The sequence below is a fragment of the Eucyclogobius newberryi genome, unplaced genomic scaffold (assembly GCF_026437365.1).
Source record: "Eucyclogobius newberryi isolate DKJ021-1_F unplaced genomic scaffold, fEucNew1.0.hap1 SCAF_22, whole genome shotgun sequence".
Classification (NCBI taxonomy): domain Eukaryota; kingdom Metazoa; phylum Chordata; class Actinopteri; order Gobiiformes; family Gobiidae; genus Eucyclogobius; species Eucyclogobius newberryi.
In genome coordinates, this window is record NW_027315857.1 from 14,391,801 (window position 1) to 14,613,115 (window position 221,315).

The 221,315-nt window shown below is 42.1% G+C and overlaps 18 protein-coding genes and 2 long non-coding RNA genes across 31 annotated transcripts; 9 read left to right on the top strand and 11 right to left on the bottom strand.

The window, feature by feature from the left end:
• The first annotated feature begins 3,233 nt into the window (after positions 1-3,233).
• Positions 3,234-4,763, top strand: LOC140371717 (RING finger protein 227). The gene is made up of 2 exons (XM_072458907.1): positions 3,234-3,850; positions 4,260-4,763. Exons 1-2 carry the CDS (start codon positions 3,334-3,336, stop codon positions 4,313-4,315), a joined length of 573 nt encoding a protein of 190 aa, XP_072315008.1. The 5' UTR covers positions 3,234-3,333; the 3' UTR covers positions 4,316-4,763.
• A 761-nt stretch (positions 4,764-5,524) lies between these two features.
• Positions 5,525-6,879, top strand: LOC140371794 (uncharacterized). Its single transcript, XR_011928490.1, has 3 exons — positions 5,525-5,692; positions 5,775-5,845; positions 6,354-6,879. It is a non-coding gene; the product is annotated as an uncharacterized lncRNA (long non-coding RNA).
• A 9,502-nt stretch (positions 6,880-16,381) lies between these two features.
• On the bottom strand, positions 16,382-49,644 carry LOC140371798 (insulin receptor substrate 1-B). The gene is made up of 4 exons (XM_072459007.1): positions 49,187-49,644; positions 38,619-38,920; positions 35,432-38,522; positions 16,382-16,759 (listed from the first exon to the last, which is right to left on the bottom strand). The coding sequence occupies exons 1-4, from the start codon at positions 49,539-49,541 to the stop codon at positions 16,752-16,754; spliced, it is 3,756 nt and encodes a 1,251-aa protein (XP_072315108.1). The 5' UTR covers positions 49,542-49,644; the 3' UTR covers positions 16,382-16,751.
• Positions 49,645-51,014: 1,370 nt separating this feature from the next.
• On the bottom strand, positions 51,015-63,462 carry agfg2 (ArfGAP with FG repeats 2). 3 transcript variants are annotated; one of them, XM_072459010.1, is made up of 15 exons: positions 63,059-63,229; positions 62,753-62,816; positions 62,287-62,380; positions 61,335-61,450; positions 60,935-61,064; positions 57,880-58,000; positions 57,696-57,800; positions 57,235-57,267; positions 55,946-56,287; positions 54,939-55,014; positions 54,812-54,855; positions 54,544-54,630; positions 53,631-53,747; positions 52,247-52,317; positions 51,015-51,919 (listed from the first exon to the last, which is right to left on the bottom strand). In XM_072459010.1, exons 3-15 carry the CDS (start codon positions 62,338-62,340, stop codon positions 51,872-51,874), a joined length of 1,344 nt encoding a protein of 447 aa, XP_072315111.1. In that variant the 5' UTR covers positions 62,341-62,380; positions 62,753-62,816; positions 63,059-63,229; the 3' UTR covers positions 51,015-51,871. The 3 variants fall into 3 exon arrangements, with proteins under 3 accessions (XP_072315111.1, XP_072315109.1, XP_072315110.1); XM_072459008.1 differs by lacking the exon at positions 62,753-62,816 and having other exon boundaries at positions 63,059-63,462; XM_072459009.1 differs by lacking the exons at positions 57,235-57,267; positions 62,753-62,816 and having other exon boundaries at positions 63,059-63,462.
• A 1,655-nt stretch (positions 63,463-65,117) lies between these two features.
• Positions 65,118-78,138, top strand: acap1 (ArfGAP with coiled-coil, ankyrin repeat and PH domains 1). 2 transcript variants are annotated; one of them, XR_011928463.1, is made up of 23 exons: positions 65,118-65,363; positions 67,704-67,761; positions 68,927-69,046; positions 69,687-69,740; positions 69,908-69,966; positions 70,065-70,248; positions 70,807-70,851; positions 70,921-71,016; positions 72,053-72,127; positions 72,206-72,318; positions 72,424-72,475; positions 72,763-72,863; positions 73,461-73,572; positions 73,981-74,195; positions 74,265-74,334; positions 74,438-74,532; positions 75,010-75,209; positions 75,365-75,412; positions 75,498-75,673; positions 75,752-75,861; positions 76,176-76,286; positions 76,717-77,421; positions 77,586-78,138. XR_011928463.1 is itself a non-coding variant. In XM_072458503.1 (23 exons), exons 1-23 carry the CDS (start codon positions 65,311-65,313, stop codon positions 77,681-77,683), a joined length of 2,307 nt encoding a protein of 768 aa, XP_072314604.1. In that variant the 5' UTR covers positions 65,118-65,310; the 3' UTR covers positions 77,684-78,138. The 2 variants fall into 2 exon arrangements, 1 of the variants encoding a protein (XP_072314604.1); XM_072458503.1 differs by having other exon boundaries at positions 76,717-76,778.
• Positions 78,139-78,371: 233 nt separating this feature from the next.
• On the bottom strand, positions 78,372-81,540 carry slc16a13 (solute carrier family 16 member 13). Its single transcript, XM_072458504.1, has 5 exons — positions 81,313-81,540; positions 81,103-81,246; positions 79,443-79,699; positions 78,852-79,374; positions 78,372-78,628 (listed from the first exon to the last, which is right to left on the bottom strand). The coding sequence occupies exons 1-5, from the start codon at positions 81,521-81,523 to the stop codon at positions 78,477-78,479; spliced, it is 1,287 nt and encodes a 428-aa protein (XP_072314605.1). The 5' UTR covers positions 81,524-81,540; the 3' UTR covers positions 78,372-78,476.
• Positions 81,541-83,831: 2,291 nt separating this feature from the next.
• On the bottom strand, positions 83,832-88,448 carry bcl6b (BCL6B transcription repressor). The gene is made up of 12 exons (XM_072459060.1): positions 87,943-88,448; positions 87,701-87,773; positions 87,438-87,623; positions 87,115-87,354; positions 86,900-87,034; positions 86,640-86,814; positions 86,358-86,548; positions 86,182-86,291; positions 86,016-86,096; positions 85,809-85,939; positions 85,314-85,451; positions 83,832-84,397 (listed from the first exon to the last, which is right to left on the bottom strand). The coding sequence occupies exons 3-12, from the start codon at positions 87,611-87,613 to the stop codon at positions 84,236-84,238; spliced, it is 1,539 nt and encodes a 512-aa protein (XP_072315161.1). The 5' UTR covers positions 87,614-87,623; positions 87,701-87,773; positions 87,943-88,448; the 3' UTR covers positions 83,832-84,235.
• Positions 88,449-92,084: 3,636 nt separating this feature from the next.
• On the top strand, positions 92,085-99,311 carry trip6 (thyroid hormone receptor interactor 6). Of its 2 annotated transcripts, XM_072459058.1 has the most exons (10): positions 92,085-92,197; positions 93,795-94,014; positions 94,100-94,200; positions 94,284-94,394; positions 96,136-96,675; positions 96,759-96,855; positions 97,393-97,562; positions 97,635-97,813; positions 97,903-98,023; positions 98,102-99,311. In XM_072459058.1, exons 2-10 carry the CDS (start codon positions 93,810-93,812, stop codon positions 98,231-98,233), a joined length of 1,656 nt encoding a protein of 551 aa, XP_072315159.1. In that variant the 5' UTR covers positions 92,085-92,197; positions 93,795-93,809; the 3' UTR covers positions 98,234-99,311. The 2 variants fall into 2 exon arrangements, with proteins under 2 accessions (XP_072315159.1, XP_072315160.1); XM_072459059.1 differs by lacking the exon at positions 92,085-92,197 and having other exon boundaries at positions 93,135-94,014; positions 96,762-96,855.
• Positions 99,312-100,961: 1,650 nt separating this feature from the next.
• On the bottom strand, positions 100,962-101,325 carry LOC140371844 (uncharacterized). Its single transcript, XR_011928496.1, has 3 exons — positions 101,253-101,325; positions 101,068-101,183; positions 100,962-100,991 (listed from the first exon to the last, which is right to left on the bottom strand). It is a non-coding gene; the product is annotated as an uncharacterized lncRNA (long non-coding RNA).
• A 42-nt stretch (positions 101,326-101,367) lies between these two features.
• On the bottom strand, positions 101,368-104,471 carry LOC140372161 (uncharacterized). Its single transcript, XM_072459441.1, has 14 exons — positions 104,395-104,471; positions 104,229-104,318; positions 103,844-103,971; positions 103,636-103,776; positions 103,498-103,569; positions 103,265-103,435; positions 103,089-103,185; positions 102,816-103,024; positions 102,595-102,742; positions 102,311-102,519; positions 102,108-102,225; positions 101,831-102,036; positions 101,639-101,759; positions 101,368-101,567 (listed from the first exon to the last, which is right to left on the bottom strand). Exons 2-14 carry the CDS (start codon positions 104,281-104,283, stop codon positions 101,368-101,370), a joined length of 1,875 nt encoding a protein of 624 aa, XP_072315542.1. The 5' UTR covers positions 104,284-104,318; positions 104,395-104,471.
• Positions 104,472-104,780: 309 nt separating this feature from the next.
• On the top strand, positions 104,781-110,413 carry LOC140372162 (uncharacterized). Its single transcript, XM_072459442.1, has 19 exons — positions 104,781-104,909; positions 104,977-105,032; positions 105,099-105,185; positions 105,263-105,387; positions 105,447-105,587; positions 105,659-105,727; positions 105,801-105,971; positions 106,035-106,131; positions 106,214-106,422; positions 106,485-106,635; positions 106,699-106,907; positions 106,976-107,090; positions 107,157-107,359; positions 107,433-107,550; positions 107,674-107,846; positions 108,551-108,630; positions 108,698-108,816; positions 108,885-108,926; positions 110,172-110,413. The coding sequence occupies exons 1-19, from the start codon at positions 104,881-104,883 to the stop codon at positions 110,411-110,413; spliced, it is 2,436 nt and encodes an 811-aa protein (XP_072315543.1). The 5' UTR covers positions 104,781-104,880.
• Positions 110,414-114,724: 4,311 nt separating this feature from the next.
• On the bottom strand, positions 114,725-130,066 carry arhgef15b (Rho guanine nucleotide exchange factor 15b). The gene is made up of 16 exons (XM_072459056.1): positions 129,761-130,066; positions 122,252-122,755; positions 119,225-120,145; positions 119,046-119,097; positions 118,884-118,957; positions 118,470-118,684; positions 117,667-117,827; positions 117,434-117,586; positions 117,213-117,342; positions 116,928-117,002; positions 116,757-116,849; positions 116,536-116,690; positions 116,281-116,448; positions 116,122-116,207; positions 115,952-116,056; positions 114,725-114,993 (listed from the first exon to the last, which is right to left on the bottom strand). The coding sequence occupies exons 2-16, from the start codon at positions 122,655-122,657 to the stop codon at positions 114,818-114,820; spliced, it is 2,970 nt and encodes a 989-aa protein (XP_072315157.1). The 5' UTR covers positions 122,658-122,755; positions 129,761-130,066; the 3' UTR covers positions 114,725-114,817.
• Positions 130,067-131,494: 1,428 nt separating this feature from the next.
• hdlbpb (high density lipoprotein binding protein b) lies at positions 131,495-143,181 on the top strand. 3 transcript variants are annotated; one of them, XM_072459053.1, is made up of 28 exons: positions 131,495-131,613; positions 132,543-132,622; positions 132,872-132,973; positions 133,093-133,244; positions 133,420-133,635; positions 133,855-134,061; positions 134,145-134,360; positions 134,880-135,086; positions 135,462-135,569; positions 135,663-135,767; positions 135,844-135,922; positions 136,435-136,574; positions 136,655-136,759; positions 136,839-136,952; positions 137,042-137,128; positions 137,236-137,367; positions 137,459-137,677; positions 137,761-137,982; positions 138,059-138,277; positions 138,353-138,494; positions 140,085-140,212; positions 140,291-140,395; positions 140,482-140,616; positions 140,683-140,826; positions 140,909-141,088; positions 141,175-141,291; positions 141,438-141,593; positions 141,675-143,181. In XM_072459053.1, exons 3-28 carry the CDS (start codon positions 132,898-132,900, stop codon positions 141,765-141,767), a joined length of 3,804 nt encoding a protein of 1,267 aa, XP_072315154.1. In that variant the 5' UTR covers positions 131,495-131,613; positions 132,543-132,622; positions 132,872-132,897; the 3' UTR covers positions 141,768-143,181. The 3 variants fall into 3 exon arrangements, with proteins under 3 accessions (XP_072315154.1, XP_072315156.1, XP_072315155.1); XM_072459055.1 differs by having other exon boundaries at positions 132,880-132,973; XM_072459054.1 differs by lacking the exon at positions 131,495-131,613 and adding an exon at positions 132,047-132,067.
• Positions 143,182-144,398: 1,217 nt separating this feature from the next.
• On the bottom strand, positions 144,399-154,270 carry neurl4 (neuralized E3 ubiquitin protein ligase 4). 4 transcript variants are annotated; one of them, XM_072459051.1, is made up of 29 exons: positions 154,065-154,270; positions 151,314-151,812; positions 151,161-151,226; positions 150,612-151,075; positions 150,411-150,522; positions 150,234-150,322; positions 150,044-150,116; positions 149,690-149,963; positions 149,410-149,591; positions 149,214-149,299; positions 148,992-149,154; positions 148,704-148,914; positions 148,549-148,625; positions 148,399-148,477; positions 148,161-148,330; positions 147,927-148,055; positions 147,654-147,799; positions 147,358-147,576; positions 147,098-147,196; positions 146,850-147,023; positions 146,600-146,767; positions 146,003-146,161; positions 145,706-145,885; positions 145,544-145,637; positions 145,357-145,464; positions 145,144-145,288; positions 144,952-145,052; positions 144,716-144,875; positions 144,399-144,648 (listed from the first exon to the last, which is right to left on the bottom strand). In XM_072459051.1, exons 1-29 carry the CDS (start codon positions 154,227-154,229, stop codon positions 144,444-144,446), a joined length of 4,797 nt encoding a protein of 1,598 aa, XP_072315152.1. In that variant the 5' UTR covers positions 154,230-154,270; the 3' UTR covers positions 144,399-144,443. The 4 variants fall into 4 exon arrangements, with proteins under 4 accessions (XP_072315152.1, XP_072315151.1, XP_072315150.1 ...); XM_072459050.1 differs by having other exon boundaries at positions 147,654-147,796; positions 151,305-151,812; XM_072459049.1 differs by having other exon boundaries at positions 151,305-151,812.
• Positions 154,271-154,770: 500 nt separating this feature from the next.
• shbg (sex hormone-binding globulin) lies at positions 154,771-157,165 on the bottom strand. 2 transcript variants are annotated; one of them, XM_072459061.1, is made up of 8 exons: positions 157,001-157,165; positions 156,814-156,911; positions 156,536-156,725; positions 156,269-156,430; positions 156,038-156,194; positions 155,392-155,528; positions 155,091-155,295; positions 154,771-155,016 (listed from the first exon to the last, which is right to left on the bottom strand). In XM_072459061.1, exons 1-8 carry the CDS (start codon positions 157,100-157,102, stop codon positions 154,889-154,891), a joined length of 1,179 nt encoding a protein of 392 aa, XP_072315162.1. In that variant the 5' UTR covers positions 157,103-157,165; the 3' UTR covers positions 154,771-154,888. The 2 variants fall into 2 exon arrangements, with proteins under 2 accessions (XP_072315162.1, XP_072315163.1); XM_072459062.1 differs by having other exon boundaries at positions 156,814-156,904; positions 156,997-157,165.
• Positions 157,166-157,881: 716 nt separating this feature from the next.
• zbtb4 (zinc finger and BTB domain containing 4) lies at positions 157,882-169,313 on the bottom strand. Its single transcript, XM_072459052.1, has 2 exons — positions 169,082-169,313; positions 157,882-165,271 (listed from the first exon to the last, which is right to left on the bottom strand). Exon 2 carries the CDS (start codon positions 165,042-165,044, stop codon positions 160,155-160,157), a length of 4,890 nt encoding a protein of 1,629 aa, XP_072315153.1. The 5' UTR covers positions 165,045-165,271; positions 169,082-169,313; the 3' UTR covers positions 157,882-160,154.
• Positions 169,314-176,779: 7,466 nt separating this feature from the next.
• Positions 176,780-189,773, top strand: polr2a (RNA polymerase II subunit A). Its single transcript, XM_072458951.1, has 29 exons — positions 176,780-177,114; positions 177,689-177,821; positions 177,903-178,039; positions 178,114-178,287; positions 179,098-179,379; positions 179,459-179,620; positions 179,701-179,921; positions 180,798-180,930; positions 181,007-181,131; positions 181,205-181,415; positions 181,486-181,695; positions 181,770-181,938; positions 182,010-182,104; positions 182,208-182,411; positions 183,133-183,355; positions 183,427-183,610; positions 183,683-183,854; positions 183,940-184,045; positions 184,125-184,330; positions 184,405-184,668; positions 184,759-184,966; positions 185,045-185,145; positions 185,209-185,313; positions 185,389-185,571; positions 185,651-185,854; positions 185,938-186,124; positions 186,234-186,347; positions 186,426-186,575; positions 186,659-189,773. The coding sequence occupies exons 1-29, from the start codon at positions 177,028-177,030 to the stop codon at positions 187,807-187,809; spliced, it is 5,901 nt and encodes a 1,966-aa protein (XP_072315052.1). The 5' UTR covers positions 176,780-177,027; the 3' UTR covers positions 187,810-189,773.
• A 7,296-nt stretch (positions 189,774-197,069) lies between these two features.
• Positions 197,070-204,554, top strand: capgb (capping protein (actin filament), gelsolin-like b). 2 transcript variants are annotated; one of them, XM_072459036.1, is made up of 9 exons: positions 197,070-197,209; positions 199,500-199,693; positions 201,385-201,539; positions 201,808-201,966; positions 203,219-203,368; positions 203,454-203,540; positions 203,770-203,902; positions 204,000-204,091; positions 204,235-204,554. In XM_072459036.1, exons 2-9 carry the CDS (start codon positions 199,501-199,503, stop codon positions 204,298-204,300), a joined length of 1,035 nt encoding a protein of 344 aa, XP_072315137.1. In that variant the 5' UTR covers positions 197,070-197,209; position 199,500; the 3' UTR covers positions 204,301-204,554. The 2 variants fall into 2 exon arrangements, with proteins under 2 accessions (XP_072315137.1, XP_072315136.1); XM_072459035.1 differs by lacking the exon at positions 197,070-197,209 and adding an exon at positions 198,422-198,525.
• A 1,075-nt stretch (positions 204,555-205,629) lies between these two features.
• Positions 205,630-209,552, top strand: LOC140371711 (uncharacterized). Its single transcript, XM_072458900.1, has 11 exons — positions 205,630-205,693; positions 205,856-205,906; positions 206,007-206,152; positions 206,235-206,333; positions 206,784-206,918; positions 207,001-207,123; positions 207,916-208,044; positions 208,375-208,453; positions 208,521-208,547; positions 208,850-209,465; positions 209,540-209,552. Exons 2-10 carry the CDS (start codon positions 205,873-205,875, stop codon positions 209,410-209,412), a joined length of 1,335 nt encoding a protein of 444 aa, XP_072315001.1. The 5' UTR covers positions 205,630-205,693; positions 205,856-205,872; the 3' UTR covers positions 209,413-209,465; positions 209,540-209,552.
• Positions 209,553-210,787: 1,235 nt separating this feature from the next.
• LOC140372163 (receptor-type tyrosine-protein phosphatase eta) lies at positions 210,788-214,934 on the bottom strand. The gene is made up of 6 exons (XM_072459444.1): positions 214,435-214,934; positions 213,630-213,875; positions 213,301-213,552; positions 213,104-213,230; positions 212,884-213,032; positions 210,788-210,804 (listed from the first exon to the last, which is right to left on the bottom strand). The coding sequence occupies exons 1-6, from the start codon at positions 214,586-214,588 to the stop codon at positions 210,788-210,790; spliced, it is 945 nt and encodes a 314-aa protein (XP_072315545.1). The 5' UTR covers positions 214,589-214,934.
• Positions 214,935-221,315: the final 6,381 nt, after the last annotated feature.

Below are 221,315 nucleotides of genomic sequence, written 5' to 3' on the forward strand. Positions count from 1 at the left end.
TGGTTTTCAGGCTTCTCCACACTCCCTGAATGTTCTTCTGCTGCAGCTGCTCCTCCATCCTCCTCTTGTAGCCGGCTTCAGCCTGCCTGATCTTCCTCCTCAGCTTTTTCTGCACAGTCCTCAGCTCCTCCTTGTTCCCTGACCTGAAGGCTCTCTTCTTCTCCTTCAGCAGAGCCTTCAGTTCACGGGTAATCCATGGCTTGTTGTTTGGAAAACACCGCACCGTCAGGGAGGGAACAATGTTCTCAAAACAGAAGTTGATGTAGTCCATGATGCACTCTCTGATGGTGTTGATGTCCTCCCCATGGCCGTAAAGCTCAGTCCAGACAGTGGTGCTGAAGCAGTCCCTCAGAGCCTCCTCGCTCTCAGCAGACCACATCCTCACCACACGGGACACCACAGGCTGCCTGCGCATGATGGGTTCATACACAGGCCTCAGATGTACAAGGTTGTGGTCCGAGCTGCCCAGGGGAGGGAGGGGGGAAGAAGAATAAGCCTCTTTGGTGTTGGCAAAAAACAAGTCCAATGTTCTATTGTTTCTGGTGGGGCAGGTGACATACTGGGTGTATGTTGGTAGAACAGAAGAGGGAGAAGCGTGGTTAAAGTCACCAGAGATGAGGAAGAGAGCCTGTGGATGCTGTGTTTGCAGCCTACAAGTGCAGGAGAGCAGTGCTTCACAAGCATATTCAGCATTGGCAGACGGGGCCACATAGACTACGATCAAAATCACATGCGAGAACTCCCGGGGCAGATAATATGGCCTCATGCCAATAGCCAATAGTTCAATATCCGAGACTTTGTAATCTCATACAGCTTACACAACTGCTGGATGAGAGTGCTCTCAAAGTTTCGTCCCTGGTCCGAGTGTATGCGTGCCGGCACACCAAACTTTGCAAACCACTCTGTGACCAGGACTTGCGCCACAGTGCTTGTTGCGGGTTGGAACTACAAGTGTGTATTTGCCAAAAACGTCAGTCATGACCAGCACGTTTTCCAGACCAGTGGAGGTCTGCTCTAACAGGGTAAAGTCGATAGCAAGGATCTCATTTGGCTGTGAAGCCAGTAAGTGGCCCATAAAGGCGTGAGGAACCGATTGGTTGTCCTTTGCATGCTGACATCTCTCGCAAGCCTGGCACCATTGGGCTACCTCCCGTGACATACCTGGCCAATAGCACCGGGAACACAGCAAGGCCAGAGTCCTCTCTATTCCTTGGTGTCCATGCTCCTGATGGACCTGGGTGAGGACATTCTGGACCAAGGCTTTAGGCAGAAGGAGTTGATACACAGCCCCACCACCGTCAGGACGAAACACCTGCCGATACAGCAGCCCCTCTAACTCTACCAGGCGGTCCCACTGGGCCAGAACTAAGAGGGCAGTCGAAGAGAGGGCTCGTTGCTCTTCACGAGTGGGCTGTCGATTTTGTTGCCAAAAGGTCAGGATCTCCTGTATGGCGGGGTCAGACTGCTGAAGCTCGCGGCGGTCAGCAGGGGCAACTTGCGGTAGAAAAGTCACAAGGGACTGTGTTGCCTGTGTAACCATTCCTTGTAGGGCTTGTTTTAACTGCCCAGGCAGACATGTGCCCCAAGTTTTCGGTGCCACTTCCTGTAAGGAAGTGCCAGGCTGGCGAGACAGTGTCAGCATTTTGGTTACCTGAACGATATTTTAATTCAAAATCAAAAGAGGCCAACTGGGCGGCCCAGCGCTGCTCAACAGCTCCCAGTGTGTCTGAGGAGGGATGAGTCAGGGGATTGTTGTCCATATAGATCACGCATTTGTGTCCTAGCAGTTACTCCCTGAATTTATCAGTCAGGGCCCACTTAAGGGCCAACAACTCTAGCTTCATGCAGCTGTAGTTGGACATGTTGCGCTCAGTCGGGCGCAGGCCTCGACTGGCGTACGCAAGAGGTCGCACCTTCCCTTCCTGGTCCTGGGAGAGCACTGCCCCCAATCCAGCATGACTTGCACCAACCTCCAGAATGAATGGGAGGGAGAAGTCAGCGTAGGCAAAGTACCGGGGCCGTGGTGAGCTTGGCTTTTAAGGCCTCAAAGCTCTGCTGACATTCTGTGGTCCAGGGTCCAGTAGCACAGGCCGTTTCCTTGACCGTTTATCAGTCAGTTCAGCAACTCTACGGTGTTTGCTAACTGCTACAATAATCTTTGATTTTTGGCGGAAAACATTCCTTAAAATTCAAAAAGGGTTAAATTGAAAAAGTAAAAGGTGTGCGTGTTACCTGGAGACTCAATCTACTATAATAACTTGGGTTTGACTTTCTAGGTCAGCTGACTTAGGAGCTATTGAAAAGAATCCTTTTCTTTTGACAAAAAATATTCCTTAAAAATCTACAAAGGGTTAATTTGAAAAAGTAAAAGGTGTGCGTGATACCTGGAGACCACAACTACTATAATCACTTGGGTTTGACTTTCTAGGTCAGCTGACTTAGGAGCTATTGAAGTGAATCCTTGATTTTTGACGAAAAATATTCCTTAAAAATCTACAAAAGGTTAATTTGAAAAAGTAAAAGGTGTGCGTTGTACCTGGAGACTCAAACTACTATAATCACTTAGCGTTTACTATCTAGGTTCGCTCATTTAGGAGCTATTGAAAATAATCCTTTTTTTTGTCTAAAAATATTCTTTAAAAATCTACAAAGGGTAAATTTTTTAGCCCAAAAGGACTATGACATCCAGGATTAGCAACTTGGATTCATGCTCAATGTTGTTGTTTTTTTTGTTTTTTTTATAAATATGTTTATATTTTTTTAAGATAACAAACGGTACTTTAGAGTTGGTCCCTAACTGGCGTACCAAGCGGCACTTCAGCGCGCAGCTCCCCGCGTCGAGCTACTGCAGGCGGGGCACACTCAGAGGAAGCTCCCGCTCTAGTTGCGGAGGCGAATGTCCAACGTCCAACGTGAAGCTAACTTCACCGCGGTCAAAGCTTTGGTAAAACTGGGAAGTTGTTTGGGCCTGTGACAGTTACACTAGATTACATTTGCTGTAAGGCGGCCAACTGCTTAGCAAGGTCTCCTCAAAATAAGTTTAAAGTATGTCTGAGAATTAGACCTGGTTGTTTTTGTAAGGACTCATTGTCTGGGCTTGACAGTGTGTTAATGTTCACTCCCGCTGGGATGGCCCCGCAGCTGGATCAACCCGCCGTGTGACGTGTGACTGAGCTCAGCTTATGACTCACACTTGTGTCTAAAGATAAATAAGAAATCTGGCAAACTGACAGTTCCTCCCACGTAATATTCCACGTTGCCTCAAGGATATAAAGGTGGCAGAAATCCCCAAAGTCGATTCAAACTTCTGGATAAGTCACAGGCACATAGACCATGTACACGGAGCTGGAGTGCGCAATTTGTTACCTGCCCTTCAACACAGGGCGGCGGTGTCCCCTTGAGCTCCGCTGTAAACACACCTTCTGTGAGAGCTGTCTGCTGGCGCTGTCCCGGGCTCTGGAGGCGCACCGCGGGGCGCACCGGGAGGAGGCGCACCGGGAGGCGCACCGGGAGGCGGCGCACCGCGGGCAGGACCGGGCCATAGTCTGCCCTCTGTGCCGACACACCACGTCCATCTCCGGGGAAGAACAGATCAGATTGGAGCTGAGGGTGGACGAGTGCGCCATGGAGCAGCTGCTGGTGACCGGGCTCTACCTGGAGACAGAGGAGGAGGAGGAACCGGAGGAGGCCGGTCAAGCCCCGGAGGAAGAGGGGGCCCCGGCTGAGAGCGCATCCGAGGACAGCGACCTGTCAGGGGGCTTCAGCAGAGGCAGGCTGAGGCGGACTTTGAGAAAAGTTTGGACGAAAATAAGTGGCAAAAACACGCGAGACACCGGAAATGACTCCACAGGTTAGTTTTAAACCGAATCAGGAGTAAGTTTTTACAAGTTAGTTTTGTTACAGAAATACATAAATATGTTAATTATGTTGTAAACTCGAATCAAACCAATCAATCAATCAATAGATCTTATCGATATCACAGTAAAGATCTTTTTTTATTTTCTCAACTAAATCCTCAGTGAAAATAAAATAAAAATACATTATATAACTTTAGAAAGAAAAAAATATAGTAGACTTATCCTCGCAACATAGTTACGTATGTGTGTATTTATATGTACAGATAAATAGTATAAATGATTTATGCCTGGACCGATGTTAATCAATGTAGACTTAAAACAGAATAACTTGTTGTAAAGAATAGGCCAACAATTAGACTTAGTAAAGCACATAATAAAATATGCATATTTTTGCTTTTGCAGATATGTCCAGTGACGACATGAGGAACTTGGCCTTGATAGCCTGTTACATGTTCTGATCTCTTCTTCTGACTCCCTGAACAATGTGAACAGTGTTTTATAAGATGTGCTGGACGCAGAGAGACCCTCCTCAACTGTAGCAAGACAAACTACTGAACTCAATGAGAAAACTGTTTGTAAGATGATTTTTTATGTGAATTTACATTGCTTTTTTAAATATTTTTTACTTAACTTTGTATATTTAAGAAAACATTAAATTACCATTGTTATTATACTGGTTGTGTTTTGATTTAATATTTATTCTGTTGTTGTTGATCCATTTGATAAAAGGCATCAAATTCATGTAAGTCCATGTATGTCCTGGTAAATAAACCATTCTGAGAAGACCACACAAATACTAAATACAAAAAATAAAAATAGAGTGAAACTCTGACGCAGCGTCAGGGAAACTCAGACACACCTTCAGTCTGTTTGATCTGGACCCGCCCATGGCACTGCAGGGAATAGAGATATCAATTTGAAACTTGTTCTGTGATTCACTCATATAAATGTATTGTATTGTATTAACTTTTTAAACTCGTTTTCATATATAATTTGTGTGTGAAATAGTCAAAATTGCACCTATTTGGGACACATCAGTCTGAAAAACAGATAGAGCAAAGTTTATTGCATTTTGGATATCTTCTTTAGTATTTGAGTAAACAAGTTTGTGTTAGTATCTTTAAATTGTTATGTACAATCCGCCAATATAAGTACAAATTTAGACAGTTTGGTGTAAGTAGCTGCTACTTACAGGTCTTTCCTTCCTGCTGCTGTCAGACTTTATAACAAACACTGTTAGTCCTGAACACTCGCAATACTGACCTAACCATGTGCAATTCCGTCATATGTGCAATTACTGTGAAATTCATGTGCAATCTATGTGCTGTCGTGACACATATTCATGTGCAATTACTGTCGTGATCACATGCAATGGTATTTATGTATTTATTTATTTGTCTATGGGAGTTTCTGTTTATAGGAGATCTTCTACTGAAAGTGTTTTTCAGACTTCCTATAAGTGATCTTTTCTTCTGAATCTGCCTCTGTATCTACCTGCGTTGCACCAATGAAATTTCCCCATGTGGGACAATAAAGGATTATCTTACTTTAAGCGGTGAATGAAATCATAAAATGGGAAATATGTTGAGAAAGAATGCATAGTTTTGCCTGTTGTGTTTCTCCTTAACAATAATCATATACTAAAATAGTGAAATAATGAATGCAGAATGTGTGCTGCCTGGTGTGAAAGACAGGTGAACAGCATCACCCTCAATCACTCAATCAGTGGCAGTGGTGTGGAGAGGCTCCTTTGTCTGACAGCTTAGCACAACCGTTAGCTTTACTCTTTGCTGACATCACCTGGGAGACAACATGCCATCTTTTCTCTTTTCAAGGTAGAATAAAAATATCTGTGTATTTTAAAACATTGTCTGTTGCAACATCTTCCATACAAGCAAACATTCCCTTTCTTTGCAGGATGTCTTTTGTCATGGTGTCAGCCTGTGCGGTTGTTGTGTCATTTATCATAAGTCCTCATGCTGCTAAGGGTAAGGTTTATTTTCCACCACTACATTAATCTAGAAGATAATGTTATGTAAGTGGGCTTGTAGGTCCTTCATTGTATGATACGATGTTGCCCCATGAGGAGAACCGCCCTGATCCAAGATTGTCTTTGTACCATTTAAGGAATCACTGGTACACAATCATATACTTTTTGATTAAGTCTATATTTTGTCTAATGAAAAAACACAATCAAGAATAATAATCAAATAAATACTTTGGAATTGAAAGCCAACTTTTACATTGGATTGCAGGTGATCTTAGGTGGTCAGAACCGGAGACCACGTGGTAATATTAAAGATATCCCAGTATCTAGTGTTAAAAAAATGCATTTAATTGTCTAAAATGTTCATATCATTGTAGTATTTCACATCTGTATCAAGCCTTTTCCTCAGTACAAGTATTGAATATTTGAAATTGCATACTGTGACATTACAGAAGCATTTATACAATGTGTGCCTATTTCATATAACGCTACATTTCCTTTGTTGGCAGCCTATCCCAGTATTCCCCCGTCAGACGGAGGGATGGAACCGAGCTTGAGTTCGTACAAGCGCTTCAGTCTGCTGTCGTCTGAACCAGGAAGTGTATCTGGGACAAGCACGGAAAGAGATGGAGATGCCCCGTCAGTCATTTATGTCCAACCAAACCTGCTTAGAAAAGGACACTTGAATTACAACCCAAACTCTCGACCTAACCAGCCACACTTTGAGGGAATGACTAGAGTTCAAGGAGGTCAAAACTTGGGTGAGGTGAAGCCAGCAAGTAATTCATTCAGAATGAATCATAACCCTGCCTTTCGGGGCCAAAATGGTGGAGCGTCGAGGTTAGTTGCCCCTAACAATGGCAATTTTCAGTCTTTGAACTCACCAATCCTCAGGAAATCCTCACAACAGCAGAGTCCCCACCCTCAAAGTGCTTCACAAGTTCACAAAGCTTATGATTATGAACAAATTCCCAGAAGTGGCTCGTCAGCATTGCCTAAAAGCAGAAGTGAAGAGCGAATTGACTGGCAATCCCCTGAATCATCCAGGAGATTTTGGAGTTCACGGAGCAATACAAAGGGGCATAACAGTGACGATAAAGAGGCACATGCTGGAACTAGTGGAGTCCAGTCAATCAAAGCTCCCAGTTTTGTATATCAAAAGTCTTTTCTTTTTCCATCAGCGAGCAGCAGAACACACTCAAGTGTGATTGAACCCGAGAAACTGACATCATCCATCACCACGCAGTTGTCCCAGGGCGAGTTCCCATCAGACGGCAATGGGAAAACCAGCTACAAAAGGGTCCAGTCTTATCTTCTCCGGAATTTCCAAACCACAGAAGCACCCAAGGGAGTAAACACCCAAAGATCCCAACACGTTAGGGGTCAAGTTTTTAATCAACAAGCGAGAGAAAACCTACAAAGTACTAATTCTATGCAGATACGGAATGGAAATAAGTTTGCTGGACATGTAGGGGACACAATAAAGACCGGTCCAGCATCTGCTATTTATAGGGCTCCAAAACAGGACACATTGACCCCTTACGAAGACCCAAACGGTGCTAAAACCAATGCTAAAGATGCTGAAAGTAGCACATCTGATACAAGAAAGGCTCCGACACACTATGTGCCACCAAAAGGTTATTTCCGTCCATATAGGTTGCAAAAGTACAGTTTTGGGCAAAGGGTATCTGGTCCTAAGTCACCGTCCTTACAAGAATATGGAGCTCCAAATAATATTAAAATGAAAAGTAAATCTGGAGCTGGAAGTGCTGAACAAAAGGGTGACAGTAAACCACTTACAAAGCTGTCAGAAAGATTAAAATTGGTCGCATTGAAGCCCCGATCTAAATTGGTTAAACATGGGAAAACTTTAACACCTTTTAACCGACGATACAAACAAAAAGTCCAGGATATGAACTTTGAAGCGGTCACTTATGACGATATTATTGGAAGTGCATCTTTTAGTAGTGTCTCACCAGCAAAAATAGTCACAAACCGGGACGACTTTGAAAAATCAAAAATAACATCGCCAAAGGAATCGGTGGAACAAAATCAGACTGTGGACTTGGTGGATGAGACTGAAAAGACAATTGGAATTCAAGGAAATGCCACAGAGGATTTCAGAAAAGGAGAACGAGAGACTGAATTGGGGATGTCAGATTCTAGTGTGAGTGAAAAGGAAAGTGAAGCCGTGGGAGTCCCTCAGGGGTCTGATCCTGAAGAGAATATTGAAAATGACAGTTTGTTGGAGATGGATTATCTTCGCACGTCAACTGGAAACATCACCTTCCAGTCCTTAAACCTTAACCTTTAATATATTAAACTTATAACCTAAACTAATTTTGTGTTCTGTGATTTCTTCGGCAGGTGTGTTTTAACCTAAATAAGTGGGATATAACATTTACTGAAACTTGGACAATTGAGATATGTAGATTTGGAACATTTAAAAAAGAATATATTTTCAAAGGGGAGTTTTGTTTTGGTGGGTCTACAATTCACTTCATGAGTGGTTATAAGTGCTATGTTCCATTACTCCTTTTTGTACTTATTCATAAGTCTGCTTCCTATTATGCAACCTTTTCCCCCATTCAAAATATGTAAATTTAAAAAAATGTTAATCCCTGTGGCAATAAACACATTTCTCAATTCTGATAGGTTGTGTTCATGTTCTGATATTGAAGTAACAAGAAGGGCAGTGGGCCTATATAATGCCAAGGTAGATTTACTGGTTTTGAAAAGAAAAGTATGCACACATGTTGAATATTATTTGCAGAGGTGAGATTATAACCTTGTATTGCAAGTCTTTGGCCCAAATGTCCCAGTCAATTTATATTATTTCTATTAATAGTAAAAAGTTTCAGGTAATCAAAATCATCTGACTAGAATCCAAGTCACAACTTGCAAGTCTGCTTATTTGTTAGGGCGTGGCTCCATAATATTATGGCAAGTCTTTTAAACCACCAACAATTACACCTTTTGGACTGAACAATGGCACAACTTTCTATTGTAAATGTCAGATCTGATTGTGTGAAGGACAAAGGTTCAGTCCAGTTGTGGCTGTTGCAGCGTTGTTGATCATTACAGTAAGATTGGCTGCAATATATATATATGTAGATAGATAGAAAACATCAACATTAGTCGAAGGAGTTGTAGATATCAATCATATTTATATGGCATAGGTATTCAACCAAGTTATTTACAGTATGTGTAAATATAGGCCATTGTTTCTCCTTGACTTGCATAGCAGAAGTAACTCCATAAATCATTTCTGTTCCATAGCATTCTTCACTGATGACCTTGTGTCATGTGGAAATGGTGACCTCTGCTCATATGGCTAAGCTCTTGGACCTTAGAACAAAATAAATCTAAGTGCTTGAGATACAGGCTGAGAAAATTCAACAAGGTCAGGGAGGGTAAGACATTCCCAAATCGCAGAGTGATCTTCATACTGTGTATACTCTATAATAAAGTACAAAGTAGCAGAGAAGGTCACACTTGAGGCTTTTTATAAACTGATTGAATTCCCATTTCTTGTGTCCCAATTCCCAGACGGAGTCCACCAAGTTTGTTCGGCTGAAACACATTTTTCATTGTGGACTTTTGCATTCTTATCGAAGGAATAAATGTGAATGAAAATAGAGGGATTGGCCACGGCAATATCATGTGTTTGTGATTTGAATTGAAAGCAAAGCATGGGAAAAAAAAACAGAAAACATTTCAGCTCCTGCACTAGAATTCCCACAGATGCACGAGTTATCCGCTAGATGGCGCCTCGAGAACATTTTTTTTGCACGCGCATGACCTCAAGTCCTGCAAGATGACAAATGCTTCTGCAGGAGCCTGATAACTGTGCTGCAAAAAGACAAAATGTACCCCCAAAAATCCCAAAACAAAGCATGTTTCGCGTGCTCTTAAAGCTGCGCCCCCCCGGTGTCTCATTTCAGGGTCACTGGGTGCACACTGGACCCACATCCCGGGCTGATTCTCACGCCCTCAAACGTCACCTTTCCCCAGAATGTCACCTTTTTAATACCACGTTTGAACTTAAGAAAAAAGCAGGGCCCCAAATACGAAATGCGTGCTACTCAAAGTAACCCACTGTGGCACGTGGTCTCTAAGCTCACTACTGTATCTGTGGGAATAAAGCTTGGAAACGGGCTTGGAAATACCTTTATTATTGTGATATAGATATGCCTGTTGACTAGTGTGTCCTGTTGGGGCAAGTCTGCAAAAAAGGTATTCTGTTTTTGTTGCGTGCCTTTGTGTTGGAGAGGGTTTTACGCACAGGATTTTGGGTAAAATGTGTAATAATATATGAAATGTGTGTGGGGTTGTCTGTCTGGCCCACGCCCTCCCCCTTTTTGTTCCCAACTGAGAAAAAGGGGAATTCTGAACCATGTGTCTGCGGTTTTCAGGGAGCTCTCAAGGAAAATAGAGGCCTCACTGTGGGCCCCAACCGCTCCCCCCCCCCAAAAATACTCCCTCCTCTCCTCCTATTTCTCCCTCCTCTTGTTCTCAGACTCCCGCCTTGTGCCATGTCTTTTAACAACCTACACACACCCGGCTTCACACTACTGAGAAGAACTACATTTGGGCAAATCCACGAATGTGCTTTTTGTTTGGCAAAATAAAGCCCAGGGAAGAGAGAGGGGGAGGTGCGAGGAGAGAGTTGGGCATGTGAAACTAGTTGGATGTGTGGCATGAGATGACTGCACTCGCTGTGATTGTAAATGTAGATTAAAACATGTGTCTGCAGTGTAGGCTTTACCAGCTTTATATAAAAAAAAAAAAACACTTGTTATTTGGTGATTTCATGTGTCAGGAAAAGTGTGAACTGTGTTGTACATTTTGGATAGTATCAAAGGTTAGATTGCTCCTTTACTTCAGTCAAAGCATGAATTATAGGAAGCGCGCTGGACTCGGCCCGGCATTCCCATCCCATCTGCAGCTAAGGGAGCGAGCACAAGCTATTTCCATCCCACAATCTGCAATCTCCCTGTGGTCTATTGTTCACCACGGAGGAAGTCATAAAGGCAAAGAAGACTTCCTGTATTGTTGCCAACCTGCTCTTGTACAGTGTGCTGTCTGAGGCCCGGGATCAGAGATGTAAACATCATAAAACAGTCACTTTCACTGCTATCAGGCGGCCAAGACACACATCCCCCTGAGTGTGGCCATACCAGAAGATGTGGGGCATGTTGACATTGGGATTAGCCGGACATTTAATGATGTCAACTTGGCTTTTCGTGGTCATGTAACGGCGCTTATCTGACAAGACTTGAGTTTGAACTTGAAAGAACGATGTATCCGAGACCTACTTCTGATGGGAAAACCCAAATCTGGCGTTTATATATAAGTATGACATGTGCACATATTAAAAGTGCACTATGTAATGCTTTATGGTGATGTTATTGCTTTGCCTGGAATGTTCTACTGCAGGGGTGTCCAAACCTTTTTTCACTGAGGGCCGCATTTTGAAACTTATATGGAGCAAAGGGCCACAAACAACCTGACAATGTCAAATTTGAAAAGCGATTTGAAGTTTTGCATTTGACATAGTTTTGATGAGCCCCCACACCTTTCATAAGGTTCATTATTATTAGGTTGGTATAACATCAAAATGCTTGAGGTTTTCCAATTTTACAGTAAAAGTACTTCTATTTGTTGTTTGGGCCAACTTAGCAGGAAGCCGGAGGGCCAACAAAAAATGGTCTAAGGGTCGCATTTGGCCCCCGGGCCGTAGTTTGGACATGCCTGTTCCTACTGTATGGCACGGGGTGGAAATAACTCGTACCCATGTCTCACTGTTGTCTCTGCTCCTTTCTATCCCGACAAATGCACTACAGTTTGCCCTCTCAGAGAATATGTGGATTGTAGTTTAAAATCACTTATTCATCATTAAATAGTGATCTAAAGTGCTGCTAAAACTGCATTAAAATATAGTAGTACTACTAGTAAGTCTTTTGTATACATAAACATTTTGGCAGCAGTACTTGAGTGTATTTTTAATCATGTAACTGAACTTTTACTTGAATATCAATTGTCAGTATTCTTTTCACCACTGCCTATCTCCATGGAGACAAGGAGGTGACACAACTGGGTCGAGTCACAGGTCTGATTTGTGGAGGCACGAGTTCACTCTCAGGAAGAACGCATGTTAGTCAAGGCCTTAAAATACACCTGTAATTGAACAGATGCAGAGTTGGTGCAGCCCACAGCGCGGTCAGCAGACGGCGAGGCGGCTTCTGGCCCCAAAACGCCCGAATAAATGCGGGTGTCAAGTCATGAAATGTCCGTAGTGTGAGAAATTGCTTGTCCATGTGCCAGCACCTCAAAGTCTGAGGAATGCAACAGTTAGATTCCTCTAATGGGCCATGTGTTTACACAGATATAAAGTCATAGCACTCAAACTAGATGTTTTTGACCCAAATCCTGACGAAGAAGAAGTTTTTCCATCTGTCACACACAGTTCCTGAGGGCTTTCTGAACTCACGGTTTAAACGGTTCTTTCTTTCTCTCATTTTGAAGGTGCACTTACTTCTCTGCGTCTTCATGGAGATGCAGTATCATCTAGAATGTTCCTCAGTGTGGCATTTAACATATACTATACAAAAAGAAAACAACGCCGCTGATGCTTACCAAGTTACAGGTCAAATCTGTTTAGAGGTGTGGTGTTTTTCAATGCGTTTTTGAGAAGGAAAAAAAAAATCCCACCCATAATAAAGATAAGATAAGCCTTTATTTGTCAACACAATGGGGAAATTTCGGTGTTGCAATGCAAGTAGGTACTGAAGTAAAAGAACAGATAACTTATAGAAAGCTTTAAAAAAAACACTCCTAATAGAAAAGCTCTTATACACAAAACTCTTATATTCTTAAAAAGGAATAGAAAATAAAAATAAAAATAAAAACAAAAATAAAAATAAATCTTGAAAATAAAAGACACATATTGAACCTTTTTATAAAGAGTTTGTGGCTCTATTTCAGACCATGTTCCTTCTCCTGGTCTACACCTCGGGGAAGGCGGATGACAGAGTTCACCTGTACTCCCCAAACCCCCCACCTCCGACCCACGAACCCACTGTCCTCTTCCTGGCCAGGATCCAGCGGGGCCCCTTCTCTGCCCCTTCATCACCACGGCAACCAAAGGACAGCTGTGGCATGTCGCAGGTTTCCTTCAGGGCAGTGCTGAAGAGTGTAGTATCACTGTGAGCAAGAATCTAGGGCACTTTTAACCATTAACTGTACATGAAGAGGCCTGCCCACTGCCCCAGGTGAGTCAAACCTGTGCCACTGAAACAGATCATGATCAGAAACGGATATTTACACGTTACATTCACACTGGTAGAATTACATATGCCGTGTCAGGTGATGATGAGTAACATTTCAATAGTAAATCTCTCCTTAAGTAAATGATAGATGGGATAGATTGTGTACTAGTGCTAGAACAGGTTAAGGAATTGTAGATTTTTAGTACATTTATGGTTACTGGGAATTATAGTTTTGTGTAGTTGCAAGATTGATGAGTCAGCGAATTGGTAAATGCTCTTTCTTTAGAGTTTAACATAAAAGCTTCTCTTTGTCTTCAGATTTAACGTCAAAGTCCAAATAAATACTAAATGACAAAAACAACAATTTATAGTTATAACCTAGAGTTGATTACATTTAGTTTAGGTTCTTGCTCAGATTATTATCCAACCAGAAAGCAGGAAGAGCACCTTTTTTGGTTACTGGAGCCTATGATCAAAACCCGTTTGTGATAATAAATCTGTGTTGTGTCCACAGTACATATGACATGATAAAATACACTCAGGTTCATTTTTGATTGTCATTTAATTCACATTAGCAGGCGCACATGAAGCAACGATTAAGATTTAACATCAACCATCGCTGATACAGGTGAGGTCATTTCCTTACTTGACCTCGCATGATGTTAGAAAGAGATTCAAATCAAATGAGATAACTATGAAGTGTGGCATTTCGCTTCCCTACCCACTCCTGACCATGACAAAGCATTCCAGCTAAGATTAGCCGCACCGCATTTGAAGTTAAAGGCTTTGAAACTCCTGTGAGGCGCACTTTGTAAGTTAAAGATGTAAGACAAGTGTTAAGGGAATAGGAGCCATGTAAACACTATAACAAGGCCAGACAGGCTTTAGTTTCCCTTAAAAAGCAGGCGTGTGCGTGTGTGCGTGTGGTGTCCAGGTGCTACAGTGCGAAGGTGGATTCATGTATAGCCATTTCAATCACATCCCGCTGGTGTTGGGTTGCACGCTGCCATCTGCAAACAAGCCACGATACGATCTGCCCCTTTCAGACAAGGGAGGGGACGAACCGTTAATAGTTCGTCAAATTACAAGTGGTGATGAGCTAAATTGGAAAGAAGCCAGCAGTGGTGGAGATGAGATGATCAATTGTGACGAGAAGAAAGGCTTTGAAGGTAACTGAGGGTTTTTTCCACACTGGTGACATCTGTGTTGTGGTCAGAGAATAAAGGCTTCAAGTGGCATTGGTTGTTTACATGTGCAGATGTTCGCACTATAGCATCTAACTTTTCCCCCCCTGACCTAGTTTAGTGTGTGTTTTTAATGCCTGTATTTAATCACACGTAATTACATCCCTCAAGCAGAAATCAAAGAATCCACAACCAGTTTTTGAATTAATTTTTAGTCAGATTTTTACCAAGCAACACAGAACTGTCTACACATCAATGGCAAAAAATACGTACATTATTCCCATTCAGTACCATCCCTCAGGAAAACAAGAGATAAATGCGTCAAACATGAGCCACACACTTCAGCGGATTGTAATAAACGTCCACGAATGCATCGAGTGAAATCATACAGCCACTTGCATCACAGTTGCCTGAGCTTGATACAATGAAGCTGCAGTTTAGCACACATTTCATAACCAAAAGTGTTTCATAGCCGAAGCATTTCTTTAGAGGTTATGAATAAAATCTAAAAAACATGTGCTTGTCTGCAAAAAATGTATGGTATTGAAATCTCCCATTACGTCTGTATAAGTAATTAGGTTCAAATACCAGGACAGAAAAAAGCTGCATTGTTTTACAAGAGCCCCCCGCCAGTCATGTGACCAGGAAGTCCCTCGGGCAGACGGGCAAACACACGGGAACAACGTGGAACTAGAAAAGACGAGTGAGTAGTAGTTTTAGTTTGGACTGTGGTTTGTGGCCTTTTCTTTCAAACCATGCATTTCTATTGTATCCTCAAGTTGTACGGAATTTCAAGGTTAAAGCATACGCAAAGTCTTCACAAGGACTTTTATCACCACGTCACATAAGCAGACGGCGAGATACGTCGGCTCAGCCCTCCTCTGTTCCAAAAAAACAAATAGAGGACCGCGAAAGATTAAGTTTTAAACCACAAAACAAAGCAGTACATCCACACTTGAACAGGAGGTTACTTTTTGAGTTTGCCATTGGCCAAAACAAATCATTTGTCTTTTTGTTTCTCTTTATGCTGTGATTTGGCACATACAGCTCAATGATAAAGTCCTCAAACACAAAGATATTGGCCAGAGCTCTTCTGATAAGGGCCATAGCTGTCAATCAAGTCTGTACATGAGAATAAACACATTTGTAATGCGACCTGTACACAAAAATATACACAAAAATAGACTTGATTTTCTTCCAGGGCAGCCTTATTAGTGCTAGCTGCTAAGAAGGGGTAGCGAACAGAGGGGCCAGACAGGCACTTAAGTACTGATGCATAGCACAGATTAAAAAAAAAGACCAGTGACATAATGCAAACAACAACTTTCATTGAGTCAGATCGCTGAACAAATTAAAATACCTTTAAAATGCTTTAGTACCTTTTAAAAGAAAACTTTGAGAGCAAATTAGCATTTTAGTGATTGTTTTCCTTCTGCAATGTAGCTGAGCCCTTCCTTGTGCTGCGATCGTGTGCTTAACGCTTAAACATGCTGGCCTCGCAGAGCTAGCATTAACATGGCTATTGATAGGGTCCAACCTGGGCTATATGTACCGCATGTTGTTGAGCATCCTGAGACGAAGAGGATTAAGTGAGACACAATTGCCTGGAGCTAACAGCGCTAATGGGATTGCTTGGCTCTATATCAGGGGTTTTACACAGAGCTGCTGTCAGCAGGACAGTGAACGCTGCTATGAAGCTAATATGCTAATCAGACATAGCTTGTGTTAGCCCAATTACAAGCCAGTCCTTCAAGTGCTTGTTTTAAAATATGTGGTGTATGGCTTTCTTGTGTTTTGAACAGACAAAAAATTTGTTAAAAGTAAAAAAGTAGAAAAGTGGTCAGCCTATTGAACAGAGGCCAACTGTGTTGCTAAATCTTAAAACAGAATGCCAATATCTCACACTGGGACTGCCATGTTTTAATCTACGTGAAAGCAAAGCGTCAGTTTAGTCATAACTAGTAGAAGATTTTGTAAAATGGCAACGATCTGAAAATGAGGCACTTTTGAGCTATATATATATATATATATATATATATATATATATATATATATATATATATATATATATATATAATGTACAATCTATATATTTTACAAACAAAATTCTTCCATCATTGTAATCTTTACAATTATTTTTTTTGTTTTTCTTTTTTTTAAAGAAATAAACACTGCTCTGTGTCTTTTGTACCATCTTGTAATTGGCTTTCACTGACGGAATAAGAGCAACAATATATTTCTTTGTAAGTCTTTTGGCACACACACACACACAAACATGTTGGTTTTCATAACCAACAAGGAAAAATCCATCAGTCTCTGTCAAAGTGCTCGAGGGGCGTGTCCATTTACAGCTGCTCTCTTTGATGTGATTGGGCGTCAGACAGGAACAGGCGGGGCCTTCAAAGCTCCTTGAGGAGTACCAGATTGTTTCCACAAGGTTGATTATATGACATCAGCACTCTGGGGAGAAAAGAAAAGATTTGGTTAGCATCAGTAAACAATAACTTAGATATTCACGAGAAGTCAATATTATGGCATGTATATGGACGAGAGCGAGCTTATCATGTCAATTGTTAACATATCAGAGTAAGCTTATCATCTTGAGAACACTTTGACCATTGAAGTAAAACTGAAATATAAAATCCAAATAAACATAAAGAAAAGGACATTTATTTTGTCGGAACAAAGTGATAAAAAGAAAGCGAGCGAGAGAGAAGAGCCAAAGCTGCAGGCGCAGGTGTGTGTACAGAGGAGATACTGTGTGGCGCTTCTCACCCGACATTTAAACACTCTGGTATTCAGAGAATGCCCCTGATTGATATAAATAGTTAAAAAGCCACAAAAAGCATTTAGGACTAGAAGCCAAACCCAAAAGTTTGCCATTGTTTAAACATTTTGTTTTGTTACAACATTTCTGAAAATGAGATCCGTATGACAGTACATTATTTGTGTCCGCGTAAAAAATGCTTTCATGCCTCTGCATAACCAGTGGAATATTAATTTATGCCCATGCATGGGGTTTAGCATGTCATCTGAGGACTAAAGTGTAGCTCAAACTCTTTATGTGCAGTATGTGTGGTTGAGGCAAAGAAGGATGCACAAAAAATAAATCTTCAGAGCTTTTACTGCATCTATAATTGCTAAACTAGCAACAATGTGTGTGGCTCTTTAGGTCGTGAAAATGTTATGCTACTTAAACATTACGCATGTGTGCATTTTACTGGAAGTAAATTAGAGCGTACTCGGGGCCAGATCATGACTAAATTAGGGCTGGTCTCTTGCCTTTTTAACCGAGTTAGATTTTGTTAGAAGTCATGACTCATGGCAAAGGTACTTGGGCCGCTGTTGCCAAAACACACATCCACTGAAGACTCTAAGCTTAAGAACAGAGTCTCTTTCCCTAAAATTTGACTGCTTTTGCTTGACTCTCTAATTGCATGAGGGTACTCTATATTTACATCCCTCGTTCCCCATCGTTTGCTCACGCTGGTTCAGTCTTCTTCCTGGTGCAGTGAGCTATATATAGCCCGCCTCAGCACAGACGGTCCCCGCCAGCCGGGCAGGCTGTGACAACCCAAAGCTGAGAAGAGAACAACGGAGTGGCCCATGTTCAGGATGCTCAAACTCCAAAAATGACAACATAAAACAATCAACAGTCGGGGGCAGGAACGTCTCACAGCACACGATGCAACTCAGGCAAGATTACTGTAACTCCGATGATAACTACCATGACCTTTCCACAACAGAGACGCTGAACTACATCCGGAGACTTTTACTACAGAGGAAATGTTTACTCCCCAGGCCACTTAACCAGATCCTCATTTTTTCCCCAGCATCCTCCCTTTGTGGTTTACCCATCCGTCGCACTGCAACTGGGAGCTAATCAATGCATTAATGATCATCGGAGCAGGAGAGCGCCGTTTCTCTCCCAGACGGTTTCAATCAGGGGCTAGATGAGGCCATCCTTCTCCGCGCTGCTGTTGGCTGTAATTAGGAGAGTCTGGGTCTGTGTGTTCTGACGTCTCAATAGAGAGCTGCCAAAATCATAAAGCCTGTGTTCCCGGCCCGTGAGTCTACAGCGTGTCACTGTGATCTCAGCGCTGCCTGCTCTGGAACAGGTACAGTGAGGTACTTAAAAGGTACTTCATTTGACAGTTTTTTGGACATTTAAGTACCCACACAGCGCTCCTTATTTCCATTTTTCTTATAAGCTACAGTGAGGGATTTGCAGAGATGGAGAGCACACGGTTATTGTGAATTTTCCATATATCAATGTATTAGTTACTTGTGCTGGAAATCACAGCCCCTCACGGTAAGAGGGATTTTGCGATAATCGATATATTGCTCATGATATTCTACAATACTTTGTTAAACCACGACCTGCACAGACTCAAAATGAAATACACCCATTTCAAATCATCAAAACAGTCAAAATGTCAGCAGCAGCCCACGATATCGATACTGTATCACCAAATTTAGCATCACAATATATCGATATTCTGATATTTTTGGCCTTAATTTCTCCAAAAAAAAACAACGCAATGGATTTACATTTCAAACTAGTTGCAGGAGATTACGGTAGAAAATATAAATAATTCAAGATTAAGACACAATTTACAATAAAGTGTCCAGCCCTTTCATTGTAGTACCCACTGGCCATATATCAATAGACTATTATTACACCTAATGCCATTTCACGATTCATTCTGCGCGCTAATAGTTGGGCATTAGGTGGAATGGGGCAACATGAGCTGGCATTCAGCTTCTGGACAGCTGTATACACAAGACTTGCCAGCCCTAACCACGATGGCAGCTCCCGTGTCACCTCACTTTATTTCTCCCCTTGACGCCAGAAAGTCTGTTGGTTATAAAGATGAATTGCTGTCAAATGACCACACAGTATGCATGTAATTTCGCAGGATTATGCTTTGCGAGCAGTGACTGTGGCGGCTCGGAAAGGGATGATAAACTGGTTCAAGTCTCCAAATGTGTGCGTGAGTTTCAAACACTTGGCTCTTGGGGGCTTCAAAAGGACATAAGGAAGGAGGGTCTCCGCATTTATGTGTTTGCAGCAGCTGTAGTCAAGAGTGGCGGCAGTATATTAGAACATTAAATAAAAGTGTCAAACGAAGATCAAAGCTTTTACTGCTTTAATGTTTAAAATAATTTGGCAATAAAGTACAATTCCACCAATTTGGACCAACTTTGCCTACAACTGTTAACAAATTAAATTAAAATAATATTATCCATTGACCAGTTAATTCCTATATCAATTCTGTCTAATGTAAAATATCCCAAAAAATCAAATACTGAACTGTAAAACACTAATTCTATATATTCCATTGCTTGAATTAGTGCAGTTCCCTCACTGCTACAATGAGGCCAGTCTCTTTTAATTTATTTTCAAGCATTCTCTTGGTTATTTTTGGAAACCATAAAATTATGACCCTTTAAAAACACTATTGTAGAAAAAACCTAAGAATTGTACCTCAATATATACTAAATACAGTGACTAAAATGTAAGATCTTGTCAAATATAATTGTTTCTTTACCTTTCTTCTTTTCCCTTGCTCATTGCCGCTTTGTGTTTTTACCCTTAATCAAAGTAAATCCCTTAATATACCTAAAACAATCACAGCTCTTTTGCCAGAAGAGAAAAAACACAGCACAATTTCTTTACTGCCCTCCTGTAAATTTCCATACAAAGCGAGGTGCGGCGGAAAGTTGCTCTGGATGCATATTGCTCTTTCACACAAGCCCTGTCCCACTTTCAACCCCGCGGCCGTCAATCAAAACGACAGCGGATGAAACGGCATGGCGCCCGCTATTTATCTACGCACTACACATTATGAGCAGACGGCGCGCTGCAGAGCCACGCTCGCAGATGAAAAGTGCAAACACCCACATGTGCAGACAGCTAAGTGACAAGGCGTTATGAAATCACAGTTGAGAGAAGTGGAAGACAAAGCCATTTTCACATAACACGCTAAAAGGTTATTAATGTGGCAGTTTTGAGATGTTTTTAAATAACTGTAAAATGAATCCGTGGAGAGGCTCAAGTGGGAGTGATACAGAGGAGATGGAATGGGACAATGGGAGATGGGGGCCATGGGGGGTGTGTGTGCTGAGCTTGGGAAAACTCAGGGGGGGAAAAAATGTATTTGCTGTCCCCACAACAAGCTGCACCACCAGAGTGTTGTCAGATCATCCACTCAACCTTTGTTATCTCGTCAAGAAGCAGGCACCCACGGCAGCGCCACATACCGGACTGTCAACAGCTGGTAAACACTAAAGGAACAACGGCTTCAGATATCAGAACAATAAGAAAGAGGGAGGCAATTGATGCACATGCTTTGAACAGCGAGAGGGAGAAAATTGCTTTGTGTAATTGGCTTATAGATGGCAAGGTAAAATGCCAGCCTCGTTTTCTATAAATGTAGATAATTAATCTGAATAGATGGAATGAGAAAGGTTAGAAGCTGCATAGACTTAAATTAACATTGACATAACAGAACATTATTCATTCATATAAACTGCCAATGTTTTGTAGGGTAGCAACACAACTTACTTCAGGAGAATGTATTCAATACTTCAATCTTTATGCAATCATAAATACACTTTATTGCACTTATTCACTAGCAAAGAAAATACAATGGACATAATTAATAAAATATTTAACAGATTTATTGCGTTCTGTATCTATTTAGGCCGCTGTTATTTTATTACTTGGTTTACGGATTTTTAAATGAAATATATTGAACAGGCGGACGAAATATAAATATAATTTCAGTTTCAAAAGATTTTTTCTTCCGGGTTTACCCAAAACGCACCATGGGAGAAGAGGGGGGGGGGAGACGCGGGAGGGGAGAAGTAATAAAATTATCGCAGCCTTGAGTGGTTGTAAATTGGGCAGCTAAACATGGGTACCCTTGTGTAACAGAAACTGGCTACTGTACTGAATGTGACATGGGACATCCTGTCCCTGGACAGAACACAAGCAACTTACGCCAAAAAGTGTTTGGCCAATGTTTTCTCATTCATTCTGCCTTGACCACTGTTTGTGACAATCAACCGGTCCCTGTGCTCCACCAGTTCTGCCACTTTCTGCCAGAGTGAAGGCCTCCACAGAGACCCATGTCTGAGGTGATATATGGAGAGGCAGGAGGAGACGGCAGTAAAGCTAGAAGCGTCTCGCTCGGTCCCTCAGAAGTGAGCAAACCAATGTAACGTGAGACGTTGCAACGAGCCATGTGTTGGGACACTTGTCCGGATCACAGTGACAAGGACATTTTTCTTTTCACATCATGACTTTGCTGCATTTAAGGGCCAAAGCAACAAGGGCAGCCAATATCAGAGTTGATGCTTGAATTATTCATTTGCATTTTCACACATGCTCAAACCTGAAGAACGTTACCACCACATTAGTGTAGCATATATTCTTTCCATATTTTAGGGACAAGTATTAACTAATAATGTCCCTCTTCTAAACAAACTCCAAAGTGCAGTTGAATGATTGCAGTGACAGGGTTCGACCAAGTACCGTTTACATTTGGAAATATGCCCCATGCGTTTATAAATGGGTGCCAATGCTAGTTTCACAGTGTGTCTATGCCCCCCTCCTCAGTCTTGATGATAAACTGTGTAATTATTAATAGAAAGGCCTGTGCCCTCACACCGCAGCAGTGCAAACACTAGCTGGAGGCATATTAACTTACTAAATATGACAAAGCCGCAGTGCATGTATGCAGAGGACATATGAATATAGTGTAGAAGTGCAAACAGTGAGACTGACGGTGCGGGATTCCTCAGATGTTGGTAACTGTGTGTATGAGAGTGGCTCTATGTGGGCAGACAGGGAGACTTGGCCAACGTGCACCACAAATATTTATCTACCAACTTTGCGGAGGCTCCTAGCGACGCTTTTCACCTCTTCGCCAAAGGGGAGGAAAATATCAGGGAAGAATACTTCACTCAAAGCTGGATCCTTTCTGCCCACTTTTCCTGGCACTGTGTCGGCACTGTCTGTACATTTGGTCTGGACTGGCTCCCTCCTCATGCTAAGCCTTTTATTAGAGGCTACAGATGAAATATTAAATGTTTGAGAAAAGTGGGAGCTAATGGGAGTTAAAGTGTAGAATGCCATTAGAATGACAAATATTGCAATAGAAAAATATGGCCACAGTGAGGAACTAAACCAACTAAGGCAGCAATCCAACACATCGTGACGTCAATCCATTTAAGTGTGTTTATGTGCATAAAAATGTACAAATTAATTTATTACCCTTAGAAGTCGCTTACTGCAGACCAAAAACACCCTAACAAAAACATGGTTTGAGATTTTCTTGATTACATTTTTTCCCCCAAACTTACTTTTTCAGCTTTTGACAAACAATTTGAGGACACTGGTCTGACAATGTTTGCACCCAACACATAATAAATACTGTATAATATATACCGGACTATAAATCGCACCGGTTTACATAGTTTTGGCAACTTATACTCCAGAGCGATGATGACAACCACAAGAGGGCGCTCTAGGCGCTAAGCGACACAGAAGAAGAATCTGCACTTCCTCTACCTCTGGAGTTTGTGGAGTTGTTTAGAAGTGACACAGAGGAAGAAGAATTGAATGGATTTAGTGATTTGGGGTAAAACTGATGCTTTGGTAAACTTGTTAGCATGTTCTTTATGCTATAGTTATCTGAAAAACTGTTAATATGTTACGTTAACATTCCAGACACTTACCACAGTTCGATGTCTGTGCGTCATGTAGCTGAAGGTGTTAGCGTTAGCATACGTACACCTATTCACCATGTTCTCTCATCTGTTATTATTTTAAACTGCATTTCAAGATGAAACGTCTGTTCTTGGTTTAGGATTTGATCAAATACATTTCCCCAAAACATTTGCATGTGTTTTTTCTTCTCTATAATGCATTTTTTGGCTAGTGCGATTTATACTAGCAATTTATAATCCGGAAAATACGGTACATACACAAACGGGTACAAATCAAAGTCAAATGGTCCAACAGGGCACACTGGTCTCACTGGTGACCACCCCACCACAGGGTTGTCAGATGAGTGTTGGCCAGTTACACAACACACAATCTCAGTCTGGCAAAAGCACTCTACTGTCCACATATTGCACATAAGCTACTATAAACAGATAAATGCAGTGTCCTCTTCGGTGCCACGCGCGCCAATCAGATCCTCCTGGACACGACTCAAAGCAACGTGATGACGCATTATCTATATTTCCATGTGGTGTTTGTCCAAGCAGCGGGCTACTCTTATCTATATTCAGGAGTCAAACGCAGCAGGATCACGAGGCGGCTACACATGCAGAAGATGTTTACGAAAAAAAAAGACATGCGTTCAATATTAATTCAGTCATGTTGGTTTTAGCCGCTCTGCTGGGGCGCCGCTCCTGAATGCAACACATGTCATTAAGTTAACACACGAGAGTCCACGCATTTGACCACATGTCGCTCGTCCATGCCAGTCAATGAGTCCACCCCAGCACCCATTCACTTACGTCAAATCTAATCTGTGTTGTTTGTGCTTGAACAGGTTTGACTAATGAGCTAACAGGACAGTTGTGTGCCTTTCATTTCCTAACATCACGGCCTGTAACAGGAACATTGTGTTGATGGAGGCGGAGGGTGTCACCGAGCACGTCTTACATAGGCTGTGGTGAGCGAAAACAACAGCCGCCATCAGTGAATAAAACACAAGCTTTAAGTAGGCAGTAGTAAGTAGTATATGTAACAGTAGTATTTAGACAGTTTCAACAGTGCCCATCACCATTTCCTGTCTGAACTGGATAGGAAGTAGAGTGGCGTTTTTGCAGAGTCTTACTAAAATGAATGAATGCTTTAGGATGAAGCAGTGAGGTGCAGGTGGATGTCACGGGCATGTTAAAGACTTCACAAATGAGGTTAATATTTCAGACACTTCTGTGTTGATAAAAGGAGGTGTTTGTGGCTCAATGCGAACGCTAATGTGTAATTTAGAGGCATAATAAATATTACATTTTTAATTGGTCGTTTATATTTTGATAAAAATTAGCATTAGCGATGAGAAACTTAGCTATCAAATGCGCTATAGTGCACAGAGCCCATTAAAATGTAATCATGTCCGTTATTTATCATTATGAAAAATAAGATCAAACCATTAAACAGACTATATATTATCAGCTTGTTGACTCTTCTATAGATATAAGTTTATGAGCAGATCATAACCACTCAACCGGTCGGATTCTGTTGGAGAGGGTGTGGTTTCAGGAACATTTCAATTTGGCACTGGAAAAAGCACATGCCGTGCGATGCTTCAATGTCAGGAAAACAAATCCTGGCACACTGCGAGGTGGTTAAACAACAGGTTAAATGCCTTTAATTCCCACTTATAAAAAGCCACATACGTGATGGGTTTAGATTAGTGAAGAGTTTACCTCCACTGTCTGACCGTCTGACCCTCAGCTGATGCAGGACACAATGTAATCCCTGTTGCTGATGTTGCTAAATGTTCTGTGTACTTTAGCTGAGCCAGACCAATGTGCAGCAAAACCGATCAGTCACATGAGAGCGGGATAATCACCAATAAAAGATAAATGTGACTTTTAATTGTAACAATAAAGTTCAAGAAGGTGTGAAACAGCCTCGTCTAAATGCCATGTTGTTGTTTTTTATTTGCAAGCTGCTGTTAGGCTGCAGCAACAATTTTCCTACAATAGTAATTAGGATTCAAGATAATATTGATTTTAAAAGCGTACAATATGTACAACAGTCAATAAAGAGCTGCTGCCTTGTAGAAAATTGACTATTTTATGAAGGTACAATTGGGGCCGCCATCAAAACAACACTCTTTAATCTCTGAAGCAAGACGTCAATTGTACTAAATGGGAACACCATTTCCACACATCCTGTTCCCAAATACAACTTAATAAAGAAAATTCTCCAAAGTGCAGGAAACTGTTAGCTGTACCGTTTAGTGCAGGTTATGTGGCTGACGCAGGGTGACGTAGAGGTGAGGCTGCAGTCTAAAGGTTAATGACCGTTTTCAGGCCAATAATGGCAGCACCGAGCAAACATCTTCATGATTTGATCTAGGTACATAAGGACGCATAAGAGGCAGCTTGTACCTTCACATTTTCAACACTAAAAAGCAACATGTCCGAGGTCAAGATTTATCTGTATTTGCCAAGTGTTCATACTGTGTCTTGCTGCGTAAGAGGTCTAGTTGACAAGGTCAGGTAACTAAAATATATGGGCCATGTGCGTTTAGGCTATAGTGGTCCTCAGGCGGTTAGTGTTATGTAATATGCACGTAGATGAAAGATGGCCCCAACCGCCTCATGACCCTCATTGTGGCCAATTGGAAACGCTCTACGTCTAGTTTAGGGGAACCACCCCAAGTAGATGTGGAAAAATGTTTTATTTTATTCTTTTTTAATTGATTACTGATGTTGCACAGTAAAAACCTTACGGACACAGCACACTTAAACCTGTCTGACCACTCTATTGCATAATTACGAACTGCGATAGTAAATGACTCGAGTTCACTGACACCAAGGTTAGCGTAGAGTGGGGTTCCTTAAGATAAAAGCGCATTACTGTAAATTATTGCATTACATAACGGGTAAATAATGGGTTCTTGACATTTGAATTGTGAAAATCAAGTGACACAAGTTTAACTGAGTGACTATATTGCCCTTTGCTCCACAACGGAGTATCCCTAATCTCTCTGTGGGACAGTAAGTAGCTACTCAACAGTCATCTGATCTGAAATGGCTAAATTGAGCCCAATTCATTCAGCCCAGTCAAATCCAGGTCCGACTGTCGGGGCCTGTGTGGGATACAGATTTGCCGTCAGCTCCTCTGAGAATAACTTGACCCTCTCCACGGGACCCTGACCCTAGTCGCAACACTTAATCTGACCCTCGGGTTCAACTCTGACCCCTCTTTTGGAAGACGCTAGAGCCTTCTTCACCCAGTACCCATGTAGAATGCACATGCAGCGCGACAAACACGTGGATAATTGTGAATCGAAAGCCAGCGCTGCCATAAACAAACGGCGTGCACAGTTTCCATATGAGAAGTGGCTCGTTAGTAGACGCTAATCAGCTTAGCACTCTCCAGCGCCCACCAGCCCTAAGCCCTTTACCGACAACCCAGTTAGGAGAGGAACAGCTGAGCGTGAGAGATCAAACTGCAGAGTCTATACTTGAGAAAGCTACAAGGTCTGAACAAGCTGGTCAAAAACAAAGGATCAAATCATGTATAGTCTTTTTTTTCTTCTTCTTTTATTTCCTAAAATGTAAGGCATTAATCAAAGCTACATTTTAATTGTGATCAAGATTCAGAAATTTGTAAATAATAATATTCAATAATATTTAATTGAGAGGTTAACAGCATGTGGTTTGGAGTTTGAATTTGCTTGAAGAAATTTGAAAATTGTTTCTGTTCAGAATGAAATCAAATCTAATCAAAATTGGGATTGATCAATAAGGGGAAAATAATAGGGGATTCATTTTTGTCATATTGCCAAGCCCTATTAAAATATACATTAAGAATTTAGATAAAATTTCTTGCAAGTTATGTCATAATCATACAAGTTCTGAGGTTTAAGATTAGAACAATGGGTTCATGAGGATGTGGGAATGTAGGAAATGTGGAAATGTATTGATTGAGGATGAAATTAAGGGCATTTTCTTTTTTTTAAATGCCCCCCTGAAAACGTGGATGAGACGTGGCCCTGGGAGCGAGCAGCGAGGGCGGACGGAGGGAGGGTGGAAAAATCAGACAAATAAGAAGTGTGTGAAAGAGGGAAGCGGACCCTCCTCCTCCGTGCACTCGCTCACCCCTGTGGGCCTGCGGGTGGCTGCACGGTTCCTCTCGGAGCTCCCCGGGCCCGGCATACATCCCATACCACAGAGCAGCACAATCAGCGCTCTGTGGCCCGGATCCTGCCCCGTCCCGGGAACCTGGCCCGCTGCCAAACACTCGTACAAGAGCCATGTACATTCACAGCTGAAGCACAAACATGTCGATAAAGTCACAACTGCCTCTCATATACTATTACCCCCCCTCCATCAGATACGACAAGGAAGTATTGCATATACACATGGATAAGAGCCCTTCTGTAGGCAATTCAACTATTTGAAATACTGACATTTTCTACAATGGCTTTTTTGCGTCGGTGAATGAAGTTACACTAGTTCTCTGAGCATGTTCTGTCTTATGCAATTACACGTTGTTTCCACTGGCGCCTCACCTAAACTTCAAGGCTTATTTTAGAAAAAACAGCAACAGTCTTCCTGGAGCAAACATATCAGTTATCACAATCTCTCCTCGGATCACACTACACTCGCAATCTTGTCCGGCCATCTTGTTTATTTATTTGTTTGTTTGATTATTAGACAAAAAGTACGTTTGTGTCCCAAAAAGGAGAGGGTGGAAAATGGTAGAGGGAAGCAGGAGTGGCAACGTGCTTTGTGAAGAATTTAATGAGCACAAAATTGGCTTAAGGGACATGGGGCAGTGTGAGTGGTAGTAGTCTATGACGGGGTCTGATGCCAGGTCAGAGGCTGGGCCATTAGCTGAGCTGCTTTGGGTTGATCCTCATTTCCTCAAAAGGCTGGACATGCTGTCTGGGGATTCCCCTATTCATAAAGGAAGTGTAAAGGACTTAAGAGGAATCTTTTTTTTAATTTTTTTTACAGGATTTTAAGAAAAGAAAGGGTTTGCACCAAGAATGGCCATGAAAACAAACTAAGATGTAAAATCACTAGAAAGAAGCAACAAAAGCACAGGCAGTGACAGTTTCAAGACAAGGATAGGAGGATGAAGAGCCCAAATAGAATTTCAACCCAAAGCAGCTCAGCTAATGGCATTTGCCTCTAAACTAGACTTGCATCTCATCATTTAATGAGAGGAACTATTGAGAGTCTTAAACATGATAAATATAAATTACAAATCAATGCCAGTATCTCTGGTCGGCTTCTATAGAGATAAATGTCAACAATTCTGTTCGTATTTAAGTACTTGTTTCTTTTCTACACCTGTTCTTTAAAGTTTGCACAGAATTACATATTCATGACTATTATATAAGTAAAGCTTGCTGAAAACAGGTGTTGTGCTCAAATGCTGCTCTGTCACTTTCTATGGCAGGTTCAGTGGCCTCTTCCAAACACACACATTTAGTTTTGTCCAGCGGCGCCTCTTTGACTGACCAAGCTGCCAATACAATTCATTCTCCTCTCATTTCTCTGTGTCCATGTGCCAACTGCATGTGAAGGCACTAGTCAGTCAAAACATGACCAGAGTACTGAGCCATTAGCCGAGCTTTTACAACCTAATTACCATTCATTTGGCCTGGCGGCCGATCAGGAATCAGCAGAGAGTAAGAGGGCCTCACTTGCACCGCTGCGGACGGGCCCTCAAGCAAACAAACAGTAGAGGTTTGACAAGCAGGAGACACACCGCTGCTGTTATTACAGTAAAGTCGATATTTGTAACAAATTTACCTGCATCTACCTTCATCGTCCATTGTCTGCATTTAATTATTCATAGGTTTTTCAACCAAATATGGCCCGTTAATCTAGGCTAAGCACCTTAGTTTGATGGTGGTTTGATTCTTCACTTCACAATAGTTCAGTTTAAATTAGTATATATATAGTCAGTATATATTAGTATAATATTCAGTTTCCACAAATACCTTTTATGTCAGTCAATATAAAACCAAAGTGAACGTCACAGACAACTCTTTCTGTACCAGTCAGAGATTTATAACCAAGAATGACAAAAATAAATAAATAAAAACAGCCTTGAAAGGAAGTGGCAAGTAAAAGGAAGTGAAACTTATTTATTCCTCCCTCCAGCTCATGAAGTCACATGGTTACCATTATACTAGTTACAATTGTATTATTAACATTAATATAGTATTAAATGTATTGGCACAAAAAGGAATACATAATTAAAATGATCTGCTAATGCATTCTTACTGACTTTGTACAACAGTTAAGAAATTTAAATAATGTTGACGGCAAGAGTAATATATCAATATCAAACCATTTGTATTCCTGTCAGTAAATCTTCAAAGGTTTGCTAAAACTATGACAGCTCAAACAATAACAAATTACATGTATACCGGTAAATAAATCAATAGCCCCGAGGTTGGGATTAAGGTGGAATTCATCCGTTAAAACCAGGTTTCCGGAAAGAAAACCTCACCCTTTGTTGGCTTATGGAAATACAGGAACTAATCACCACTGTGCAAGTGTGTAAACTTTGTTCTATCGGTTGATCTATTACATGTGACAAAGTGAAGAATGAAGCTGTGCCAGTCCCTACAGTTGGCCTTGACCTCCTGTCTCTCCTTGTCATGTTAAAAAAACCATAACGACACCACATCTTGGCCTCAAAACTACTGCCATGTCCCGGGACAAGCGAAAAGTGAAACATACTCAATGTCCAGTGAAGATGAATGAACAAAAAACTAGTGAAAACATAGTGCTAGACGGGCAGAAGGAGGCAGCGGGGGAGTGAGGAGACAAACGGTGCAATAGATGAATAAGTTATCAAATGCAGTCACCACGGCAACACAAAACAGTATGACGCAGATATTGTTGTTTGCCATTATATGGAGGTGAAAAATATATATATATATTTAAGCTTTCTATACAATAAAAAGTATCTGGTATGAACTAATGAATTATGATTTTGATTATGTTTGCAAAAGGACGAGTCAGGACTTGAACATTTGAAATGGACAAAAAAAGCATGGATTTGTGGTTACTAATGCCTTCAAGCACCATTCATTATAAAAAGGTTCTTGCCCAATCCTTTCTTACCACTTGATGTCAATGGCAGTCTTATAAACTAAAAGGTAACATTTGTCCCATGCAATTGAGTGTTTGAATGAATTGCAATGAATAGGTCTTTAAAGTATTACAAAAGTGAATCTATAAGGTAAGATCACCTTTATTTGTCCCACAATAGGGAAATTCCAGTGTTGCAAAACAGATTAGGCACTGAAGTATAATAAGAAAAAAATAACACTACTCTTATTTACAGCTGTTACAATCTGCATACAACTTTCCATTTACTTTGGACTAAAGTTATGTGAGACTAGGTTTTTGCCGAATGACGCACAAACACTATATATATCCTATTCATCAATGAAAGATTGGCCTTGCACAGACAGCCTTAGGTAAAGTCGATCAACGCACAAGCAGCTACGTTTATACAAGTGATGACTAAGTCATGTGATCAATGCGAAGTGAAGAAATCTATTCAGAGTCGTCTTGAAGACGGCAGATGCCCAAAGATAAAGGCCTGACTGACTGTGCGCTTTCTGCAGCGCTGTCATTCATCACTGTCATACTGTAAATACTGGAAACAGATCAGTGCAAGACAAGACAAAGATGGGCGTGTTATGTTTTTTCTCCCAGGCCTTACAATTGGTGTGGCAGGTTTTAAAGTATTTTTCAATTAAAACCTGTAGTAAATATTCATCATAGTTCTACAACAGTCAAGTGAAGGGAAGAAAAGTTGGGGGGAAAAGTGCAAAATTGCAGGAAGTGGCGCAGAGATCTAAAAAGTATTCCCTCCATGTCACCAATACACAAAATTCCAATCAAAACTTTACAATTTAATAAAATAATGCAATATTTTTATTTGTCAAAAATAACAACTTTATAACAATAACCCTTGTTACCATATATTTTATTGAAAATAGTAGTTCAACCCGTCATATGCACCAATCATAAAAACGTGATGTTGTTGCATGGATATTATTATTTTTAAGTAATTGTGTTGAAGGATACAAGTGTTGAAGCTACTAAAATAATTGCAAGATGTGTTGCTACAATAACTTCGTGGCACTATGCTCTATGGTTTGGTAGACTTAAAAGATCATTTCTCTACTCCGCATCACTAACCTTTGCAGCTTGCAACAAAGCTACAGTTATCCTATAGGCAACCGTAACTGACAGTCTCAGGGTTATCTTTCCATCTGGTGTGTGTGTGTGTGTGTGTGTGCACCTGCCACACTGGGCCAAGACAACTTTTTTTGTTTTTACAAAAAAATGACTGTAGAAGGGGCATTTCAGGGGAAAGTAAGTTGTTTGGACGTTAAACATATACTGTACCTTAAAAATACCCTTTTAAAAGGCGTGTATTTACTGCACGAACTGAATCAAAGCCCCATGTTTCCATAAGAGTTCTCGGGGCTTATATTTGCAAGATTCCACAAAGATTGATGTTACCGTCTGTTTTCCAACAATCCTGGGACGCACAGATCATGATAAAAGAAACAGCAGAGGGGCTGGGCTGTATTGGAAAGAACCTGGCAATACAATATACAATGATCCAATGTAGGAGATCCAAGATAAAGTCAAACCTTACTTAAATAACAATAAATTGAGTAAATCCTTCCATGTAATTCAGATGCTCAATGCAAAAAACCCACACATTTCCCCCCCCAATTTTAATTCTAAATAAGCCATTTTATATTCTTAAGAAATAGAGACAATGGTTTCCATTTTAAATAGATGTACAGAATATCCTAAAACATCAATATACAGCTGCTAATGATGCATGCCAGTTCAGTGGGGGGACCGTCCCATTGTGCACAGCCGCTTGACAAAGCCTCATCCCAGCCAACAGCGCTGCACATGTTTTGCATTCAATTCGGATTACTGCACCAGCCGTGAAATCCACCTAATAAGACAAAAGAGGAGGCTGGGATGAACCCGTCCCGCTGCAGTGTGGATGACCTCATCAAAGTCTGTTTTTAGATTCACTGGGAAAGAACTCCTCAGCTTTTGAGCACTAAAAACACATGGATCAAAAGGCAGCCTTCAACACTCCACCTAACCCAAACACTGGAGAATTGTTGCTATGTACGCACTGTTTGGCGACTGCATGAACCCACTACTCATACCAAACAACTTTAGACAATTACATGGCCTTGGTTGGAGCCTGTAGACCACCGCTGTGCTTTTGTAACCCCATCTACGCTTGAGGGTAACGCAGTTGCACAAAGCAGAAATTAGGTTAGGAAACAAAACTAAGTACCGTACCTAGCACAGCTCAACTAGCAGAAGTGTAATTTCTATAATACATGTGGAGCCCAGTGCAGCAAGAGTGGACAATCCAAGAGGCTAATTCGAGGTTAATAGTCAATAAATTAATCTTTTTACAAGCTTCATCTTAATCAACTGTTAATCTCCCACCTCGCAGACTAATCCAAGCAGAGGTCATCAACGACACTGTGGCATCATCCGCAGGCTAGCATTACAATCGTAGTTCTTTATACGGTTTCATTTGTCAAGACGTTATTTTCTGATTTGTTTTAGAGTGATTTTTCAGTAATTGACATTTTTTGGCAGTGGTTTATGGAGTTAGTGTGCTCTAAACTGGAGCTGTGTCAGCCTCCAGCACATGACACTTACACACTTATTACACACAAGCACGCAGACTGGGGTCATGTCCTGTCCACGTGGTGGTGCTTTGCATAACAATCGTGCTGTTAGACTCACCTATCGCTGGCATGAAGATGAAGAATGTAGATTTATAGATCATGTCATCTTTGTCATCTGTTGAATGTACAAACATGTGCTTGTGACGATGAGATTTGTCTCTTTAAATTCCTCATGTGTTGTAACTGCTTTCATACCAGGGATTTCAGGTCTAACATTCTTCTTAGAAAGTAATAAAGCCATTAAGAAGATGAAGAGGTGTCGTTATGAAATAGCTTTCCTTGAGAATGAAATTACTAACCATAAATAACTCTAGAACACCATCAAATATTCTAATCATTATTCTATTTTCCTCGAAGAGAGTCTCTCTGAGAAGTGTTTTCAAAATACCACCGGTTATTTTGAGGTTGGCAAACACCCTTCACCAGATGGGGAAGAAATAAAATCCCTTTGTAAGAGACAACTGGGAGTGCACACATTCTTTTTTTTTTCCTGGCGGGACCGTGGGAGTGGTGATTTGATATAAATGAAAACATTTTGTCTGTAAAATGTTGTAAATCCATATTCTCTGTTCTGGTGACGTTCATGGGAATCCTTATGCATGTGCAGTCAGTGGCACCCAGTCCTGCTTTATGGGAGAGCTTTCCATTCCATTGAGACGGGTCGCGGTCACAAACATTACTGGTGATTTGATTTATACATTTGCTAATCTTAATTGAATCAAATTAGATCTAGATCAGCATTGCACATTACATAAGTGTTATCTGACAGGATTGCCGTTGGCACACATCCCACTAATGCTGTTCTTTTTTAGTTCTCAGAAGCTTATGCCAAAACCAAGCACTCTTAAGACACAGTTCCTATACAGGTCACTGCTTGTTGAAAGAAAACCCCTGTAATGACAGACAACTGGGGAGTTTTCAGTTGGGCTGCCCTACATTTAAAGAAGAATTTCACTTAATTTCAGATTCTTTTTGAGCAAAACTATTACAGCAAAGAGCCCTTTTCTATAATGATCTGGTGACAAAAGAGAAGGCGTGAAAAGATGAAAATTGGTTGCACAAAAGAGCATGGAGCGAGTAGAAGGGAGGGAATGAAGGATTTTTTAAAAATCTGCTATTTTTGATGTCACACAAGGACAAAGATGTGAGGGTGATTAAAAAACTCAGCACAACAATGGCGTGGAGTGGATTCAAACCTGGAGAGGGCGTCTAAAGAACTTAAGAGAAGAACACAGAAGACGCAAATTACAGAGTGAATTTGAGGAGAGTGAAGGGACTGGACTGGCCCCTGCAGCCCACCGCGGCACGACACGCGAACAAAAGGATCATTTATTGGAGGAGGAAAGAGGGGGAGGTCCGATGGAGTGATGAAAGGAGGGGGAACACTGTACACTGGCATTGGAGAGCAGCGTGAGCCAAACACTGGCCTCATCTCAACATTCACAGCCAACGTGTAACATTCCCCCCGCTCTCCCTCCGCCCCACTGACGTACGGCCCCGCACATATGGTCCCACTGAGGAAGCCCCGAGCATTCCTCTGCAAAATGCACTTGCGAGAGAGCTATAATTTTGCACATTAAACAAAAATTGGATGACAATCTATGGAGAAAGACACGAGGAACTCACTAAACCAACTGTTGAGCCAAACTTTGCCTCGCTCACCACAAAAACCTATGATGACGCTTTCAAAAATGCCTTAAATTCCTTATTAAAACAAAGCATGGAGTTAAGTGCACAAGATAAACCCAGGAGGTTTCACAAAAGTACAAATCAAGTATAGACTAGCACAATCTACATAAACAACTGGGCTTGGCAGGAGGCGTTCAGCAGAAGCCCTGCAGTGGAAGGTTAATAAGTACAACTACCAAGTACTTTATTGTTGTATATACAGTTCTCTCATTTAATGGCTGCTTTGTCTGCAATATCTGCATCATTTAGCTAGTGTGCCATTTCAGCGCCAACAAAGACGAGTAAGACAACAGTAAATAATAAAATGTAGTAAAAGATTAAAGGAGGCAAGCTTGTGATTTAAACTATCTATCAAAGTTAAGTGGTACCTCTAAGCCCTGTTATTACCACACCTTACTTTGAATACAAACACAAGCAAAAGACTGACCAGCTCTTCATTATTATCATTATATTAAGACTCACTGAAGGGAGAATAAAAAGAGGGTCATGGTTATTGTAAGATGGCCCAAGTACAATGACCTCGCTGGACCAGAAGATTGCTTTGTCATCTGTATGCTAATAAGTAAGTGTGACCGTATTTGTGACTGGGTATTTATTCTGTGCTTTTATAAACTAATTACATTTGGTATCTAGTGTACATATCCCAATAATGCTGAATTAGATAGACTGTACTAGACAGTGAATATAGGTATTTCAGCAAGCGATGAAAGAAAAAAACAACAACAGTGTATCGCCTTGTGTGCTGACCCACATGCATTATTGGCTTACACGGAGCAGTAAAATGAATTATACTGGTGTTATCTTAATCTGGTGACACTTCATTACAACTGTGATTGGATTTATCCGACGGAAATCTAAATCATGACAGACAGAAGGAGGACAGAGAGTGAGGACAGAGCAGGGAGGAGACTCTTTGTTTTATGGGAAGAAAAAAAAAAGGATAAATTTAGGCATCCCTTACCTGTTCCTTCTTTGCTTCCACTTTGTGTTCGCAGCTCTTCAGATTTGTAGAAATCAATGCTTGCGTATGTGTTAAGACTGGAGCTGTTGTTGCCCCCGACCGCTGTCCCAACCCCGCTGACCCCAGAGCCGCCAGTGAGCAGGGAGAAGAGACGAGAGGCCGCCTGGCTGCCCGAGGGTCCATCCACACCCAGATGGGAGCCCTCTTTGCTGGCCAAGTCCAAGTCTATGTAGTTAAGGCCTTGCTCTGTGGATGAAGTCTGGTTGTTTATAGGAAGGGGTTGGGAGGGAGCATCAGTCACTGCAACGTTGCCCCAAAGCATGCCATCGAAGCCCAGGCGCCGCGCAACCGCTTGGGCATGCTCTGGGAAAAGAGTGGCAGTGGAGGTTGAGCATGTGGATGTGGATGAAGCGGTGGGGACGGGCGGCGGGGCCAAAAAGGTTTCAGAGCAGTGCCTTCTCCGTCCTTGGGGATCTGCTCGGATGACTTTGGCGCCGTGGTCTGGGTTGGGTCCTTTGGCAAGAGGGAAGTCCAGACCACAGGACACGACAGGGACAGAAGGGTCAGTCCTGTTTGGGGACGGAGCATGGGGGGAGACACTGGTTTCTGTGGCATTGCTACTCATGCTAAAGGCCATTTCTGTGTAATCACTGCAGGATGTTGGGGACTCTGATTCGGTAACTGAAGGGGCCTTTTCTCTGCTTTTGCGACGTTGGGGCTCTGCCACTTCCACCAGCTCTTCACGCAAACTGGCTGCCCCCTCATTGCTAGTTTTGGGTGCATGGGCCAATACTGGTGGAGTGGGTGGACTGTGGAAAGTAGGAAAAACCAAAGGGGCGTGTGAATGAGGTGAAGGAGAAGGAGAGGGGCCTAAGTCCATGTTGACATACTCAGAAGCAGCTGGTGGGGTGATGGGGGCGGATGGGCTGCGGGAGAGAGGGATAAAGTTACCCAGGCAAGAAACTGGTCTGTTCTGGGTTTGCTGGGTACAAGAGCCATGGGGCAGGGACAGGCCATGTCTGAGACCCCTCCCACGACCTCCTCCAACCCGAATATGGCTGCTCTTCTCTCCCTTAAACTCAATGCTGACATACTCCCCGGGACTCTTCGGCTCTGGGGGCAAAGGATTCTCTCGCACACGAGGAAGAGTGTTGGCCTTTGAAATATCGACAAACAAGCTCACAGGTTTCTGACTGCCTTGCTTTGGCAACCCATTTGAAGTCTGTTTCTGTGGTGGCTTATTTCCATCTTTGAGGTGAGATGCTGTTGCTTTACTACTTGCTCCAAGGGGCAGTCTCTCATCGCTTTCTCCTAGGCTTTCGCTGCTGGCTGAGCTGGAGGAGTAGGAGGACGATGACAGAGACAGGTGTCGAACACTGGCTGAATTAGTCGCAGTTTGCTCCTGACGCCCCGCCAAAGCCCGTCCGGCTCCAACTCCCCTACTAGCACTGGCTCTCCTGCCTCGCCCTGGCCCATCGTCGAAATGGCCAGAGGGGTTATGTTTGTACGAACGTGGAAGAGAATAGTAGGAGTACACCATCTTGGGTGTTTGTTGATGAGAACTGTTTTCCAAAGGACCAGTGTGATCTGGAGGAGGAGGACTGCCGTTGATAGACCGTGCACTGATAGGGGACATGTTCATATAGTCACTTCCTGCCCGGCTGTCTGCACTGCCACTGCTCACCCAAGCCCCCCCTGACAGCCCCCCTCGCTGGTCTGGAGAGCAGCTGCTGTTAGGCGACATTATCATATAGCCATCAGATGTTGGAGGCCTGATTTGCTGCGGCGGGGATACACTGTTTGGTGTCATGGCCATGTAGTCATCAGCAGGTTTAGCATCCAATTCAGGGACAGATACAGGCAGGTGTTGGGACATTTGTGCCTGGGGCTGAGTAACACCAGGTAACATTGACATATATCCATTGTCCACGCCTACATCTATATTCCCACCTCCTCCTTCAGTTTTAAACTCGCCAGCTACATCCAAGTATCCACTCCCACCTGCTGCTGACGGTCTCTGTGTGGAAGAAGGGGTCGATGTGAAAGATTCACGACTTGTACTCCGGGACATGATGGCGTAGTCAGCCGATTCTTCGTCTGTTTGCTCCTCTGCCCGCCACTGCCGAGGTGCCAGTCTTTCAAGAGCCATCGGAGGCAGTGACGCCCGCTTACTTAGCAACCTCCGCTCTGCTTCACATTCCCGACTGGAAGAACGTCGCAAAACTCTCCTGCTCTGAGATTGGCTGCTGCTGCCAGGTGTACCTGGTACAGGCTTGGGGCTATTGGTTAAACTTCCTTTGCTACCACTCTCACCACCTCGCTGTCCCATTAGAATGTAATTGGCTCCCTCATCTCCTAAGGACTGGTTACCTACACTTCCCACAGAGCTTCCAGGGAGACTTGAGGAGGGCAGCAGTGAGTGATCGCCGGGACTGGAGCCGTACTCATCAGAGGAGCAATAGTCACTGGGGGAGCCGGAAACAGATGCTCGGTGAGTGGGCAGACGACTATATGCACCAGAACCAGGGGCAGATGAGGGACCCCCACTAAAATCTGAGCCGTGACCTGAGCTACACGACAGGTTTGGGGTTACAGATGATGCCGGGGTGGAAATTGAGCGCATCAGTCCGAGAGTTTTAGCAGCTGTTGTAGGGACTGAGCGGGTGGATTTTGACCTGAGGATTGGGGTGGTGGAACAGGATCCGTTGATGGATGGACTGGAGCTTGGTCCCTGTAGAGGGGTGGTCCCTGTTCCACTTTCCTCAGTCTTACCTCCATCACTAGCAGTACGAGATCTGGGAAAACTGTGCCTCGGAGTAGGTGAGGCATTGGCAATGCCCACCCCAGAACCAGATCCATTAACACCCCCTGGAGGTTCAGTTCGGGGACGGCGGGTGAAGCCCACTTGGCTGGGAGGTGGGTTTGGGTGGTGGCGACGTGATGGGACACTAATAGGATTGGAGGCCGTGGCCCCGCCTCCCGGGCCAGAGTTTGACTGAGATTTGCTCCGTTGGCGAAACTCCTCACTCAGCGCCTTCATAGCTTCCAGTAGGGTCTCATGCATGTTTTGGGCCACGACTGAATCGTCCACCTAAGAAGCAACAAACCCCGCAGTTAACATGCATAAATTGTTAACATTGTGAGCATAAATTGTGAACATATAAGAAAGTCTCAAATACAAGCGTACCTGCATCCAAAACTCTCCTGGGCCTGTCACAGCGGACCGTCCCACCTCCACAAAGAAAAAGTTTTCCGAGTGACCACAACGTCGAACATTCATCAGTTGTAGAACTACAGCAGCAGCATCCGAGTTGAGTTTCACAAAGTTAACAGTCTTATCAGTGAGGCAGAGGCGGTAGATCCCCACCAAGTTCTTGGCCTGCCCTAAGCCTTTGGGCCACACCTTCACCTGCCAGACTTCTTTGAAGGCCGGTCCAGGGTTAGGGACACCATAGTCCTCTGCAGCTGCGCTTTCAGTCAGATTTTTACCTAGAAACGACAAAAAAGAAATACAAATATTTACTCTTTTCTCATATTACTAAAGTTAACCATAGTTTCCAAAAGGACTGCAATAACATTGTTGTGACCTACACTTGGCAAGTGAAAGCACCCCTATTTACCCAGGGTGAGGGTAAGTAGCCATGATTATGCAAGCTTTGCTGATAGAGCTTTTCTTGATCAGATTTGAACTTTTAAGTGCTCATGCAGCAGCTTGACAGACCTGTTGTGCTTGCTGCAGGCTTCATACATGGAGTCTCATTTGTCACTTGTATATACACTTTTTCCCTCAATGTGGAAAAAGAAACTGTTGACAGTTGATCCTCCTAAAGTGTTGACTCTGTCAAAATCAACCCTTGTGGAAAAGCCTGGACAATGCTTATGAAGCAAATATTCAGCTAAACCCAAGAGGCAGGAGAGAGAAACACTCAGTATGAGGCCCCCCTCGTCTGAACAAAAACAGTTTGTAAACTCATGAAAACTGTTTTAAAGAAACACAAGTACTCAATTCAGCCCTTGTATTAGGTGCCCAGTTCAGACCATTAGTAATTACTGAGCACAACAGAAAGCCTCTTGTTAATCTGATCTTTCCACATTCACCACAGTGGAAAAGTGACAGGCTCACATAACTGCTCGACAGCATTTGGCCACCTGTTTTCAGTTATTGACCATAAGATAAAGTAAATGTGCCTATTAGACTTCAAATTACGTTAATGGTATCAAGCTGCGGACATGACCGTTTGAGCTGCTAATATTAGATTTATCTCAAAGATTGGATTTATTTTACATTGACATCGAGCCAAGGTCATGAAATATTATTATTTAACATTGATATACGGTAATATCCCAGGAATCGCCCTAAACGTAACCAAAACAATTTCAAGAAAGTAAAAATGTATGCAAAATGTACTGTAAAATACTGCCTGGAGATTTTCCAGTATGGATAGGTTTGAACATAACATTAATCATTTTAAAATGCACTCAATTATCTTATTGACAGCATTACAGGCACCGCCTGAAAAAGCAGTGCAATCACCTACTCTGTTATCAGTCTGTACGAAAATTATATCCACAGAGAGCCTCTCAAAGAGCTTATGGAGCAGAGCAATCACATGACACTAAAGCATGCGTGTACGTCTGAATACATTGGTTTCCTTTTCTCAGAGGTTCTGCTGCTGCTGGACTCCCTCATTGACAACCACATGTGGACAATAAGCCTAAGCAAGAACAGTGCCCCCAACATTAGCCAAGCTTCCGTTATGACAAAGATCCTTTTTAAGAAACCTTTACTTGTGATTGCGAAAGACAGAAATCCGACTTTAGTTTTCTTCCCCAAAAACTGCAGGAGATTTGAAAGAGACTTAGAATAGCTGTTTTGTTGAGCGCAATGGAGGCTGTGGCTTGGTGGCTATGTGTGTGAAGGCACTCCCCCCTATATTAGATGACTCATTCAAGGCCATGCACAGCAAATTTGTGTGGCGCATGTTTCTGTGCAAGGAGCTCCGTTTTGCTCCTTGATTTAGATTTACAACAGGAAGGGGAAGGTTTGTGGATATTTTGTGTGGAAATGAGTGCGATATGCTGCAGATATAAGAGAACCCTAACATGTGGGGTAACAGAGGGTCAAAATAAGCTGTGGCATATTTTAGTTCAAATGTGACTTGTTGAGTTGGCATGGCCGTCCATCCTAAAACAACCATGTTCCGTAGCGTTCTTCAGAGCAAAAGTGCTGCAAAAGTACATTTTTTTAGAGGGCACAGTATGTTCTTAACCTTTACTTTGTCCCCTTAAAAGCACTCCACTGTAGTGTCACTCAAAATAAACTTCAAGAGTTGTCCCAGAACGGTGAACATTACCTTGTCCTATTGAACATGGCACTTCTTTTGTGGTTACATAACGCTAGGGTTGATCTTACCCAGACTGCAATAAATTATAGATTGCCACTGGCTTTTCTCTGGAGGACTGTCAAGGGTTAGTGATGAAAGCTTTTTGTTTTTTCTTTTGTGTAAAGAAACAGTGGCCTTTTCAGGACCCCTTTAGGATGGCACGAGAGGACATTCAACCCGTAGCAGGTGATGATATGAGGAGAGCGGGGCAGATGCACTTGAAAGAGGAGACACACCCGGGGGGCAATGGGACCTGCTGGTAGAATCAGGGCATCGTGTGCAAAGCTCTTTTCAGTCCACCTCCACGTCACCTTGAAGGCTTCTGCGAGTCTGCGAGTCTGCTCTTTAAAAGTTCATGCAAGGTGAATTCACTTTTTCAGTATAAAGATAGCGCAGCGATTCCCCTTTTAGCAAATTGCCACAACTTAAGACTGGTCAGCTCTTTGGCTCCGGCGGCATGTTTACTCCGCTCTCTTCGCGACCACACGTGGCAGATTTACATGTGGTTGAGGACTGGCAGCCCCTGTGACCAACACTGCAGTCTTTTCATGCAAGTTTGTTTTTTTACCTCCCCTGAGATCATAAACCGCATATTAAAGAGTCCCATAATCCAACCCAATTTTCCTCAGCTTCTAACTAAGGCTTAAATTTGCAAAAGAGGCCCCCAGCATTCTTGGCTTTTTAAGGTTTGAGTATACAGTAGCACAAAATGTTGATTCCTCGGGGGTCTTGGATGCTTGCTGTGATATTGGCAGCTATTCGCTCAGTGACAGTCTGGTTATGTTTATCACACAAGTCCTAAGAAAGTAGGTCTCTGTGGAAGTTTAGAGGTTAGATAGCTCACACGCAGAAAGCAGGGCAGGGTGGGGTCATTGTTATGGGACAGTGCTTGCAGGCTAAACATTTAGAAAAATACTATTTAAAAAAAAAGGTTTAATACTAGGTTACAAGTGTTGTTCACATAGGCACAACCTTAGCTGTTGGCCTTCATTCAAGTCAATAAAGTGTTAGGAGCCTCCCTGGCGCTAAAGTTCTAACCAGGTTCTGTTTCAAGTTCCTGACCTCACGTCCGTGCATGCTGTGATGCTGCTGTAATACTATTAATAATGCACTAAAATCAGGCTTAACTTACTTTTAAAACACCGACTCTGCTACTGCGCTGGTACCAGCCCCTGTGCCATCCCAGGTTAACTGTAAAGGGCAGATAGCAGGCAGCTGTGTTCACGGATGAACCAGATAACGCTCTAATCTCTGGCTGCCATGTGTACCCGTTTAGTCTTCTCCAACTCCTCCACTTCCTATCACTTTATCCATCTCCCGACATCTGTAGAGCCGCATCAAGGCCCACACGGAGGACACAATGCTTCACTCGGCACCAGAACTGCCTGGGGTCCGTTTCACATGTGGTTCCCATTACCCACAAGAATACAACAGCACAAGAAATTACTACTGATGCTCCTAAGGTTGGCTTGTTCACTCCCTGACAGAAAAAGCCCAACAACCAGTTTAAGGAGCCATGAAGCTACTGGGAAATGGTAGTTTTTAAACACAATGTCCTCATCTGTCATCTGGCAGGAACACGCAGTTCTGCAAAAGCACGCCGGCTTTCCCACAGTTTGGTCCTGCAATTTGCATAGTAATGTTTCAATTTAATCTAATGTTAGGTTGTTTTTCGAAGTAGAAATGTGTTTTATCAGCAGTGGAGCTTTACTGACACTTCCAAAAAGTTCAGTTTATCCAAATTGTATTGTCATAGTAACCACATGGTAAATCAATACAATCATTAGTAACACAGAGTATACAGAGAACAACTGCTTACCATTACCACTTACTTACTGACAAGGCTGATACTCAAACACAACGGTTTTCATCCTCAAATAGTATGAAATTTGTAACCACTACCAGTACATCTGACTTCCTGACGTCCCTTTCGATCCATCGTTTTAAATTAAATTAACATGCAGCGGTTGAGCTGAAAGTTTTGCGTTGATATTAAATTTCCACCATTCCATTTAATTTCTCCAAGGAATGAATCATTTGAACCTGTGCTAGCGAGACGGTATACAAAATTACATCTCCCATGAGAAAAACTCTACAGGTTTGCGCTCATATCTAATGCAGTACTGCTCAGAACAAGCTTATAAATCCCAACTGCTGAACTTCCTGACCCCACGACCGAAGCTGTAATGGCTTAAGATCAAACAGTCAGCAATCAATAGCACCCACTGTAAATGGTTCCTCTGCATCCTGGGGCCCACCACTCTGTCAAGTCCAACATATGGGTAGTCATCCGCTAAGTGGATGGCATTGCTGTAGGCTGTAGAGAGCAGTCACTCAAAATGAGGCTCTTAAATGACAAGAGGCAACACTTCGACCCATTGTGTTTTACAGTAAACTGGAAACGCAGTCTCTGGAAATCAAAAATGGTCTACTCTACACGCACACAGTGATCATTTTATTAGGTTCACTTAAAATAAACCAGTGAGATTAGGTTGTCTAGATCATAGTTTAGAAGATCATAAAAACTGTAGATCATAAAAACTGGATCAGACATCAACTCTGAATGTTGGTCAAAGGTTAGGCCAATCAATGAATGTATTCAAGAACACTTACCTTCATTGCATAATGTTTACACTATGACTTCAAGTTAGTGATCAAAACTTAAAGTAATTCTGTCTTTGTTTTAAAGGATGTTTCTTCACTTTTATCAATTGGTGTCAGCAGATAATGAAAACACAGATTCCTGTATTGACATTGGGCCTGTAAAAAGTCAACTGTGTTTGCATGTGGCCCAGTGGTTTAAGGTGTTGCACATGTGTGTCTGCTACCACTGCAGTGTCACAGGTTCAATTCCCATTTCACATGATAGTTGTCCAATTAAAGCCCTCGGGGGAGAAAATCTCTCATAAGAAAATACGAACAAAGCTTTTGTTTTTGGCTGATTGATTTACATTGTATTTGTAGAATTGGTGTACAAGTGCAAGATAGAAGCTATAAAGCACAACGGCAGAGCTAAATTCAAAACGTTTCATTAAAGAGATTGTACTTTGCCAATGCCCTGCTAATTGACATCATTCTGCTGCCACACATCATCCGGCTGCACACTTGTTGAATCACAAAGCATTAAACTATTTGTGGAACTAATAATAATAATAATAATAATAATAATAATAATAATAATAACTTTTATTTATATAGCGCTTTTCAGTGACCCAAAGACGCTGAACATAATAAAAAAGGGGGGGGGTATTTACAGACAGGGGGGACAACACGTACAGAACACATTAATATACAGATAAAATGAACAAGACAGAAGAAGTAGAGAGAAAAAGATGGGGATGTAACAGGGGGTAGAAGAGTAGGCAATGGGGTAGAGGAGGCTAGGGGTAGGGGAGGTCATAGGCTTGGGTGAAGAGGTAGGTTTTGAGGCGGGATTTGAATGTTGTGAGTGAGGGAGAGTGGCGGACAGGTTGGGGGAGGGAGTTCCAGAGTCGGGGTGCTGTTCGGGAGAATGCTCTGTCGCCAAAACTTTTGAGTCGGGATATTGGTGCAGTCATGGTGAGAGAGGAGGAGGATTGGAGAGCTCGGGTGGGGCGGTGGGGGATGAGGAGGTCAGACAGGTAGGGGGGGGCAAGGTGGTGAAGAGCTTTGAAGGTGAGGAGGAGTATTTTAAAGTTTATGCGCTGCTTGATGGGGAGCCAGTGGAGAGAGCGGAGAACGGGAGTGATGTGTTCACGGGACCGGGTGTGGGTGAGGAGGCGGGCAGCGGAGTTTTGGACCATTTGGAGTCTATGGAGGGAATTAAGCTGCTAGGATTAAGTCTAATCCCAAATAAATTATAAAAAGGGCAAGACGTCCATGTGTCTGTTGGCAGAATACAGCTTTTTACCTCGTCAGTAGCCGCTGGACCACGAGACAATAATTACTCGCCAATTACGGAGACAAGCAGTGCTTAAGTGTGGCTTAGCATTTAATCGTCCGCTCGACTGGGCAGCTGGTTACATCCAGATCCCATATATTAGCAAACAAAGTCAACAAGCCTTATATAAAACAGCAAGCACAGACATGTACAGAAAACACAGCCTATATTTCTCTACAGATAAGATAAAGTAAGTGCAGAGAAAAATCAAAACGGATTATTTGGGAACAGATGTTGCCTTCGTGAGTTCCGCTGTAATTGATAGACACTTGAACATCGAAAGGAAGAGTTTTATAACCGGTTTGTGGTGAGAATAAAACGCATAATTACAGTGTCTGTTTAAGCGGAAACACTTATGCTTCATAAATAAAATATCTTTATTTGTATTATGCAATTGTTGAGTTGCGTTTGGGGGAATGAAAGTGTTGACTGTGTAATAATAACAACAAGTTCATTTTTATTGCAGACTCAAAGATTTAGACCGAGCGACATGAACATACACATTATCTAGTGATTACTCAAGATTAAGGTCGGATTGACTAGGTTACATGTTGTGTCTGACCAAGGTAAACAACTCACAACAGGGATAAAAGCAACACACCATCACCACTGTCTTCTTGACCTTAGAAATGTGCCAACTCTCAAAACAACAATCAGTTTCCAGGCCCTGAATGCTACATGTGTATTTTTGGGTGTGTCCATTCCGCACATTAGTTCCAAGTTGGACTCTGACACATTGTTTTATTGAGGTCAACAGTTTCCAGTGTGTTGAGTGGACTGAATTGTAAACAATACTTCATAGGCACACCTCTCCCTCTGGCTTAAGTCTTCGTTTACTTTTGCGTCTTTGACAAGGTAAATAAATAGCTTCCCTTAAACTTGAAGTTGCTCTCTGTACGCAGCAACTATGATCTTAAACGAGACTTATAATGCATAATTTACTTTAAACAATGCATGTCATTTACTCACTCAAAGTTGCATTTTGTTGCATTTGTGTTCATACATGTTTGTGTTCTCCAGCAGTCACAATTGTAGAAACAGTTTCCCCTACTTCACTGCTATGTATTCACTTTTCTTTTTTCTTAAATGTAGCGTCACCTAGGAATTTTGGCACAAAAGAAAATAATCCAGTGCTTGGCTCTTGTTTGTGTAATTGAAAGTGACTTGGGAGAGTCAGTGATACTTCAGGTGAGCTATGTAAACCAGCAGGGAGCATTTGAGGCTTTCATATACAGCTGATAAGATTATTTACTTTACTGTACATTGTTCTGCAAACCTGTGGATGCATGCTGGGTCAACCTGGAAGCCATGCAATAACACCTCGCTCCAAGCTGCTTTGAACTCCCCCCTACAACTACTCACTCACTACAAGTAGGCAATACTAGTAGCTTCACAGGTATCAAGTTGAAGGTGTGGCGACTAGGAAGGTATGCAAGACGCATAGGCCAGCATCTCGTGTCTCCTTCAGGTATGTGGGATAGTCGAGTCTTTGCACTGGGACAAGCAAGGAATAAACCTTTCACGTTATGGGACACAAGTGGATTTGGGAATGCGTGGGAAGAGCCTCCATCAACACCTAAAACTGTATGAGCTCATATACTAAGGATGCTTGTTACGGCAATGAATCCCAGCACTTCTAATGGAGTATATATATTTACACATTTTGAAGTAGGCCAAGAATTCTTTATCTTACAAGATGTGCACTAAGTTGTTTTGAAATTGCTTTAATGACATGTATGGAGATTCTATAAATAGGATGACGTCTGAAATTCAGCAATAGAGCTTTTAATGGCTGTGCAAGGGTCACAAGTCCAGATACATTTTGTGGGAATCACGTTAAATCAGTATGTTTTTTGTATGCCGAGTAATTCTAGATTGTTGCATTGATGAGCCTGCTGATAAATGACAAATTTACTGTGCTGTACTAACTCAGCAAAACATGGAGGCATGTATGTCTTTCTGTGGCCTCATTTTTGCCCACATACAAAAGTCTATAAGCTGCACTGCATACCACAAGAAAGGACCTGCCGACAAGCGAGTTCACACAGCAGCCAGCCCTTCAGTCATCGTCATATGGTGAGATTTACACTGGAAACCCAACACTTGGGGAAAAACAAGAAGGCACCAGGGAGCCAACGGCAAAACACAACTGACCTGTCATTTAAAAAATGTCCTGGTGAACTTGAGTTTTGTCAAATCTTTGTGCATTCTGCAATCTGCGCTCAAGACAAACTTTCCTATTTCGACGTCAAAAACTGCTAAAAACTCTTCAGACTTTCACCTCCAGTTCCCAACATCTGTCCATTCGCTTCACTGTCTCTCGGAAAGTCGTCAAATACTTGGGAAAAGTGGGCAGTGCACACCCAAAACACACAGAGCGAGTTGTGTGAGAGCCACGGGGGAGGCAGAGATGTTGACATGTTATTAAATGTAAAAGGACTGCCCTTTAATCCTATAATGCCTCCACTGGAAGCAACTTTCAACTTTTACAAGAACCAAGACTTTGCATCCCATTTTAAGAGCTGACAATCCTTCAATATGCTTTAATGTCACTGCACTGGAATTGACTGGCGTGTGCTCTGAGGTGAACATTGGGAAGTGTTTTTATAAAAAAAATACAGATATTACTAATGGATTGAATTGCAAAGTGACACACTGTGAAAAGTCATGCCCTTTTTAACAAATCAGCCTGCACCTCTGCAATTATGACATAAAAACAGTGAACAAAAGCTGAAAAAAGTACAATGGCATTTTCATCTGGCCTCATGAATACAGCACTTCTTGCAGGAAGTTATAAACCACTCAGTGCAACTTGTAAGCTATTCACAGAGATTGACCCATTCCAACACTATTTTAATGCAGTGCCATTCAGACTTCCGTACCGACCGAATCTCAATGACCCTATATGTGTCGGATGACCACCAGTCCATATCAGCTCCTTTATGTAACACTGCAATGGACCATGTGTGCAAAGTACCTTGAACTACAGCTATCTTGTGCTTGTTCAGGTTGCGTCACGGTGCCCTGGCGGTGGCCCGTCTGGTTGTTTGGCTGCGGGACACTGAACAGGTGATCTTTGCTGTGGTCACCAAATCTGCACCGACAGCTGTGTTTGCTCAGCGACCCGTAGACACCATTTGAGACCATTTACATTTGCGAGTTGGTACAGGACAAGGATGTTTGCGGAGTATAAGCTAAATTCTGCATAGGTAATATGGAGGTAGAGTCAAGTAGCAGTAGTGATTGTTAAAAAAGGTCCAAAGCAAAATAACAAATCAAGCAGTGCTGTGGTCATAGGATGCAAGTAAAGACTGCATTTGTGCTGTGTTTGCAAGTTTGAAAGAATGTAAAGGCCATGTTGAAATAGTTACCCAACAAGAGGGACAATGTTGCAGAGTTGAGTCATGCAAGGATCGATGCTGCATGATATTGCAATGTCAGCAAGGGGGGGAGAGTAAAGGGTGTGTTTGAGTTTACAAGTTGGATGCAAATATCAGGAGGACTGACACTTGTGTGATAAGAGCAAGCAACACTTTAGAGAGAGGTCCACAACAAAAGGGCAGCAACGTGGCATCGAAACAACACGCATTTTGTATAAAGTTACATGTGCACAACTCAATAATTCATGTGAACAAGTCTATAAATCATGTGAACAAGTCTATAAATCATGTGCACAAGTCTATAAATCATGTGCACAAGTCTAGAAATCATGTGCACAAGTCTAGAAATCATGTGCACAAGTCTAGAAATCATGTGCACAAGTCTAGAAATCATGTGCACAAGTTTAGAAATCATGTGCACAACTCTAGAAATCATGTGCACAACTCTAGAAATCATGTGCACACCTCTAGAAATCATGTGCACAACTCTAGAAAGCATGTGCACACCTCTAGAAATCATGTGCACACCTCCAGAAATCATGTGCACACCTCCAGAAATCATGTGCACACCTCTAGAAATCATGTGCACACCTCTAGAAAGCATGTGCACACCTCTAGAAAGCATGTGCACAACTCTAGAAAGCATGTGCACAACTCTAAAAAGCATGTGCACAGGTTTACAAACCATGTGCACAACTCTAAAAAGCATGTGCACAGGTTTACAAACCATGTGCACAACTCTAAAAAGCATGTGCACAGGTTTATAAACCATGTGCACAACTCTATAAATCATGTGCACAGGTTTATAAACCATGTGCACAACTCTAAAAAGCATGTGCACAGGTTTACAAACCATGTGCACAACTCTAAAAAGCATGTGCACAGGTTTATAAACCATGTGCACAACTCTATAAATCATGTGCACAGGTTTAAAAATGGACCGGGTTGGAATGGCCCGTCCATCTGCAGTGCGCCTCTCTCCTGCAACCCCAAAAGCCACTCATTTCTGCCACGTTTCCCTTTCTGTTCCTGGGACTTTTTCCAAAAACTCCCACCACTTTCTCTTACTCACACTTGCACTGCAGCTCCACCATGGCCTGGTACCACTCGTCCTGGTCCGCCTCGCTGTCCGCGGCCACGGCGAAGCTCTCGGCGCGCGTGTACAGGACGATCATGTGCTTGTTCTTGGAGTCGGCGCGCTTGTTGATGTTGAAGCACGTCTCCAGCGCCACGGCTTTCTTCGGGACGGGCGCCTTGCCGCGGAATTTCTTCTCGCTCTCGTAGTACTCGAGGCGCGCCGGGCCCAGCTCCGACGCGCACCGGAGCACGAAGTACCGGCGGTGCATGGACTTCTGCTTGCGGAGGTAGCCGCTCTTCCGCACGTCCTCGCAGCAGCCGGCCGGAGGCTCGCACGCCGGGCTCTCCATGACAGCCTTTCCCCCCCGATATGTGTGTCAACTTCCCGCACTGTCAATCACTTTTTTGTTGTATTTGTGTTAAGTTTTCTCGCTGGTGCCGCTCCCCTCCCGCTGCCCCACATCAATGCAGGCATGGAGCGCGTGAGGGAGGCAGAGGTCGGGCTCCCGGGGGTCGCTCCTGGTGTCTTGCAGAAAGCGGCTCGTTTTGACGCCAAAAAAAGATGAGTGGCTCCGTCTCCTCTCACGGGCAAGTTTCCAGGGCTGTCCTCGGGTGAGCGCGAGCGCTGCGGGTCGAGCTGCTCCTCTTCTCCTACAACTCCCCCAAAACTCGCTCCGGTGCTTTGTTATGAGTTGGTGCGCGGAACCTCCGGGAGAATGGGTTCCGGTGCACGCTGTGTTCCGTCTGCCCGTTCGCCCCCCTCGGTCGTTCCCCCGGTGCCGTGCTCGTGCAGCCGTAGTGTGGGGCAAGGACTGTCACTCACTCAGCTCTAGTACTCAGGAACACGGCGCGTTCACGGGACGAGACTAAACTCCGCGCAAACAGCTCCGGGTTTTCGCGCGCTTGAGTTCTCGCTCACGTCTGCGCGCAATAAAACTCTCAAAACGTTATAGTTCAACGCCGTGGCTGTAATTGCGACCTACAGTTGAACAGGAACACATTTCGTAACAGATAATCGCAGTTTTTCCCCACGGACACAGCGTTGTTGATGTAGCCGTGATAGAGCGTCTGAAGTACAGTGCAGAGACGTCCTGCTCTTTCTCAGCTCGTGAACGCAGCGTCACTATGAGTGTGTAATATTTCTGTGTTGTCGCTTCACACTGGGTCCATCCTGTTCTCTCTTTTTTTTTTTTTTCCAAAATCCCCTTCTGTCCACTCTGTCCACTCTGTGCATGGGTGCATGTCTGAGAAGCAATTTTAGAAACGCACCGTTTCTGCTGCACTCACACACCATGCACGCAGGGCGTCTGTACAATACTAACAAAGTGCAAATAGGCAATACTAACAAAGTGCAAATAGGCAGATTATTATGTGTTCTTCTTTTATCACAACGAAACTGGTCACGTTTGAATAATGGATCAATAGAGCGTAACTCCGCTGTGCTAGATAATAAAACATGCCCAGACCAGTTCTGCTGGGGTCTGGCACTGGTCAGTTTAATCTGTCTGGGCACTGCCGTGTCTCCACAACGAAATATGGAAACATCAATAATTGTTAAAAATAAACAAAGTAAATGGGGTTGGGTCAAGTCAAACTCTAAATCATTCAAACAAATCTATAAATAGCCACATGGATAGCAACAGAGGATCTCCATCTTGGTACACTTGCAGTATGAATGTTATGCAATATGCATCCAAAAGTAACCTTCTCCACGAGGTCAGGGAAAACTGACTGCCCAGCGCCATCTGCTGTTCTCAAATATATTGCTACTATAATCAAAAATAATTCCCAAATAGTAAAAATAGTAATAATGAGGAAAGTCGTTTTAAGAAGCAACTGATTTTATGAACATTGGATACAAACACGCTGTTACATGAGTCAGTTTGGCAAATTAAGAAAAACAAACTGTGTCTCAATGTTAACCCAAAACAAAAGGGAACAAACATTTGGTCCGGTCGATAACTGGAGATGAAATAGGCCTACACATCTAGGTTAGTTTAGTATTTGCTGTTACATTCAGTAGCATCTCCTTTTAGCCCTCTAAGCGCATGCAGCCTGAGAGTAAAAATACAACGATCCTTCAACGGAATTAAAACCAAATGACCAATGCATAACAAAATGTAGACATAAAGGTCCACCTCCAATCTATATCTTCATGCATCTTTAGAGCTAGAAAACTTCTCTCATTACGTCGTAAACATTTCAACTGGTGAGTTACACACTGGCTTTCCTCTCGGAGACATTTATTTTAAAGCCGGAGACATATTACTGGCGGGGCTGGCGGGTTTTTGCACTTTTTTAAGCAGGAGATGAAAGCAAAGTAGCAGCAGCAGCAGCAGTAGTGACACGTGTGTAAATTTTTCTTCAAAAGTTATAGGCGTCATTTTGAGCCCTGAGGTGGCATCTACTGGCACACAACACCTTTGACATTAAACACAACAGGTCATCACTCTCCTGTACTCACACGCACTACATTTTGTCAGTAAATCTGTGTTTTTTTCCCTCAACAAACAAACAAACAAACAAACAAACAAACAAACAAACAAACAGGTAAACATGGACAGGGCTTGGGGCCAGAAATACTCCAGAGGTATTGAAATGGCAGCGACTCCTCAGGTTCAACATTATTTTCCAGACACCAACGCTGGGTGAGAGCGAGGGGGGAGGTCAGGGTGTATGGTCAGATGAAAGGGTTTTTCGACGTCCCTTGACTGGGGTAAATATTCCCCTGAAACACAAAAAAAAGTGTGAGATTAAATGGGGAAATCGGCATTGCACTTTTTCCATTTCTGAAGTTGCCATTTACAACTAATACTGAGCTAATAAGTGCAGGTTTTTTAACTTTTATAATGAACTGACAACAAAACAAGGCCCATATAACATTTTACAATTAATTCAGAACTGTTTAGAACAAAAACAGACATTTATCTTGTTTTGTTCTAAAAAACATTATTTACTAAACTAAACCCAAACCATTCCTCTCAGTCCAACTTTTTGAAACAGATAGTGATGAAGAAGCTCTATTGTAATAAAATGCTCCATACAATACACTTACTGTAAAAGGATTGACCGACAGGGACCGTGGAAGTTTGGGCTGAGAGTCATTTACAGAGAATGAGGCAAAACCTTAAAAAGACACATTTACATGGTCAATGGAGGCGGTGGAATTCCAAACTCAACATGCAGCTGTTCCTGTAGACGTTATTGGTATGCCCCGAGCGCCACTGTACACTGCTGAGATAATGAGGACGGCGTGGTGAGCTTGATCTGCAGCCGGCGCACATACAGTATCAGTCACACGAGCCGGGCAGAATTAGAATGACCAACAACATGCATTATACATGTCCTAAGCATGCTGCCCAAACACATTTAAATTAACCATGCATGCTGTAGGTGATGGAATAATAAATATAGCCCACTATGTTACAACAATCAATAGACATTTTGCACAGCTTGGGATAACAGCTTTAGGTATGGTTCATTTTTATATATTTGTTTATTGAATGTACAGTGCATTTTTCTCTTTAGTTTGCATGTATTGATAATTCATTGTTTATTTATTATGAGTATTTTTGCTTATTCAATTAAGTTGATTCAGTCATCTGCATAAAATAGGTCAAGTTGGGAGGGCGCTGCAGGCTTTGTGGGCAATTCATTTTACAAGAGAGACAGAGAGGCTGCAGGAACATTTGAGCAACTAAACAAACTAAAATGTGTTTTCTTGTTTGTGCATTTGTTTATTTTAAAGATCTTGACAATGCCTCAGACAGTGGTCTTCTGTGTTCTTTGTTTTAAGTTAGGATCATTTAGTTTGCAAAGGCCAAATCACCACGTATTATCATGAACCTATGATTATTGACAGCTATATTTAAATTAAATATATGCTAAATATACAGATCTCTTCATCTACTACTTGAACATATTATGTGGATGCATTCAAACACAAATAAAGTACATTCAAAAACTTCCCCATGCATTTTGTTAGAAACATTTCATTCATGTGTGAATTTTTATTTCAGTCAGTCTATTTAACACTTTATTTTCTGCAAACCCTTTTTATCATAGTTTATATTATTATTATTATTATTATTATTATTATTATTATTACTAAGATTAATTGTTTCTTGACAATGGCCATGCAACATTTTCTGATTAACTTCCATTGAGGCCTCGAGTGCATGACAATCAAGGACTATACAAACAGGCTTGAATCAACCAAAATACAACTTAAAAACCATTATGACACGGTTAAAAGCACGTAAAAGTTTATTTTGCACATATGCCTCCTTTAAGTAAATTGATTTCTATTTGAATACAACAGCACCATTTTTTGTGCTGTATCATTACTCGTTTATGCATGACTGAAGAGCTTTATATTACATTTGAACTCATACATTGCATTGACATAAACAGCATAAACAGCATAAACAGGTGCTTACCGTTGGTTTCCTGGTTGCTGTCCGTCTCGTGAAACGCGTTGTGTGAGGCTGGTGCTGGGAAGGACACAGGCGGAGGAAACACTGATGTGGGTGAAGTGACGAATGCACCGGAGTCACCTGCAGACAGGAAACGTCCATCATCATGATCACACTGACCTTATACAAGACGTGTGATGAGAAAAGATGGATGCGACAAGCCATGCACACAACTTGTCAAAGACCGATTATTTGATATTTCTCATTAACGGCGCACTCTGTCACTTTTGGGGACGATCCGCCGCCTGCTTGTCTTCACGAGATGGTATTGCTTTGCCTGGAATGTTTCAGTGTGGCATTTAATTTAAAGATCCTCATGGAGACAAGCAGGTGGCACAACCAGGATTAGTTACAAGTTACAAGTTACAAGTCAAGTCTTTGGAGAGGCATGTCTACTTAAAAACACCTAAAAAAAATTGAATAAATGTAAGAACGATGAGTCATATTGTGGAACAACATAAAACTTGCAAGATCTGTCCATTTGAATGATACGCAGCTGAATATTTATTTTGCACCCATGAAAAACTTGCAACATCTGCGTGTATCAAACATAAAGTGGCATTGTGCAAGTGCTAAATTTATATTTAAAGTATAAAAAGTGGTAACATAAATAGAAATTAAGTGTTTTGTCCGTGGAAAACTATAGCACAGGCAGAAGTACAGAAAGTAAAAAACACATTTGCTGCTTTGGTTGAAGATAAACTAGGACAGGTCGACACAAAATACTAATACAAATCTGCAAGTCTTTTATGCTGCTTTTTCTCATAATTAAACATTGTGTGATGAAAAATACACTGTGATGTAACCGGAGCTGCCTTTCCCATGTAAAGTAGTTGCAGAAGAAAGCAGAGACGTTACCCGGGCTCTGGGCTCTCACCTCCAGAGGCGCTGCTGAAGGGGTTACTGGGGGAGAGGGTGACGGGCGGCTGAGAAGAGGAGCCGGAGCTGAATGGATTCGGGAAATCTGAGACGCACACACAGGGAGAGAGTGGAGGGGACAAGAGGGGCGAATCATTCACATTCCTCTCTATTCAAACCGGCGCTGCTCTTAGCCACCAAGATGTTAATTAAAGGTGCCGGGTCGTGTTTGAGACGAGCAGGCGAGAGAATGAACTTTCGCAGTGAGATCAATGCCAGAGACTCACTTATGAAGGTTTGGGATCCGGAGCCTGTATCGACGCCGGGAGAGCTAAAAAAAACAAAAAAAACAGTGACCTTTACTTAGAAACCAATCATGTCCAACAAAAGGTAAAAGACAGGATTGAATTGTACCTGGCAGGAGTTGAGCTGGACGAGAGCCTATTGCCAAAGAGGCTGCTGTACTGCGGAGGTCCACCAGCAGGGGGTGCTATCAACGAGCGTTTCACACACAAACGTTAATAAATGGCGTTTTGAGAAATCAAGCACCATTATTACATTAAAGTGTGACTGTGAACTCATAACAAGAAGGGGAGACTCCGTTGATCTTGAGGCACTGAAGTGTTACAAAGTGTCTGAATAAAATACAAGCTCTCTGTTGCTTCTGGTATGAATCAAAGTAAGCCAGGGCAGAAAATCAATAACCTCTTTAATCTGCCAGCCAGGGTGAAGGTGGAAAACCAGCTCAAGGGCTACTCGCATGAATGGTATGCATTAGAATAGCTGGTTACAAAACAAATTACTATCCGGTTGGAAGAAACAAATCTACTATGTTCATTGAGTCGGACTATGGGTGTTCAGGAGCAAACACAGGGATTGGAATTTAGCTGTGGAAAGCCTTGGCATTTGCTGTAAGAATGTTATGCAACCTCGTTTAACTGGCTGTGACAATGAGTATCACACGTACTCTGGACCGCGTAATGCTCCTTTGTCCTCTGTACTAACTTGTGTCTTCTGGGCAAAGTTTTACATGTGAAACCCAATTTGAAAACATGACTTGAATTGGCTTAAAACTAAATTTTGCCAAGACATGTGCTCATTAACAGTATGGATTTGTATTCATTTGAAGAGGAATGTAAAAGAGCTTAGTGGTCCATCAATAAATATCCTCTGCAGTGAGCCAGAGAGACCACCCTGTTCTTGTGAGATAACATTTCCCTACTATACTTGTTTCATCAAATCATTGTGTCTTCCAGTGTGTGGTGATTTGCATACAGATTTGGTAGTAGTTTCACCCTCAACTTTGTTTTTTACACAGAACTCCTTGTGGCTGGATTGGTTTCTACAAAATCTAAATCACCTGGTTCTTTATAGAAACAATAGTACCTTACACACCTTGTAAAAAGTGTCTCCCTGCATACCTGGTTGTGTGGGTGCTGGTGGGTCACAGAAGGCACTGTCCAGTTGAGAGACAGCGGCATACTTGTCCTGATTTTTGGCGGTGCTGACGGGGGGTGTGGTCTGCCCCCCACTGCCCGACTGCTGCTGCGGCGGGTGCTGCTGCTGCGGTGGCGGCTGCTGCTGCTGCTGCGGTGGCGGCTGCTGCTGCTGCTGCTGCTGCGGCTGCTGCTGCTGCTGCGGCTGGGACAGGGAATGAGGCAGGGGTTGTATCTGTGAATGGCTCAGCCCTCCAAAGTCCACACTCAGAGACTTAGGAAAGGCTCTGAAGGGCCCGGTGGTCCCTGACACTGACACTGTTCGACCTGTGAGAAAGAGGAAGAAAGTAAATGTGATGCAACGAAGTGTAATTTCATAAATATGCTAATACTCATTTCACTCTTCAGTTAGCATAAATGTACTCTCTGGCAGGGACAGGTCAAGTTGAAAGTTGACCTGCAACATATGCTCCATAGCGTGCACCTTTAAACTTCACTTTCATTCAGAGTTATGGGCACTTGGGACTCAACTCACAAACTATGACATTTTTCACAATGTCACATTTCCTCAATAAAGCAATTTGTCTTGGGCTAAACTACTGACATTTGTTTAGAGACAGAAGAAAAGGTAAAAATAACAAATGAGCAGCAAAGCAACTTATCTTCCAAAACATTTCATGCTAGCAACAGCTGTTAGTTCCAGCCAAAGTCAATAAAGCGGGAGAAAAAGCGTTCCAAAGAGTCAGCTGACAATCCGGGCCAGACAAGACTCGAGATGACACAGATTACATGAGGATACACAGCGTGAAGCATGCAACAGAGGCTTGGGTGTGTGTACGCTGGAGGAATGCTGTCTGCACTACCTCGTGTTCAGATCACTTCCTTGTATACTTCAATTGGAATATTATTAGCGCGTATGTGTGGAGAATACGCCCAAACCCTCGCCATGCTGAAGCGGTTTGACGACAGCAAGGTGCAAAAAAATCTCAGCATTGCTCGGGGGGTAGCAGCGAGGGTCTAAAAATAGAGGTTAACTTGGTCTCCTCTCTCTTCGGGAACATGACGTCTAACTCTGTGTGACCCTCCCCTGTCTTGGGATCTAGGCTATAATGTAATTTCGCGTATACCTTTTGTCTTTCTGCGTACATGGAAGCGAGTTATGAACAATGCAGCTCATAGACCAGCCATCTATTATGAATGAAACGAGCAAAGAGAGAGAGCGTATTGATTCCAGCAGCACACAGTCAAATGCGTTGGTCAGAGCCAAGTCTTACCTAAAGTGAAGTGGTTTTTGAAGGAGCTACTGGCTATAGTATTAAGGAGAGAAACAAAGATGGATAGTTTGGGAAGGAAAGAGAGGAGAAAGTGTCACTGCAGTGTTACATAACAGTTGCCCTTGGTGTAATTATTGTCTGGTATGTCACTACGTGTAAATCTGTGGTGTAAATCAATTTGTGTTGATTAATTTCCAGGATAATGCAGTGAAAATGGTTGTGTTTTTATGTATGATGTTTGAATTATTTATCTTGATTAAAAGACAGATATCATCAAGGTAGTTATTACATTATAATATTGAAAACGCTTATATAACAATATCTTCTCATTCCCTGATGCTGACACTTAAAAGTTATTTCTTACACTGTACATGTAAAAATACTGCAAAATACTGATTGTTTAGATGCAGAATTAAATTACTGGAAATGCTGACAACAAAGGGGCGCTTTTGGTGACGCACCTGAAGGTCGAGGGAGAGCGGGAAAAGAGGGCGTGTGACTTTGACTCCCCAGCGCTGACGACAAAGAGCCGGGGCGCTGTCGTTCAATCCCGCACAGAGTGGCATCTAAAACGGGGTGAATAAACAAAAGCATTTGATATTTTTGCAAAATATCGCTTCCATTTACGAGAGAAATGGAGCCCACCTTTGAGAGTGGGGTCTCTGAAGCTCTGCGATCTCAGCGGCCGCGCAGTGAACACGTCCGTCCGCATGTCGGCTGGTGAGATGACGGGGCCCCGGTCCCACGAGGGCAGCTGGGCCTGGGACTGCGGAGACATGAGATGACAGGGGTATAGATGGTGGACAAGAGGAGTACACGGCGGACAGCAAGAGTATACGGCAGGAGTATACGGTGGACAGCAGGAGTATACGGCAGACAGCAGGAGTACACGGCAGACAGCAGGAGTATACGGCGGACAGCAGGAGTATACGGCAGACAGCAGGTGTATACAGCAGGAGTATAGGCGGACAGCAGGAGTATTTGGCAGACAGCAGGAGAACACGGCGGACAGCAGGAGTATAGAGCAGGAGTATACGGCAGACAGCAGAAGTATATAGTAGGAGTATAGGCGGACAGCAGGAGTATTCGGCAGACAGCAGGAATATACGGCGGACAGCAGGAGTATACGGCAGACAGCAGAAGTATATAGTAGGAGTATAGGCGGACAGCAGGAGTATTTGGCAGACAGCAGGAGTACACGGCAGACAGCAGGAGTATACGGCGGACAGCAGGAGTATACGGCAGACAGCAGATGTATACAGCAGGAGTATAGGCGGACAGCAGGAGTATTTGGCAGACAGCAGGAGAACACGGCGGACAGCAGGAGTATAGAGCAGGAGTATACGGCAGACAGCAGAAGTATATAGTAGGAGTATAGGCGGACAGCAGGAGTATTCGGCAGACAGCAGGAATATACGGCGGACAGCAGGAGTATACGGCAGACAGCAGAAGTATATAGTAGGAGTATAGGCGGACAGCAGGAGTATTTGGCAGACAGCAGGAGTACACGGCAGACAGCAGGAGTATACGGCGGACAGCAGGAGTATACGGCAGACAGCAGATGTATACAGCAGGAGTATAGGCGGACAGCAGGAGTATTTGGCAGACAGCAGGAGAACACGGCGGACAGCAGGAGTATAGAGCAGGAGTATACGGCAGACAGCAGAAGTATATAGTAGGAGTATAGGCGGACAGCAGGAGTATTCGGCAGACAGCAGGAATATACGGCGGACAGCAGGAGTATACGGCAGACAGCAGAAGTATATAGTAGGAGTATAGGCGGACAGCAGGAGTATTTGGCAGACAGCAGGAGTACACGGCGGACAGCAGGAGTATACGGCAGGAGTATACGGCGAACAGCAGGAGTATACGGCAGACAGCAGGAGTATACGGCAGGAGTATACGGCAAACAGCAGGAGTATGCGGCAGGAGTATACGGTGGACAGCAGGAGTATACGGCAGACAGCAGGAGTACACGGTAGACAGCAGGAGTACACGGCAGACAGCAGGAGTATACGGCAGATAGCAGGAGTACACGGCAGACAGCAGGAGTATACGGCAGACAGCAGGAGTATACGGCAGACAGCAGGTGTATACAGCAGGAGTATAGGCGGACAGCAGGAGTATTTGGCAGACAGCAGGAGAACACGGCGGACAGCAGGAGTATAGAGCAGGAGTATACGGCAGACAGCAGAAGTATAAAGTAGGAGTATAGGCGGACAGCAGGAGTATTTGGCAGACAGCAGGAGTACACGGCGGACAGCAGGAGTATACGGCAGGAGTATACAGCAGGAGTATACGGCAGACAGCAGAAGTATACGGCAGGAGTATACGGCGGACAGCACGAAAATACGGCGGACAGCAGGAGTATACGGCAGACAGCAGGAGTATACAGTAGGAGTATAGGCGGACAGCAGGAGTATACAGCAGGAATATACGGCAGACAGCAGGAGTATTCGGCAGACAGCAGGAGTATTCCGCAGACAGCAGGAGTATACGGCAGACAGCAGGAGTATATGACAGCAGGAGTATTCCGCAGACAGCAGGAGTATTCCGCAGACAGCAGGAGTATACGGCAGACAGCAGGAGTATATGACAGCAGGAGTATTCCGCAGACAGCAGGAGTATTCCGCAGACAGCAGGAGTATTCCGCAGAGAGCAGGAGTATACGGCAGACAGCAGGAGTATATGACAGCAGGAGTATTCCGCAGACAGCAGGAGTATTCCGCAGACAGCAGGAGTATTCCGCAGACAGCAGGAGTATACGGCGGACAGCAGGAGTATATGACAGCAGGAGTATTCCGCAGACAGCAGGAGTATTCCGCAGACAGCAGGAGTATACGGCGGACAGCAGGAGTATATGACAGCAGGAGTATTCCGCAGACAGCAGGAGTATACGGCGGACAGCAGGAGTATATGACAGCAGGAGTATTCCGCAGACAGCAGGAGTATACGGCAGACAGCAGGAGTATTCCGCAGACTGCAGGAGTATACGGCAAACAGCAGGAGTTTCCGCAGACAGCAGGAGTATACGGCAGACAGCAGGAGTATACGGCCGACAGCAGGAGTATACGGCCGACAGCAGGAGTATACGGCGGACAGCAGGAGTATACGGCCGACAGCAGGAGTATACGGCAGACAGCAGGAGTATACGGCCGACAGCAGGAGTATACGGCAGACAGCAGGAGTATACGGCCGACAGCAGGAGTATACGGCAGACAGCAGGAGTATACGGCCGACAGCAGGAGTATACGGCAGACAGCAGGAGTATACGGCCGACAGCAGGAGCAGAGCAGAGGCAGATGGGTGTGTCTCTTTCAAGCTCCTTTAATAATTGATATCTCTTTGAAGTCAGCTACCTGGCCCTCACCAACCCACTCACTCGGCCTGCTCCCACGCCGCGATGAGGGTAACTCAGGTCTATTTTCAACTTTTATTACACTCACTTCTCTTTTGTTTTGAACTACTTTTTTACAATAAGTTTCATTTACATTAAAAAAAGACTTCCCATTTTCTAATTTATACTGCGCTTTTTATACAAAGAAAGAAACACAAAGCGCTTTACAAGTTACATATTAAAATCCCTAGAAACCACACAACCACGCTGAATACAGATGAACCAGCTGAGAAAGCACCATCAAAGGAGCTGTCTGCACCAGGTTTTGCTTCCCTCGTATTGATAAGAATGCTTGTAGCTTACCAGTGGTCTTGGGGCTCTGGGATTGTGGGTCGGACCTTGTCCAACCAAAGGACCATGGGAGGGGGGCATGGAGGGGACTGGACTCCACGGACCCTCCACATCCCTGCGATTTTTACATTTCGAAAAGTGCCTGAAAGAGAGCATTATTGAGTCATTAGTAAATCTGCCAAAATAGAACCACCAGTGACATCATGCATAACAGTTCATGCAAATTTTCGATGATAATCCAATAATAAACAAAACCATTTAATCTGAGCTGTAAACAGTGTGATTATATTGTTGTATAGGCAGCGCAACTTAGGCTAAAGCATTTCTGTCCACAAAGCAGCATTTTTTCTGCTATGTTGTAATTGAAAGAGTGAAACTACTTGTAAACGTTTTAATGGTTGCACAAGCTCACCATTTTTTCTTCTCATATTTGTCTTGAAGAAATTCCTTAAACTTTTGCGAGTCCTTCATGTCGGAGCAGCCGTCTGTCTTTGGGTCAAATATACACAACCACGTCCTTCTCCCAACCTGGAAAGGGTTAGTGCAAAAAGAACACTTTGGTGTCCATTATATTCCTAAATACCTCTTGCCATTTTTAGATTACTCACATGATCAATTCTATATTACAAAAGGTAAAATTTCAGATTGCCTCAAAACATTTGAGAAAATATCAATGCGTTTGTTCAAAATTGTGTAAGACGTCAAGACGTTTTAACTACCGTATAAAAAAGAAAAAGAAAAGAAAAACCTTCTCCAGAGCCACCTCACTTTAATTACAGGAGCAACACATGTTACCGCCAATAAATGAATCATGACAGGCCCTAGCACTGCAGAGATGATGGTGATGGTGATGATGATTGTGGCAGTGGTGGTGATGATGATGATGTAGTCTGTAGTGATGAAGAGGTGGAGAAGAAAACCTCTTCTCATTTTATGCAACGTGCCAATAGCAGCAATGGCATAAGCTCAGGAAGGATTACAACCTACACACTCTTGCACAAAGGAAACAGATTGTGGCTTGGCTTGCCTTTAAAAAAGACCGTCTTGTCGAGAAGTTGGTAGCAATAAAAGATGTGCAATATTGTGCAATGAGGGCTGATCTGGACAAAGGCAACGTGTTTCTTTAGTATAATGTGATTTTCCAAAGGATGTTTGCATATAGAGGTCCACCAGAATCCACAGTCATAAAGTGCATATTGAAAATAGCTTGCTTATATATTGAGTCGTTGCAGCACTGTTATGTAATAGTAATAACATAGTAATAACAGGTTATTGTCCATCTATACACAGCCCTTAGATCAAGCTACGGGTCGGAAATCCCAAAAACGGTGCGATTTTCAACTAGTTCGGATGACGTCTCTCACCTCATTGCCATGGTTTTGGAGGAATTCCACTTCCTGTTGCGAAAAGGTTGTCATGGAGATAGACTTGACTCTGTGGGGAGGGTTGAGGCCTCTCCTGGGACACAGAAACAAGATGAGCAGTGAAATTTAGACACAAGAAACACAAAAGGGGGTCTAGAAGGAGAAGGGGACAGCTGACATGTGGTGCAATATTAAGGTCAGACTTGTTGTGCAAGGTGCCACAACGCATAATCCACCCCACTGTGAAAGAGTAGTTTGGACACAACCTGTCATGTATTCTGTATTTCCCATGCAAAAGGAAAAAAGGCAGTGAAAGAAGGTTTGTGTTGGAGGATTTGCGCAATAAGATGCAGTTCGTCCTGGAGCTTAGACATGCAGAACATAATGTGAGAGATAGACACATACACGCCCACACCGGAGAGGAGAGCCTAAAGAGAGAGAGATGGGGAGAAAGGTAGTGTCAAACCTGCACCATGGCGGTATGTAACAGAGCTGGAAACTGACCAACAAGCGCTCTGACGCTTGCGAGGCTACAGAGGGAGGGAAGACAGAAACATGGAAGAGATGCGTGAATACAGGCTTTTCCACAAGAGCCTCCTGCACAAATTATGAGGCACTGGAGCTGTCAAAGGGCGGTGCATGGTGCAATCACAGGCCTGACACTTTTTTACTCATGCATTTTACCCATACGTGTGTCTCCACTGATGCGGTGACGTGAAATAAAAATAAATGTCAAATGAAAAAGGGGAATCAGAGAGGCTCGTTCACTTACAGCATTCCAGAGCACGACGTGCAGATGAAGCTGCCCACCGTGACGTCCGTGTATGTGACCCCGGGCTGGTTGCACTCGAAGCAGTGTTTGTTTACTCCAGACTGGGCCAGCTCGCGGACCTTACGCGAGCAAATCTCCTGGTTGTCCCGGTGCTTGCGGTTCGACATATTTTTTTGACAGCTTTCCCCCCTTCCGCGAGCCCGTCCGCGCGTGCGTTCGTGCGTGGAACCCTCTGCAGCTTGTCCTGTCCTGTCCGCCCCGGTTTCCCCTCCTCTCCCCGTTTACTACAAGCCGCACTTCTTCACGCCCGCATCGTGGACACACGCTTCTGCAGCTTCTCCCGACAAGAGACTACGCTGAGGAGCGGTGCGTAAAGACGGACGAGGTGAGGACCGGAAACAAAAGGGCAGTTGTTCAAAGTAAAAGCTCCAAAACGGTGAGAATGATTATGTTGTCAAGGCTTGTTCGTTCTTTTCAATTAGATTAACATTTTACGTGCAAGTATTTATAGTCAGATGTGTTTCAAATCATTTCAAACACATGCAAACAAACTGAATGTTACAATAAAAAGTTGATGGCGCAGGAAGTGGTGCGTAATAATATCTGGCTTGACGTCTGGACAGATGCGTAGGGGATCTCCTGTCAAACACATATAAGAACCTGTCAAGCGTCCAAGTTTGACACATTGTTTTGATTTTTCAGATCATGCTCCACATGTAAACATATTTATGAAGTCAGTGGCGCGCGCTCTTACGCAAGTGCAGTTTTGGCACCGCTCATGGGATCCTGACGCTTCAAACCTCATCGTTAACAAGGGGCCAATTCCCAGAGGCGTTGAATGGACCTTTCTTCAAAATGTCTTTTAAAAACATATGTACCACTTGCTGTGACTACAACTTTGGTAGTGGCGTTTATTGCCATAGCAGGCCCAGGAATGCACCAAAGTTAAAAGGTCACTTAGAGGGCAACTGCAGCCTTATATTATATGACATTGCGTTGATTCAATTCCCCCATACCATGTCAACAAAACAAGGTGATTATTGATGGATTTAAGATATAAAAAAAAGAAAAAAGAAATCATATCAGTGTGTGACCAGTAGGTGGCGACAGAATGGCACCACAACAATGTTTATTTGTGAGCGTGTGTGGCCCATTTGTGTTTGTGTACACATGGATTTGATAACTTAATGTAAAAAGCAGTGTTTTAAACGAGCCAGCAAGTGACATAAGTGCACTTGCTGACTTAGCTTTAGAATATTTTAACAATTTAAGGATTTGTTATGTATTATTTATTTCCAATTTCAATTCTAAGCTCTGAGTTGTGCCTATAGCCTGCTCTTTAGTAGTAGTACAGTAACAGTATCCTGCCCCGGGCCATTCGAGCCGCAGTAATTACACACGTCGGCCGAGCCCTGAACCACAAGAGTGTCTGCGTGCTGATGATGACAAAGTGCACATCTCTCATTTAAAGTTGCCCAACGCGCTGAAAGAGCTTTGTCTCACCTTTTGAGGCCTGTAAAAGGAAATGAGGCTTGTTTTACACACCGACCCTTGTGTTTTCTGTGTTTTGTTTCTTTTTTAACACCTTCACCAACAACACAGAAAAGTTGCCACACAAGAATACACACCCAGTTTGTTTTGGCATCCGCTGAAACTAAAGTCGAATCAACGTGGGAGCCCGTGTCAAGACTGATTTTGTGAACGGCTGTCGTAGAGCTCTGAGGATTTATACTTATTGCATTACCGAAGTAGGGAAGCTATTATCAGTTCTAATTCTGAGAAAATGTTCTACTTTAAAAAAAAAAAAGTGAATTTCCAACAGCAAAAATACCACGAGTGAGCAACCCGGAAATAGAGACGCAGTTTTTAGTTTAGGGGGCGTGTCCTGCTTTTGGAGACGGAGGACGGAGAGACGCTTCAGTCGGCTCCGCGTGAACATCCCGGGGAACCGAGTGGATCCACCGGACTCTTTGTCACTCGTTTACGGCCAAAGAAGTCACGCGGGAAGTTCTTTGAATTCCACGCAAACCCGATGGAATAAATGATGGTGATGACGCGACAGGTGTGAGTTGACGCGATGAGGACGCGCGAAGTTCCCCGGCTGACAAAGTGAATCAACATCGCACCTTAGGAATTTAAAGTGTGGGTTTCGTGTGTGAAAAGTGACATAAATGCCGCCGTGGAGTGTTAAAACAGCCAAAAACAAGTGAGGAAATATACAAGAATAGTTTTGACACCAGAAGAGGCCGAGGATGACTGTGAAGATGGACTTTGAGGAGTGTTTGAAAGACTCTCCTCGCTTCAGGTAAATAATCACTTTTTCTTCTGTTTAATCCACACATTGAAATGGGTTTTAATCTCTGTCACTGATGTTTTATGTCAGAAAAAGTGTATCTGCTTTGAGCACAGTTTAGTTGGCTCGTGTCGTGCCAAACGTGTTGACCTTTACCTTTTCACATTCACTCTTCAAACCAACTGTTGTCAACTACTTAGCAATAACTGAACTAACTTTGTGAATGGCACACTTACTGCATACATCCTCAGCAAAGTCAAAACCAAGTGTAATCTTTGGGACGTTCCAAGGCCTGGATAAATGTGGAGGATAAAGAAAGGAAAGGCCATGTAAATATTCCAATGCTAGAAATGACTGAACACTGAGGCAGATATTTGAATTATATACAAGACATGATTCATGCACTCTTTTTTTATAGGAGAGTTAATCATTTCACCTTTTTATCTACAAGCTCTATTCTTAAATTCTGTGAAATCTTGCTCTTAGTGTGTCTTTTTTGTATCCACACGTTCAGCATCTGTTGTAATCAAAAGGGAAGTGTTGGTACAATGGTTTTGCAAGGGCTTAAGAGAGTTTTTTAGGTTTGTCAGGGTGTGCCTCAGTGGCTTCTGTCTGCTCAGGCTGAATTGGCATATTTTCACCCAGAGGAGCACATACTCTTTCTGTCTGTGAAGTAGGTGGAAAGTGTGAGTAGTTGCAGCTGTAGTGATGAAGTCGCCTGTCAGCGAGGAATGAGGAAAGGAGCAAGGAAGGATCTGAGGCTATCAAAAAGCCCACACTTAAGTAGATAAACCTCTTCTGACAGTTTGGGACAAGATTGCTGCCTCCTGTTGCTAGGATACAGGGGAACAGGAAGTGAGGCGAGATATGCTGAGGTGATCAGCAGAAGAGACAGGAAGTCGGTGTTTCTGCGGGGAAACCACGACCCAACTCAACTGTACACTACATCTGCAGGCTGCAATGCAGAGATGTGCTTCTTCACTCTAACTTGATTCAAATAAAACATGTGATACACTATTTAAATAAACATTCTAACACTACTACAGTGTCAGTTGCAGCATATAACAAGTTTCCCGTGGTTTCTTTCTTTCTTTCTTTAATTATTTTTTACAGGTTGAAAAACATATAAATGACAGTGTGTGTTCACCAAATTAGTTGCTGTTTTAATTTTTGGTTTGTTAGTCTACAAATCTTGTTGCATTCCAAAAGGACATGACCCCAAACATCTCATGCAATAATGACTGTCTGAGTGGGCCCCTTGTTCAGGCCTCTGTCCCCCTCCTTGTCTCTCTGTACTGTTGGTGGAAGGCAGCGGAAACCACACATTCAAACTGCTGCTGCTGCTACAAGATGAGACGAGAGGCAGAGAGCGTGAAACACATGCTCATGCCAAACTCAAACAAAACAGAAATGGACTTCCACCGATGATAAATGTCTAAAACTTCAAAAAGATCAAAGCCAGTTTCAACACTCATAACACATGCACAATGAAGAGAGTAATGTGTTGCAGGGCAAACTTTCCAGTCTCTTAGCAGCAGCAGCAGCAGCAGCAGACACGCTGTAATAAAATGTGCACTTAAACTGATGAAGAGGTGTAGCCAAGTGGCATAATAATTTACCGTTGTAGGATTTGCAGCTATGAGGAAGCGGGTACATTAATTTGGCTTTGTTCTAGATTTTATATTTATTGCTGTATTGATGTTATTGAAGAGCTTATATAGTTGCAAATATCCTTAAATCTATTTTGCATTTCTAAAATAAATATTCTTTAGACAAGTCAACCCTGTGCTTCCTGACTCTGTCTTTAGCATTTTTTTTCCTCAACATTCTCCTTCACATTTGACTGGTAATTAAACTTTTTGTCAAAAACATGTTTTAACACATCTCTGTTGTCTTGATTATCGTTATCAGTATTCTCCAAAATAATAAGACATTCATTTTTGTCAATATCAACCCCTCCACTACATTATTCTTGTATTTTTTTATCTTTTTAATGGGTGTTTGTTTGTACTTCGTATGCCTCATTGCAAGAAGGTGCGGGGTTTGATTCTCTAGCTAGGTGAGATCTTTCTGTGGAGTGTTCATGTTTCTTCCCATGTCAGGGTGGGTTTTCTTAGGGCGCTTCGGTTTCACCCTCATGAACTTAAAACAAGCCTAGCTCAAGATCTGCTGATGGTGACATTGAAGGAATAGATCACAATGTGGACAGGGAATGGAATAAAGTGGATTCTTACGCAAACTACACAAAATTGTTGTTTTATTCTGTAAACTAATATAACGCAGAACTTGTACATACAATAAAACATTTACTAATTCGAAATGTTGTTACTAAATCTCTATAATCCTTTGCAGAGCGGATATTGAAGTGGTCCAAAATGACGTGAGCGAACTGGAAACTCGCTTAGACAAGGTAAGACTTCTCCCACACACAGCGTCCTTCAGGGCTTGGAAATTGTTGTTCCTTTTTTATTTTGAACAATTTTTCACCTGGCTGTGGGCAGGAAGTGGTTGGGGGGTGCTGCTTCCTCATTGCAGAGAAATATATTGTTATATCACTTAGAACTGCTTGCTACTATTGTTCTAAATATTCAAATGATGTTTTTCTTCCTTAAATGTCGTGAATGAGCAAGTTCATAGCAATTGTTTTTGTGTCGACGTAGGTACATCGTATTGGTTGTCGTACATAGTAATAATGTACGTAGTAACGGTGAGAGTTCCTTGAAACTGGATGAACAGGGTTTTGGGCTTTGAGCCAAATGTCATTTTCCAAAGTAAGCACAGTGATTCCTTCTAGCATGACTCACAGAACAAGAGAAGGAAAGTATTTTACTCGCACAGTATTACCATTTGTAAAGAAACGTTTTAGTCATAATTAAGAAGGCTGACACATTTTTGATAGTGCACACCTTCTCCATACACGTCAAAAAGTTCTTCTAGCATAAAACATGAAGTAAATAGTGTCATAATTAATATAGATCTACTGTCACTGCCCCACATTTGTCAGATTGTGGATTAAGAACAGGTTGCATTGTTTACCAGGAGAAAAAATGACTTCTTGTTCTTATGCATTTTACGACTTACCTTATGGTGATGAGTAAACCAACATTTAGAGTTAAATCTGAAAGAAAATGTAACTATTATGTCAACAAGCAGACCATCACCAGCTCAAATTCAACCTGTGCACGTAACGAGAACATTTTAATTGAGAGAGATTCTGTCATTTCTAATCACCAAGGATCAGCTTGGGCCTTTTAAAATTGAGAGATCCACAGCCAATCCCCTTTTGAAGCAGAGTTCTGACTTTGGAGAAAGACATTTGACTATTGTTATGTGTTAAATGGCAATGAATAACAATATGTATTTGTTTCCATTCAGGTAAAATGAAATTGAATAGAACGATCTGAACTGAAACAATACGTCATTGTTAACTATATTAGTAATGGTTTCTTATGCCAAAGATGGAAACATATGATCAGTACCACCATATTGTCTTTCTTTGGAACACAGGGACATTGAACACTGGCTTATTGTTCACTTGTGGCTAAATCATAAGTTTTTCATTATGTGTGCTGCAGTTGGTAAAGCAGTGCCACGCCATGCTGGAGGCGGGGAAGGTCTACTGTCAGACCAGCAAGAGCTTCATCAACGGGCTGCGTGAGCTGGGCCACCACTGCTCCCGGGACAGTCTCATGGAGGTCAGTGCGCCACATACTGTATCTGGCAGCAGCTATTTATACCTTATCACAGGCTTTTGTCATCATTCCCCGGATATTCCCATTACAAGACACCATTTTTTGTTTGGGATCAGCTCCGTTCACTTTCAAAACAAGAATTATTTGACAAGCTTCATGATAAAAGCAAATACATCACTAAAGCTGATTCTTTTGACAGTTCACACCGCACTGTGATTGGTTACACTCTCCTGTCACTCACTTAGATCGACAGAGATTGGCCAATAGGGGGATTAAGTAAGGAAAAGTGTACTCAATAGGTCATTAGATAGATGACACTGATATTTTCTTCATTTAAAGTAGCATTTATCACATTTTTGGTCTTCATTTGGGCCATTTCGTGGTTGGAACTACAGTAGCAATGATGTAGTCCAATTTTAGACCTGGTTTGACCCAGGTTAGACCTGGAATAGTCATGTCTATTGACCTGGTTTACATCTGGAGGTTCTCTCAAAGCTAATAGCAATTTTCCACAACATAAATCAATAAACTGCATGTATGTTTTGTGATTTTTATAGAAATTATCATGTACGTATACAATGTTCCATAACAATAAATGCAATTGCGTTTACCTTTGGTTTAAATCATCACGTCTTTCTTGCAGGAATGTCTGGACACATTTTCCAGAAGGCTGTCTGACATTGTAGATGCCTATGGGGTGAGAGTCTTTTTGTTTTTCACCTATTGAGTAATTCACCTTTCCAATATGGCGGGTCAAGATGCTTATCGCCAGCAGCACGTGATAATGCGGTCAAACACTCGTGACATTTAGCAGTAGGTGTTTGTAACTGCCATAACGGCATTTGTATTTCTTTGTCTTTTAAGGAAGTGATTGATACGTCACAGAAGTCGGTCAAGTCCAAGCTACAGACCTTTGTAAAAGAGTGAGTTACTGTTGCCGTACTATATCTGTATTGGGTGTGATTTTACTTTTATCATAGCCAAGGTGATATTCTTTTTCATATCTTGTGTGGTGTTCTAGAGATGTTCGGCATTTCAAAGACGTGCGTAAAGAGTTTGAACGCAGCAGTGAATGCCTGGAGGGGGCGCTAGCAAAGAACGCCCAGGCCACACGCGGGAAGGCGCACGAAGTGGAGGAGGCGAGCAACACTTTACTTAACGCTCGCCGGGGGTTTCGGTCCGAAGCACTAGACTATGTCCTGGAGGTGAGGAAAAAATACAATCTTGGAAAAAATCTGAACTTTTTTTTCTTTCTTAAACCCGGAGTAAGGATGATGATAATGGTCCTCAATACATTATTTGATTAATAATGCTGTAATTTAAGATAATAGATACCAAGGCTTACCAAAATGTGAACTTGTGTGTACCAATACTCAGTCTGGAGTTTTTTGTTTACTATGGCTTACTTCAATAATAGTTACCACACAAGCAAAATATAAATGATCATTATAAATAACAAACTACATTTACTTCTACTATTACTATTATTCATATTGCAATTGCTGCTTTTTTGACACGTTCAGTCAGTCCAAAAACAATAATAACAACTATTTGGTGAGTATTTTGTTGAATGCATACAAAATGTTCAAATTCCAGCTTTTCCCATTCTCATGCCAGTTTTGAGAATATATGGCTGGACTTGCGATTATTTATAGCTTGTGGTGTTTTGTGATAACAGCTTTGCCTCAGAGCCGGCCCTCGGGTCTGTTGTTGTAACTCTTAAATGGCCACTGTTCTGTTACCACGTTTCATTTCTATTTCAGATTAATGTCATTGAGGCCAAGAGGAAGACCGAAATCCTGATGGCAGTGAGTACGCGTTGGCAAAGTCCAAATCGGTTTCAGACCCGGTTCTAATTGTGTGTGTGGTTTTGTTAGGTACTGTCTTTAATGGACGCGCAGGCCCAGTTCTTCCAGTATGGCCACCAGTCGCTCTCCGAGCTGGATGAGTATCGGCAGAAACTCAGTGACGAGGTAACGCTCATTTTTCATACAGTCATGTCATGAATCTTTTAGCAGCTGAAGTGTGATGAAAGCATGGTCGTTTTGCACATACAAAGAGCTCACAATGCAATCTAGTTATCCAATCAATCCACCAATATAGAAATATTTGTGGATAAAATAATGTTTTCAAGCAAAGTTAACAGCATTTTAAATCTAGATGTTGGCATTAAGAACCGAATACATGTTTAATATTTCATGTTGATTCTCACAGACTTTTCTTTCTTTTTTTACATGCCTCTTCACAAAATGCATACAAAATAACTTAATGAAACAAGAAACATAAACTACTTTGCCGACAGCAAGTTTGTACAAGTTAAAATCATTAATATTCCAGGTAAAATAAGTGCGGTGTTTTGCCCAGGTCTTGGTATTTCTTGCTGGCAGAAGAGCAGATGACATCACACTGTCAGTGTGGCAGGAAAACACTCGCAACAACAGGAAATATTTCACATGGCGGACAGCATTAGTGTGTCAATGGGTGCGTGCCTCCACTCTGCAGCTCTGTGCATGTAAGCAAGATGCATGTGCTTAGTTGGCAAACAATGGGTCAGTGGTTGTCCAGTAAATAATAATACGGGCTGCAACAAGATGAGCTGAGCACTGTCTAAAATATGGACAGGAAGTAAATGTAGTTTTAAAACATCCTGATCTTGTTTCCTGAGGCGGTCCTCACATGAACCATAAGTCTCCAAACTTGCTGTGTAATGTATTTTTGCTGACAGTGCTCACCGTGCTCTCTCCCATTCATGTGCCATTGGGCATGACACTTTGCCACCTTCTGTGTGCAAATGTATGAATATAACTGTTATTGTGGTGGTATTAAAGGCCATTGATGCAAATTTGCAGCCATGTTTCCTCCAGTCAGCCCCAAGGCAGCTGTTGCTACAGTGGAATCTTGCTGTCATCAGTGACGAGTGAATGGATGATGCCGTGTGAATAGATGTGTGTGTGTTGCATTACATTGTGTATTTGCATAAATGTTATTTTCAATGTGTGTCCTATGCAGTACACGCAGTTTGTTCTCAATTCTGCAAGAGAAAAGCGGGACATGGAACAAAGACATGCAGAAATTAAGAAAAAGGTGATTTGCCCAATACATAATTTAGTCCCTAAGTCTTTAATGTAAATGTTTAACCTTTTTTCATTCAATAATTTCCAGGATGTTTCTTACGACGACTCCATAATGGATTTCAATGCTGATGCAGCCAATGGAATAGCAATGGAGGGTTATCTTTATAAGAGAGCCAGTAACGCCTTCAAGACCTGGAGCAGGTAGAGCTGGCCCGATCAGCTCCATATGCAGCAGATGTTTGCTACATTTGATGTTTGAACAGGAACACGGTGCTAAAGATTAACTGTTTTTGTGTTGAACTTTAGACGCTGGTTTTCTATTCAAAAGAATCAGCTGGTGTATCAGAAGAAGTTCAAGGTATTCCCTGAATCCTCATCTGACGGCAACAAACTAGGCTTGATTTTATTTATTGACCAGGTTGTTGTTGTTGTAAATGAGAATTAGTTTTGTTGTTTTGTACATTTAGTAGTTTACAGAATTAATGTACACTGAGATTTGTGTAATCATTTTGATGGCATATGTTCACACACACACACCTCAGAACCTGGACTTGACCCAGACTAAACCAAGACTGCGACTGGATCAAACCAAGTCTAGAGCAGAACCAAACAGGTCTAAAGTCTAACGTGCATGTCTTTTCTCAGGAGCAGCCTACAGTTGTGGTGGAAGACTTGAGACTTTGCACAGTCAAATACAGCTCTGAGAACGAGAGGCGATTCTGCTTTGAAGTGGTTTCTCCGTCAAAGTATGTCAAAGTTATATACGTGTGTGCCAGACTTTGAGACTGTGTAGGCATTATTTTCACAACTTACCGGTACATTGTATTGGTTATATATTTTTGGACAAGCAGAGACGGGTGTAGAAAGTATAACTGAGTAACTGCTCTGCTTTAAAACGACATATATCCAGCAAGTTGTTCACAGCTGACCTAAGAAATGAACTTGAAACCAAAGCAGTAGAGCATAGTCTGTGGTTTCTGCCATTGCACTGTCTCTATAGTTTATATTCCTATTACATTACGTTATTACTTGTATTTGTCACAAAACAGTATTATTTAGTCTTATGCTAGCTAATTTACTTTACTTTATTTTATTATTATTTTTTATCTTTTTATTTTATTTATTTTCCCTGCATTCCCTATTAAGATATGAGAGGAGTTTTGTTAATAAGAGTTTTTTGTTTTGTTTAGTTGGAGAGCTCTTCTATTAATAGTGTTTTTTTTTTTTTCAAACTTCCTATAAGTTATCTGTCCTTATCCTGTATCTACTGCGTTGTAACACCAAAATTTCCCCATGTGTGGACAATAAAGGATTATCTTGACTTATTTCTTTCTTTTTTGTAGGAGCTGTCTGTTGCAGGCCGACTCGGAGCGGCAGCAGCAGGCGTGGATCAGCGCGGTCCAAAACAGCATCGCCTCGGCCTTCCAGGAGAGACGAGAGGACACGCACAGTCCAGTGAGGGCCAAACTTTTATAAACCACTCCCACAAATAGACAGACAAATATTGAACTGGACTTGAAATACATTGGGTGCGGTGACGAGGTGCAGCTCATTAAAGATGATCACTTTAAAATAGCACCGAGTCACATTACATGGATGTAATAAAATGTCTGGACCAAATTAGTTTTATTTTATTTATTCCTGCAAGTCCCTTTTTGATGGCTTTCAGTTGCCTGTTTATGCCTGATTTTGAGCACTTAACAGTCCAAAGATGTATATTTTTTTAAATGGCGCAAAGGATCATGGTCTATTTAGGCTATTGGTATTGCTATATTTCATGCTTACATCCTTGCTAACGATATAACAGATGTGATGTGCCACTCCGTGCCGTGTCATGTTTATTCTGTGTCTTTGTGTACACAGAGACAGAGATGTAGCTCGATGTCAATGGGCAGTATGGGGGGAGACCGAAGGAGCAGCGGCGGGACGGAGCAGGAGGACAGCGGCTGTAAGGCTCTGGACGAGGTGCAGGCCATCCCGGGGAACAGACAATGCTGCGATTGTGGAGAGGCGGGTCCCGAGTGGGCGTCCATCAACCTGGGCATCACACTGTGTATCATGTGCTCAGGAATACACAGGTACAGCACATTTATAAATACGCAAATAAATATTCTTTGGTACATTGGTTCATGATGTTCTGTTCACAGGAGCCTCGGTGTCCATTTTTCCAAAGTGCGTTCGCTCACACTTGACTCTTGGGAACCGGAGCTTATCAAGGTTTTTATCTCTATCTCATAGCTCGTCCATTCATTCTTATTAGGATGATAATAAATGGCGTTTCCCAGAAGTAACCTAATATTCTGCTTTCCCCCCCTTTTAGCTGATGTGCGAGTTAGGTAACTCAGTAATCAACCGGATCTATGAAGCACGGATTGATGAAATTACAATTAAGAAGCCTCAGTCTTCCAGCCCCAGGTACAAATATCACTATCAACCCAAGAACAAACAGCAATTGATATCACACATAAATACTTTTTATGTTACATAAGATGCTCTGCATAAAGAATATGTTTGTGTATTTGTGCAAACTATCCAAATTCAGTAATAAAGTTCATAATAGATCTATTGTTTTTGTATTGAATGGATTTGAATCATTAACATAACTGTTGGGCCTTCAGGGCATGTGTGGCTGTAAATGTCTTGGGTGAGGTTAGTTGCAAAAAAAAAAAAAGTAAATTAACTTTCAAATTAACCCAAGATGAGCAAAAGTATAGAAAAATATTGGTAATTTTTTAAAGTTTTTTTGGCATTTTTCTATATGGCTTTTGTATATCTTTGAAATAACCATTCTATCTTGTAGACAATATATTTCCCACCTCAATGAAAACTATGTATGTAGGAAACATTTTCTTAGTTCACTATACGCTAATAGACTTTCCTGGGGTCCCTCAGAGCAGACAAAGAGTCCTGGATCAAGTCCAAGTACGTGGAGAAGAAGTTTATACACAAGCTGCCGGAGACGGGAAGGAACGCCCCTCTAAGACACGCCAGCGCCAGGAGAAACCGGGCCACCAGCACAGCAGAGCGGACCGGACCAAAACCACCACTCAAACCCAAGCCCAACCAAAGAGCCACCCTGCCCCGGGTCACAGGTAAACAACACACACGTGGAATTAATCGTCGAATGGAAAAACGTTTTACAAACACACAAGCTGATAAGGCCTGTGGGATCTTCCCGTATTTACGTTTGTGGATAAACCAATAACTGTCCTCACGCAATACACCAACTTCTACTTATTCTTCCCAGGACTGAGCCCCAGGGATCTCCAAAAGAACAATACGGCCTTTCACAAAGGTAAAAAGCATTTCCAGATCAATATGCTTCTCATTAACACTTCATTTATATGAAATTACGGCCATTACGCATGATTTATGTGCAGATGCAGAGGAGGACGAGGAGGATCTGAGCAGCCTTCATCCCGGGGCGCTGCTGTACAGGGCCGCGGCGCTGCAGAACTTCCCCGTCATGGCCGACGCTTTGGCTCACGGAGCCGACGTCAACTGGGTCAACACTGCGGAGGAGAGCAGCACCCCTCTCATACAGGCCGTCTCTGCTGTAAGGGGGATTAACTATGCCTATTGCAGACAGTTGTGAGGATATTATCGTCACGTCTGTGTTTTCTTGTTTGCTCAGAATGCACTGGCAGCTTGTGAGTTCCTGCTGCAAAATGGGGCCAACGTGAACCATACAGACAGCAATGGAAGAGGACCTCTCCATCATGCTACAATCTTAGGGCACACAGGGTAACATAACGTTTGGTAATAACAAGCTGCCTGCACCAGTCCTGAGCATGCTGAGGGTTACGACTACAAATGAAACAAGTCTTAATACCTGAGGAATTAGTATATTGAATTAATAATGTTTTAAATGATAATACATATAGAAATTATAGAACACTTTGGGGAAAAAAATAGGGACTAAAGGAATCATTCTAATCATAAGTCCATCATGTATTAGCTATATTTTCTATGCAAGTTCATATTTATATCGAATACTTTTGTGTCTGAACCTCTCATTAACATAGTAGTGACATAAGTGTTGTTTTTTTTGTCCTCAGGTTGGTTTGTCTCTTCTTGAAACGTGGTGCAGATTACAATGCAAAAGACAAAACTCAGAAGGACCCCATAACCATTGCTGTGGAAAATGCCAACGCCGATATTGTCACCTTGTGAGTACATTTCAATAAACTATATTTCTGACAACTGAATAGCTGCATTTCTCACTATTATAGGAGATGTCACAAAATCAAATTAGTTTTACGATCCTTTTGAGAATTGAGATTTTACTCTTATTCATAGAGATCATGACTAAAGAAAAGTAAAAATCCTTTATTCACATCTAATGTTTCATTGATTGCAATTGCTATAATTTGTGACCAGCTTTATGAAATCCAATTTTAAATCTGATATACAATACTCATTTTGGTTCACTTAATTGTTGTAAGCAATCCTCAGAGGGAAGAATCAATTTAAATGACTTATTTTTGCTTCTAATATTGTCATAATTATTTTTGTATCTAGTTACAATAATAACTGGCCTGGATAACATGACTGTATTGTAATTAATCAAACAAATGTACTGTTGTATTTGTTTTGCAGGCTGCGTATTGCCAAAATGAACAAGGAGATGCTTGAGATGGACGAAGCGTTCGGACACACAGGTCAATCCACAGGGGCAGGATCAGGGGGGGTCCTGAGTGGGTCAGCAGCAGGTGGACTTGGGAATACAAGGAAGAGCCTACAAGCTATTAAGAACCATATAAGTGGTTGGGCTCTTGGGGGACAAAATGATTAAGATTTCCACAACACTATTATGCGCCTTCTTGCACTTTGAATAAAGAGCTGCACTTTATGTACACAAAAGCAGAGTGATGGAGGGATTTCTCCAGTGTGTAAACATAGTGTGGTTGAACTGATCTCTTTATTGGTCCATTTAGTCCAGCAGTGTAAGCTAAATTCAAAAATGGAGTTGGTTCTCGAGGACGATGCATTCTATTCTGTGAATAGTGACGGAGTATTACACTGATATCTGCTGTATTGTGTTGGTCTTAGCTGTGTGCTGTAGTCCTGAAGCTTAATGTATTGCCTATTTTGGCGTCTTCTCGTTCTGCAAAATCAATTCTTCTGGCTTTTTTTTCTTTCTTTCCTCCATAAAGGAATGGAAATGTTGCTTTTTGTGTGCTTGAACAAGTCTCTACTGCTGGTCAGTGTATTGTGTTGTTCTCATTGTGTCTTTGTGCCCTCTGCCTGAGATGTCCAAACGGCCTCAAATGCCTCTGCACTGCCACCTACTGCCATTAAGAGGTAAAGTGCACGCACCTCTAATTTGCATGCTTTTTGCTTCAGGGCTGCAACTCAACTGGGCTTAGGAAATATAACATCAATCTAAAGCCTATATTGTACTAAAAGCATTTTTCATTAATTGCAGTAAATAAGAACGCTATAATCTTGACTGGTTTCTTCCACAGGTGATGATACATACCAGGACATCTTCAGGGACTTTTCACACATGGCATCAAACAACCCTGAGAAGCTGAAGAGGCGCAGTGCAGATCCCAGATTCTAGTGCACGTTCTGAGGCTCAGACACTTGTTCAATCATGGCTCAGCTGGTGTTGACAGTGCACAGTGGACTCTTTGTGTGGACACATCAGCCCAGAACTATTGTTTCCATGTGGAAACACTGCATCAGTTATAAAACGAGGCATGAGGTGTTACTGTGTCAAGGGGAATAGTGTGACTGCCAGTTTCCTTCTAAACATCATGTCTTGTAGTTTTTGTTTTGTTTTATCAGCTAAAAAATATTAGTATTATTTTTACATTCTGTAAAAGTTTTATACATATGTTTTGATGCATTTTAAATTTTATGATATGTTTGAGGTACCTGGAAAACTGCAAAGATGATTGTGTTTTACAGTTATAACTGCAAAGCAAGCCTGCCCTGCAGAGGGCAGCATAACATTGTTTATTCAATGTTTTATAATCTTTTGCTATAAAACACACCAACTCATTTGAAATTAAATATTTTTTAATTATTGAAATATAGTTATGTATTAAGAATACAAGATGTTTTCTATGAAACCTGTTGACCCCTGTTGCCTGGTGCCTCTATTGCATCTGACTTCATTATACAGGTCACTGTGACCATTCACTGATAAGGTCAAAACTGCACGTGTAGTACAATATTAACATTTACAAAGTTCAAACTTATTCAAACAATTCCCTGAGCAGACTGGTTAAGTAAGACTACATTTATAAATTACAAAAAAAAAATTAAGGGGTAGTTTTTGCTGAATTGATTCAAGTTGTTTCATCTTTGTGTCATTGCATCTCTGAGTTGTCTTTAGGAGTTCAGTTTTTCTATTGATCTGATGGTTGTTTTTGAGATGGTGGTGGATCTGTGCGTGAGAAAAAATGGGGCAGAGTGGCAAACGTTAAGCTGCCTAAAAATAGGAAGCTGCCTGCCACCGCAAAAGAAGCTACATATTCCCCTGTGATGTCCCTGAGGTAACCTATGGACAGAAAATGTCATGAACATTGGTAAAACTGTGAGTGACAATAAAGAAGCAGCAGGTAAAAGAAGGCCTTGACCTTTACTGCTTTGTTAATGTTTGAACACTTTGTTCAGTCATTTAACCCTCTAAAGGGAAAATACAACAGGAACTGCTCTCTATTGTTAATAGAAAAACAAACGCACACAAACGTCTATCTTATTTTGTACAAATGTGCCCCTACCTGACAAGGGTGTCCCAAGGAGACCAGCTCCACTCTCGATCATCTGCAGCAGGCCCAGCGCTCCCATCACGCGGCCAACTCCCACGATCTGGGGCAGAACTGCAAACACCACCGAAGTGATGGACCCAGAGAAGAAACCGTAAAGCAGGCTGACCGTCATCAGAGCGGGGTATGAGCTTGAAAGGGTGCTCACTGGCAGCAGCACAATGGACAACCCTGTGAGTGCTGACCACAGGGTCAGCAGGTGAATGAGCCGGAAGTGTCCCAGGTCTGAGAACCCGCCGGAGGCAATGCGACCCACAACATCACTACCTCCAGCAGCTGACACGACAAACGCCGCCTGGTATTCAGAAAATCCCACTTGGCGACTGTGGGCTACAAGATGGAAGTAAGGCACAAAGTATCCCACGTTCAGAAGACTGACAGCGGTGACAAAGGTGATGTACGGCCTTTCAAACAGTACAGGCAGCTCCAGGTAGGAAGATATTCTTTGCAGCATAGATGCCTCGTTCTCAGAATCTGTCTGGAAAACAAAACAAAAATGTTTGAATATATGTACAGTTTATTAGTCAAAAAAATTAAGTCACCTACCCTGTCTGCAGGCGCTGAGCATTTGTGTTGCCTAATAAGTGCCCCACAAGGAATAATGTTGAAGGAAAGAGCTCCTGCGATTAGAAGAGCTCCACGCCAGGAATACGTCTCAATCAATAGTTGGAAAAGTGGATTAAAAGCAAAAGCTGCCAGGCCGATGCTGGATAAAGCCAGACCTAGAGCCAGGGTGCGTTGGCGAGTGAAATGAGCGATCACTGTGGCCATCATGGGAGTGAAGACGAGACCCCAGCCAAGACCTGTTCAACAAAATAAGCAGAGGAAGCTTCAAATGAGGCTTTGATTGGAATTTGCATACTCAAGTTCAAGGTTACTTTAGTTTTCAGATCTTGTCACAGATTCTCAACTGGATTTAGGTCTAGACTGTGACTGGGCCCTTCTAACACAGGAACATGTTTTGTTTTAAACCATTCGATTGTAACTCTGGCTTTATGTTTACGCTCGTTGTCCTGCTGAAGGTGAACCTCAGCCCCAGTCTCACATGTTTTCTTCAAAGATTGCCCTGTATTTGGCTCGATCCATCTTCCCATTAGCTCTGAGCAGCTTCTCTGTCCCTGCTGAAGAAAAGCAGCCCCACCGCATGAAGCTGCACCACCATGTTTGACAGTGGACATGGTGTGTTCAGAGTCATGTGCCGTGTTAGTTTTTATCTTTTAGGCCAAAAAGTTGACTTTGATCTCATCAGACCAGAGCAGCCTGTTCCACATGTTTGCTGTGACCTCCACATGGCTTCTGACAAACTGTAAAGGGGACTTCTTTAGAGGCTGTTTTAGAAGGATTTTAAACAATAGCTTCTTCCATAAAGGCCAGATTTGTGTAGTGCATGACTAACAGTCATCTGTGGATCTCTGCAGCTCCTCCAGAGTGACCATGGGTCCCTTGGCTACATCTCTGATCAGTGCTTTTCTTGTTCAGCCTGTACATTTGGGTGGAAGGCTTGGTAGGTTTGTGCCATACTCTTTCCATTTCTGGATGATGGATTGCTCTGTGAGATGTTCAAAGCTTGGGAAATTTAATCTTCCCCACAACTGCATCCCTGACCGGTCTGGTGTGTTCCTTGGACTTCATGATGCTGTTTTCTCCCCATAATTCTCTTAACAAACGTCTGTGACCCTTACAGAACAGCAGCATTATACAGATTAGATTACACACATGAGGGTGCATTTCTATCATTAAGTCAACATTCAGTCTTTCAGCAATCATCAAGCAACTTCTGACTGCAACAGGTCTGCACTCAGGGAAAAGTGGCTGCACTTTCCAGTTTTTTATTTTATTTTGAATCATGTACTATTATCCTGCCACTTCACAATTTGCCACTTTGTGTTGCTCTTTCCCAAAAACATGCCAATGCAATTTATTTATGCTATTTTATGTGATCATGAGGGTGAAACTCATCACTTGAGTCATCAACCTTTTTTTAAACACAACTTTCAGTCACTCACTAGCGTGCTCATGCACCACTGGAAGGAAGTCTCATGTCCATCTTTGTGTTCTTGAGCAGGACACATGTCTTGCCTTCACAAAAGTCTGCTTATGGTGGTGTATGAACATGACTCCATCGTCTTTGCATGCATGTGTCTGATGTATGCTCATTGATATGCACTAACCAGACTAAATGTTTCAAATAAAAAGGTAACATTACCTGAAAGTGCACCCATGGTGAGGTAGAGGTGAACTAAGGATGTTGCCTGTGAGGCAAGTACCAGGCCGAGTCCAGCCAGCAACCCCCCGGTCATCACCACCACTCTGGCTCCATATGCATTGCCCAGTGCAGCCCCCAGAGGACCTAAGACAATCACCACAAAATTACACCAAATTGACTGTATTTTAACAGTGTCAAATTGTGACCCACTGAAGAATTGCTGTGTCGCCACTCCGATAGAAGAGATCCATGAAATGGCCTGAGCACTTTCGCCAAAGTACTGGACGAACTCCACAAAAAAGATTCCAAATACACGCATCAGGCCAAACACCAGAGTGTTACAAACGAAGAGGGCTGCGACCATCACCCATCCCCAGCCACCATCAGGGCCCTCCATCTGGGAATCTTTCACCTTTTTCATGTCTGTAATTTTAAAAACAAACTGATTGACAAAGCAACAGTAACAAGGATCATATCAATAACCTTAATTATTAACTCACACAGTCAATGTGTGACTAGAGTTTAGAAGTAACACATCTCAAGAGTCCACTATGGGTGAGAGGTGAACTTCCCATTAGTAGATTATATATATATATATATAGAGAGAGAGATATATATAGATATATAGATATATATATATAGATATAGATATATAGATATAGATATAGATATAGATATATATATATATATATATATAGATATAGATATAGATATAGATATAAAGAGTAAAGTAAAGTTGTTGCCACAATCACAAAAATAAAATGTACTAGACTACTGTATAGGGCTGGATGTATGCGAGTAGATCGTCATTGTTAATGTTCATGTTGATTATAGGACATCTCAAATGGGATATTTACCTTTTCTGACACCTTCTGACCAACACTTTGGTTGTGATTGCGTTTTCAGCAAAGCATGAATTCCACTTATTTCAATGAGAACTAGATAAAGGTCTCACTGCTAAAATATTATAAAGTAGGTCGATTTGGATAAATTGTAAATGTTATTTCAGTCATGGCAGCTCAGACTGACCACGCATCATGTGGTCGCTGGATCTGAATCCAGACCAGCACCTGCAGTCATGAGTCAGTGCTAGTGCAGCCTCTGCAGCTCAGTGAGGGAACTCTGGATGGCCAGTTCATTTAACCTTTCCACCAATTGAATTCTCTCGATTTCTTGAGAGATCACAAACTCTTGAGAATCTTGAGAAGAGTGAGACCAGGTGACCGTTCATCTGTGTAACTCATGTTACAAACTCTCCCTTTGAACTACTGACCTGAAACCTCTATGTCAGGTGATTAATGCCAGACAGAAGTGAATAATAGAGGAGATATTTTACCTGCAGATTATTGCAGAACACTCAACATCACCGGCAGCGGCACAGCTCACGCATCGAGGCGGACACGTCTGCGCCTGCGCAAAGACCAAGCATCATAGTACACACGTGAGAGCTGCACACAAGTTAAAGTCTGCTGTAAAGATGAACTTCAAATGTTTGAAAAGGCGTTTTCTACGTCATCAATGACGTCAAACTCAACAAAATAGTCTGCTGAAAACTTAATTATAATTATGAGCATCTAAGGGCAGATATTTGAGCCACAGAAAAGGAAAAACAAACATGTAAAAACACAGAGGGCAGTTTCAGACTGTTTAATGCTTAAGCCTCAGTGAAAGGATCAAACCATTGCAAGATTTGAATTGCAATGTCAATAGCGCGTGAGTTGCAGCAGCCGCTCCAGTTGATCCCGTTTGAATCTCGAGCTTTGTCACGTCAGATCCGATATTATAAATAATATAAATACATCAAGTCGGGCTAAAGTGGAACGCAAACCTACCCAGGGTGCACCGCGCTCACTTATCTTGAACGCGCCTAATGTTTGAGGCAACAGAACTGCAACCACTGATAACATGTTTAGACTTAGTTTAGAGTTTATGACAGTGGAACACGCACCTGTTCACGTGTTATATACAACAACGGCAGAGACTTAAAATAATCCTCTGTGCGCATCAAAGCAATGCAACTCTCACATTCACATTTAAGTCCTACTTGCCTTTTAGTTACTCACCTGGATCGGGAAAAGTTAGAAATGAAAGGTGAGTAAATCCCAGGTGGTAAAACCAGCAGCACGACTCAGGCCAGTCCAAGGGAGAAAGGATCCAGAGTAACACGTTTGCGCATGCGCAGTTCCACTCGAGCCGCTGCAGCTGGTTTTGTTATTTCAAGAAAAAAAACTTGGAGAAAACCAAAAGAATGATGAGCCTCTTTGTTCTATCTACAGGCCATGTACCTTTTGCATGTTGTTGCATTTTAATTCTCATTGTGGATAAAGTTGCAGACATTTAGTAGCCATAATATAATGTCAAAATGATATAATGTTGGCAAGAAACAATAAAGCCCCGGCTCATCTACGAGGTGGAAAGTCCCTTCAAACCTCCAATATGTGTCCCTTGAACATGAACAATACACTTGACTTGTTCCAGCCCATCAGGGAGCAGGAAGAGGCCCCTCACACGTGCAGATTGGGGCCATTTTTATGCCATCTTCTATACTGGAGGAAACAGGTGCCATATACTTCATTGTTTCCACACTGAAGTCAAGAGAAAAACAACCCCCTGAAAATGGTGTGACATATTTCAGAAGTGTGATTCATATTTAGTGTGTTGGCGGGAGGAAGTGAGTTTAAGAAAAGGCAGCACGTGTATTCGAGAACTCAAAAAGGACTCAAAGCACGTTATGTAGAAAAGATATCATTTAATTTGTAATAAACATCTTTGTCCTGCAAATCAATTAAATAAATGCACTCATTGTTTTTGTCAAGGCATATAAGATTAAATGTATAAGCTACCTGTATGTCCTCTACCTGAGTGGACTGCAAGCACTATCATAAGCGCCAGGCCTTAAGTTAAAATCTCAGTTAAATAAACATTAAAAAAAACTTTCTTAATCAAGCGCTTCCCCTGTGGTCTTTTAAACACACTCCAATTTAAACACATTCACAATATCTCTTAGAAAACATTCACTTCCTTTCTACCTTCACTCTTTTTGCTCCTCTCATTTTCTTTCAAAAACCTTCTTAACACTTTCGCTAACGTCCATAACTTACACTTTCTAAATCCAGTTATCACAACATTCCCTTCAAACCCTTTCATAACTTGTGATATTGGTCTGCAGAAGAGGCTGGTAGGGCTCAGTCAGGAGCTTGTACCGGATTTTGCTGTTGGTGATGGCTCCATGTTTTTGGCGAAGATGAAGACGAAGCTGGCTCTTGTGGCGAAAATGTAGATCACACTTCTCACACTATAAAAGCACAACAGTGTGTTAATAGACTTTAATAATATTTTGACTCAATTTTTCTTTTTTTTTATTGTGGTACAGATTTTCTAACCTAAGCTTGTAAACATGTTTGATCCATTGGCTGTATATATTTGTTTAAACCTTTTTTCCCCATAAAAGCCAGATCCATGACGCAAACACATGGTGGAAAAAAGATTTATGAACAATCTCACAAGAACATGAGGCACGAGATCTTGTCCCATCCTTATTTTGTACAATGACATTACAATAAAGATTCTGAATTTTTTACATTTTGAACAGGATTTCACAATGATGGGGTTTTTTTGTAAGTTGTAAAGCTGTTTTGTGTTGTTTATAATATTCCCTTCTGGCTATAATCTCTGAAGTTATGTTTAATTTTGTTTTGTATCAGTGATCAAGTAACAAAATACATAGTAGGGCTGGGTATTGCCTACGTATCCCGCTTCAGGGTTCACGATACAAATCCAGATACTTGTAACTTGATACAATACATGTCCTGATACATGGATATCCCTCAAATAATTATAATATAATAATAATAAATAAATAAAAATGTAGAATAACAACATCAGAATACAACTTTCCTATGATTACGTCACATTTTCAGCTCATTAGGTTCAGCCTTAATGCATCAGTCTGTAGATGAGGAAGTGTAGGACTCTGCACTTTATAACGACTTTGTGTTATTGCCAAGTATTGCCAAGAAATCCATCACGATATCGATATATTGAGTACAACCCTAATGTGATGGTAGTTTTTTTTCCTAGTGTTTTTGTATATTCAGTATTTGAGCTGTTCTGCATGAAAATTATGCCGGTTAATTGTCAAGATTGTCAAAGATTAACTTGGATTTGGTTAGTTGGTTAGTAAAATAAAGCTATGAAAAACAAATGCTCACAGAGTATGGTTTCTCGCCAGTGTGAATCCTCAGGTGACTCTTCAGCGTCTGCAGGTGACGAAAGCGAGTGCCACAGGTGTGACACGGGTACGGTTTTTCGCCCGTGTGGATCAAGACATGGGCCCTGAGATGTGCCACCTGACAATCAGACCAAACAAAGGGTCAACCTACCGCAGACTGAAATACTCACAAAACAAGGACTGAATACATGTCTGGACACTACAAAAATAAATAGCAGTGCCCACTCAATTGGCCATACAAACATGTAAAAATGAATATCTAGATGAGTTGAATCTGAGTAGTTTAGATTTATTCATTTAATAAACCTATTATGAGAAGATGTTTCTATTGTCTTTCAATAAGAAAACTGCCATGTTACATAATAGGTCATACAAGCAATATAAGTACTCCAGATTCAAGTCATTTTAACTCACGCTATATAGATTTGACTAATGTTTCTGATTAGCATGTGTGAGGAATCTGAAATGGCGGTACCTGAACAAAGCGGGCCCCGCAGGTGTCACATCTGTAGGGCTTTTCTCCAGAGTGGATGCGAGCGTGAGTCTTCAGGTTGGCCGGACGGTTAAACTGGGCTCCACACACATCACAGCGATACGGCCTTTCAGCTGCACACAAATATATATTGTAAGTCAGCAATCAGTGATTTATATTTATTACGCATGTGGCTTTTTATTATTGTACATGAGAATGTAGTCTTTGTTACTCCAGAGTTTCCAGAGTAGCAAAACGGCACAAAGGATCTTTCTGTCTTGATTGGAACGCCTAATAACAAGGAATAAAAACATTTGTTTTTTTTTCAGATTTTTTGTAGATTCATATCTAGTTTGGATGGTGGTTTGTAGCTTACCTGCTGCTCCCTCCGTGTGAGCTGTGAGCAATGCACTTTTGTCCACAGAGGTTGGTGGTCCAAGGGGAGGGGCTCGGCCAGAACCCTCGTAGCAGGAGGCCCGCCCCTGTCTAACAGAGAAATATTTGTCTGAACATGTTTTTTCTATTCTATCAATAATCCATGTTTAAAGTTACCTATTCATCTGACCAGGTACTTCTCCAGGCCACGCCTCTACAGGGGTTTTGGTTTTTGGGGTGGTTCTGTCAGCATCAGGGAACCGTTCCTCTTCCTTCACGGTAGTTTCAGTCAGAAGAGGATTGAGGATGATGTATTTGTACTTTTTCCAATTGCAGGCTTTTGGGTCAAGATTAGCGTTGGATTCGCTCTGCAAAGATTAACACTTTTTTAAAACTATGATTATCATATCAAATTTCATTGTCACAAACACATTCTGCATATTGTCATTTTAACCCCACCACAAGGTTCTTGCTGCAGGTGTTGGATTCAGCAGGAGAACTGGGTTGACAGCTGGAGCGTGCAGGGCTGTCAGGTGACAAGAGTGTGTCTGGAGGTCTGTTTGGCCCCTTTGACTCTGTCGGGCTTTTTGGGGAAATCCCTTGTTTGAGTGAGATCCCACCCTCCACTTGGATCCTGCAGAAAAAAACAAAGGAAATAGATTAATGATCTAGGCCCATCTGCAGACAATGGGACAAGTGTTTTCTTTCAAACTATGAACCTGACAGGTGCTGACACTGGGAGCTTGAGCTGCAGTCCTGGATGGGGCAGCGCTCCTGCCTGAGCAGCAGCAGAGGTCACAAACACCCGGGAGACCGGCTCCGGATCAGGGCTTTTGTTGCCAATGCTTTCTCTGCTAAAACATAAACAGACAAATATCTCCGTGAGTAGGTGCTTGGGATGGGCAGATTATTCTTCAGGACCCTCGGTGCTCACCAATGCAGTATGAAGTCCCGGCAGGTCTCAGCCACGTGGTCCATCTGTAGATAGGTTGCAACTGCCAGCACACCAGGAGCGATGCTGGGGGTCAGAGGGAGGCGTGAGGTGTACATGAAGTCCAACAGCAGGGACACACTGGACGGGTCTAAAGTACTAGGCAAAGACACAGAGAGGAGCGTCTCTCTGCTACCACTGTGAATGAACACACGGCTGGAGTACAGGGAGTAGAAGAAACCACTGAGGAAGAAGACGGAACAAAATCAGACATCATCTCTGCCTCGATGTACAAGTTATTGATGATTTAAGGTTTTGGCTCTAACCTGCAGGCCACTAGCACTGCACAGTGTGCCTGCAGATGACGGCTCCCCACCACCAGAGTGGCATCGGTCAGAATGTTGCGATGTCGCAGTTCATTGAGGTTCAGTAGCACGTCGGTGGAGTGTCGTGTGAACTCTTTCACATATCCTTCAGCCCTGTATTCCTCCTGCATGTCCATGGCCACCTGTCTTAGTCAGAAAAGAGACATTATATACTACATTTCATTTGCTTATATCAAGTTTAATTTTAGGAGCTTGTGATGTACCTATGTTCAACAGTAGAATAAATAGTTGTAGTGTCCCAGACACTTTTAGGTGAGACCAGCTCCCTACTCGTACCTGTGAAAATAAATACTTTATTAAATAACTTTTGCAACAAAAATGGTTAAACATTTAATTATAAAAAATAAATGTTACATAAGAATGCACTTTACACTTTAACATGTATATAATTCTAAAATAATAAATAAAAAAGAAAGCATTTGTTTCCCCATAATATAACACTTACCCCGACCAGCAGGGACGAGATAACGTTCACCAAACAGACTTCAAACCCCTTGGTTTGGTCTACCTCAGAGGAGCAGACAGGCTTCAGCGGGCTATGAGCGAGGTCTGAGGTGCAGGAGGCTGCAGGAACTCTTTATAATGTGGCACAGGAAACTCCTGTACAACCGGAGCGCCTTGTTTCCTCTTTCCTCAATGGCCCACGCGCTCTTTCTGAGGAAGAGCAGAGGAAAGGCCCTGCAGAGGGTCTGGACTCCAGGTATTTTTAGTGGCCTATTAGTTTTTCTAAACCCCCATCGCTCCCAACAAACTAAAGGCAGGAAGGCAGTGTGTTTCTGGGACTTGTTTTACAAATATATATTAGGACCCCAGTGGTGTGTGGAGCACGCCGGGCCCTCAGGGACAAAAACCGGGAACAGGGTTTTCCCACTGCACACCTCTCCATGATAAAAGCCACAGTCTGAACGGAAGCTCAAGAAATGACCCACTGGGAACAAACAATAGACAATGTTTACAGCCATTTTTATTTGATTAATTTTCAGACATCTTGAACATCTTCACGTCTGTGTTTGATGTTGCACAAGTCAACTGACAAAACTGAGTTCAAGCTTGTATTCTTGAATGGATGCAATATCTATTCTCAAAAGATGACATAAGTGTAATAGCACATTTTACGTTTAGAACTAACGACATTGAGCTTGTTCCTCAAGTCTTGTCAGTGAGAAATACGAATAGGAACATTAACTGACCAGGAGCATAGGAAATGTGTTATATGACAAGGAGGACGGAAACAGGACCATATTGATGGCAGTATAAAGACACCTATTAGAGAGCTGAAAAACAAGAGATATTCAGGGGACAGATGTGCAGGATCTCCACACAGTCACACGAGCGCACACACAGACACTGGTGAACGTATCCTCTGCAAGGCAAGGCAGGCGGATGAAAACGCCTGCACAGGACATCCGTCAATAATAAAGAGAGCAGGAGACGGGTAAAGACATGGAGAGGGGGACGCCGCCAAGGTCTAAAGGGACACCATGAACTCAAAAACAATTACCTCATCTTCACACAAGTTCACTGGGAACACAAGCGAGTCACGGCGGCAAAAGTGAAGTATTGACTGGACTTCCTTTACATCAAAGTATGGCAGAAGCGGAGAACAATATCACTGATATGACAAAGGGAAAGTGAACATAATACTTGCGGTGGTTTCAACTTGAAGCTAAAGGCAAAATATTAAGATGTAAATTGTAAACATAGTTGGGTGAAAATAGATATAATAGTAGCAAGTGAATAGTAATAGCATTTTGGCAGTAGGTCACATTGTATTTTGAATTTTCAGGGGTCTAACCTTGGTCTATGAACTAATTTTCATTTGGTTTTATCATTTTGAAACAGGGCTTATTTAAGCTTAGGAGTCTATCTCACTGTGTGTTTTTTTAATTGTTTCGTTTCAATAGTACATTAAAAAATAAAAAGGAAAACAAGGAGAGCGCGATGGTGGGTCTGGTCTACTTCCAGGTATTGTGAGAGGAACGGATGAGGGGGGCGGCCGAGGAAAAGTGAGACCATTACTAAACAGGCCCACCAATGGACGGAAGCCATTGGGTCTGTCCCGTTGGCGAAGGCTGGGCAGCTCATAGACACTTCCTGCTTCATCCGTCAATGACCACTGGCACCCACCAGCCCTGCTAATTATTATAAACATGTGTTAGGTGATTAAATACATAGGTTTTAAATGTGTTTCATCGTGGACAAACAACACAAGTTTAGATGTTCACTGTTTTAGAAGATGATACAAAGGATTCCCCTGTTGTGTTGTTTCCTGGCTCTGAACACGGTAACAGAGTTCAGCTAAGTGGGCCGGGGCTTTGCTTTGACTTCAGATCTCAGGGCTGGTGCCAAAGTGTTGATGGCTTGTGCAACAAAAACAGATCGGCTTTAAACTGTCCTTTCCTGTGATTGAGAGCAGAATGGACATATAAGGCAACCGGAGCCGTGTCAGGAAGAGGGGATATCCCACCGAGTAGAGGTGGTTGTTTATGTTTTTGGCGGAAGAGTACGCGGAAATCAAAACAGATTAGGACCTTATAAAGCGCTTTCTTTGAAGGGGAGTGCACGTCCAGAGTGGTGCCTGGAGACTCACGTGAGGGTGAAGGGCACAGGAGACAGTTGACCCACTTTTATTGAACTGCAGCATGTTTCAGGGGGCCTCTCTTTGGGAAAACAACCTGCCTGCTGGGCCGCTACAGTAGGCTAGATTCAACTAAAGATGAAGAGGCTACAACACCTATAGGCCTCAGCTTTATTGGAAAAGGGCTTCACGAAAAAGGTATGAATTCTGGATACATAGACTTCTGATTTGTCTATTTAATTTTTTTAATCATATTTTTGGAACGGTCAATGCCAGTGGTTCTCAAATTGTGGTACATGTACCTATGGTTGCTTGATTTAGATTGTATCTACATTTTGTCCTCCTTTGGGTTCTTAGTTAAAACTGTCTGTAGTATCTGGTTAACACAACACAAGGGTTAGGCTACACAACAGAAAACAACACACACAACACAGGGTTAGGCTACACAACAGAACACAACACACACAACACAGGGTTAGGCTACACAACAGAACACAACACAGGGTTAGGCCACAAAACACAACACAACAGAACACAACAGAACACAGGGTTAGGCTACACAACACAACGGAACACAACACAAGGTTAGGCTACACAATACAACACAATACAACAGAACACAACACAGGGTTAGGCGACGCTACACAACACAACACAGGGTTAGGCTACACAACACAGGGGTAGGCTACACAACAGACCACAACACAGGGTTAGGCTACACAACACAGGGTTAGGCTACACAACAGAACACAACACAACAGAACACAACACAAGGTTAAGCTACAAAACACACCAGAATACAACACAGGGTTAGGCTACACAACAGCACACTACACAACACAACAGAACACAGGGTTAGGCTACACAACACAACGGAACTCAACACAAGGTTAGGCTACACAACGCAGGGTTAGGCTACGCTACACAACACAGGGTTAGGCTACACAACACAGGGTTAGGCTACACAACAGAACACAACACAGGGTTAGGCTACACAACAGAACAGAACACAACACAGGGTTAGGCTACACAACACAGGGTTAGGCTACACAACAGAACACAACACAGGGTTAGGCTACACAACACAACACAGGGTTAGGCTACAGAACACAACACAGGGTTAGGCTACACAACAGAACAGAACACAACACAGGGTTAGGCTACACAACAGAACACAACACAGGGTTAGGCTACACAACACAACACAGGGTTAGGCTACACAACAGAACACAACACAGGGTTAGGCTACACAACACAACACAGGGTTAGGCTACACAACAGAACACAACACAGGGTTAGGCTACACAACAGAACAGAACACAACACATCACAGGGTTAGGCTACACAACAGAACACAACACAGGGTTAGGCTACACAACACAGCTAGCCTACATAACATGGATGTGTTGTTGAGTTTTGGTGATGAAGTCCGACCAGTCTGACCTGGAGACCTCCCCCCACTTTGCACGCACAACGCGTGTGCGCGTGCGCGTCGCACGCACGCACGCGTCGCACATCTCACGCGCACGTCTCACGCGCACGTCGCACGCGCAGCTCCGGGGCGCTACGTCACGATCGGGGACGCAGAGGAGCCGCTGCTGCTAAAGGCCTCTGTGCGGGACAAAGTGGGTTAACGAGGCTAAAGCTACACCGAGCTCCTCGGGTTCACTTTCACTGACCTCTCTTTAACTGCGCGGAGGCGTGCACCCGGCTTTGTGTCGTTTGTAACACGGTAAGTGTCGTTTATTTCATTATTTCCTGCTCGGTTTAGTTATGTAGAAGTTAGCGATGAGGCAAGGCACGGGCTCTGAGCGAGTACAAAATAGAACAACAAGCAAATAAACAGGCCTGTTATTACAGTGAATTACTGCTTATTAGACCTGGTTAAAGGCTATAACATGAACTAACTGTCACAGACACAGGCTTGTCCTGCACAGAAGATGAGAAAGCGGAGTTTTGTTGCATTCATTGATCGGAGGTGTGGGCGCTGTAGCTGCAACAGACGGACTATACGTCATATTCCAATGTGTCTTTATGTGCTCGGTTTGTGTCGTGTAATCACTGCTTTGTTTTTGGTCGGTTTGTAGATGGGATCGAAAGGAAGAGAAGCAGCGCCGTGAAGGTACAGTAGACTACCGACACACAGACCCACGCGAGTGGGACACACACAGACCCACGCGAGTGGGACACACACAGACCCACGCGAGTGGGACACACACAGACCCACGCGAGTGGGACACACACAGACCCACGCGAGTGGGACACACACAGACCCACGCGAGTGGGACACACACAGACCCACGAAGGTATTTTCTCTGACGTCTACAACTAGCACAAACCTTGAACTGCAGTGAACATTGTTGTTGTGAACATGAGCTATTACACATTATTGCATCTTGATCACGCAAACATGAAAATACACTACAATTACCCACAATTAAGAACACTTAACTTAAGAACAATGAATGCGTCATACATTTTATACGCTATTGCCAAATAGTCTGCAACATATTGCATCATGGCCTACAATAATGATACATGTTTCAGTTGTTTGATTGAATTCTAAATCGCTCTTAAAGAATAAAGCTGTACGGTGGAAGCACCGAACATCAAAGAAATGAAGAAGAGTCTCCCTGGAATAAAGCCAGTCAGACTCTAAAGGATACAACAACAAAGACATCTCATGACCTCATGGGCTTTGTAACGCCAAAGCAATGGAAGAAGTACTTTTTAAGGACTACGACAAAGTCTGAGGATTAAAGTCTGGCGGTAATGCAACGCTCGGATGCCAACCGCCCTAAAAAAAACAACAACAACACTCTGCAATTAGTTTCCAGGAGTGGGATTAATGTCAACATGCCATGCAAGGATTTAAGTCTCTGTATATCCAGATTTTGCCGAGGAGCTTAAACCAGGCCACAGATGTATACATATCTACAACATTAACCTCCTATCATCTTGAAACTACCTCAATTTAAAATACAATAATTTAAGAGTCAGACAATAGCAAAATGTATGTAGGTCTGTGTCGGTGATGACACACACGTCTCTTCCATGTTAATCCTCTTACAATAGGATTTATGGCAGCCACACAAAATCTGTCTGAGTGATTTATTCATTTCCTCAAACTGAAATATCACTTTCTCTGTCTGTCTTTATAATCCATCTGATGGGAGGGGAGATTTCAATCTCTGTGAATTAAAATCGTCTTTAAATTGGATCACAATGCATTGAACACCGTGGGTTAATATTTCTCATCAACCTCAAAGAAAGCCAGTATTGTGATGTGCTGAGGATTCAGATCCGCTCAGCTGTGAGCTGCAGTGTTGTTTGTTTACTCCGTGGATAAAACCTAATATTGTTATGATCCAGGTGTTGTGCAGTGCCTCAGCCCCATATCAGTACATAATATTTCCTGCTCTGTTTTGTCGTCTTTTCATCATTGGTAATGATGTGTAAACAGCCAAAGACAATGAGCATTGTGGCGGTAACATCTGTCTATGGAGCAGTGTTCGCCCTGAACCCACTCACATGAAGCCGTGCGTCTGGAAAACCCCGAGTCATGCCGGACACGCTCTTCCTGTTCTGCCGCTTATTGTTCCTTGTTGCCATAGGAAACCACAACCATCATCCTTCGTTTCCAATGGTTACCTGTTCACACAAGCACACACTTGAGTTAGACGTTGCAATGTTTTCTGAGTAATCTTTCTCTTTTTTAGTGTCAGGCATCTGCTATGTCCGGTCCTACTTGGCTTCCTCCGAGGACTGTGGACAGTCCAGACCGAGCTGCCCCCCAAATGTCCCACTCAGCAGCTTCTGCAATGTACCGCGGTGCACCTAGCAAGAAGGGTGCCCCTGACTATCGCTCAAAGTACTACGATCAGAATGGAGGAGATGGAAGTGCAGTGGCCACAAGATACATGGCCACTGGACCAACAGGTGAGAACTAATGACAACTATAGGACAACGTTTATACTATTAACACAAGGAAAGAACAAAACAAACCACACACTTTGTTCACAAGGCGGACCTATACATCACCCATCCAGTGATCACTATCCCCCTCCTCATGGTCCTAAAGATGATCGCAATTGGAGCCATCACATGGATAGTTATGACATAATGGTAGGTTTTATTTATTGAACCAAAAAAACATTAGGTTTAGCATATTTCATGCTTACAAGTTCTGTTTTTTGTTTGTGTTTTAGCACCCAAGTCCAGAGAAAACACATTATCACTCCAAAATTGACGCCGACATTGATTCTCTCACAAATATGTTGGCTGATCTGGACAGCCACCCACACGAGTCAAGCACACAAGTAAGTAGTGTTGTCAAGATATTAAAATGTAAAACTTGATTTCAGTTGGGGTGGGCGATATTTCAATATTTTTTTAGTATTGATATTCAGACAATATTGTGTTGAATTATGTCTTAAAGTGCTGCCCAGTGGCCGAGTGGTTAAGGCCGCAGTGTCGTGAGTTTGACTTCCGACACCCAACAATTGACTGCATGTCCTCTCTTCTCTCTCATCCCCATTTCACGCTAAAGCTGTCCTATCTTAGATGATGGCTCGAGCATCCCGCGCGACCACTTTCCCGTGCGACCGCCTTCCCGCCCATCCATGTTTTCTGCTGCGTTTTGCGGCATACCAAACGAAGCTCAGTAATTCACCCATTGATGATTGCGTAGTTTGCGATTCAAATAGTAGATTGTGCTGAACGCAGACCTGAGCAGGGAGAAGGAGAGAGAGAGCCTCGGTGACCTGGGACATTTCATTGATGTTCAGGGGTCAAAAATACCCAAGTTGTGGCTGAAAGAATAAAGTCAAGAGAATAACGTCGAAAGAACAACGTCAAAAGAATAAAGTCAAAAGAATAAAGTCGAGAGAATAATGTCGAAAGAATAACGTCAAAAGAATAAAGAAAGAGAATATAATCCATGAGTTTCAAACAAATCAGACAATGTTATAGAGTAAATTTGTTACATGGGTATTTATTTCCAATCAGACCATAAAAACGCATTAGTGAGTGAAATATGAGCTCCGTAGATCAATTCCAATAGGCGTGACCTGTCCTTGAAAAAACAGGAAATTAAGCCTTTTTTGAGGGCGTGTAGAATATCAAAATTCTTTTGAATATTTATTAGTTTTCAATGTCTTTAGATGCAATTTGTTATTTTGAGCTCGATCGGACAAAAAACCTAGGACAAGTACGATTTTGAAAAAAAAAAGTCAAGCGTGGCGGTGCCACTTTGATTCAACATGGCTGACTTCCTGTTTATCATAGAGCGATGCTGCCAGGTGCGTTTTACTCATCAAAGGTCAGAGGTCAAAGGTCGCTCTATCACTGTCCCAAGTCTCATGTGCCTAGGCCAAAGATTAAGAGTTTCATGTTTTTTCTTGTTTGAACTAGTCGGCACTGTTGTGACGGGCGTTCTCACAACCTCCATTTTATTGGAGTTCGGGCCGAGCCGATCGCGTCTATGTCCCAATGTGTGACCTATGACCCCATGTGTGACCTATGACCCCATGTGTGACTGTCATCAATGTTCAAGGGGTCAAAAATGCCCGAGTTGTGGCAAAATGACAACATGGCAAAAAGAAACATGGCAAGAACAATTATCTAAATTTCAATATACCGCCCACTTTAAACTTCAGTATTAATGAAAATGTAAATCATAGTACTGCGCTGATGAAGACCTGTTTGCGAGAGTAAAAAAAACAAATAATGCTCGCCAGACATGCGTCGGACTCCTTTTTCTCAAATCGTCAACCTCGAAGAGCACCTGGTATGTTATTTTGCCATTTTTCTAGCTCCAGTGAGAACTCCTGGCTTCTTTTCTTCTACAAAATAATAGTACTTATTAAGCAGGTGGTGTTAAACTAGTTCTGATGTAGATCAAGACATCACATTTAGTCACATCTAGTGCATGTGATTCTCATGTAATCAGCATCTTGGTATTGATCCTTTTGACAGCCATTGAAGATTACTCCAGACCTCTCAAGTGTTGCCCTTAGCTACCACACCCCTTGACCGTGTGATTATTGTGTGTCTTTGCAGCTCTATGACAATGTGCCTTACAACAAATACATCTCAGGAGATCACTACAAGCCCTCGCACCACTCCGGCCCCCCTCCCCTGGGCCGCCCCGCCATGGCTTACCCACCCCAACCCCAGACCCAGTATCACCCGGCGTCTCCTCATTACCCCGCCTCCCACCAGCAGGACTACTACGCCCCGCAGTCCTCCTCCACCCCCAAACCCTACCCGCAGCCCGTCCCGGCCTCCTACACCACGGCGTCGACCCCCACCGGACCCCGCTTCAGCGTCCAGGTCAAAACCGCGCAGCCCGTCACGTATTCGCAGACCGGCCGACAGGCGGAGCAAGCGTACACGCCGCCCCCGCCGCGCCAGCCCGCGTCCCGCCCCCCTCCGCAAGCACAGGCCGGACCTGGTTGGTACCCGAATGCACAAGCTCCGGACGTCCACGCTGAGGCGAGTTACGGGGCTGGAAGAGTAAATCAGGTGTCCATGTCCAAAAGAGGGATGGATAACAGTCAAACCGGACCAGGACAAAGCAGCTCGTATCAAAACAACAAGGTGCAAAGACGACACTGCTTTGTTTTTTAAGTCTTGACTTTTCAAATGATATAGAATAATTACAAATATAATTTTTTTTTTAGCAGGGGGCAGCCATAACAAGGCCAGAAGATGAGTTGGACCGTCTGACAAAGAAGCTGGTTTATGATATGAACCATCCACCTGCTGAAGACTACTTTGGTAAGATGGTATTTGAAATAATGCAAATAAATAATGTACAAATCATTAACGTTTTTGGCAGGGATGTCAAGATCATTTGATAATCGATGATCGTGATTATTCAGGTCCCAATATAATAATTACAACTAAAAACAAATGATTGCGACACCTTAATGTACAGGGCCTTACGTGGCTGTTTATATTAAATAATGACAGATATTTATAATGTTTATTTTTGGCATTGAGTTCATAAAGCTAGTCACATGCTATTGGAACAGGTATGTATTGGAATGAATGAAAATTAAGGATTTTGCTTTTATTTTGTTATGGATCAATAATTGTATGTTTATTCTCACAATCTTAACACAAAAGATTGATATCGTGACCTCTCTAATTGAAGATTTTTAAAGTTATCAGCCAATCAGTGACTTTCTATACATTTTCTTCCTCGGCTGATGGTGAATTTTAACCAGAACATAAGTTAAAATATATGAACGCCTAAAATCTTACCGACCAAAGTGCTTTCAGCAAAACTGACAAAAGTACCTTTCCTATCAGGCCGCTGTGCTCGTTGCGGTGACAACGTTGTCGGGGACGGCAGCGGATGCATCGCCATGGAGCAGGTGTTTCACGTGGAGTGCTTCACCTGCATCACGTGCAACGCTCGCCTCCGCGGACAGCCCTTCTACGCCCTGGACAAAAAGAGTTACTGTGAGAGCTGTTACATTGTAAGTGTCAGGGAATAACTCGCACTGATGTTTGTCTTGTACTGGCTCATGCCTGATGTTTGTGTTTGTAAGAGCACGCTAGAGAAATGCTCAAAGTGCTCCAAGCCCATTCTGGATCGAATACTCCGCGCGATGGGGAAGGCCTACCATCCTCGGTGCTTCAATTGTGTGGTGTGCAACTGCTGCTTGGATGGCGTGCCGTTTACCGTGGACGCCACCTCTCAGATCCACTGCATAGAAGACTTCCACAGGTAAAACGTGCGCAAAGGACAAGTCACAGGACAATCTTGAGTGGAACAGACTTGTTCCACTCACACTTGGGCTTTGTTTTAATGAGCAGGAAGTATGCGCCTCGCTGCTCTGTGTGCAATGGGCCCATCATGCCCGAACCAGGTCAAGAGGAGACGGTCAGGATTGTAGCATTGGACCGGAGCTTTCATGTCAACTGTTACGTCTGTGAGGTTTGTTAGAATTATACATTTTTTATGCTGTATTCTTGTTTTTTGACTTTATGAGACGCTAAATCATACGTTTCTTAGGAATGTGGACTGTTGCTATCGTCTGAAGGAGAGGGCCGTGGCTGCTACCCACTGGATGGCCACATCTTGTGTAAGAGCTGCAGTGCACGCCGCATACAGGACCTCTCAGCCAAAATATCAACTGACTGCTAATTAAGATGCCCTTATTTCAGTTTACAAGCACATAGTACAGTGCCAGAAAGTGAGATCTCCCTTATTCCTTTGACCCTTTCCTTTGCTGTGCATTTACAGTTTATTTAACACGTCACTTTAGGTCCCCCTGTTGGTTTAAACCTGCAGTTTCACCTCTAAAGACATTTGGTTACTGATATAACTAGGATTACTCCATTTTTTATGGTACACTGCAACACAAATGTGTCATCAGCTCATATTGTTACGACAGTGGCCTGACCTGCAGGCAGTTTTGGGTCCACTAAAACCACATAGGTACTGTTTAACTAGCACAAGGACATTTTCACTGTCACTTTGAGAAGGTTATAATAGGAATGTATGAGAAGAATTGTATAAATAAAAAAATTACCTCGGTGTGACATGTACAAATCAGAACAAACTGCCTCAATGTTCAACTCACCAACTGTGACTGTACATACCGGGCTGTTGCGTATGCTGTGATGTTTTGCTGTGAGAATAGATTGAGAAATGTAGACAATGAATGTGTAGTGAGGTCATCAACAAGTGACAGTTACACCAAAAAATACTTTGAACTAGTCTACAAATTTAGGAAACTGCAAAATGTGTGCTTTTGGTTTAGATATTGGCTCGATACTTGAAGGACATGACTTCAGGTGATGGTGGAATGAAGTTGGTGTTTTTATATAAAATACAGGGTGTTTAACATCCATTGGAGTGAAGCTAGTATCTTTAATGTGCCAATTAATACTTTAATGTGAAACCATTACCCTCATTCAATAGCATGTTTGTATTTTTAGTCTGTTTAGTATTTAAGCTTACACCTTTTATTTCCGTCCCATTTTACACTTTCAAAAGGGCTATACACATCAAAGCTTACCTCAAGGACAAACATATTCCAATACATTTTTCAACTGAAATATTGATCTCCAAATACTGTAAGTTTCTCTTGCATCGTGAACCTTTTAAACTGGAATGGTTTAATTACTGTCAATTTTGAACCTTGTCTATAAAAGCTGTGAACTGAATTTGTTGCTGTGAGTGCAGTTTGTAGTGAAAATTAAAAGACTGCAATAAGGGATTTTGTCTGGATTTATTGAATATTAGAATTGGGCAAATGGTTACAAAGCATTACTAACATGAGGTGAAAGTTTTCCAGAAAAAATTGCGACAACCAGCTTTGCGCTCTCTCTGAGTCAAAGGAAGCTGTCGTCTCATCACGGTTTCTCTGATTCCCAACTGCTCCTCCAGCCTCGGCTCCACATCCCCTTCTGTCATTGCCATCAGCTCCGACAGAAACTGGACCAAAATCAGTTGAGCAAGATTCTACACAAGAACAAAAAAAAACAACTTTAGTGCTACAAAATAAGTGTGGTAATATGAATAATATGAATGTTTCTTACATGGTCTTTGAGCTCTTCTCTCAGTAGATCCCTTTGTGGAGCACTGCTGACATTCCCCAGCAGCAAAAGCACCAAAAGTCCATGCAGTTGCACATGAAACATCTCCACAGACAAATGTTGCGGTCCGCACAATGAAGTTAAGCCAGCAGAAATACATAAACTGGCTTCTTCCACTAATACTACTCTTCATCAAGGCAAACGATGACGGTGATTGGTCGAAAGCCATAGGAGGTGGAGATTGTGCAATAAAATATATTTGACACTGATGACCTGCTTAAAACTGACCAAATCATATTATATAAAATTTTATCATGCTTAGGGTGGAACATTACCAAAAAAGGTTTATAGATGGTAGTGCGTGAAACTAATTTTTAAGACCGGTTCATTAACATTTTAGTCATTGTATTAAACACTGGCCAGTCATGGTCAATTGTAGTCATTGAAAAAATATTAAATCTCATTTTAATGCAAATCTAAGCCATTGGTGTAAAGAGATATTTACCTCCAATTTCAACCACAACACCACTGACCTTTTCAGTTTCCCTTTCCACACCCCAGGTCTCTGGCTAATCACTGACCTTAGTCTTTACTGATGAGTGCATTTGACATCTAACATTTAGACTCAGGTTTGTGTTATGTCCTCAGGTTTCCAGCTGTGTGGTCCTGAGCAAAAGGGAGGGTCCAAACACTGAGATGCTGCTTGATCTTTAGTGCGAGTCAGTGTCAATTAAAAACATGGCCAGTAGAGAATGTTCTTATTTATAGACTATTTTACCAAGACATCCTTAATTCAATTTTTTAAAGGTTGTACAGTATAGATAAAGTGCAGACCTTGTATTTAATTACATGTAATAACTACTTCCTACCACCGCAAAATATGGAGATCATGTGGCTTTTTATTCCATTCTAAAATATTCCTACTTTGGCGACAAACAATTCTTAATGGCATTAGCGCTACACCACGGATTTTGTAAAGATACATATTATAGTAGACATTAGATTTTCCCTTCTAAAAGTTACACAGCAAGTGTTCCCTTTGCAAACATGAATCTCAATGAAAAATCAGATTTTTAAAAGTCATTTATTTTTACAGCGTCAGCTTTGTAAACATTACAATTTCTCAGAATTTCTAGTTGCTGGGGAGGAAAACGCACAGTTAGACACATTAGACATGGGTGAAGGCTTCATGTAAATACTTCTTCAAAGGTTCTTAAAACGTCTTGACACTTTGATGTAATGGATTGGAGACTTGTAACCAAGGCGATTTTTGTTCCGCTTTGTAGTGTGATAAATAGGGTCAGGTCTCCTTGTAGAACTGGTTAGTCCCTTGGTGGGACTTGTGGTTGGAATGGGTAGATCTAGAATTAAAATGTATATTAAAAAAAGGGAAAAACTGCAGATTTCATATCTATAGCACATGCGTTTATAAGCCACCTATGGAGTTTGAGGGATGCACAATTTTTCCAAAGCCAGCAATTTCCGACTGAAACTGGTATGTGGTGAAGAGACTATAAAGTCCAATTAGAGGATAGCTACACTGGACGAGGACACTGTGGAGACAAGTGTAACATAGCAGTTGACAGGTGATTTAATGTATATTTAAAGGGGAGAAGACACACCTGCTTGAAAGGGTGGAGGAGTTCAAGCTGAAGAGGATCTCATTTTCATAAGTCAGAAATTCTTTATTAAGCTGGGAAAAGCAAATGTATGCAAATAAGAAATGCATAAGGTAAACTAAGCCAAAGGTAAACCCCGGCGTACCTTTACTCTAGAGTCGCAGCTGTTCAGTGGGAATGCAAATCGTGCACTTTTCTCATCAGCTTCTTCAGGCGTGCAAGCTTTGTCTAAAAGCGTTGTTCGGTTTGGGCTTCCTCCCGCCTCGGAAACCTTGGATAAGTTAACCACCACACTCATTGTTCCATCTTTTGAACACACTAGAGATGAGAAGGAGACATCAGTACTGGAACTGAATTTTTAGTTTCAGACGTAAGACCCACTTTCTTACCAACAATCTCTTCTGTCGTCGTGAACAAACACGTCTCCACAATTACACTCTGGATTTTAAATGTTTTATGATCCCGTACAAGGATCTTAAAAGTGCCCACGAAGCCTTTTAAACTGACATTCTGTAGTGGTTCATTAGTCAATAGATTAAGATTCAGGCAGAAGCATTGATTGCAATTGAAACAAGACAAACCTCATATTGGTATCCCTGGGTGAACAAAGGCACATCTAGTTGTAGCATGTGGCTGTCATTGCTCAGGACATATCCTTGTTTGGCAGCCAGCTCTGTAGTCAACAGCTCAGAGCCCACGGTGATGTCCCACAGGAAGTCAGACGGCTGATGGTGGCGTTTAAAAGTGATGCCAGTCTTGGAACAGGATGTGTTGAATTGTGGGAAAGCTGTGTCAAAAGAGTGCAATGAGCAAGTTTATGAAGTTTTCAAATATATAAAAGTAAATTGCAGCACTTACCGACACCAGTCAGTGCTGTAACAGTGGTGTGATAGGAATAAGGCTCATTCTGAGGCCTGACAAATACAGTGAACACTACATTCAGTTTATTCTCTGTAGCTTCATTTTCAGCCGAGAACTGCAGAAGAGAAAGTGGGTCATTTATAAAAAAAAAAAAAAAAAAAAAAAAAAACTACCCTAGAGTCAAAGGATTCAAACGTTACCCGACTGATGACAAATGGGCTGTCAAAGGGGACTTTGAGTGTGTAAGAGTATGTATAGTTCTGGTTTACAGCGATATCCAGAGTGTAGAAGCTAGAGTTTACAAAAGGACCGTTAAATTTTTGGTTCTCGAGCTGCACCGAAACCAACTCAGCATCGTCAGGGACATTGTAGAGGTACACTGTAAACATCTTCTCATCTGGGACAGTACCTGGAAGAGAGGAGCGCTTTATTTCATATTACATTTAGACACCGGCAGTCATTACCTTACAGAAAGGGTGCTTACGGTTTTCGGTGAAAATGCTGCTTTTTATCAGAGGAGAGGATAGTTTTTTGTAAGCGCGGACTCTGGTCTCCAAGCCGCGATTACTTGACAGTTGTTCCATGTAAAAATTGCAGGTGTAAAGGTCATAGAGGTCACCATCCACTACACTCTGCAGAATGTTTACAAAGTTAAAAATCACTACTTAAGTAGTATAATCTTTTACAGTAGTTAGTGACTCATACAATTCTGTATGTTCCTTCAGCATTATAGGGAATTCCAATTAAGACTCTTGCATCCGACTCATTTAGATTGTAACCCAGGTCCGTCGCCACAGTGGGCTCCCTAAGCTCTCCATTGAGTCCAAAGCTGAAGTTTGTCGTTGGAAAACCAGGGTAGAGAGTCTGAGGAGTTTCCCATATCATGTAACCGCCATGGTTATTCACAGAGTCATCTGCAAAAATAGTAAGTGTGCAAGTCAATTAATGGCCGTAGGGACACATTTCATAGACACTTACACATTGTGCAGGCGGCGACGAGGTCAACGAGGAGGACCAGCCAGTCTTGTCTCGTGAACAGGATCGCATGAACCACTTCCACAAAGACCCCGTCAATCTTTAAAGAGTCAAATATAAAACACATTTGCTCTAAAAAGTCAAGTGTGTGACGTTAAATTCAGAGTCTATGCCGTTACCATAGTGATGAATGAGTGCCGTTGCCCATAAGCAGCCCTCAACACCATTCTGTTCTCAGTCAAAGTTAAAGTGTAGCCGTTCAAATTAGCTTCAGTGAGGTTCATGGGCTTCCCTTCTCCGTTCTCATTTAAAAAGACCACCTGCCAGCCAGGAGAAGCAGAACTGTAGACCTAGAATAAAAAAACACTCTAAAATGTGGACATTTTCAGGATGTTTGTGTGGGTTGCATTACCATCTCCATAGAAGTGTCCCAGATATTTGGCTTTGGCGCAAGTGGACATACCACATCACTTTGCACAGACACCTTTAAAACAAAAGCCAATAAACTTCACAATTCCAACATTGTATTAAACTTTTTGACCCAGTTTACCTCTAGGTAGTTGACGTCACAGGTGACCTCTCTGGGGGACCAGGGCAGATTCAGTGAGCAGGTTTCATTCAACGCATATGAAATGAGTCGTCCAGTTTGGTTTACAACCAGGTTAAAATTGAAAGCGAAAGTGTCGTCATTCTGAAAAACAGAATTATATCTTTAGACAATAGTTTGACAACAGAAGTCTACACAAATGTGTTTATACTTGATTCATGGTGTGACAGCTGAAGTAAGAAGCTCGCAGCTCCACGAGGTCTGGTGCATAGAGGATAGTGACCGTGTAGCCACACTGCGCTGCATACTGCTCTGTGATGGGGAATGTGCCGGTGCCATCTACAAACGGATGAAATGTAAATCAGATTACCGTATTTTCAGGACAAGTTGCACCTTTTCAGTTTTGGCCAGGGTGCAACTTGTGATATTTATTATTTTCACACTTGCAACAGCATTTCACACTCAAGTGAAACTTTTCTTCTTCATTATGAATTTGGCAGGTGCGACTTATAGTCCAGAAAATACGGTACATGTTATACATACAATTCCATTGGTTTGCTTTGGAATAAAAAAAAAAAAAAAGTTCCAGAACTTACCCACAGCTTCAAAGTAAAACTGTTGTCCAGTAAAGGAGAGATCCATAGCTATCATGAAGTAACGATCATGACAATCTGTGCGATGAACTCCTGCATGAAAAAGTAGTTAATGATTCAAGAGCCAAACCAAGGGTTTTGCTTCTTTTAGAAGTATTTGAACCCTCACCATCTGGAAAAAGTGCAGAATTTGCCACTCCGCACAAAAGTAGGCACCTTAGCAAACTGCAAACAAATTCAAACAAAGTTAATGACTTAAAACTTTTTCACAACAGTCTTCAGAATCTTTACCTTGTCCAGAAACCAAACTCCATAGCTCTTAAAGTGCTGACAGTGTCTAAAACTAGTGGAACTTCTAGCAAACTACACCTGCTGTACACCATAAGCTAACAGATGCTGCTTTACTGGCCAAATAGTACCATGGAGTGTGTCAGCTCTCTTTATATAACACGGTGCAGCCACAGGTGCAGCTCATGAACAATCAGGGCCAATCAGGGCCAATCAGGGCCAATCAGGGCCAATCAGGGCCAATCAGGGCCCAGAGGAGTAAAACAGGCTCAGCTCCTGCATCTGTAAGTGGGACAGGGGAGCTTGTGTTGGTCAGCAGCTGTAATTGTCTAGCTAAAAGCTAATCTTAGACACTGCTGTTGCATCAATGACAATGGCCTTTGCTCTCTACTTAAGGTAAACACAGCCTCCAACTTTGTAACATTCAAGCCCATTTAATTAAACATGTTTTATTTTTATTCAGTCTCTTATCAACCCTGGTGATCTATGCAACTGCAAAATATACATTTGTCCCCCGAGGTAAATTAACTTCAGCTGACATTTGCATGTGGTCAGTTCTTCTCATTTGGTCATTTCTGTCTGCAGGAGTCGACATGACGTGCCACGAGCGCTACTTTATGATCAATGTGGATCAACACTTCACTGGGAAGAATCTCCGCTTTGAGGCTGTCGGTGAGTTAACCACAGCAACATGTTATGCTGAATGACTCCATTGATAAAAAACAAACAAACAATGAACCTGTCTCTAGATAAAAATGGTAGCCATGCCATTACTGAGGGATATGCGGCCAAGTGTGGATACAGCATCAGATTTATTCATTCAAAAACCAATGTGCAGCTGCGAGCGTCTTACTTCAGCTGTCATACTGACCAGGTAAACACTATTTTTACACATTGAACACTACAGAAATAAGCTTTTTTTTGTCTTTATAGGCTGGCGAGGTGTATACATTTCATTTTAATTTGATTGCACACCACAAAGGGAAAGAGGTCACACATGCCCTGAACAGGTCTTGTTCTCCATCTCTACCTTGGTCCCTCAGAGAGGTCACTTGTGAAGTCAACTACATGGAAGTATGATAATAATAAACACTTTCAATACTTGCTGTACATAACTTTTGATCATATGGTTTTGCAATGTACAGGTTTCTGTAAGAAGTGAAATCTCCTGCTCATCTTCAACAACGAAGAACGACTGGGACAACCTTAAACTTGTGCGGTTTCCTTCTGGTTTTGTCATCTCTCATGATTTTAATAGTTCACGTGACACTGTGGCCTCGTTCGCAGGGTCACAGTCCCTCTCCTGCAGACTGGCAGGTGACGTTTCAGAAAAGAGGGGAGCAGCTGCGGCCCACGTCACTCAAAGAGGCTCGCAGTCAAAGCTACGTATTTGACTTGATAAGTGGCCGGCTTGTATTTCGGACACCGTATGGACAAAATCACTCATTCACCTCAGTGGTAATGTAAAATATACACATAAAAAGTTGGTTTGATCTTAAATGTTAGCTATGGTTTGCATAGATTGATGGGATCCCTGTAGAGGTGGTCCACGCCACTCTATTCTCCCGAGAAAGTTGGCTTGTTCTCCTCTTTGACCTTGTCGCTGCGTGCTCAGTGTGTCAGTATCGCTTTCATTTCATTTCATTTCTCCTGAATTAGTTGTGGATAAGCAAGACAAGGCTTTGAATATTACTACACAGATGAAGCCACGTTTGAGGATGAAGAATACATGTTGTGGGAGACTCCGGATGTCCTGTACCCAGGTCTCCACGCGACGAACTTCAGCTTTGGACTCAATGGTAACCTCATGCAGCCCTCAGTCGCAGAAACAAAAGGTTACCTCATGGAGAAACACAACCGGACAGTGGAAGTCAGTATCCCTCATGATGCCGAGGGAGCCCACAGGAAGGTATAGTTTTGTACTCTCAACATGGTAAAATGACATGAAATGGTACAGATTTGTGTTTCCAGAGCGTTGTATCCGGAGACCTGTATGAAATCTGTAGCTATGATTTCTATACGGAGCAACTCTCAGTGGATGAAGACGGTGTGGAAACCAGACTTCGCACGCATAAAACGATGGTCACTCCTCTCCTGATGCGGACACTGAAGGAGGAAAACCGTATGGCTAAATACTTTTGTCAATTTCAGTTTTGCACTTTCTCAAATCAAACTTTTTCAACAGATACAGTTCCGGAGATGCACCATTTTACAATCTACCTTGGTGATGTCCCTCAAGATGTCGACCTGATTTCGTTGGCGTTAAACGGACATCAGTTTCAAGTACCGCTTAAAAATAATAGCACCTTCTCAATGGCAAATGTTGTTCATCCAAACGACACGCACGGCTACACTTTGAAGGTGCCTTTCTACAAATCACCAGTCATTCAGCAGGTAATGGTCTATATTTTACAGACTGGAATTCTGGTCCCGTTATAACCACCCAAACAATACAATTCCAGTTCTCAATGGAAAATATTAAATTCAAGCTTGACATAAACTACACGCTGATGGTTTTACCTGAACAAGAGCTTTACCACCACTTTGCAGCTTTCGTGGCAATTTTACCTAATCTTGGTAAGTCTTTTTAAATTCAGTCAGATGTTGTTACAAAATTGCAAACGTTATTATTCGTTTCTGCAGCTCCTCCGCAGTTTGATGCGTCCTGTTCAGAAAGCAACGTTAGGATTAAATTTGACAAACCGTTTGACTCCAAGTGGGAGATCACCATCGGTCCAGATCCACTGACTGCAGAGCTGGCCACAAGGCTGGGATTTGTCCTGAGCAATAACAGCCACGCGCTGGAGCTAGTCGTGCCTCTACTCTCCTCCCAATCTACAACCACGGCAAGACTCAAACTGGCTACTTATCTGCTGTAATTTGCTTGGTTTTTAATGATTGTTCTTATTTTGGTGGCAGAATTTCAGCTTGCAAGGTTTCACCAGTACTTTTGAGATCCATGTACGTCATCGGGAAACTTCTAAAGTACAGAGTTCAACTGTGAAGACATGTCCATTCTTTGCTAACGAACTCCTAGGTAATGATACTGTTAACGGTCGTCCCCATAATGAGGAATGATAATGCTGCATTATTCTTGTCAAGTGCTTCTCTGGACATCCATTAACCTTTGGGTGTGTGGCTGTGCTTCATAACCATTAAGTGTGTTCAACTGACATGAGGATGACTGCAGTGGTCAACTTGTCACTGGCTGTTGCGAGTGGAGGGGTTCCGGCCAAAATGAAGCTGCGAGACCAAAGCTGTGGGCCCAAGGAGGCTGACGCCACCAAGGCCCTGTTCACGTTTCCTATGAACGCCTGTGGCTCCATAGTCAAGGTAAAAACACTTGAAACATCTGGTATAATTTCTTGCGTTTCAGATGAGCAACATCGTTTAATTTTCTTTAGTTAATGATCTCACTTGGTTAAACTCCTTTCCTAATGAAATTATTTCTATTGATTTATTATTACTATTGCTTGTTACCGTTCGGGGTCACAGGTGACTGGAGCCCATCCCAGTGACTTTGGGCCTTAGGCGGGGTAGCTTGCCAGCTTGTTGCAGGGTTAATTCACTAGGTCTAAATTACCTAACACATGTGTGTCTTTGGACGGTGGGAGGTGGGTGCAGACGTGCATGTGATGAGGCTGAGCTTAGAGTGGCTTAACAAGACCTAAAGGAGACATTATGCTTCTTTCAGGTGCTTGGTATAGAACTATAACAGACTTTCTGACGTCCTGTTCAAAACTGATAATAGTGACTTCATAATGACATCAATGTAACACGCAGTGGATTTTCATCTTTGAAAAGTGGCTACGTGAACCCAAAATCTCACTCATAGTCTTCATATTTCAAATCTATATATATACACTAAGGGGTAGGTGAAAAATGGAATATTCTGTGCGCCCAAGTCTCAGTTTTAAGACAATACAGGAGTACTCAAGCGTGCATGAATGAATTCAAGTACACAATAATAAGGTGACACTTTTATAACCAGATTAAAAGAGCATTAAAACTGAAATTGCTTAATCATTTCTCTTTAGCTTGGTAAAGGGAAGGGAACGGTCACCTATGAAAACGAGATCATCTACAGTAAGCAGTTCCCCAGTGAAGATGCAGACAGGTGCGTCTGTTGCTTTTGATGTTTGCCACTTTTACTCACCGTAATAATCAAGACATTCCTTTTTCAGAGTGCTCCTGCAGTGCACATATCCTGTGTCTAGTCTCCATCGTCTTTTCTCTAAAATTACCTTTGAATCAGACACTCCTGGAGTTGGACATATCATTCACACTTCACCGTCTGCAACAGGTAAAAACTGGCTCACGTGTGAATCAAAGCAAAGAACATAATCAGTAACTAAAATATAATTTATGTAGCTCTGCCAAGTACCACCAAATCACCAGACGTCATAGCGAATCGTAAATATCTATCTTAAAAATATATTATCTTTTTAAATATGTGTAATGGTCTTTTAAACAAAACGTTCATACATTTTGTTCCAGGTTTGGGTGGACTAAGATTCAAACGGCAAGAACATCTTTTTAACTAAAATATTGATGAAATGTGTTTGATTAATTTGTATTTTAACTTTTTAAATAGTTAAGGATTTGATGTATAATTGAATTGAATGTGTCTTATAAAAAATAAATGTTTATGTACCAAACAAGTATGTGAGTAATTTGTCTGAGATTGCAGAGAAAACATGTAAACACAGGTGGACCAGTAACACGGGGGGAAAGACATTAATTACACCATTCTTTTTTTTTTTATTTGCCAGTTTTGGTAATTAAACTCATTAGACTATAGAAATAATAATATAAATAATGTTGCTGCTACAGGTAAAATGTCATTTATTTTTTAATTTGTGTTTTTAGCTTTACCAAGCGTCATTAGCTAGTTAGCTCTGACCATGTAAACTAGGCTAATTGAGGACAGTAAAGACACCTATTGGTCCAATTTCCCCACAAATTTGAGGGCGATTGTACAGAAGACTCTGTTTGGTCTTGTTTCTGGTCATTTCAGTTCAATTGATGTTTACACATGTTCTAGTTTGTGGAATGTCCAGTAGAGATGTTGAGTTACTTTTGATGGCGGTTAGCAGCCAACTTAGAGAGCTTTATCAGGTGTTTTACGCTATACTGTAAAACAAACCAAAACAACACACACACAAAGTACGTTTTACACTACACTCTATTTTTTTTAAAGAGAGGAGCGGGTGAAAGAAGTGGGCTGTTGTAGTTGTTGCTGTTAATGGCGTCTGCAGCCAAAGGTGCATTTATCTACTTTATTTTTCTTCTTCTTTGGTGTTTTATTTCTTCTTCTTTGGCGTTTTATGGGTTGGTTGTTGTTGTTGTTGTTGTTGTTGTTGTTGTTGTTTTATGGCGGTTGGCATCCGAGTGTTGCATTACCGCCAGACTTTATTCCTCAGACGTTTCGTAGTCCTCAGACTCTGTCGTAGTCCGTAAAAGTACTCCTCCCATTGCTTTGGCGTTACAAAGCCCATGAGGTCATGATGTGTTTTTGTGACTAGAATAGTTGTGTCAGAGACCAACCGGCCTTATTCCAGGGAGACTCCTCTTCACCTTCCTCGCCCTCTTTGACGTTCGGTGCCCCGGAAGCACAAAGCCCATGAGATCATGGGACGTCCCTGTTGCCCCACAAAGCCCATGAGGTCATGGGACGTCTCCGTCGCTCTATCCCCCAGAAGTCCTTCCTCCATCACCTCGGCGTTTCCAGGCCCATGAAGTCCAAGCGCGCCAGAACATCCTCCCGCTCCTCATCCTCGGCTCAGTCCCCAACACCCCCCACCTCCACAAACGCCCACCCAGCCCTGTGCCACATAAGCAAGCAACCACAGCCCGACACAAACCCCGTGACTGGATCGCCAGAACGCTCCGCAGACTGAACTCCCGCCCACCACTCCGAAACCACAAGGCCAACCCGGCCCCCTCCCCATCACAAGCCCCACAGCAAATCAGCACATGCTCGACAGTCTCTGGCACCCGACAGCGACCACACAGACCGGTCGGATGCCTGCCCATCCCACTCAGTGACCAACCGAGTCCAGCATGGCCAATCCCCACGCGGGCGAAGGCCCCCTCCTCCTCCAAGTGTTAGATTACACCCACTGTAGTTGTTCGACTTCAGACTTTATTCTTTAAACTTTATTCTTTAGACTTTGTTCTTCAGACTTTATTCTTTGGACTTTATTCTTTAGACTGGTGTTTTTTTTACTTCATTCTCTTGAGAGAAGTGGACGCTGTTGTTGTTGTTGTTGTTTTATGGCGGTTGGCATCCGAGTGTTGCATTACCGCCAGACTTTATTCCTCAGACTTCGTCGTAGTTGTTGTTGTTGTTGTTTTATGGCGGTTGGCATCCAATTGTTGCATTACCGCCAGACTTTATTCCTCAGACTTTTCGTAGTCCTCAGACTGTCGTAGTCCGTAAAAGAACTCCTTCCATTGTTGTTGTTGTTTTATGGCGGTTGGCATCCAAGTATTACATTACCGCCAGACTTGTTTTATGGCGGTTGGCATCCGAGTGTTGCATTACCGCCAGACTTTATTCCTCAGACTTTTCGTAGTCCTCAGACTGTCGTAGTCCGTAAAAGAACTCCTTCCATTGTTGTTGTTGTTTTATGGCGGTTGGCATCCAAGTGTTGCATTACCGCCAGACTTTATTCCTCAGACTTTGTCGTAGTCCTCAGACTCTGTCGTAGTCCGTAAAAGTACTCCTTCCATTGCTTTGGTGTTACAAAGCCCATGAGGTCATGATATGTCTTCAGCCACAGAATGATAGGGTGCTTTATGATGTCATGCAGTGGTAGGGTGCTCTATGATGTCATGCAGTGGTAGGGTGCTCTATGATTTAATAAAGCACCCTACCTGCAATGGTAGGGTGCTTTATGATGTCATGCATTCCACTGCGCTTTCATGCCCTCATGTGCTTTGAAGACAGTATAAGAAGCAGTACGGTTGGACAACAGTCTGAGGACTACGACAAAGTCTGAGGAATAAAGTCTGGCGGTAATGCAACACTTGGATGCCAACCGCCATAAAACAACAACAACAACAACAACAATTTTACGGACTACGACAGAGTCTGAGGACTACGAAACGTCTGAGGAATAAAGTCTGGCGGTAATGCAACACTTGGATGCCAACCGCCATAAAACAACAACAACAACAATTTTACGGACTACGACAGAGTCTGAGGACTACGAAACGTCTGAGGAATAAAGTCTGGCGGTAATGCAACACTCGGATGCCAACCGCCATAAAACAACAACAACAACAACAACAACAATAACAAAGACATCTCATGACCTCTTGGGCTTTGTCAAAGCACTAGAAGTCAAAGCACTGGAAGAAGAACTTTTAGGACTACGACAAAGTCTAAGGAATAAAGTCTGGCGGTAATGCAACACTCGGATGCCAACCGCCATAAAACAAGTCTGGCGGTAATGTAATACTTGGATCCAACTGCCATAAAACAACACCGCCACCGCCACCGCCACCGCCACCGCCACCGCCAACGCCAACGCCAACGCCAACGCCAACGCCAACGCCAACGCCAACGCCAACGCCAACGCCAACGCCAACGCCAACGCCAACGCCAACGCCAACGCCAACGCCAACGCCAACGCCAACGCCAACGCCAACGCCAACGCCAACGCCAACGCCAACGCCTGATCAATCAGATCAGGGCCGGATCAGAGGAGAATCAGAAGACAAATAGGAAGAGAAAGGCAATCTGTAAGTGTCAACTAAGCTCATTCTCTTCACTCACCTGAACATATCATTGCTGTCCTTACGTTATAACAGTACTTACACCTGATTTAACGTGATCTATCGCGTTATGTCAGGATTTAATAAGAATATATATATATAATAAGTCTTTTTTTTATGATTGTTATACTGTACCCAGTAGTTTGATAACTTCTTTTCCCTCTAGAGGGCGCTAATTATCCCCGGAGAGAAGGAAGCAGGTGTTTTATTGACTTCACGTCACAAACTAATCACGTGCGTCGCATTAAGTTGAAGAAAACATCTTTACGACTGCAAAAACATGGAAGCCAAAGACAGGCCTCGTATCGTAAGTCGAGGCAGTAATGCACGTTTAATAAGAAAGTGAAATGCATTGGTCTAATGTTTGTTCTCGCAGTGTAATCAGAGAGTCGCGCCTCCGTACTCCACCAGGAGCCTGCACCACCCCTCCTTCATGGGCCTCTACTCCGACCCAGGGCGGAGACGTCACGGGGACGTCCAAACAGGCAAGAAACACACTTCAAAACATGACATGCAGTTACAAATAATTAATGCACAGAAGGACTGAACCCCTCATGTGTGTATAGAAGTATCACAACAATGTGCCATGTGTGTTCCACAGTCCACCCCATGGTTCTGCAAGAGTTCTTCTACACAGATCGAACAATGATTTGTGGGACCAGAATACCCAATCATTTAAATGCGAGGAGGGTAAGGAAGACATGAACATGAGACATAATAGGACTGTTGTCTTGCTCTCCTGGGGTCCCAAAAACTTCTAAAATCAGGTTCAATTACATTATTTTACCCAACAGACATACAAAAATATATGTAAAAACAGTGTGTATATTTTCCAATCATCCCTCCAATGCATCCCGACCCCGCTTTGGGAACCACCACTCTTGAGCAGGGCTTATAATGCCTTATATCATTTTAATGAGCCTCAGGTCAACTCAAACAATGCTTACAGTGATGGTCAGGCAATGTGGAAAAAAATTAAATCACACATTTCTTTGTAAACTGTTTGATCACAGTACAGGTACAAAGGTTTACATAGTCGTATATTTTTATATTACCATAAGAGGTCACTAGAGTCGAGTGCTGGGTTAAATCCATCACTCACGATTACAATGCATGTGACATCCCTAAATTTGCTTTCTGTCATGTTCATTTTCAGGACTTTGAATCCTTCCAGCTCAACACTCCTCCTCCGATCATGTCTGCATGTGTGGCCCCACCAAACCACTCGGATCCATTCAGAACAGGGCAGTATCTCAGCCGAAACTTGGGCTGCTCGTCCTGGGATGGGGGACTTCGGCCAGGTGACCGTATGTGGATGGTGATCCAGATGACACAGGAGGAGGATCAGACCATCACGAACCTTCTCAAACTTCATCATGGGGACGGGAAGCTGCGTTCACATGGGGGCAGATTCAGCCCCGCTCCACACGGCAATTCAGATCAGGCAAATAAACAAATGTACAGATACTCAAGAGAGGCTGAGCTTGGAAAACAGTGGTCTGACCCAGAAATTGAAGCAGCAAATACACTTTTGACCTGTTTTGGTGCAACAAGTCACAGCTGCAATGTAAAATCTGATTGGTTTGACGATGTGTTACTTTCTGATGTCAGAGTCTTGTCCACGTCTGAATGGGAGGCTTTGTGTGGGCTCTTGAATCTAGGGCTTGAACAAACTTGAAACCATTCAACTAACTTTTTTTGAGTGTGTTTTTTTCTGTTGGTTTTGGACATTTGTCTTTTACGGTTTAAAGTTAAAACATTGAAATTCCTGTATCATTGGCTGTTATATTGTCTGTTTTGGTTTATGGTTGAATATAGAACCAACTTTGATTCACAAATATAAAAACATGTTTTATTAAAAACACGACTTTGGACCTTGTTATTTACAACATTTACAAATGAAAAACTGCAGAGGGAGCTACTGGTCCACAATGCCAGACTAAATGTTAAGTTAACAACAGAAACTGGCAATGTGATCCTGAGTTTTACATGCAATTTAGTGTTCAGTAAAATGAAGAGATAATTTGCAAAAAAAAGTGGCATCTGAAAAAAAGGTTTACAATTTACTCTTTGTCGAAAAGTGTTTTCAAAAATAAAAATATTTAATTCCTTCTTGAGCAAATCCCATAAACCAAATTACATATATATAAAATATAGTTGTATGTGCATATACTGCTAAAAAAAGAAAGAAAACTGAAACATTTTCAAAACTGACGCATCCATTTTTGCAAATTAACTCTTCAAATATAGATTCATACATACATACATAAACGTTTGGCATTACCATTCATACTAATATAAAATGATTGAACTACATCCTTTAGCTTGTCTTCCGATACATAACCTTTTCTGCTCTTTGCTCACATTTTCAGAAAAAGGTCAAATCCCATCCATGCCAGGTCCGTTTCATGATCGTCCCCTTCCCCTTATGTATATTTCACTTCCTGATCGAAACAATGACTCTGGTAAAAGTGTGTTGTTGATTGATTGTTTGACAGTCAACACAGCTTCAGTTTCCTGATTCAGTTGACAGTTCGACTCTTGCCGTGTAGCTGAGTGAAGTTGCTTGCCGCTTGCATGACCCTGTAGCGCTCCCGTAGGTTGCGTCTCCTCACGTGCTCGTTGGTGATCTCGATGACGTTCTCTGCGGGGAACCAGCCCTTCTGACCATCGGAGAGGCGGATCCCTTGGTACATGCCTGCGAATAAGAGAGAGGGGATGGGAGAAAAACAAGGGCAGGTTCCGGCTTTGTTCATGCAATACATTTAGAACAAATCAATAAATAGCTGAGGTAAAAAATGGTGGATTTAATGGGATTAGGGGTAAAAGTGAGCAGGGGGGAGTTAATTAGTAGTGCTCAGACATAAATGTACTGATGCTATAACGTATTGTGCAGCATTATTACGTCATTGGTGTGCGTGCGGATTACATGGGCAACATTTATAAGCCATTTTGGAGCCAAACAGAAATAAACTGAATACTGAATTTTGTCCAGCCGACTGACATCATTAAGATAAGACAAGATATTCCTTTATTGTCCACACATGGGGAAATTTCATTGTTGCAATGCAGGTAGATACAGAGGAAAAGGACATAACTTATAGGAAGTTTCAAAAATCTTAATAGAAGAACTCTTATAAACAAAACAAAAAACTCTTATTAACAAAACTCCCCTCATATCTTAATAGGGAATGGAGGAAATAAAATAGATAAATAAAATAAAAAGATAAAGATAAAAATAAGATAATAATAAAATAATAATAATAATAAAATAAAATAGAGTAAAAAATAGCTAGCATAAGACTAAATAATACTAATAGTAAGTAAGTAAACAAAATACTCTTATTTATATCAGTTGTATGCACATGAATATGGCCTTAATTGCTTGTGAGTACGACAGTAATTGCACATGGATATGACGGTATTGCACATGATTAATTACTTTCCCTTCATTACTTTGCCATTTTTTACTGTGAGTGGAATTGCCTTTCCATAGATCTGACCTGTAACTTGGCCCGTGGCGAAACCTGCTCGTCTCTATGGTGATGGATACGTTTAATGCAAGACTATGGCAAAGCAATAACATGAAGCAAGCGGCCCTCTAGTGGCGAACTTACATAGTGCACCTTTAAACAAAACCTGAAGTGTTTTCTTACCTTCGCTGCCTTTTTTCACAACATTGATGATTTCAGTGGGCTCCAGGGAGATTTCGTCTGCCTGCTGGGCTACGTACTGCTCCACGCACTGCACCTGAGGGCAGTCTGACACGAACAACAAACATTACACAAATTACAGTATATAATATAATCATGCTTTGCACACTCACCCCAGTCTTCATAAATGACTTCACTATCATCCTCCTCTTGCTTTGTGGGGCTGGGGAAAGCTGCCATCCACCTCTCCATGTCTGAACTGTTAAATAACGGTTATATCTACAGACGCCCTTCTATAGATATACTGTATAACATATATATCTGCTAGTTACCGGCTTGCAGCTTTCAAGAGCCGCTCCATGAGACGTTTCTGATGATTTTCCAGTAGAATGAGGTTGAAGCAGTTCTCATACACTCCACTGCTGTTACTGGCATCATCTAGCCCCTGCACCTGCACCAAGGAGCGGTGAGCGTAATCTACGACCACAAAGCGCTCTGTACTAAAAAAGCAGAAGGACAAATCTCATTCTCTTTTCTGTTCCATGTTTTTCAACTATGAGGAAGTGTTCTACGATGAGCATGCGAACCTCTTTTTTGTGGTAATCAGGAGAAGGTCATTAAACAGGAACAGGTAGACCGGGTTGAACTTGGCCCTCATGTGGAAGAGAGTTCCTCCTTTGGACATTTCTTGGAGCTCTCCCTTCTTCTCCAGGGACCGTGTGGGGGAGATGATTGGAACAGCCTGCGTGCGACACAGTTAATTAGTAGAATAAACAACAGAATAAACACATAGAAACACTGAGCTGACCTTGAGCTTCTCGAACTCTAGAGTCATTGAGATAAGTATAAGCTCCTCGGTTTGTTTCATCTTACCAACTTCTGTGTTGCACTCATCCATTATCTGTCAGTGAAAAGAAAATTCAATATAATTTTCAAACATTGAAAGGCAACTAGAGGCGCAATAGACTTTGGTGTTTACCTTTGCCACAGAAGCCAATGCTTTGGAGGCAGTCTCCTCCTCTTTAGCTTTCTCCTTTGTTCTTTTTAAGATGTTCTGAAACAAACAACAACTGTCAGAACCAACAGGGTGGATTGAATCAGAGCAAAAGCGTGTCTATGTTACAAAAAGGATTATAGATCATGTTGGAGAGTTTTAAACAAGCTAAATGCATACTTTTCTAATGTACGATACAGTGAAAGCCTTAATGATAAATATATAAACATCATGGACAAATATATTAGTGTACTATATTGTGTGGCTAACCTCGATGAGCATTTTGAGCCGTGTAATCCTCTGAAAGGGCAGCAACAGGAAGGACATAAAAGGAAGACGCTGGCACTGAGGGGACTCTTGGAGACGAGTAATAACCGCTGTAAACTGTACATTGTTCTTTCTGTAAATATACACATACAAACACACAGTATTTTTGACCAATCTATCGTTGAACATACAAATGGAATCAGGAAAATGTGTTAAATATTTACAGGAGACGGGTGTAGGTCTTCTCTTGGAAGAACTGGTTGCGAACATAGTCAATATAAGCGGGGAAGTTGTGCTGTGCGTGGTAGTGAATGATGTCACAAATATCTGAGAAGACAATTTTCTCAAATATGCGATCTTCTAGGTCACTCAGGAACCTGCTCAGTAAAACAACAGACATGAGACACCAGCAAGCAAAACTCAATTGTACTTTTCCACTGGATGCTCCTTTTCTTACCTCTCGCTGACCTCTCGAATTCTCAATATGTTGGAAAAAAGTTCTTTCTTGTCCCTGATAATTAGCGTTTCCTCCAGCTCCCGGTTTGCCATGAAGTGTTCAATCAATACACCCAACGACCGAAGGTACGAAACCTCCGATGTCAAGACCTCGAACATACTCTGTCAGACAAACAAGAAAAGAAGTAAGCGAGAAAGAAGCAGCACACAAATCTAGATGCATAACACGTTTTTATATAGGGCTGGGTACAATCATTTTAATACTAATATGTATTTTTGTGTTATTTGATTGATCTATAACCTTGTAAACATTTATTTTGAAATGAATAATTTAGTTTTAACCAAAAGGTGGGTATCATAGTCAAAGGTTTTACTCAAGTAAGAGTAACATTACTTCAAAATAATATAACTCAAGCAAAATGACAAAGCAGTGGTCCAAGAAATGATGATGAGTGAAAAATGGTATTTGGGGATACTACTGCTCAAGTAAGAATACTGTAACTTGAAACTAAATATTACTCAAGTAAAAATAAAACATGTGGTGTCCAAAACTACAATGAAAAGTACAATTTCTTCAAAAGTTACTCACATAAAAGCAACTGAGAACTACCCTCCTGTCTTTTTCCTCTGACAGTAAAAGCCTTCATGGACTTTGGCATTGCACCAAAGCAGTATTGTATAAAACTTTATGGATCTCACATTATTACATTAAAGTATACAGTAACTTAACACCCCACTGAAGGCTAATGTGTGGAAAAAACATTGATTTTCTTTCACTGACGGAAACCTTTCCCGTTTCCTCACCTCCTGGTATTTACACTGTTCAGGGCTGAGTTCTTCCAGAGCCCCACAGTCTCGTACGGCTTGAAGGTCCTGCCACAGGGTGCTCTTGGCTGACGTGGGCACCGGACTGGACCCGTTATTGAAGTCAGCACTAACTTTGCTGATGTTACGACAAACGGTCTGCCGCTTGATCTCTTTAGTGATGACACTGGCGCGGTACGTCTGGTACAAGGGCTCTGCGATGAGAGCAGCAACAGTTTCAACAAAGAAAGCAGTTAGTATTAAATATCTAATCATCCAATAGCTTTTATGAGGTTATGATATGAGCGATTATGAGGTACATATATAAGCATAACAATGACATTTACAGTGGTAAATATATTCCTGACAAAATTCATCCACTGTATTTGGCTTCATAGCTTTTATATGCTTTACCTTCTTTTTGTTTGAACTCCTGTAGTCTGTCCAATGAAGCCCCTTTTCTTAGTGATAGGGTTCTAACTGGACGCCTGAGAAAAAAAGAAAAATAATTAACAAAGAAAAATATATAATAGATCAAAAACAATGTACAAAAATTTTGGATGTAGAAAGACATACGGTATAGCCACTGTGTTCTCACTTTCATCCTCATCCTTCTCATTTAGCTCTTCTATAAAACAAAAGGACCAAATGAATGATCTGGGTTTCCAAATTGAATGATTGTACAGTATGTGTAAGTCACATGGCTGTGTGTAGTCTATGTAATATTATTAATGTAAAATATGAAATCTAGAAACCTTTTCTGAGAGGGACTGGAAGAGATTGCACTGAGGCAGTGCTCAGTCTGCGAGGGTCTGACTTAGGTGGTGGTGGTGGCGGTCTGTGAGGAGCAAGGGGGCTTTTGGGAGGAGTGGAGACCCTTTGGGGACTTGTGCCTCTGGGTGGGAGCAAAAAGGAATGTACTTCTTCCTCTATAGGCTGAAAGCCTATGAGCAGCCGTGTGAGGCTTTGAGTGTCGGGTGGAATGGGCATGCGGGGCGGTATTGCAGGGGGGGCGTCCTCAAAATCAGTCTGAAACTCTGACGATGGGTCTGAGGTGCTGTAGGACAGTTTTGATCCATGTAGTTTTCTGACTGTGATCAAAGGGATATCCAGTTCTTTGCACTTTTTAGCGGTGGGGTCAACCAAAGGAAGATTAACCTCATAAATGCTCTCCTCTTCATTAACAGGATTTGTTGGGATGACAGAAGGAGAACGTGTACGTTTTGGAGGAATTGGAGGAGACTCGGCCCGATTTTCTTTTGCCAAAGTACGTAGAATCGCGTGAGGCCCTGGGTCGGAGCGCCTCCTGTGGCCCTCAGCAATCAGAACATTTAAATTTTGCTGGAACCTTGTTTTGTCTTTAGGCTCATTGGGAAGCACATCCAATTCATCTTCAGTGTCAGTCTCCTCCTCTTGCCGATCCTCCCCCTGCTCTGTGTCCTCTGCGCCATTCTCATCCATGTCTGGTTCCTCCACCTCCGACTCTGCCAAATCGTGTTCCTCCTCTTTCCCCGGGTCTAAAGGGACCCATATGAGCATCATGCCGGGGTGCTGCTGGTGGCACACACAGGTACAGCATGGCTCACAGCAGGGACTGAGGGGGGTGCTCAGGCTGGGCTCAGAGTCTGCATCTCTTCCTCTGAACACTTGTGCCTCCACTTCCTTACCATCCGGCTCTGCATCAGACACAAAAACACTTATTTAAAAACAAAATCAATCTAAGAAGGTCTTTATTTGTCCCTGAATGGGAAACTGCAGACAACCTGGAGGCAGATCAAACACATCAGGCCTAAGGTTAAGCACAATCATGCATTTTACTGCCCACTACTTCACGGCAGTACTAAAAGCCTTTCCCCACCCGTTTGTCTCTGAACTGGACAAACAGGACTGCCCAGTCAGCACATCATCACCACGCAAATACAGCACTGCAATGCATTAAAGGATATGTTCAAATATTCATGGAATGTTTTGTAAGATGGTGCGGGTTATCCATAGTCAATGAAACAATATTGACAAAAGGAAATGAATGAACACGGAAATACGAAATAGCCCAGTCACCCGAACCAGAAGGTTTATGCAAATATTCAAATGGACTCATGGTATTTTGACCATGTCACAATGGTTCTCACTCATCATTAGTTTACCCAAAGTTATATTTTGATTGACTCATGCGTGTTTGATTGATGCGCTCCCAATTTCTGGCTTGAGTCACCTATCACCTATCACCCTAACCTTGAGAGTCCTGGTTACATTTTTGTCCTGTAGATACTTTGACATCAACCTGCCAAGGGACTGAAATAATCCACATTGGCTATAATCTTTACAAGACTGTTGTCCCTTTACTAATAAATAAAATACAAAATATTCATACTCATACAAGTTAAAAAAAATTAGCATTGGCATTTTTCAAAACTAAAACTATAATCTGCTGCTTTCTATGGAGAAAATCCACCATGAAGTGGTTGGGCAGGAGAGGATCAATACAGCTAATTCATTTAAAACATTATATTATACATTAGCATCCATGGACATTCATAGGTATCAACAATAATAAAAATAACCCTGTTGTATTTTATATGTTGCATTTCACATCAGCTAAATGTCAGTGCTTCCTCATTAAACAAAAAACAATATTAAAAAATACATCTGCTTTTGCATTGGTTACTTTCCATGTTCATTGAACATGGCTTCATTGTGATTTGCACCTGTCGGCACAGGTAACCTCCACAAACCAGATAAAAGAGGCTTTATTAGTCAGCAGCACCACACCTACCAGAGTCTAGCACCACCCTGAACATAAAAACAGTCTTACAAACAAACAGTCTTACAAACAAACACACTTCATAAAGAAAGAGAGAATACTATTTTATTTATTTATAAGAATCATGGCATAATGATTTTGAAAAATAATATCTGATTGTATTTTTGGGGACAAAACATGCCACTCAAAACCTGGAGAAAAAGTGCAAATTTCGAATCTAGGGCTTTGACACAAAGTGTCACAAAACATTACTAATAAAATATTTTAGGTCTACTTTCTCTACAGATTCATTTCAACAATATAGGAGTAATCGTGATTTCAATTATTGGCCAAATAATTGTGAAACAAGTTAACTGATTAATCACAACTACGTCATTTAATAACACAATAATCGTTATCTCTACTATACATAAATTCCAAAACATGCTATGTTGGTTTTAGAGATCAGACAGAGCAGTGATTACATCAGACACATGTAGATTTAGTTTTTTTTTAATGTAAAAATACGCCATCACGTTACTTTCATCTGGGTCAGAGTTAGCAAATATCTTATATTTAAGAGCCTTTTGCGATCTAACTAATCCACCTATTCAATGAATCGAAAGAATAATCACTAGATTAAACAAGCACACAGCCCAACAAGAAATGCATTCTGATCAAGCATGTAGATGTCCAAACTACTGTTGGTACTACTATAAGAAAATACTAATACACCGTGGAGACAGGATATTTTCTATTTCCAAAATAACTTTCAATTCCATTACAATTTATTTTTCAGCCATATAATATATAGCAGCTGCTTGTAATTGCCTTCAAAAGAGCACACAAACTGTAAATGATGAGACCACCAATGAAGTTCTAAACCTGGACTGATGACTCCAATCTACCAAATTCCACATAGCATTGAATAATAATTAGTTCTAAATACCATAAAATAAAAACATTGTGTGAGTGGATCTTCATATAAAGAGAAATGAAGTAGTTACTTAATATAGTAGAGCGTATGATGAAAAGACTTTACCTGATCGGTCACTTTCCACTTGGGCACCGTCCCCCTCATTTCCTGCCACACTCTCTTGTTTTTTCAAGATTTTGCTTCTCTTCATGGGCAGCGGAGGCGCAACAAGAGGCAAACTCAGATGTCCAGGTTTTGGTTTTATGGTCGGTGGCCTTGCTTTTGAAATCCGTCTGTATATAGGCTCGGCATTGCCATTTGTGTTTTTGGTGGAGGTTGTGTTTTTGGTGGAGGCTGCACTCGGGGCTGGCTCCTGTTTGCTGAATATTGTCACCATACTTTGCACCATCCCTCCAGAGCTCCGCACAGGGCTGCCTCTGTCACCCAGCAGAGGAGACTCTGGGTGAAGAGGCTTTGGGGGGACTTCTGCATGAGGTGAAGGAAGGCGGGGGAACGGATCCACACTGGACATAATTTCTTCTGTTTAGTGACGCTTTCACTTGCTGCACTGACCACACAAGGGCCAGGCTCTGGAGGCTTAAGACACTCTAGGCATGTTGTTTTCTGCATCTGCAATAACAAGGAAAAGTGTGCAAATTAACAATCACTAATAAATAGTGCTTAATCTAATGATAAGAAGATGCAATGTGCATTTATATCATACTAATCATTACTGAAACTAGTATTGAAACTAGATATTCACATATAAGCAGGTACCAATACTGTAAAACATAACATAAAAAGGAAACAATTCAAACTTTTCTGAATATTTTGAGGTTTAAAGGCGGTATGGACGATTTTTCGGCGATTTGAGAACGCAGGCGGAAGTGCGCATGCGCACTCCCCCGTGTGGACTGATACAACACACACGTGCGTTTGTTTATTAGCGCAACGGAGCGCATCGCATCTCTCCTCTCCCGTAGAATTCTGTCCACTTCTGCGTCAGCTCGAACTGTCTTTCTCCGTCTTCATTTTGCCCCGTACACTGAGGGAACTATATTATGATAGATCCATGCGCTTAGGCACGCAGAAACGTGGGGACGAACCGCACGCGGCTGCAGGTGAGCGATAGGTGCGTTTTATGATTGATACGTGGCAGGACAAATGATTTATCCACGCCACGAGGAAATATGATACAAAATTTGCTGAAAAAAATCGTCCATACCACCTTTAAATGGTCTTGAGCCAACTCAGAACAGAGTATAAAACACAACAATAATATGTGTTGAAAATTATGTTGTCTAAAAAAGTTACATTTATCATATGCTATCAAAAGTAATATTGGGTTCCAAGCCTTTTCCTAGTATTGAGACTGAGTTTGGAATTTTAGCATTTTCACAACACTAGTGCAATCCTAATCTTTATTGTATGTAATAAACAACAACGACAATGGAGAACATACTCCAACGTTCCAAAGTGAGATTAATCATCAGCTTAGACCCTGAGCTGTATAATGTAAGTCCTTTAAGAAATGTAGACTTTGTCCTACCAAACAACAGTGTAATCTATAATACTATAGCATAAGACTAGGCTATAATCTTGACCTCAAAGATCTTGCTTCATTGCTTTATCAGATTTATACATTTGTAAATATTGTCAATGTTTTTATTTTGTTAAGACTTGTGAAACAGCCACAAGGTGTCTCTAAAACGGAAGTTACATTTCCAGTTAGTTGAAAAGCAGCACCATAGATCTATTAAAATATCAATCAATATTCTCAAGTTTGAAGTCAAAGATAATAACAAGCATGGCAGTGTCTTTTTAAACACACTCAAGGAAGACATTTACAAAAACATAGGAAGACATTATGAAATGCCGTTCCTGTTTAAGGAGAGACCACACTTATCTGACAACACACATGAGGAAACTGTCCTACTAGAAAGTCTCAAATGTAAACTGTCAGAGGTCGTAAAGTATGGTGGAAAAACGTCAATCCGAACACTGAACCACATGAGTTTAGAATGAAAAGGCACATCCTCGACAGGTTGTGCCAATTACAGCTTAAAGCATCTTGCTAAAGAGAACGAGACTGTGTTTTCTCTTGCTTTGCAGTTCATCATGAAAGATTTCTACATGATTTCTACGTGTAACAAGCACTGCAAGCATCAAAGAAGCCATTCAGCTGGTAACAGAGGCTCAGACGCTATGTGCAGCAGGCGGCCTCAGACTGCACAGGTTTGTGAGTAACAACCACACAGTAATAGAACGCATTCCTCCATCTGAACATGCCACACCAAGCAAGACTGTGACCTAGCCTTTAAACTCTAAACTTGAAAGAGCACTTTTAGATTTCACTTTCGCCCCAATGACAAACCTGCCACAAGGCGTGGTCCTGTCCATGGTTGCATCCCTTTACCCACTGGGATTACTCTCCTCATTTGGACTCAGAACAAAGATCAATATGGGATAACTGGAAACATGACTTGGTTATAATACCACGCTGTTCATATGGTTATGGGCAGTGTTCATATTTGAGACATGTAATCAAAGATTGCGATGTTCAATGTACTTTTGTTACAGCAAAGACCAGAGTTGCTACAATACCGAGACTCAAACCGAGAGCTGCTGTTGTCTCCATCACTGTAAAGGATGAGCTTGGATTGTCACAGGTCGTATTTCTGGACAGACTCTAAAGTAGTTTTAGGCTAAACCAATAAGCACGCCATTTGCATAGCTTTTGGTCTAACGGCATTCAAAAGATAAGGCTTAACAGTTCCCCCTAGCAGTGGAGATATGTCAGGTGAGCTCATCACGTCAGACTGGTTTAAATGGCCAGTTTCTATGGGACAAAGATGTTGACCAGGTGATGACCAGGACGTTCCCCTCGGCGATCCAGAGATCGAAACGAACTGAACACACTCAAAACAGACCACTCAAGCTTATCAGACGAGCTGATTACGTTTTCGTCATGGTACAAAGCCACACAGGCCATAGCTCGACTCATTCATTTGGCAAAAGGAAAGACAAGACAACAAGCCACAGTTCAGTACAAGAAAGAGAGAAAGCACGAGCTGATGTCTATGCAAAAGAGATGCTCAGAAATGCAAAGACACTTCCTCGCAAAAGCAAGTTGTATGAGATTTATGCTTTTCTTGAGGATGGACTCCTTAAGGTTAGAGGAAGGATGAAAAGTCCATCATTCTCAATTACTTTGAAACAGCCAGTCATAGTCCCAAAGAATCACCATGTCACCAAATAACTATTAATAGCTCATTTCCACAGAAAAGTGCAACATCAGGGAAAAGGACAGGCTATTAACGAGATCAGATTAAATGGATTTTGCATTTGTGTAATGTGTGTAAGGAGAGGCACAGAGGACAAAAGATGGCTGATCTTCTGTCACAAAGATTAGACCCATCTCACATATTGTGGAATGGACTGTTTTTGTCCTTTGTTCTAACAAAACTATCCCGCAAAGTGCAAAAGCATTATGGACCCCTTTTCTTCTTGACTAGAGTGGGGATTATTTTACGTTGCACCGCATCACCAAAGCAAGTTTCTATGTTTGTTAATTCTGTTCATTGACAATGGAAATAAATCGTTTCTGATTCTGATTATTTTCATATGCCTTTGTGGCAGAGCAGTTCACACAGAAATGACCACAGCTTTATTCATGGCCTTCGCTGCTTCATAGCAATAAGAGAAGCAGTAAAAGAAAGGAAGGAAGCAACTGTGTAGAGACTGAATATGAACTGCAGGAATGCTTGAAACAAATAGATTCTGACCAACAAAACATTCTTCGCTCATCAGCACCACTTTCATCAGACAGAATGGACGATACCTCTCTAAGGTCATTCTTTTAGGAGGCAATGTCTATTGTGAAGAGTAGGCCTCTTACAGAGAGCAATCTAAGTGACCCTAACAGCACAGAACCTTTGACCCCAAATTATCTGCAGGTAAATTCATCAGAGGACATGTCTGCACATGAAAGGTGCAGTTCACGGAACAGTTTTGGTCACATTGGAAAAAAAAGAGAATATCTTGCTAATATTACAACACGGCAAAAATGGCACACCTCACGGAGAAACTTGGTTGGAGATGTTGACATGGAAAGGGTAATGGACACAATAACTAACAAGAATGGAAAGTGAAGATTCATTATGGAGAAAAGAAGATTGAAAAAGGACATTGTTCCAGGAAAGCCCGTTGCAGAAAGTTTATTTTGTTAATGGACTAATGCGCTACCCCCTTAAGATTTGGTTAAAGTCATTACTTCATTAGGAAATAATTTTCGCTCTACATTTTGGTTGTCATTAAGCTATAATGATTGGTGGGAGAGTAAATGACATCAAAGATATTGCTTTATTGCTTTATCATATTTATAAGTTTGTAACATGTCAAGCAGTCAAAGCTTTTATTTTGAAAAGGCGTCCAAAGGTGTCTTTAAAGTAACAGAAGTTACAATTCCAGCTTGTTGAAAAGCTGCACGCACCTTGTGTGCAGTTTAAGTTTACGGTCTATGCTAAAAAATGGTTCAAATTTATTTTGCATTTCACATATTTTCCTTATTGCGCAGAATCCCCAACAAAGTCCATCGACTCGGCTCCTAAATATTTTATGAATCACCAGCATGTGCTTACTGATTTACATTAGGAGAAGGACTGTGTCAGCAGCATTAAATATCCATGTTTACACTGAGAAATGCCAACCAAACTCGGTCAGGGGAGGCAGTAAAGTGAAAATAAATAAATCCATAACATTTCAGGTTTAATGAGGCATAACACTACTGTCCTAAACCATTAATTGTTAACAGCAGATTTCATCCACTGTACACTGTGAGCAAATAAACCTCATTTCATTAAGGCAAGTCAAGTGACACACATCAAAAATGTTTTCAGAAAATATGAATGAAATATTATTGACAGTAGAGTTGTCAAAAGTATCAAAAATCAGCAAATAATCTAAACTAAAACTAGTATCGAACCTTGATACTCATTTGGGGTAAACAAAAAAAAAACAGGACTAAATGTGACCTTTCATGAACACTTTATAAGAAGTAGTATAGGAGCCCATGGGAAGTTATTTTGTGTTGACAACTACATTATATTTTCTTTTTAAAAATGTGGTTATAATTGTGGTATAGGAATCAATATCGAGCATATTCCTCAGTAACAAAATCGAGTTTTTAGCATTATGACAACCCTAATAGAAATAATGCCAAACCAAACGTCTTCAAATGGCGTAAATAGACTCACAGTGATGTCAAAGTGAAATCAAATATATACAGCTAATAGATGACCAACTGTTCAGGCTGCAGATTCCAGGTCTATAATTTGAAAAGTGTGTGACAGCTGATGTAACACTGAACTAACTGTGGGTTAGTCATTTGATGAGTCACACAGAGCAGCCATATCTGTACCTGAAGCAAGTAGTGGCATGAAATGTAGTCTAAGAGCATTTGAACGGCAGTGTCATTTATAGATTCCATTTACCGGTATCATTACAGCCATTGCAAATGTATCAGAACGTTAAAAATTCATAAGCCCATAAAATTGAGTATTACTTTAAAAGGGAGGTCCAAAAGGTCAGACACGGGATTAGAAGCACTTTCATTTTGGCAGGTCAATAATAGCATATGAACTTGTGGACAAATCCTAACTTTGTAAAGAATGTAATCAGTGTGTAGAGCCTAATGCCGACAGGTGAACAAAAGGCAAAGCGCCAACATCCAATGTGACGTTTCTTTCAACATAGCTCCCTTAAATCAATACCGCCAGCAGGCACTTGCTGTTTGTAACCAAAGAAAGCCCACAAGCCTGTAAGACCAGTTTGAGAGACATGACTGCACCGCTTTGACAGTTTGGGTTTCAAAAAGTCTCTTCAGGTTTTGTTGCGACACTCATGAGAGAGTTCACTCTGCACTCTGATTTACGAGAAAAAGATCTTTAAGCGTAGCATTGCGACTGATTATTATTTTTGCAGTCAACTAGTCAGCAAATATCTTTTCAATTAGACGACTAGTCAAACAATTATGTCTGTAATCACCAATAAAGCGACACAACCATCCCACTTGATTTCAGAACTATGTAAATTGGCCTTTAAACGCCTGCCGTGGACACAATAAATGGATGCCTTTGGAGGATACTCCTGGCAGCAGGGGAAAAATGATGACTCAAACTGCACCAAGTTGACCAAAATAATAATTATAATTGAAGTTCAAAAAATGGGAAAAAATAACAGTTGGGCTTAATTTGTTTTATTAAATGGGAATAAAATAAAAAATAAATCAACGTTTAAGCAAATAAAGGTTGATATATGGTGACTAAAGAATTCTTGATAGAGATTATTTACGAATAAAGTGTATTATTGGAAAATCTGAAATTATTGTGCTTTGATATTCTGATTTAAGAATTAAGTCTGTGTTGAGTCTGTATAATTCAGATGATGACAATGACAGATCACAGTACAATTATTTAATTGACTAGTTATGATTATTCTGATTAATCATTGCAGCCCTACATAAAGACATCATACATGATTGTTTAGTGGGGCTCTGACCTGTGTACAGGAATACTTTTGCCTGCAGGTCATGCTTATTGTCCAGAGCGTGCCATTAAATCCCCTCAAACCTGGGTGTGTTCACTGCAAACACATTTATAGACAACATGGCTATTGTGTCACTGTGCTACTCTAGACTAAATACACTTACTTATATTTCCCCCCTGATTCTTGATGGCACCCCCTCTTCTTTTGTCTCCTTAGCCTGTATTGACCTGGTTAGTATAATAGTTCAAGAGCTCCGAGTGTCCAGTCTGCAGGATTTCACTGCCAGGCTGGGTCAGTGGGTCATTGTTTATCTCACACTGTAAGAAATGGTTTACCTCCCTGTATTTAAGATCCAGCCCTCATCAGCTTAATGGGTTGGTGGGTACAGGTGGGCTTTAGCACACAGTGGTAGGCTAGTATCGACCGACGCTCATGTGATGACAGTGGAAGCTCCACGTTGGCCAGGAAGAGCAGACGGAAAGGTGTGATGGAAAATGGAAACACACATACACGGGGAATGCTGCTGGATAATATTACTGTAATTTCAGTCCGGTTTGGCATGTAGATGACGCGTGATCATTCTGACATGCATTCAAGGAATGAGCAAGAGACATTTAGTATGGAATTCAATTGTCATAATAGTCGCTTTTAGTTTTGTTGACTTATGACTGAATTGTTGTAACATTGAACATCAGCTATGGCACCCCTAAGCTTTCAAAAATTACCTTTTAGCCTTTATTCTGATCAGTTTACACTCGTAATAGGAAAAAAAAGAGAATATGTTTTGTCTAGTATTATTTTGTTCCTGCCCTGTTACCCACTAATGAAGAAGAACCCATTATAAAACTTTACCAAAGGACTATCAAATTGAGACAGCTGTATGTTAAAATTGCAGTGATCAAAAATGATTAGTAATGGAAACGACTTAACTTTCCATTTGATCGTATAATGAAGTTACGCTGTAGGTAAACATTTCAGGCTACTTCCTTCAAGAGAACAGGTGCAAAGGTCCAACACACACACACACACACACACACAAACAAACAAACAAACACACGAGACTCTTAAGACATATGAAGAAAAACGTACCAATATTCTCCAGATCTGTCCAAATGTCAGGTTTGTGTTGTGATTTTAGCAGATCACCATCTCTGACTGAGAAAACGCTGTTACAGATCACAGAGGAGATCAAAGTGTAGCTCTCCTGGTCACCTCCAACTTCAGCCTCGGGAAGATGTAAGACAGCAGTCAAAAAAAAACAAAATCTACTGCTTCTTTTTGGCGAAATCCTGCCACCAGTCCCGTGTGCTAATGCTGTTTTGACAGAAGGGCACGCATCATCCCCCTGGTTGTCTTCTTTGTTACCGCTGCAGCTCGTGTGAGGGCCAGGGGGAGCGGACAGGAGGCAGTGGAGTGCAGGCGGGGATTCTCGCTCCATCAAACGCCTGGAATATCCCGGAAGTGCAATAAAATAAGAGTCAATTCAGAGCACACCCAAGGAAGTATGCAAAGAATGACAATACAATTGGTAAGGAGAAATACATGTTTGTCTAAAGTTGTTTAGTATTTAAGGCAGACAACATATTTTTAAAGTATTTTCCCGCCTCGCTCACTCTCTGTACAATCCATCTGTGTGACCGTTTTATTTTGAAGGGCCGAGTAGTGTTTTGTCACAGCGATAATTGAGGTTGTAGTAAGTAACTTTGTGGAAGTGGGTGCAGTTTACGATCAGGGATAAGTCTTATCATAAATCAATGTTTATGAGCCATTATCTAGTTCTATGATCAGACACTACAGTAAAAACTGTGGTTTGTTTCGTTTCGGTTTATTGGCGAATAAATCGTTTCAGTTCTCCTTGTTTCAGTTGCATTTTGAGAGTGTATTTTTCATACGCAAATGTTTTTAGTACGTTTTCACATAGCGCATATTTACCACTGTGTTTATTTTTCCCTGAAATTCATTTAGATAACTTTCCTCCCTTCATTAGTACTACGACTCTCCTGTTCCTTGCCTCCACCTAGCGCCCTGTTTTGGAAAGGCATAAATGTAATAAACTTGCACCATGTTTGGCTTACATGCAGATTGTTTATCATATGTTTTGGCAAAGTAGTACACTCCAGTGTTTCTCCATCAGAGCTCAGCAGGGATCATGAATGAGACGTAGATCCGGCCAGTTTGAACAACGTGAGATACTCGGCATAATTAAATTAAATAGTTTATAGAAAAAGTACAGGTTTTTGAAGCGTTTTGTTGATGTGTCGTATTGTGTGTTCACGTGCTATGCTCTAATATAAACTGGAAGTGAGCTTCTGCAAAGCTTATGTGGCACTATTTAACGTGGATGCTTACAATGCGCTAAATAGGACTAGTTAAATGATCACCATGGTAACCGACATCCGGTGTCCGACAGCCATGTTCTGACTGTAACATTTTACTCAAGAACTCGTGCGAATATGGAAGCTGGACTTTTTTATTTACAATTGTCTCTTGAATACATGGATGATTTTACTTTTTTTGTGTTTTGTATTACAAACATACTTTCTGCATAAAATTTAGACCAGTGCAGTGTTTTAGGGTGATACAGACCGGTGGAATCCATTATATTACTAGGACTGAAAATACATCAGTATATGTCCATTTAAACAATTTGATTAATTCACTTTCTGGCCCTATTTTTAAATAATTTGCTGTTTTTACAACCACAAGATGGCCACCGCATTTGTCGTATTAACCCAGTACGTAGTGGAGTATCTCTAGCTTCATTGTAGTGCGTGGCTGCTCCTACTGCGTAAAGATACTGCGGCATTTCCTTTATCCTCGTGAGTCGCATCGCGCGCCTGTGTCCTTCCGCGATGAGAGGAAATGCTGCTGAACCAATCACATCTGTGTTTACACCAGCACCTGTCAAACGCACACCCTCGGCTGGAGTTTCTCTCTGTACGGTAGGGATTTTATAATCAATGGTCTTTCTTCAGGTCAGTGTATCAACGTAGTAATTAAAGTGATTGATTGCAATATAATGATACAATGCCGGTTCTTGCACCCTAGTGTGAAACTGTAATTGTTAGCATCCTTTGCTAGCGGCTGAGGCTTGTGCTCTTTCCGCCTGGCTTGTTTTTTAGCCGATTATCAGAAAGTCCTTGTGCCTAATCATCTCAGGCTCAGATCGGAACATGGCTACATGTGTTATCTTAGCAAACCGGGTTATTTCCAACTCTCAAGTTTAAACCAGAAACTACAACAGAGGTGAATTTAGCCCCGTGGCTAACCCACCATCCATGCGCTGCATCTTCCAGCTGAAGGAGCTGAAAGATATTCCGCTAGAGCAGAGCTAGCGCAGAGCTAGCGCAGTGCACAAAGACACAGCATTATAGAGCTCCATCCACGATTTCACCTGTATGTCTGGCTTCTCTTGGTATTTCTTTCAAGCAAGCCAAATGGCCTTTGTCAATCGTTTTGGGTTTCTACTGTGCGTTTAAATGATTCTATTATTAATATTAGAGTTGACCGGTTAATTGTTTTATTGAAATTTAATATTTGACAATTTAATATTATTAATATCATTATTATTACTATTATTATTAACCTGTAACGTGTTATGGCTATTGTTTTGTAATCTATTGCATACCAATATTATGATCTAGGATTACTAAAGTACAAGTTTTATGTGCCTACATACATCTAATGTCATACAAACCGTGGGTGCAAATATGTGAAGCTCTGTGTTTCCTTACAGTATCCATTTGAACATCTATATATATTTTTAATATATTTTGTAATAAATACTCTACTATGCTGTGAGGGACCGTAAGTAGTAGGTGCAATGTTATTTAGGTATTAATAGCTTTGGTTTTTCATACTGTGCACCTAGGAGCTGAAAAACTAAATCAGACTGAAGCGCTTACGGTAAACGTTACCTGGACGGACTCTCTGGCAATTGACCTTTTGCAGGTACGTTTTGTGATATATATTTTTTTTCTTGCGGAATAATTTTTACTGTGAGAATTTAAAAAGGATAAGACTCATTTTCAGTCTTCAGTTTGTATGGCTAGAGGAACATGTTTTGACAGGGATTTGCAATTTGTTATTGGTGTATCTTTGGTCTGCAGTATCATAGAAGCAGCTGTTATTTTGGTGCTTGTTTAAAGTAACACTTTTATACTGTGCATTTACATCCATGTCTCTATATGTTTGTTGCAGTAGAACAGCGGAACAAGTCTTAAACCATGAGCTCAGTGGCAGTGTTGACACCGGAGAGCTTTGCGGAGCACCGCAGTGGCCTCAAAGACCAGGAGAACACTGGTAAGTCTTTATTATATTCATTTATACATCAAGTGCCACATAGTACACAGCACACATTGTTTTCCTGCTTTGCATGTTGTCAATATATTGTCCTTCTCATGTGTGTCTCTGTGGTGCAGGATGCGTCCCGGAGGATGAGGCATATATCCCGACCTACCTGGAAGCCTTCCCTCCGCTCCCAGAGAAGGGCACACCAGGGGAAAAAACTGGGGAGCAGCCGTCAGCATGGGGCAGCAAGATCAGGCCCATCAAAGCTTCTGTGATCACCCAGGTAAAAGCATCATTAATTGTGTATTGCATTTCTGTAAACATAGAGGTTTATTTTGTTAAATAAAATAAACATATGACCCTGCAAAGTGCATGCTCTTTTTTTCTGTAAACCATTTTATTGGCCAAATAACACTAGACGTACACGTGGCATGAACCCGCTTTCCTTCTGTGTCAAGGTCTTCCATGTCCCCTTGGAGGAGCGTCGATACAAGGACAACAGCCAGTTTGGGGAGGGAGAGGAGGCCAAGGTTTGCTTAGACATCATGCAACGAACCGGAGCTCACATCGAACTCTCCCTGGCTAAAGACCAAGGCCTGTCCATCATGGTTACTGGAAAACTGGATTCTGTCATGAAAGCTCGGAAAGAAATAGTAGCCCGTCTGCAGACACAAGTACGTTTAAAATATCAACTATTACTCCTAATTAGAGGTGGGCAATGTATCAAAATTGAGCTAATATTGAAGATAAAAAAACATTAATATACATAACATATATACTTCGCCCACCCCTCCTTCTAATATCATTTTGTATTATTATTTCACTCTAATTGTACTTTAGTTAAAAGTAAAGTGTTATATTAAATATTAAATTTTTCTTTTTACATAATTTAGGCCTCGGCTACTGTTGCCATCCCCAAAGAGCACCATCGTTTTGTGATTGGAAAAAATGGTGAAAAACTGCAGGAACTGGAGCTGAAGACTGCTACTAAGATCGCAATACCTCGACCTGATGATCCCAGTGCTAACATTCGCATCACCGGCACCAAAGAGGGAATTGAGAAGGCTCGACATGAAATCCTTTTAATTTCAGCCGAACAGGTACTCGAATGTGTCCAAGTTTATTTTTCACATTTTTTAAAGCACGTTTTCATATTTCTTTCCATTTTCCCCCCCATCAACAGGACAAGCGAGCTGTGGAACGTTTATCCCTGGAAAAGGCCTTCCACCCATTCATCGCTGGAGCCCACAACCGCCTGGTGCAGGAACTTAGCCAGGAGACGGGGGCACGCATCAGCATCCCCCCACCCAGCCTGCCCAAAGACGAGATCGTCATCACCGGAGAGAAGGAAGCTGTGGCACTGGCACTCAACCGTATCCGGGCCATTTACGATGACAAGGTGCTTCCACAGTGACTGATGGTGACATTTACATCCTGTCTGACTTATTTGTTTAGATTGTTCCATGCGTGTTTGTTGACGTGGGCATACACATTTAAGGTACAAAGACGGAAAACAACTTGAGAGAACAAAAAAGGTGTGTAAATGACTAAAAGGCACTGGTGATGTGGGAACCAGATAAGGTGGAAAGAAAATTGGATTTGTTTTGCCAATCAGGAGGAATGCTACTTTCATTTACTGCTTGTATCCCGGGTCAAATAGTTTCCCCCCCATTTCTTCCTGTTTTCTTGTCGTCTTGCTTTATTACTTCCTCGGGCTTAGCTCATCTGTTTTGCCCCATTTTTTTCCTCTTTTAAACCTGACCTTATCTCTTCAGTGTTGTCTGTTTCCTGCCATTCCTCACATTTGTTTTATTTGCATGCTACCCTTAATGAGCTCCTCAAAGACCCAGTCAACGGCCCGTTCACTCTCCACGGATAACGGTTAAATCACGCTGTAATCTCATTCTCCGTTTCGCAGAAGAGGAAGACCACCACAATCTCTGTGGAAGTGAAGAAGTCGCAGCACAAGTACATCATCGGACCGAAGGGCAACACTCTGCAGGAGATCCTTGAGGCCACTGGGGTGTCGGTGGAGATGCCCCCGCTGGACTCAGCCTCCGAGACCATCATATTGAGAGGGGAGCCTGATAAGTTAGGCCCTGCTTTGACTCAAGTTTATGCAAAGGTGCGGATCAAATTTGAATCCTGGTCACAATTATTTCTCAAATCAATTAGAAAAATATGTGTGTTTTAAACAACATTTGGCTTTAAATGAGATTGCGGGCGAGACCAAACCTCTTGTCAGTAGTAGTACAGTGGATTTTTACTAAATAATGATACATGAATACATACATACATAATTGTTTACCAAAGAATCGTTGTCAGGATGTTTACCATAAATAGTAATAGCATCGGCTAAAACGACTAAACTACATTCTGTTTGAGCCGTTGTAATGGTTGGTTTATTTATAATATACCTATAATAATATAATGTCGTGCTAAATTCTTCAAATCTTCTGCAATCCAAAGGAAAGTTTTTGTACCATTTGTACTCTTTCAGGCTAAGAGTGTGATGGTAGTCGAGGTGACGGCTCCTGCCTGGCTGCACCGCTTTATCATTGGCAAAAAAGGGCAGAACATTGGCCGGATCACGCAGCAGCTACCGCGGGTGAGAAGATGATAGACTTCAAACAAAACAAATGTAAACGCTTCGATGGAAAACAGTGAAATGGCATTAACTTTGGGATTGATTTGTGTGTAGGTACATATTGAGTTTACAGACGGAGAGGAGCGCATCAGTCTGGAGGGACCCACAGAGGAGGTGGAGCAGGCGCAGGCTCAAATACAAGAGATCATCAAGGACCTGGTCAGACGCACAAGCATGTTTACAACCAAGAACTTCCCACGTGACGCTTATCGTTTGATTTCTTCCACGCTTTTAGTTGGTGAGAATGGACTACACGGAAGTCTTCATCGATCAGCGTTTTCACAGACATCTTATTGGAAAGAACGGAGTAAACAGTGAGTATTCTGTGTGATTGTAATTAGATATGCAATTTATTTTCTTACCTAAAGATTGCAAGGGACATTTTTAACGGACTGAAATATGAAGTGCAAAACTATACAAGAAGTCTAAACTACTGTAATTTCCGCACTATAAGGCGCACTTAAAAGCCTTTACCGTATTTTTCGGACTATAAGTCACTTTTTCATAGTTTTGGCCGGGGTGCGAATGATACTTATATTTATACTTATATACTTATACTCCAGAGCAACTTATTTGTGATATTATTTGTTATTTTCACACTTGCAACCACATTTCATTCTCCAGTGCAACTTATATATGTTTTTTTCTTATCTATTATTATGCACTTTTTGGCTGATGCCCCCCCCCCTATAGTGCGGAAAATATGGTACATATGTAATTGTTTGCGTGCTATCCAGTGTGATGAATCTAGCAGCCTTATACCCGACCCACCAGCTCCTTCATAAAACATAATTTATTTATCAGATCATCACAATTTTATTTTTAGTTAATCGGATCAAAGAGCAGTACAAAGTATCAGTCAGAATCCCCCAGGACTCTGAGCGGAGTGGTCTGGTCCGGATTGAAGGAGACCCCAAAGGAGTCCAGCTGGCACGAAGAGAACTCATCGAGATGGTTCAAAGAATGGTGAGGGCTGGAACAGATGGAACGCTAACGCAGCACAAACCTTTTCGCCATGACATTTATTTTTAAATTCCCATTTTAAGGAAAACGAAAGAACCAAAGACCTGATTGTAGAACAGAAATACCATCGGACAATTATTGGCCAAAAAGGGGAAAAGATTAAGGAGGTTCGAGACAAGTTCCCTGAGGTACACGTGTTCATATACAGTACATTTTGTTTAGTACATGTACAATATCAAAATTAATGCTGTTTCCCAAATGCTTTAGGTCATTATAAATTTTCCTGATCCAGCACAGAAGAGTGACATTGTCCAGTTGAGAGGACCAAAGAATGAGGTGGAGAAATGTGCCAAGTTTCTCCAGAAAATCATCGCAGACTTGGTATTGACCCACGCGCCACTTTTTCTCATGTGACACTTCATCTGAGTCACACACTAACTGTCCACTTTACACCTCTGGTCTCTTTGTAGATCGAAAACAGCTTCTCACTCTCTGTTCCCATCTTCAAGCAGTTTCATAAAAATATCATTGGTAAAGGCGGAGCTAACATTAAAAAGGTAAACTTATGCTCACATCTCGGCTCTTTAAGTCCACAGAGTTTGCCTTCTAAGGTTTGGAGCATCAAATACTGACTCGTTTTAAATATGCAAATCCCTTTTGGCAGATTCGTGAAGAGACCAACACTAAGATTGACCTTCCAACAGAAAATAGTAACTCAGAGATGATAGTTATCACAGGGAAGAAAAGCAACTGTGAAGCTGCCAGAGATCGGATCTTGGCAATACAAAGAGAGCTGGTGAGAAGAGTTCTATTCAAAAAACTGCACAGACTATTACTGTTGTTAAAACTGTCAAGACTTTCCCATAACTTGTGTTTTTCCTTCTCAGGCCAACATAAAGGAGATGGAGGTCACTATTCCTGCCAAGCTGCACAACTCTTTGATTGGGTCCAAAGGCTGCCTGGTCCGCTCCATCATGGAGGACTGTGGGGGCGTTCACATCCATTTCCCCTCAGAAGGCTCTGGCTCAGATAAGGTCACCATCCGAGGACCTGTGGGTGAAGTGGAAAAGGCCAAAAAACAGCTTCTGCAGCTGGCAGAAGAGAAGGTGGGACACATTTGAAAAATACTGAATATTTATGATTATGTTGTAATGTATGTTATAATTTACATCCACTCTTTTTCCTACAGCAAGTGAACAACTTCACAGCTGAGCTTCAGGCAAAGACGGAGTACCACAAGTTCCTGATCGGTCGAGGAGGGGTTAATATTCGCAAAGTACGAGACAAAACGGGGGCCCGCATCATCTTTCCATCAGCGGATGATGTAGAGCAAGAACTGATCACCATCGTGGGCAAAGAGGAAGCTGTTCATCAGGCACAGAAAGAGCTGGAGTGTTTGCTCAAAAACCTGGTACGTATTGTCACCGTCTTGTTTGAATGGAAATTGGAACAACCAGTAACATCCCCCTCCTCTGGTGTTTGGGTAGGACGATGTTGTTGAAGATACTATGAACGTGGACATACGACACCACAGACACTTTGTGTGTCGGAGGGGACAGGTCCTGAGGGAGCTGGCGGAGGAGTACGGGGGCGTGGCCGTGAGCTTTCCTCGCACTGGATCCAACAGTCTGAAAGTCACTCTCAAAGGGGCGAAAGACTGTGTTGAGGCAGCAAAGAAACGCATACAAGAGATTATTGAGGACCTGGTAATTATATTAAAATACTTTACAATTCATGTACTATCTAGTAGGTTTCTAATCAACAACTTGTGTGGTGAGCAGGAGTCCCAAGTGAGTGTCGAAGTGGCGATCCCTCAGCGTTACCACAGAGCTGTCATGGGCCCTAAGGGCTGCCGCATTCAGCACATCACCAGAGAACACGAGGTCCAAATAAAGTTCCCCGAGAGAGAAGAGAGCACTGCAGGTCAGACAAAACACTCAACTGCTACAGTGCTTACACTTCTGTTACATTACTTATATTAACAACAAGTTTTATACATTGACATTGTCCTTGTTCAGAAACAAAAACGTCCAAAGACACATAAAGACCGTAGACCTGTTGCCCTTATGTCGATTGTAATGAAAACCTCTGAGAAAATAGAGCTGAAGTCCTGAGGTCAATAGAGGGGCTGATTGAGCCTTTACAGTTAGCATACAGGCCACACTGGGGAGCTGAGGATGTCACTGTTACTTTATTGATTCTGGTTCTTAACCACCTGGATGGACACAAAGCTAATGCCAGGTTTTTATTTGTGGATTTTACCTGAGCTTTTAACACCATCCAGCCCTGTAGATTAATCAATCGTCTCTTAAAGGATTTCAACTTGAGCAGGAATCTTGTGGCATGGATTCTCAGCTTTTTAGCTGACAGGATGCGAAGAACAAGGGTCAATGGAGTGCGTTCTGACCTGGTCTGCAGTTCCACTTTCTCACAACTAGGGCGTGTCCTTTCACCGTGTCTTGTACAAGACGAGGTGTGAGGCGTCCTTGCTGCTTTTGAATATTAATGAGACTAAAGATATGGTTATGGATTTTAGAGAAAGCACACACCTTTATGAACTGGTCACAGTCAATGGTCAGACTGCGGGGCTGGTGACCCAGTATAATTACCTGGGCACAATCATTATTATTCTGCTTTCATTGAGTCCATCTTAACCTTCTTCAGTGAAGAAGGCAGTGAAGAACAAAAATGCACTTTCATGGATTGTGAAATGAGCTTACATGGCGTTTATATTCACCAGCAGCTGCAGAGATAAGCTCCAGTGTCTTGCAGGCCCGGAGCCACGCCCGAACGCTGTTTCAGGAGCCCCCCCCGAACGCTCTGTTTGAGGAGCCGCCCCCCGAGCGCTCTGTTTGAGGAGCCGCCCCCCGAACGCTCTGTTTCAGGAGCCGCCCCCCGAACGCTTTGTTTCAGGAGCCGCCCCCCGAACGCTCTGTTTCAGGAGCCGCCCCCCGAACGCTGTTTCAGGAGCCGCCCCCCGAACGTTCTGTTTCAGGAGCCGCCCCCCGAACGTTCTGTTTCAGGAGCCGCCCCCCGAACGCTCTGTTTCAGGAGCCGCCCCCCGAACGCTCTGTTTGAGGAGCCGCCCCCCGAACGCTCTGTTTGAGGAGCCGCCCCCCGAACGCTCTGTTTGAGGAGCCGCCCCCCGAACGCTCTGTTTCAGGAGCCGCCCCCCGAACGCTCTGTTTCAGGAGCCGCCCCCCGAACGTTCTGTTTCAGGAGCCGCCCCCCGAACGTTCTGTTTCAGGAGCCGCCCCCCGAACGTTCTGTTTCAGTATCTGCCATACAAAGCAAAGACTGGCCGCAACCAAAATGCAGGACCAAAAGATATAGAAACAGCTTCATCCCAGAAGCTATTGTCCTCTTAAAGAAGCTTGCTCGGCACAATTAATTTATTGATTGATCCATTATGTTTATGCATTGTGCACATTGATCCCTCTTAATAACTGAAAACCAATTTACCAAAGGGTACGAATAAAGACGCCTAACCTATTGTTTTTTAAATAACTGCAGGCCAGGATGCTTTTCTTCAAGAAAATGGTGACATCAGTCCTGAGGCGGAGTTCATCCCTCGAAAGTGTGACATCATCGCCATCTCAGGACGAGCTGAGAAATGTGAACTCGCTAAAGCAGCTTTGTTGGTAGGGCCTTACTATATTTGCGCGCTGTTACATCTCAATATCAAAATGATAATTTTTCTCTGTATTGTTTTCTTACAGGCATTGGTGCCCATCACGGAGGATGTGCACGTGTCGTATGATTTACACCGTTATATAATTGGACAAAAGGGAAGTGGAATCAGAAAAATGATGGAGGAATATGAGGTTTGCTTGCTATAAACCAAACCAGTTGTCAATTATAACTATAGGAATAGGGTGTTCACAACTTTTTCATTTTGCTCTCTTTGCAGGTGAATATCTGGGTGCCACAGCCCGAAAAGCAGCTTGATGTGATTAAGGTGACGGGTCTGGCAGCTAATGTAGAGCGCGCTAAACTGGGTTTACTTGAAAGGGTCAAAGAACTTCAAGCTGAACAAGAAGATAGGGTATGGACTCTAAAATTAAGTGCACACTATCATCATCTTTTGGTTTTAACACGGTGTCTTTTGCAGGCTCTGCGCAGTTTTAAGGTCACGATGTCTGTTGATCCCAAGTTTCATCCCAAGATCATTGGTCGCAAAGGAGCGGTCATTTCTCAAATCAGAAAAGACCATGACGTCAGCATCCAGTTTCCAGACAAAGGCGACGAGCAGCAGGTCTGAAGAGAATAAATGATAACCATATATTTTTACCACATGGAGTCTCACCTAAAATATGAAACAATCTTTTTTTGCACAGGACGTTATTGTGATATCAGGCTATGAGCGCAATGCGGAGGAGGCTCGTCAGGCCATTCAGCAGCTGGTCTCGGAGCTGCAGGAGATGGTGAGTCAGGACGTCCACCTTGACCCCCGGACACACGCTCGCATCATCGGTGCTCGCGGCAAAGCCATCCGCAAGCTCATGGAGGAGTTTAAGGTCAGACTGGACTCTGGTTCACTAGTAATAACAGTTGGTGTGTAACTTGCTGGTCTCAAATCCTTTCACTCTGCGTTTTCATCCAGGTGGATATTAGGTTTCCACAGCCTGGATCTGACGAACCGGCTAAAGTGACAGTGACCGGGCTTCCTGAGACTGTGGACAGCGCCATTGACCACCTTCTTAATCTGGAGGAGGAATATGTAAGTGTCCAAATAGTTTTGTCTGCCAATGAGCAACATCTAGAGAGACATAATGATGAGGATCTAATTGTGGGACTTGACATGTTTTACAGTTTAATTGATCCTTGTATAATGTGAAACCTTCTCTTTTTTTCCACTCTTCGCAGATGCTAAGTGTGACTGAAACGGAGACTCTGGCAGCTTACATGAAGCCCCCGTCCCGATATGGTGGCAGGCCAGGGGGAGCAGGGGGGGCAGATGACGGTGAACCAGCCAAAGGATTTGTGGTCCGGGACGCCCCATGGAACGCAGGAGGGAACAAGGTACAAAAGCAGAAACAGTGCAGTTATTATTCCTTATATGGCGGTGTAATTACTTATGATGCGCATGTCCTTTGGTTGCAGGCTCCTGACATGAGCAGTGCAGAGGATTTCCCCACATTTGGAACTGGCATTGCTCCAAAGCAAACCTCAGCTTGGGGCCCAAAAAAGTTCTGAAGTCGTCTTAAAGGGGGGTAAAAAATCTGTATTGTAAATGAAAAAACTTGCTGCTCGCCTTCCTTCCTTCTTCCTCGTTAGCGACCTCCTTTTGTCCGTTTCTATGTCGACCCTCATCCACCGACCTCCAAAAACCAGCCACAAAGAACCCTCTGGAGAATCGATTCCTTCATATATTTTTTCATTTTTCTTTGGATGTGTAGTTTGGTTTCCCGGGGCAACGAGGACGACATTGGGGGCTCTCTTTTTGTGCTGTTCTGCTGTTAAGCTCTTACTCTCAGTTGCACTGCGTTATCATATTTTAACTTTTTAAAAGCTGTCTGTCTCTGCTGATCACCAACTATGTGAAGGAGTGTCCTTGGAGATAAGCTAATTTTTATAACATTTTAAATATTTATTTGAATTTTTAAGTGAGATTGACCCTTAAATAATGTTTCCCCCTTTTCACAAAGTCTGTTTTGTGAGCTGTTCCTGCAATTATATTATATTTATTTGGAAGGAAGATGAATCCTGCAAACCATTTTTTGTACGATTTTGTTTTATTTGTATTAATTTGCATCTTGAAAAGATCTGGGAGTCTTGAGATTGTTTGCACTGAAGTCTATTCTGTGTCTGAGCTATTTATTTATTCCAAAGGGAGATATTTTATTTGAACTACTGTGATCATACATTTTGATAAAAGCGCTCTGTAGCTTGACGCTTAACCCTTCAGTTGAGAGTGAACGCAGTACATCAGGGTCTGAGGAACATGTTGTAATGTGGAAGTGTACAAAGAACTTTTCGCTATTTTTTTAAACTTGTGTGAGGTTATGTTTGTTCCTGGTAAACCTGGAAGACTGACTGTATGTGTGCGTGTGTGTGTCAATATGTATATTTGAATGAAGCTGAACCAAACCTTCACATTTTGTCCGTGTTTCTCTACAGCTTTGAAAGGTTCTTGGCTGACAAAATAACCTTTGTAGAGACCCTGCAGGAAATGGGATTACGCCATCAAAACTGCATTTTTCTGTCATCTTTTTGCTGCCATTTTAGTAACATTGTGCAGGTTCAGATTGGAACTAGTAAAATTTGATATTTGTTTGCAGTAAGATATTTTTCCTGAACAATTATGCACAGTTAAAACTCTACAAATATTATATTGACTAAGATGGCATAATTAAGAGGCTATGCAACACAAAAGGATTACAGTGGATCAATTATTTCAATGCTTCAGCTTCTGTTGTGTGTTTTTCATAGGTCAATTGGGAGCTGCTACATTTATACATGTTTTTTTTTTCTTTCCAAAGTCAGGACAAACACTTTTGGCCTTATAAATCAACAGCATTTTAGAAATGTGTGAATGAGTCAAGTATGCAACGCTGCAATAACATGTCAGTAACCAGTTTTTCCTAAATAAAATCTGAAAACAAACACATTTTCCAAGTTTCTATTTTTTCATGTTAGGATAAATTTCCTTTTTTTTTGCATACAGTTTTTAAAATTTTATTTATAAATCAGGAAGATATGATTTGATATGTAACAGCCTGTACAACACACCTTACATAAACAAAATTATACAAATAAAAATTATACAAAGCAGCATTGGGCTGAAGTAACCCAAAGTATATATTCACATTTTCTGATTGGAAGTTTTTCTTTGTCAAAACCCAAAGATGTATCACTTGGATCACAGCTACTTGAGATACTGTGCATTTAAAAACCTTCTTACACAGTAGCATAATTATTTAGAAATTGGCAACAGGCTTTGACAAAATTAGGGGAAAAACACACCTAGTTTGAAAATATTTTTGCTGTTTCAGTAAGTTAATGTGTGGATGTAAAGAATTAAATAAAACCAGACAAACCTTTGACAAATGTAAACCAATTGTATGTGCGCAGAAAACAGCAGCCCTAATTAAATAACATTCAGTTGTAAACAGCGGATTGTGATGATGGCTTGAGACAGTTGATTAAAAAAAAAAAACTGGTTGTGTGTACGGCGGTGTAAACATACATTTCTGGGCAAACAATTTGAAAAACCACCTTTATAATATTACATGTCTAGTCAAGTCTACTTGTAAATACATTTAATTTGATCTTTTGTAACATAAGGCTGAAACTTAATACACCAATCTTAACTTTCTCAAAAAGGTGCATTGTCTTTTTTCCAGTTGTACCTTTTATGTTAGAAGGCTGAGACCCAAGCACGAGGTCTGCAGCATATTCTTCTGTAAACATTTCTCTTCTCTTCTGTCCCTCTGTCCGAAACACTACTGGGTCCTTTTTCTTAACATGTTCAGACGGTGTTGATGTGCAGATTGGCAGGGAAAGCTTCTAGATGGAGCTTTTAGCTGAACTTAAAACAATAACACTGGGAGGTGAGAAGTTGTATTTAAGTGCCAAAATCTGTGACCAGTGAAAGTAAATAAAAACTCTGCAGCTGATTAACAAACATGTGTCGATGAGTTCACGTTTACAAAATTGCCCACAAATGTCCAAAACAAAGTGCAGGCAGTGTCTTCAAACCACCATAGCCCCGGCATAAAAGAGTCCAAGAGCAAACAACCAAAAGTAGGAAAAACTAATGCTTGTTACGACCCACTGAGGAATCAGCTGGATGAGTCTCTTGCTCAAGGCAGGGCTTGGATAAGGTTTTATAGTTTCTTAAAACCAAAATGTCCCTCATGTTCTTTGTGTTCATTCGACTCGTATGAGCAGTCCATAGAGCATTGTTCCACCTTGCTCTTTGGTGATCCACTCAATCTCTGTGTTACTGAAGCGGGGGTCCAGGGGCTCGCTCTGGCTGACAGTCTGAGGTCCCACTTTGTAGGACCCGGGACGCACACAAACCTGGAAGCCCACCTGTGCCTGGTGGCAGCGTTGAGAACGGGGGTCTTGAAATCTGAAAGGGAATCATTTGCTAAAATCACGCCATCATGTGTCATGCAAAGTTATGTCAGAAAACTTACTGCACTTTAGGAGCAAAGAGTTCTAAGCCAGAGTAACGCATTGTGGGAGAGAGGCGCACCCTGGGGACCTCTCTACCCGGGGCACTGTTCTCCTCAGGTTCACTGTAGTCATTTGGGCCCTCTGTTTTAACAGGGGACACTGTAAATACAGATGATGCACCTGCAAGAACAAAAGTTCATCCACTGGATAAATCTATCTATGCTTCTATGTTTTAAGGAGGCATTCAGTGACTTACCAGACAGCAACTGGTTATGGTCCAGTGTTCGCCGTAGAGCACCGACACTAGTGCCATGGTATGCAATATGCCATTTTGAAGCCTCACAGTTTGCTTTTATCCTGCATTCATAATCATGTTCAAATGTAATATAACTGAAGCCATAAAGGATATGCTCTATGTAATCCTTAAATTATATTCTAGTGGTCTTACCTGAGGGCAAAGCGGCACCACCCAAAGGGCAGGGCGTAGTCCCTTGGAGGTTCTCCTCTCTTGTAATACGCCTCATCACCCCGAAGCTTATGACATGACTCGCAGTAGCACAAATTGTACTTGACATCTTCACTGAAGTAACCATCTGGAAGACACCAATCGAGTTAATACAGTTATTGGTAAATAATCAAAACTAACTCCACAGTAGTTCACCTGGGAGAGTGAGGAGATCCTTGAAGCGAGAGCACAGAACCTGGTATTCACACGTCTTATTCGGGTTGACCTCCGGAGGTGGCGTCCAGCACACACTCTCTTTGATTCCTTTATTCAACAGGTCATAAAACAAGTGTAAGTGCAATAAACGCACAACAAAAATAATCACAATTCCCAAATTCTTTACCATCAACCATGTCGGCCTTCTCCATATCCCCCTGAAAGCGGGTCTCTGTGCTCTCTCCACCAACATCTGGCACATTATTTGTTACTATGGTGACCTATGAAGACGAATTTGTATTAGCATGGGCAGGTCCTTGAACGTTGTGTTTAAAACTGGTCGCCTGACCTGTTCACACTGGCCATAGAGATCAATGATGGGGTAACAGGGTGAAGGAATGTCCTGAGCTGCCAATCCCTGGTCCATTCCATTGACATAAAGATGTAGACAATTGCTAACATCTACGAGCAGGCCCAATACCGTGCCCTCTGGACATGTGTCAAGATTTGGGCCATAGTTTTCACATATCTGTAGGTGATATACCAAATACAAAAAGGAAAAGCATAAATAGAGTAGTTGTGTCTTGTCTATTAAAAAAACAAATCTAAAATACAGACAGCAAAATAATATGGAATAGATTAGCACCTTTAATGAGTTGTGGAAGACAGAGTCCCTTTGCAGCAGCCACGTGGATCGTTTCAAACAGCAGGCGGTGGAGGGAAAGGTCAGACGATCAGGGGAGTGGCCTATTACCCCTAACGACAGCGAAGATGTCCATGACGGGTTCAGGCGGTCGATCTGAAACTAGAAAATACACTGTATGGTAACTAAGAGTCCTTTAAAAAGGCCTGTCTGGTTTTAAATTTCTTTATGATAACTTTCTGTAGATGAACTTGAAATCCAACAACTCCTTTGTGAGATGTTCAAGTTAGATAAGTTGAAACATACTTCAGGCAGCAGGGAAAAAGGCCATTACAGAGACATTGATGACACAAACAACCAACAATCAAGTACTGGACTGACATAATGATCACCATGCAAAAACATTAAAAATATTAGCTTCAGACAAAATTTGACACACTTTGGACCAATTGGGACATTTACGCCGGACCTAATTAGGACTATGTTAAATGTTTCTCTGTGTCTTGTTATGGGTTATATGTATGTTTTAGAATTAATCAACCTGATCAAAATTAAAAAAAAAATAGATAAGGAAATACTATACTCAGATTCTCAAGTTACCTGGAAAAGCTGTTGTCGAGGCAGAGGCTGCGCCGTGACGAGCAGGCCTTGGTTGTAGCTAGACACTCGGGAGGCAGACAGGCTCTGGTTTGTCAGCTGGATGTTTTTGCCATGATTTTCTAAAAATGTCATAACTGTTGGGACCAATGGACACGGCTCGATTTCCACCTACAAAACACAAACACAATGTCGAAAAGACTGTACAGAAAACAATGGCACTAAAATGATGCTGATGCTGTTGTCATCACACCTCTCTCACGGGACTGCAGTCTTCTTCCCCTTCACTGCAGCTGTCCGAGGACAAAGAGAGAGGCAGAGAGTGTGCAGGCGCCCCTTTCACACTCTCCGCATCCTCTGTGTGCGATGAACTGACTATGCACACGGCCGTGATCTTCCCGTACAGGTCCAACACCGCATATACGTTCTGCAACAGGACATTAAGTACAACGCATCACCAAGGCAAAAATCCACTGACCTATGTGTGGTATTATGCGTTACCTTGGCAACTGCAGTGGCAGCTGGGCCCATGTCCTCGCCATCAATAAAAATATGCATCGTGTCATCACTGCACCTCTTAACTCCAACGCGGTTTCCGACCTGAAAAACAAGCATACAGCTGAAAAGTGTACTATGCAGAAGTGCTTAAAAAACAATCCACAGAAAAAGTCAATGCATTTTTCGTATTAACTTTATTCATTACTTTGAAATAGCACTAAAATGTTAAAGTTGAGAGCAGGATGAGGGAAATGGCTGCTTACAGTGAGCCGGTTCAGTGAACAGCCATAGTTTTGCCGCTGTAATGCACCGTTGCGTCTGACTTCATTGCCGCTCAAAAGCCAGGTGACTTTGGTTCGAAGTTGTGGGAGGGAGGGGGAGAGGCCTGACAGTGGACAGGAGGGCAGGTCCGGAGGTGCCAGAGTGGTCAGCCCTATGTGCAGTGAACCGCTCCATTGCTCATCCACTACATCGATTCTCACCTGAAAAGACACAGGAATAAAGGGTTGTGTAAGTGACTTGAGTAAAAACTATTTACACTTAGACGAATCCTTCCTACCTCAAACAATTCATCCGTTTTCAGTTCCTTTGCACTGAACACGATCCCATGCGAGTATCCTCCAACTCTGATGGCCTGCCAGCCTTCACCAAGCAGCACCACATTTTTACCATGTTTGCTGTGAAACCGATGGGCTACACCTGCTACTAGAACAAATAGACGGAAGTTCAATTATTTTACTAATATTTTTAACATTGCCACATCCCAAGGTTTTATCTAGACATTTTAAAAAAACACTAAAAGCTCCTGACTGGTGTCTATTGCAAAACTGACCTGGGTAGTGAATTGGAAAGCTGTTTTCTGTGACATTACTGGTGCACAGACTATTGTCCAGAGGGCCCGAGGAGCTGGTGATGGACACTTGGACACACTGGCCGTACAAGTCAATCACTGCAAACACCTCTGCAGAAAAGAAATGCAGAAAAAAAAAAAAGAATAACAAAATTAATAATAATAACTAATAATAATAAAGTATCCATTGAATTTAAACAGAAAACTGTTTTTTACCTGAAGGAAGACCAGAGCAGGCAACTCCCTGGTCCACTCCATTGATGTAATAGTGCAGGTCCCCAGTAGCTGTGCGCATCATCCCAATACGAGACGCTGTGGTGAGCGAGTCCAGGTCACAGCCATAGTTGTTGCGCATTGTGTTACCATCTTGCATAATAGCAGTCCCACTGTAAAAAATAGAAACATAAATTATATATAACACATCATATGAAAATCAAACTCAGGGTTTCTTTACCTAAGCATCCAAGTGTCATAATCTATATCAGTCATTGTGTTTGGAAACTCCAGTTCCTCAGGCCTGATGGCTGTCACTCCTGAAAACACAAGTGGTGAACACTGTGTATCTTTTGCAGGTTTAATATTAAGCTCATGGTCATTTATTTACCAGCTTCTATTGAACCCGACCAGCGGTCCACCATTTTTTGAATAACAATTTCAAAAAGTTCTCCATCACGAAGGCACCTGCAAGACACAAATATCCCAACTTGACTCTTTTTTGATTTATGAAATCTATGCATCAATATTTGGTTTGTATATTACCTGTTGGAAATGACAATAGCATCATTAAACTCGCTCCGGCTGTTCTGGCGGAGAGCAGTGCGCCCCCCATTAGTGATAACAGCATTATTGCCATGAAGCGTGTGAAAACGCAGGTCACTGGTGGTAGTGACTCCAGCAATGGAGCAGGGGCTTCCAGGAGACAAGGCTATGGGCCCATCTGAGTTGTCTTCTGGAAGAGGAGGGAGGTCAACTGAGGGAGAAAGAATAGCAAGACTTTAAAGAGTCTAAGTTCATCAGATTTAACCAGTGACAAAAACACTTCCTCACCCATGTCATCCATAATAGTGGCCTGAGCTGCCTGACCATAAAGGTCCACCACAGCATACACACTGGGGGGTACATTCCAGGCTGCTGGGCCTTGAGGCACTCCGTTTACAAAGAAGTGAAGGCTGCCGTCTTCTTTACGCACAACACCAACTGTATCACCTGCCTAAAAAATACAAAGGACATTCATATGTTGAAATGACTGGGATTAAACACTTGACTTACTTTTAGCCTGTCCAGATTGTGCCCATATTCATCCAATATTGTTGTCCCATTGTGCATCACACCATTCCCTGTCATCATCCACGTCCCTACAAAAAACACACAAATCATTTTAACTTGAAGTCCTTTGCTTCTTCTTTTTATATAACTGTTATAACATTAGAATCTTAACTTCAATTAAGTTTCTTGAAACATCTACCTGAACGCAAGTTGGTCATGGTGGAGGGCAGCTGAAGGTAGACGGGATTATGTGTTGTGACCCCAATTTCAATAGATCCAGCCCATTTGTCAACCATTTTATCAATACGAACTTGAAACACCTCATTGGAGCGCAGAGGCCGGTTGCTTAGCACCACACCATGGTTGAAGTCATCAATGGCACTAAAACATCACATTCACATATGTTAGCAAATGAATCAAATGGATAAGCATAGCCATATAGTCAGGAAAAAGCATTAAATACACAGCAGAGGACTCACTATGGTCTTAAAGCTGTCCTGCCGTCACTGATGATGGCAGCTTTTTGGCCACAATTTGGATGAAACAGCAGGCGGTCAGGCGCTTCAGTGTCAGGAGTGATGGCCAGGGCAGGTCTTGGTCGGCCTACGTCTGGTGATAAAGCTCTCATAATGGCATTGTTGCGTCGCAGACGGTCACTGTGGTTGTGGTTGTGGACAATGGTGACTTTGACAGCCATACCATAGAGGTCCACCACACCATAGACCACACCCGGTGTTTGAGCTGCTGCAACACCTGAGACGCATGTCCCACAACCACACATCAATTTCTCACGAAACAAATATGTAGAAAGAAATATTTTGGAACAAACTTACCTTGATCTATTCCATTGATATAAAAATGCAGTGCTCCACTGGCCTTACGCATTAAGCCAATATGATCTCCTTCCTAAATATTGATATTAATTAGAGCAGTTACAGCAGTTATACATCATATCAAGAAATCTTCACGGCTACTGCCAAACCAGTACAACTGTGAGCCACGCACTATAAATATGAGACCAACCTGAAGTTCATCGAGGCTAAATTCACAGTATTCCCTACGTGTCCCTTTCCCATTTGTAAGTATTCCACAGCCACTCATCATGATTGTTCCTGACAATAAGAAAAAAAAAAACTTGTATTAACTTAAAAACCTTGAACAAAATATATTGAATGTACATATCATAAACATCTTAATTACCTGAGCGCAGATTAGTCATAGTTGCAGGATAGTCTAGATTATTTGGATTGTGCGTGGTTACACCAATCTCAATGGATCCTGACCATTTGTCCACCAGTTTGTCAATACGTATCTAAACACAGATTATAAATTACCCATCACTAAGCATGTTGACAAGATTAAATTGAGTGATTAAATTTCAAATATTATGAATAAAAACACCTCAAACATCTCGTTATGTCTGAGCGGTCGATTGGTCATGACTACTCCATTGTTGAACTCATCCAATGGCCTTCTACGTTCCGCTGTCTTGTTGTTGTTGCTCAGTTTGATCAGAGTCCCGCACTTCTCGTGAAACAGAAGTGCATCGTTGGTGGTCATGGCTCCAGTCACAGCTGCAGGCCCCGTCCCTCCATTCCCTGCAGGACTGTTGTTCGCACTCCCTCCGTCCACTCCACCTCCACCCGCAGACCCAGTGTCACTGTTCGCTGTCGTTCCTCCACTACTGCTCCCCCGCTCATTTCTGGACGACGATTCGCTGCCTGCTGTATGTCCCGCTCTGCCACCACCACCCCCATCTACTCCGCCTCCACCACCTCCATCCTCCCCTCCACCATCATCCTCCGAGCGGTAAAAAGATACTATTGCGTTGTTAAATACATCAAAAAGCTGGTGCTCTGTTAAAACTGAAAAACAAACCAATAGCAAGCATTAAGACTGACATTTAATTCTAGGTAAGGTTCATTTAGTTTAGTTTAAATAAGATCTCACCTGTCTCTGGCTCAAGGTTGTTGGGAAACTTGTCCGGTCTGCTGTGACTGCAGCAAAGCTCAGGCACTAAATGCATACAGACATGACAAAGGTTCATAAATCATAATTACACAGCAATAATATATTTCCAACAAATATATAAACCTTTTCTACCTTCTTCTCCATTCATTAATCCATTCATTGCTGCCACATTCATCAGTGCTGTGATTCCAGCGTCTTCACGTGTGCCACACACTACCACCTCCGCTTCTTCCTCCTCATCATCCTCGTCCTGCTCCACAGTCTCTCTCTCAGCGCAGGCTGGGGGTGGTTCACAGCTCACCACGGTCACTTGGGTGCACTTTCCGTACAAGTCCACCACAGCCCAGAGTTTGGGCGGTAGTCCACTGGCAGCAGCGCCACAGTCCTGCCCGTTCACCCAGAGGTGGAGTTCTCCACGAGAGTTGCGCTGAATACCCACACGGTCCCCTTCAGCTAACTGATCCAGGTCCCGCCCGTACTCTTCTAAAACAGAGCGCCCGTCTCGTAGCACAGAGCAGCCTGACACAATCCACGAGCCTCCCTTAAGTCCTGTGGCACTACTGGGGAAGTCCAGCACAGCTGGATCCAGTGCAGTCACACCAATTTCGATAGAACCGCTCCATGAGTTCACCTGGCAAACATTTAGGAAAAATGTATTAATTCATTAATCATCAAAAACATAACTTATGACAAGTGACAACTAGAAAGAGTGGCAACTCAAATATATCTGTAACAAAGTAATGATTATAAGCAGTACCTGGTAGTCATCTTTTCAGTGTGTATGTGTGACGGTGCGTCCTAACCGCCCCGTCATTTCTCCACCCCACGTGCCTTCCCAGCTCTCTCACGGCCCAAGAGAGCCTTGCCCAGAGCGTGCATGGTGCGCTCTTGGCGTTTGCAGAGCGCCCGGTTAACTTGCATTATGGCCCTATACTTCCAACGGTTTCCCTACTGCCCGGACACTTTTCCCTGGTGTAGAGCGTTTGAGGGTGCACACTCGGGGCCTACGCACCACACTCACCTGCTGCTGCTGTCGCTGCCTCCTGTCCGGGGGGCAAACCCGAGGCACTGCCAGTTGGTGCGCTTGATCTGGTCACGTGGCCAGAGGACGCAACCATTTCATTGAATTGTGTATTTTTTATATCTATTATTGTTTCCTTTGTTATTAATGTCTGAGCCAAATGGAGGGCTATGGGGATTTCATTTTTAAGTTAAAGGGGCAATATGTTTTTGTCATGTTTGTTGATTTATGTGTTTCACCCCTATCATTTGGTAATTGGTTTGCCCAGGGGAGGGGCAGGGGATTTAAAGGGGAGCTCTGCTAGTTGTTGGAGTGAGTTGATTGCCGTCGTTTGGTCACTGTAAATACTCTACCACTGCTTTAGGGACTGGGTGTAAAGAAAAACCACCTAAGTACACATTTTTCAAACGAGCAATAATTTTTTTCATGGAAGCTAAAACGAACCTGTGACAGTGTGATATAGTGCTACTACAGGTTTCTCTTGCGTTGTAAAAATTGGTTACTTTATACTCCTGTTCAAAGGGCTCTTTGATACTAAAAACAGGACTATGCAAACTAGATGAAATATTTTAGATATTTTAAGAAGCAATGAATAAATATCATGATATGCATATATTCATTTAAGGGCTCCTAAAACTACTAAACACACAAAAAGAAAAGTAAAGAAAAAAAAAGAAAAAAACAGGTGTCTGGGTGACATTGAAATCGTATCACATAACCAACAATATCAATTTCTTCCCAGAAATACTAAACCCCACGTTTACGATAATGTGACACTTTATTGATCGCTAGAGGTATATTTCAATTTCAATAAAAAACTCAACTGACTTAATCTAGTCTACAATAGGGCAAAAGTATCTAGATTTCAGATTCAGTATCATATTCAGTAAGATCTTGTACTGACTGGGATCAGCTGCTGTTGAACCTTCTATCAGGACTATTCTCTGAGAAATGTTTTAATTTACCTGCACTCTCTTGCATTCATTTCCTACGCCTATCTACTTAGTGGATGTTATTACCATTCGCTTTGATGGAACATTATTGATTTTTTTTTCTTTAACAGTAAATTTTATGACAGACAAGAGGCATTTCAAAAGAGATGGGTAAAACACTGTTCACAATGGCTAGCCTCACCTGTCTCGATATAATGCATTTTTCAGGTGTTTATTTAATTATGCTTTATATACATGTTTATGGCAAGTGAGGATCCACACATTCATGTGGGAAAGTAGCATGGCATGAGGATAATGACTGAGTACTTCCAAAGTTTCAGAACTAATGACAGTGAAAGTAATTTAACACATTCCCTAATTCATGCGTAAGTACCATCTGAATTACATTACAATTTCCACTGTGTCTAATGACCAAAACCTGTATATATTCAGTACAGCGTTTATAAATGTATCAGACATGAAGAGCGGGAGGACAGCTCCGGTGTTGGTCTCGTTCTGCCCAGAATGCACATATATTGGTGATGGACCCACTCACTGGAGATTACCAGCCAATACACCAATTAAACATGCGGGAAATGCCCATGCCATGGACATACGGTCAGTGACAGGCTAACCATCAGTAGCTCCAGGCGAGGTTCATTAGCGGCCAACAGCGGCACAACTGTGATATCATCAGCTACATAATCGTATGTGTTCTTCTGTGTTTATCAGCCCCTATCTCCATAATAACAGCACTCTAATGTAGCGTCTAATTACGGGTGTCCAACATAGCAGCAGTCAGATCCTCTATAATCTGCTGCGGGAGTCAATGCCCCCCCGAGCGGACACAGAGCAGACCCCTGCCCGGCCCAGGAGCCTCATCTCAGTTCAGAATCAGCGACAGTAGCCGCGGCCTGCTGCCTTGTTTACCTTTTTGTCAATGCGGACAGTGAAGACATCCCGGTCCCTCAGGGGCTCCTTGCTGAGCACCAGGCCGTGGTTGAACTCTTGGACCGGCTGGTTTCTCCGGGCGGTTCGGTTGGAGTTGGACAGGCCGATCAGCTTTCCGCTCCGCGGATGCAGCTCCGCCGCCATCTTCAGGGGACGGCCAGTTTACGACACTTGGTATTTGCGACAGTAGATGCGTTATACGGCAGGTCTGTGCCATCGATATGACTTTGTTTTTCAACCACACCCATGGTTTTGTTATAGGAACACAATATACCTGCACATTTACTTAATTGTATTTTACAGTCCTTGGAAACACAAAGAGAAAAATATGGAGAAGAAATACAGCCACAAAATGTTTTGTTGATTGATTGATTTTACAATGTTTACATTTATCCCCTAGATGGCGACAAAGTCTATGTGTATATGTATATTTATCATCGTATTGCTATTGAGAAACTAAATATTTACTTCATGGGGACCCTCTGCTTTGTGGGGACCAAACATCAGATTATTTGTGGTAAACCCGTAAACATGATTTAAAGTTCAGGTAATTAAGGTTAGATAAGAAGCAATTGTGGTTGAGGTTAGGATCCATGGATGTACGGTAAGACAATGCAAGGAACCCTAATATATCTGTGTCTAGTGTCTTGTTAGCATCAATGGACTTGACTTGAAGCAGAAGGTAGATTTGGTAAACATTTAATTGATTCTGTTGCGAAGAGTCTATGCACAGGCTTAACCTTGAAAAAAGTAATAATACAATTTTGATGATGAAATTCACTTAAGACTACAATGAAATATGTCTAGGTGGGACAACTATGGGAGTAGATTGACATCTCTTTGACTGCTAAATCCATATCCAAATTCTCCCCTTGAATCTGGATCTTTTCTAGGCATCCTGTCAAGAACTGAGTTCCAGTGTCATCTTCACCTTTGAATATAACAATGTGTCACTTAACCAATCCATCAATTTCTTTAAATAACGTTTAATTATAAAAATCTCACCTAGGAGACCGCCAATGGAAAGAGAACCTGCTGCCCAAATGTCTGAATATCCAGCGTGGCTCTCCTCATTCACTGATATCATGGCTCTGGACTCAAACCCATCCAGACGCACCCTCAGTACATCCGTCTGAAAGGTTACCATCAGTCTCTTGAACACTTGTTGTTTTATGACGAGTATCTCAGCTCCAAAGGTGAGAGTGATTTCCTACACACACAAAAAATACATATAGTGTGTGCAGTAATATCCTGCATACAATGAAAACATGTAATAATATAAAAAGTGCTTGATTTAAATGCATACCGCTGTACTTTTATTAGCCATTAGATGGAATATTGGCCCATGCCCTGGGCTTTTGATGCAACAAATGGTCCCCTCCATCTCACTAAAATCTCCCCAAAATTCAATGTTAATCCCTTGTTCTGTTTGTGTGGGGAAAACTGGGGAAAAATATGATAGATTAGAAAATGTACATATATTTGACTGAGTTCTGATTCTAAAGTTCACTTTTATTAATTCTCAGTCTGTGAAGTGCTTGTTGCTGTCCACAAACAAAGCAATAGTGGACGATTTTTTTGGCATAAATCTGAGTCTTATTTCCTCGTGGCGTGACTGCCGATTAGTCCTGCCACGTATCAATCATAAAACGCACCTATCGCTCACCTGCAGCCTCGTCAGGCTCGTCCCACGTTCCAGCGTGCCTAAGCGCATTGATCTATCATAATATAGTTCCCTCAGTGTACGGGGCAAAATGAAGACGGAGAAAGACAGTTCGAGCTGACGCAGAAGTGGACAGAAATCTACGGGAGACGAGCGATGCGATCCGTTGCGCTAATAAACAAACGCACGTGTGTGTTGTATCAGTCCGCACGGGGGAGTGCGCATGCGCACTTCGGCCTGCGTTCTCAAATCGCCGAAAAATCGTCCATTGCGCCTTTAATGTACCAACCAGAAGAGTTAAACACAGCAAAGCCTTTGCCAGGAAAGTAGCTGCCTTGTTTGATGGTTTCATGGCATGGCCACATCTCTTCCTCTTCTGTCTTCCAGGGAGAACTCAGGTTTAGCCAGTTGCCCTCCCGCACACAGCCATCCAACTGTGGCTTGTACTTCAACAAGACAAATATTATGGATAATGCAAATGTACAAGTTATGACAGTTCACTATGTTTTGTGAACAGTACCTGAACAAGCAATTTTTCTGTATTAATCAGGATCCCACCAAGAGCTAGTCTGAGTGCACCAGCAAGGGTCTCTTCTTTCATTTTGGGCTGTAGGCCAGCCACAAGTGGCTGTGTACGGTCCACTACCAAAACCACAAACTTTCCTTGGTTGCTAACTTCCAGCTAGTTGTTAACAAGAATAAAAAGAAAACAGACATCACCAAAAATGACCAAAACTAAAACAAAAAAAATTAACTCGAGTCGCGGTACGTTTTTCAATAACCTTACAGTGTGCCATTTTCCATCATTGAGTTTGGGGCCTCCTGTCACGCTAAGCAGCATGCCTTCTTTGCTGATCTGCATCAATGGGAACCCCTCTTTTAGGGACAAAACAAACCAGTCCTCTCCGCTCTTGGTGTCTCCATAGAACACAGTGCCATCTGGGTCAAATGTACGCAGCTGAAATATTGACTTTATACTGAAAGAAAAGACTTGTTTTTGTTACCAAACATATTTATTCCATTGTAATAGAGATTAAAATATGAAGTTAAAGCCTCAAAACATACCTGGTGATCTCACTCAGGTTTACTGCTATATGGATCAATGGCCTCCACATGTCTCTGTTTTGGCCAAGATAGAAAACTCCTGACCCAGAGACTTCTTTCTGTAACACATTTACACATCACAGCTCAATGGAAAGCTGGTTCTCAGTTTGTGCATCTTCTGTTACTTTTGTGTTCTTATTAAACATACCGTACTCCGGCCATTCTCTTGTCCATCTGCTCCTTGTCCCAACATGGTGATTCCTAGAGTGAGCAGCATGCACCCAGCTATTGTTTTCCAATTCAATGCCATTCTTGAGCCTTTTCTTCCACACCGTGGTCCCCTGTGTCCACTCAGGTGTTTTGCTGTTAAATGTGAAGCTGAGCACAGTATCAATCCCACCCCTGTGTGGGATTGATACTGTGTCCTGGAGTACAGAGGGCAAACGGGCATGAACAGTGATTATTGATCTCCGAAAGACAAGTTTTTTGGTAGAGTGCTTGTGTTTACAATTGTCCAAAAGTGTAGGTGAAAATACATATGCATAAATGCCCAGTGGACAAACTATAAGTGCCAGAAATTGCATTTAGTCTCAATCTAGCTTTGCTGATTCATTTACTGCAGACAACAGTGGGCCGGGTGAGTGACCTGAGGCAGACCACAGCGTTGTGTTTAACTTTACCCATTACACAGAAACCTTGATTCATCTCTGTTTGTGAGGTAGGCGGCACAGACATGAATCAGTTATAGGAAGGGTAAATATTTAAAAAAAAATCTTATCTTGATTCATTGATTTCATTTTTGATTGTACACACTGAATAAGAATTCCTTGACACAAAGCAAACAACAAGACTCAAAAACACTCAAAAATAACATAAAGCAAAAAGTCCTTATATTCATAGACAAACTTATTTTTGCCAAATATTTGGTTTATAATTTCATAAACAGGGGATAATTGTGACTAAATACATTGGATTACTAAAATGTTTTTATCATTACAGTACAAACATATCAGTAATAAAACATCAGGTTTGTTTGTTTTTTAACCAAAAATATATATATTTTTTTTGCATAAATTTTAGACAGAGAAATTTCATGTTTATAGGTCATCAGGTTAATACTTTATTTTGTTTGATTGCAGCAAGATGAAACAGTAGACATAAACGAGGAGGGAGAGAGAGAACAAGAATGTCAGAAAAAGGAGACTACAGACTTTGGGGAGCTGTGGCTACACGCTGTTGTATCAAATCTAAAGACAAAGTCATCAGGCAACATTAAAACATCTTTAAAAATAACATTAACAAACTCTGTGAACTCTATATGGCACAGTATTACCCTAGACATGTACACAATGCCAAAACTGTTTAGCCACACCCCTACATCTACAGTTTCAGAGCAAAGCCATAACATCTCCATGATATAATATCCGTTCATTTACGTTTGAAGTTTCTTTTGCCATAACAAGGCACCTTAACACTTGGAATCTGGAAATCTTCTCACCATAGGCATTGTGATCCAAGCAGAGGCACATTCATTTCAACTAAAACATACAGTAAATAGTTTAAATGACCACCAGATTTCAATCCAGTCACTACAATACATCATTTTGCATGCTTTTGGACTCTGTGTGATAACTGATGAACTATGTTATAAGTAATGGTCCAAAAATACAATATGTGCATCTACAGGAATGGCTTGAGAGTTTGTATTAAATACAGCAAGGCATGTACAATGAGTTAAACCCCCAAAGTGAAAACACAGATGGACCATATACTCTTGGAGGTTTGTTTTGGTTTTCTCAATCATAATTTCACTTTTGTCACTCAAATGCAAAAGGCTTGTAACCATTTGTGTACCCTTTGGTCACCATGTTTAATTCCTTTTCTATCCAAAAGCCATCCCAGTACACGTCAGTACAACAACAGAATGAAACAACAAAAAATGAAAAGAAATAAAAGTGTGTGTGAGTGAGTATGTCAACCTCTGTGAGAATATAAATGTTTAAGAAGCAAGTGCTGCTCATGCTTTGTGAATACAGAACCAAAGTTTCTAGAACTACAGTTTATATGCATACCAGATATTATACGACTTTAACTGGTTATTTGTATCAAATAATAAAAAAGACTGATTCTAGCAATAATGTAGCTGTGCTGTACTTCATCAACCTCACGACTAGATTTACATTCATTATTTTAGGTTCATCCCCTTTCCATCGGGTCAGAGGACTAAACAACATTAACAATAACAGATTAACAAAACAAATATGAACAGAACAAAACATGGAACAAAAAGCCCCAAAACAGAAGAGCTTGGGACACGTTGGCCCGTGTGCTCAGCCTCACCCTACAGTGCCCTCGGCATGAGAGCGGTTTGTCCCAGTCCTAAGTCCTTTGTGCCCTTGTCTTTACCTCTACTGAAATACATCAATACCCTGAATCCGTTTTCTCCTTCCATATTGTCATTGACTTCATCCAGGGGAAATTATTCACTATTCCAGCAAAACAAAAGCTACTCACAAAATAACGGCTGACTGGTAAATACTATTTTAAAGTGATAGATATGAGATGATAAAATGGAAGTGCAATGGTCCATCAGTCATATTTCTTACCCAGTGACCAGCTACATATCCAAAGCAGCTACAAGTGCCCCATTTAAGTGGGCACCTTTTAACTATTTGGTGTACATTACATAAACTATGATGAATGCTAGAATTGATTAGTCCAGCTCCACTGAGACGTCAGGAGAGCAGATGTCATTGTCATGTACTTGCATTCAGACATTTAAAAGCCCTGTGCACAACACAGTAACTATTTCAACTGAAGCAGGAATTTACGTGTGCCTTCAAACCACATGGAATAATAAACTCATTCAACTCATCCCCTTTCATTCACAGTAATGCACACTTACATTATGCACTTAAACCTGCACAAGCCCTACTTGGTATGGTACAGATCCCTTTATACTTGTCCGTGTACAACATACAAGTATTGCCATTGCGTAAACCCTCACTTTGTTTTCAGCGTAGACTTGTGTTTTGTCTAGTCGTGCCTACACATGCCACTCCAGAGGAGCCTTATTATCAAGGGAAGCTGAACTAATGTTTCACACAACACACCCTGTTAGCAGTTCATATTGGTATAATAGATAGATAATACAGCGAGGGAAGAATCAAGCTCTAGGACTATGACACGCTACAGAATGACAGGAGTGACTGGTGCAAGGGTGAGCAGGAGTAAAGTTTCACTCCTCTTATTAAGTGCCTAGCTCAGATCTACTGAATACAAGAGAGGAGGGGTCCTGCTGCAATGAGCCCACACCAGCCCATTGCCTCAAAAAACAGCCGGTCTGCTTGGTGTATCTTGTCCTATGGTTTGCTGGTGCTGTCCCGTTGTTTTTTGCCTCCACTGCTGCCGTTACTGTAGAGTGTAGTGTTGGCCACAAGGGGGTGTGGCGTTGCACTCATATAGGGCCCAGTGGCGTAGTTAAATATAGCAGGGAGGAAAGGCAGTGGTTCTACTTTGTCTCCACCAGGAGCCATCATGTTGAGAGCAACAGGAAGAGCAGCTAAGTTGTAGGGGTAGGCCAACAGCTGAGGTCCGTAAAGCAGGGGATAGGGATCTGGGTAGAAGGGTATTTTACTCAAGTCTGCTCCATTAGGAACCATCATTTTCCCCAACGAACCAAAAGGAAGCGTCCCTGAAGGATAGGAGGGCACTAGCAGGGTGTCACCATGCTTTTTATCGGAGCGGTAGCTGTCTGGTACTGTGAGTGGTAGAGGGTACACCTGGTCGGGATAGTCTTCTACTTGTTGGAAATCTCTTGAATTGTCTTGGTTGTCGGTGTCAGTTGGGGCCTGTGGAGCCCTGGGGAAGGGTAGCGCATGGGCAGAGGGGCGGTCAGCAGTCACAGCTGCCCCATCTGGTTGAGAGGCCCGCTCATGTGTGCTGTGAGCATGTCGGGTGGACTCAGTTGGGTGTCCGATAGTAGAGTGAGTACGACAGGGAGACCTGGGAGGGTGTCTGTGTGCAGAGTTGCCCTTTACAGTGGTTGAGGTTTGAGTGGGCATATGATGGGGGGACGGCACAGGGCTTAAAGGTTCCTCTTTAGGCACCAGTAAAGCATTGTGGTTGTCCAGAGCGTGCTTTCTCATCTGCTGCACTCGTTTTTCTCTTTCTCTTTCTATTTCTCTCTCTTTGGCACGCAGAGACGACATAGTCAGGTCTTGTGCTTCGTTGGGAGATTGACACCTGGACTGAGGCTGGACTCTGAGATGGTGCACCAGAGGTGGTTCCTCAAAACTGGAGTGCAGATACCTATCACTCCCATATTTTCTGTCTCTGTCTATAATGACCCCATCGCGGTTCCTGTATCCCGCCTCAGAGGTGGGAGCTGTTGTCATGGAAACAGGCAGTGGCGCAGCAGTGGTGATTCTGGTGTTGTTGGGACTTTGGACGGGGCTGGGCAATCCGTGGCTCTGAGCAACTAAGTTTTGATTACTGGGAGTACGATAATCTAGGCATTCGGATTTGTTCATGATCAAGACACTTTGTGCAACAGGGGAGAATTTGGGTTTACTAGGTGCGAGATTAATGGGGTGATCTAACGGAGGGTCATTTTGAGGGGTAGGGTCTGTTTCTTTGGGCTCTGTAAATACATTTTCCACAATAATTTTAAGCTCATTCGACTGTTTACTTAAATCATTTTGAAAACCATGTTCATTTGAACTAGGCAGCTCTGACGGTGAATAGTTAATAACTGAAACCGAGAGGGCTAAAGGCACCTGCTCATTCTCACTCTGTAATTCCCTGCTAATAATTTGTGTTTCAGGCTCTTTATCATCTCTCTCTGGGGAGCTACTTAACTCATGACGTCGGATATGTCTGTTTAAAGCTGACGACGTCTTGCACACTTTATGACACTGTGGGCAAGTGTGCCTGGATAATGCCCTCCTGCTTAGACGGCTGGGACTAGAAATACGATCTAATGAATGAGACCCTTTATCTTCATCATATTTTGTGAGAGATGGCACTTGTTTTAGCTTAACTCCTTCACTTGGATCAGTAAGTGCTACTTTAGGGGCCACTAACTGGGATGGGGACTCGACAGGCTTTGGATGCTGGGTTTTCTGGTGGTCTTCCAACTTTTCTGTGGAGGGGAAAGTGGCCCTGCAGAAGAGGCAGACAAACTCTAGCAGATGGCTCAGCTCGTGTTTGTCTCTCTTCCTGGTGCTCGAGAACCAGCGACCACATGTACCGCACTCAGCTGCATTTGCACTAGTCCAGGGTCGCCTTTTGCTCGCAGTGGGGGCAGCTGGGGTAGACTGAGGAGATTTTGGAGGGCTGAGAGGGGGGGGAGGTGTTTTAGCCTGGACTTCCTTAACTTGCTCATCTTCATCTATATTTTTCTCTTTTGAAATTGAGAAATCATACTTTTTCTTTAGACCTCTTTCTTGTTTGGCTTTTATCATTTTATCTTCCCTGTCACTTAGTCCTTCCTCTTCCTCATTATTTGACTTTTTTGTATCTTTAGTTACAAGGTTTTTGAGTCTGTCTACCCTCCTTTTAAGCCGCAAAGAGCGCTTGAATTTAAGTTTCCTTTGCCAGCTCTTCACTCTCTGGAGGTGAGCATGGGCTTTTCTTTTAGGCTTGTAAGAGTAGTACGGTCGCCATAAATTGTCCTCGTTGTCTTGGTCACTGTCCTGCTGCTCACGAACCTCTTGACGGAAGTAGTATTCTCTGACTCTATCAGGGCTGTAATGCTTCCTAACCTCCTCTTTCTTATGAGTTTCCTGTGCGTCTAAACTGGCCCTGCGGTGTTTGTGGTGATGGTGGGAGTGTGAATGTCGGGAATCTTTAACTTCTTTCCCAGATGACGTCTCACTGCGCTTGTTTTTAGGAGGCGAGAGGCTTTTGTCTCTCTTAAGGTCTGTCTCTGAAATGCTGCGCTTTACAATAGCCTCCTCTCCTATTCGAACTGTTATCTGGCACAGGGGCCCTGGGTCTTTGCTCTGTGAGCCTATGGTTGAGGACTGTTGTTTTGAACTGCTTATTTCACTTTTACTGTGCGACCTGCGTGATTTATGTAATGATTTTGTGCCCTTATCTGTGTCTCGTCTACCTCTTGAACCATCATCTGTTGTATCTGAACTGTCTCTAGATCGCTTTCGATGATTTTCTACGCTGTCCCTTTTCTTTTTCATCGATCTGGAGCTGTTTTTGTGTAAAGCCTGGCCACAATTTAAAGAGGAAGAGCAATTGGTTTTGTCATTTCCAGATGTGACCTGATTGCTGTGCACAATGACAGAGGAGGACACAGATGTCCCATGCACTATTACAGAGGGTTTTGTGTGGCCATAAGTTATCACAGAAGGCATAATTGTGTCTGGCCATCTACCTGTCTTGGACATTTTGGTTTTGCTGCTACTGGACATTTTAAAGCTGCCACCTGCCCTGCCCTGTTCCGTTTCTGATGCCTCACCATCATGTTTTCTAATGTGACATATGTCTGTCTGAGAGAGTTGTGGCAATCCGGAGTTGTCTCTTTGCTCAGCAGGCACAGTAACAGGAAAGCTGTCGGGGAAGTCATCGGGGTCCGGCTTAACAGTCTGAGGATGAGCCCCACTCAAGAGACTCTGTAGATCTCCAGAGCCGAGAGTACAGTCCAGGCCAGGCACAGGAAGAGAAGGTGTTTCACCTGGTTGCAGCAGAAGTCCATTATGCAAACTGTCACTGTAGGTTTTATATGGTCTCTTTTGGGAACGCATAGGAAGAAGGCGGTAGAGCTTCAGGGCATTAGCCTTCTGCTTATAGCCTCCATTAGCTGTCTTTTCACTGGAGATGAGGCTGGGGTTAATGCCATGTATGGTTTTCTGGTGTGTTTTCAGATTATAGTAAGTGGCAAAGGCATCCCAACAGAAGATGCACTGGTAGCGGCGCTCCCCCGTGTGCCACACCTCGTGCTTTGTGCGGTACTCGGCTAAAGCAAAAACCTTATCACAGTAATGGCAAGGGTATTTGCGTCGCCACGAATGCACATTAGAGTGGCGTTTGAGACTGGACAGGGTCATGTAGGAGCGCTCGCAGACAGAACAGAAGTAGATGACATTGCCATCTACAACCTTTACAAAATGGTGCTCATCACCCGCTAGTAGCTCTGCGGCTGCTGCATCATCGCTCTGGATTTGTGCCAGGAGACTCTGTGCTTTCTTTCCCGACCGTGCTTTAGTTATGTCCGCTTGGGCCACAATCACCCCTCCTTCTACTCTCACCTCTCCCTCCTCCAATGGCTCTTCTTTGGGCAGCCTGGTGAGAGAAGGAGGGCCCAGAGTGCTGGAGGGTAGCTCTGGCACTCGGCAGGAGGCCTCATGTGACTGCAGCCTCTTGCTGTGGATGAACACTTTGCCACAGTAGCAACAGCTGAGGGCGCGGCTGCCACGGTGTAGCCTCATGTGGACTGTGAGGGAGGCGGCGGTGCTGAAAAGCCGGTGGCACACTCCGCATATGAGTTCAGGTTTTAAGCTGTCTGGTGGGGAGTAGGAAGACGGATGGGAGGGTGCAGTGAGACCTTCAGAAGGGGGAGGTGGGGGTAAAGGGGGAGGAAGATGGAGAGTGGGTGGGTGAAGACTTGGTCCGTGAGAGCCTCCAGGTTTGCCAGAGGGTCTTCTGGTTATTTTCTCTCTTCCTTCTGCGTCCCCAGGCCTGCTATAAGCTGAGCCCAAGTTGAAGAGTATCTGAGCCGTTTGAGAGGCTGCACCGTTGGTCAGCTTGGGTCGCTCATCCCATACATCCCCACCGTAACAGCCCTCCAAAGCCCCGCTGGAAGACTTTGGTGGTGATCTATGAAACGGAGTGTCTGGGCTGAGTTTAGAGCACTTGAGTGGAGGTGGGGATTTGATGTCCTTTCTCATGATTGTGTGAACAGTCATTGGAGAGGAGGAGGAGGAAGGAGAGGAGGATGGAGAGCTGTCACGCCTGGGAGGCTTAAAAGGCCTGTGCTTGACGTCTGTAGTAGAATCCAGTTTCCATAGCGCCCCCTCGTCTGAGCATTTGGAGGTTTGCCGACGGCGTTGTGGAGAAGGAGAGGAAGAAGAGGAGGAACTACGACGGTGGCTTGGAGATTTTAGTGACAAGGGGAGTGGGGCAGCACTAAGTGGGAAGCTGAGGGTGATTTTTGCATTTTTAGGTCCATCGGGTATGTCCTCCAGTCTGTCCTCCATAACAACCTCTCCCCGAACCCCATGTCTTTTAGCCTTCATCTCCTCGAAAACTGCTGGCAACAGAATGCTTTTTTAATGAGGAGAAAAGAAGGCCTGAGCTGAAGGACAGGTATCCCAGGTGACAGCTTCAATTCCTCTGTTGCACTTTGTCGTACGTTGTAGAGGGGCTTTAGACCGGGATCAGGTGGTCGGCGCTTACATAAGAATGGCCCACATGGATGGGGTCCCACACTTTTTTATCCGACACCACGACCAGCCCTCACAATCTGAAAGACAAGTAAAACATAAAAAATAGCATTAATCAATATGTAAGTGTAATAGAATAACAAAAGGTTCTGCAAATGTGATACTCATTGAACACTAGGAGCAAAAAAACCTAATGCTCTTACCGTCAGGAATGGTGAATGAGAAGCGAGAAAAGGGTGAGGGCAAGGGGAGGAATGAATCTGCGGCAGTGCTGGTTTAAATTTCAGAGTGCCAAAGCCAAGTCTACAGAATGACATTCCAGAAATCTATCTCACCCTCATCCCTAACATTCCATATGCCTAATTAGAACATATTTTAAATTAGATTTAATTTAAAATAAAGGTGTCCTCAAGCATCTAATTACCTAAATACACCTAAATAATATTTAGGATAGTCTGGCTCTGTTTGTTATGTGTGAGAGTCTTTTTAGCCATTGCTGGCACTGGCATATATTTGCCATGCATGAGTCTGACCATTATTTGTGAAGGCAAAGGCAGCGGGGGGCAGAAGAGGAGGAAGATTGCATGCGTGTGCACAGCACAGAAAAGCTCCTAGCTTAGCTGAGCTGTGGACAAGCAATGGGATATTTTTTTATTTCTATTCAAATAGGATAGGTTTTGGATATAGTTCATGTGTAAAATATATCCACAGCCTGGAGGAAAGAGTTGTTATTTTTGTTGGGTTTTGCCATTAGAACAGAATGTATGAGGCCGTAATGATGTGATGAAAAGAAAAATCCTCAGTCATGCTTTTCTGCCTACGTTTTCAAGTAGCAAAGCAGCCAGGAAGGCAGGCCGCTGTAAAATTCCACAGGCAGCCCTGAACAGGCAGAAACTAGGTCAGCACTGTTATTGCAGGGAGAAGAGAAGGGAGGAAAGGGGTGAGGAAGAGAGTGATAGGTCGTAATAAAGCAAAAGATGGAGAAAGTTGGAATTGAGGGAGACAATGAGGGTGTCAGACAGATCGTAGCCCAGGAAATAAGGTAAACAAAGATCTTATTTAGTAAATATAGGCGCCATGGCTATTGGGCCAGGTTATTTTACTTGGAAATCACATTCAAAACCAAAAGGCGAGTTGGAGTGCAAGACGTCTTTGAACACAGGGTACGAATCCAAACTAGTGGGACTGAAGAGCTTTAGCAATGACTTGCCAATGATGTCCAGGCCACATTATATATGTTTGACTGGAAATATTCAATCGTGTTCCAGCGGTCTTGTGCTGTTAAATTTCTCTGAAATGAAACTAGTATCAGTTGCTTCGGCTGAGCGATAGATATGCAGGAAATCCCTTATCCCTTACTCTGCTATAAGTGGGTAGACACACACTAAGAGACAGCGCTGAGACAAAAAAATCACCATCTCATCTGATGCCTGTGCTGTGGACAGGGAAGTGCGTATGACGCCCCCTCAATGTTGTTCTGTATCTCCCAGTGACGCACACTCACTAAAGAGGCTGCACGACACATTGTCTAAATGTGACAGGCCTCAGTAAAGGCTATGCAAATGTGCGATTGGCCAATTCTATGTTATTAAAACGTTTAAATAAAGAAAAGATTGGCAGCATGAGAAGGAAATACGTAGTTGCCATATTACCACACCTCTGTCGGAGGACCCTGACAGAACAGAGTTAACTAGATTAATATAAAGGGGAAATGAATCATTCAAAGTTTAAGTAATTCATTTACATTTGTTGACTAATTAAAGACGAATCAAGAATTTTGATGATTACTGGAAACATCACAGCTAAAGCTGACTTGCACAATGGATACACAGACTTGGCTGGTGCCGTGGCTCGAGGCCTTGAACCAGCCGTTTGAGCAATCTGTTTGTTTCTCACTGAGGCTGGTGCTGTTGCTGCCTGACAAATAACAATTAGGAGTCACTTTACACACTTTTTCACATGCACACTAGCCAGTTTCTTTCCGAATGTCACAGGAAATGTGTAAAATAAAATGTTGGGCAAAAAAGGTTTACTAAAAATAAAGTAACGGTTTCAAAATGAGTAATTACTAAATCATTATTTAATAAATACTGAATATTTTGAGTTTGAAATTGAACACCTTTCACCCTTGAAATGAAGTAAACTGTGAATTGGAGTTCCCTAAGCATGACTATATTTTGCAGTAACTGGGGCATCTATGTGGGTTGAATATGGGGGGCCATTGTCTACCAGCCAGTGAGCCAGCTGCAAGGGCCATGACGGGAAAATGAAGGTGTTGGGCCTAGTTCCAGCAAGGGGCAGCCAGAGGGGCCCAACAAATGCAACAGCAGTTGGTCCATACGACGAGAGTGCATTGATGTGTGGGTGGGGGTGAGGGGGGGGCATCGTTAGCAAGAGGAGCGTAAGGACGATAGCCAGTTGAGATAAAGGGAAAGAAAGAAGAGCTTGGATTCAACCTGAGTGTAGTTGACATGGTAGAGGTACTTTAGTGTGAACAGCGAACAGGGAACTAACTTTGAACACATTTAAGCCATGTTCACATGTCAGGTTTTCCTTGTACTTCAGATCAGCTCAGAATGACTGCCCAAGGTCCGTGAACCCCTCGTGCCTTCTCCTCACATGTAATTGGTCCTATCATGGTGTTTTGCATTCCACTTCACACACCAGTGAACCTGCCATGTCTAAAACCACACTCTCTCCATAGTCTGATAGTTCACTGCGTAACGTATTTCTCATAATTTATCTCAATGAAAAGATTCATGGGACATACAGAAGAAAGGCACAGAGAGTTTCCCAAAGAAATATCTGGGCAGAGCACTACAACACTGGTGATCCTTTTGAGGCAAATTATTTTCTTTAAGAAATATATATATTTTCAATTTCACGCACAATCTATGTAGACGTGTGAAATACTCAAATGGGGTTTGCCTTGAAACTACAATATTATTTGTATATAGTTCTTCTCTAGTAGTCACTGAGTGGTGGTGTACTTTTGAGTGTGCAGATAAATCTACAACATTCTTTCCTTCTTGTTTTGTTAAGGCCAAACTATTGCTGCTAACTGCTCTCCTTAAGCAGCAGCGAGAAGAACCTACTTTCCTATTGTCTGACCTATGACCCCTTTGACACAGTTGATCATATTTTCCATACATTAAGCGCAGAGACTCGGCATGGCATCCATGGAAACCAGGAATGTGGAGTAGTTGGCAGCAGATGCTCTGTTGTTTTGGAAAGGAAAAAAGTAAGGCTTAGGGCAGAAACAACGGCGTTGGTGACATCAATATGCCCTCTGCTGCTGTACAAGAGAGCACCAGCAAAAGAGCATGCTGGTAAAAATGTGGACACATAGACTTTGTTCACAGATTTTAACTATAATCCACAACTTCTTGTCTAAAACTGTCAAGCGACTGTTGTTAGCGAGTTGATGGACCGGAGTAAAGGAGATGGCCCACTAACAAACAAAGCTAAAGTGAGTTATTTTTTGTTCCAGTCGGTTATCGCTTTTCTGTGAATCAACAGACGCAAGAACGTCTACAGAATTAAAAGTTGCATTTACAATCCTCAAACGAGTCATCGCTTTTGAAAAAGAACTGCGTGGTGCGACAGAGGGGAGGATGAGGCAGAAGAGGCCTGTTATTGCACACACGCAGAAGCTCGGTACATCCAGTGTAGGCGCCAACGCGAACACAAATGCCTTTCTCAGACACGAAGGGCATAAAAATACACACCCACCAACACACCCCGAGCTCAGGCACTTTCTAACAAGACAGCACAGAAAACAACGTCACAGCAGCAAGAAAAAATAAGCAGGAAAACTAGTGAGCACAGCCTCCACTCCTCTTATTCTGTCTGTCTCTCTCTCAGGAAGGCAAGCATACGAGAGAACGTACCTCTGAAAACCTCCTGCTGCATCTCTGCTGCGATGTGTTGGCTCCCCTCACACTCCCTCTCTCCCCCTTGCGCTCTGTGTATGCGCACGTCCGAGTATGTCAGGGAGAGAGAGCAGGGGGAGAGGCGGTGCACACATACGCAGGCACACACATGCAGCCAGCACTGTGTGAAGACAGAGGGCAGGAGCGATTCTCACACTCCAACTTGCTTGCTCTCTCACACTCTCTACTTTCTGCCTCTGACACACGATTCTAGGTGTTTTTTCCCCCTTTTACCCCCCTCTCTTCAACCCCTCTGCCGCTGAATCCAATCTTCCTTTTATTTGGAAGTGTTGTTCCCTCTTTCTGGGCACATACACACAGTACTTTATATACACAAAGCCCAGTGATAGGAGAGGGAGGGAGAATGGGAGCGCAGACAGGCAAGCAAGCAAGACGACGCCATTTAAGCAGTTTGTTACCAGCGCTGCAAGTCCCCAAAATGGCTGAAAACAAACAGGAACCACGCCAAGTCACAAACTCTGTGCATGGGGATGGAAAGGCAGACAGAGGCGCGAGTTACAAGTGAGTTGGGACGAATACAGGAAAGTACAACGTGGTAAACAGCTGGAGTCAAATGGCGGAGGGCAACGGAGTGGAACAAGTGCAGCTGAGGAAGAAATTACAGGGGATTTTGACTGGGTTGAAAAGTGCACTTCAAACAAAGTAAAGGCCCAAGCAGCACACGATCAAGAATGGGTCAAAGTATGCCAAGACTGTGTGGCTGAAGTCTTGGGAATGACCATATTTTCAAAAATGCTTCACCAGACACCTTTGGTTGAGGGCTCAGTGTCAAGTACAACCTCTATGCAACACTAAGGTTCACGCCGTAATAGAGACATACGTGAACACAAAACTTTCACTATCAACAACAATTACATATGGATAGTCTACAAAACAAATATAACTCCATCCTTCTGAGATATTATGACATATTTGCCATCCTGTAGTCAAATCATCAGTTAGTTTTCATTGATCGATTTAATTCTTTTTTTTAATTCGATTTGTGTTAGGCATCCTTTCTAACACAAATCCAGAAGCTACTGTAAGCGTAAGACACAATTTAATATTGAATGACTTATAACCGCTCAACAACAACCATCAGATGTCATTTTTATGGTCAGCGACAGCTCTCGTCTCCACTTCGTCGACATGGCGGCCAAATCAAAGTAAGTGGAGGTTTTGAGGTTGTAGCCCAGTTCTGCTATAACACATCATGCTTCCCACTGTCCTTTTGAGGACAAACACCCCCCCAAACACACGCACACACAAACCAGTTAGACCCGCCAACTGACTGAGCCGTGTCGCCAGCCTCCCGCCCACCCCCCTCCCGGTCTTTCCTTCTTTCTCGTCTCTCTCACCCTCATTGTACGCTGCCACACTTGTCTCCATGGGAACCTCTCTGGGATTGGGCGCTGCTCCTGTGACCCCTCTGGTGATTCTTGGAGTTGGCCAAACTTTCTTTCCCATTCCTTCTCCGCCTTGTCCTCTTCTCTCATGCCCTCCTGCGTGTTTTTGAGGCATGCTGGTGTGAAAGGGAGAACTAGACGACTGTATATGAAAAGTACACTTTAAAATGTGAAAGGAAAGGCATATTATTATGGCAGCCATGTTTAATAACTTCAGACACTCAACATGGACCAATTGTCCTCGTCCCGTCCAACATGCTCAATAAAAACATTATATAACAAATTATGATAAACTATTGATTGAGCTAAAAGAACGTTTAGCTGATATTAATGAATAATATGTCTTGCCAAATAATAGGTTTGGTTAACCAAGACCTCACTGAACAAATATGGACTGTTGTGCATGAAACCGGGGCAGTTGTACCTCGTGTTTGGCGGCTTCACACTTGTTGTGTTGCAAAGAACTTTGTTTAGGTGATGCAATTTATACCTTGCATAAACCAGTACTATAATGTCAAGGACTTACGTATAAAACTATTAACCTGCCTGTTATTATTGATTGGATTATTTGTATTTTTTAAAAGGTGGAGAGTCCGTCACTGCTTCTACCCATAGAGATGTTATTGCTTTGCCTGAAATGTTACAGAACGGTATTAAACGTACTCATCTCCACAGAAACAAGCATATATCGCCACCAAAACAAGTTACAGGTCAAATCTGTGATAAGGCGAGTCTGCTCACAATAAGGTTTTTAATTATTTTGAACTATAAAAACAATAAAAACATGTATATAATAAACGGTATGAAACGTTTAAGGCCTTGCTTTGGAACATTCCATGCCAAGCAAAAACATCTAACATCACCAGAAAAGTTACCTGGTGTACCTTTAAGGAAACAATGAAGAGTTTCTAAATACTTAATGGCTGGTGAACATGGCCAAAGTTATGCCAGAGTATCTGTAAACATGCCCAGTGATCTCCGAGAAGGGCTGACTAACCTGCTCTCCAGCTGACTTGGACCCAGATCAAAGTGGAGAGTGGAAGAGGTCAAATGTCAGTGGTTTCTTAAAGAGGAAGCAGCGGCTGCACAGGGGACGCTGCAGCAATTCCTGTTTCTGTGGCCTGAGAGCAGACATGTGGGGACGAGGAGGTAAAACGACACCAAAGTGCAGGCATTTCTGGAATTGCAAGTATAGATAAGCATTACAAATGTTTACATTCAGAGCCAAATACAGATTAGATTTTACAACGAGATTTTAAGATGCCTTGTCAATATGATGACAGCTGTGAAGAAAGATGAGCATGCAAAAACTTGTCTGGAGCTTATGCAATATCTAAGAGTGTGTGTACTAGAAATACTTTTGACATGTATATTTTGTACATTTAGTTGATTATGTTTTGCACTATATTTATATTTTTTATTGCACACATGCTATTACTAATTGTGGATAAAGAGTAAAATAAAATTTATATCAGTAAAGTTCAATTCTATCTCCATAATATTAAGTGTTTGCATGATACTTTGCTATGATTGGAGGTGCACGCAAATAATTCTGGTGAACCCAAACACGCTTACAACATTGTTAATTTTTAGAAATAAATATAATATGTAGTTTTTTCTACTTGCACTCTACTGTTGTCAGTTGCTGCTCTAAGCATCACTTCCTCTGCACAAGGCTGGTTATGACTTGACAATTATTCTGGTCTTTCAGTCTTACATAATGGATACATTTAAGCAAGTATCAGATAACAGAGGTGGGTTTAATCACACAGCGTCTGACAGATCCACATAGTGCCGAAATGAAGCGGACGCTTTGAACCATAAAACAAGCATGTTTGTTTGAGCAGCAGAGGAGCATTGCTGAGTCACAGACAGTCCCAAGGCACATATAGCAGATAATAGCTATGCACGAGGATTTAGATGAAAGAAAAGAGCGACATAATTATGCTATGTGTAATGAGGTCTATAGTAAACAATGCATTCATTATAGGGGAAGAAACAAGGAATGGAGAATGTGATTTTGAGTGCACGCTGCCAAAAACAGACTGGAAAGGATAGGTGGAAATTCATCTGGGAGGGGTGCTTGATATGGTGCGGAGGTGGGGGCAAAGCAAAGGACAGGCGGCTGCTTTTTCCACTGCCAGAGAATTGGAGAGAAGGGCTAAATCAAATTAATTAGCTCCTTCATCTCCAGGCAGCTACTCAGGCATGCTGTACTGGCATAGAGGGACAGTGTGTGTGGGGGGGGAGTGTGGTTATAAGAGAACACCACATAGGACATGGCGGAGGGGGTGAAAAGCTTGCTGTCTGTGTGCGCCATTCAGCGGGGCGGCCCAAGCAGAGAAGGGAGGGAGGGGTGCATAATTTTGTGATAAGCATGAGGCTTGTTTTGCTGAATTGTAGCTCTGCCGTGAGGTGGAGGAAGTGGCTGCATGTTGGTTGTGTGCTGCTGCACTTCGGGTCGTCAGTGCTTCCTGTTTCTAGACAGCCTGTAGTTTAAAGCACAGTAAAGAACAACACCTCTTTTTAGCCTGGGTTTTAAATAGCAGACAATTCAGTCAAATAGAAACTGACCTAGACAGTACAGGCTTATCAAACGTGTGTCTTGTAATATGTAGGAGTGAGACCAAAACAGAACATAAACAAACTATTGATATCAGATGTAAAAAAAGAAAACAAAAAAACAAAGAACTACACAGCAAGACCAAATGTGAAATGAGAAATGTGTGTCTAACAAAGAGTTTTTGTATAATTCAGACAGTTGTTCATTATATCTGAATTATAGAGATTGGATAGATGAATGGCCAATTCTGCAATAGTGAGTTCAAAGAATTAAAAACTAAAGAAGTCAAGAGTTAGTGCTCAGTTGTGACATGCGGCTCAGGCCAAACCTAGCTGCACTGAAACCCCTAGATTAGCTCTTTAAGATGATTGGAACAAGAGGAAAGATTAAGCAATGTATTTAGCACCCTGATTATTATAGGTAAACAGGTAATAGTCTTTTCAAACAGGCCAGCAAAAAGAGACTATAGCCGTGGCATTTTGTGTCCACACATTACATCGGGCATGTACGAATTAAGACTAAAATATATTTGCCATAACAAATACACAAATATACAAAGAGAACAGGACATTTTCCTGGGGCTGCCTTTTCAGTATGCTTTCATAAAGAGAAAGATATTGATAGAAGACCCCAGAACTCGCTATATAACAAAAAGCTGCTGACGTTAACATCCTGTCTATGTCAAATATTATTGGCCTTTAGAATGTCGTGATGTCATATGAAACCCAGACACTAAGATGACTGCTTAATAGTGGAGTATTTAAGACATTCTGCTATATAACAAAAAGCTGCTGACGTTAACATCCTGTCTATGTCAAATAATATTGGCCTTTAGAATGTCGTGATGTCATATGAAACCCAGACACTAAGATGACTGCTTAATAGTGGAGTATTTAAGACATTCTGCAGTTTGTGCCTTGTGCTTTCTCTCTCCTCACGGGGCCCCCTCCGACAGCCAACGTCATGCTCTGACATCAGAAGAGCTCGCCCTACGTTATATCACCCGCAGGTACACACACACACTCTAAATAGGACATATTTCCTTATGTGCTTAACTGTATAGGTAGACCAATTGTTTGAGCAGTGGTTATGAAGAACTTTGAACAAGTCAAGGCCTACCTTTTTCATGATAGCTTGTAGCTAGTTGGATTTAGCTTTTTCGCAAGGATGCAAAATGCATTGCATAAAATGTACCGGTATAGTAAAGTGCGTTGTTAATAAAACTCTTATCTTAAAAAGGCCTCTGAACTAACCTCCCAAGGCAGCAGACTTGGTTATGCAGCTCCGTTGAGCCCGCCTGCTTCTTGGACTCGCTTCCGTACTGACGTTTTCGTTGTGCAATGCCATTAGTGTATTCTTGACATGAACCAGAAGAGGGCGCCATTTGATAAAGAAATGGCATGTTGAACAAAGTGATTAACTGTTAAAATGTACCTATTTTTTGTGTGTTTTATTAGAGACCTGCTGAAGCTATTCAACTGAGAAAAAATATCAAAAATTAAAACAAGCCTGATACGCCATGTATTTACAAGCAACCACAGTTGAATAGATAATGACAAGGAAAACAATGCAATTTTTAATTAGGTTTGACCTTTATTTAAGGGGGAAATCACAAGTATTTGAATGCACATATCCTGGCACACAACTTCATAGCATACACTTTGCAATCATAAGGAGAACCTAGGTCAAAACAATTGAGCCAAGTAACACGAATTACATTAATTATATCTAGATATAGATGATTTAAGATAACTTTAGAACAATGTATTGACAGAAATAACACTGACATGTATAGTGTAACAAAATACTTGTAACAAGTAATTGATCAAAAAGGGACATGGTAATCCTGTTTAATGTAGTTAAAGGGTGAGTCAAGAGACCAGTTTAAATATCTACTATCGACTTTAAGGCCATTTCAAATATCCAAGGTCTGAAATGGCTTCTAAAAAACTAAAAAAGGCTTAAACTACACCAGATTACTGATATCATTTTCGACTGTAGGATTGGGATCTCACTGGTCAAAGTTTACAGCAGTTTTCACAACTTCAGTCGATGGCCAACTTTTAACAAAAGTTATTCAGTTAAATTAGATCAGTGAACACTAAATTATAGGCTGTGGTAAGAAAGTTAAAAAAGGGCAGGAATATTCCAGACTCCATCTTTCTTGTCCACAACAAGAAGCACATCGCCACTCGCCGCCATGTTGATAGTGTTCAACAACTGGAGGCTTGAACCTTTAAAAAGCTGTGAAACAAACTGTTGGATTACACTAGCCTCGATATTAACTACACGCGTACTAGGTTTAAAGCATAATAGCCTGATGTTTAAAAAAAATGCAATCTGTAAAGTGTTTGAAGTTTATTAGGAGATTTTGTCACGTTACACGAGCTAACTTAGCTTATGCTAACATTTTTGAAAACTCGAAATCACTGAAAATTCGTTCATAACATTGAAATATACCAATTTAGCTACAAATCAAACTGATCGCTCTACAATAACATACCTCGTTATTAACTTTGCTAATACTGGTTTAATGTAAAGTCCATCGTTTTAGCATCAAACACAAAATATTGACAATTTTACGGGAAACATTTACGGGATTGGGATAAGTTTACGGATAAAATCTGGTTTTGACAAATGGGCCAAAACGAGCCTAACGAGAAAAAGGTTAGAAGCCAACGCAATGTTGTTTTTGATATTTAGCTAACAGTTAGGGGTTAACATGCTAACCGTGGCCTTACACATTCGTACTGGTTTGTAAAGAAAAATATTTTGAAATACAATTTTATGGCGACGTTAAATAATACGGAAATATCAAATACAAAACATACGAGCAGAAGAAGTGAGTAAAATGTGAAAATACAGGCAGTGGCTGAACTTCAGGCTTTCCCGAGACTTTCCTAAATGCACGTGGGGAACCTGCGCTCCTTTGTCCAGGTGAAGGCCGCAGGCGAGTCCGAGGCTTGGTCCATAGTCCCGGAGATGCAAAAATTGAAAAACTGCTGGCTCAAAATCTCGACGTATATCGCAAAACACTATTAAAATAATTCACAAAAAATATTTTCAACTCATACTTGCATGTATTTGAACAAACATATGCTGTTTTGTCTTAGAACTGAACAGGCCTCTGTACTGAGCCTCTTTTCTTAGCGCCCAGGCTGATGCAGCGCGAGACGAAGGGCAGAACAGAGATTTTTTTTTTATTTTGCTCAGAGGGAAGAAAATCACCTCGGCAAACATCGGCAATTGTCGGAAAGTGGGCGGATTTTGTTTAATTTATTCAAAACGAATACTGTTCTACGTAGTCATTGGCTCTCTACTGCCCTTTGCTCAATATTTAGGAGTAAAATGGCCAATCCCAACGATCCAAAATGAATATTCATAAAATATATGCAAATTTTAGTGGAACCACCTACTGTGTTTAGTGAAGCCAATAAAATTCGCCTATGTTTAACTTATGCCCGCCTTCAATTTTCATTGGCCAAAAATCACAAACGTGCCTGCTAATTGGCTGTGCGTGTGTTGGAATTATTTATTCATGGCCTAGTCCTGACTGACCAATGAGTGTTTTACTAGAGAGTAACATGTCCCGCCCCCCGAAGAGGCAGCCCCTGCTTTCACGGCTGTGTAACCCCGTAGCAGCCACTCGCTTTATATAAGCAAGCGTTGGCCAGTTCAGCTCTCAGTAGCGCTTAGAGCGCTCCACGGTAAAGACTAGGAAAAGGGAGGGCAACGGTCGGTGGCCGTTTAACTTAGAGTAAAGAAACGTAAATCGATCATAAAGTCAGCCGACTACTGAGGTCCCAGGGACATCGCCTTCGGAGACTTTCCGGTCACCGTTGGCGACCTGACCAGAGCCGTGGCAACATTTTAGAGGCTGTTCCTGCTCACAAAGCGGCGTGCCGACGAAGGACGCGTCTCTTTGAATAGACAGGATGCACGGACCGCCCTCCGGCGACAGCGCATGCCCATTGCGCACGATCAAGAGAGTTCAGTTCGGCATCATCAGCCCAGATGAGCTTGTAGGTCTTCATGGGAACAATGGGGTTTTGCTTTATTATTTTACCGACAATACATTAACTGTGTACTTGTATGTTGTTTCGAGGTAAAATTTTCTTTTACTGTGTTAATTTAGCAAGCAAACTGCGTTAGCCTAGCCTAGCATGCTAGCTGTTTCTTCCGTGAGCATCTAGCATCAGGCTAGGAGTTGGTAAACTATAAGCACAACAAGAACACAACTACAAACCTGGCTAACTCATGAATCAAACACTCTTTATTTTTTATCGTTAAAGGCATTTGCCGATAAATAAGACACTTTTTACTTGGTTAATTTACTGTTTGGTGTAGTTGTAACACTGGTGCACGTAATATGTACTGAATAATCTTTGCTCTCTTCATACAAAATAAAGATCAAAGCCAGGCTATATTTTCCCTACATGGGTTGTACTGTGAATAAACATAACGTGCGAAGTTAGTTTTGTCATGTGTTTTTTTTACGCTGTTATATCTTTGTCAACCAAATTAAGTGTATGCTAAATCTTTGAATTGTATGAGATTGTATATGACTGAATCAGACGTTTTTTAATGTCTTGTCAGAAACGGATGTCCGTTACAGAAGGGGGAATTAAGTACCCTGAAACAACTGAAGGAGGGCGGCCTAAACTTGGTGGCCTTATGGACCCCAGGCAAGGCGTTATTGAACGAAGTGGGAGATGTCAGACCTGTGCAGGTTTGTTCTTTTGTTTGGCTATTAATCAATTCAGTGATTGAAAACTTTTCATGAAATAACATTTGAATGTATATTTTGCAGGCAACATGACAGAATGTCCAGGCCACTTCGGACATATAGAGCTAGCAAAGCCAGTTTTCCATGTTGGCTTCGTAACAAAGATAATGAAGGTTCTACGCTGTGTGTGTTTCTTTTGCTCAAAGCTCTTAGTGGATTCAGTAAGTTGTTTTTTTCTTTTTATGTGTAGTGTTTGTATGGTTTGGTACTGACTTGCCTTCTTTCACTGCTCCAGAACAATCCAAAGATCAAAGACATTCTCGTCAAGTCCAAAGGTCAACCCAGAAAGCGATTGACACACGTTTATGAACTCTGCAAAGGCAAAAATATCTGTGAAGGAGGAGAAGAGATGGATAACAAGTTTGGGATGGAGCAGCAGGAGACTGAGGAAGACATTACTAAGGAAAAGGTATAATTGTTACAATTCTAATTGTGACTTCCATTTCTTGAGGTTAAGGCGTAATGGATGAATTTTTTGGCCTAAATCTGAGTCTCATTTCCTCGTGGCGTGGACAGTCGATTAGTCCTGCCACGTATCATTCATAGAAGGCACCTAGCGCTCATCTGCAGCCTCGTCGGTTCGTCCCCAGGAGAGCAGTATGTGTCCCTGTATCCAAGCGCATGGATCTATCATCATAATATAGTTTCCTCAGTGTACAGGACAAAATTAAGACACAGAAAGACCGTTTGAGCTGGCACAGAAGAGACAGAAATCTACGGGAAACGAGAGATGCGATATAAACAAACATGTGTTTTTTGTGCGTCCGCACGGGCGGTGTGCATATGAGTTCTCAAATCGGCGAAAAATCGTCCATTACACCTTTGAGGATACATTTAAAGATATAAATTTGAAACTCACCTAAATGTATGACAAATATTACACGTGTAGCAGGGTTTAAATTTCTTGAAATAGAAAACAAAAGGTACAAGGTTGTAAAGTTTGTGGTTTAAGTGCTATTTTAAATAGTGAGCTTTCTGTCCCTATGGGATAATAACACATTTTAAGAAAATAGCCTTTGAAGTTGTCCCAAAGACATCTATGAATTAAGTGTATTCAATTAAAGAATAAAAACAAAGTGGGAACAGATTGGATAATTTTGTTTCCACACTAAAGCCTATATGTTCAGAAAGCAAACTTGGTAACAAAAAAAAGTTTACCATCAGTGTCTTGCCTTAAAAAGAAAAAGCCGATTTTAAATATGTATGTATTTATATTTAGGGTCATGGTGGCTGTGGGCGTTACCAGCCTCGGATCAGGCGCTCTGGTCTGGAGCTGTATGCTGAGTGGAAGCACGTCAATGAGGATTCTCAGGAGAAGAAAATCCTTCTTAGTCCAGAGCGTGTCCATGAAATTTTCAAGCGCATCTCAGATGAAGAAGACGTCATTCTGGGCATGGACCCAAAGTTTTCTCGCCCTGAATGGATGATTGTAACAGTGTTGCCTGTGCCACCTCTGGCTGTTCGACCTGCTGTGGTCATGCAGGGCTCCGCAAGGAACCAGGTACAAAACAGTTTAGCACTACGTTATTTTCTAAACTTTTGAACATCAAGCCTTCATTAAATGTCTGTCTATCTAATAGGATGATTTGACCCATAAATTGGCCGACATCGTCAAAATTAATAACCAGCTCAGAAGAAACGAGCAGAGTGGTGCTGCAGCTCACGTTATTGCTGAGGATGTAAAACTTCTCCAGTTTCATGTAGCTACGATGGTGGACAATGAGCTTCCAGGCCTGCCCAGGGTATGTATACTTGTGTACCAAACTTAATGCAAGTATGGAAAATTTATAGTAAGGCCATGTCTAATGTTTTCTTATTTTAGGCAATGCAAAAATCTGGTCGCCCTCTAAAATCCCTTAAACAGCGTTTAAAGGGAAAGGAAGGGCGAGTCCGAGGTAATCTTATGGGCAAACGCGTGGACTTCTCTGCTCGAACTGTCATTACACCTGATCCCAACCTGCAAATTGACCAAGTCGGAGTCCCAAGATCTATAGCGGCCAATATGACTTTCCCTGAAATTGTCACCCCCTTCAACAATGACAGGTAAGCCTGCTGTTTGTAATAAAATCAGGCAGTGGGCCGAGAGCTTTTCTGATTTTGTTGACACGTTTGCGTTGTTGGAGGACATAGAATTCAACATATATTTTTCTCAATGATGAATGATGTCACCATTTGAGATTCTTGCACGTTTTCACAAAATGTACAGTTCTATCTTGTAATTTTTTTTCAAACAAATGCACAGCCATGAACTAATAGTATGACATTGATTTGGGCCGAGAACCCTCAGTGAGCAGCGACACAGCTGATCACTCACAACACAAACAATGCCTGATCACAATGGCTTTAGACTGCCTTCATATCAGAGTAATGCATGTTTTAGAAGATTGTGAAAATGTCTATCAAACTTTTTGGCAAAAAAAAAGTAGTATTATGAGATGAGATAATCCTTTATTAGTCCACACAGTGGGGAAATTTCAGTGTATCAATGTAACATCACCACACCGCTGTGTTTGTATTGAGAAAGCTTTCCTTAAACGTCTTAAAACTTACATCCACACGAGAACTGTTAACTAATCTGTTGGTGTTTTAAAAATTACATCAATGTTCATTTGGTATTGGTTATTATGTTTGTGAAGTTTCTGTGAAAGAGGGGCTCCCTAGTTGCTCATCAGGCTCTGAAAATAAATTAGGTGTTAGGGCTCTGAGCTGAGTACTGGTAGCTTTACTTTAGTTTTTCAGCTTTTACTTGTAGGGTACAGTGTACAGATACACAATGAATCCTAAAAAGCTTATAACATACTAAATCACGATAAACATTATTTTCGCCTCCACTAGACTGCAAGGGTAGGGGCACAGGTGGTTTGCGCCAGCACAAGAATATTTCCAGATGCACTATTGACTGATTTTTGTCTTTAACAGATTACAAGAGCTGGTGCGAAGAGGAAACAGTCAATACCCAGGAGCCAAATACATTATTCGAGACAATGGAGATAGAATTGACTTGCGGTTTCACCCAAAACCAAGTGACCTTCATTTGCAGATTGGCTACAAGGCAAGATTCCTTTGGAGGCCTTATGGTGGTGCATTAAGGGACAATCATGCCTGATTATGCTCATCTCTTTCCTTAGGTTGAAAGACACATGTGTGACGGTGACATTATCATCTTTAATCGTCAGCCTACGCTTCACAAAATGTCTATGATGGGACACAGAGTACGGATTCTTCCCTGGTCAACTTTTCGACTCAACCTCAGGTACTAAATAAAAGCCTTGGCTTTTATGAAGTAACTTGTTGGACAAAGTTTACAGCAATTTTGCTTTCTCCAGTGTCACCACCCCATACAATGCTGACTTTGATGGTGATGAGATGAACTTGCACCTGCCACAATCGCTGGAGACGAGGGCAGAGATTCAGGAGCTGGCCATGGTGCCACGTATGATCGTGACACCTCAGTCCAACAGACCCGTCATGGGTATTGTGCAGGACACGCTCACAGCAGTGCGCAAATTTACCAAAAGAGACGTCTTCTTAGAGAGGGTAAAAAGTGAACCATGGCCGCTGTTCTCTCACAGAAATGCATTTCTCATTCTGGCATTTCTTACTTCAGGGTGAAGTGATGAACCTTCTCATGTTCTTGTCCACCTGGAACGGTAAAATGCCTCAGCCGGCCATTCTCAAACCTCGTCCTTTGTGGACAGGCAAGCAGATCTTCACCCTTATCATTCCTGGACACATCAATGTCATTCGCACACATAGCACTCATCCAGATGAGGAAGATAGTGGTCCATATAAGCACATTTCGCCTGGTGACACCAAGGTACTTCTTACACTAGTACTTCAGATCAGCTAACACAATGCATCATTTACTTCTATTATGATCCTGTCTTGTAGGTCATTGTGGAGAATGGCGAGTTGATAATGGGAATTCTTTGTAAGAAATCCTTGGGAACGTCAGCAGGCTCTCTGGTCCACATCTCATATCTGGAGATGGGTCATGATATTACTAGACTGTTCTACTCAAACATTCAAACTGTGGTCAACAACTGGCTCCTTATAGAGGGTAAGAGGAACTATGCTGAGATTTTCTATTGACTATTTCCTTTATTGACATCACTTGTATTTGGTCTTCAGGCCATTCAATTGGTATTGGTGACTCCATTGCTGATGCAAAGACATATCTTGACATTCAGAATACAATCAAGAAAGCCAAACAAGATGTGATAGAAGTAAGTATAATATGCTGTTAACATGCTACATTAAACTGCAACTACACATTAGTTACAGTTTAATGTTTACAACTGGGGTTTAATTGTATTTGTCATTTTCCAGGTTATTGAGAAAGCCCACAACAATGAATTGGAGCCAACCCCCGGTAACACTCTAAGACAGACTTTTGAGAACCAGGTGAATCGTATTCTCAACGACGCTCGAGACAAAACTGGATCTTCTGCCCAGAAGTCATTGTCAGAGTACAACAACTTCAAGTCTATGGTGGTGGCAGGTTCAAAGGGTTCCAAAATTAACATCTCACAGGTAAATGTTCCGTCCACACAAACACCCCTGATTGTTATAACTAATGGGTTCTAGAATTTGATAGTCATAATTTCAGATGGTGCGCAGGGGCCGTGGTAGATTTACTGTTTATAAAAATAAATATCCAAACTTATCCACAAATGTTGCACCTTATCATTATTTGTTTGATATTAGTAGAAAGGATTTTAAGATTCATGTCAAGTTTGTGTGTAACTAGATAAGATAAGATAGGATATTCCTTTATTGTCCCACATGGGGAAATTTCATTGGTGCAACGCAGGTAGATACAGAGGTAGATACAGAAGAACAGATCACTTATAGGAAGTCTGAAAAACACTTTCAGTAGAAGATCTCCTATAAATAAACAAAAACTCCCATAGACAAATAAATACATAAATACCATGTCATGTGATCACGACAGTAATTGCACATGAATATGTGTAACGACAGCACATGAATTGCACATGAATTTCACAGTAATTGCACATGAATTGCACATGAATTCCAACAGCAATTGCACATACGACAGAATTGCACATCAGTATTAGGTTAGGTCAGTATAACTACAGCCACATCATGAACAAATCTGACAGTATATAGTGTATATATAGTTGGTTTAACTGTTAAACTAATAGGTATTCAAGAATATTGTGATGTTACATGTTAACGCTATTATTGTTGATAATTGTTGATTACATTAAAAAGATTCCTCCCTACTCAGGTTATTGCTGTGGTGGGACAACAGAACGTGGAGGGTAAACGAATCCCCTTTGGTTTCAAACACCGCACACTGCCCCACTTCATTAAGGATGATTACGGTCCTGAGAGCAGAGGCTTTGTAGAGAATTCGTACCTGGCCGGACTGACACCAACTGAGTTTTTCTTCCACGCCATGGGAGGACGAGAGGGTTTGATCGACACAGCTGTCAAAACAGCTGAGACGGGTATGTCCGGGGATGCTTTTGGCAATAGGAAATGTTGTAATTATGACGCCTAAACGTTTTGCTTTTGCCAGGTTACATCCAGCGTCGTCTGATTAAATCTATGGAGTCTGTCATGGTAAAGTACGATGGCACAGTCAGAAATTCCATCAACCAAGTGGTACAGCTGCGTTACGGGGAGGACGGTTTGGCTGGAGAGAATGTCGAATTTCAGAACTTGGCGACACTCAAGCCTTCCCACAAAGCCTTTGACAAGAAGTAAGTGAATATAGGCACTGATTGATGAACAAAGTAACAATTGCTTTAACTTACTTTATTTTGTGCATAAAGGTTTAAATTTGATTGTACAAATGAACGAGCACTGAGGCGGACACTACAGGAAGACCTGGTAAAAGATGTGTTGACCAATGCACACGTTCAGAGTTCCTTGGAAAGGGAGTTTGAAAAAATGAAAGAAGACCGTGATGTCCTCAGAGCCATTTTCCCCACTGGTGACAGCAAGGTTTGTTCATTGAACATTTATTACGGTAAATGGTGTCAAACAACATGTTCAATATTCAATCAAATGTATGATTATTATTGTACAGGTGGTGCTTCCTTGCAATTTGGCCAGAATGATCTGGAATGCTCAGAAGATCTTCCGTATTAACACACGAACCCCAACGGACTTGCACCCATTGAGAGTGGTTGATGGTGAGAGACCACTTCAACTTCTCATCAGTGATGTTACTAATGATTGCTCAAACTCAATCCAATTTTGTCATATTCTTAGGGCTTAAGGATCTCAGTAAGAAGCTAGTCATTGTAAACGGCGAAGACCCGCTGAGCAGACAGGCTCAAGAAAATGCCACCCTGCTTTTCAACATCCACCTGCGCTCCACACTTTGCTCCAGGCGCATGACAGAAGAGTTCCGCCTTTCTACTGAGGCATTTGACTGGCTCCTGGGAGAGATTGAGACAAAGTTCAATCAGTCAATTGTATGTACTTGTGTTCATTGTACTATGTGTTTACAGTTGTATAACACTACATTAATTTCCCCTCTAATTTTCAGGCTCATCCTGGTGAGATGGTTGGTGCTCTCGCTGCTCAGTCTTTGGGAGAGCCTGCCACTCAGATGACACTGAACACTTTCCATTATGCCGGTGTGTCGGCCAAAAACGTAACGCTGGGTGTGCCTCGTCTAAAAGAGTTGATCAACATCTCGAAGAGGCCCAAGACTCCTTCGTTGACCGTGTTCCTGTTGGGCCAAGCTGCCAGAGATGCTGAGCGCGCCAAGGACATTCTCTGTCGATTAGAGCACACTACACTCAGAAAGGTAAGTTCTCCATAATGTTTAACACTTGTATAGAAACGCTGCTAGTTGAAAATGGCTACCGATCCTGATGATGAAATCCAATTGTTTCAGGTGACCGCAAATACTGCCATCTACTACGACCCGAACCCTCAGAACACGGTGGTGGCAGAGGATCAGGAGTGGGTGAACGTGTATTATGAGATGCCCGACTTTGATGTGACTCGTATTTCACCGTGGCTACTGCGCATTGAGCTGGATCGCAAACACATGACTGACCGCAAGTTAACTATGGAGCAGATTGCAGAAAAGATTAATGCAGGTGAGTCTGATTTTATTTATTTTCTTTGATTTTTGTGTTGTTTTTAAGTAATTGTAATGAATACTTATTTCTGAAAAGGTTTTGGAGATGATCTGAATTGTATCTTCAATGACGACAATGCTGAGAAGTTGGTGCTGCGAATCAGAATCATGAACAGCGATGAGAACAAGTTCCAAGATGTAAATTACTACAAAAAATGATATAAATTTGTCGATAATCTAACCTAATGTTTCTTATTTTAGGATGAGGAGGTGGTGGATAAAATGGATGATGATGTGTTTCTGCGATGCATCGAGTCCAACATGCTGACTGATATGACTCTTCAAGGAATTGAACAGATCAGCAAGGTATCGCAGTCAGCAAGCCACAATCTTGACTCACTTGCTTTAAATGTTTCTTAACTCTAAGCCCCTGTTCCTTAGGTGTACATGCATCTGCCTCAGACGGACAACAAGAAAAAGATCATCATCACAGAGGATGGAGAGTTTAAGGCGCTGCAGGAGTGGATCCTCGAGACAGACGGTGTGAGTCTGATGAGAGTGCTCAGCGAAAAGGATGTGGACCCAGTCAGGACAACATCCAACGACATTGTGGAGATCTTCACGGTACTAACAAGTTGATACTGTCAGAAATGTATATAGAGGAAATGCAGTTCAAATTCTCAACTGATCGATCCTCCTGTAGGTCTTGGGAATCGAAGCTGTGCGTAAGGCGCTGGAGAGGGAGTTGTACCATGTCATCTCCTTTGATGGCTCTTATGTGAACTACCGTCACTTGGCTTTGCTCTGTGACACCATGACATGCAGAGGGCATTTAATGGCCATCACCCGTCACGGCATCAACCGGCAAGACACTGGCCCGCTCATGAAGTGTTCCTTTGAGGAGACTGTGAGTTACATATGATCACACAATTTTCACATTTGATGTAACAGACAGCACTGTAACGGTTTTCTTTCTCTATTGTTGTTCAGGTGGATGTATTGATGGAGGCCTCGTCTCATGGAGAGGTTGATCCAATGAAGGGTGTGTCTGAGAACATCATGCTTGGACAGCTCGCTCCAGCAGGAACAGGTTGCTTCGATTTACTGTTGGATGCTGAGAAGTGCAAATATGGCATGGAAATCCCCACAAATATACCTGGCATCAGTGTGGCTGGACGTAAGTCAATTATTTTCCATATATATGTGTGTATATATAAAGCCTTTTTCAGTTTAATATTGACACCGTATGTACGGTTGTCTGTGTACTGACACAATCCTATTTGCAGCCACTGGCATGTTCTTTGGCTCCGTGCCTAGCCCGATGAGCGGCATGTCACCTGCCATGACCCCCTGGAACAACGGAGCCACACCAGCCTATGGAGCCTGGTCTCCCAGTGTTGGTAAGTGGATCTTCAGCTCCTCTGTAATCCTGTTCTCAGTTCATTTACCCAGCACTGTTCTTTCTGTGCCGTCACCAGGCAGTGGCATGACTCCAGGAGCTGCGGGCTTCTCACCCAGTGCAGCATCTGATGCAAGTGGGTTCTCTCCAGGGTACTCACCCGCCTGGTCCCCTACTCCTGGTTCCCCAGGATCACCTGGCCCTGCGAGCCCATACATTCCCTCTCCAGGTTAGGTTCAAGTTTAAATAATTACTTGCATCCAAGAAATGCTGTTTTTAAAAAACAAGTTGATACATTTTATATTTTTTCAGGTGGAGCAATGTCTCCCAATTACTCTCCCACGTCTCCCGCCTACGAGCCTCGTTCCCCAGGTGGATACACTCCTCAGAGTCCAGGCTACTCCCCCACCTCCCCCTCCTACTCCCCCACCTCACCCTCTTACTCCCCCACAAGTCCCAACTACAGCCCAACATCCCCGTCCTACTCGCCCACCTCCCCCAGTTACTCCCCCACGTCCCCCTCGTATTCTCCCACATCTCCATCCTATTCTCCAACCTCACCTTCATATTCCCCCACCTCTCCCTCCTACTCCCCCACCTCCCCCTCATACTCTCCCACGTCACCTAGCTACAGCCCCACATCTCCTAGCTACAGCCCCACCTCCCCCAGTTACTCCCCGACGTCTCCCTCATACTCTCCAACATCTCCCTCTTACTCCCCCACGTCCCCGTCATACTCTCCGACGTCACCGTCCTACTCGCCCACGTCTCCCTCCTACTCTCCGACCAGCCCCAGTTACAGCCCCACATCCCCCAACTACACCCCTACGTCGCCCAGTTACTCTCCAACATCGCCCTCCTACTCCCCCACCTCCCCCTCTTACTCTCCAACCTCGCCGAACTACACCCCGACCAGCCCAAACTACTCCCCCACGTCCCCCTCTTACTCCCCCACCTCGCCGTCCTACTCGCCCTCCAGCCCGCGCTACACGCCTCAGTCGCCAACCTACACGCCCAGCTCTCCCTCGTACAGTCCAAGCTCCCCGTCATACTCGCCGACGTCTCCGAAATACACGCCTACCTCCCCATCCTACAGCCCGAGCTCTCCAGAGTACACCCCCACCTCGCCAAAATACTCCCCCACGTCACCAAAGTACTCCCCCACCTCGCCCAAGTACTCTCCAACCTCTCCGACTTATTCGCCAACTACACCCAAGTACAGCCCTACTTCGCCCACTTACTCACCCACGTCTCCCACCTACACCCCCACAAGCCCCAAATATTCCCCCACCTCCCCCACTTATTCTCCGACCTCCCCCAAATACTCCCCCACCTCTCCCACCTACTCACCCACCAGTCCAAAGGGGTCCACCTATAGCCCCACATCTCCTGGATACAGTCCCACGTCGCCCACCTACAGTCCGGCCATCAGCCCCGACGATAGCGACGAGGAGAACAACTGAGCCACGCCGAAGCGGTTGATGGGGACCCACACACCCCTGGCCTCTCACAACAAACAGGACAGCATCTTTGAGCCTGCTGCGGGCCTAGCCTAGCCTGAAGAAGAAACTGTAATCAAAACTATTATATAAGACTCAAACTGCTTTGCCTGAAGGAAAAAAGGCTGCCTTTCAAAACTAGTTTTTTCAATTTTCACATGGGGTGTTAAAGTTGTAAACTACAGACCCAGGAGGGTATGAAATGGAGGAAGATGCACAAAATGTCCCTCCAACATTATAGTTTTCGGCAACCTGTCTCTCTCCTGTTCTCCAGTAATGTTGTACAGTATGTTGCCAAAATTCATCTGTTGCTGTTAAGTTCATGATTCAGTTGGGAGTCATTTATCTGTTCGGTGTAATCCCTCATTCGAGTCTGGGAACTCTATTCTACTCTTATCTATCTACTCTATCTATCTACTCTGAGTAGGCCCTGCCCACTGGGTGGAACCTCCTGATGCCCACCTTATGATGGCTGAAACTGGCCATCAGCATGTGGGCATGTTTCTTAAAAAACAAAAAAAATATAACCTGATTAGATCATAGAACTCGGTGACCAACAGCTTCAGGGGTAACTGGAGACAGACAGTGGTTACCACTTGTCAATACAAACCATATAAACTACAAGCTGTAGTTTAAACTATAAGTGTATGTAGGTATTGCTCTTCCTCCTTTACACCCCCAAAAACAACACCTAAAAGATGTCACATTACATCTACCAGCATCCTCTTTGTCTTGCGTCAAAAGCAAAAACAAAACAATTTTCCATATTTCTTCCTTTTACAATGGGAATTAAAAAGTTTATATGAAAATATAAGTCAGAATCCTTGTTCTGTCTTTAATTTTGATTCTAGAGAGGAATGGGGCTTGTGGATTACAAAGTTGCTGCTTTTGTTATTGTTTGCATGAGTAGCAAATGTTGATACAGTTTAATCAAGCTTTAGGTTGATATTTTTCTAAAATCCTTCTGCTTTACAATTGTTGCCCCATTTCTGATAGCTGACATGTCTTTTTTTGTTTTATCTGGGAAATTCACTTCTCACTATTTAAGAAAAAGAACTATTGTGTAATTTCATATAGAGCAAAATAAGAATTCAGTTTTTCTTATTTGCTTTTGGTGACTTGTAAACCTGTTGGAAAGAGGCTCATGTTCTCGTACCGTGGATGAAGGGGCAGTGGATTGTAGGAAAACTATAATTTTCTAGTGTTCTTTCCATTTGGAAAATATTTTTACTTGGCAGAAAAAATGGCCTTTTGGCATGCTAAAAATGCAATGTACACAACAGGGTAACTGCCGTTTCCATCAGAAACCAATGTCTGAGTGAGGCACAGGCCTCTGCAAAGACTACATTAGTGTGAACCCTTTGGTTATGGGGGGGTTGACATGTCTACGCTACTGAAATATCTAAGATGTTTATTTTCAATTGATGAAGTATTAGCTGGTTCTTCTCTTCCCCTTCATCCACTGGAAGTCCCGATTTCTGAAATCAGTGTTTTTGTTTTTTACTACAAATGTTTGTACCTGTGACAAGGGAAATCACGGGACGGGTGACTGTTTCTGATGTTACTGGGAGTCCTGTACCCAATTATTAATAGCCTTTCATTTAAGTTAGACTGCCTTAAATTGATAGTTTGGTTCGGTCACTGCACTTACTAAACTGGTGGGTTGATGCTTTCCATTGTCTCCCCCAGTTGCACCCACTGCTGCTGTCTTCAGTGCGCTGTTTAGTGAGTTTGGGACATCAGGACTCCTGGCAGAGTGAATGCGAGTGTGTGAGGCCAGACACGGTGCAAGAAAGACTTGACTTGTCTTGGCAAAAACGAAGGTTTAACTTAATTGCCACTGTATAGAAATCAGTTCATTATCTCATTCTGTGTCTTTGTTCTGTTTGTTTTTGGACTTGGAAAATTAATAAAAACGTTTTACTATATATTTTACTTGGTTAATTGTATTTTAAATTAAGTTGTGGACTTTGGCCACGAGATGTCACTAATGCTCTTCATGGTTTCTCCCTGACTGTCCAAATCATGCAGCAGCACAATAGAAAATTGTAATATTTATATTCTGTAATATAGTAGTTGTTTATTAGTCTTATATATATATATATATATATTGAAATATCTGAAAGTGATACGGTAGCATTTAGGACTATCACACATTCAAATTCTGATTCACTACAGTCACATAGCCTACAGTATTGTTTAGTTGTGAACTTGTAGTTGTCTGCATAGCTTCAAACCCGCCACGAGGGGGCGCCTTACTTCACATCACATCAAAAGCACTGCCGTGAGTTCGGAGTACAATACTCAGCCACTACGTCATTAAATGTTACGGTTTACTTTGGTGATAGTGGCTCTGAGGCCCTTTAGATAAGCTTCAAGTTAGCCACCAATGTCAAAAATTGTTCGGCTGATAAGTTTCAGGCGTTTTAACAGTCCCACAGAAGATTTCAGTGGAAAAAGAGACATTACCCGGAAGTTTGAGCAGGTTGTGGAACTAAACTTAGACCAGCAGTTTGAGTGGAGACCTGGTTTATGGTTCACCCAGAATGCCTCAGGGCTGCTGCCAAACCTTCTGATCTCAATCTCTGTGGTAAAATATATAACATGAATACATGTATTTGTATATGTATTTATTTATTGAGAATCCAATTAATACAATCTGTGGTGGGGGGGATCCGTTACCACCTTGTCTCCATGGAAATGTTACTTTGCCAAAAATATAAAGCATTAACTATCTAGCATTTATTTAATTAGTAATTATTTTATTGCTTTCTTACTGTGAGTGTAATCGCCTCTCCACAGATCTGACCTGTTACTTTGCCTGGTAGTGTCACCTGCTTGTGTCCATAGAGATTGATATGTTAAATGTCTTACTGCAAAATGCTAAGCTATAACTTCTCTTTGGCAAGTTACATAATGCGCTTTTAAATTAATTGCAAAAATGAAGTCAGTTTTTATTTTGGCTTGATAATGACTTATATCATCTCCAGACTCTAACTCTAAAACAGGGGTGGGCAATTATTTTCGTCTGAGGGCCATATTCAAATCCATAGGCTATTGAATCTATTATTTCATTCATTTCACGTCATATTTATTAAGGATACAAGTACAGACAGATGTCTGAGGGCAAAAAAGTGCCAAAATCAAAAGTAGTCTAAACCAGACTTGGAGAGACTTCTTTTCAATGCCTTTGTCTCCAGTAGATTAGACTGTAACGGCCCGCTCACTGGCCTCTCCAAACGAGCTGTAAAACAGCTGCAGTACATCCAGAACGCTGCTGCTCGGGTCCTGACTAGAACCAGGAAGTACCATCACATTAGTCCTGTTCTCAGGTCTCTGCACTGCCCCCTGTGGCTCAGAGAAGAGACTTTAAAGCAGCTCTGCTTGTGTACAAGTCTCTCCATGGCCTAGCACCAAAGTATATCTCGGACATGTTGGTGCCATATGAACCATCTCAGACTCTGAGGACCTCAGGGACCGGCCTCCTGCTGGTGCCCAGAGCCAGGACTAAACATGGACCGGCCTCCTGCTGGTGCCAGAGTCAGGACTAAACATGGACCGGCCTCCTGCTGGTGCCAGACTCAGGACTAAACATGGACCGGCCTCCTGCTGGTGCCAGAGTCAGGACTAAACATGGACCGGCCTCCTGCTGGTGCCAGAGTCAGGACTAAACATGGACCAGCCTCCTGCTGGTGCCAGAGTCAGGACTAAACATGGACCGGCCTCCTGCTGGTGCTCAGAGTCAGGACTAAACATGGACTGGCCTCCTGCTGGTGCCAGAGTCAGTACTAAACATGGACCGGCCTCCTGCTGGTGCCAGACTCAGGACTAAACATGGACCGGCCTCCTGCTGGTGCCAGAGTCAGGACTAAACATGGACCGGCCTCCTGCTGGTGCCAGAGTCAGGACTAAACATGGACCAGCCTCCTGCTGGTGCCAGAGTCAGGACTAAACATGGACCGGCCTCCTGCTGGTGCTCAGAGTCAGGACTAAACATGGACCGGCCTCCTGCTGGTGCCAGAGTCAGGACTAAACATGGACCGGCCTCCTGCTGGTGCCAGAGTCAGGACTAAACATGGACCAGCCTCCTGCTGGTGCCAGAGTCAGGACTAAACATGGACCGGCCTCGTGCTGGTGCCAGAGTCAGGACTAAACATGGACCGGCCTCCTGCTGGTGCCAGAGTCAGGACTAAACATGGACCGGCCTCCTGCTGGTGCCAGAGTCAGGACTAAACATGGACCGGCCTCCTGCTGGTGCCAGAGTCAGGACTAAACATGGACCAGCCTCCTGCTGGTGCCAGAGTCAGGACTAAACATGGACCGGCCTCCTGCTGGTGCTCAGAGTCAGGACTAAACATGGACCGGCCTCCTGCTGGTGCCAGAGTCAGTACTAAACATGGACCGGCCTCCTGCTGGTGCCAGAGTCAGGACTAAACATGGACCGGCCTCCTGCTGGTGCCAGAGTCAGGACTAAACATGGACCAGCCTCCTGCTGGTGCCAGAGTCAGGACTAAACATGGACCGGCCTCCTGCTGGTGCCAGAGTCAGGACTAAACATGGACCGGCCTCCTGCTGGTGCCAGAGTCAGGACTAAACATGGACCGGCCTCCTGCTGGTGCCAGACTCAGGACTAAACATGGACCGGCCTCCTGCTGGTGCCAGACTCAGGACTAAACATGGACCGGCCTCCTGCTGGTACCAGAGTCAGGACTAAACATGGACCAGCCTCCTGCTGGTGCCAGAGTCAGGACTAAACATGGACCGGCCTCCTGCTGGTGCTCAGAGTCAGGACTAAACATGGACCGGCCTCCTGCTGGTGCCAGAGTCAGTACTAAACATGGACCGGCCTCCTGCTGGTGCCAGACTCAGGACTAAACATGGACCGGCCTCCTGCTGGTGCCAGAGTCAGGACTAAACATGGACCGGCCTCCTGCTGGTGCCAGAGTCAGGACTAAACATGGACCAGCCTCCTGCTGGTGCCAGAGTCAGGACTAAACATGGACCGGCCTCCTGCTGGTGCTCAGAGTCAGGACTAAACATGGACCGGCCTCCTGCTGGTGCCAGACTCAGGACTAAACATGGACCGGCCTCCTGCTGGTGCCAGAGTCAGGACTAAACATGGACCGGCCTCCTGCTGGTGCCAGAGTCAGGACTAAACATGGACCGGCCTCCTGCTGGTGCCAGAGTCAGGACTAAACATGGGCCGGCCTCCTGCTGGTGCCAGAGTCAGGACTAAACATGGACCGGCCTCCTGCTGGTGCCAGAGTCAGGACTAAACATGGACCGGCCTCCTGCTGGTGCCAGAGTCAGGACTAAACATGGACCAGCCTCCTGCTGGTGCCAGAGTCAGGACTAAACATGGACCGGCCTCCTGCTGGTGCTCAGAGTCAGGACTAAACATGGACCGGCCTCCTGCTGGTGCCAGAGTCAGTACTAAACATGGACCGGCCTCCTGCTGGTGCCAGAGTCAGGACTAAACATGGACCGGCCTCCTGCTGGTGCCAGAGTCAGGACTAAACATGGACCGGCCTCCTGCTGGTGCCAGAGTCAGGACTAAACATGGACCGGCCTCCTGCTGGTGCCAGAGTCAGGACTAAACATGGACCGGCCTCCTGCTGGTGCCAGAGTCAGGACTAAACATGGACCGGCCTCCTGCTGGTGCCAGAGTCAGGACTAAACATGGACCGGCCTCCTGCTGGTGCCAGAGTCAGGACTAAACATGGACCGGCCTCCTGCTGGTGCTCAGAGTCAGGACTAAACATGGACCGGCCTCCTGCTGGTGCCAGAGTCAGTACTAAACATGGACCGGCCTCCTGCTGGTGCCAGAGTCAGGACTAAACATGGACCGGCCTCCTGCTGGTGCCAGAGTCAGGACTAAACATGGACCGGCCTCCTGCTGGTGCCAGAGTCAGGACTAAACATGGACCGGCCTCCTGCTGGTGCCAGAGTCAGGACTAAACATGGACCGGCCTCCTGCTGGTGCCAGAGTCAGTACTAAACATGGACCGGCCTCCTGCTGGTGCCAGAGTCAGGACTAAACATGGACCGGCCTCCTGCTGGTGCCAGAGTCAGGACTAAACATGGACCAGCCTAATGCTGGTGCCAGAGTCAGGACTAAACATGGACCGGCCTCCTGCTGGTGCCAGAGTCAGGACCAAACATGGACCGGCCTCCTGCTGGTGCCAGAGTCAGGACTAAACATGGACCGGCCTCCTGCTGGTGCCAGAGTCAGGACTAAACATGGACCAGCCTCCTGCTGGTGCCAGAGTCAGGACTAAACATGGACCGGCCTCCTGCTGGTGCTCAGAGTCAGGACTAAACATGGACCGGCCTCCTGCTGGTGCCAGAGTCAGTACTAAACATGGACCGGCCTCCTGCTGGTGCCAGAGTCAGGACTAAACATGGACCGGCCTCCTGCTGGTGCCAGAGTCAGGACTAAACATGGACCGGCCTCCTGCTGGTGCCAGAGTCAGGACTAAACATGGACCGGCCTCCTGCTGGTGCCAGAGTCAGGACTAAACATGGACCGGCCTCCTGCTGGTGCCAGAGTCAGGACTAAACATGGACCGGCCTCCTGCTGGTGCCAGAGTCAGGACTAAACATGGACCGGCCTCCTGCTGGTGCCAGAGTCAGGACTAAACATGGACCAGCCTCCTGCTGGTGCCAGAGTCAGGACTAAACATGGACCGGCCTCCTGCTGGTGCCAGAGTCAGGACTAAACATGGACCGGCCTCCTGCTGGTGCCAGAGTCAGGACTAAACATGGACCGGCCTCCTGCTGGTGCCAGAGTCAGGACTAAACATGGACCGGCCTCCTGCTGGTACCAGAGTCAGGACTAAACATGGGGAATCTGCTATGCAGTTAAAATCTGGAACAGTCGTGAAGATGTGAGACAGGCTTATACTCGAGCAATGTTCAATTTAGGCTAAAAATGTTTTTTTTTATTTGTGCATATGACTGAAAGGGTTTTGTTTGCACTCTTCTCTTTTATTGTCTCCACTCACCTGCGCGTCGCGTAGCCTTAATATATGCTATTTATTATTTAATTTTATTAATGCCATTCCATAATTTTCTAATTCTATTCCTTTACTTACCTTATGTTCTCCCTGGTCCTGATCATTTTGGTGTGTTTTTTGGTATGATAATAATAATGATAATAATAATCTTCATCTTCTTCTTCTTCTTGTGTTTTATGGCGGTTGATGTCCAAGTGTTACATTACCGTTCATTCATTAACAAGTAATGTTGTTTTATGGCGGATTAAGAAGTAATGAAGTCTAAAGAGTGAAGTCTAAAGAGTGAAGAAGAAGAATAAAGTCTTCTTCTTTAGGCTTTAGGCATAAAACACCAAAGAAGAAGATGATGACCCATGATGCCCGGTCACGTGACGATATACAGAATATGCTTCATGTCGTCACATTAAAGCATTCAATTGGGGCCTACCATGTCTGAAAAATTACTTTATCTCAGCCCAGATCAGAGCACTACTATACTGGTGTGACCCAGAATACGAGGCGCAATGGAAAAATATTGAATGCAATGCTGTGCCGGGGGTTCCTGTACAGGCCTTATTGGCAGATGACGAACGGCTGAATAACCTGGAGGAAGTTGAGAACCCATGGGTAAAATCTGCACTTATGACATGGAAGAAGCTAATCAAAACATATAAAATGAACAAAGACATTAAAATACTACGCTGGATGGCTTATGATCAAAGCTTTAAGCCAAACCGCACCGATCTAAGATTCAAGATATGGATAACAAAGGGCATAAAAGTTTTTTACCAGATTGTGAAAAACAACCAAATGGAAAGCTTCGATATGTTGAAAAAATCCTATAGGTACTTACAAATCAGGAGCTATTATAATCAAGAAATAAAACAAAGCACCAACAATTACAATACTCTTTCTGAGATCTTTATCAAAGCATATAAATCGGAACTCTCAAAAGGAATCATATCTAAAGAAAATGGATGTATCAATGACATGGACAGCCAATCCACTAAATATATTAAAAGTAAATGGGAAAAGGAAGGTAATTTTGTTTTGACGAATGAGGAATGGGAAGAAATATGTAAATCACAGTGGAGGACCACAAAGTCCCATGTTTGGAGGGAATTTTGTTGGAAAAATGTGACCCATTTTTTCATAACACCAAGTCAGAGTGCACATTGTTCACAGGGAGGGGCCGAATGCTGGAGAGACTGTGGTTGCCGGGAGGCAGATCATTACCATGTGTTTTGGGTATTTTGGTCTCAAAACTCCTGGCATGAACATAATGGATGGATATCTATGGAACATACTTTTGGCCGCCGGGAAGAAGACAATAACAAAAAAGTGGATGACCCAAGCTGCCCCGACGGTTAAGGACTGGACGGACATCATAACTGACATACGCAACATGGAAAAAATAACCGCCAGACTCAACTTGAAAATGGACAAATTCAACAAGCAGTGGACAAAATGGGACTCATACTTCTTGCCATAAGATGCTTTAACCCCTTTTTTTTCGATTAGATGCAACCTAGTTCACTTTCTGCTAACCCCTATCCTTTACATATTTTGAATTCGCTATGTCCTACTCAGCCACACACCCCTTTCCTTTTTTTTTCTTTTTTTTTCTTCTTATTCTTCTTATTTGTTTTATTTATTTGTATTATTTACATAAATAAGAGAAAATGTTTGTACGAGAGAGAGAAAATGGCAAAAAAGAAAAAAGAAAGACCCAACAAGGGTTCTAGAACTTGTGAATTAGGTCTAGAACCACCTACAAAGTACTAGAAGCTCTAGAACTAAAAAAGTAGTTCTACAAAGTTGCTCTAGAACTAACTACTACTACTATTCCACCGTTCTAACAAAATAGGAAAAATTGCAACTTTGACGAGAAATCCTTAAAGATACCAAAAAATACCAAAAGTAATAGCCGGAATAACAAAGAAAAATATCTACAAAAAGAACCTTGAATGAGGAAAATCAGACAAAAAAACGCAACCTGTGAAACGGTCCAAAAAACATGTTATATAACATCTGTAATAATAAAGCTCTTCTAGAACTGATGTGACTGGTAATGTACTACACGGCCACTCAATAATGATCATAAGGATAATGATAATGAATGATTATTTGGCTACATATTTAACAACTCCTATTGAGATTTCTTTCTCATAACACCTGACCCAATGTCACATTTCTTCACTTTTTTCCATGTTGTGTATTGACTCAGATGGAGGGCAGGGCCACAGTGAAGCAGACAGGAAACACATCTGCGACGTCTGCGAACACTGATCATTTTCCCTCAGTACAAGTCACTTCTGGCACTTCCCTCTCAGCTGTCTGCTCCCACATCTGTCTCTGAACGCTGCAAGGTAAGACCGTAAGATAAAGAGTGTTGTTTTCTACTTTTTCTCTTGTCTGTTGGGCCTGAAGTTATTCTCCCATTCAATCTTTTGTTTGCATTCCTCTTGAGGCCAGTGGAAGAATGCGGCAGTAACACAATGAAATCTGTCATTCGCGCAACTCTTGCCAGTTTTAACATTTTAAATTCGCAGCGTACTCCTAATGGTTTTATCTGGTTCTATGTTGCGTCACTGAGTATCATGTCAATCTTAATAACTGTAATTTAGAAGATGAAAATATTACTTCCTTAAACCAAGGGTGGAGTCACTGAGTCAGTTACTAGTTCTGCACTAGTAGCACTCACTGAGAAAAAGGTGTTTAAGGGTCAAAATACAACAAAGCAAGATATTCTTTTCAGTAAGTTTTGATACACATTATAATAAACCAGTTAGATGTAGATATAGGTTCAATTGAACTTTTAAGACCTGAAGCATTGCACTGCTTTATAAGTCTGTGCTGAAGGTGTTATAGTATGTGCAATTGAATAGAACACACTATAACGCACAAAATCACATCAAGTGTTGAATATCACAAATTGTTTAAAGAAAAATAAGGAAAAAAAGCCCTGCGACGAGTTGACCACTGTCCAGGGTGTAGCCCGCCTAAGGCCCAAAGTCACTGGGATAGGCTCCAGTCACCCGCGACCCGGAAAGGGAACAAGCGGTAGAAAATGAATGAATGAAGAAAAACGATCTAGTCTAAATAAATGACATACAGCCGTACGTTTAAACTTGCATAAATGATTGAACTATGGTCCATCTCTGACCTTGTGTGTCAAATAAACTTAAATAAATCCATTAATTAATTAATCGATGATGATAATGACTATCAGTACACAGCCAAAATATAAACAAATACCACATTCACAGTTCTACACCGTAAGACGAGGTTTTCTACAGTTATTTGGCATTGATGGACCACAAATGGAGCTGGTTAAGCCATTTGAGTAAAAGTCATTGGACAGATGGATGTGACAGTGGCTTGCTCTCCCAGTAATTATCAGCCTGGTGTTTAGCTTTAGCCAGGAACCAGGAACCCGACTCTATCCACCCCCGGACGCCCGCCTCGTATCCACGGGCCGCAGGTTGGCTTTCATCACACCAGCTCCTGTTACCTGGTGCATATAAGCTAACCAGGGCAAGCAAGCGCAAACACAACCGACAACCAGGCCTTTTGGGTCTCTACACGCTCACAATAGCGCCAACGCCAATAGAGATCAGTTGGGACACAGGATGGAGTCAGAATGGAGCATACCGCAAATCCAAGTACCAGACGAGATTATGCAGTTAAGTGGAGCAATGACTTTAAAATATGTGCCATACCTTGCTTATTTTACCCTGCCTGTTCTCCTCTCCTACAAGATGCCTTCAACTCCTCCTCCTCTGGGCTTGTTTCCTTCAAACAAACATTGATAATTGATTTAGAGTCATTTTAAATCTTATCTGGTAACAACAATGATAACGTTATCTGAATGGGATACAACAAATGGACCTAGATCTGCACGTTTGCCTCAATGCCGACAGTTTGCTTTGTACATCACCCTAAGTAACAATTTTCTAAGAACGTGTTAATGGTAAGTAACACGTGTGCCAGTAATCACGCTAATGTGGGGTTGTTTTTCCTGCATTTGTTTATTGGTTGTGGTTACGTCTTGGCGCCTTTCTAGGTATCACAAAGATAAGCCTAAGTCTAATGCCTATTATCTATCTAGATCTCCCTAATCAAGGCAATAGATCTCACAGATATTGGCTGAACAATATAAACTATAACCGTACAGCAGCTTTTTCAGACAAGTTTGCTCACACAGAGACAGGATGAAGAGGAAAAGGAGCCGAGCTTGTGGTTTAGTTTCACCGTTAACATTTCCTTGTTTGAATAAATTAGACAGCGTGCATAGAATAGACTCACATACTTATTTTCAGCGTGATACAGCTTGCATACTGCCACTCCTTTTTTTTTTTTTGCTTTGACACCACAGTACAATGCCCATTTTGGCTTCAAGTTACATAAAAGTGATGTAATCTATCATGCAACACAAGACCTCATTTTGTGTTGAGACTTGGTGTAATGACACTCATCACAAAAGCCACAAATTGAGAGTGATTTATGTACAATATCGTGCACAATAACGGAATTTGCTTGTTTTTGAATTTTTTGTGACTTCTTTTTCACATCCCTACTTTTGCTTGCACTTCCTCATCCATATTCCCCTTCAGTGGAATAACACTTGAGTAACAATGACTGTGTGTCTCCGTGCAGCATGCTCCCCATCCAGGCGGTTCCAGGTCAGTTTGGCCCTGAGGTCCGGACGCCGGGCCTTTGGGTGTGGCGGGTGGAGAAGATGAAGGCCATGCTGCTGGACCCCACCGAGATCGGAGCGTTCTTTAACGGAGACTCCTACCTGGTGCTGCAAAACCGCGGCGTGAACGGGGCCGACCTCCACATGTGGATCGGTAAGAAGTTGGTGAAATCATCTGACTGTGAAATGTAGTTAAGCATGCTGGTCCTGCTGGTTGTGTCAGGACAAAGTGTTTAGATGAACATAACTAAACTAAACACTATATAGTTGGTTTTACATGTTGTTTTGTGGATGAATCCTGCATTGTTCTGCAGTTGTGGCTAGGCATTTATTTGAAAAAGTCAAACTCAGGCTCGTACATGTCGGGTTCTACAATGTCAGCCATTTTAAAAAAACAACACATAAAAGACAATCTGCTGCTTGTTGTGGTGAAATGTCACTATGAAAAGGCGTAGCAGTGCTGCAGTTTCGAACAGGAAGTCAATGGACCCATTTCTATCATTATTAAGCTGTTTTGGATCAATATTGTGGTGTAGAATGAACTAATTGTAAAACAATGATCATCTTATGTCATAGCTCAATAATAGGTGGCTGAAAGCAAAGTATTTTCTCTGTTACTTTGTCTACAGGTGTCACAATTCACCCTCCAAATTATTATTATTTTTTTTTTCAATACATCTTCTACAGTGACGTCTGGGTAAATTAAATCAGGTTAAATTAAGACTTCACCAGTATGAAAGCAACTTTATTTAGCTTAGTTATGCACAAATACAAACACCAGTGGTTAATCTAAAAAATAATCAATTTATTTGAATTTTGTGCTAATTTTCATGTTTTTTTATTTGCCTCACGAACGACACCCACATAGTAATATATAGTGGGATGAGCTGCCATGCTTCAGTGGTCCTTATTGCGTGGCCTCGGTCCTCAGGTGAGCGCCTAATGAGCGTGACAGTAACACTGATGACACACGAGACACAAAGCTGACCCTTAGCCCCAGGCAATGGGATGACGGCCCGATGACAGTGCACGGGGAAGCGGCGCCCATTAAAAATACATGACACCTGTTACAGTCCTCAAATAGGCCTGTTGTTTCCAGCATGTATCCGGTGCTTAGGTAACTCTGAGATCGTAGAGGGCTCTGTTTTGGCCAAGTGCACACTCCTCTCCAAAGCGCCTCTGTTTTTGTCCCAGTCTTTCCATGACCCTTCACCTTTGTCAGTGTCATTGTGTCATATGTGACCGACAGAGTAACCTCTCTGCCCCACGCCAACAATATTCATATTTAAACACATCCATGTCCATCACTGTGATCAATCAGCTTCATGATGTTCAAAATTCAACACTTTAACTTTACATACATCCACCAACACTAGGATGAATAAAAGCTTTCATAAATTATAAAGTTTTTATTTTTATCACTCTGAAACCCATGGATTAATGAGAATAAAATGTATTTATATACACAACACTATATTAACAATTAGGTCTAATTATAAAGATAATCAACACATTTCGTGGATCTATTTTATTTGATTTGCAGTTATTTATAAATTCATTTTTTTATTTTTCTTAAAGTTTAAAAACTTTTAGAAGGTTGTTTTCGTATGCAATTTTGTAAACATAGATCTCTAACTTTAAAAACACACAAAAAAACGTAATTCCCGATAATTTACAGAAAATTAAGTTATAATATAGAGTAATTTAAACATAGTGAAAGTCAACCCAAGCCAACCATTTGTCATGGTTATTGTCAAACTTGTATTTTAGATCCTACATTATATATATCTGAACACTCACATGTGTGCTATTTGGGAAACTACTTACCATAAACATACTTTACAGGTGAGAAGTCGTCCCGTGACGAGCAGGTGGCCTGTGCCATGTTGGCCACTCAGCTGGACAACTACCTGGGAGGAGACCCGGTGCAGCATCGGCAGGTTCAGGGCTATGAGTCCCCAGAGTTCATGGCCCTGTTTCCCAGAGGCGTGAGCTACAAGGTCAGCATCATGTTCAGGATGTGAAGACTTCTCTAGTTTATAAAAGCACATTTAAAAAAAAAAAAGCCAAATGTGGGGGATGATTTTACATTTATCTTGTAACAATCATATCAAACTCATGTTGATTTGATCTACTATAATATAATGGTATATAAAAGATTATTATCCCTTTATTACTTTATATCAACGCGTCAGTGCAAAGTGCAAGTTCCTGGTGGAATGGCCGGTTTTAACCTTGAGCCTCAATCAATGTGGGACGTGTTTGCAGGAGGGTGGTGTGGAGTCTGGCTTCAGGAGGACCCAGGGCTCCGGACCGGTGCAGAGGTTATACCAGATCAAAGGGAAACGCAACATCCGTGCCAAGGAGGTGGAGCTGTCCTGGGCCAGCTTCAACAAGGGCGACTGCTTCATCCTCGACCTCGGAGATGTTAGTACACTAATCTGTCACAATGTTCCTTTCAAACTTTTGCACCGTTAATCCCTGCATTGTATTTAAGAGTTAGTGAGACTGGGGCGACAGTAAACACAGACAAATTAATGATTTCATAGACTAATGCTACTTGAGGATTGAGTGCTACCTTTTTTTTAGATTTAGATTTAGGAGGTTACATTAGTGACTGAGAAAAGAAAGATGGGCAGGAGATGATGGGGTGGAGGAGAGTGACAGGAATCAACTGCGATGTTGTGAGAACAGAAGAGAAAGATGTAAAAACACAGCATTCAGGATTGATATGGTTGAATTTGAGTGGAATGGATCATTGGATCATCATCTTCTTTCTGTAAAGGCTGGAGTCAAGCATATTTCAACTGCACCAACTATTATAGAACACTACCTTTGCTATTGAAAAGTCACTGTTACAAGTCACTGTATGTTATGTATTGCATCGTTTGGTTAAAATATTTGCCCACTAACCCTTAAGATGGTGTATGGAGATCTATGTGTCTATATGCGGAATGACTGTATTATTGGTGGTGGTTGGAGGGTCCATAAACTGTGCTAAGTCTAGGAAAGCTGTTATTTATTTAAAATGTTACGATAATGTACGATAATATATAAGATAAGTTTATTTTTCCATTATTATTATCATTATTATTATTATTATTATTATTATTGTCTTACGCTAGCTGTTTTTTATTTAATTTTATATATTAATTCTTTATTTATTTCTTTATTTATTTTTATCTTTATTATTTTTCCCCTCCATCCCTTGTTGGGAAATGGGAGGTTTTGTATATAGGAGTTTTTGTTTATAAGAGTTTTTGTTTATAAGAGTTTTTGTTTATAAGAGTTCTATTGAGAGTGTTTTTTAAAACTTCCTATAAGTTATCTGTCCTTTTCCTCTGTATCTACCTGCGTTGCAACAATGAAATTTCCCCATGTGTGGACAATAAAGGATTATCTTATCTTATTTTATCTTATAAAGGCCTATGTCGATAACTTTTTATGTCACGTTTGTCTAACACCAAAAGTGAAGCACAGTAAATTGGGACGTTCAGAGGACCGACGGCTTAAACTATCTGTAACGTTTCAAACCAATGTAGTAGATCCTTTATCATTTTAATCATATATTTATCAAATGTAAAAGTGCCAATAATAGGACTATACCGGGGCTAAATTAGGGCTTAACCAGGTCTAAACTCGAGCTACACCATTGCTACTCATATATTGTGCCCTCCAGACTATCGTCTCCTGGATCGGCTCGCAGGCCAATGTCTTTGAAAAGCAGAAAGTGCGGGAAATTGCATCACTCATCCGTGACGCCGATCGACATGGAAAAGCCAAAATTGTGGACAGCTGTGAGGGGGAAGAGCCAGAGGAGATGCTCAAGGTAAAACGACACAAAACACACCCAAAAGAAGACCAACCATTTGAAAATATGATGGTTTAACAAAGCGTGTTATTTTGCTGCGTAGGTGTTGGGTAAGATGCCGCCGCTGGCCGAGAGCACGCCCGAGGAAGACAGCAAAGCAGACGCCTCAAACTCTGCGTCTCTCTACAAGGTACAGTATATACACAAATATATACATATACACAACTTATAGTATAGCGTTGTCATTGTTCTCAAACTGGACTTCCTTTGGTCTTAATTGCACTTCTATTTCTATTGGTGTCTGTGTTTTTTGTGCGTGAATTAACCATGAAAATGTAAAACTAACAGCACAGACACAGAATAACCTCAGAAATGATAAGACTTTAGGAAAACAAAACCGATATGGCTTTTTGTTGCAGGTGTCAGATGCAACAGGATCAATGACAACAACCAACGTTTCGGAGAAGAGCCCGTTTGCCAAGGAGCTGCTGGTCCGTGACGACTGCTTCATCCTGGACAATGGCACGAATGGAAAAATCTTTGTTTGGAGAGGTAAACCTACACAGCGCCAACATATGAGATGCCAGTTGAATATTTGAATACTAGAGTAATGATCCCATGTTTTTATTGTTCCAAACTTGTCTTGCAGGTAAAGGTGCAAACGCCGAAGAGAAGAGAGTGGCGCTACAAATAGCTGATAACTTTATTGAACAAATGAATTATCCCAGAATGAAAACACAGGTTGGTTTACGTACGCTTTTAAGTAAATGTGCTGTGTTCGATTCAGTTAAGTTTACTGCATTGTAGCTGTGATGATGTGGTTTGTAGAGCTGGGAATCCTTGCGCACACAAAGGCAATAACACTAAATGTTTATTCTTTATAGGTCGAGATACTGCCACAAGGAAAAGAGACCATCATTTTCAAGCAATTTTTCAAACACTGGAATTGATAAGTTTTGACAAAGTTTGGACTGGGGACAAAAATACACAAAAAGTTACAATTGAACACATTTCATTTTTTTATACTTGTGTGTAAATAGTTGTAAGTTACCGTGGCTACTTTTTGACTCTTAAGATTCAATGCTACTTTTGTAAAATCCATTTCCTATGAGTTAAAATCAGTGAGTGAGTAAATGGTTTGGATTTTTTTATCACTTAGGTGGACTAGTGTCATAGATTACAAATAAATTAAATTGAAACTGGATTTGTGTGTCATTTTCCGTTTACCTTTTTCTAATGATCTTTTATTATGAATCTTTTATACATTTCAAATTTACATCAAAGTCAAGGCATTTCTTTTCATTGATTTTCATTGTTTCTAGAGCAAAATTACTTAGAAAGCCATGTCAGATATATTTTTCTGAGCTTTTAACCACTTTGTAACATCATCATTAGATTCATCTTTAGATTACTCAGAGTTTTATTTAAATAAATTCATGCATGTTTGAATAATCCTGTATTGTTCTGCATTTAAGAGTGCTCAAATTTCAGTTTTCACGTACACCTTATCTCTTCCTACAGTTCTTTGTGTTTACTTGCAATTGTGTGTAAAAAATCTGACTCTGTAGGACACAAAATGCCACATAGGCATTTTCAACAATAAAAACACACACATTAGAATCTTGTTCAAGTGAAATGCTAATATAAAGAGGCGGTCAAGTCCTCTCAGTTCTGCAGTTTTTTCAGCGGTTTTAAATCAATATTGCACTTTACAATGAACAAATAATAAAATAGTGATGTGAGTTATAGTTTAATTCTAATTAGCACTGATTTTGTGGCTGGTGCATCACAAAGAATTGAACAGGTCAACTGAATACCGGGTCGAATCTCGTTCCCAACATAATTACTGTCGGATGAGCGGTCAGATCCTGGCCCACTATTTACAATTTCAATATTACATTAAATCTGAAACGAAAGCATTGTTATTTTACAAAAGTTAAAACAACACTTGTATAAAAACGTTCTTATTATCCTATCATGCCAAGTATATATGTGTATATAACAACAGTTAGGGGTCACTAAGGAAGCTTATTTAAGAATAGAGATAAACCATTGTATACACATTTGACACGCAGTAAAGGCTGTTGTGTAACTTCTGGAAAACTGAGATTATCAGGGTTGAAAAGTCCATCTCCAGCTGCCTGATGGGTGCGCTCCGTGCAAGCTAAAGGCCATAAAAGAGTCCAGAGTCCAGAAAGAGAGACAGGCAAAGACGGACAGGGAAATAGAGGGAGGAAAAGAGAGGTGAATGAACTGGGGGGTGTTTATAAATGGCTTGGAGACGCTCAGGCACCTGTCAGTTCTGAGGAGTCGTCAGAGCTGCACCTACTGCGCCAACATCAGGTAGGCCTACATAATCTAGATCAGATTTGAGTTGAAACTATTTGAATATTTTTTCAATTTTGATAAAATCATAACGTAAACTGTAATAGAGCAGTGTTCGCGTACATAAATGCGTACACAGCATACAATTTGACATCTCTTTTCTTTCCTTGTTTCCGTTAGCGCTGGGACCAAGGCCCATGGAGCTGAAAAGTATTTTGAAGACTGCCAAAAGTAAGACGGCCTACTGGACCTCATTTTTAATTTGATTTCATTTGAACACTATTTACATCCGTGTTTGGGCGCTGTGATTGATGCTACGTTCTGTACGCAGGGCTCCGGGGGCCCCTAAAGGGTGACGGTGCGGCACACAGCTCCATCGGCGTGGTCCGGTGGTCCCTTCCAGAGGAGAGCGCTCCGGCGCACAGCTCCATCCCCAGCAGACCCTCTAAACTCGACACATTCTCCAAGTCATCACAGGTAAAGCACACAGTCAATTGGACCGAGAAGGTTTGTGAAGCTACCGAGTCATTTGAGTAATGTCCACGTATTTGTGCCGCAGAAACACCCACGACAACGGGGACTGCGGAACCTGCGCAGTCTGCAAGAATGTGTGCAGTTCATCGAGCACTGGAAGGCTCAGGTGGACCAAGTCTGGAAGGTAAGCTGACATTCACTGTAGGCCTATGTTTGTGCCTTACTACTGATTGTTCTACATTTGAACTGCTGGCAGCTGGAAAATGTCATATCTCAGAATGATACGAATAATAAAACAGATAGAAACAAAAGAAGATTAGATCCAATTGAATTACATACTGTAGATGGCACTTTGGCTGGACATTTCTGGGACAAAATTTCTTCTATTTGCAGAGTGTATATCAGTGTTTAGTGTTACCAAGGAAACAATATAATGATGTGCATGACAAAGAAACTGATATGACTAATTGCCAGTCACACCCATGACCTTTCACACAGTTAGGCTGGCACAGCATTTGTGAAGTTTAGTGCCCTCCGCATGATGCATCTGTCTGCTATGACACATATTACAAATCACTTGTCACTACGACAATAATTTGTAAAATATGCTGAGTGTACTTTGTGGCTGTGACAGGGTGCAGCTGACCCAGAGGAAGGTTGCAGCAGTAAAAGAGATGAGGAGACCTCGGATGAGCGGACAGAAAGCAGTCTGGAGGAGAGCAGGAAGTTAATTATGGAGTGGGCTGATGAGCTCCTCCATGTTGATAAGGTAACTGTTCAATACAGCTCTCTTTTTATTTAATTTTGTTGAACTAAATATGTACCATTACTTAAAAAGTTTGTGTTTTTAGCTTCTGAAGGAGAGCCCAAAACCAGGTGAAGGTCCAGGAAAGCAAGATAAGGAAGTGAATCCAAAAGAGGATGCTCAAATGAGAATCAAGGCATGGGCAAAGGAGCTCCTAGAGGCTTCAGAGGTAAAGAGTCCAACCTAAACACTCTCAAATGACTGTAAATAGCAGTATCACAAATCACAAAATGTAATACAGTTCAACTAAAGGAAATTTTAAAAATGTATTTAGACACTTTTATAATGGCAGTAGTTTTAGTATTTACTTAAATTGACCATGCGCCTCATGAGGAATGTGCAAAAACTGAAATAAGTAAAATAATTTATTTCATTATTTCAAGAAATGTAGTTTGAAGAAACATCAAAAGAAACATCAAATTCAGAAAGAACAAGAAAAGAAAAAACTGTTGTTATTTTGAGTATAATATTCCTTGGCTTGAATTTTCCTAAGTATGGTTTTCTATGGACATGGAATCATGCAGGTGATGGGCAATCACACAGAGTTATAATAAATAATATCCAAAAGGCATCTAGTCCGTACTTTAAAACATTTGGTTCCTTTGCCATTCACTGTTAGTTTTATGTAACACATATTTAGTTTATTAATCTGCGGAGATCAAGGCACATTTAAATCTAAAAGCAATTTGAAGCAATCTTTACTGAAACTTGTCACTTATTCTTTCCCTGTGCTGCACTGCACACAGCCATGGTCATAGCCACGTACTGTACACAAGAGCTTTTTTTTACATCTGTTCTGCAAAGTTAGATCTAAGTCTATCTTGTTTCTATACTCCTGCTGTTCTAAAACTGTGCTGGAATTTCTTCACTGTGGGAAAATACAAGTTCTCTTAGCTTAATTTATTTTATCTTAAGTACAGATTTGCGTCATTGAGATTTATTTTGGGCTTGTTTCTTTCAGAATTGTGGTGTGCCAAGTCAGAATCTGGGGTGCGTGCTTCGATTGTTAGGCCTCAAAAAGAAACGTCTGGGAAACCTGCTCCCACTGATGGAGTTTATTACATGGTCCCTGCTCAGAGAGGACAGCATGGTGAGCATACTTTATATTTGAATGTGTGAAATCAATGCAAAACCTAACCTAACTTATGATTTGACCCAGTAAAGACTAATATTAAATTGAACCTCATATAAACCATGGGATTATATGACTCAAATCGGTGCTTGTGCCAACTGATAGCGCTGAGTGGGCAGAAGGAAAATGGTAATTTGGTTTCTATGCACAAAGTTCAGCTGTAAATCTGCAATTGGTTTCATTTTGAAACGCACAAAATATCCTTTCAATATCTTTACACTCATTTTAATAGGGTCGTGAATTACTGTCACTTGTGGGAAAAGGAAACCTACTTTCTGCTTGTTTCAGGAGATGATCCCTCAGTTGTGGCTGCAGGCAAAGCAAAAGACCTGGGAAGCTGGAATCCTGAGATACATTCCCAATTCAGGTACAAAACTATTTTTCAAAGTGAAACCAACAATGATTCTCTTAACACTTTTTGCAAATGTTCACAGTGTGGAGCTGGATTTGCAGTGCTGCAGGTGAGAACCAGAAACACTCGTCTTTTATTAATGTAATGTGCAAAATGTGAATTAACAAAATGAGAATGATTCCTTGGTTTAGCTGCACGAGGAAAGTAAGCACCAAAGTTAATGAATAATCAAACAAAACAATGCGAAACAATTTGCTAATTACTGCCACAAAATAAGAAAAATATTCATCTAAATGTTACTATTTGTGGCTGCTATATTATTGGATTTATGAGGTTCATAGGACATATTTACATCTAAATCTGTTTGTTTTAAACGCATAGCAACTTACTAATCATTACCTGTCCTTACAGCCGATGTGGTATTGGACCCTCTTACCCACAATCCCTGGCTGGAGCTATCAGACGACAACCGTACTGTTCAAGAGGCCCAGTTCATGTCCGACGTCTCCTACAACTCTCAACGATTCGACTCGCAGCCCTGCGTCTTGGCCTGGGAGGGCTACAACTACGGACGCCATTACTGGGAGGTGGAGACGGGCAGCAAGGGCGCATGGCGAGTGGGACTGACCACTGCCAACTCCAAAAGAGAGGGCCGCTTCTCCATGAGTCCTAAAGAAGGATACTGGGTGCTGTGGCACAGTGCTAACCATTTCTATGCCTGCACCAAACCAGAGACAGAGCTGCCAGCAAGGCTTTTTCCGAGGCGAATTGGGATTTACCTTGACTACAAAGAGGGGCAGATTTCATTTTACAATGCAGAGACCAAATCACACATCTACACCTTCAACAATGGGAGCTTCAAGGGGAAGCTGTATCCGATTTTTGCGCCTCTTGATGGAAACACCGTCATGAGAATTGTGCCTCAAAGCCTCAGTAAAATGGGCACTTTTATTAAATCATGGGACAGACTGTGATAAGTGATAAAACTGTGATGAAAACCGGTAATCTACATCCAGAAATACTTTTAGTATAATACTAAATACCATATATATATATATATATATATATATATAATACTTTGAAAATGTAGCGCCAAAATAGTGAATAACAGATCCGCTAAAAATGCTCTGCTCAATGTAACGTGCGAAAAAACAGCAAGTGTTAAAATATTATTTTCCTTTCTTGATTAAGAAAATGCCACAAGTAAAATGTGGTAAAACATTGAGAAAGGTCTTGATATTCACTTAGATTCTTAATGCATGGATATGCTTTTGTAAATGAAGTATTTTGTATTTAAGAAAATTTAATTTATTTAAAATAAAAAGCAAAATAAGGAGCAAATAGATGTTGTCTTGTCTTTCTGTTTTATATATTTTCTTATTTATTTTTGGGATATGGACAAGAGTGACTATGAAGACTAGAGTCACTTTGCTAAAGTGCCTCTTTTGGGAAGAAATTAAGTTATTTGTAGGAGCTGTTTATTCTGTATACGCATTAGTTATTTGTTTTTGTTTATGTTCTGTCAAATAAATTTACTTTTTGTTTTGCTCATTTGCAAATATATATTTGTTTTTTGTCATTTACATTGTATTTTACCATGTTAATATTTGTATTTTGGTTATTTTCAAATTTTCTACTGTTGCAATATTTCTTTTGATTTGGTTTATTGGTGCACCCAGGGGAAATAACCATTTTCTTTCTAAACCATCTTATCAATAATCTGATCTCTGTGTCATTTCTTTATCTGTTAGCTATCAGATCTTTGTGTTAGTTCTTTATCTTTTAACTATAAGATTGAGCATCACAATCAGGTTAATAATTGTCTTATATTTATTGAATACAAATGAACTGAAACAAACTACACAATTATGTGTATAAAACAAAAACTATTTAGATAATGTAAATAAGCTCATCAAACGACAATTATGTGTATATAAATGAATGGCGCACTACATAACTTTACTGGTGGAGAGACCGCCATCTGCATGGTGATTGATTGATTTTCCTTAAATATTCCATAGTGCAGAATTCAATTTACCTAGCTTACATTTATACAAATTAAGATATTTGTATCACCAAGAAATCCCTTGAAAACTTGCATTCTCAGATCTGACCTGTATCTTGGCCTGATGGCATCACTTGCTGGTCCCCATGGAGATAGAAAGGGTTTTTTTGACATACAGTGGAACGTTTTAGGCAAAGCAATAACATTTACATGGAAACATAAAGTTACATAGTGCACGTTTAAACAAATAACAATATTATTAGTATCATTGGATTGAAGATTATTTCCCAGTATTTGCATCTTCCTTCGAGAGACTCCAGTAAACATGTTCCCCCAGCACATGTTTAAAGTGGGAATCCAACTGAAATAAAAATGTGAAAATGAAAGTTAGAAGTTAAAAAAGGGTGTACAAGTCTTAAACCACAGACAGAGCAGTACCTTCCCTAAAGCAGAGTCCCTCGCAGTTTTGTTATCACAGAACAAAGGCTGTTTAGAGGAGCAAACCATGGACAAGGTGATTTCTTTTTTTTCAGGATCTAAGCAGGACAATAAAATACACAGCAATAAACAGGGACATCATTTGCAAGTGAAATAAACCTGTACTCTGTTATTCCATGTTTTCCAGGAAGTGTTAGCCTTAGCTAACACTTCCTGGAAGTTCTATTTTTATTGATTAATCCATTCATTTATTCAACACATATCTCCTAAAGGGGAGATATGATGCATAAAATACTTTAATGAGTTTTAACCTTGTTACAACCTAGTTAACTGTGTTTCCTCATCATTAGTTTACCAAAAGTTGTAGTTTAATTGATTCGTGCATGTTAAAAAGGTAAACCATCTATCCCCGCCCACAGCCCTGTACTTAGTTGTGATTATTTGAAAAATGAAGACTCAGATTGATACATGTAGGGTTCTAAAGTGTCACTGTATGTTACTGTGAACTGTCACTATGAAGACAATTATCAGTTCTTCTGTTTGAAACAGGAAGTCAATGGACCTGTTTCCATTATTAAGCTGTTTTATTTTGCAATATTGCAATTTTGAATTAACAAAATATTAAATTATGATCAACTTATGTTACTGTTCAATACCAAGTACCTACATAAAGCATAATATATCTCCTTTAATATCAATGGTCTGGTCAATTGAATCTTGTATTTGTTAGATTAAAATAACCCAAAATGTTCTAAATGTTTGATGATGACCAATTTGCAACCATCTTTCAGAAGCTTGGTACAACTTCATAATAACTACATCTAAATTAGCCTCAATAAATCATGAACAAACACTTAATTCAAAACAAATTGTTTATAAGAATGATTCAGGCTTAGAAACGAGTTACAGTAATTCAAGGTAAGGAGGGCGAGGTTAATAAATAACTGCCGGAATAATTCTTAATGAAACATCTGTTAATTAAGTCTTAAGTCTTTGTTCATGCTTTATTAAGGCTCTTAAATGTGTGGTTATTATAAGGTGTTACTGGAGTATTTCAGCTATAATTGTTGGATTGGAGCACATGAAATAGCCTTCCTTTGTAAGTGTAATTTGAGTTATATTATATGTTCTGATTAGGACTGAATGGTGATTTGGTGGCTGACGATGTGCTGCTGTGACTGAATGCTTCTCTGTTTAATGCAGCGCTTCTGTTTAAACAGTTCTGTCTAATACTGTCACTCTGAAAAGCTATATGAAGCCACTACAGTATATGAATCATTATCAACTCAAGTCTGCATAGATCCATGTTCAGTTGCATTCGCCTCACCTGTGGAAGATGTGAGTGTTTTAGACTCACTCAGGAGAGAGCCAGCCACCACCCGTACTTCAAAGGTGTAGGTACTCCCTGATTTCAAATTCCCAAAAGTGTGCATGGTGATATTGTCCAATGTCTTAGATTCTTTATGGCTCCAGAAGGTGGAGTTAAGAGACACCTCATACTGAACTGTCTTTGTGTTTTCAGGCGGATTCCAAGTGAAGGTGAGGTGAGTTTTGTTTTTACTGTTGAGGACAGCATCACGTGGGGGAACTGGCTCTAAAAACAAGATGTAAAAGAAATAGTCTCAAAATAAAGCATATGGGAGAAAGTAGCAGAATGGTGCAACAGACAAGAGTAACTCACTAGTGAAGATAGACCTGCTGACTCCGGGGCTCTTTATTCCGCTGACACTGTAAACCGTAACAGTGTAATTGGCTGCGCTTTTCAGATTCTCAATTTCCATTACTTTTTCATTCGTTTTCATTATTGTCTTTGTACCATCAAAATCCAATTCAACACTAAAAGTAGGAGACCCTTCAGAATAGTTCCATCTAGCTGTGATTTTTTCTGCTTCTGAAACAAGCTCTAGCTCTGTAACATCCTCTGGAGCTGCAGGACAAAATGTAATAAATAAATACCGTGTTACTTTTGGTTCAATGTACGCTGTATGTAATGTACACTCACATGTGAAGTTTTCCACTGTCTGACTCTCTCCTCGCAGGCTGTAATTTGCCAGTGCTGCCACTTCCAGAGTAATCTTGGTGCCACTGGGAAGATTAAGGATTTGAAGATTGTTGTCCATCACAGTCTCGTTGGCTGAAAAATCACGTTCCCTGATGGCAAACAGAAATAAGGTGTTAAATATAACTAAATGAACCAAGAGAAACAGTATGCAAGCACCTACCCAGAGCTGTAAGACCAAATGGCTAAATAACTTGTGGCCTCGCCTGTGGGTTTTTCCCATTCGAAAGAGAGGGAGGAATAACTGCCACTGTCAGCTACTAGTTGCAGGTTGGACACTTTTGCAGGCTCTGATGAGAAAATAAAGCGATAATAAATGCACAAATTCTCATTATATTAATAACTAAATGTTTGACTCACTAGTGAATGTAGAAATTGTGGAAGAAGCACTCCAGGAGGACTTGTCGCTGAATCCTGCTTGGACTTGGAATTTGTGCAAACTCCCAGGTATCAAGTCGCAGATAGTTGCACTGGATTCCGTCACATTGGTTTTCGGTTGGCCCTTTGTACTAATTGAGTACACATCCACATCACTTGAAGTTTTCTTCCACTTCAGAGATACACACTCTGTAGTCACGTCCACGATCTCGAGGTCTGACACTTTGTTGGGCACTGAAACAAAACGACACAAAACAGGATCAGTACAAGAGCAAGCAGTGTGGGATTTGGAGGAGAAGACCAGCCGGCACCTGTGTAGAAGGTGCCACTCTCTGGGTTGAGGCGTCGTCCACATTTCACAGGAAACACTTCAACCTTGTACCGGGTCCCTGCGGTCAGGTTGCGGACGGCAATGGTCAACTCCGTTTGGACCTCATCATATAGTTTATGGTCGACCTCCACACGGTAATAGTCAATAGCACCCGGCGCTTCTTCCCAATTGATTGTAGCACTTGTCGCTGTTATGTTAGTCACATGGACCTGGCCAAAGAACTTATCTGCAATTTATGATGGAGAATTATTGTATCCCCTGAATGAAGCATATTTCACAACCACAAGAGGTTAGGATTTTATCAGAAAGATCTTGGATGCTTTCAATATGATCACATTTCTAATGTTTTATGATTTCTAATGATTAATGACAAGGTGCAATTCTATAAAACAATAAAAGATCTAACTGAGTCTTAAAAGAAAACTGATGGGAAGGCTTTCGATCAGTGGTTCTCAAACTGTGGTGTCCTCTGGGACCTCTGCAGTTTGAATATTTGTTTGATTTAGAGACAAATCAGTTCACAGCTTTTGTCCTCTTTCAGGTTAATCATTGTTTAAATTTAGTCTCATCTTCGACCAGTTTCAAATTGGTGGCCCTCAGAAAGCTAAGTATTATCTTAGGTGGTACTGGGTGTGAGTTTGAAAACCACTGCTTTAGCTCATAGACCATGTTTGAGTAAAATTCTAATTTGTGATTGAACTATTTGTCATCTTTATTAAAATACTATGTGTGGTATATAAGTAAGTAGTACACAGTGAGTGAGTGAGTGAGTGAGTGAGTATTACCTTCATAACAAATGAAAGGCAGGAGGTCCGAGCAGGGTTTTTCTACCCAAGCTCCAAAGCGCAGTATGGCAACGCAGCTATCTTCTATGTAGTTCTTATCCGGATCAGGTACATCTCCGAACGGGATTGGTCTTCTGTCACACTCAGATACCATTGGTGTGAGCGTAACTGGGGCTGCAGAGGTAAAGGAGGTTGTCCTATGACTAGTACTTTGGATGGTAGTAGTTAGAAAAATGTTATTTGGTGTTTCACTCGTGCTTTGGGTGGTGGCACTTGGAATAGAGAAATGTGTCCCTTCGGTTGTGTTAAAGGATGTATTATTTTGAACAGAGTAGTCTGGCTCTACAGTAATTGGAGTACTAGTACTTTGAACAGAGCTTGGCTCTACAGAAACTGGAGTACTAGTATTTTCAGTAGAGTAGTCTGGCTCTATAGTAACTGAAGTACTAGTACTTTGAACAGAGCTTGGCTCAACAGAAACTGGAGTACTAGTATTTTCAGTAGAGTAGTCTGGCTCTATAGTAACTGAAGTACTAGTACTTTGAACAGAGCTTGGTTGTACAGAAAATGGAGTACTAGTATTTTCAGTAGAGTAGTCTGGCACTACAGTAACTGAAGTACTAGTACTTTGAACAGAGCTTGGCTCTACAGAAACTGGAGTACTAGTATTTTCAGTAGAGTAGTCTGGCTCTATAGTAACTGAAGTACTAGTACTTTGAACAGAGCTTGGTTGTACAGAAAATGGAGTACTAGTATTTTCAGTAGAGTAGTCTGGCACTACAGTAACTGAAGTACTAGTACTTTGAACAGAGCTTGGCTCAACAGAAACTGGAGTACTAGTATTTTCAGTAGAGTAGTCTGGCACTACAGTAACTGAAGTACTAGTACTTTGAACAGAGCTTGGCTCAACAGAAACTGGAGTACTAGTATTTTCAGTAGAGTAGTCTGGCACTACAGTAACTGGAGTACTAGTACTTTGAACAGAGCTTGGCTCTACCGAAACAGGAGTACTAGTATTTTCAGTAGAGTAGTCTGGCACTACAGTAACTGAAGTACTAGTACTTAGAACAGAGCTTGGTTGTACAGAAAATGGAGTACTAGTATTTTCAGCAGAGTAGTCTGGCACTACAGTAACTGAAGTAGTAGTACTTTGAACAGAGCTTGGTTGTACAGAAAATGGAGTATCAGTATTTTCAGAAGAGTAGTCTGGCTCTACAGTAACTGAAGTAGTAGTACTTTGAACAGAGCTTGGTTGTACAGAAAATGGAGTACTAGTATTTTCAGTAGAGTAGTCTGGCACTACAGTAACTGAAGTACTAGTACTTTGAACAGAGCTTGGCTCAACAGAAACTGGAGTACTAGTATTTTCAGTAGAGTAGTCTGGCACTACAGTAACTGGAGTACTAGTACTTTGAACAGAGCTTGGCTCTACCGAAACAGGAGTACTAGTATTTTCAGTAGAGTAGTCTGGCACTACAGTAACTGAAGTACTAGTACTTAGAACAGAGCTTGGTTGTACAGAAAATGGAGTACTAGTATTTTCAGCAGAGTAGTCTGGCACTACAGTAACTGAAGTAGTAGTACTTTGAACAGAGCTTGGTTGTACAGAAAATGGAGTATCAGTATTTTCAGAAGAGTAGTCTGGCTCTACAGTAACTGAAGTAGTAGTACTTTGAACAGAGCTTGGTTGTACAGAAAATGGAGTACTAGTATTTTCAGTAGAGTAGTCTGGCACTACAGTAACTGAAGTACTAGTACTTTGAACAGAGCTTGGCTCAACAGAAACTGGAGTACTAGTATTTTCAGTAGAGTAGTCTGGCACTACAGTAACTGAAGTACTAGTACTTTGAACAGAGCTTGGCTCAACAGAAACTGGAGTACTAGTATTTTCAGTAGAGTAGTCTGGCACTACAGTAACTGGAGTACTAGTACTTTGAACAGAGCTTGGCTCTACCGAAACAGGAGTACTAGTATTTTCAGTAGAGTAGTCTGGCACTACAGTAACTGAAGTACTAGTACTTAGAACAGAGCTTGGTTGTACAGAAAATGGAGTACTAGTATTTTCAGCAGAGTAGTCTGGCACTACAGTAACTGAAGTAGTAGTACTTTGAACAGAGCTTGGTTGTACAGAAAATGGAGTATCAGTATTTTCAGAAGAGTAGTCTGGCTCTACAGTAACTGAAGTAGTAGTACTTTGAACAGAGCTTGGTTGTACAGAAAATGGAGTACTAGTATTTTCAGTAGAGTAGTCTGGCACTACAGTAACTGAAGTACTAGTACTTTGAACAGAGCTTGGCTCAACAGAAACTGGAGTACTAGTATTTTCAGTAGAGTAGTCTGGCACTACAGTAACTGAAGTACTAGTACTTTGAACAGAGCTTGGCTCAACAGAAACTGGAGTACTAGTATTTTCAGTAGAGTAGTCTGGCACTACAGTAACTGAAGTACTAGTACTTAGAACAGAGCTTGGTTGTACAGAAAATGGAGTACTAGTATTTTCAGCAGAGTAGTCTGGCACTACAGTAACTGAAGTAGTAGTACTTTGAACAGAGCTTGGTTGTACAGAAAATGGAGTATCAGTATTTTCAGAAGAGTAGTCTGGCTCTACAGTAACTGAAGTAGTAGTACTTTGAACAGAGCTTGGTTGTACAGAAAATGGAGTACTAGTATTTTCAGTAGAGTAGTCTGGCACTACAGTAACTGAAGTAGTAGTACTTTGAACAGAGCTTGGCTCAACAGAAACTGGAGTACTAGTATTTTCAGTAGAGTAGTCTGGCACTACAGTAACTGAAGTACTAGTACTTTGAACAGAGCTTGGCTCAACAGAAACTGGAGTACTAGTATTTTCAGTAGAGTAGTCTGGCACTACAGTAACTGAAGTACTAGTACTTTGAACAGAGCTTGGCTCAACAGAAACTGGAGTACTAGTATTTTCAGTAGAGTAGTCTGGCACTACAGTAACTGAAGTACTAGTACTTTGAACAGAGCTTGGCTCAACAGAAACTGGAGTACTAGTATTTTCAGAAGAAGAATTACTCCACCTACTGTAGGCAGTAGTAATTGTCAACATTGGCCCATCATTAGTAGTATGAGTACTGTTTGTTGTCACAGTCGACTTGGCGGAAGTGGTGGGTGTTACATTCTGTGTGATGGCGCTGGTCGGGCCAGGGGTGGGCTGTGACGGGCAGGTACAGGAGCAGCTGCAGCATTCTTGTCTGGGGTAAGGGGATTTGAACACAGGGTAGCCCGGGTACCAGTTCTGAAAGGTTAGTGGGTCCCCATTTGACCAGCGAGACCAGAATGAGGAGGTGTCGTTGAAGGAGTAGAGGGTGGAGTTGTCAGATGCGTTCACGGGCCGCTTGCGGAGGCCGACCCAGTTTTCACAAGAAAGGTTGCGCACGATACTTTGCATGTTCTGTGGAGTCAAAGTCACAAAATCTCCGAAACAGACCTGTGTTGAATAAAATATGACACAAAAACATGATTACTCTGTAAATAAATAGCATTCCTACATACTTTTTATATGCTGCAAACAGTCCCCTGCTTTGCTATTGTATAAACAACACATTTTAAATATTTCATATATTCAGTACGGTATGGTATACTGTAATGTGTTTCAGATAATAACCCTTCATATGTCTACAATGGGAGGCATGTTAGCATTATTTTTGGCGTTTAGGTATTATTTTGGTACGTAGCTTGCCCTCTACAATACCATTGAATCTCTGTTGCCAGAGCCTTAATCTGCAGACAGGTTTAGCTCATCTGGATGATCGAGGAGCGTTGTAGGATGCAATGGAGGCAAAGCTAAAAGTCTGCTGTAAAGACGAACGACAACTTTAAAGTGGTTGAAATGGCGTTTTCTGCGCATTCAACGATGACATCAAACTCAAAGAAATGGACAGCTGGAACCTAATGATAATTATGAGCATCTAAGGGCAGGTATTTGAGCCACAGAAAAAGGAAGAAAAATAAAAATGTCAAAAAACAGAGGGTAGTTTCAGACATTGAACAGTCTGAGGCTTAAGCCTCAGTAAAAAAGGATCAAACCATTGACTGGATGAATAAATACGCCTTTATTTGTAATTATAATAGCACAGGAGTTGCAGCGGCTGCTCCAGCTGGTCACCACCTAGCCGGGGTGCACCTCGTTCACAGATCAGATCTGCGCAGGCCTTGGTTATACGCAACGTGTTCGTGTTTGATTGATTGGCTGCAGGTGCTGAGCTTTGTAAGCTGGAATTTAGTTGTTGGAACTGGCAACCCAAATTAGAGCCTATTCTGCTTTCTAATTGGAGAATTGTCTTGAGACCAAAACACCAAATTGCAACATAAACAACTTGGACACCATGTCCATATCTGGGGACACAGATTGGTGAAGTTTATGACAATTTAAACACTCATCTTACATATTGTCTCTTTAAATATAGATACAGGAGTAAAAAAATAATATAAAAATCCTTAAATAAAAGTAAAAGGTGAATAAATCAGTACCAAATACCTGACGTTAAATTAAGACGGATGTTGAGAACTATGAATTCAAGCAAAAACATTGTGATCTAGATTTTTTATTTATTTTTTAAGCTGATTCAGCAAAAACAACTGAATCAATTTCCCATTTTTTTTCTTTTGCTGTTTTTATTTGAATATTTTTGTTTGCTCAAAGTTGGAACATCAACATCACTCAAACTATGAACCTGCTTAAAAAAACCTCTTTTCAGGGGATCTCAAACAGCCTTGTTATAAAATGTAGTGAAGTAGAAAGTACAGATACTCGCACTAAAATGTAGTGAAGTAGAAAGTACAGATACTCGCACTAAAATGTAGTGAAGTAGAAAGTACAGATACTCGCACTAAAATGTAGTGAAGTAGAAAGTACAGATACTCGCTCTAAAATGTAGTGAAGTAGAAAGTACAGATACTCGCACTAAAATGTAGTGAAGTAGAAAGTACAGATACTCGCACTAAAATGTAGTGAAGTAGAAAGTACAGATACTCGCTCTAAAATGTAGTGAAGTAGAAAGTACAGATACTCGCTCTAAAATGTAGTGAAGTAGAAAGTACAGATACTCGCACTAAAATGTAGTGAAGTAGAAAGTACAGATACTCGCACTAAAATGTAGTGAAGTAGAAAGTACAGATACTCGCTCTAAAATGTAGTGAAGAAGAAAGTACAGATACTCGCACTAAAATGTAGTGAAGTAGAAAGTACAGATACTTGCACTAAAATGTAGTGAAGTAGAAAGTACAGATACTCGCACTAAAATGTAGTGAAGGAAAAATCTAATGTATCCACTGTCAATTGTTTAAAATGTAATTAAAATTAGAGTACAGACAAAAGTCTTACTTACTCATATTACTTTTGTACTTTCCACCTCTGCTCAAAGATGATCATACTATCTATTTTAAGGTAACAACACCCACTAAAATACTTCCTTACAGTACAATTTTTTTAAAGTACTTCACCACCATACTCATGAAAATATAATGTACCTTGCAATGGTTCCTAGCATCAGCCCAGGTTAAATTTGTGTATTGAGGAAAGTACTCTTTCTCTACTGAGCCACATGTCAACATCAAAACTGAAACAATAAGCAGGAGAATATTAATTTACTGACATAAAAGAAATATATGGCATTCATTTTATTTTAAACATTTTAGAACATATAATATATATATAACATATTTTGACAACTCAACTTAAAAACTTACCCCAGATGGACCAAACACAGTAGAAGCCCAGTAGTGATTCTTTTGCCATGGTGGGTTTCTGTTCTGAAATCCTCACTTTAAAATCAGTTATATTTGAACATCCTACACCAAATGCTTCCAAAGACCTGTGGACACATCCAACCTCCACTCTGAATGAAAGGATCGTGTTGTATTATGAAAATATATACAGCTCCCCCCAATGCAGGAAGTGAAACATATGAAAGATAAAAGATTACATTGATATTTGTTTTGCATATTCGTCCATTCAGCATGCAAAGTGTGACGGAAATTGGAGACAGAAAACCAGGTGTGAGTGTGCAGTATGAACAACAAATACAGAACAAACTCTAACACAACTAAACGGCACATCATTGAAATAAATAATAAAAAATGCATCCAGCTGAAAGCAGATCATAGAAAATATGTAGATCAACTTTCCATAAATTATAACTTCGAAGTGTGGAAGTAACAATTTAGAAAGAAACTAAAAATAGTGAAATTCTGTTAACTCATAAGTAGGGTAGGGAGAGACAACATTTATATTGTGATAATGTCATGACCTATCTCTATTGATTACATTGAATTTGAAAAAAGGTTAATTGGATTATCAATGACAAGAAAGCATTTTAACCATGTTAAACTATAACCACCAAATGTGAATTACCTATAGAATGTTGTGATGTCATCTGAAACCCAACATAATAATAATCTAATTAATTTTCTTCATATTGATCAATCTCTATTTTCAATTTTGTTTTGGAAAAACAAAATGTATTTCAATATTGATTTCCTGAACATAAGTTACATATCATTAGTCACAATTTTTTTATTTCTTCTTGTTAAATCTCTTAACTTTGCTCCAAACATGCTTTTTGATAACAGGATTGGCTGTGGAGTTCTCAATTAATTAAAAAGACCAAAGTGGATCATTGACTTTTAAAATTTACTGAATGTCGATTAAAATTCAGTTGCAACTGCACAGCCTTTTTGCCATAAGGTGAATGAGGTGAACAATCTAATTATTGGTTTACTCTGGCAGAAGCTTTAAAGGCAAGTGGCTGTGTAGACTTAGATAATCCAGGTACAGGCAGTTTGACCTAGCAAGACCAGAACATGTTAGAAAGGTTGGGTGTATAAAAAATATCTTCAATCAATCACGCAAAATCAAT

Excerpts from the sequence above, each read along its gene's own strand:
- LOC140371717 (XM_072458907.1), top strand. The coding sequence starts at position 3,334 with ATGTACACGGAGCTGGAGTGCGCAATTTGTTACCTGCCCTTCAACACA. Across the intron at positions 3,851-4,259 it reads CACCGGAAATGACTCCACAG|ATATGTCCAGTGACGACATG; the intron begins GTTAGTTTTAAA and ends TTGCTTTTGCAG.
- LOC140371798 (XM_072459007.1), bottom strand. The coding sequence starts at position 49,541 with ATGGAGAGCCCGGCGTGCGAGCCTCCGGCCGGCTGCTGCGAGGACGTG. Across the intron at positions 38,921-49,186 it reads GGTGGAGCTGCAGTGCAAGT|GTAAAAATCTGACTGAAAGC; the intron begins GTGAGTAAGAGA and ends TGTCGTTTCTAG. Across the intron at positions 38,523-38,618 it reads CAGGAGAGTTTTGGATGCAG|GTGGACGATTCAGTCGTGGC; the intron begins GTACGCTTGTAT and ends GTTGCTTCTTAG.
- agfg2 (XM_072459008.1), bottom strand. The coding sequence starts at position 63,225 with ATGTCGAACCGCAAGCACCGGGACAACCAGGAGATTTGCTCGCGTAAG. Across the intron at positions 56,288-57,234 it reads CAAAAACCACTTCACTTTAG|GTCGAACAGTGTCAGTGTCA; the intron begins GTAAGACTTGGC and ends TCTTTCTCACAG. Across the intron at positions 54,631-54,811 it reads CGGATCCCAAACCTTCATAA|ATTTCCCGAATCCATTCAGC; the intron begins GTGAGTCTCTGG and ends TGTGCGTCTCAG.
- acap1 (XM_072458503.1), top strand. The coding sequence starts at position 65,311 with ATGACTGTGAAGATGGACTTTGAGGAGTGTTTGAAAGACTCTCCTCGC. Across the intron at positions 69,047-69,686 it reads CCCGGGACAGTCTCATGGAG|GAATGTCTGGACACATTTTC; the intron begins GTCAGTGCGCCA and ends TCTTTCTTGCAG. Across the intron at positions 72,319-72,423 it reads GCCTTCAAGACCTGGAGCAG|ACGCTGGTTTTCTATTCAAA; the intron begins GTAGAGCTGGCC and ends GTTGAACTTTAG.
- slc16a13 (XM_072458504.1), bottom strand. The coding sequence starts at position 81,523 with ATGAAAAAGGTGAAAGATTCCCAGATGGAGGGCCCTGATGGTGGCTGG. Across the intron at positions 81,247-81,312 it reads GGCGACACAGCAATTCTTCA|GTCCTCTGGGGGCTGCACTG; the intron begins GTGGGTCACAAT and ends TGATTGTCTTAG. Across the intron at positions 79,700-81,102 it reads CACCATGGGTGCACTTTCAG|GTCTTGGCTGGGGTCTCGTC; the intron begins GTAATGTTACCT and ends TTTGTTGAACAG.
- bcl6b (XM_072459060.1), bottom strand. The coding sequence starts at position 87,613 with ATGGACATGCAGGAGGAATACAGGGCTGAAGGATATGTGAAAGAGTTC. Across the intron at positions 86,815-86,899 it reads CCAGTGTCAGCACCTGTCAG|GATCCAAGTGGAGGGTGGGA; the intron begins GTTCATAGTTTG and ends TTTTTTCTGCAG. Across the intron at positions 85,452-85,808 it reads GCGGGGCCCGCTTTGTTCAG|GTGGCACATCTCAGGGCCCA; the intron begins GTACCGCCATTT and ends TCTGATTGTCAG.
- trip6 (XM_072459058.1), top strand. The coding sequence starts at position 93,810 with ATGTCCGGTCCTACTTGGCTTCCTCCGAGGACTGTGGACAGTCCAGAC. Across the intron at positions 94,015-94,099 it reads CATGGCCACTGGACCAACAG|GCGGACCTATACATCACCCA; the intron begins GTGAGAACTAAT and ends TTTGTTCACAAG. Across the intron at positions 96,676-96,758 it reads GCTCGTATCAAAACAACAAG|CAGGGGGCAGCCATAACAAG; the intron begins GTGCAAAGACGA and ends TTTTTTTTTTAG.
- LOC140372161 (XM_072459441.1), bottom strand. The coding sequence starts at position 104,283 with ATGATAGCTATGGATCTCTCCTTTACTGGACAACAGTTTTACTTTGAA. Across the intron at positions 102,743-102,815 it reads CTGAAGGAACATACAGAATT|AGTGTAGTGGATGGTGACCT; the intron begins GTATGAGTCACT and ends AACATTCTGCAG. Across the intron at positions 102,226-102,310 it reads GCCCATTTGTCATCAGTCGG|TTCTCGGCTGAAAATGAAGC; the intron begins GTAACGTTTGAA and ends TCTCTTCTGCAG.
- LOC140372162 (XM_072459442.1), top strand. The coding sequence starts at position 104,881 with ATGACAATGGCCTTTGCTCTCTACTTAAG. Across the intron at positions 105,033-105,098 it reads ATATACATTTGTCCCCCGAG|GAGTCGACATGACGTGCCAC; the intron begins GTAAATTAACTT and ends TTCTGTCTGCAG. Across the intron at positions 108,927-110,171 it reads ACCAGACGTCATAGCGAATC|CCCATGAGGTCATGGGACGT; the intron begins GTAAATATCTAT and ends TGCCCCACAAAG.
- arhgef15b (XM_072459056.1), bottom strand. The coding sequence starts at position 122,657 with ATGTCCAGTGTGGATCCGTTCCCCCGCCTTCCTTCACCTCATGCAGAA. Across the intron at positions 117,828-118,469 it reads AACAGTGTAAATACCAGGAG|AGTATGTTCGAGGTCTTGAC; the intron begins GTGAGGAAACGG and ends TTTGTCTGACAG. Across the intron at positions 116,208-116,280 it reads CTCTTGAAAGCTGCAAGCCG|TTCAGACATGGAGAGGTGGA; the intron begins GTAACTAGCAGA and ends GTTATTTAACAG.
- hdlbpb (XM_072459053.1), top strand. The coding sequence starts at position 132,898 with ATGAGCTCAGTGGCAGTGTTGACACCGGAGAGCTTTGCGGAGCACCGC. Across the intron at positions 135,087-135,461 it reads TGACTCAAGTTTATGCAAAG|GCTAAGAGTGTGATGGTAGT; the intron begins GTGCGGATCAAA and ends GTACTCTTTCAG. Across the intron at positions 140,617-140,682 it reads AAGCTGAACAAGAAGATAGG|GCTCTGCGCAGTTTTAAGGT; the intron begins GTATGGACTCTA and ends TGTCTTTTGCAG.
- neurl4 (XM_072459048.1), bottom strand. The coding sequence starts at position 154,229 with ATGGCGGCGGAGCTGCATCCGCGGAGCGGAAAGCTGATCGGCCTGTCC. Across the intron at positions 150,523-150,611 it reads GACATAACGAGATGTTTGAG|ATACGTATTGACAAACTGGT; the intron begins GTGTTTTTATTC and ends ATCTGTGTTTAG. Across the intron at positions 148,056-148,160 it reads CTGCTCTGGTCTTCCTTCAG|AGGTGTTTGCAGTGATTGAC; the intron begins GTAAAAAACAGT and ends TCTTTTCTGCAG.
- shbg (XM_072459061.1), bottom strand. The coding sequence starts at position 157,102 with ATGGCATTGAATTGGAAAACAATAGCTGGGTGCATGCTGCTCACTCTA. Across the intron at positions 156,431-156,535 it reads ATGATGGAAAATGGCACACT|CTGGAAGTTAGCAACCAAGG; the intron begins GTAAGGTTATTG and ends GTTAACAACTAG. Across the intron at positions 155,017-155,090 it reads TTCCATTGGCGGTCTCCTAG|GTGAAGATGACACTGGAACT; the intron begins GTGAGATTTTTA and ends TTATATTCAAAG.
- zbtb4 (XM_072459052.1), bottom strand. The coding sequence starts at position 165,044 with ATGAAGGCTAAAAGACATGGGGTTCGGGGAGAGGTTGTTATGGAGGAC.
- polr2a (XM_072458951.1), top strand. The coding sequence starts at position 177,028 with ATGCACGGACCGCCCTCCGGCGACAGCGCATGCCCATTGCGCACGATC. Across the intron at positions 179,922-180,797 it reads ACCCCCTTCAACAATGACAG|ATTACAAGAGCTGGTGCGAA; the intron begins GTAAGCCTGCTG and ends TGTCTTTAACAG. Across the intron at positions 182,105-182,207 it reads CCAAACAAGATGTGATAGAA|GTTATTGAGAAAGCCCACAA; the intron begins GTAAGTATAATA and ends GTCATTTTCCAG.
- capgb (XM_072459035.1), top strand. The coding sequence starts at position 198,473 with ATGGAGTCAGAATGGAGCATACCGCAAATCCAAGTACCAGACGAGATT. Across the intron at positions 199,694-201,384 it reads CGACCTCCACATGTGGATCG|GTGAGAAGTCGTCCCGTGAC; the intron begins GTAAGAAGTTGG and ends CATACTTTACAG. Across the intron at positions 203,369-203,453 it reads AGCCAGAGGAGATGCTCAAG|GTGTTGGGTAAGATGCCGCC; the intron begins GTAAAACGACAC and ends TTTGCTGCGTAG.
- LOC140371711 (XM_072458900.1), top strand. The coding sequence starts at position 205,873 with ATGGAGCTGAAAAGTATTTTGAAGACTGCCAAAA. Across the intron at positions 205,907-206,006 it reads TATTTTGAAGACTGCCAAAA|GGCTCCGGGGGCCCCTAAAG; the intron begins GTAAGACGGCCT and ends TTCTGTACGCAG. Across the intron at positions 206,919-207,000 it reads AGCTCCTCCATGTTGATAAG|CTTCTGAAGGAGAGCCCAAA; the intron begins GTAACTGTTCAA and ends TTGTGTTTTTAG.
- LOC140372163 (XM_072459444.1), bottom strand. The coding sequence starts at position 214,588 with ATGGTATCTGAGTGTGACAGAAGACCAATCCCGTTCGGAGATGTACCT. Across the intron at positions 213,876-214,434 it reads GCCTTTCATTTGTTATGAAG|ATAAGTTCTTTGGCCAGGTC; the intron begins GTAATACTCACT and ends CATAAATTGCAG. Across the intron at positions 213,553-213,629 it reads GAGTGGCACCTTCTACACAG|TGCCCAACAAAGTGTCAGAC; the intron begins GTGCCGGCTGGT and ends GTTTTGTTTCAG.